At 41.1% G+C, this 240,184-nt stretch overlaps 3 protein-coding genes, 14 non-coding genes and 1 pseudogene across 33 annotated transcripts; 3 read left to right on the forward strand and 15 right to left on the reverse strand.

The window, feature by feature from the left end:
- Positions 1–13,159: 13,159 nt before the first annotated feature.
- Positions 13,160–137,680, reverse strand: LOC130918863 (ankyrin repeat and MYND domain-containing protein 1-like). Of its 12 annotated transcripts, none has more exons than XM_057841024.1 (20): positions 130,932–131,376; positions 130,694–130,814; positions 113,520–113,714; positions 105,971–106,212; positions 105,642–105,858; positions 96,161–96,220; positions 96,062–96,081; positions 95,044–95,058; positions 86,637–86,880; positions 86,356–86,543; positions 86,099–86,270; positions 73,469–73,609; positions 61,167–61,274; positions 28,427–28,552; positions 28,216–28,338; positions 19,427–19,528; positions 16,420–16,585; positions 16,281–16,311; positions 16,042–16,193; positions 13,160–15,877 (listed from the first exon to the last, which is right to left on the reverse strand). In XM_057841024.1, the coding sequence occupies exons 1-20, from the start codon at positions 131,189–131,191 to the stop codon at positions 15,696–15,698; spliced, it is 2,865 nt and encodes a 954-aa protein (XP_057697007.1). In that variant the 5' UTR covers positions 131,192–131,376; the 3' UTR covers positions 13,160–15,695. The 12 variants fall into 12 exon arrangements, with proteins under 12 accessions (XP_057697007.1, XP_057697006.1, XP_057697012.1 ...); XM_057841023.1 differs by having other exon boundaries at positions 86,637–86,912; positions 95,005–95,058; positions 96,062–96,100; XM_057841029.1 differs by lacking the exons at positions 130,694–130,814; positions 130,932–131,376 and adding exons at positions 132,641–132,787; positions 137,557–137,680 and having other exon boundaries at positions 86,637–86,912; positions 95,005–95,058; positions 96,062–96,220.
- On the forward strand, positions 31,067–31,148 carry trnas-gcu (transfer RNA serine (anticodon GCU)). Its single transcript has one exon. It is a non-coding gene; the product is annotated as a tRNA-Ser (tRNA).
- Positions 34,238–34,343, reverse strand: LOC130919560 (U6 spliceosomal RNA). The gene has a single exon (XR_009063998.1). It is a non-coding gene; the product is annotated as a U6 spliceosomal RNA (small nuclear RNA).
- Positions 35,355–35,460, reverse strand: LOC130919549 (U6 spliceosomal RNA). Its single transcript, XR_009063987.1, has one exon. It is a non-coding gene; the product is annotated as a U6 spliceosomal RNA (small nuclear RNA).
- On the reverse strand, positions 35,931–36,036 carry LOC130919550 (U6 spliceosomal RNA). The gene has a single exon (XR_009063988.1). It is a non-coding gene; the product is annotated as a U6 spliceosomal RNA (small nuclear RNA).
- On the reverse strand, positions 38,672–38,777 carry LOC130919561 (U6 spliceosomal RNA). Its single transcript, XR_009063999.1, has one exon. It is a non-coding gene; the product is annotated as a U6 spliceosomal RNA (small nuclear RNA).
- On the reverse strand, positions 40,843–40,948 carry LOC130919551 (U6 spliceosomal RNA). Its single transcript, XR_009063989.1, has one exon. It is a non-coding gene; the product is annotated as a U6 spliceosomal RNA (small nuclear RNA).
- Positions 43,583–43,688, reverse strand: LOC130919557 (U6 spliceosomal RNA). Its single transcript, XR_009063994.1, has one exon. It is a non-coding gene; the product is annotated as a U6 spliceosomal RNA (small nuclear RNA).
- LOC130919552 (U6 spliceosomal RNA) lies at positions 45,777–45,882 on the reverse strand. The gene has a single exon (XR_009063990.1). It is a non-coding gene; the product is annotated as a U6 spliceosomal RNA (small nuclear RNA).
- Positions 48,517–48,622, reverse strand: LOC130919558 (U6 spliceosomal RNA). Its single transcript, XR_009063995.1, has one exon. It is a non-coding gene; the product is annotated as a U6 spliceosomal RNA (small nuclear RNA).
- LOC130919556 (U6 spliceosomal RNA) lies at positions 51,768–51,873 on the reverse strand. The gene has a single exon (XR_009063993.1). It is a non-coding gene; the product is annotated as a U6 spliceosomal RNA (small nuclear RNA).
- On the reverse strand, positions 53,934–54,039 carry LOC130919553 (U6 spliceosomal RNA). Its single transcript, XR_009063991.1, has one exon. It is a non-coding gene; the product is annotated as a U6 spliceosomal RNA (small nuclear RNA).
- On the reverse strand, positions 55,050–55,155 carry LOC130919555 (U6 spliceosomal RNA). The gene has a single exon (XR_009063992.1). It is a non-coding gene; the product is annotated as a U6 spliceosomal RNA (small nuclear RNA).
- LOC130919562 (uncharacterized) lies at positions 58,735–58,829 on the reverse strand (annotated as a pseudogene).
- A 9,480-nt stretch (positions 137,681–147,160) lies between the features above and the next one.
- Positions 147,161–181,882, reverse strand: LOC130918462 (ankyrin repeat and MYND domain-containing protein 1-like). Of its 3 annotated transcripts, none has more exons than XM_057840168.1 (20): positions 181,204–181,882; positions 177,940–178,086; positions 177,663–177,854; positions 177,415–177,465; positions 177,017–177,258; positions 176,668–176,884; positions 171,242–171,400; positions 171,021–171,151; positions 167,278–167,653; positions 167,033–167,196; positions 166,788–166,959; positions 163,054–163,194; positions 162,669–162,776; positions 159,452–159,559; positions 154,287–154,409; positions 153,047–153,148; positions 149,917–150,082; positions 148,938–149,010; positions 147,558–147,712; positions 147,161–147,458 (listed from the first exon to the last, which is right to left on the reverse strand). In XM_057840168.1, the coding sequence occupies exons 1-20, from the start codon at positions 181,411–181,413 to the stop codon at positions 147,268–147,270; spliced, it is 3,228 nt and encodes a 1,075-aa protein (XP_057696151.1). In that variant the 5' UTR covers positions 181,414–181,882; the 3' UTR covers positions 147,161–147,267. The 3 variants fall into 3 exon arrangements, with proteins under 3 accessions (XP_057696151.1, XP_057696150.1, XP_057696152.1); XM_057840167.1 differs by having other exon boundaries at positions 167,033–167,199; XM_057840169.1 differs by lacking the exon at positions 181,204–181,882 and adding an exon at positions 179,507–179,592 and having other exon boundaries at positions 167,033–167,199.
- Positions 181,883–185,948: 4,066 nt separating this feature from the next.
- On the reverse strand, positions 185,949–236,373 carry stxbp3 (syntaxin binding protein 3). Of its 4 annotated transcripts, none has more exons than XM_057841469.1 (21): positions 236,233–236,373; positions 228,435–228,606; positions 220,144–220,239; positions 217,141–217,190; positions 215,912–215,993; positions 209,706–209,782; positions 209,557–209,629; positions 209,372–209,472; positions 208,161–208,306; positions 207,810–207,903; positions 206,636–206,760; positions 205,882–205,980; positions 205,718–205,775; positions 202,499–202,564; positions 202,113–202,193; positions 201,841–201,976; positions 200,985–201,088; positions 197,653–197,751; positions 196,578–196,663; positions 193,761–193,909; positions 185,949–186,334 (listed from the first exon to the last, which is right to left on the reverse strand). In XM_057841469.1, the coding sequence occupies exons 3-21, from the start codon at positions 220,187–220,189 to the stop codon at positions 186,237–186,239; spliced, it is 1,770 nt and encodes a 589-aa protein (XP_057697452.1). In that variant the 5' UTR covers positions 220,190–220,239; positions 228,435–228,606; positions 236,233–236,373; the 3' UTR covers positions 185,949–186,236. The 4 variants fall into 4 exon arrangements, with proteins under 4 accessions (XP_057697452.1, XP_057697451.1, XP_057697453.1 ...); XM_057841468.1 differs by having other exon boundaries at positions 228,388–228,606; XM_057841470.1 differs by lacking the exon at positions 228,435–228,606 and having other exon boundaries at positions 236,233–236,291.
- trnaa-agc (transfer RNA alanine (anticodon AGC)) lies at positions 231,816–231,888 on the forward strand. The gene has a single exon. It is a non-coding gene; the product is annotated as a tRNA-Ala (tRNA).
- trnas-gcu (transfer RNA serine (anticodon GCU)) lies at positions 233,981–234,062 on the forward strand. The gene has a single exon. It is a non-coding gene; the product is annotated as a tRNA-Ser (tRNA).
- Positions 236,374–240,184: the final 3,811 nt, after the last annotated feature.

The following is a 240,184-nucleotide window of genomic DNA, read 5'->3' on the forward strand; positions in this document are numbered from 1 at the left end:
AATATCTCAGCACTGTTGTCTAGGATTGCCGGCGTTATATACTAATGTTGATTAGCTTGAATTAGCCGCAGGTGCGATGTCATGGATGCCCACACAGCAAGCTCTGTTACGAAACAAAATCTAACCAGCAGCAGAATGTGACATTCCCGGCTTTATACAAATCCTTGATCGCATGTCATCTTGTTTGGTGAAATTGGTTTCAATTGCTCTTCAAGTCTTCTTAGGCAGAGGGTTCACTTATTTATTTTTCTCCTTTCTGTCATTGTTTACATGCTATTCTCATTAAAATATGAAAACCTATAAACGGTTGGGTGGTTTTAGTTAGGGGAGACACTGTTTTAACATCTGTGTGATTTTGACAAAGATCAGATCACATTCCATTATGATATTATGGGGAAATGTGAGAAATTCCAAAAGATTCTGATACTTTCTCATACCACTGTAAACTCTAAAGGTGATTTTGTTTCATAGTATGTAACGGATTACCTGCCACTGATTATGATTAATGTCCAATTCATATACTAGTACACCAGGACGATTGGCTGTGAATCCTCCAGTTTTATTGCCACATCCAATCCATTTTGACTGGGAAGGAATAAACGTTCATTTGCCCCTCCCAGCCACAATGGATTGGACATCGAGCTAAAATGTCATCATTTATCGCCCCCATAAAAAATATTTCGCTGAAAATGTTTTCTGGTACTGTATAGGATGCAAGCAAACTATCTTCAACTCAACAGTAACAAATCGGACATAATCATCATCGACCCTGCAGCTCACATCAAAGACGGCCAATTTTCCCTTACCATCAACAACTTCACCCTGCCTCTCCCAACCCATTCCCACAACCTAGTTCTATCATTTTCAAAAATAAACTAAGATTAGACCAGTACGTCAACCAGAACTGCTTTCTTCCACCTCAAGAACATAGCCCGTCTTCGCCCCTCCCTCACCACCTTTGCTGCTGAAACCCTCATCCATGCCTTCATCACCTCCAGACTTGACTACTGTAACAGCATTCTTTTCGGTTCTCCAACCAAACTCATCAATAAACTACAATATATCCAAAACTCCGCTGCACGTCTTCTCACCCAGACCCCCTACAGGAACCACATTACCCCCGTCCTCCATAAACTGCACTGGCTTCCTATTTCATACAGGATTCAGTTCAAAATAATCTTTTTCACTTACAAAGCACTCAATAACTTGTCCCCTCCCTACCACACAGACCTTCTCTGTCCCCACACCCCCTCCCGTCACCTCCGCTCTTCTAATGGAAACATCCTCGCACCGCCCCAACAAAGAACACACCCAACTTGGGGGACAGAGCCTTCTCCGTTGCTGCCCCCTCCCTTTTGAACTCACTCCCTAAACCCATCCGAACCCGTTCAGACCTTCCCACATTCAAAAAACTGGTAAAAACTCACCTTTTTAAACCAGCTTTTAACTTATAATTACCAGTATTTTCTTTGTTTTGTTCTGTTCATGGTGTTTGCTGTTTTTTGTTTCAACTGTAACGCGTCTTTGAGCATTGGTAAAAGCGCTCTACAAATAAAATGTATTATTATTATTATATGTTCGTCCCCAGAAATGAGCCAAGACCAGTGAGTGAGTTTGTAAAATTAACTAATTGTATCATTTTCTTTACAGAGAAAACTGAAAAAGGGTTCCATAGACCTGAACACCACACAAGGTTTAAAAGTAATTTTATAGTATAGTACAGTATAGTATTAGTATTGTTGATCATTTGTGTTTAATAAATATTTTATTGTCAAGTGTCTGGCTGTAAAACTCTTTGAGATTATGGGTAATTTTTGGCTGCATAAATAAACCTAACTTTTGTATATATATTGTTTTTCCCCCACATGGAAATGAAGCAATTGCCTTCAGCGGGACAATGAATAACATATCTCAACATTCCATTCATAACACTCCTGATCTGGACTACATTTAAGAAACCATTACAAAAAATGCATTCAAGAAAAACACTTCTTGAGAAAAAAAAGAATGTTACGTCATAACAAAAAAGATAATTTAATGTCAAATTGCAACACTTGACCTCAATTACACAAAATACGGTTCATTCCAGAATAATATTTGCACACAAAACATAAAAGGTAGTTAAAAGGATTTTAATATTTTCAAAATAGAATTTTCAAAAGTCCAAAACTTCGGATTTTATATCTACTCATTTCACAAGGACATAGGTTTGGTCTCAACATTGCGAGGGATGATATAACAACAAAACCGGCATGTACACTTTTTGCTTGGCCAGGACATTAATAAGACCAAACAGATTGGGTGAACAGGGATCAGGGATACATTTCTCACGAATATGAACCTAATTAATTAATAGGCTAAATCAGCGGCGCTCATTACTTTGATCGCGAGCGACCAGTCGATTGCAACACTAGTGTGTGGAGCTTGCGGCACCCAAACAGAAGGACACTTCTCTCTAAGCAGCTTCCTACTTGAGTTTTGCAGGTTAGCAAGTTCACACAGTTTAATATTAACTCTGATGCAGGTCAAATTTTCAGCAGCAAAATTAGTGGTGTGTTTTCCATCTCCACAACACTGACGTCTTTTTACATTACTTACAGTGGCTTATAGTGACCGAAAAAAAGCTTCTAATATCCCTCCTCTTCGAAGGGGTTAGAGGAGGCGTCATGATGTCGACATGTATTTCTGTCGGGGCTGTGTAAGCGAATCTGTCAAGTCATCAGCCAATCAAACGCGCGCTTGAGGGGTAAAAAATTGAACCGGCACATTCAAAGGGGTAAATGTAAATCTAAACATAATGAAAATCATTCACTTAATAATAGTTGGGTCAATTCTATCCTTACAACATATGGGAAGACACTCTAAATTACCTATATAACTGAATTCAACATATAATGCTTATAAGGTCGCTTTAATGTTGGTGGGGACAATTGTAGCATCCTGAAAAGTTGGTAGTGTTATGGTCCCTACCGTCCCCATGAAAACCTATGCCCCTGTCATTTCCCTAAGGCAAAGACTGTATGGGCTTTGTGTTTTTAGCAAAATAATACACTTTTTTATGGAAAAGTGATTGACATTTACTTAAAAAATCCCCCAAATACCATAACCTCATTCAAACATTGAACTCTAGTTGATGATATCAATAATTTTTCATAACAATTTTCCATAAATGTGTGTAGTGAATAGGGTTGCCAACTCCCTGAAAAAAAAAAAAAGGGACACCTCATTGGTAGAGCCGGCTGGCCTGATAACCGTCACCCTTCAATTATTTTTTTTGTATGTGAAAAGTGATTTTAAAATATACATATAATAATTTTACTCATAGCTGAATTATTGTAATTTTGGTACATATTTCAGTTATATAAGTGGATATAACATGGAAAAACAATAATTTTCAGCAATGTATTTTTGATACAAAATACACTCAAATTAAATGTGTCCTGCTGTGTATAAATTATCACTGTGTTTTTGGCTGTTTACTTATCATTTTGAACATGCTTTTTACTCTCGCTTCGCTCAAACCTCTTATCTCCCACACTCTTATGTTGTCTTCTGTAAGCGACAGTACTTTAACCAGTGAAATGAATGGGATTTCGTATTGTCATTGATCTGTCAGCTCATTGGTCAAAAAGCAGGATAGGCGGGTGTCATGAAAAGGAAGTGTGACGAGGATTGATTTAGCAACGAGCTCTTTATTAGCAGTCCACTCAGCAACTTGTATGTTTAACTCTCTCACCAAACTCATCACGGGGGGAGGGGGGGTGCGTTTTCCTGGATATTCTTATAAAACACCACACAAGTACAGTGATCCGTCGTATTTTGGGGTTAATGTGGACTGCCCTCGTTTTTCGCGGTTTATTGGGACCGACCCTCACCCCCGCGATAATTAAAATCCGCCAAGTAGAGGTGTAGCTTATTTACATTTAAAAAATATATAAATGGCGGAAAAAACAGACAAGACTGAAAAAGCAGTTTCTGCTCTTGCGCGCCTCTTTAAAATAAACTGCTGTATTATAGGCCAAAATAACTGTTTGATAGAACAATATGCTGAACAATATGATTCTTGGCGCATTAAAGACCAAATGTGAAGTAAGGTTGGCCAACCATGTTTTTGAAGAATATTAATGGCTAAACAATTATAAGCATATTTTCGTTACTTTTTTTAACGCAACCCTTCCAGATTCTTTGTTTAACCCATAGTAACGCCCTTGACAACAAAAATGCTTTTCTTCGACAATCTTTTGGAAATTACATCACACAGAGAACTGCGAGGGAAGTCCGTCATAGAACAGTATTGTTGCATTGCTTCTCGGTAAGATGCCACGGCGGTGTGTGCTGCCACCACACACAGTCATGGTTGCACCACTTCCCATCATGCATTTGGGCAGAACAGTTAAATCGCTACAGTATAATTTACTGAAAGCTCAACAAATGCACTAGATGGCAATATTTAGTCACAATATACAAACTCAAATTTATCCTCTAAGAAGTACAAGTCTTTCTATCCGTGGATCCCTCTCACAGAAAGAATGTTAATGCCATCTTGTGGATTTATTGTTATAATAAACAGATACAGTACTTATGTACTGTATGTTGAATGTATATATCCGTCTTATCTTTCCATTCCAACAATAATTTACAGAAAAATATGGCATATTTTAGAGATGGTTTGACTTGCGATTAATTATGATTAATTAATTTTAAAGCTGTGATTAACTCGATTAAAAATTTTAATCGTTTGACAGCCCTAGTTTTTTTTGTTACTGTCGCATTTTCTCCAACATGTTAGATGATAAATAATCGATCCAAACAAAGAAAAATTTAAATAAAAAGTTTAGAAGGGTAAATATATGAAAATCTCGACCACTCCTTATGTCTGCAATTTCTGCATCGCGACCCTTGTTATATTACCATGTTTCACCCATAAAATCCCCCCAAAATCCGGCTGTTGCCATTCACAGCTGTGTCTTGACACTCGGTAATGCATGCTACATGGAGTTTTTGGATCGAAACAAGGTAAGTATGCGATAATATCTCGTTAAAGTCATGGCGTCTGTAATTCTGCTCTCGTGTGCTCCCACCTCCAGATGGGATTTTCCTGGTTAAAAAACATTTTTTTAAAATGCCCTCCTGCTCAAAATTTTTCTTCCTCCAGAAAGTAGAGATTTTAAAATTTCGAATTATGTATCACACATGCATATCGGACAATTTTGAAAGTTGGCTAAATTGGGTTTCTCGGAGCAGAACTTCAAGTCACCTGACTGTTTTCCGCCATACAAACATATACAGTGGTACCTCGACATACGAAGTTAATTCGTTCCAGTACCTTATTTGTAAGTCAAAATTGTTGTATGTCGGGCAGGATTTTCCCATAGGATTACATTATAATTCCATTAATTCATTCCACAGCCCAAAAACAATCCTTAATAAATACTGCTGGTACTATTACAAATGGCAATTAAACATAGAAAAACAAATAATTTATGAATAAAAATCAGAATAATTCAATAATAATAATAATAATTTATAATTATTCCTGTAAATAATGTAACGAATCGCATACTAATGTGGCGGACACTTTTTGCTGTACCTGAACGCACCGCGGGGCTGACGTCACAGTGAGATAGGTCAGTGCGGTAGAGATACTTTAATTTTTCTTGAGAGCACAGACAACTGCGGCGGACTATGGGGTTTTGTTTTGGATAAGTTCTTAAATAAATGATAAAAACGTAACAAAGGTGCTGATTTGCTTGGCGATGTTACCACAATAATAAGTGTCACCTTAACTTATAAAGACTGGCGAACGGTGGTCGGAAGAGGACCGTGGAGCTGTGTTGTTGAGCCAGTTCATGGATGCGCACCCCACACTCATATTTTTCTATAATTTGATTCTTCATTTCAAAGGTAAGCATCACATTTGTCCTTGTTTCACCACTGTACCACATACACAAGAAAATCCGCCACGCGTTCTTTTGCGGTGCTGTCATGTCATCGTATTTCGAGCATTTCTTCGGATGTAGAAAGAAATGGCAAGTCAAATTTTGCATCGGATGTCGAAAAGATCGTGTGTTGAAGCGATCACATGTCAAGGTACCACTGTAGATATACACTCACCGGCCACTTTATTAGGTACACCTGTCCAACTGCTCGTTAACACTTAATTTCTAATCAGCCAATCACATGGCGGCAACTCAGTGCATTTAGGCATGTAGACATGGTTTAAGACAATCTCCTGCAGTTCAAACCGAGCACCGAAGAAAGGTGATTTGAGTGACTTTGAACGTGGCATGGTTGTTGGTGCCAGAAGGGCTGGTCTGAGTATTTCAGAAACTGTTGATCTACTGGGATTTTCACCCACAACCATCTCTAGGGTTTACAGAGAATGGTCCGAAAAGAAAAAAAATATCCAGTGAGCGGCAGTTCTGTGGGCGGAAATGCCTTGTTGATGCCAGAGGTCAGAGGAGAATGGCCAGACTGGTTTGAGCTGATAGAAAGGCAACAGTGACTCAAAAACCACCCGTTACAACCAAGGTAGGGAGAAGAGCATCTCTGAACGCACGGTACGTCGAACTTTGAGGCAGATGTGCTACAGCAGCAGAAGACCACGCCAGGTGCCACTCCTTTCAGCTAAGAACAGGAAACAGGCTACAATTTCAACAATTACAATAGAAGATTGGAAAAACGTTGCCTGGTCTGATGAGTCTCAATTTCCGCAGCGACATTCAGATGGTAGGGTCAGAATTTGGCGTCAACAACATAAAAGCATGGATCCATCTTGCCTTGTATCAACTGTGGTGGTGGTGTAATGGTGTGGGGAATATTTTCTTGGCACTCTTTGGGCCCATTGGTACCAATTGAGCATCGTTGGTACGCCACAGCCTACCTGAGTATTGTTGCTGACCATGTCCATCCCTTTATGACCACAATGTACCCAACTTCTGATGGCTACTTTCAGCAGGATAGTGTGCCATGTCATAAAGCTGGAATAATCTCAGACTGGTTTCTTGAACATGACAATGAGTTCACTGTACTCAAATGGCCTCCACCTTGTTGAATCTATGCCATGAAGAATTGAGGCAGTTCTGAAGGCAAAAGGGGGTCCAACCCGTTACTAGCATGGTGTACCTAATGAAGTGGCCGGTGAGTGTACATATATATATATATATATATATATATATATATATATATATATATATATATATATATATATATATATACAAGTGCTGTCAAACGATTAAAACATTTAATCTAGTTAATCATATGTCAATTGTGTGATTAAACATGATTAATCACATTTCCCTCGGGATGAATAAAGTTGCTCTTCAGGAAAAAAAAATCTAGGAAAATACAATAATTGACTTAAAATTTATTTTAAGATGAAATGTATGATGTGTGAATGAATTAAAATTTTAATTATTTTATTTAACAACTCAGCTCGTATAAAATAAAAAATAAATTGTCTGTATTATACAGCAAAGAGTTTTAACAGATTAAAGTGCCTCAGACTAACAATGTGGCTCAAGTACCATTTGGCATATTACCCAAAATTGACTCCAAATTTAAAGAGCAGACAAGCACAATACGGTAACAATAGCTAGTGTTTCAAAAAATGTGTAAACAACTTGTCTGTTAAATTCAACATTTGAAAACAAATAAATGCAGCACTTGCAGTTTTACACTAAATGGCCTGAAAGCTGTGTGATATACTGTGTATACAGTGGGGAAAACAAGTATTTGATACACTGCCGATTTTGCTGGTTTTCCCACTTGCAAAGCATGTAGAGGTCTGTAATTTGTATCATAAGTTGTGAGGGACGGAATCTAATACAAAAAAACAGAAAATCACATTGAATGATTTTTAAATAATAAATTTGCATTTAATTGCATGAAATAAGTATTTGATACATCACAAAAATTGAACTTAATATTTGGTACAGAAACCTTTGTTTGCTATTACAGATACCAAACGTTTCCTGTAGTCCTTGACAAGGTTTGCACACACTGCAGCAGGGATTTTGGCCCACTCCTCCATGCAGATCTTCTCCAGAGCCTTCAGGTTTCGGGGCTACTGCCTGCCAACACGGACTTTCAGCTCCCTCCATACATTTTCTATCGGGTTCAGATCTGGTGACTGGCTAGGCCACTCCAGGACCTTAAGATGCTTCTTACGGAGCCACTCTTTAGTTGCCTTGGCTGTGTGCTTTGGGTCGTTGTCATGCTGGAAGACTCAGCCACAACCAGAGGCATAGCAAGGGTTCCCGGGGGCCCCAGGCAACAAGCAACATGGGGCCCTTCGAGCATGTGCAAGTATGGGCGACAGTTGGGCTTGGAGCAATAGCAAATGCCTCAATCTCATAGAGCGCTTTATAGGACACTCAAAGTGCCCCCCCCCATTGCCGCCCACTCTCACTCTGAGGCACGTGACACACATACATGCTCGCGCAGTATAATGAATACAAGGGTGGGGGGGTGTGAGTGCGCGCTGCGTGCACGTGCGGTCATCTTGTCCATATAAGTGGCAAAAACTAAGTACTTTACACTGACTTATATGGATGTATTTACATTCGTTTATGGACGCACACATTTTACCAGGTGGCCATCCTCTGATCGAAATGCGCACCTTACGCCTATTCTCGTTCCCAGAATACGCAGCGCTTGTGATGTAGGACTATAACAGGACTGGTTGCTATGGGAACGTACGCATACCCAAGGAACCTTGCTAAGAGGAGTATTAAAATTGCTAATAAAATCGTTTAGGATTATTTTAGATGCATATGTGTTATATTTTCTTTATAAAGTATTTAACGAGGAATACGATAGACCCATTAATAGACTTTTTGGGAAAAAAATCACCATTTCTTTAAGTAGTCACATGAATATTGAGCTGGCCTGAGAAAGTCAATAGAAACAACTCTGCAAAGACTTTCCAGAGAGTACGTGGTGAGTCACTCTTCAAACAATCATGTGGTATTAATAGCTGATTGGACTTTCTTAAACATGTATAATCTATGTGACATGGTTAGTGCTCATTGGGATTGATAACAGAATTGTTAGATATTCTGCCAAATGATTCCATGGTATTGAATCACTCCCTACACTTGTCGCTGCAACAGTGCAGTAAAGCTGTGCGTGCTAAATCTGTTGGCCCTCTGGGGGCCCATTCTGGCTGGTTGCCCTCAGCAATTGCCTGGTTTGCCTAATGGGACGCTACGCCCTGGCCACGACCCATCTTCAGGGCTCTCACTGAAGGAAGGAGGTTGTCAGCCAAGATCTGGCAATACATAGCCCCATCCATCCTCCCCTCAATACGGTGCAATCGTCCTGTACCCTTGGCAGAGAAGCAGCCCCCAAAAATGATTTTTCCTCCTCCATGTTTCACGGTTGGGATGGTGTTCGTGGGGTTGTACTCATCCTTCTTTTTCCTCCAAACACGACGAGCTGAGTTTGGACCAAAAAGTTCAATTTTGGTCTCATCCGACCACATGACCTTCTTCCATTGCTCCTCTGGATCATACAGATGGTCAGTGGCAAACTTCAGACGTGTCTGGACATACACTGGCTTCAGCAGCGGGACTTTGCGTGCGCTGTCGGATTTCAATCCATGACGGCGTAATGTGTTTCCGATGGTTTTCTTCAAGACTGTGGTTCCAGCTCTCTTCAGGTCATTGACCAGGTCCTGGCGTGTAGTTCTGGGCTGATCCCTCACCTTCCTCATGATCAGTGATGCCCCACGAGGTGAGATCTTGCATGGAGCCCCAGAATGAGGCAGATTGACCGTCAACTTGAACTTCTTCCATTTTCTAATAATTGCTCCAACAGTTGTTACCTTCTCACCAAGCTGCTTGCTTATTTTCCTGTAGCCCGTCCCAGCCTTGTGCAGGTCTATTATTTTATCCCTGATGTCCTTACATAGCTCTTTGTTCTTGGCCATTGTGGAGAGGTTGGAGTTTGTTTGTTTGAGCATGTGAACAGGTGTCTTTTATACAGGTAACAACTTCAAACAGGTGCAGTTACTTCCGGTAATGAGTGGAGAACAGGAGGGGTTCTTAAAAATAGAATTAAGAGCCGAAATATTTACTAGCTGGTAATGTATCAAATACTTATTTCATGCAGTTAAATACAAATTTATTATTTAAAAATTATACAATGTGATTTTCTGGATTTTTGTATTAGATTCTGTCAAATTACAGACCTCTACATGGCTTGCAAGTGGGAAAACCAGCAAAATCGGCAGTGTATCAAATACTTGTTCTCCCCACTATATATATACTTTAAAAAAAAAAAAAAAATTTCACACATTTAACTGAAAAACATTACAGTAAACTGTGTGTAAAGGTGTTTAAAAACACTGCTTAAGTTAGCCATACTCTTTTTTTTTTTTTTTTTTTAACTAGCTTATTGACATTTTCAGATAACAGAGCAGACCTTTTCTTTTGAACAATGTACCCTGTCAAAGAAAACAGTCTCTCGCAAGGAGGTAGGTGTGACCAGATACTTTTTTTGCAAGGTGGGCCAGCTTACTGTGGGCACTATTGTGCGCAGACCACCACTGTAGTGGACATGAGTCCATGCTGGCACTGCCTTGTACCTGTCTAGTGGTTTGTCATTGGTTGTTGTTGTTTGTAGTCATTGGATTTTCAAGGCCCTCGTCTTCGACTATGTTAATGGGTCTACACTCTACAGTCTCTGGCTACCCATGTAGCGATAGCAGTAGTCAACCTACTTGTTTTCTTTTTGTTGGCAAGTCCGAGTCTGCACTCTGCCAGTGAAGCTTGATGACTGCAGCTTGTTCCCGCAGTGTTAGCGTCATTGCTAACACTAGCGAAGATATGCTTTGCCCGAAAGTGGTACTTTAGGCTGGCTGAGCTTCGATCGAAGAACAGTTCATCACAGCAGTATGTGCACACAACTTTGGTTTTATCCAGGTTTCCATTAGGCAGCTTTTTAAAACGGAATTTGGTCATCATCCTCAGTCATCGTGGCTGGCTGCATTATGTCCTGCATTGCCGCGCGGAGAACGTAAACATCAGCGTCTGGGACTACGGGAGGCAGTTGTGGTCAAACTTAGTGTGAGCGGTAAATTGCGCTATTTTTTTTTAATGCGTTAATATTTCCAGATTGATCATGGTCTTTAACGCGTTATTGTTGACAGGCCTAATAATATATATATACACATATATGTACATTTATATATATTAGGGCTGTCAAATAATGTAATTAATTTTCTAGATTAATCAGGTTAAAATATTTGATGCAATTAACACATGAACTGGTCATTCTGTGCATGTGTTTATAGTGTCAAATACGTTACAGTTTACAATGACGACGTTTAAGCACATTATGATCAAAAAGACAGAAAAATGCAATTGAACACAGGTGTTCATTGGACCGTGCCTTTTATCGGCTTAAGCTTTAGCAGTCACTATTAACCGTCACGGTTGTCCAACTTCCCATCATGCATTTAGGCAGAACAGGAGACAATCTTTATTTTAACACTTCTAACTGAAACCAACGCAGAACATACTGCATACCATTTGCAGCAACCACTGAGAGTCATGGTTGGCCAACTTCCCATCATGCTTTTGGGCAGTGCAGGAGACGGTTCTTTTTCTTAATATAAAATTACTATAACTTGAACTCATTTATCTTTTAAGAACTACAAGTCTTTCAATCCGTCCTTTAATTTTTAAGCTGTGATTAACTTGTTTAAAATTTTTATAATCGTTTGATAGCCCTATACTTACAGTTGGGCAAATAAGTATTTAGTCAACCACCAATTGTGCAAGTTCTCCTACTTGAAAAGATTAGAGAGGCCTGTAATTGTCAACATGGGTAAACCTCAACCATGAGAGACAGATTGTGGGAAAAAAAAAAAAAACAGAAAGTCACATTGTTTGATTTTTAAATAATGTATTTGCAAATCATGGTGGAAAATAAGTATTTGGTCAATACCAAAAGTTCATCTCAATACTTTGTTATGTACCCTTTGTTGGCAACAACGGAGGCCAAACGTTTTCTGTAACTCTTCGCTTGGTGTAAAGAAATCAACTGTGGGAGCAATTATTAGAAAATGGAAGACATACAAGACCACTGATAATCTCCCTCTATCTGGGGCTCCATGCAAGATCTCACCCCTTGGCGTCAAAATGATAACAAGAACGGTGAGCAAAAATCCCAGAACCACATGGGGGGACCTAGTGAATGACCTACAGAGAGCTGGGACCACAGTAACAAAGGCTGCTATCAGTAACACAATGCGCCGCCAGGGACTCAAATCCTGCACTGCCAGACGTTTCCCCCTGCTAAAGCCAGTACACGTCCAGGCCCATCTGCGGTTCGCTATAGAGCATTTGGATAATCCAGAAGAGGACTGGGAGAATGTGTTGTGTTATGGTCAGATGAAACCAAAATATTAAATGTTGGTAGAAACACAGGTTCTCATGTTTGGAGGAGAAAGAATACTGAATTGCATCCGAAGAACACCATACCCACTGTGAAGCATGGGGGTGGAAACATCATGCTTTTGGGGCTGTTTTTCTGCAAATGGACCAGGACGACTGATCTGTGTAAAGGAAAGAATGAATGGGGCCATGTATCGTGAGATTTTGAGAGAAAATCTCCTTCCATCAGCAAGGGCATTGAAGTTGAGACGTGGCTGAGTCTTTCAGCATGACAATGATCCCAAACACACAGCCAGGGCTACAAAGGAGTGGCTTCGTAAGAAGCATTTCAAGGTTCTGGAGTGGCCTAGTCAGTCTCCACATCACAACCCCATAGAAAATCTGTGGAGGGAGTTGAAAGTGCGTGTTACCCAATGACAGCCCCAAAACATCACTGCTCTAGAGATCTGCATAGAGGAATGGGCCAAAATACCAGCAACACTGTGTGAAAAGCTTGTGAAGAGTTACAGAAAACGTTTGGCCTCCGTTATTGCCAACAAAGGGTACATAACAAAGTATTGAGATGAACTTTTGGTATTCATCAAATACTTATTTTCCACCATGATTTGCAAATAAATTCTTTCAAAATCAAACAATGTGATTTTGATTTTTTTTCCCCCACATTCTGTCTCTCATGGTTGAGGTTTACCCATGTTGACAATTACAGGCCTCTCTAATATTTTCAAGTGGGAGAACTTGCACAATTAGTGGTTGACTAAATACTTATTTGCCCCACTGTATATGGCGGAAAATACTCAGGTGACTTGAAGTTCCGCTCTGAGACCCCCAATTCGGCCAAATTTCCACATTGTCCGATCTGCATGTGTGATACATTATTGAAAAGCTTAAAATCACTATTCTCTGGAGGATGAAACATTTTGAACAGGAGGGCATTTAAAAAAAAAATTATAAACAGCCAAACCCTAACTGGAGGCGAGAGCATGGGAGAGCAGAATTAAAGACGCCACGATTTTAACGAGACATTATTGTGTACTTACCTATTTTCTAGGGTTGTTCCGATCATGTTTTTTTGCTCCCGATCGTTTTAGTTTGAGTATCTGCCAATCCCGATATTTCCCGATTCGATTGCTTTTTTTTTGCTCCCGATTCAATTCCAATCATTCCCGATAATTTTTCCCGATCATATACATTTTGGCAATGCATTAAGAAAAAAATGAATAAAACTCGGACGAATATATACATTCAACATACAGTACATAAGTACCGTATTTGTTTATTATGACAATACATCCTCAAGATGGCATTTACAATATTAACATTCTTTCTGTGAGAGGGATCCACGGATACAAAGACTTGTGACTGTATATTGTGACTAAACATTACCATCTAGTGTATTTGTTGAGCTTTCAGTAAATGATACTGTGGCCATCCCAAATGCATGATGGGAAGTGGAACCATGACTGTGCAACGTGCTACCAATTGCTATATCTTCTCTGCGTGGGGAAATAACATGAGGTGTAAAGACAATAATCAATTGCTATCTTGCTTCCCCACATTGCTTCCCATGATATTTCTAATAATGCGGAGAGGGATTGCAAGGCTTTAGCCCATTAATAAAAGGCTCCAAAGGCTGCTAAAGTTCACTCTACTCATTCTGTGCTGCCGTTTATCTCTCTATATAGGTAAAACGGCGTCATTACAGACTGAGCGCGGCAATGAGTGAGAGGGTCATGCGGCGCTTGCATTAATTGTGTTAAATATGTTCACGTGACACATTTTTTTAAAAAATTACGTAAATTGTCGCTGTTATCAGGATAAATTTGATAACCCTACCTTAAGCCTAAACTAAAGATTCTGGATGAGTGTAACATATTATGTTGGATTTTTTTTTTTTTTTTTTAATGGGTTAAACATGGTGATATAACAAGGGTTGCGATGCAGAAATGGCAGACAACAAGGAGTGGTTGACATTTTCTTTTTCATATAGTTACACTTTTAAACGTTATTTTCCAAATTTTCTTTGTTTGGATCAATTATTTATCGTCTAACATATTGGGGAAAATGCAACAGTAAAAAAAAAAAAACAATTCAGCGATAGTTATGAGGTAGATATCTGTGAATTTTTTAAAGATGCCAAAAATTTTTTTTTTCCCCAAACGAAATATTAGACATCAATTAATAATTCTAAGCTAAAAATGACAGACATTTTGAATAATGAATATAATTACTTACCTTCTTTTTAAGGCTAGGTTGAAACAAAGGCGGTTGAGCGACGTCTGATTGTATTTAATGTATTTATTCATATTTAGCATTGGAAAGAGATACATATCAGACATGATTTTTTTTCTTTTTTCCCCCAAAGTATAATTCTTTATTAAATTCTTCATTGTGTGAGTCCTCTCAAATCAACTCATGCTGCTTAGAACAGCACACAACACAATGAGTAGCCATAGCGATTACAGCCAATGATTAAAAAGTTAAACAAGGCGGTGGCCTTTGAAAGGTAGTTGTCTGGCCACTTCAAAGCAGCTCCCTTGGCACTCATCGTTTACTTTAACAAGCTGCAGCTGCCTGGTGAGAAACGCTTCAGCAGGGAGGGTGAGAGGTTGTACGTGATAGGATGGGAAATCGCTATAAAATCCAGCATTTTTTTTTTTTATTGAAAAAAAAAATCCGCTATGGACTGAGGCCGCGAAGTTTTTAAGCGCCAAGTAGCGAGGGATCACTGTATTAGTTTGTTCTACAAATACGGCACTACTTTTGAGTTTGACGATAATAAAGGACAAAGCGCGTCCCTTGAAAGCTCAATAAAGGACGCATACTTTTGTTTCTGAATACCGGACGATTCCGTTTTTCAAGGGATAGTTGGCAACCCTAGTAGTGAATGAGTTGAGTTTTACTGCATTAAAATAGCTAGCGAGCAAGCAAGCTAATATAAATGGTAAATATCAGTCTTATCAGGGAATTAATTTAACTATAAGACTCAAAGACTATTATCGCACTGCAGGTCAATTATTTTGTTGTTTTGTTTTTTTCAAATCTGGCTCAGGTCTTATTAGTGGGTAGATATAAATTGGCTAAGCATGAATGCTCATGTCGCACATACTAGTGTAGTAAACAAACCCGGCGGAGGCAAAACAAATACAGTAGTTAATACATGTAGTTTTGCTTAACTAAAGACTAAATTACCCGTAGGTGTGTGAGCTCAATTACCAAGTGTACTCTGATTCAAAACCCAAGCCAGTTGAACTATGATCCAGTCCAGCCTGAACTTAAAAATGATACACAACAGTGTCAGTTGTAGCTATAGTTTTCCTTCAGGTTGATATCTTGCCAATCTGGATTATTGTCATCAAGGACCATGACTTGGGATTTAAACTGGACATTAAATGGTCTTCTGGATGAAAATATGATCGTCTTGGGTCCTTTTTTGGTCTGGATCATGAATCTCTTCTCAAAATTGACTGGAACAGACCCTTAGTTGGAAGAGACGGACAGTGTTTATCCAATGTGTTCATTACCAAAAATAAAGTGAGAATTCCTTATATAAAGCAGATAACAATACTAGACTGCTACACAACTTAAACCTTCAATTTTGAAAGGGTAATGAGCCTATTTGCCATCAGGCACTGTTGCCTACCTGCCTCCCGCAGACACTCCTCCTTGTGTCTCTCATCCCATGCTATCAGTTTACAGGCCATTGAGCAGTAAAAGACTTTGTGGCAGCGAGTACAAGCAGTTAGCTTCACAGCAGCAGAGCGGCCGCAATGGTAGCAGAACCTAAATGGTGACCTAAAAAAGATTCAGTGACAAGTGGCCAAAAAAGTTAAAATATTGGGATGATGTCTAAGTGCAAGATGTTTCTTTTTGTTACCATACCGTCGTTTTACTGCAGAGGGAGAAATTGCACCTGTGAGGAAAAAGAAATTCACACAAACTGGCATCACGCGCTCACTTTTTTTGGTTCATGCTTTATCTTGAAAGTATGAGTTGATATGTATTTTGCCAGAATACTTACCACTCTGTACACGGCACTCCTCTCTCTCGAGATGCTCTCTTTCTCTCTGGGCAACAGTCTTCTTGAGCAGACTTCCCATCATGCTTAGGAGCAGACGCTGTATTCTGAATGTCTCTCTACCCGCCATGCTAAGTGCATGATATGGAGTATGGGCTATACCGGAATCCTAGTGAGTTGCATAACAGTTGCTTTTTGTCACTTTTTTTTCTCTTCTTTTTTTTACAAAAGCTTGATGTTTATTTACCGTGTGCTGTGAGGCAGAAAAAATGTTAACACATAAACCGCAGCAAAAAAATTGGCATCATATTGCAGGCCAATAATTTTGTAAATTCCGTTTGAAATACTCTAGTTTTCACAGACTTCAGCAAAATCAAATGTGGTGTTTTATTTTTGTTAATTTTTTTGTTTTTGTTTTAAGGTGGCCCCAAACGGAAGCCTATTGTTGCCAGTATCTAATTTTTTTACATGATAGTATAACATTTTTACATGATAGTATCACTTTTTTTTACATATCACGTTTTTTACATAATGATCTCGTTTTAACAAGGGCTGTCAAACGATTAAAATTTTTAATCGAGTTAATTACAGCTTAAAAATTAATTAATCGTAATTAATCGCAATTAATCGCAATTCAAACCATCTCTAAAATATGCCATATTTTTATGTAAATTATTGTTGGAATGGAAAGATAAGACACACGACGGATATATACATACAACATACTGTACATCAGTACTGTAGTTGTTTATTGTAACAATAAATCCACAAATGGCATTATTAACATTCATTCTGTTAAAGTGATCCACGGATAGAAAGACTTGTAGTTCTTAAACGATAAATGTTATAGTTACAAGTTATAGTAATTCTATATTAAAACCCCTCTTCCTGTTTTCGTTTTAATAAAATTTGTAAAATTTTCAATCAAAAGTAGAGTTAATATAATAATAAGAATAAAAATAACAATAATAAAAATAGAGTGAAAAGTTTTACGTGTATTTTGCATAGCTATTTTGATATGGAATGCCAGTTCATTTTGCATTGTTGTTTAACTGTGTGTCAGAGTAGGGCCTCATTACTATAGACTGAAGTGCTTTTCTTTTTGTGAACTTTTTTTTTTTTTTTTGAGAGATAGGAATATTATTTTTGTTGTGCTTTCACTAAACGATACTTATGTTTGTTGTGAAGGAGTTGCCGAAGCTTATGCCAATAAACGGCGCGGTCCAAAGAACGCCTGTGTCCGCTCGCCTTTACTGTATAACATATACAGTGGGGAGAACAAGTATTTGATACACTGCCAATCTTACCCAAAATAAAACAAGAGACACATAATTGCCACTAAAAGAAAGAAAACTTACCGAAATATGTGAGGCGCACAAATAGCAATTTGCATTGCATTGTGAATACAGCATAAACGTCTCACAACTACTAATTCTCCCACGTTTAGAAGACATAACATGAGTATGGAACGGCGCTGCCCCCAAGCGGCCGGTGGCATTCTCTTCACTCTTAATGTCCATGAACGGCCTCATTGTAATGTTTGAGGCAATATGCCAGCGGGTTATTCATTGCATGCGTTAATTGCGTCAAATATTTTAACATGATTAATTAAAAAAATTAATTAACGCTCGTTAACGCGATAATTTTGACAGCCCTAGTTTTAACATGATAATTATTCATGCGTTTACATGGGAGTTATCACGTTTTAAATGAGTTATCATGTTTTTAAATGATATCACATTTTTACATGATTATTTTCACGTTCCGTTCACGTTTTTACACAATATTCATCACAGTCTTAGATGATAATTATCCCATTTTTACATGATAATCATCACGTTTTTAGATGATAGTATCACGTTTTTACGTAGTAGCACGTTATTATATCAGTTATCACGTATTTATGTAATAATTTTCACGTTTACATGTGACAATCATCACATTTTTACATGAGTATTGCCCCGTTTTTACATGAAAATGATGACATTTCCACATGATAATTATCAAGTTTTTATATCAAGATGATCACATTTCCACATGATAATTAATATTATTAAGTTTTTACATAACAGTCGTCTCATATTTATATAATTATTACTTTTTTACATGATTATTATCTCGTTCCGTTCATGTAACAGTTTTACATAACGATCATCACGTTCTTAGATAATTATCACATTTTTACATGATAATCACCACGTTTTTACATTGTATCACCTTATTATATATAATAATAGTTATCACGCGTTACATAATAATTTTCACGTTTATATATGACAATTATTATATTTTTACATGATAGTTATGTTTTTACATGGTAATTATCACATTTTCACATGATAGTTATCAAATTTTCACATTAGGGTAATCAAATTTTTACTTAAAGTCATCACATTTTTATATAATAATCATGTTTTTATATGATAATCATCAGGTTTTTATGTGATAATCATCATGTTTTAACATGATAATTATCATGTTTTTACGTGATGTTATTACATTTACACATTATAATTATCAGGTTTTTACATAATAATCATCATGTTTTCACATGATAATTATCACATTTTTACAAAATAATTATGAAATTTATACATGATGATTATCACTTTTTTACACGATAGTTATGTTTTTTAGTGCTGCAACAATTAATCGATTAACTCGAGTAATTCGAATAGGAAAAAGCTTCGAATCAAATTCTGCTGCCTTGCCAGGAAGTGAATAACTCAAAAAAGAATGAAATATGAAATATGCTCAGACACAGTCACCCGAGACCATGTAGCGCTCCTTCAATGCCAAATTTGGAAAGACTTTACCAACTAGCAAACAGATTTGAATGACTTTGGTCCCATAATAAACATAAGATTTTCTTCCTCTTTGTAAACAAAAAAATAATATCACTTTTGTAGAACGACTCTACCATAAAATTTTCATTGATGAATTAAAAAAAAGAAAATCTTATTTATTGCCATTTCGAAATGAATCTTGGCTTACATTATACATTTGGTACCTGGTCGAAGGAGACGTGTGCGTAGTCCACTGCCGTTCCGATAGAATCACCAACCTGAACTGGCATCAGTATGTCTGCGCCAACCTTCTCTAACATGTCAAGCTATGATAAGAGTAAAAGTATTTAATTGTCACATATATGGTTTCTTCATCAAGTATGCAATATTGATACTGTATATACAGTGGTATGAAAAAGTATCAGAACCTTTTGGAATTTCTCACATTTCTACATAAAATCACCATCAAATGTCATCTGACCTTTGTCAAAATTACACAGTTGGAGAAAACAGTGTCTGCTTTAACTAAAACCACCTAAACATTTATAGGTTATCATATTTTAATTAGGATAGCATGCAAACAATGACAGAAGGGAGAAGATAAGAAAGTGAACCCTCAGCCTAAGGAGACTTAAAGAGCAATGTAAACCAATTTGTACCAAACAATTGAAGTCAGGTGTGCCCAATCACTGATGAGTGGTTTAAAGCTGCCCTTCCCACTATAAAACACACACCTGGTAAGAATTGTCTTGATGAGAAGCACTGTCTGATGTGCATCATGTCTCGGTCAAAAGAGCCGTCTGAAGACCTGCCATTAAGGATTGTTGACTTGTATAAAGCTGGGAAACGATTCAAAACCATCTCTAAAAGTCTGGATGTCCATCAATCGACAGCCAGCACTGTTGCTTCTCTCCCAAGGAGTGGCCACCCACCAAAGATGACGCCAAGAGTTCAGCGCCGAATACTCAGACAGGTAAAAAAGAACCCAAGCGTGTCTGCTAAAGACTGACAGGAATCACTGGCACAGTCCAATATCTATATGCTCACTTAAACTGTATGTAAAACTATGGCCAAGAATGCTGTTCACCGGAGGACGCCAATGCTGTCTATAAAACACATTTTTGCTCATTTAATGTTTGCAAAAAGGCATTTGAACACTCCACAGAAGTTTTGGCAAAATATTTTGTAGACTGATGAAACCAAAGTTGAATTGTTTGGGAGTAACACACAACGTCATGTGTGGAGGAAAAATTGAACAGCTCACTAACATCAACACCTCATCCCCACTGTGAAGCATGGTGGAGGGAGTATCATGTTTTGGGGCTGTTTTGCTACCTCAGGGCCTGGGCAACTTGTAAACATTAATGGAAGAATAAATTCAAGTTTATCAGGATGTTTTGCAGGAAAACCTGAGGCCATCTGTCAGACAGCTGAAGCTAAAAAGAGGATGGATGCTGCAACAAGAAAAAAAAAACACAGAGGTAAATCATGTTCAGAATGGTTTCAGAAGAACAAAATACACGTTCTGGAGTGGCCGAGTCAACAGCCCAGACTTCATCCCCATTCAGATGCTGCGGCATGACCTAAAGACAGCAATTCATGCCAGACATCCCAGGAATCTGACTGAACTCGAGAAGAATGGGCCAAGATTAGTCCTGATCGATGTGCCAGACTGATCTGCAGCTACAGGAAGTGTCTGGGTGAAGATGTTGCTGCCGGGGGGGGGGGGCACAAAATATTAAATGTGCTGGTTCACTTACTTATTTTTCCCCCTTTTGTCATTGTTGGCATACTATCCTCATTAAAATGTGAAAACCTATAACTGTTTGAGTGGTTTTAATTAAAGCACACACTGTTTTTACATCTGTGTTATTTTGACAAAGATCAGATCACATTTGGCGATGATTTTATGCAGAAATGTGAGAAATTCCTAAAGGTTCAGATACTTTTTCATACCAATGTATTTTATGTTTATTGGGCAATAATCTAATTGGTACATGTATTTGCTACATGTTTTGATGCATTTATATTTTTTATAAAAGATTTATCTCTTAATTTTGGGGGGCTTGGAACATATTAGGGCATTTACATGGAAAACGCATCTCTACTCACGGAATTTTCAGTTTACGAAACAACTTCCAAAACTAATTAATTTCCTAAATAGAGGTTCCACCACTGGATTATTATTATTACTACAGTAAAAAGAAAAAAAATGATGAAAATTGATGTCTGTGGGGTTGTCAAGTTATTTATGATTGGATAATTGAGTCAGGGGTGGAGCCAGGGGAAAGATGAGCTTAAGTTATTGTCTCGCAGATTAACAAGCAGAGGTGGGTAGAGTAGCCAAATATTTTACTGAAGTAAGAGTAGCGTTACTTCAAAATAATATTACTCAAGTAAGAGTAAAGTTGTCATCCAAAAAAATGTACTCAGAAGTAAAAGGATTTGGTGAAAAGAATACTCAAGTAATGGTTAAATGAGTAAATGCTTCCGATGTTAGATTTGTTTTTTTAAACAATGGTATTTTTTTCTCCACCTGAGAAAAATCTGCAGAACTAAAGCATCATTCGTCCAAAGAGCATGAGTGACTTCTAGTGGAGAAAATATTTCCTAGTTTAAATAGTTGAATAGTGCATAGTTCCTTCATAGTTCCTATAAGGAAATTGCTAGACCATAAACTGCTGACCAAAAGTATTGGCACCCCTGCGCTGGACAATCGATGTACTTCATTGACAATTTCAACATATTTTCAGGGCGCAGGCATCTCTTTAAGAACGATGGCCTTCACCTAAATAAGTCAGGAGTGCGGTTACTAAGCAGCAGCATGTTTTATCTCTTGAGGCACAGACAGTCTGCTTATCTCGAGGAAAGGGGGCAAGCTGTCCCAAAACATCGGATAAACATGGTGGCTGGGATGAGTGCTGAATCAGACAGTGTGCACGCAGGATCAATCTCTCCTCCAAAAATGGAGCCGATAGTCGCTGAAGGGGAAGTGACTAAGCCAGCCCTGCCAGGCTGTGACCAACCCTCCTCTGCTGAGGCTCCACTGCCTCAACCGGAGGAGACCCTGGTAGCAGGTGATCGACCCCCTTCAGACGAGACTCAAGAAGTGGCTCCATCAGCTCAAGAGGAGGAGAACGACCCGACCGTACAATCCTCTGCTGTTGAGGCCCCATCCAGCCCCAAATCCTCGCACTCCAAGACGCCACCACGCCGCCGACTCCAGGATAAGGCCCCATCCAGCCCCAAATCCTCACACTCCAAGACGCCACCACGCCGCCGACTCCAGGATAAGGCCCCATCCAGCACCAAATCCTCACACTCCAAGACGCCACCACTCCGCCAACTCAGTCAGGCTAAGGCCTCATCACGGCCTAAATCCCCACAGTCCCGGAAGCCACCCCGCCGACGACTTAGTTTGGATGGAATAATGAGTCAACCTGATTGGGACTCCATGGATCTAGATAGCAAGGTTAACCAGTCTCTTGATCTCCTCAAGTTCATGTCTTCGCTTCCACCCTGTACCTGCCACACCCGACAGGTGCCAGGGGAAGATGGCAACAAACCAACCAGCCTCCCCTGGAATTCTCTCGGGGCAAAGCCAAAGCACTACAACTCTGGAACTAGACGGTATTATCCTTCTATGGAGGAAGCCATGTTTGCGACACCAATATGATGTGCACCGGGTCCAGGCTGTGACAACATTACAAAGACTGTTCTGTCCCAGCAAAAGCCGGGGCCTTATGGAGTACAGTATGTATGCTCAACAATCCCAGTAGTGATAAACAACAAAAAAAGGGCTAGACTGGTGAGAAATAAAAAACGTTCAATCAACTCTGCCAACCTGTTAAGCATAGTATGTCATTCCCAAAACTCACCAGTGAATCCAGTCTGGCATCTCCAATTGGCTCTGCTAAATATTAGATCTTTAGCTGGCAAATCTTTCTTAATTTATGATTTAATCAGCAAACATAACCTTGACATGTTGTTCCTAACAGAAACTTGGTTAGATCAAGATAAGAGTTCGACAGTTCTGATTGAGGCAACCCCCACAAACTTCAATTTCTTTAGTGCGCCAAGAACCCATAAGAAAGGAGGTGGGGTTGCCAGCCTGATCAGGGACAGTTTTCAATGCACGAATATTTCATGTGGTCAGTTTGATTCCTTTGAGTATATTGTCATTCAGCTAAAAAGCCCTTGCAGAGCTGCCTTGGTAACAATTTACAGACCACCGAAGTATAACACAATGTTTTTTGATGAGTTTACCAAAATACTGTCTTCCGTCTGCATGGACTTTGATTGTGTTGTTTTAGTGGGTGACTTTAACATTCATGTTGATAATCCTGAAGAAGGATGTGCTAGAGAGCTTTTAAATATTTTGGATACATTTGGTTTATCTCAGCATGTCACAGTTCCAACACATAACAGAGGGCACATACTGGACTTAATAATATCCAAAGGTCTTAACATCTCTGAGGTCACAGTGGATGATGTTGCTCTGTCTGATCACTACTGCATTATGTTTAAAATGACCACCCCTGTCCATCCTCTGAAAACGGAAACAGAGGTGATTAGGAAGCGTTACATAAGTGATAACACATGTGCGTTATTCACACAGGCCTATGCCTCATCATTAACCCCTACAATAGCTCCAGTGGAAGAACTTGTAAATAGTTTCAGTTCCAGTGTGATGACTGTAATGGACACTATTGCCCCGATTAAGACAAAAACTTTGTCAAGAAAGAAGAGGTCACCCTGGAGAAATGCCATACTAGCTATAAAACAAAAGCAAGTTTGTAGACGAGCAGAACGCAGATGGCGAAAATACAAACTCCTAGTTTTTTATGATATCTACAAAGAGAGTCTTCGCAAATACAACCAGGAACTGAAAAATGCTAGACAATCATATTTTTCAGAGATCCTTAGTAGAAACACCAACAATACTCGCACACTATTTTCTGTTGTTGACAAACTGACAAACCCACAAGCATCAATACCTCAGGAATTGGCATCTGAGGTGTCCTGTAATAATTTCGCAGCATTCTTTACACACAAAGTACTAAAGATTAGACAGACTGTGTGCAACTCCGGATTAACAAATGTTACACTAAACGCCTCCCAAAATGTCCCCCACGTCAATCTTTGACAGTTTAGCCTCTTGGACTATGTCACTTTAACAGAAATTGTGTCGAAATTAAAGCCCACAACATGCTGCCTTGACATCCTTCCTTCAAACTTTTTCAAAACTGTTTTTCATTGCATAGCCCCAGACATACTTCAGATTATAAATACTTCCCTCCAAACAGGAGAGTTTCCTCAGACTTTAAAAACTGCAGTAATAAAACCTCTCCTAATAAACCCTAATCTGGATGCCTCAACCATTAGTAATTACAGGCCAATATCAAATCCGACATTCCTGGGGAAAATTATCGAAAGGGTTGTGTTTGAACAGATCCAGACTTTTATGATCCAAAACAATCTTTTTAACTCATTTCAGTCTGGATTTCGGCCACAACACAGCACTGAGACCGTGCTTATCAAAGTCCTAAATGATATTCGTCGGAATACCGATGCAGGCAAATCATCTGTTCTGCTACTATTGGATCTCAGCGCCGCATTTGACACGGTTGATCACAACATACTACTCAGCAGATTGGAACAGTGGGTAGGGCTTACTGACACTATTCTTCAGTGGTTCACATCCTATTTACATGATAGGGATTTCTTTGTGTCAATTGGAAACTATCAGTCAGAACGAACCAAATTCACGTGTGGAGTCCCTCAAGGGTCAATTCTTGGACCACTCTTATTTAACATCTATATGCTTCCGTTAGCTCAGATAATGGAACAGTATGACATCTCCTATCACGCCTATGCAGATGACACACAACTGTACATTTCTGTGTCCCCACATGATTATAGTCCCTTAGTCTCCCTGAGTAAATGCATTCATCAAATCAATGAATGGATGTGCCAGAATTTTCTCCAGTTAAATGTGGAGAAGACAGAGGTGATCATTTTTGGGCCAAAAAAGGAAAGGTCAAAGATAAGCAGCCAACTTAGCACAATGTCACTTACAGCTACAAATCAAGTCAGAAACCTTGGCGTAATTATTGACTCAGACCTAAAATTTGATAGCCATCTAAAGTCCGTCACTAAATCCGCTTATTACCACCTAAAAAAATATAACCAGAATTAAGGGGCTTCTGACTCAACAAGACATGGAAAAACTTATGCATGCATTCATTTTCAGCAGATTGGACTACTGCAACGGTATATTTACATGTCTTGATAAAAAAATCAGTCAGAAAGCTGCAGCTAGCACAGAATGCTGCAGCCAGAGTCCTCACAAATACAAGGAAGCTGGACCACATTACACCGGTTTTGAAATCGCTACACTGGCTTCCAGTGAGCCAAAGGATAGACTATAAAATACTACTGCTCGTCTACAAAACACTTAATGGCCTTGGACCAAAATACATGCCTGACTTGTTAGATTCCTATGAGACATCTAGACCCCTAAGGTCGTCTGGAACGGGTCTTCTGCATGTTCCAAGAACAAGAACCAAGCAGGGTGAGGCAGCATTTAGTTATTATGCTCCTCACCTCTGGAACAAGTTACCCGAACGTCTGAAGTATGCTGAAACTGTTAGCTCCTTTAAATCAGGGCTAAAAACGCTTTTGTTTAGCACTGCATATCCATAACTGTCTATATATTTCAATCTACCTGCCTTCTATTCCTCTTGTGCTTATCTCTATTGCTGATTTCAATGATTATTAGTAGTAGTAGTTTTTGCTTGATTTTTATTTTTGTTTTATTTTTATTTATTTATTTTTAATCTGTGATTAAATGCAATCTTTTGTCTTGGTTTTTACGTTGTGTTGATTTAAATGTGATTTTTATGATCTTCATGTGATGTAAAGCACTTTGAATTGCCTTGTGTTGAATTGTGCTATATAAATAAATTTGCCTTGCCTTGCCTTGCCCTGCAATTCTGTCAGATAATGCTCAATTTCTCCCAGAAAATGATGAAAATTACAAATGCTTTGGTAGTAATATCCCTATTTATTTTGCTTGCAGTGGAAAACACAAAAGAGAATGGAAAAAAAAAAATCAACCATTATCATTTTACAAAAAACTCCAAAAATGGTACCCTCAGCATAATACTTGGTAGCACAACCTTTAGACAAAATAACTGCGAACAACCGCTTCTGGTATCCATCAATGAGTTTCTTACAATGCTCTGCTGGAATTTTGGACTATTCTTTTTTGGCCATCTGCTCCAGGTCTCTGAGATTTGATGGGTGCCTTCTCCGAACTGCCATTTTCAGATCTCTCCACAGGTGTTCCATGGGATTCAGGTCTGGAGTCATTGCTGGCCACTTTAGAAGTCTCCAGTGCTTTCTCTCAAACCATTTTCTAGTGCTTTTTGAAGTGTGTTTTGGGTCATTGTCAGGCTGGAAGACACATGACCTCTGAGGGAGACCCAGATTTCTCTCACTGGGCCCTACATTATGCTGCAAAATTTGTTGGTAGTCTTCAGACGTCATAATGCCATGCACACAGTCAAGCAGTCCAGTGCCAGAGGCAGCAAACAACCCCAAAACATCAGGGAACCTGCACCATGTTTGACTGTGGGGACTGTGTTCTTTTCTTTGAAGGCCTCGTTTTTTCCCCTGTACAATCTATGTTGATGCCTTTTCCCAACAAGCGCTACTTTTTTCTCAACTGACCAGACAACATTCTTCCAAAACATTTTTGGCTTTCTTAGGTAAGTTTTGGCAAACTCCAGCCTGGCTTTTTTTATGTCTCTGGGTCAGAAGTGGGGTCTTCCTGGGTATCCTCTCATAGAGTCACTTTTCATTCAGACGCTGACGGATATTAAGAGTTGACATTGTTGTACCCTCGGACTGCGGGACAGCTTTAACTTGTTTGGATGTTTGTCGAGGTTCTTTATCCACAATCCGCACAATCTTTCATTGAAATCTCTCGTCAATTTTTCTTTTACGTCCACATCTAGGAAGGTTAGCCACAGTGCCATGGGCTTTACACTTATTGATGACACTGCGCACGGTAGACAAAGGAACATTCAGGTCTTTGGAGATGGAGTTGTAGCCTTGAGATTGCCCATGCTTCCCCACAATCTTGCTTCTCAAGTTCTCAGAAAGTTCTTTGGTCTTCTTTCTTTTCCCCATGGTCAATGTGGTATACCAAGGACACAGGACAGAGGATGAGTCAACTTTAATCCATTTTAACTGGCTGCAAGTGTGATTTAGTTATTGCCACCACCTGTTATGTGCCACAGGTAAGTAACAGGTGCTGTTAATTACACAAATTAGAGAAGCATCACGTGATTTTTCAAAGGCTGTCAATACTTTTGTCCGGCCCATTTTTGGAGTTTTGTGTAAAATGATAATGATTTTTTTTCCCATTCTCTTTGGTGTTTTTTCATTTCAAGCAAAATTAATGAAGATATTACTACCGAAGCATTTGTAATTGCAATCATTTTCTGGGAGAAATTGAGCATTATCTAACAGAATTTCAGGGGTGCCAATATTTTCGGCCAGCAGTGTATCTCCGGTTTTCCGTGGTCAATCGGTACCAAATAAAAACTGGGAGACAGGTTAATATCGGCGCTTTCGGGTTATGTTGAGGGCAGCGCTCTGTCAAAAATTTTTTACAGTGCTTTAAAGACGCAACAAACTGTTAGCATTGCTGGGAAAAAAGTAAAGTCTCATATGTAGAATAAAGAGAAAAAATGTAACCAACCAATGTAGTGGAGTAAGAGTAGCGTTTCTTCTTCACAAATCTACTCAAGTAAAAGTAAAAAGTATGGCTAAGCAAAATTACACTTAGAAGTACATTTCTCTCAAAAAGTTACTCAAATAAATGTAACTGAGTCAATATAGCGCGTTACTACCCACCTCTGTAAATAAGTGTCACATTAATGAATCGTAAGTTCACTTCAGATCAGAACAAGCATATTTCAGAAAAAGGAGTGTAGCTTGATACCAGTCTTGGTCTGTTGGCATCTAATCGATAGTTGAAGTTTCCAAGGGCACAAAGGGCACTGCCCACTCCACGACCTAAGGGAAGGTTAGGATCGCCACCTCCTTTTAAAAGCTCTTCCACTGCCTTTGGAAGGAAAACAACAGGATAACTCTTGGGTAAGCAACACAATATGCATTCGTCTGTGTCTTGTAATGTGTGCCAGATTGTTTACTGTGTTATTGCCACTTGCTATAGCCAAAGAAAGAGGAGAATGACCGCTCCAGAGGAAGTCCGTGCTTGCTTTGTAGGAGAGCAAGAGAGATACTACCTTGCTGGCATTCTGTACAAAATAGGCACACTGGTCAATCAGAGATACAATGATATTAGTTATACGTACACGATAATTATCGGTCCAATAACAGGAATTATGACATCATCCCAATAAATACAATAATATAATTAATAGGCCCGATAATGTACAGTATATTTTTGGCACGGTGGATTGGGATTTGTGCGTTCGTTTCCACTCCTGTTTTGCCAGTACAATGTATCAGTGACTGTGTGTGGTTGAGGAAGAAGGAGGTGTGCCACAAATCAAGCGCTCCTTTTCTGTGACGTACCGCTCAAGCGATGGCAGTGTGCAGCTGGCCAGTAGCAACTTTTTTCAAGTTGTCAGTGGAAAACGCTTCACTTGCAATTTTTAACACATGCAAAGCCAAAGTTCCACGAGGAGGTGAAAAAAAGTGTCGAGCTACAACACATCTTAATTAGCCACTTAAAATATCACAATCGCTTCGATTGTGTTTTAAAAGAGTACAGGGACGCGCAAGCTGCGAATGAAGCTGCCCATCCAATTCCAAAGCCAGCTAAGAAAGCCATGGTTGTACCATTTAACGAGGCATTTGAGTTTCACAAAGATGACCGAGGACTATAGCCATCACAAACATGGTCACAGAGATCATGGCGCTAGACAACCAACCCTTTTCCCTCGTCGAAGACATGGGATTCAGGCGGCTACTTTGTCATTTGGAGCCCAGGTTTGTTTCAAGCAGTCGGCACTTTTCAGATGAATGTTTACCGGCAAAGTATGATGAGATTGCGACACGCTTCCATACTTTGATCGGCAACCATGCACGGCACTTAAGGAACACATCTTCAATGACATTGACTAAATGATCGTGATTAACTCAAATTATATTTGAAAAAATAAATTATGGCACTTTATTTGAAGTTGAGACTGTTCTTTTGTTCATTATAATAATGTTCATGTCATCATGAAAAAACTGATTAGGTCAAAGGCAAATCTATGTTGAATCCACCACTATTTTTTTTACCTCCAGGTGTTCAAAAACTCAGGTGAATATAAATTGTAAAATTATATATTTGTTATCGGTTATCGATATCGGCTTTGAGGAGTAGGAAGTTATCGATATCGGTTTCAAAAAATGGATATCGAGCACCTCTAATACTAGTAAAGATAGTTGTAGTTAACTTCACGGGTTTTGATCTTCACAGTTCAGTCACATCTTGTTTCTCATTTATTAGTGAGTCAAAAGTCAAAAAATAGATATCTACAACTATTTTGTCAAGTACTTCTAGACCTAATTGTACACTAGCAAGAATGAATAAGTAACTAGAAACTGCCATTTCTGGAGAAATTGCGATAGGAGCTTTACTGTGGTTGATACAGAGCTAAGATAATTTGGGGACATTTCGGTGACACATCCTGTTGGTATCAAGTCACTTCCTGTTGATTTGGGGACATTTTGGGACACATCATATTCATAATCAGGCACTTTGTGTTGATTTGGGGACAAGACACATCCATGTTGATATCAGGTCACTTCCTGTTGATTTGGGGCCATTTCGGGGATATTTTCTGTTAATATCAGGTCACTTCCTGATGATTTGGGAACATCTCGGGGAACTGTCCTGTTGATATCAGGTTACTATCTGATGATTTGGGCACACAGATATTTTTTGCCATTGAAAATGAATGCGAAATTTGGACATACATAGCCGTCAATGGCATCTCATTAGAAATGAATGCCAAAGTTTTAGGCCAATTTTGGGGTAACCATACGTTTTTGGCAAATTGTGTATTCGTATTAACTTTTATGCCCCTTACCGCACTGGAATTTTTGATCTGTAAATAACGTGATTTGGTTAAAAATTGTAGGCCTAGACACATTTTGTTTTTGTTTTGTTTTTTTTCCCAAAAACCCGCATTAACAGGTGAGCGAAAATTTTGAGGGTGGTCATTTGAAAATTTCCCCTTGTCCGGTCATTTCGATATTTGAACGGTGCCAGCTGCAAACGGTGTGGGCTGTGTGGGGTGCCAAAATGCAGAGAATTAAGATGTTGAAAAAAAGAAAGTTGAGGAATTTTAGGAGATGGGCCTTTGCTTTGGAAAGCTCCTAGCTAATAAAACAGGTCCATTTCACATAATTAAAATCTTGTGGCACTATATTTAAGAATAGAATGGCTTTTCTTGAATTTTAGAAACACAGTACTGGATGTATGGAGAACACTACTTCTTACATGTAAGCAAGCTCTCAACCTTTGGAGCGAATTATCCTCCAGATTGTGACCGAAGCAGAGAGCCACATTGGTGTCGAAAATTGTAACCACGCGTAGGATGACACGGAGATGATCTCTCACGACTGGTCTGTTTAGTCACATTTCTTTCCATAGTTTGGCTACGAAAGACCGCCATCTTTTAAAACAAATACGGGCGCATTACAGAATACAGTCCAATCTTGTGGTTTTGGTACTTCACTGTTCAAAGCATTTTTACTCCATCCATTAGCAACCCACAGCTACAGGCATATTTTTTTCCTTCCGATTGGACTGACAAAAAGAGATTAAATCAGATGAGGTGACCGAGTGGTTAAGGTGATGGACTGCTAATCCATTGTGTTCTGCACGCGTGGGTTCGAATCCCATCCTCATCGTTTTCTTGTATTTTGTACGATCTTGTCCAGGGTTTCCCCTACCAATGAAAGATCATGGCGCACGACACACCAAAATAAAAGCCGCCACGCCTTGCAAATGTGATTCATATTTTTTAAAGATTTAAAGATCCAAGATAAAGCGCATCAGGTCTAATGAAAGGGCTCAGACACTCAAATGGCAGTGGGTTCCCACATGGTAGTACATATGGGCCTTTACAGATCCCTCTTTATTGTTCTTTTCTCACCATAACGCTCGTATCTGCAGAAATGATCAGAAACACAGATAAAGATATGTGCAGCCTTCTGTTCCGCTAAATGTTATTGATTCAAACAAAAGGCCCGCCTTCCCCCGTATAGGCAAGAGCTGTGCCGCACCTAGGCACGAGCGCCTTGCCACCCATTCGCACATGCGGCACACACCAATGCGCACAGGCCATGCCTGCCAAACCTTTTGGCGGCGACTGCCCACTGGAGCAGGTCGTACCTGACAAACCAATGACATAAGTGATGACTTCCTGGTGTTCAAAACTTCATTCATTCTTCTTCTGGTCCAACAAAATGAGGAATCCTTCATGAATTTGCATGCATCATTTCAATTTTAGTATGTGCAAAGTCGAAGCAACACAAGATGCAAAGCGTGTGGTGTTATATATGAAGGTCCCAGAATATAACACACTCTAGGATGACAGTGTCACTGACAAGGGCTAAGACACTCCTACATTTGGGCCTTTACAGATCCCTCTTTATTGTTCTTTTCTCACCATAACGCTCGTATCTGCAGAAATGATCAGAAACGCAGATAAAGATATGTGCAGCCTTCTGTTCGGCTAAACGTTATTGATTCAAACAAAATGCCCGCCCTCCCCCATATAAGGAAGAGCTGTGCCGCACCTAAGCACGAGCGCCTTGCCACCCATTCGCACATGCGGCATACACGAATGCGCACAGGCCATGCCTGCCCACTCTTTTGGCAGCATCTGCCTACTGAAGCAGGTCGTAACTGACACCCACTGACATAAGTGATGACTTCCTGGTGTTCAAAACTTCATTCATTCTACTTCTGGTCCAACAAAATAAGGAATCCTTCATGAATTTGCATGCATCATTTCAATTTTAGTATGTGCAAAGTCAAAGCAACACAAGATGCAAAGCGTGTGGTGTTATATATGAAGGTCCCAGAAACTAACACATTCTAGGATGACAGTGTCACTGACAAGGGCTAAGACACTCGAATGGCAGTGGGATACCACATAGTAGTACATATGGGCCTTTACAGATCCCTCTTTATTGTTCTTTTCTCACCATAACGCTCGTATCTGAAGACATGATCAGAAACGCAGATAAAGATATGTAGAGCCTTCTGTTCGGCTAATCGTTGTTGATTTACAAAAAAGGCCCGCCCTCCACCGTATAGGCATGACCTGTGCCGCACCTAGTCACGAGCGCCTGCCACCCATTCGCACATGCGGCACACACCAATGCGCACAGGCCATGCCTGCTAAACCTTTTGGCAGCGCCTGCCCACTGGAGCAGGTCTGACCTGACACCCAATGACATAAGTGATGACTTCCTGGTGTTCAAAACTTCATTCATTCTACTTCTGGTCCCACAAAATGAGGAACGCTACAGGAACTTGTATGCATCGTTCCAATTTTTGTATATGCGAAGCCGAAGAAACACAACAGACAAAGGATGTGGTGTTATTTATGAAGGTCCCAGAAACCAACCCATTCTAGGATGACGGTATCACTGACAAGTGCTCAGACACTTGAATGGCAGCCTTCTGTTCGGCTAAACGTTATTGATTCAAAGAAAATGCCCGCCCTCCCCCGTATAGGCAAGAGCTGTGCCACAACTAGGCAAGAGCGCCTGCCACCCATTCGCACATGCGGCACACACCAATGCACACGGGCCATGCCTGCTAAAGCTTTTGGCAGCGCCTGCCCACTGGAGCAGGTCGGACCTGACACCCAATGACATAAGTGATGACTTCCTGGTGTTCAAAACTTCATTCATTCTACTTCTGGTACAACAAAATGAGGAACGCTAGAGGAATTCACATGCATCGTTCCAATTTTTGTATATGCGAAGCCGAAGCAACACAATAGACAAAGGATGTGGTGTTATTTATGAAGGTCCCAGAAACCAACCCATTCTAGGATGACGGTATCACTGACAAGTGCTCAGACACTTGAATGGCAGCCTTCTGTTCGGCTAAACGTTATTGATTCAAACAAAATGCCCGCCCTCCCCCATATAAGCAAGATCTGTGCCGCACCTAAGCACGAGCGCCTTGCCACCCATTCGCACATGCGGCAAACACGAATGGGCACAGGCCATGCCTGCCCACTCTTTTGGCAGCATCTGCCTACTGAAGCAGGTCGTAACTGACACCCACTGACATAAGTGATGACTTCCTGGTGTTCAAAACTTCATTCATTCTACTTCTGGTCCAACAAAATGAGGAACGCTAGAGGAATTCACATGCATCTTTCCAATTTTTGTATATGCGAAGCCGAAGCAACACAACAGACAAAGGATGTGGTGTTATTTATGAAGGTCCCAGAAACCAACACATTCTAGGATGACGGTGTCACTGACAAGTGCTCAGACACTTGAATGGCAGTGGGTTCCCACATAGCAGTACATATGGGCCTTTACAGATCCCTCTTTATTGTTCTTTTCTAACCATAACGCTCGTATCTGCAGAAATGATCAGAAACGCAGATAAAGATATGTGCAGCCTTCTGTTCGGCTAAACGTTATTGATTCAAACAAAATTCCCGCCCTCCCCCGTATAGGCAAGAGCTGTGCCACACCTAGGCACGAGCGCCTGCCACCCATTCGCACATGCGGCACACACCAATGCGCACGGGCCATGCCTGCTAAACCTTTTGGCAGCGCCTGCCCACTGGAGCAGGTCGTAACTGACACCCAGCGACATAAGTGATGACTTCCTGGTGTTCAAAACTTCATTCATTCTTCTTCTGGTCCAAAAAAATGAGGAACGCTACAGGAATTTGCATGCATCGCTCCAATTTTTGTACCAAAGGGTGTGCAAAACTTCATTCATTCTTCTTCGGGTCCAACAAAATGAGGAACGATTCACGAATTTGCGTGTCATCCTTGCGCAGGGGCCATGCTAATCTTCTCTGTATCGTTCCAATTTTAGTATATGCGAAGCCAAAGCAACACAACATTTGGAGGTTGAGGAGTTGGATATAAAGGTCCCAGGAACCAACACATTCTAGGATGACGGTGTCACTGACAAGGGCTCAGACACTCGAATGGCAGTGGGTTCCCACATAGTACTACATATGGGCCTTTACAGATCCCTCTTTATGGTTCTTTTCTCACCATAACGCTCGTATCTGCAGAAATGATCAGAAACGCAGATAAAGATATGTGCAGCCTTCTGTTCGGCTAAACGTTATTGATTCAAACAAAATGCCCGCCCTCCCCCGTATAGGCAAGAGCTGTGCCGCACCTAAGCACGAGCGCCTTGCCACCCATTCGCACATGCGGCATACACGAATGCGCACAGGCCATGCCTGCCCACTCTTTTGGCAGCATCTGCCTACTGAAGCAGGTCGTAACTGACACCCACTGACATAAGTGATGACTTCCTGGTGTTCAAAACTTCATTCATTCTACTTCTGGTCCAACAAAACGAGGAACGCTAGAGGAATTCACATGCGTCTTTCCAATTTTTGTATATGCGAAGCCGAAGCAACACAATAGACAAAGGATGTGGTGTTATTTATGAAGGTCCCAGAAACCAACACATTCTAGGATGACGGTGTCACTGACAAGGGCTCAGACACTTGAATGGCAGTGGGATCCCACATAGTAGTACATATGGGCCTTTACAGATCCCTCTTTATTGTTCTTTTCTCAGCATAATGCTCGTATCTGCAGAAAGGATCAGAAACGCAGATAAAGATATGTGCAGCCTTCTGTTCCGCTAAATGTTATTGATTCAAACAAAAGGCCCGCCCTCCCCCGTATAGGCAAGAGCTGTGCCGCACCTAAGCACGAGCGCCTTGCCACCCATTCGCACATGCGGCATACACGAATGCGCACAGGCCATGCCTGCCCACTCTTTTGGCAGCATCTGCCTACTGAAGCAGGTCGTAACTGACACCCAACGACATAAGTGATGACTTCCTGGTGTTCAAAACTTCATTCATTCTTCTTCGGGTCCAACAAAATGAGGAACGCTTCACGAATTTGCGTGTCATCCTTGCGCAGGGGCCATGCTAATCTTCTCTGTATCGTTCCAATTTTAGTATATGCGAAGCCGAAGCAACGCAACATTTGGAGGTTGAGGAGTTGGATATAATGGTCCCAGGAACCAACACATTCTAGGATGACGGTGTCACTGACAAGGGCTCAGACACTCGAATGGCAGTGGGTTCCCACATAGTACTACATATGGGCCTTTACAGATCCCTCTTTATGGTTCTTTTCTCACCATAACGCTCGTATCTGCAGAAATGATCAGAAACGCAGATAAAGATATGTGCAGCCTTCTGTTCGGCTAAACGTTATTGATTCAAACAAAATGCCCGCCCTCCCCCGTATAGGCAAGAGCTGTGCCGCACCTAAGCACGAGCGCCTTGCCACCCATTCGCACATGCGGCATACACGAATGCGCACAGGCCATGCCTGCCCACTCTTTTGGCAGCATCTGCCTACTGAAGCAGGTCGTAACTGACACCCACTGACATAAGTGATGACTTCCTGGTGTTCAAAACTTCATTCATTCTTCTTCGGGTCCAACAAAATGAGGAACGCTTCACGAATTTGCGTGTCATCCTTGCGCAGGGGCCATGCTAATCTTCTCTGTATCGTTCCAATTTTAGTATATGCGAAGCCGAAGCAACGCAACATTTGGAGGTTGAGGAGTTGGATATAAAGGTCCCAGGAACCAACACATTCTAGGATGACGGTGTCACTGACAAGGGCTCAGACACTCGAATGGCAGTGGGTTCCCACATAGTACTACATATGGGCCTTTACAGATCCCTCTTTATGGTTCTTTTCTCACCATAACGCTCGTATCTGCAGAAATGATCAGAAACGCAGATAAAGATATGTGCAGCCTTCTGTTCGGCTAAACGTTATTGATTCAAACAAAATGCCCGCCCTCCCCCGTATAGGCAAGAGCTGTGCCGCACCTAAGCACGAGCGCCTTGCCACCCATTCGCACATGCGGCATACACGAATGCGCACAGGCCATGCCTGCCCACTCTTTTGGCAGCATCTGCCTACTGAAGCAGGTCGTAACTGACACCCACTGACATAAGTGATGACTTCCTGGTGTTCAAAACTTCATTCATTCTACTTCTGGTCCAACAAAACGAGGAACGCTAGAGGAATTCACATGCATCTTTCCAATTTTTGTATATGCGAAGCCGAAGCAACACAATAGACAAAGGATGTGGTGTTATTTATGAAGGTCCCAGAAACCAACACATTCTAGGATGACGGTGTCACTGACAAGGGCTCAGACACTTGAATGGCAGTGGGTTCCCACATAGTAGTACATATGGGCCTTTACAGATCCCTCTTTATTGTTCTTTTCTCACCATAATGCTCGTATCTGCAGAAATGATCAGAAACGCAGATAAAGATATGTGCAGCCTTCTGTTCGGCTAAACGTTATTGATTCAAACAAAACGCCCGCCCTCCCCCGTATAGGCAAGAGCTGTGCCGCACCTAAGCACGAGCGCCTTGCCACCCATTCGCACATGCGGCATACACGAATGCGCACAGGCCATGCCTGCCCACTCTTTTGGCAGCATCTGCCTACTGAAGCAGGTCGTAACTGACACCCAACGACATAAGTGATGACTTCCTGGTGTTCAAAACTTCATTCATTCTTCTTCTTCTGGTCCAACAAAACGAGGAACACTACAGGAATTTGCATGCATCGCTCCAATTTTTGTATATGCGAAGCCAAAGCAACACAACAGGCAATGGGTGTGGTGTTATCTATGAAGGTCCCAGAAACCAACACATTCTACGATGACGGTATCACTGACAAGTGCTCAGACACTTGAATGGCAGTGGGTTCCCACATAGTAGTACATATGGGCCTTTACAGATCCCTCTTTATTGCTCTTTTCTCACCATAACGCTCGTATGTGCAGAAATGATCAGAAACGCAGATAAAGATATGTGCAGCCTTCTGTTCGGCTAAACGTTATTGATTCAAACAAAACGCCCGCCCTCCCCTGTATAGGCAAGAGCTGTGCCACACCTAGGCACGAGCGCCTGCCACCCATTCACACATGCGGCACACACCAATGCGCACGGGCCATGCCTGCTAAACCTTTTGGCAGCGCCTGCCCACTGGAGCAGGTCGGACCTGACACCCACTGACATAAGTGATGACTTCCTGGTGTTCAAAACTTCATTCATTCTTCTTCTGGTCCAAAAAAATGAGGAACACTACAGGAATTTGCATGCATCGCTCCAATTTTTGTATATGCGAAGCCAAAGCAACACAACAGACAAAGGGTGTGGTGTTATTTATGAAGGTCCCAGAAACCAACACATTCTAGGATGACGGTGTCACTGACAAGGGCTCAGACACTTGAATGGCAGTGGGTTCCCACATAGTAGTACATATGGGCCTTTATAGATCCCTCTTTATTGTTCTTTTCTCACCATAACGCTCGTATCTGCAGAAATGATCAGAAACACAGACAAAGATATGTGCAGCCTTCTGTTCAGCTAAACGTTATTGATTCAAACAAAAGGCCTGCCCTCCCCCGTATAGGCAAGAGCTGTGCCGCACCTAAGCACGAGCGCCTTGCCACCCATTCGCACATGCGGCATACACGAATGCGCACAGGCCATGCCTGCCCACTCTTTTGGCAGCATCTGCCTACTGAAGCAGGTCGTAACTGACACCCACTGACATAAGTGATGACTTCCTGGTGTTCAAAACTTCATTCATTCTACTTCTGGTCCAACAAAATGAGGAACACTAGAGGAATTCACATGCATCTTTCCAATTTTTGTATATGCGAAGCCGAAGCAACACAATAGACAAAGGATGTGGTGTTATTTATGAAGGTCCCAGAAACCAACACATTCTAGGATGACGGTGTCACTGACAAGGGCTCAGACACTTGAATGGCAGTGGGTTCCCACATAGTAGTACATATGGGCCTTTACAGATCCCTCTTTATTGTTCTTTTCTCACCATAACGCTCGTATCTGCAGAAATGATCAGAAACGCAGATAAAGATATGTGCAGCCTTCTGTTCGGCTAAACGTTATTGATTCAAACAAAACGCCCGCCCTTCCCCGTATAGGCAAGAGCTGTGCCACACCTAGGCACGAGCGCCTGCCACCCATTCGCACATGCGGCACACACCAATGCGCACAGGCCATGCCTGCCAAACCTTTTGGCGGCACCTGCCCACTGGAGCAGGTCGGACCTGACACCCAACGACATAAGTGATGACTTCCTGGTGTTCAAAACTTCATTCATTCTTCTTCGGGTCCAACAAAATGAGGAACGCTTCACGAATTTGCGTGTCATCCTTGCGCACGGGCCATGCTAATCTTCTCTGTATCGTTCCAATTTTAGTATATGCGAAGCCGAAGCAACGCAACATCTGGAGGTTGAGTTGGATATAAAGGTTCCAGGAACCAACACATTCTAGGATGACGGTGTCACTGACAAGGGCTCAGACACTCGAATGGCAGTGGGTTCCCACATAGTACTACATTTGGGCCTTTACAGATCCCTCTTTATTGTTCTTTTCTCACCATAACGCTCGTATCTGCAGAAATGATCAGAAACGCAGATGAAGATATGTGCAGCCTTCTGTTCGGCTAAACGTTATTGATTCAAACAAAATGCCCGCCCTCCCCCATATAAGCAAGATCTGTGCCGCACCTAAGCACGAGCGCCTTGCCACCCATTCGCACATGCGGCAAACACGAATGGGCACAGGCCATGCCTGCCCACTCTTTTGGCAGCATCTGCCTACTGAAGCAGGTCGTAACTGACACCCACTGACATAAGTGATGACTTCCTGGTGTTCAAAACTTCATTCATTCTACTTCTGGTCCAACAAAATGAGAAACGCTAGAGGAATTCACATGCATCTTTCCAATTTTTGTATATGCGAAGCCGAAGCAACACAACAGACAAAGGATGTGGTGTTATTTATGAAGGTCCCAGAAACCAACACATTCTAGGATGACGGTGTCACTGACAAGTGCTCAGACACTTGAATGGCAGTGGGTTCCCACATAGCAGTACATATGGGCCTTTACAGATCCCTCTTTATTGTTCTTTTCTAACCATAACGCTCGTATCTGCAGAAATGATCAGAAACGCAGATAAAGATATGTGCAGCCTTCTGTTCGGCTAAACGTTATTGATTCAAACAAAATGCCCGCCCTCCCCCGTATAGGCAAGAGCTGTGCCACACCTAGGCACGAGCGCCTGCCACCCATTCGCACATGCGGCACACACCAATGCGCACGGGCCATGCCTGCTAAACCTTTTGGCAGCGCCTGCCCACTGGAGCAGGTCGTAACTGACACCCAGCGACATAAGTGATGACTTCCTGGTGTTCAAAACTTCATTCATTCTTCTTCTGGTCCAAAAAAATGAGGAACGCTACAGGAATTTGCATGCATCGCTCTAATTTTTGTACCAAAGGGTGTGGTGTTATTTATGAAGGTCCCAGAAACCAACACATTCTAGGATGACGGTATCACTGACAAGTGCTCAGACACTTGAATGGCAGTGGGTTCCCACATAGTAGTACATATGGGCCTTTACAGATCCCTCTTTATTGTTCTTTTCTCACCATAATGCTCGTATCTGCAGAAATGATCAGAAACGCAGATAAAGATATGTGCAGCCTTCTGTTCGGCTAAACGTTATTGATTCAAACAAAACGCCCGCCCTCCCCCGTATAGGATAGAGCTGTGCCGCACCTAAGCACGAGCGCCTTGCCACCCATTCGCACATGCGGCATACACGAATGCGCACAGGCCATGCCTGCCCATTCTTTTGGCAGCATCTGCCTACTGAAGTAGGTCGTAACTGACACCCAACGACATAAGTGATGACTTCCTGGTGTTCAAAACTTCATTCATTCTTCTTCTTCTGGTCCAAAAAAACCAGGAACACTACAGGAATTTGCATGCATTGCTCGAATTTTTGTATATGCGAAGCCAAAGCAACACAACAGACAAAGGGTGTGGTGTTATCTATGAAGGTCCCAGAAACCAACACATTCTACGATGACGGTATCACTGACAAGTGCTCAGACACTTGAATGGCAGTGGGTTCCCACATAGTAGTACATATGGGCCTTTACAGATCCCTCTTTATTGCTCTTTTCTCACCATAACGCTCGTATCTGCAGAAATGATCAGAAACACAGATAAAGATATGTGCAGCCTTCTGTTCGGCTAAACGTTATTGATTCAAACAAAACGCCCGCCCTCCCCCGTATAGGCAAGAGCTGTGCCACACCTAGGCACGAGCGCCTGCCACCCATTCACACATGCGGCACACACCAATGCGCACGGGCCATGCCTGCTAAACCTTTTGGCAGCGCCTGCCCACTGGAGCAGGTCGGACCTGACACCCAACGACATAAGTGATGACTTCCTGGTGTTCAAAACTTCATTCATTCTTCTTCGGGTCCAACAAAATGAGGAACGCTTCACGAATTTGCGTGTCATCCTTGCGCAGGGGCCATGCTAATCTTCTCTGTATCGTTCCAATTTTAGTATATGCGAAGCCGAAGCAACGCAACATTTGGAGGTTGAGGAGTTGGATATAAAGGTCCCAGGAACCAACACATTCTAGGATGACGGTGTCACTGACAAGGGCTCAGACACTCGAATGGCAGTGGGTTCCCACATAGTACTACATATGGGCCTTTACAAATCCCTCTTTATGGTTCTTTTCTCACCATAACGCTCGTATCTGCAGAAATGATCAGAAACGCAGATAAAGATATGTGCAGCCTTCTGTTCGGCGAAACGTTATTGATTCAAACAAAATGCCCGCCCTCCCCCGTATAGGCAAGAGCTGTGCCGCACCTAAGCACGAGCGCCTTGCCACCCATTCGCACATGCGGCATACACGAATGCGCACAGGCCATGCCTGCCCACTCTTTTGGCAGCATCTGCCTACTGAAGCAGGTCGTAACTGACACCCACTGACATAAGTGATGACTTCCTGGTGTTCAAAACTTCATTCATTCTACTTCTGGTCCAACAAAACGAGGAACGCTAGAGGAATTCACATGCATCTTTCCAATTTTTGTATATGCGAAGCCGAAGCAACACAATAGACAAAGGATGTGGTGTTATTTATGAAGGTCCCAGAAACCAACACATTCTAGGATGACGGTGTCACTGACAAGGGCTCAGACACTTGAATGGCAGTGGGTTCCCACATAGTAGTACATATGGGCCTTTACAGATCCCTCTTTATTGTTCTTTTCTCACCATAATGCTCGTATCTGCAGAAATGATCAGAAACGCAGATAAAGATATGTGCAGCCTTCTGTTCGGCTAAACGTTATTGATTCAAACAAAACGCCCGCCCTCCCCCGTATAGGCAAGAGCTGTGCCGCACCTAAGCACGAGCGCCTTGCCACCCATTCGCACATGCGGCATACACGAATGCGCACAGGCCATGCCTGCCCACTCTTTTGGCAGCATCTGCCTACTGAAGCAGGTCGTAACTGACACCCAACGACATAAGTGATGACTTCCTGGTGTTCAAAACTTCATTCATTCTTCTTCTTCTGGTCCAACAAAACGAGGAACACTACAGGAATTTGCATGCAACGCTCCAATTTTTGTATATGCGAAGCCAAAGCAACACAACAGACAATGGGTGTGGTGTTATCTATGAAGGTCCCAGAAACCAACACATTCTACGATGACGGTATCACTGACAAGTGCTCAGACACTTGAATGGCAGTGGGTTCCCACATAGTAGTACATATGGGCCTTTACAGATCCCTCTTTATTGCTCTTTTCTCACCATAACGCTCGTATCTGCAGAAATGATCAGAAACGCAGATAAAGATATGTGCAGCCTTCTGTTCGGCTAAACGTTATTGATTCAAACAAAACGCCCGCCCTCCCCCGTATAGGCAAGAGCTGTGCCACACCTAGGCACGAGCGCCTGCCACCCATTCACACATGCGGCACACACCAATGCGCACGGGCCATGCCTGCTAAACCTTTTGGCAGCGCCTGCCCACTGGAGCAGGTCGGACCTGACACCCACTGACATAAGTGATGACTTCCTGGTGTTCAAAACTTCATTCATTCTTCTTCTGGTCCAAAAAAATGAGGAACACTACAGGAATTTGCATGCATCGCTCCAATTTTTGTATATGCGAAGCCAAAGCAACACAACAGACAAAGGGTGTGGTGTTATTTATGAAGGTCCCAGAAACCAACACATTCTAGGATGACGGTGTCACTGACAAGGGCTCAGACACTTGAATGGCAGTGGGTTCCCACATAGTATTACATATGGGCCTTTATAGATCCCTCTTTATTGTTCTTTTCTCACCATAACGCTCGTATCTGCAGAAATGATCAGAAACACAGACAAAGATATGTGCAGCCTTCTGTTCAGCTAAACGTTATTGATTCAAACAAAAGGCCTGCCCTCCCCCGTATAGGCAAGAGCTGTGCCGCACCTAAGCACGAGCGCCTTGCCACCCATTCGCACATGCGGCATACACGAATGCGCACAGGCCATGCCTGCCCACTCTTTTGGCAGCATCTGCCTACTGAAGCAGGTCGTAACTGACAGCCACTGACATAAGTGATGACTTCCTGGTGTTCAAAACTTCATTCATTCTACTTCTGGTCCAACAAAATGAGGAACACTAGAGGAATTCACATGCATCTTTCCAATTTTTGTATATGCGAAGCCAAAGCAACACAATAGACAAAGGATGTGGTGTTATTTATGAAGGTCCCAGAAACCAACACATTCTAGGATGACGGTGTCACTGACAAGGGCTCAGACACTTGAATGGCAGTGGGTTCCCACATAGTAGTACATATGGGCCTTTACAGATCCCTCTTTATTGTTCTTTTCTCACCATAACGCTCGTATCTGCAGAAATGATCAGAAACGCAGATAAAGATATGTGCAGCCTTCTGTTCGGCTAAACGTTATTGATTCAAACAAAACGCCCGCCCTTCCCCGTATAGGCAAGAGCTGTGCCACACCTAGGCACGAGCGCCTGCCACCCATTCGCACATGCGGCACACACCAATGCGCACGGGCCATGCCTGCTAAACTTTTGGCAGCGCCTGCCCACTGGAGCAGGTCGGACCTGACACCCAACGACATAAGTGATGACTTCCTGGTGTTCAAAACTTCATTCATTCTTCTTCGGGTCCAACAAAATGAGGAACGCTTCACGAATTTGCGTGTCATCCTTGCGCAGGGGCCATGCTAATCTTCTCTGTATCGTTCCAATTTTAGTATATGCGAAGCCGAAGCAACACAACATTTAGAGGTTGAGGAGTTGGATATAAAGGTCCCAGGAACCAACACATTCTAGGATGACGGTGTCACTGACAAGGGCTCAGACACTCGAATGGCAGTGGGTTCCCACATAGTACTACATATGGGCCTTTACAGATCCCTCTTTATGGTTCTTTTCTCACCATAACGCTCGTATCTGCAGAAATGATCAGAAACGCAGACAAAGATATGTGCAGCCTTCTTTTCGGCTAAACGTTATTGATTCAAACAAAATGCCCGCCCTCCCCCGTATAGGCAAGAGCTGTGCCGCACCTAGGCACAAGCGCCTGCCACCCTTTCGCATATGCGGCACACACCAATGCGCACAGGCCATGCCTGCTAAAGCTTTTGGCACCATCTGCCCACTGGAGCTGGTCGTAACTGACACCCACTGACATAAGTGATGACTTCCTGGTGTTCAAAACTTCATTCATTCTTCTTCTGGTCCAAAAAAATGAGGAACACTACAGGAATTTGCATGCATCGCTCCAATTTTTGTATATGCGAAGCCAAAGCAACACAACAGACAAAGGGTGTGGTGTTATTTATGAAGGTCCCAGAAACCAACACATTCTAGGATGACAGTGTCACTGACAAGGGCTCAGACACTTGAATGGCAGTGGGTTCCCACATAGTAGTACATATGGGCCTTTATAGATCCCTCTTTATTGTTCTTTTCTCACCATAACGCTCGTATCTGCAGAAATGATCAGAAACACAGACAAAGATATGTGCAGCCTTCTGTTCAGCTAAACGTTATTGATTCAAACAAAAGGCCCGCCCTCCCCCGTATAGGCAAGAGCTGTGCCGCACCTAAGCACGAGCGCCTTGCCACCCATTCGCACATGCGGCATACACGAATGCGCACAGGCCATGCCTGCCCACTCTTTTGGCAGCATCTGCCTACTGAAGCAGGTCGTAACTGACACCCACTGACATAAGTGATGACTTCCTGGTGTTCAAAACTTCATTCATTCTACTTCTGGTCCAACAAAATGAGGAACGCTAGAGGAATTCACATGCATCTTTCCAATTTTTGTATATGCGAAGCCGAAGCAACACAACAGACAAAGGGTGTTGTGTTATCCATGAAGGTCCCAGAAACCAACACATTCTACGATGACGGTATCACAAGTGCTCAGACACTTGAATGGCAGTGGGTTCCCACATAGTAGTACATATGGGCCTTTACAGATCCCTCTTTATTGTTCTTTTCTCACCATAACGCTCGTATCTGCAGAAATGATCAGAAACACAGATAAAGATATGTGCAGCCTTCTGTTCCGCTAAATGTTATTGATTCAAACAAAAGGCCCGCCCTCCCCCGTATAGGCAAGAGCTGTGCCACACCTAGGCACGAGCGCCTTGCCACCCATTCGCACATGCGGCACACACCAATGCGCACAGGCCATAACTGCCAAACCTTTTGGCGGCACCTGCCCACTGGAGCAGGTCGGACCTGACACCCAACGACATCAGTGATGACTTCCTGGTGTTCAAAACTTCATTCATTCTTCTTCTGGTCCAACAAAATGAGGAATCCTTCATGAATTTGCATGCATCATTTCAATTTTAATATGTGCAAAGCCGAAGCAACACAAGATGCAAAGCGTGTGGTGTTATATATGAAGGTCCCAGAAACAAACACATTCTAGGATGACAGTGTCACTGACAAGGGCTAAGACACTCGAATGGCAGTGGGATCCCACATAGTAGTACATATGGGCCTTTACAGATCCCTCTTTATTGTTCTTTTTTCACCATAACGCTCGTATCTGAAGAAAGGATCAGAAACGCAGATAAAGATATGTGCAGCCTTCTGTTCCGCTAAATGTTATTGATTCAAACAAAAGGCCCGCCCTCCCCCGTATAGGCAAGAGCTGTGCCGCACCTATGCACGAGCGCCTAGCCACCCATTCGCACATGCGGCACACACCAACGCGCACAGGCCATGCCTGCCAAACCTTTTGGCGGCACCTGCCCACTGGAGCAGGTCGGACCTGACACCCAACGACATAAGTGATGACTTCCTGGTGTTCAAAACTTCATTCATTCTTCTTCGGGTCCAACAAAATGAGGAACGCTTCACGAATTTGCGTGTCATCCTTGCGCAGGGGCCATGCTAATCTTCTCTGTATCGTTCCAATTTTAGTATATGCGAAGCCGAAGCAACGCAACAACTGGAGGTTGAGGAGTTGAATATAAAGGTCCCAGGAACCAACACATTCTAGGATGATGGTGTCACTGACAAGGGCTCAGACACTCGAATGATAGTGGGTTCCCACATAGTACTACATTTGGGCCTTTACAGATCCCTCTTTATTGTTCTTTTCTCACCATAACGCTCGTATCTGCAGAAATGATCAGAAACGCAGATGAAGATATGTGCAGCCTTCTGTTCGGCTAAACGTTATTGATTCAAACAAAATGCCCGCCCTCCCCCATATAAGCAAGATCTGTGCCGCACCTAAGCACGAGCGCCTTGCCACCCATTCGCACATGCGGCAAACACGAATGGGCACAGGCCATGCCTGCCCACTCTTTTGGCAGCATCTGCCTACTGAAGCAGGTCGTAACTGACACCCACTGACATAAGTGATGACTTCCTGGTGTTCAAAACTTCATTCATTCTACTTCTGGTCCAACAAAATGAGGAACGCTAGAGGAATTCACATGCATCTTTCCAATTTTTGTATATGCGAAGCCGAAGCAACACAACAGACAAAGGATGTGGTGTTATTTATGAAGGTCCCAGAAACCAACACATTCTAGGATGACGGTGTCACTGACAAGGGCTCAGACACTTGAATGGCAGTGGGTTCCCACATAGTAGTACATATGGGCCTTTACAGATCCCTCTTTATTGTTCTTTTCTCACCATAATGCTCGTATCTGCAGAAATGATCAGAAACGCAGATAAAGATATGTGCAGCCTTCTGTTCGGCTAAACGTTATTGATTCAAACAAAACGCCCGCCCTCCCCCGTATAGGCAAGAGCTGTGCCGCACCTAAGCACGAGCGCCTTGCCACCCATTCGCACATGCGGCATACACGAATGCGCACAGGCCATGCCTGCCCACTCTTTTGGCAGCATCTGCCTACTGAAGCAGGTCGTAACTGACACCCAACGACATAAGTGATGACTTCCTGGTGTTCAAAACTTCATTCATTCTTCTTCTTCTGGTCCAACAAAACGAGGAACACTACAGGAATTTGCATGCAACGCTCCAATTTTTGTATATGCGAAGCCAAAGCAACACAACAGACAATGGGTGTGGTGTTATCTATGAAGGTCCCAGAAACCAACACATTCTACGATGACGGTATCACTGACAAGTGCTCAGACACTTGAATGGCAGTGGGTTCCCACATAGTAGTACATATGGGCCTTTACAGATCCCTCTTTATTGCTCTTTTCTCACCATAACGCTCGTATCTGCAGAAATGATCAGAAACGCAGATAAAGATATGTGCAGCCTTCTGTTCGGCTAAACGTTATTGATTCAAACAAAACGCCCGCCCTCCCCCGTATAGGCAAGAGCTGTGCCACACCTAGGCACGAGCGCCTGCCACCCATTCACACATGCGGCACACACCAATGCGCACGGGCCATGCCTGCTAAACCTTTTGGCAGCGCCTGCCCACTGGAGCAGGTCGGACCTGACACCCACTGACATAAGTGATGACTTCCTGGTGTTCAAAACTTCATTCATTCTTCTTCTGGTCCAAAAAAATGAGGAACACTACAGGAATTTGCATGCATCGCTCCAATTTTTGTATATGCGAAGCCAAAGCAACACAACAGACAAAGGGTGTGGTGTTATTTATGAAGGTCCCAGAAACCAACACATTCTAGGATGACGGTGTCACTGACAAGGGCTCAGACACTTGAATGGCAGTGGGTTCCCACATAGTAGTACATATGGGCCTTTATAGATCCCTCTTTATTGTTCTTTTCTCACCATAACGCTCGTATCTGCAGAAATGATCAGAAACACAGACAAAGATATGTGCAGCCTTCTGTTCAGCTAAACGTTATTGATTCAAACAAAAGGCCTGCCCTCCCCCGTATAGGCAAGAGCTGTGCCGCACCTAAGCACGAGCGCCTTGCCACCCATTCGCACATGCGGCATACACGAATGCGCACAGGCCATGCCTGCCCACTCTTTTGGCAGCATCTGCCTACTGAAGCAGGTCGTAACTGACAGCCACTGACATAAGTGATGACTTCCTGGTGTTCAAAACTTCATTCATTCTACTTCTGGTCCAACAAAATGAGGAACACTAGAGGAATTCACATGCATCTTTCCAATTTTTGTATATGCGAAGCCGAAGCAACACAATAGACAAAGGATGTGGTGTTATTTATGAAGGTCCCAGAAACCAACACATTCTAGGATGACGGTGTCACTGACAAGGGCTCAGACACTTGAATGGCAGTGGGTTCCCACATAGTAGTACATATGGGCCTTTACAGATCCCTCTTTATTGTTCTTTTCTCACCATAACGCTCGTATCTGCAGAAATGATCAGAAACGCAGATAAAGATATGTGCAGCCTTCTGTTCGGCTAAACGTTATTGATTCAAACAAAACGCCCGCCCTTCCCCGTATAGGCAAGAGCTGTGCCACACCTAGGCACGAGCGCCTGCCACCCATTCGCACATGCGGCACACACCAATGCGCACGGGCCATGCCTGCTAAACTTTTGGCAGCGCCTGCCCACTGGAGCAGGTCGGACCTGACACCCAACGACATAAGTGATGACTTCCTGGTGTTCAAAACTTCATTCATTCTTCTTCGGGTCCAACAAAATGAGGAACGCTTCACGAATTTGCGTGTCATCCTTGCGCAGGGGCCATGCTAATCTTCTCTGTATCGTTCCAATTTTAGTATATGCGAAGCCAAAGCAACACAACATTTAGAGGTTGAGGAGTTGGATATAAAGGTCCCAGGAACCAACACATTCTAGGATGACGGTGTCACTGACAAGGGCTCAGACACTCGAATGGCAGTGGGTTCCCACATAGTACTACATATGGGCCTTTACAGATCCCTCTTTATGGTTCTTTTCTCACCATAACGCTCGTATCTGCAGAAATGATCAGAAACGCAGACAAAGATATGTGCAGCCTTCTTTTCGGCTAAACGTTATTGATTCAAACAAAATGCCCGCCCTCCCCCGTATAGGCAAGAGCTGTGCCGCACCTAGGCACAAGCGCCTGCCACCCTTTCGCATATGCGGCACACACCAATGCGCACAGGCCATGCCTGCTAAAGCTTTTGGCACCATCTGCCCACTGGAGCTGGTCGTAACTGACACCCACTGACATAAGTGATGACTTCCTGGTGTTCAAAACTTCATTCATTCTTCTTCTGGTCCAAAAAAATGAGGAACACTACAGGAATTTGCATGCATCGCTCCAATTTTTGTATATGCGAAGCCAAAGCAACACAACAGACAAAGGGTGTGGTGTTATTTATGAAGGTCCCAGAAACCAACACATTCTAGGATGACAGTGTCACTGACAAGGGCTCAGACACTTGAATGGCAGTGGGTTCCCACATAGTAGTACATATGGGCCTTTATAGATCCCTCTTTATTGTTCTTTTCTCACCATAACGCTCGTATCTGCAGAAATGATCAGAAACACAGACAAAGATATGTGCAGCCTTCTGTTCAGCTAAACGTTATTGATTCAAACAAAAGGCCCGCCCTCCCCCGTATAGGCAAGAGCTGTGCCGCACCTAAGCACGAGCGCCTTGCCACCCATTCGCACATGCGGCATACACGAATGCGCACAGGCCATGCCTGCCCACTCTTTTGGCAGCATCTGCCTACTGAAGCAGGTCGTAACTGACACCCACTGACATAAGTGATGACTTCCTGGTGTTCAAAACTTCATTCATTCTACTTCTGGTCCAACAAAATGAGGAACGCTAGAGGAATTCACATGCATCTTTCCAATTTTTGTATATGCGAAGCCGAAGCAACACAATAGACAAAGGATGTGGTGTTATTTATGAAGGTCCCAGAAACCAACACATTCTAGGATGACGGTGTCACTGACAAGGGCTCAGACACTTGAATGGCAGTGGGTTCCCACATAGTAGTACATATGGGCCTTTACAGATCCCTCTTTATGGTTCTTTTCTCACCATAACGCTCGTATCTGCAGAAATGATCAGAAACGCAGACAAAGATATGTGCAGCCTTCTTTTCGGCTAAACGTTATTGATTCAAACAAAATGCTCGCCCTCCCCCGTATAGGCAAGAGCTGTGCCGCACCTAGGCACAAGCGCCTGCCACCCTTTCGCATATGCGGCACACACCAATGCGCACAGGCCATGCCTGCTAAAGCTTTTGGCACCATCTGCCCACTGGAGCTGGTCGTAACTGACACCCACTGACATAAGTGATGACTTCCTGGTGTTCAAAACTTCATTCATTCTTCTTCTGGTCCAAAAAAATGAGGAACACTACAGGAATTTGCATGCATCGCTCCAATTTTTGTATATGCGAAGCCAAAGCAACACAACAGACAAAGGGTGTGGTGTTATTTATGAAGGTCCCAGAAACCAACACATTCTAGGATGACAGTGTCACTGACAAGGGCTCAGACACTTGAATGGCAGTGGGTTCCCACATAGTAGTACATATGGGCCTTTATAGATCCCTCTTTATTGTTCTTTTCTCACCATAACGCTCGTATCTGCAGAAATGATCAGAAACACAGACAAAGATATGTGCAGCCTTCTGTTCAGCTAAACGTTATTGATTCAAACAAAAGGCCCGCCCTCCCCCGTATAGGCAAGAGCTGTGCCGCACCTAAGCACGAGCGCCTTGCCACCCATTCGCACATGCGGCATACACGAATGCGCACAGGCCATGCCTGCCCACTCTTTTGGCAGCATCTGCCTACTGAAGCAGGTCGTAACTGACACCCACTGACATAAGTGATGACTTCCTGGTGTTCAAAACTTCATTCATTCTACTTCTGGTCCAACAAAATGAGGAACGCTAGAGGAATTCACATGCATCTTTCCAATTTTTGTATATGCGAAGCCGAAGCAACACAATAGACAAAGGATGTGGTGTTATTTATGAAGGTCCCAGAAACCAACACATTCTAGGATGACGGTGTCACTGACAAGGGCTCAGACACTTGAATGGCAGTGGGTTCCCACATAGTAGTACATATGGGCCTTTACAGATCCCTCTTTATTGTTCTTTTCTCACCATAACGCTCGTATCTGCAGAAATTATCAGAAACGCAGATAAAGATATGTGCAGCCTTCTTTTCGGCTAAACGTTATTGATTCAAACAAAATGCCCGCCCTCCCCCGTATAGGCAAGAGCTGTGCCGCACCTAGGCACAAGCGCCTGCCACCCATTCGCATATGCGGCACACACCAATGCGCACAGGCCATGCCTGCTAAAGCTTTTGGCAGCATCTGCCCACTGGAGCTGGTCGTAACTGACACCCACTGACATAAGTGATGACTTCCTGGTGTTCAAAACTTCATTCATTCTTCTTCTGGTCCAAAAAAATGAGGAACACTACCGGAATTTGCATGCATCGCTCCAATTTTTGTACCAAAGGGTGTGGTGTTATTTATGAAGGTCCCAGAAACCAACACATTCTAGGATGACGGTATCACTGACAAGTACTCAGACACTTGAATGGCAGTGGGTTCCCACATAGTAGTACATATGAGCCTTTACAGAACCCTCTTTATTGTTCTTTTCTCACCATAACGCTCGTATCTGCAGAAATGATCAGAAACACAGATAAAGATATGTGCAGCCTTCTGTTCGGCTAAACGTTATTGATTCAAACAAAATGCCCCCCCTCCCCCGTATAGGCAAGAGCTGTGCCGCACCTAGGCACGAGCGCCTGCCACCCATTCGCACATGCGGCACACACCAATGCGCACGGGCCATGCCTGCTAAATCTTTTGGCAGCGCCTGCCCACTGGAGCAGGTCGGACCTGACACCCAACGACATAAGTGATGACTTCCTGGTGTTCAAAACTTCATTCATTCTTCTTCGGGTCCAACAAAATGAGGAACGCTTCACGAATTTGCGTGTCATCCTTGCGCAGGGGCCATGCTAATCTTCTCTGTATCGTTCCAATTTTAGTATATGCGAAGCCAAAGCAACGCAACATCTGGAGGTTGAGGAGTTGGATATAAAGGTCCCAGGACCCAACACATTCTAGGATGACGGTGTCACTGACAAGGGCTCAGACACTCGAATGGCAGTGGGTTCCCACATAGTACTACATATGGGCCTTTACAAATCCTTCTTTATGGTTCTTTTCTCACCATAACGCTCGTATCTGCAGAAATGATCAGAAACGCAGACAAAGATATGTGCAGCCTTCTTTTCGGCTAAACGTTATTGATTCAAACAAAATGCCCCCCCTCCCCCGTATAGGCAAGAGCTGTACCGCACCTAGGCACAAGCGCCTGCCACCCATTCGCATATGCGGCACACACCAATGCGCACAGGCCATGCCTGCTAAAGCTTTTGGCACCATCTGCCCACTGGAGCTGGTCGTAACTGACACCCACTGACATAAGTGATGACTTCCTGGTGTTCAAAACTTCATTCATTCTTCTTCTGGTCCAAAAAAATGAGGAACGCTACAGGAATTGCATGCATCGCTCCAATTTTTGTACCAAAGGGTGTGGTGTTATTTATGAAGGTCCCAGAAACCAACACATTCTAGGATGACGGTATCACTGACAAGTGCTCAGACACTTGAATGGCAGTGGGTTCCCACATAGAAGTACATATGGGCCTTTACAGATCCCTCTTTATTGTTCTTTTCTCACCATAACGCTCGTATCTGCAGAAATGATCAGAAACACAGACAAAGATATGTGCAGCCTTCTGTTCAGCTAAACGTTATTGATTCAAACAAAAGGCCCGCCCTCCCCCGTATAGGCAAGAGCTGTGCCACACCTAGGCACGAGCGCCTGCCACCCATTCGCATATGCGGCACACACCAATGCGCACAGGCCATGCCTGCTAAACCTTTTGGCAGCATCTGCCCAGTGGAGCTGGTCGTAACTGACACCCACTGACATAAGTGATTACTTCCTGGTGTTCAAAACTTCATTCATTCTTCTTCTGGTCCAAAGAAATGAGGAACACTACAGGAATTTGCATGCATCGCTCCAATTTTTGTATATGCGAATCCAAAGCAACACAACAGACAAAGGGTGTTGTGTTATCCATGAAGGTCCCAGAAACCAACACATTCTACGATGACGGTATCACAAGTGCTCAGACACTTGAATGGCAGTGGGTTCCCACATAGTAGTACATATGGGCCTTTACAGATCCCTCTTTATTGTTCTTTTCTCACCATAACGCTCGTATCTGCAGAAATGATCAGAAACACAGATAAAGATATGTGCAGCCTTCTGTTCCGCTAAATGTTATTGATTCAAACAAAAGGCCCGCCCTCCCCCGTATAGGCAAGAGCTGTGCCACACCTAGGCACGAGCGCCTTGCCACCCATTCGCACATGCGGCACACACCAATGCGCACAGGCCATAACTGCCAAACCTTTTGGCGGCACCTGCCCACTGGAGCAGGTCGGACCTGACACCCAACGACATCAGTGATGACTTCCTGGTGTTCAAAACTTCATTCATTCTTCTTCTGGTCCAACAAAATGAGGAATCCTTTATGAATTTGCATGCATCATTTCAATTTTAATATGTGCAAAGCCGAAGCAACACAAGATGCAAAGCGTGTGGTGTTATATATGAAGGTCCCAGAAACAAACACATTCTAGGATGACAGTGTCACTGACAAGGGCTAAGACACTCGAATGGCAGTGGGATCCCACATAGTAGTACATATGGGCCTTTACAGATCCCTCTTTATTGTTCTTTTTTCACCATAACGCTCGTATCTGAAGAAAGGATCAGAAACGCAGATAAAGATATGTGCAGCCTTCTGTTCCGCTAAATGTTATTGATTCAAACAAAAGGCCCGCCCTCCCCCGTATAGGCAAGAGCTGTGCCGCACCTATGCACGAGCGCCTAGCCACCCATTCGCACATGCGGCACACACCAATGCGCACAGGCCATGCCTGCCAAACCTTTTGGCGGCACCTGCCCACTGGAGCAGGTCGGACCTGACACCCAACGACATAAGTGATGACTTCCTGGTGTTCAAAACTTCATTCATTCTTCTTCGGGTCCAACAAAATGAGGAACGCTTCACGAATTTGCGTGTCATCCTTGCGCAGGGGCCATGCTAATCTTCTCTGTATCGTTCCAATTTTAGTATATGCGAAGCCGAAGCAACGCAACAACTGGAGGTTGAGGAGTTGAATATAAAGGTCCCAGGAACCAACACATTCTAGGATGATGGTGTCACTGACAAGGGCTCAGACACTCGAATGATAGTGGGTTCCCACATAGTACTACATTTGGGCCTTTACAGATCCCTCTTTATTGTTCTTTTCTCACCATAACGCTCGTATCTGCAGAAATGATCAGAAACGCAGATGAAGATATGTGCAGCCTTCTGTTCGGCTAAACGTTATTGATTCAAACAAAATGCCCGCCCTCCCCCATATAAGCAAGATCTGTGCCGCACCTAAGCACGAGCGCCTTGCCACCCATTCGCACATGCGGCAAACACGAATGGGCACAGGCCATGCCTGCCCACTCTTTTGGCAGCATCTGCCTACTGAAGCAGGTCGTAACTGACACCCACTGACATAAGTGATGACTTCCTGGTGTTCAAAACTTCATTCATTCTACTTCTGGTCCAACAAAATGAGGAACGCTAGAGGAATTCACATGCATCTTTCCAATTTTTGTATATGCGAAGCCGAAGCAACACAACAGACAAAGGATGTGGTGTTATTTATGAAGGTCCCAGAAACCAACACATTCTAGGATGACGGTGTCACTGACAAGTGCTCAGACACTTGAATGGCAGTGGGTTCCCACATAGCAGTACATATGGGCCTTTACAGATCCCTCTTTATTGTTCTTTTCTAACCATAACGCTCGTATCTGCAGAAATGATCAGAAACGCAGATAAAGATATGTGCAGCCTTCTGTTCGGCTAAACGTTATTGATTCAAACAAAATGCCCGCCCTCCCCCGTATAGGCAAGAGCTGTGCCACACCTAGGCACGAGCGCCTGCCACCCATTCGCACATGCGGCACACACCAATGCGCACGGGCCATGCCTGCTAAACCTTTTGGCAGCGCCTGCCCACTGGAGCAGGTCGGACCTGACACCCAACGACATAAGTGATGACTTCCTGGTGTTCAAAACTTCATTCATTCTTCTTCGGGTCCAACAAAATGAGGAACGCTTCACGAATTTGCGTGTCATCCTTGCGCAGGGGCCATGCTAATCTTCTCTGTATCGTTCCAATTTTAGTATATGCGAAGCCGAAGCAACGCAACATCTGGAGGTTGAGGAGTTGGATATAAAGGTCCCAGGAACCAACACATTCTAGGATGATGGTGTCACTGACAAGGGCTCAGACACTCGAATGATAGTGGGTTCCCACATAGTACTACATATGGGCCTTTACAGATCCCTCTTTATTGTTCTTTTCTCACCATAACGCTCGTATCTGCAGAAATGATCAGAAACGCAGACAAAGATATGTGCAGCCTTCTGTTCCACTAAATGTTATTGATTCAAACAAAAGGCCCGCCCTCCCCCGTATAGGCAAGAGCTGTGCCGCACCTAGGCACGAGCGCCTTGCCACCCATTCGCACATGCGGCACACACCAATGCGGACGGGCCATGCCTGCTAAACCTTTTGGTGGCGCCTGCCCACTGGAGCAGGTCGTACCTGACAACCCAATGACATAAGTGATGACTTCCTGGTGTTCAAAACTTCATTCTTCTTCTGGTCCAACAAAATGAGGAATACTTCATGAATTTGCATGCATCATTTCAATTTTAGTATATGAAAAGTCAAAGCAACACAAGATGCAAACGGTGTGGTGTTATATATGAAGGTCCCAGAAACCAATACATTCTAGGACACTCGAATGGCAGTGGGTTCCCATATAGTAGTACATATGGGCCTTTCCAGATCCCTCTTCATTGTTCTTTTCTCACCATAACGCTCGCATCCGCAGAAATGATCAGAAAAACAGATAAAGATATGTGCAGCCTTCTGTTCTCCTAAACGTTATTGATTCAAACAAAATGCCTCATTCGCACATGCGGCACAAACTAATGCGCACAGGCCATGCCTGCCCACTGTTTTGGCGGCACCTGCCCACTGGAGCAGGTCGGACCTGACACCCAATGACATAAGTGATGACTTTCTGGTGTTCAAAACTTCATTCATTCTTCATCGGGTCCAACAAAATGAGCAACGCTTCACGAATTTGCGTGTCATCCTTGCGCTTGCTGCACTCTGATGTTAGAGCAAAATTAGGGCAAAATAAGTCAATCGGCGCTGAGTTCGCGGAAAGTTAGGGAAGAAATAAGCCAAATCACCGCAGAGCTCGAGGAAAGTTAGTAAAGTGGGGCTGAAAAGTAAACCAATCAGCGTGGACCTCTCGCGCACGTGCAAATCGCGACATGGGCTGGTTGGAATATTCCTCACTGCCGTCGTGACGTCGCTTCATTCTTCATTGCAAGTTATCGGGACGACTCCTTTTCTTCATTGCAAGTTAACAGGATGGCTGCTTTAGTGAACAGTAAGTTTGAAAATACCTTTCTCTGTTAACAAATAAATGCGTAATGCTTGCTGTTTTGCTCATTAATGAACTCCTTCAGGCTCTTAGCTCGTGAGTAGAGTTCGTGCGTCGTGTTCTGCTGCTCTTGTCTCTTCTAACTCTCTCGTGTCCCTGTAGTTATATCAAATAACGGTTTAAACACGCTACGTGTCTAATGTGTAGCGGATGATGTTGGATCAGTCTCGTAGCTCGTGAGTAGAGTTCGTGTCTCGTGTTCCGCCGGCCGCTCCTGTCTCTTCTAACTCTCTAGTCCCCCCCCCGGAACACAACATTCCCCACATAATGTACATCTCTGTTTGGTTCAGAGCGCCAAACGGTTTAGCTAACTTAAGCAATCATAATGAGTTTATTCAAACCCTTGCTTTACGGAGAGGCTGTCACGCTGAATGGAGTACATTGATCACCGTGCCGTCATTTTATTATCATCAATGCTATCCCGCTGAATACAGTACACTGATCGCAGTACTGTCGTTTTATTATCATCAACGCTATATTGTGTGCATCCCATAATTCTATGAGATCATATATTCCACCCAAAATAAAGAAATATGTACCCGATATTATAAAAGCAAGTGCCATTTTTATTAATAACTTGATGTTATTACTTAATGAATTTATATTCTAAATACTACGATGTGTTTTTTTAGTGCCTCCGCCCATCCCTCCTGAGACCAGACCCTCCTTGGGCAGGTGCACGTGTTTTCATCTGATTACGGGTTGGGATGTCTGATGGGTGGAGCGGCCACAGGTGTGGGCAATAACAATCAGCCATCTTTAAAAGCCAGTGGACGCCACCACCTCCTCGCCCAATCAACTTGTCTGCTTACCTCTGTCAGTTGCATCTTAACATTTTGATTCATCCATTTGATTACTGTTTTATTTTTTGACTATTTTTGCTCTTGCCTCAGTGCTGATTGTCGGATTCCACGCCTGTCTCCTTCCAAGCCTCCTCTTCGCCCCGGCTCAACTACTCCAAGCCTAACGTCACCAACCTCCTGCCTTGGCTGTCACGTCATCAACTATCTCGTGTTCACCAATAAAATATCATTCATCTCAACCGGCTGACTGCTTGAGGATCCCCCCCTTGCTCATGCACGTCTAACATCCTTAAACAAGGTGGTTGTGGTCAACTCATCTAAGCAGTGGTAAGCACAATGTTTTTTATATTTTATATTGACATTTAAGTAAAAAGATTAGCCGTCATTTGTAATGTTTATATTTTATGGCTGCAGGTTTAATCGACGGGAGAACTCTCAGGAGCGAAGTGTCCTTTTTTCCCAAGGCCTTGCTTCTGAGGACCGCATCGCTGTGGCCAGCTCACTTTCCTGCTCCACGGGAAAGGCTGGAGGAGCATCCCTCCACATCAGGGCCCCAGCATGAGTTCGTCCTTCCTCCAAACAGGACGGGACATGCTCCTAAGTTGCGGCCGGGTAGACGACCTGCTAGTGCCACTGCCGTGCGGCCCATCACTCCAGCAGCTCCTCCTGCTCCCCCAGCTCCTGCATCACTCCCCCAGGTCATTCTTCTATACCCTGGTGCAGGTGGGACCTCAGCTGCCCCTGTCTGGGCTCTACCTCCTGTTGCCCCAGTGGCAGGCCAAAACTAAAGAGTTTGGACACAGCCACTTCGGCGGGGCCTCATTTTGCCCCATTTTATTTGGAAGCAAAACTTTAGAAGAGTGGCTGAATAAGCAGCGGCAGCAGAAACTGGGAAACCCGCCCTCATAAAAATAATCTGGATGTGGACACATTTGTAAATAATGTAGAATAAACTGTAAATATGTAAACGCATTTATCCCACTAAAATGTAAATTCTATTACCCTTTTCTTGTGTATATATTATGTCATGTTTAATTTTATATGACTAAATACTGCATTATATTTGGACATTATTTGCATGTTGTTTATATTTACTCACATTTACTAGTGTGTTCATTAAGGTAAGTGTGTTATGCCTTGCATATCGTTTTGTAAATAAATACTGACTCACTGATTCTTTGTGCTAAACAACATATTAGTCAACTAATATATAGTGCTGAGCATTAATGTAACATGAAATTCTAGAAATCCAAGGGCGGTCAAATATTTTTTTTTTTCTATGACCATATGTCATTTAAAGATAAATTTAGCCTGCATTTTGTACTGCTACTTCTCTAGGCCTGGTTATAGAAACAACTGGGAAACCCGCCCCCATAAAAATAATCTGGATGTTGACACACTTGTAAATAATGTACAATTAACTGTAAATATGTGAACCCATTTATCGCACTAAAATGTAAATTCTATTACCCTTTTCCTGTCTATATATGATATCCTGCCATGCTAATCTTCTCTGTATCATTCCAATTTTAGTATATGCGAAGCCGAAGCAACATATTGTCTGGAAGTTGAGGGGGGGTTGTATATAAAGGTCCCAGGAACCAACACATTCTAGGATAACGGTGTCATTGACAAGGGCTCAGACACTCGAATGGCCGTGGGTTCCCCACATAGTAATACATATGGGCCTTTACAGATCCCTCGTTATTGATTCAAACAAAATGCCCCACTCGCACATGCGGCACAAACTAATGCACACAAGCCATGCCCGCCCACCGTTTTGGCGGAGCATCCCCGCATTTCCTCCTCCACCTGAGTCCTCACAAATAAAACGGGCTCGGGCCAACGAATAAAACGTACATTTTCGGGGTGAGGTTCCAGGCGCGGGCCTACAAATAAAACGTAAAATTTCTGGGTTTTTTCGGGCTCGGGCATACAAATAAAACATGAAATTTTGGGGGTTTTCGGGCTCGGGCCTGCAAGGTAAGTAAATTGCTCGGGTCGGGCTTTAATACGCGCGGGCTGGGCCTGGTCGGGTCGAGCTGGATTTTAAGGCCCGAACTAGGCTCTAATATAAGTACGTTCAAAATTCTTCCCTGTGCAATTCCGGTGATGCAATGGATTTGGTTTCCCCATTTGTACTATTATTCTCATGTTTACCTGTAGAGGAAGCTACTTTACATTTAGAGCAATGCAGGGGGGACGAGGAACCCAAATCCGCTTCCTCACCGGAGTAACGTCACAGACATGCGCAGTTGCAATCGAGAGAGCAGAGAGATAGGACATAACATAACAATGGCTGAAGCGGAGAAAGAGGGAGTGCTACTGTGAGTAAAAAAAGTGAAAGCACATTCAAAGCACAAATTAAATGCCGTGATCTGTTTTTTTTTTTTTTTTAATATATATATCTGAAAGTATACTATTTTCATTTGACTTCACATCCTTTGACTTCAACCAGGAGTGACACAAGAGCCAATAAAAAGTTGTTTAATGTCTGACCGCTTGTGTTGCCTCATGATTCACAAAAAATATGCTTTGCTTTAGAATTGGAACGCATCCCAGGCTTTAATGCATCGCGATGCATTGCCGAATCGAACCGAATTGGATCGTAGCCCTCTGAATCGAATCGAATCGTGGCCCTCCGAATCGTAATCGAATCGAATATTGAGGGCAGTGCCGATGCACACTTCTACTTCCTACCATAAGGTATTCAGTAAGACTTGAGGCAATTGATCATAGTTCCTTCATTTAAAGGTCAGTTTACTTATTGATTTTGAAGCCCTTTGCTATACATTTCGGAAAGGTGTGGATTAGTCATCTTTGGGCTGTTAGCAGGGCTGAAAGGTGTGAGACAGTTTCCAAAATTTGGACACTGTTGTTTTTAAAGAAATGTCTCTCTTGTGTTTTTTCATTGCAAGCAAGCCAAATGAAGATATTACTACCAAAGCATTTGTAATGGCAATCATTTTCTGGGAGAAATTGAGCATTTAGCCCAGCAGTGTGTATATACATTTTAAACGGAGTCGTATCTGTATGGTATTGGCCGATACTGCACAGCCAGGTATCGGTATCGGGGCCAAAAAATAGTATCAGTGTTTTTTGATTGTTTTAATGTGAACATTTAATTTCCTGAGATATTGTATTGGAAGTTTCATTTCCTGGAAGCAATATTCATCAAAATAAAAAAGGAAAAATGTTAAATATTTCACTTTGTGGAATGACTATAAAAACAAACCTGAGTTGTCTCACAAAAAATGTACTTTCACCATATTCTAATTATCTGAGATGTACAACCATTATAATGAAATGAATGTAAATTTATGACTTTGAAGAAAAGCATGAATTTCATTTTAAAAATGATGTTAATGTTAGATATGTCTTCATATATAGAAATAATAAGTAATATAGTATGAAAATTTCTGGTTTGAATTGTAATTGGCAGATTATTTGCAATGCAAATTTGCATTGCTTGATACTGGATTCTTCAATTCATAACCTTCCTGTAATCTGAACATGGGAATATAATGTTGTTGTTTTTTTCCCTTTTGGGTCTTTTGGCTGCTCAGCTTGGCTAGATATCTCTTGTAAAAGAGTTTTAGCTGTATATGCAGGACAAAAAGGCGAGAAATGAGTAAAGTGGTGGATCCATTTGCCCAAATCCACACAGTGACACGTTCTAATCTCAGTTATGCTTGTCTGGTTAAATCAAGAATTTGATTATGTTGCTCTCTTCTGAGTAGCCAAATTTGGATTACTTTTTCTTAAGGATTAACAAATTTGGAAAGAATGTCAAATTTTAAGTTTTCTTCACAATCACACTTTGAAAAGAATGTACATTTCTCACTTTTTATACACACGGCATTTATCTGAACAATACGGTATCCTACTCACACAATAGTCGCTGTCTCTCTGGCAGGCTATGTGCAGAGCTGTTCGACCTCCTTCCTTAGGAAGTGGTTTATTACGGATCCTCCAGGATTTTGCTGTTATTGTGGGACCCTGTAAAATAAGTCAGTTTCTTTGTGTCAATCAAACAAATAAAAGTTATCAATGGTACCAAAAGTCTATGATATGAATATATAACAAAACCCACCTATTTATACTCACAAATTCATCATTTTTTCTTTGGAACCTTTCTTCAACTATTAATTGAAAATCCAACCGCAAATCATTTTTGTTTCACATATGTGCCACACTAAAATGCCATAAGATTGAATCCAACCTCTAGAGGATTTCCACAGGTATCAGCAAATCGCATTTAATGCTTTTTAATGACACTTAACTAATTTAATGCCCACGCCCATCTGCAGATAGTTTCCCACCAGGGCTGTGCAGAGATCGATGGAGGGGCAAGTGTTACGGCTCACTCAACTTCACCTTCACATCCTACTCCACCTCCTCACTGACTCTGCTGTGCACACCTGTCACCAATCTCCACACCTGCCTCCACTTCCCAATCAACTGCCTGCCACTATAAGAGACCAGTCTGCACGTCATTCAATGCCAGAGCTTCACCTCACCACTTATGGTATAAGTACAGGCCACTAATTACTAACTTTGCGACTAATTTTTACTTGCTCTCTTTACAGCAATACCAAGACAACTCAGCCTTCAGGCACAAGCAAGAAATCTGCAGCGCCACCCCTTCCCACCAACTTTCCTTTTTTTCCTCTTTGTCTAATAAACACACCCTTGGATTTTGAATTCCAGACTTCTCCTTTCTGTGCTTTTGGGTCACACCGTCCAGCCACCCTAACAGTAAGCTCTGCGCCAAGAGACCCAGCCAGCATGTCGCAGTATGAGGGACCCTCGACCCGCGTCGGACCCAGGACCGGCTGTTGGAGCAACATTCTGACCAGCAGCTGCAAATTAAGGCAGGAGGTCCGGGCGGTGTCAGGTCTTCAACAGGCGCAGGCATCTGAACAACAGGCCCAGGTCAGCCAACTCACCCTTTTGGGTCGGGGCCTCCAGCTGTGGTCCCTCCGCCAGATGCACACTCCACCCGGGAGCCCCATCTTGTTACCCCGGCTATCTACGATGGCTCTTTCACACTCTGGGGTGAGTTCCTGATGCAGTATGAGTACGTTTTCGAACTACAACCAAGCATGTATTCCACTGCCTCTGCTCGCATAGCCTACATTGCTAACCTGACCATAGGGCAAGCCCGTCGGTGGGCTATGGCTAGTCGAGAGGGCTTCGCACATTATATGCAGGATTACGCTGCATTTATAAGGGAATTCAGGACGGTTTTTGATCATGAAGCCCCTGGGCAGGATGCTGATTCTGCTCTTTCTACCCTTGAGCAGGGTTCTCTCCATAGCAGAGTACGCGACAGAATTCCGTATCCGTGCTGCTCGCTGTCAATGGAATGAGCCAGCTTTGTTCAGTGCGTTCCAAAGAGGCCTGGCGGAGCCCATAAAGGACGCCTTAGTGGGTAGGGAAAAGCCTACCTCCTTGAACCAGCTCATCACCCTCTCCATATCACTTGACGAGCGTCACCATGAACGCAAGCGAGAGAGGGCTCAACAGTGTCGTGCTGCAAACGGGCTACGTCCTTCACCACCGGTGAGTCATAACAAACCTTCTCAGCTCTTCCCTGCTTCCTCAAAGCCTACTAGTTAGGAGGAAGCCATGCGGTTGGGTAGGGCTCGTTTGACGCCAGAGGAATGTGAGCACCGGAGACTACAGGGGCTCTGCATGTACTGTGCTAGCTCAGCACACACGGTTGACACTTGTCCAAGCCTGTCTTCCAGAGCCCCTTCAGCTCAAACCCCATAAAACGAGGCTCACTCGGTCGGGAGTTCTGTGTGAGCCACTTGTCTAATCCCCACTCCAGTCGAGCCAGGTTTCTCGTCACTATCGCCTGGCGAGTCCAAACACTCACCATCCCAGCGCTAATCGATTCTGGTGCCGATGAGACTTTTGTTGACCGTTCTTATGCCCTCATCGGTGTGAGGCTCTCACACTCACAGTCTCGGGTAATCACGTGGAGAGGATCCGCCCCTACGTCATCGCCTCACATGACATGCCTTTCATCCTAAGCAGACCTTGGAACTCCACACACCGCATGTCTGTTGGCGTTCTGCCCGCATTCTGAGCTGGAGTATTCCCTGCCATGCCCGTTGCCTTCGGTCCGCTCGGACGCCTTCCTTGGCCGAACGACACAGTCCTGCTCCACCTGACCTCACCAAGGTTCCTTCTGTGTACCATGACCTGAGTGAGGCCTTCAGTAAGGAGCGCGCTTGCACCCTTCCCCCGCACCGACCCTATGACTGTGCCATCGAACTCCGTCCTGGTGCTGAACTACGTGCCAGTCGCCTCTACATCCTCTCCCTCCCTGAGAAGGCAGCTATGGATAATTACATTAATGGGTGTTTGACTGAAGGTCTCATACACCCATCGACATCTCCGGTGGCTGACGGTTTCTTTTTTGTCAAGAAAAAGGGTGGGGATCTGAGGCCATGCATCGATTACAGACAGCACGATAGCATCACCGTCAAAAACAAGTATCCACTTCCCCTCATGAGTTCAACTTTTGAACCCCTCGTCGGTGCTACCATCTTTACCAAGTTGGACCTTCGGAACGCATACCATTTTGTCCGCATCCGGAAAGGGGATGATTGGAAGATGGCCTTCAAGACCCCCCCGTGGGCACTATGAATACCTCGTGATGCCCTTTGGCCTCACCAATGCCCCCGCTGTCTTCCAAGCACTTATGAACCTGTCTTTCTCCATTCTGACCCATCCAGGCCGGTCATAGTGGAAGTAGATGGTTCAGACGTTCTGTGGAGGACCAGAAGCTGCACCCATGTGCGTTCTTCTCCCGCCGGTCGCAGCCAGCAGAGATAAATCATATCGGAAATAGGGAGCTGCTAGCAGTGGTAGCTGCTTTCGGGGAGTGGCGCCACTGGCTCGAGGGTACCGAAGAGCCCATTGTTGTCTGGTGGGATCATAAGAACCTGACTTTCATCCGTGCCGCTAAACGCCTTAGCTCTCACCAGGCACGGTGGGCACAATTCCTGGACCGATTCAATTACACCCTTACTTACCGACCTGGTTCCCGCAAAACCAAGGCTGATGTGTTGTCACGTCTCCATGCTCCCGAGGAATCCTCTCCTGAACCTGTACCCATCGTTCCTACTTCTCGCATCGTAGGAGTAGTGACCCTGGACATTGAGGCAGAGGTCGAACGGGCCCAACAGGCTGAGTCCGGGCCTGGCAACGGTCCCCCCAACCGGCTCTTTGTACCTGACCCGATGCGATCCCGGGTGTCGGTTTGATTGCCACCTCGGATACCAACGTACCCTCTCCTTCCTGAGTCGGAGGTTTTGGTGGCCGACCATGAGGGCGGATGTCCGTGAGTTTTTCGCTGCCTGTGACACCTGCTCCAGGGCCAAGGCGTCTCATCGGTCACTGGCTGGCCTTCTGTGTCCTCTTCTGGTACCCAGTCACCCTTGGTCTCATATTGCCATCGACTTTGAGTCTGGTTTTCCTTCCTCCCAGGGGAATACAGTTGTTCTTACTGTGGTGGACCAGTTTTCCAAAGCGGTACATCTGGTGGCGTTGCCTAAACGTCCTACCTCTGCTGCGACGGCCGAACTCCTTACCCAGCATGTTTTACAGCTCCATGGGTTTCTATGTGACATTGTTTCGGACCGGGGACCCCAATTCACGTCTCAGGAGTAGCGTGCCTTCTGTAAAGGTATTGGTGCCACCGTTAGCCTTTCCTCTGGGTATCACCCTCAAACCAACGGACAGGTTGAACGGACTAACCAGAGTCTAGAGTCCGCCCTACGCTGTGTGTCTGCTCTCCACCCGACCTCCTGGAGCAGGGATCTGCCATGGGTGGAATATTCGCTTAATGCCCTGTCCTGCTCTGCCACCGGCAGGTCCCCGTTCAATGCCTCGTTGGGATACCAACCTCCTTGGTTTTCTGTCCAGGAGACCGAGGCTTCAGTCCCCTCTGTCGAAGGCCCACCTTCGGCGTTGCCGACGGGTATGGAAGGAGGTTCGCACTACCTTACTGCGTACCAATTTGTGCACCTGCTGTGGGGCCAACCGTCGCCGTACTCCTGCCCCGGTGTATCAGGTTGGGCAAAAGGTCTACCTCTCCTCTGAGTCTCATCCAAGAAACTGGCTCCGCGGTATGTTGGCCCCTTCTCGATTGACAGCGTTCTTAGTCCCGCGGCTGTTCGTCTCAAACTTCCTGCCACCATGAAGCATGTGCATCCAGTGTTTAATGTCTCAAAGATCAAGCCTGTCTCTTCGAGCCCTCTGATGCCCTCTGCCCCAGCTCCTCCACCGCCTCAGTTAGTTGACGGACACCCTCAATGGAAGGTCCGGCGTCTGCTGAAGGTCCGCCGCCGTGGTCAGGGTTTTCAATACCTGGCGAACTGGGAGGGTTACGGTCCGGAGGAACGATCCTGGATCTCCAAGCAGCTCTTCATGTGTCCCTCTCTCCTTTGGGATTTTTACAAGGCCAATCCCAATGCCCCTGGACGGCCGCCAGGGGACGCCCCTCGGGGAGGGGGTACTGTTACGGCTCACTGAACTTCACCTTCACATCCTACTCCACCTCCTCACTGACTCTGCTGTGCACACATGTCACCAATCTCCACACCTGCCTCCACTTACCAATCAACTGCCTGCCACTATAAGAGACCAGTCTGCATGTCATTCAACGCCAGAGCTTCACTTCACCACTTATGGTAAAAGTACAGGCCACTCTAATTACTAACTTTGCAACTCATTTTTACTTGCTCTCTTACAGCAATACCGATCCAACGCAGCCTTCAAGCACAAGCAAGAAATCTGCAGAGCCACCACTTCCCACCAACGTTCCTTTTTTTCCTCTTTGTCTAATAAACACACCCTTGGATTTTGAATTCCAGACTTCTCATTGCTGTGCTTTTGGGTCACACCGTCCAGCCACCCTAACAGAAGGTGCTCATAGATCAAAAGAGGCACATGAACAAGTATTTAATACACCTTACAATAACATAACTTCAATTTTAACCAGCTTTACAGTATAATTGGCTGTGGCTGTGACAGACTTTAATTGGGAGGGGGAAGAGTGAATAGAAATCAACACTTTCTGACTGTGACTCAGTCTTTGCCTATTTGCTTCCTTCAACGTCTACATCAAAACTTCTTTCCTCAACTTGTTCATCTGAGAACAAACCACATTAGATGGTCACTGAGCCACCCTCAGCACAGTTTTTTCAAAACATGATTTCATTAATATCCATATTTGACAACTCTAGCATCTAATTATTAATAAAGCAATGACATAGAATATTATAGAACAATAACGTAATTGTTTATAATTGTATTTTATTCCTTAATATCCTTGCAAACTGTTATTCCTACCAACTGTGCTATTCACGCAGCTGATGAGGGAGCCTTTAGCAGCTTCATCCAGCTCCTTTATTTTTTTAAACCCTTAATCTCCTTACCTTACGAGGCCTGTCTACATAATGAAATATAAATGTTAAATTTTAAAAATCTGATTCCCTGTTGGCTTTTATTTTTAATGCTTTCTTAATTTCTTTCTTAATAACTATGAAGGTAGATTGTGTCTTTATTATTCAATCAAAAAAGTTGCTTCAATCAAAATATGTATTTTCAATATAAAAAAAGTCCCTTCAATCAAAAAAATGTGTTTGAATGCATAAATATATTTGAGAATCAAAAGGAACAACCTGGTACTCAATCCCAAAAAATATTTTCAAAGAATAAATTAATATGCAAAATCAAGTAAATTACTTGGTGGCGTGCCTGCACAGTCGGCCAGCACACACATATGCCCCGAAAAATAAATAAATAGCATATACGGGCAAAGGGGCAGGTCCTCAAGAAACCTCTGCACTTGCCTGTTACACACACGCAAACTTTAAGTAGAGTAGTCTCATAATGACTTTTAAACCTATAAGCAATATCCAGATAATGTCCAAGTCCAAAAATAAGATTCCAATATCAAACCGATACCAATATGTGCTGACTTAACATATTATGGCTAATTGTACTGAGATTCCCCACTGAATACTTTAATAATTATAAATGTAACAACTTCAAGGTTTTCCGATCAGCATTCTGTGCGAGAACAACTTCAACTGAAGTTATGGAAAAAGTGTCCATAGCGCACCACTATATTTTTTGTTGAAATCAAAATAGTGCAAACATCAGTTTTGTTTTGTTTTTTATCAAGTGCAAATGCAAAGTGCTAATAAAGTATTGCCATATCACATACAGCTGTCACAGTGCTTCTGGGTAAAATGACAACAAAAGGCGCACAGATTCAGTACTGTGAATGAGATATGTAATGAGTTTATAATTGTTCATGTAATTTTGCACCATGAATGCAAATGGTCTGCTCACATAACAAATCCCAAACATCTAAGTCTGGAGACATGTAATGGTGAATAAGCACAACTGCTGTGCTAAGCTGTGACTGGCCCTTAGACAAACGCAGAAGGCTTCTACATTCACTTTCCCTTTGAAGGCAACATGCATATTGGCACAAAACCAAAACTGAGAAACCGATGTCGATATTATCCAATATCATTTTAAAATGTGTTTATCGGCTGTTATTATCGGGTAGCCGATACTATCGGCTCTCCTGTTCCGTAATGATCTTATTTTATGTTCTCTTATCCCGGCTACCCGATAATATCAGACTGCTCAAATCATGTAGTAAAAAGTTTTTTTTAACTGTCAAGTTTACATAGTTTTTAATACCTCAAACGTTTGGTTTAATGCTTTAAAGACCTTTGACAAAATCCATTTAATGACTTTTAATGCTTTTAATGTCCCGCATAAAACCTGCTCAAGTAAAATGAAAGTAGTAATTGGTATCAACAAAGTATTGAATGTTATAGCGGAAGTTGTCTCAAGTTATTGTCTCATGTGCCTGAGCATGCTCACATCCATCTATGATGTTTTTCAACTCAAGTAAGCTCAAAAGAATTTAGAGGAATGTATTTTTTCCTGTACTATTTCTGAAATTCCCTTATCTTGCACAAATATTCACTTTTTATATTTATTTATACAGTATTAGGGCTGTAAAACGATTAAAATTTTTAATCGAGTCAATTACAGCTTAAAAATTAATCGTAATTAATCGCAATTCAAACCATCTCTAAAATATGCCATACTTTTCTGTAAATTATTGTTGGAATGGAAAGATAACAGACAATATACACTCAACGGCCACTTTATAAGGTACACCATGCTAGTAACGGGTTGGACCCTCTTTTGCCCTCAGAACTGCCTCAATTCTTCGTGGCATAGATTCAACAAGGTGCTGGAAGCATTCCTCAGAGAGTTTGGTCCATATTGACATGATGGCATCACACAGTTGGTGCAGATTTGTCAGCTGCACATCCATGATGCGAATCTCCCGTTCCACCACATCCCAAAGATGCTCTATTGGATTGAGATCTGGTGACTGTGGAGGCCATTTGAGTACAGTGAACTCATTGTGATGTTCAATAAACCAGCCTGAGATGATTCCAGCTTTATGACATGGCGCATTATCCTGCTGAAAGTAGCCATCAGAAGTTGGGTACATTGTGGTCATAAAGGGATGGACATGGTCAGCAACAATACTCAGGTAGGCTGTGGCATTCCAACGATGCTGAATTGGTACCAAGGGGCCCAAAGAGTGCCAAGAAAATATTCCCCACACCATTACACCACCACCACCAGCCTGAACCGTTAATACAAGGCAGGATGGATCCATGCTTTCATGTTGTTGACGCCAAATTCTGACCCTACCACCCGAATGTCGCAGCAGAAATCGAGACTCATCAGACCAGGCAACGTTTTCCAATCTTCTTTTGTCCAATTTCGATGAGCTTGTGCAAACTGTAGCCTCAGTTTCCTGTTCTTAGCTGAAAGGAGTGGCACCCGGCGTGGTCTTCTGCTGCTGTAGCCCATCTGCCTCAAAGTTCAACGCACTGTGCATTCAGAGATGCTCTTCTGCCTTCCTTGGTTGTTACGGGTGGTTATTTCAGTCACTGTTGCCTTTCTATCAGCTCGAACCAGTCTGGCCATTCTCCTCTGACCTCTGGCATCAACAAGGCATTTCCGCCCACAGAACTGCCACTCACTGGATATTTTTTCTTTTTCGGACTATTCTCTGTAAACCCTAGAGATGGTTGTGCGTGTAAATCCCAGTAGATCAGCAGTTTCTAAAATACTCAGACCAGCTCTTCTGGCACCAACAACCATGCCACGTTCAAAGTCACTCGAATCACCTTTCTTCCCCACACTGATGCTCGGTTTGAACTGCAGGAGATTGTCTTAAACCATGTCTACATGCCTATATGCACTGAGTTGCCGCCATGTGATTGGCTGATTAGAAATTAAGTGTTAACGAGCAGTTGGACAGGTGTACCTAATAAAGTGGCCGGTGAGTGTGTGTGTGTGTGTGTGTATACATATATATATATATATATAATATACATATATAATATACTAGTATATAATATACATATATAATATACTAGTATATATTCAACATACTGTACATATGTACTGCATTTGTTTATCATAACAATAAATCCATAAGATCGCATTAACATTATTAACATTCTTTCTGTTAAAGGGATCCACAGATGGAAAGCCTTGTGGTTCTTAAAAGATAAATGTGAGTACAAATTATAGTAATTTTATATTAAAACCCCTCTTAATGTTGTCGTTTTAATAAAATCTGTAAAATTTTCAATCAAAAAATAAACTAATAGCTCGCCATTGTTGACGTCGCCGAGCGGGACGTCACATCCGGCTCCCTGCCGTTCTTCCACAGTGTCTTTAACTACGCAAGTAGTGACTGAAATACACCACAAGGTGTCAATGGCGAGTTTTAAATTAATTAGAGAACTAGCCAAGGAAAAGTCTGAGTCAGTTTTATGCGTATTTTGCATAGCTATTTTGATTGGGAATGCCTTTTCTCTTTGCATTGAGCGCTTTTCTTTTTGTGAACATTATTTTTTTGAGTGATAGGAATATTATTTTTGTTGTGCTTTCACTAAATGATATTGTAGCGACTTCACTGTTCCGCCCAAATGCATGATGGAATGTTGGGCAACCATGACTGTCAGTGGTGGCTGCAAATGGTATATGTTCTGCATTGTGCTCAATAAAGCATGTTAAGAAAAAGATCATCTCCTGTCATTCTTTCCCACATCGCTTGCCACTATAGTAATGTTTGTTGTGAAAGAGTTACCAAAGCTAATGCCAATAATCAGCACACTGGACTGGCAAAATGAAGCCCCATTAAGCCGTCAAGCCCTGCAGGGTAATACGTCACACTCACGTAGGGGCTTGAAGATAATTAATTTCCTCAACTACGCCATCATGTAGACAGAAAAATATATAACATGCTTGGTGCAAGTTATAAAATGGTTGGGTGTAAAGCATGCTCTGAATAGAAAAAAATATATATTTGAAGAGTTTTTTAATATGAATTGTTCTATGTTACTTTGTCTATGTTTGTGCTCATGCAACAAGTGAAAATGTGAAATAAGGATGTAAAATAAAGTGCATATTCATTTTTATTTAAAAGCAATATTTTTTTCCAAATTTTTGGACTCAGGCGGTTTCTTTTTTTGCAGAAAATTTCACCTGCTTTTGAAAAAACTCTTTCACATGGTAGTGATTAAGCAGGGGTGCATGCTATGATACAGAAAATTGGAATGGAATTGGAAGTGTATATTTCTGTGATTTCCAGTACTGAAGGGGACTTTCAACTCTGGGGATGTTTGGAGATCCAAGATACTTTTGCACCTCAACTGTTGCATTTGCCGTGACATTTGTGGTTCTTGCTTGACGGATTGAGGTATCAAAATGATGCCACAGTTTGCTTCCTCGAAAAGATTAACAGATATCAGTAATTATTATTAAATATTAGCATAATTAGGAAATATTAAATATCTCCAACAGACTGGGAATGTTCTGATGATGATGTTGATGACAGTGATGATGATGATGAAGTAGATGAGGACGCTGTGCGGCTCATAATAGCTGCGCATTCCATCATGAGCCTTTTTTCTGCCTCTGCTGCATTGTTGGGACTAAAGAAGCCTAGTTTTTTAAACCCTGGGTCAAGCAGAGTAGCCAGAAACATAATGCTCTTAGACTGGAGGTGGTTCAGCTTCTCTCTTAGTTGTCTTTGCAGAAACTCAACCACGGATGCGCTCTCTAGAGTTTGAAGCAGTCGAATCTCCTCTTCTTCCAGAGAGTGATTCAACATGGACAAGAGCGGAATTACCTTTGACCCCGAAACCTTCTTCTCCTCAGACAGCTCAATTGTAGCATAGTTAAATGGCTCTAATACTTTAAAAAAGTCAGCAATAATTCTGTATTGTTCAGCAGACGATGGTGTTAGATCCGTACGTAGACCAGCCAAAGCTGCTCCGACAGGCTCTCTCAAAGTGCACATACGCTGAAGCATGAGATAAGTGCTGTTCCACCTTGTTTCAACCTCCTGAATAAATTTAAGCACCGGAAGGCCCATTTGAACTTGCATCTAAGTTCGTCTCTCCTACAACAAAATCAAGTGTTAAATAAATATATAGCAAAAAATTAAATATGACAAGTAAGGAGCTTACCTTTGCTGTAGTGCTGCTCTTAAAATAACCAACTATCTTTCGACAGTTTGTCCGGATGTGGAATAATTCAAGACATTGGTGAAAAAAAAAGCTCTTGACCAAAGATTTACAGTATGTGCCACACAAATAGTGTGACGCATATGAAGCTCTCTGGCATAAGCTCCCATATTTGCTGCACCATCAGTCACTAGACATGTCACTTTTTCACTGATACCCCACTCAGACATTAGCGAAGTTTTCATAAAAGTCATGTTTGCTGCAGTGTGTGCCTCAGGGAAATGCTGCACCCCCAGTACAACTGATTGGAGAGACTTGGTTTCATCAATGAAATGACATGTCACAGCTAGATATGCATCAGTATTGATGGAAGTCCACATATCCGATGTCAAACTACATGCAGATGCATTAGCCACAATGGCTTTAGTTTTATCCTTGGTTTCCTTGTACCTTTTTTCCAACATGGCTTTCAAAGTCTAAAAAAAAGTATGATTTATTGAATTGAAAAGTATTGAAATGGTTAATCCGATAATATAGTACTTCATGTTGTGACATACATACCTGCCGTGGAGGTAGAACGTAGGAAGGAGCTAAAGCTTTCATGAGCTTTTTGAATCCACTGCCATCCACCAAGGAAAACGGCTGGGAATCCTCAATTGCCATATCAACCAACAGCTCAGCCAAGTCAACCTTCTCAGCTAAATTAAATGATATGTCAGAGTTATAAAACAAAAAAAACAAAAAACCATACAGTGTAGTGTGGGGCTATGAATATAAATGGCCTACCTGAGCCCGGGTTCAACCTGGTTGGTCTCCTCGTTGCCATGCAAGACCCTAAAGTGCCTTAGCATAGTTGAGGTGTTATTGTAACTAAGCATTTTGGAACACATCAGACACTTCACCTAAAAGTATTCAGAAAAGAAAATTGTGAATTTTATGTGTTGTCACATTTTATTTTCTCTCATAAATGGAATCTATTAAATAGTAATTGCAGTGCATTACCTTCTGAGGTGAGATCAGCTCAAAGTGCTCCCAAACAGGGGAAAATCTCCTCTTTCTTGCTGGTTCCATCGCAAAAAAGAAGCTTGTCGAAGCGAATGGCAAATAGCGCAATAAGGTGCCCGAAAACACAAACAGTGAAAGGGAATCTATAGCGTTTCTTTGCCGCTTTTATTTCGAACTCTACTCAAACCTAGCGAATCATTTCCTGAATCAGCCACGTGGTACACCTGCTTCGCGGGGGCAACAAACGTCACCACGTACGTCATCAACATGTGCATCGACTCGCCTTTCATAAACCACTCATCTACATTACTCGGCACACGCTTCAGGGATTCGACCCAAGACGCACATCAATAACGCCTGTGTCCACTTGCATTTCTCTGCCTGTTAGCTCTCAATGGGCAAAAACGGCGTCATTGTGATATGTTTGTGGCAATGCATGAGCGGGTCAGTCCGCGCATGCGTTAAATGCGTCAAATATTTTACTGTGATTAATTTTAAAAAATTAATTACCGCCCGTTAAAGCGATAAATTTGACAGCACTAATTTAAATATTATTTAAAATTAGGATTGACTACAAACCTTATCTGGTTCATAGATGTCGTCTTGATCGCATGCCCGTGCATCCGGATCCGTTAAAGCATGCAGCAGCAGTTTTGTGATTTCAGGACCTTCCAGACCTGGCAATGCTGCAGCTACATGAAGAGGATAAAGTCCTTTCCTCTGTAACGCAATGAAATGAGAGATTATAGAAATATTGGTTGAACAAACACCAAATTATTTTGACTATAAGCTGCTACTTATATCTCTCCGTTTGTAACCTGCGTCCTTTATTTAGTTGTAACCCACATGAGCAAAAGTGCACAATAAAAAAAAACTGTGTACGTAATTGTATCAAATTTTGCTAAATATATTATTTCACATTTAATTAGAATTAATTTTTTATCAAAGTAATGATAAATAAAACGATTGCAAGCAATAATTCAGCCTATTAGTTGCTCTTATGGCAGGAAGTCCCGCCCTCGTATGTTTCAGCTGGTAGCACGATAGGTTGCAGAAGACAACTGAGCAGCAACGCAGACAGACAGAGAGCTGCCTAACAGGCGAGTGAACACAAAACCTGAAAAGCTTATCTACAGAAAAGAAAAACGTGAATTTAAGTAAATATATTGTTGCAATTTGTGATAAATTAGGTACTATTCTCACTACGAGCGAGTTTGCTGTGCTCTGTATTTTATTTTGTTATGTATTATGTTTTGCTTGCCGCTGGCGTTAGCAAAAAGTCCGCGCTAACGGTAGCATAGCATGCTAACGTGCTACGTTGCCATTTTATCTATAGAGCAAGACCAACGCGTGGAGCAACAAAACGCGGCCCAACTGCGTTCAAAACACAGTGTGAGACATCGGTGAGCATGTAGTTAAGCTCTTATTTTTACAGAAGGAATATGTTTTGGGGGGAAAAGGGAAAAAAAACGAGTGCTGTATTGTTATGTGCATGTTACATGTAGGTTTCACCACCTCATTGAGTTAATGGAAGGTTTGAGGTTTCCTTAATTTTTACTCAAAGGAGAACATTTAAAAAGAAAGAACTGTTAATCTGTTTACAATTGTTAATTGATTAAATATACAGTATGTACTGTATACTTTATTTCAATTTCAACTATTTTATGTGCAATGTGAATTTAGTTGAAAAAGAAAAATAGATGTATCTCATCATTGAGCCACAGATTTGGATTGAAACTCATAATTGCTCTGACACTGTCAATTGACAGGTCAGGTTTTTTTTTTTCCCTTAGACCTTGTTTCAACTGGTCTTTGTGTCAGATTGGACATTGGACCAACTGTTCTGGATTTTGATGGCGAGCTAACCACTTGGATCTAGACTGAGATAACCTGGATACCTCCTTGCTGCATTCTCTTGGTATGGTAGGACAAAAAACAAAACAAACTTGGAGCTAATACCTCACCATTCAGCATTACACTGTGCCTTACATCGACAGGACTTTGACAATTTTTTTTAATGGACTTCTTTTGATTAATATCCCGGGAACTGTGAACTGAATATCTTTTTGTTAGGACAATTTTGACTGAACAATTGCACATGTATAATTTTGCATAAGGAGTCGGAGTAGACTCAAAGTTCAGTCTAAGCTGCACTAGAAGCTATAAAGCTGGGGAAAGTACAGCCACTGAGTTCTGTCTCCTTTTTCTCACTCTACCTACCACTTATCTTACTTTATTTCTATTTTCCAATGTTAATATCTTGTTGTCTAGTCTCTTCATCACTAGTCACCCGGTGTCCCCTTTCCTCCCTCCCCTCTGGGGAGGGGCTATTTTTCAGCTGCAGCCTCCTGACTGTCCGGACCCCAAGCTGGATGGACATCCTCGTTGCTACCCCCGTCTCATCTGGCTAGATGGACCGCTTCTTGTTCCTTTACTCCACTGCATCTTTACGGACTGTAACTTCGCCTGCTAATTCCCATTAGTGGTCCTGGGGCTTGCTGTCTATCCGTCCTGGGAGTGGATCTCTCCTGACTGTGGTACTCCCCAAGGTTTCTCGTTTTCTCCCGAAGATTCTGGAGTTTTGGGAGTTTTTCCTTGCCGACATGGAGGGTCTAAGGATGGGGGAAACCCAGGACTTGAATTTATTTATTCATCTTTGTTGCTTCATTTGCTGTGTTGTGTATCATATTGCCTCTGCAAAGCCCTTTGAGACAATGTTGTGATCCAGGGCTATACAAATAAAATTGAATTGAATTGAAACAATTTCCCATGCTGAAAAAAAGAGTATTATAAGTTTGGTTGTGCCACTACTTTTGGTGCAATAGATTGAAAATCAGAAATTCCAGTTAGACTAAAAGATACTTCCTAAATATTCTAACTTTGGAAGGGTGCACCCAAACCAACCCAAATCGAATATAATTACATGATTATTGGTTATAAATGTCTATATGTGTTAAATGTGTTTTTTTTGTTTTTTTTTTTGTATATGTATAAAGTTTGTGTTTTTTTTTTCCATGGACGTCCAAAATTTTTCCCATTCATTTTCAATGGGAATTTTTTTTTTCCCCAAATCAACAGAAAATGACTAGATATCATTAGGACGTGTCCCCCAAATGTCCCCGATTGCATTGCCGCTTATGGAGGGTGATGCCATTGACGTCCATGGACGTCCAAACTTCCCATTCATTTCCAATGGCATTTCTTCATGTTTGTTCATTCTATTGATGCCAATGTACTTGGATTCCATTGACGCTTATGTAAGTTGATACCATTGACGTCCATGGACGTCCAAAATTTTTCCCATTCATTTTCAATGGGAATTTATTTATTCCCCTAAATCAACAGAAAATGACTAGATATCAATAAGACGTGTACCCCAAATGTCCCCGATTGCATTGCCGCTTATGGAGGGTGATGCCATTGACGGCCATGGACGTCCAAACTTCCCATTAATTTACAATGGCATTTCTTCATGTTTGTTCATTCTATTGTTGCCAATGTACTTGGATTCCATTGACGCTTATGTAAGTTGATACCATTGACGTCCATGGACGTCCAAAATTTTTCCCATTCATTTTCAATGGGAATTTTTTTTTTTCCCAAAATCAACAGGGAATGACCAGATATCAATAGGACGTGTCCCCCAAACTTCCCCAATTACATTGACGCTTATGAAGGGTGCCGCCATTGACGGCCATGGACGTCCAAATTTCCCATTCATTTCTAATGGCTTTTAATCATGTTTTTTCATTCTATTGATGCCAATGTACTTGGATTCCATTGACGCTTATGTAAGTTGATACCATTGACGTCCATGGACGTCCAAAAATTTTCCCATTCATTTTCAATGGGAATTTTTTTTCCCCCCCAAATCAACAGAAAATGACAAGATATCAATAGGACGTGTCCCCGGAACTTCCCCGATTCCATTAACAATTATGAAGGGTGCCGCCATTGACGTCCATGGACGTCCAATTCTCCCATTCATTTCTAATGGCTTTTACTTTGTTTCGTGCCATTGACTGGCATTATGGTCCATTCTATTCATAGACCTGAGTGGGGCTAAGATCTGTATCTCCACAGAGGAAAGACCAAGGTGTAATTTCTCCCGAAATTGCAGTTTCTAGTTATCTTTGGCTTTGCTTTTTCTATTCCACTTTTCATTCTTTACCTTTCTCTCTGGCAATTGCCTTTGCTTTTACTAAAAGGAATGGTCCGGCAATCAAATGGCATTGGGGGGGACTTTCCAAACAGCAAAAATAGTCGATCATTCATTACTCCTAGTTTACCTGAATGAAAGGGACGTCACTGAGCAACAGGGGAAAAATCTGTATCATGTGCATCACATGTATCATTTTTGATTCATCATTTACTTGGAGCGATATAGAAAAATCCATTTCACAACTGCTTAGAGAAGCAAATGACAGGCGAGATAGGTTGCCTCAGCCAACTAACCCATCACCAAGACAATCAAATTTAATGCCGTTGATAACTCTTTCCTCTTTAGAATTCCCCTTCCAACACCATTTGATTTACAGACCATTCCTTTTAGTAATAGCAAAGGCAATTGCAAAAGAGAAAGGCAATGACAATGAAAAGCAAACTAGAAAAGGTGTTACGGCCCACTCCTCATCACCTTCACATTCTCCCCACTGACTCTGCTCTGCACACCTGTCACCAATCACCACATCTGCCTCCACTCCACAATCAACCACTTGCCACAATAAGAGACCGGTCTGCACATCATTTAACGCCAGAGCTTCACCTCACCACGCATGGTAAAAGTACAGGCCACCCTTTTGCTCAACTTGCATTTGTGCTTATTTTCTCAACAGCAATACCAAGCCAACCCAGCCTTCCAGCACATGCAAGAAAAACTGCAGAGCCGCCACTTCTCACCAACTTTCCTTTGTTTAATAAACACATCTTAGACTTTGGATTTCTGACTTGTCTTTGCTGTGCTTTTGGGTCACACCGTCTAGCCACTGTAACAGTAAGCTCTGGCTAAGGGACCCAGCCAGCATGTCACAGTCAGAGAGTCCCACGGCTCCAGCTGTTGGCACAACATTCCCACCAGCTTTCCGAGGCTGCTGCTCTCTTCTCTGGATTGAGGAAGGAGGTCCGGGCGGTGTCAGGTCTCCAGCAGGCCCAGGTATCTGAACAACAGTCCCAGGTCTGCCAACTCACACTTTTGGTCCAAACTCTCACTGACCAGGTCGCTGCTCTCAGCGCATGGATTTCTTCCCCTTCGGAACCTCCAGCCACGGGCCCTCTGCCGGATGCACCCTCTGCCCGGGAGCCCCACCGTGTTGCTCCGGCCCTGTAAAACGGCTCTTTCCTTATGCAGTGTGAGTACATCTTTGAACTGCAACCAAGCATGTATTCTACTGCTGCCGCTCGCACAGCCTACATCGCTAACCTCACGACAGGGCAGGCCTGTCGGTGGGTTATGGCTAGCCGAGAGGGCTCTGCACCTTATATGCATGATTACACAGCATTAGTTAAGGAATTCAAGATGGTTTTCGATCATGAGGCCTCTGGGCAGGACGCCGACACTGCCCTTTCGACCCTCCAGCAGGGTTCTTTGTCAGTAGCTAGGTACGCCACTGAATTCCTTATCGTTGCGGCTCGCTGTCAATGGAATGAGCCGGCTTTGTTCAGTGCGTTCTGACAAGGTCTGGCACAGCCCATAAAGCATGCCTTAGTGTGGGTACAGAGAGGCCTATCTCTTTGAACCAGCTCATCATACTCTCTATAACCCTTGACGAGCGACACCGTGAGCGTAAGCGAGAGAGGGCTCACCAGTGTCATGCTGCGACCAGACTACGTCCTTCACCTCCAGTGAGTCGTAACCAGCCTTCTCAGCTCTCCTCTGCTTCCTCAATACCGACTGGTGTGGGGAGGGACATGCCATTGGGAAGGGCCCATTTGACTCCAGCTGAACGTGAACACCGGAGACTATGGGGGCTCTGCTTGTATTGTGCTAGCTCGGCACACTCTGTTGGCTCTTGTCCAAGCCTGTCTTCAAGAGCTCCCTCAGCTCGAACCCCAAAAAACAGGGCTCACTGGTCGGGGTGTTCCGTGTGAGCCTCTTATCCAATCCTCACTCCAGCAGAGCCAGGTTCCTTGTCACTCTCGCCTGGCTGGAGCGGACACTCACCGTCCCAGCCATGATTGATTCTGGTGCTGATGAATCTTTTGTCGACCGTTCCAATGCCCTACAGGTTGGACTCCCCATCGCGCCCCTGGAGGGGTCTCTCTCAGCGTTTGCATTGGATGGTCACCCCATGGGTCCCATCACTCATCGGTGTGAGGCTCTCACCCTCACGGTCTCGGGTAACCACGTGGAGAAGATCCGTCCCTACGTTATCGCCTCACCTGACACACCCTTCATCCAAGGCAGACCTTGGCTGGAACGCCACACGCCGCTTGTCTGTTGGCGTTCTGGCTGCATTCTGAGCTGGAGTATTCCCTGCCATGCCCGTTGCCTTCGGTCCGCCCCTACACAGTCCTTGGCTGAACGACCCAGTCCCGCTCCACCTGACCTCACCAAGGTTCCTGCTGTGTTCCACGATCTGGGAGAGGCTTTCAGTAAGAAGCGCGCTTGTAGCCTTCCTCTGCACAGACCCTACGACTGTGCCATTGAGCTCTGACCTGGAGCTGAATTTCCAGCCAGTCGCCTCTACAACCTCTCCCCCCCTGAGAAGGTGGCAATGGACAGTTAGATTAATGATTGCCTGGCTGAAGGTCTCATACGCCCATCAACGTCTCCAGTAGCTGCCGGCTTCTTTTTCGTCAGGAAGAGCGAAGACCTGAGACCATGCATCGATTCCAGACAGCTCATCAGCATCACTATCAAGAATAAGTATCCGCTCCCACTCATGAGGTCAAATTTTGAACCCCTCATTGGTGCTACAGTCTTTACCAAGCTGGACCTCCGGAATGCATTACACCTTGTCCATATCCCGAAAGGGGACGAGTGGAAAACGGCCTTCAAAACCCCCGTGGACACTACAAGTACCTTGTGATGCCCTTTGGCCTCACCAATGCCCCTGCTGTCTTCCAGGCACTCATGAATGACATACTCAGGGACATGTTAGATGTTTTTGTTGTCCTTTACCTAGATGACATCCTGGTTTTCTCCCGTAGCCTTGAGGAGCATGTCCAACATGTCCGATTGGTAATCCAGCTACCTTTTGGAGAATAGGCTATTTATCAAGGCTGAGAAGTGCGTTTTTCACTCTCGCTCTGTTGAATTCCTCGGTCATATTGTGGAGGACAGATGCAGTCCAAGATTAAAGCCACCCTTGACTGGCCCAGACCGACTACCCGCAAACAGCTCCAGGGGTACCTAGGCTTTGCAAATTATTATCGCCGTTTCATTCGGAACTATACAGGCATGAAAATGGGTCAGGGGTTAAAAAGGTGAGAAAGGTGTGGAGGAAATATGTTCCGGTGTTCTGCCAAAATGTCCGCCGTCGGCAAAACGTCCTACATGTGGCGAATTTGACCATTTTAATTTTTCACATAAGGCTTAATATTCGAGTTAACGGGGGTTTAATTAGTTGAAGGAGTTGATTTCAACCACCATTGACTCGCGCTAGCTTAGCCACTCCGGAGCCCTGATACTAACAAATAACTGTCAAACTGCACAGAATTTGTTCAAATCATTTCCAACGACTAATTAAACCCCGGCTAACTCAAAGATTAAGCCTAATGTAAAAAATTCTGAACTTCCCCTTTAAAATAAAGACCATTGAATATGGCCCTTAAAATGTTGTCTATAAAAGTTTTAGAGCAATAAAACAAACAACACAAATGAAGAAAATGAACAGGAATCCTTCAAAGTATTTCATAATGGGTCCAAATTATTTTTCGAACAGATCATGTGACTATAGAACCTTAGAGACAGCCGTTTGCATTGCTTAGCCAAAACTACAGCTGAGGAGGCAAGATGGATATTTAGAATATCTTTAAACCTAAGCTTTCAAAACCCTCAACAACAACTGAGCTTGAACCGAGGATTGAGCACGAGCAGTATCAAAAAGTCCTGGCTGTCGTGTTACCTGTTGTGCTGTAATTCCAAGTGGTGCTTGAATTGGATGCTTATAGCGGTGGACAGTCTTTTTGAGCCAGCGCAAAGTTTGCAGCGCACGGAGATATTTTTGTTATCTTTACTGGACAAAAATGTGAAGTAATGGCTGTGTTTCCAGTGTGCAAATGCAGCCGTTTGTAGTATATCTCCTGCCTATTTCATTGCATCCTGGCGAGGTAGCAAGGCTATGTTGTTTTGGCCGCAAACTCCCAGCGCTCACGCATCCTGGTAATACACGTGACCCTTTTTGTTCCATCCCCGATTAAAAAATGTGACATGTGATGTCACTCCCATGACTACAGTATTCTTCATTCTACACACATTATGGGGCAATAACAAAATAGTAACGCACAGGCATCAAGGAAAGTAATTTTACTCAGATTACTGATTTAGAAAAATGAACGCGTTAGATTGTTCTTTACTGAAAGAAAGTAATCAGATTAGTTACGCATTACGATACCGCGTTATTGACAACACTGCTTTTATATTACCGTTAAATACACAAGCTTGACGCTACCTTAACGGGAGCTATTTTTTCACCAGACGCTCCGGCAGTGTTCAACGCAAGCTGCAACGAACGGCAGTAACTTTGTCATACCACAAAATATGAAAACGAAAACCATTACTCACTAAATTCAATATGCTGGCAAATGCATTCATCTAAAAACAATTGGGAGTGATACTTTACCTCCTCCAGCGAATGTGAATTTGTGCTTAGTACAAGATCATCTGTCGCAATTAGCGATCTTTGACGCTCTTTTTTTTTTCCTCCCCGCATACAAACTTGTTTCTCTCTCAGCGGCTGTGATTAACCTCAATGAAGTTGCTGTCCTAGCTAAGCCTTGCCTATCATTCGTCTTTGTAAGTTTTTAGTAACTTTGTGTATTGAATTTGAAAGGAAAATATGTGTTTTGTTTTTGACGAACTTTTTCATGAAGCTAAACTGTTGAAGCTACTCACATGTGGAAAAATACGAGTGTACAACGTTTTAAATGTATTCATTTGGTATATTTCAGTTACCACGATTTGAGAGATCAATAAATTGAAGAATTTACGCCTTGCGATTGGAGTGCTTGTTTTTGGGTTTGCTGGAATAGCGTCACTGACACACGCAGCATCAAACAGGGGAAGGGGTAAGCGCTGCCGTGCCAAGCTAATTCTGGCTGCATTTTCGACACATGAAAAATAACGAATACGTACTACTGTATGACGGAAAATTTTAGTGGTTTTGTAACCGCGACGTTTTCATAGCATGGTAATCCGTGAAGGTAACTGGCACATGCCTACAAACGACCCCCCCCCCCTAAAAAATTTTTTCTCCTCGGATCTACACGATTCACGTAGGTCATCCTTTTTGACTTCAAAACGGCGAATTTCGCCGAAAGGTGAGAGATTTTCATGCCTGACTATAGCTGCTTAGTATAGCACCATTTAGCCGCTCCCCTCACTTCCCCTCTACGTCCCTATGCCTGGTCGCCGGCAGCCGACGGCGCTTTTCCAGTTCTCTAGAAACATTTCACTACTGTACCGGTCCTTCTCCATCCTGACCCCTCCAGGCCATTTATAGTGGAAGTCGACGCTTACATAGGTATTGGAGCTGTCTTGTCCCAACGTTCTGTGGAGGACCAGAAGCTACACCCCTGTGCCTTCTCCTGCCGGTTACAGCCGGCGAAGGTGTATTATACTTGCTGTGGTAGCCGCTTTCGAAGAGTGGCGCCACTGGCTAGAGGGAGCCAAGGGACCCATTGTTGTCTGGTCAGATCACAGGAATCTGACCTTCACCCGGGCCGCCAAACGCCTCAACTCCCACCAGGCACAGTTCCTGGACAGGTTCAATTACACTCTTACCTACCAACCTGGTTCCAGCAATACCAAGGCTGATGCCCTGTCACGTCTCCATGCACCCGAGGAGTCCTCTGCCGAGCCAACGCCCATCGTTCCTGCTTCCCGGATTGTAGGGGTGGTGACCCTGGACATTGAAGCCAAGGTCGAATGGGCCCAACAGGCTGAGCCCTGGCAACTGTCCCCCCAACCGGCTTTTCGTACCTGACTTGATGCGATCCCGGGTGCTTCTGTGGGGCCATTCCAGTCGGTTTGCCTGCCATGCCTGATACCAACGTACCTTCACCTTCCTGAGCCGGAGGTTTTGGTGGCCGACCCTGAGGGCGGATGTCCGGGAGTTCGTCGCTGCCTGCGACACCTGCTCCAGAGCCAAGGCATCTCATCAGCCACCAGCTGGCCTTCTGTGTCCTCTTCCGGTGCCCAATCGCCCTTGGTCTCACATTGCTGTGGACTCTGTGTCAGGTTTTCCTTCTTCCCAGGGCAATACCATTATTCTCATTGTGGTGGATCGATTTTCAAAGGCGGTGCATCTGGTGGCGCTGCCAAAACTCCCTACCTCTGCTGAGATGGCTGAACTCCTTACCCAGCATCTGTTCCGGCTCCATGGGTTTCCCTGCGACATTGTTTTCGACCGGGGGCCCCAATTCACGTCTCAGGTCTGGCGTTCCTTCTGTAAAGGTATTGGTGACGCTGTTAGCCTTTCCTCTGGGTATCACCCTCAAACTAACGGACAGGCTGAACGCACGAACCCAGAGCCTGGAGTCAGCCCTCCGCTGTGTGTCTGCTCTTCACCCAACCTCCTGGAGCAAGGATCTGCCATGGGTGGAATATTCGCTCAATGCCCTGACCTGTTTCGCCACTGGCAGGTCTTCGTTTGATGCCTCTCTGGGATATCAACCCCCTTTGTTCTCAGTCCAGCGGTGTTGCCAACGGGTGTGGGGGGAGGTCCGCTCCGCCCTACTACGTGCGAACGTGCGCTCCTGCCGTGGGGCCAACCGTCGCCGTACCCCTGCACCAGTATACCAGACCGGACAAGAGGTCTACCTCTCCTCCGCCGACCTGCTGCACCAAGTGTCATCAAAGAAGTTAGCTCCAAGATATAATAGGGTACAATTTACAGTGTTCTGAGTTCCACCGCTGTTCGCCTCAAGCTCCCTGCCGCCATGAAGCACATGCATCTGGTGTTCCACGTCTCTAAGATCAAGCCTGTCTCTTGGAGCCCTCTCATGCCCTCTGCCACAGCTCCTCCGCCGCCTCAGATGGTTGACGGGCATCCCCAATGGAAGGTCCAGCGTCTACTGAAGGTTTTCAGTACCTGGCAGACTGGGAGGGTTACGGGCCGGAGGAACGTTGCTGGATCTTGAAGCAGCTCATCAGGTGTCCCTCTCTCCTTCGAGACTTACCCCACCCTGATGCCGCTGGTCAGTCGCCAAGAGGCGCCCCTCGGAGGGGGGGTACTGTTACGACTGACACCTCATCACATTCTCCCCACTGACTCTGCTCTGCACACCTGTCACCAATCACCACATCTGCCTCCACTATAAGAGACCGGTCTGCACATTTGAAGCCAGAGCTTCACTTCACCACGCATGGTAAAAGTACAGGCCACCATTTTGCTCACCTTATGACTCATTTGCGCTCATTTTCTCAACAGCAATACCAAGCCAACCCAGCCTTCCAGCACATTCAAGAAAATTGCAGAGCCGCCACTTCTCACAAACTTTCCTTTGTTTAATAAACACATCTTGGACTTTGGATTTCTGACTTCCCTTTGCTGTGCTTTTGGGTCACACCATCTAGCCACCGTAACAAAAGGCAAAGAAAGAAATTGCCATTGTTTTTCCCGTGTTTTTCAGTGACAAAAAGTAAAAGTCAAAGACAAATATTACCATTGTCCATCCATCCATCATCTACTGCTTTATCCGGGGTCAGGTGGCGGTGGCAGCAGCTTTAGAACGGAAGCCCAGACTTCGCTCTCCCCAGGCCACTTCAACCAGCTCCTCCAGCGGGATCCCAAGGCGTTCCCAGGCCAGCTGAAGGACATACTCTCGCTGGCGTGTCCTGGGTCAACCCCGGGGCCTCCCGCCGGTGGGACATGCCCGGAACACCTCTCCAGGGAGGCATCCAGGGGACATTTGAACCAGAATGTAGACAGACTGGTAAATCGAGAGCTTCGCCTTTTGGCTGAGCTTCTAATTCACCAGTACGGACCGCTGCAGAGTCCGCATCACTGCAGACGCTGCACTGATCCAACAGTCAATCCTCCACTGCCTCACACCCTTACTCGTAAACAAGACCCCAAGATACTTAAACTCCTCCACTTGTGATTCCTTAATTGTGACGTTGCCTCTTCGAGTGTGCTCAAAGTGTGTATTCTATTCTCCAAATGCACCCTTAATTAGTTAGCTCCATTGGCTCCTTTTATGAAAAAAACTAGTTTAATTTCAGGTACATGTCGACTTACTGTCAATAGAATCCCTTGCTGCAACTACAGAAGGGCTATATAGGACTAACTATGGATAGTAAGACATTGTAAAATAATGGAAGTTTGCCATGACAAACCTTGTCAAAATCTTCGTCAGACTTCACCAACTCGATAGGACTACATCTGATGCTATATGCTGCTACAAAAGAACGATTTTAAAAAGACCCGTTTTTTATCCAGCACTCAGAGGACTGATTGCCCATCCCATCCCATTACAAAAGAAAAGAGTAAGGCTTGTCCTGTGTGTTTTGACTTTGTTTTGATTTTAAAAAGACGGTATTCCACAGTGTGCTAAAAATAAGCTGCAATGCTAGGGCAAGTGCTGTCAGCCATTAGCCATGTCAGATCATCAGATGCCATTGCGTGGTTTTTAGGAGGACTTGGTCCACTTCAAGCTGAGAAAGCAAGGTTAAGTGATTTCAGTTTTTTTTCTGAGTAAATGTCGTGAAGGTCGACTGCCTCAGAGAACATGAGTGGGACTTGTGGTGTTTGGCTCCCCCGAGTGACTGGCGTGCTGATGTGTTTATTTGGTTGATGAAGATTTTTGATCAATCAAATATTTCTGTGTAATGTCTCTCTATATAAATATCCCATATAAAGAAATGAACTCCTGCAGTTTATACAAAGGTGTGGCGTACATGTGGATTTTTTTTCTCAGATTTTGTGAATTTTGGGCAGTGCAGCTTACAGTCAGGTGCACCCTATAGTCCGAAAATTAGGGTAAATTCAGCATTTGGACCTTATTCAAAATTGAAAACATTTTATGGCAGTAATGGTGGAAAGCTACCTTAGGAGGGAGGGAAATGTCTGTTCGTGCTCCACATAGTAAATGTTTCCTGACAGTGTTAGTATCTGCTGCCAAAATGGCCAAAAAGATGACAGGTAAGGGGATTCTTGAGGTGTTTGGGTCAGCTCCTCGATCCAGTAATAGATTCAGTGTGGTCAAACGAACACGGTGCCTAGTAAAACAATCAATGCAATAAATCGATATGAATAAAAGGAGTGGGAAAGCAGGACGAGAAACGAAAAATGGAAGCATCATACTCAAATTTCATTGCAGCCATTTTGCGAACAGTCTCCTCAGTATCACCAGAATTCTGCTGAAACCAAGCATGGCTCAACGCATCGGCTGCTTCCTGCAGTAGACTCTCAGTGACATGGATGTTGTAGTTGTACATGCAGCACCCAGAGTCAAAAGCGTGTCCTGCATTGACATTTTTGTTGGTGTCCTGCTGCAAAGAGTTGCATCAATAAAATGCAGTAAGTATAACGAGCTGATTCAAATGGATTGGATTTTGAAGGGATAGTTTTTTTGCGGTCTGTACCTTTGCAGGTTTGGATAAATATTCCTTCCACTTCACGCTGCCCAATACAATATGACCCTCTTTCACTTCAACTGAGCGTTCTGAAAGCAGGACCTTGTCCTCAGTCCCACTGTCGTCTCTCCCTTCAGCCTCATAAAACTCCCTTGTCTTATCACCACCTTCTAACTTGCCATCTTCTCTTCTGTTCCTTGCTTTTCCTTTTATTCTCTTACTGCAACTAGAGCCTTTGCTTGGCTCCGCCTGCCTAATTTGATGAGACATAGTAGGAGATGTCATCTGGAAATAAAGCCATTGAAAAAACGATTAGACCACAGGGTTTCCCCTACATAAACAAGATTGTGGCGTACCATCACACCAAAATAAAAGCTGCCACGCCTTGCAAATGAGATGTTTTTTTTATTTTATTTTATTTTTTTAAGGCCGTTTCAAACTAGCGGCAGCCTAGTGTGAAGGGTTCAGGGGCAACCTATTCATTGTGTATTGTAATGTTTGTAACTATGCTTAAGAGACAATCGGACTGGGGAGCTGATACGTAGTAGGGAAGCGAGTAGAAAAAATGGGGGAACGGGCGAGATAGTGGAGATAGCGGTCGCCTGTTGCGTCAGCCTGCTGTTATTTTGTTATTGTTTTACTTTATTATTGTTGCCAAAATAAAGTGGGTAAGCCAATACTGACTCCTCTCCTTCTTCCTTATATTTGGAGCATTACAGTAGTTTGGATCGGACTTTTCGACAAAAGTGAGCGGTGGACGGCCGTCTTGGACTGAAGGCCAAGTCTGAATGAATTTGCGGCAAGAAGCGGGGCCCAAAATAGAGCCTAGCTCTATTTTCAGAGCGCTGCCGCACTAACGTCAACAACGCATCCGATAGCAGAGGGGCAGGCGTACTGTTATCTGTGCTATCCGGCTGTTACGGCAGACAGATATATGCAATCACGGTTGACGAAACTTTGATATATGCGCTTATTTTTAAGTTTCGCGAGCTCTGAGACACTTGGAAAATGGCTCTCATACCTCTCCTTGCTAAGTTAATGGTACCTCGATGTGCATTTGTGTGGAAATGTAGCTCACGAACAACAAAAAAAACTATTCATCTTCACACCGAAACTAGTAAAACTCTTTACACCGCCTTCTCCTTCAAATGGGTCAGTTAACAGAAGGACTATTATAATTGTGGTAATGTAGTACGTACTAGGGCCAAATAAAAGGAAAAAGAAGGACTACGACGAGGTCTCCAACCCTCGGCTCTAGAGCAGCGTGCTGCTCTTTAGCGCTGCCCTAGTGGCTTCCTGGAGCTTTTTCAAAGATTTTTGAAAAGAGGGGAGAGGAAAATATATTTTTCGTTTAATATGGTTTCTGTAGGAAGGAAAACATGACACAAACATTCTTTCAATTCATTAATATTGTAATGAAGTTAAACTTGAGGTGGCATCATACAACAGAGTAGTCATTTGGTGCGCGTCATTCTCTATAGGATTCACTGCAGGGAAAATAAATATTTAATCATGAAGGCTAATTATGTATTTGTAGCCAACTTAGTCATTTTGATAGTAGGCTGATATAGCTAATATCGATACACACAGCTGACGTTGCTTTCATTGTATGGCTTATACAAGGCTTTTAATTTTTTTCGGTTAACTATGGCTCTTTCACCATTTTGGGTTGCCGACCCCTGGACTACGAGATGTAAGGTCGTACTATTGCTAGGAGAAATTAAAGTAATCAGCTACGCATTTTACATACATGTGCCATAGCTGAGAGCCACAACATTAGCATAGCTAATGAAATATTCCGAATACATGTTTGTTTTGGTTCTTCATGGAAAAAAATGTGGGGAAAAAAATCTCATTTGTCATGATATGACGCAATTTCGCCGTGGCACGACATGGTGAGGCTGTCCGACTCCGATGCAACCCACCACCACAGCTTAAAAAAATCCTAGGGGAATCCCTGGACTAGGCATCTGCCGGTAGGAGATTTTGACAGTACAATAACCTTAAGCAAAAATACCGCAGTTTCACGGTATTGCAAATATAGCTCTAAAATGTGTTATTTTGAGATGTATGGGATAAAAAATATATAAATACTTTATTCCATTGGACAGGATTTTTTTTTAGTTTTTACAACATATTTGCAAATTGGCAACATGAATATAATGTTAAAATAAATAAGATAACAAAAAATAAATAATTGAAATATTTTTTTAAAAAATTTAGATAAATAGAACAGACGAAATTCACAGCTCAAGTTGCTCAACATTACAACAAGAACCCTTGGTAATGTAGAGGTGGACTTAAACAAAATATGATCAAATTGATTTTATGTAAAACATATACCACTACTTCTATTAATATTAATTAGTTGAATATTAATGGAGAGCGAGAGCAAGAGACATAGCACGTGTGTATGACTCGTGTCATTATTTACACATTATACACACATCCACCCTCTCTCAACACAGAAAGTTGCCAGAGAAAAAACACCACAGGCTGGATTATGAAAATGTTATTTTGAACAGATGTTTACAATAGCGTAAGACTTTAAAAAAGTAGGCGAATGGTAGAGAGGAAACTAGTTAGCCGCCTTTGCATGCTAACTGGCAATGTTATCTGCCTTGTTAACAAGCTTAAATTATAGTGTTTGTTTTGCCATCGCTAGACACACTAAACACGCTGGAGTGTTGATAAGAAACATACATGAGAGCGTTTACTTCCCTTAAATCTTGTGTAAAATGACGGATGATGGTCACATAAATGTGAAATCATGTTGGAGGTCCTGCTGTCCTTCCTCCTCTAAGACGCTGGCATCTGTATCTTTTTGGTAGCCGAAGTACTCCCATACTAGCGACTGTCTATTTTGAGGGGGAAAAAAAGCTCAGATGCAGTGTCACTAACAGATAGAGGACAGAGCAGCAACCGGAGGGGAGCGGTGAGCGCTGCCGCTCCATGCCACGGATTTCTCACTGCATTTTTGGGACATTAAAAAATAGCTAATACCGTACTACGGTATGACAGAAAATTTTAGTGGTTTTGAAACCATGACGTTTTCATACCACGGTAAACCTTGAAATCGGTAACCGGTACATGCCTACCCTGGACCACCTTTTTTCTTTTATTTCTCGTTGATTGCAACACCTTGTTGGTACCATGAGTAGAAATCTCATTTTAGGGCGCTTTAACACTATCACTGGTCCGACCAGCGTTGTTTTTCCTCAGATTGTGCGCTTCGTTTTCTAAATGTGAAGGCGCATCCGAACTCTAGTTCAGACCACACAAACGAACTCTTGTCCGCTCAAAAATCGTGGGTCTTGGTCCGTTTTAAGCGCACCCTGCTTCGCTTGTGAATGCAACCGGAAAAGAGTGCGCTTTTGCTACTTTACATGCAGCGCCACAGCTTGGAGCTTTGATGCTCCAGGCTGTGGCGCTACGCTCAGTGCATCCTTGGAAGCGGAAGTACAGCCTGCACACTATTACATAGCATAACAATGGCAAGAGGACACACGATTAAACATGGCTAAATGTTGTTGTGCTGCAATAGGGCAATTACATCTGATACACAGAATCGGGTTCTAATGTGGCAGTTTGTTTTGCATGCTCTTCCTGAACGCACCGTGTGAGAGTTGAGAGAGGTGCAGGATGCTTTCACTTTTTATGTATGTTGTTGTTGTTGGCTTCGCCTAAGGCGAACAATAGCTGTATTATGTTGCACAAGTCCTAAAATAAAGGATTAAAAACCCAATGAAGCTGGCTACTTCCTTGTCGTTGTTACAGTGTTAGGGAAACCAATGCCTGCACCAGACACTCCATTTTTGGTTTGTTTTTTCTCCTTTTTTCCCAGAGGGATGGAGTGGGGGTAGTTCGGTTGGCGCAGTGTGAATGATGAACCTTTTCAACAAGTCACTTGCAAGTGTTGTTGCACGGTAGCTCTTCAACCAGATCTTGGTCCTCTTGGTCTAATGTGAAAGTGCCCTTACTCTCTGGAGGGAAATTTTTTTTTTTGGAGCGTGGGGGGACTGTGTCACCAGAATGCTTTTGAATGAAATTCTTTGTTACACTTAATTTGAAAACTTAAGACCGTCATAATAATTACATCAATATGAATGAATGCTCACGACAGTTGTCATTAAGTGTCATTCTGTAATTTACTTCACTATTGATACAAGTTTACATCTTTTCAAATGTTTTTGGGTTCGGAAGAGGGGTAGGTTTAGAGTGACGCTGGGGGTTAAAATCTGTGTCGGGATTAGGTGACAAGGAAGCAACACGGACCCAAATGCATGATTATTCAGTCACCAAAAACAGCTTTATTGAAGAAGCCAAAGTTCTTCAAGTGTTCCTTTAACGTGGTCCTTGTACCAAAGTTAAAGTGTGCTTTATAATCAGGGGTGCACATAATTTTTTTGCCCAGGTTCTCAGAGGAGGACCTGGAGATGTGACTTGGTCCTCATTGAGCTTGAGAGCCGACCCGCCTGATGAGATAAATTTATGACAAGCTTTACTTAGAGCCAATTAACTTTAATTAATTATATTAACAATTAATTCTTGAATAACATCAACTGGCACAACAAAATTGCCATGACTTTGAAGTGAAATGTAAAGAAATAAATGGTAAATGGTGTTATACTTATATAGCGCTTTTCCACCTTAAAAAGCACCAATTCAAAATAAAGGGCATTATGCAGCTCCCACATTAACTCCAAGCCTTTTTAAAAGTGGGATGTCCTCCTCATAAGACCTCATTGAATGTGCATGTTTAGCTTTGTAAAATGCGAGCAAAAACACGTTTGTCAGTGCATGTCGCTGTTCATTACCTTTATTCCGCCCTATTCCACCACTTGTCCATAGGGCGAGTGGGGTCCTGTTTGACATTGATAGTTTGCTTAATTGCCACATGCTCTGTTTTTTCCGTGCTTTTCAAAGTTTGGATGGCTGAAATTCTTTGACCCTACATAAAATGCGCTGCTCTTATCGGCGACATTGGGATTCTCACGGCACATTTTGTACCGCATTTCCGTGCAAGCATCATTTGCTTCTAGCCATGGCACCTCCTGTAGCCACTTTTCAGCAAAAGTCCTTTTTTTTGGTAGCTCCGGTGACGTCTCTGTCGTCTGTCTGTCTTTTGACGGGGGTGGTGGAACACTGAAGTAATTACTCAGTGTGGCCTGCCTCTTTGACATTTTGAGAAGTTATTTTCTCGTGTCCGCCGCAAATACAGTGGTCAGCCATCGGTACGCAAAAGCGTATGGAAGCCGTTAAGGGCCAGCGCGTTTGTCTACGTCCAGTACGCATGCGCGCATGTGGACCACTTATGTGCACCCCTGTTTATAATCCTTGATGGATTATAAGGCACACTGTCAATTTTGAATTCTAGTTCTGTTCTAGTTCTTACATTTTATGCACTAACGCACTTTATCATTTGGTGTCCCCATAGTTGTACAGTTTCGGCGTAATTTGTACAAGTGAGCACTGATTTTTAAATGTGTACACCATACGTTCAAAATCTGTACGTTTTTCTTGTATTACGTTTTTTTTCTCCGTTCTGACTTTGTCACCGTTTCGGCAACGAGACAATGCACCGAATTAGTCTGTAGCGGTTTGCTCGCGAGAATTGCGTGTTGAGCTTTGCGTCTGCTTCTTCCGATCACGTGACTGCACATCCGCTACCATTTCGTGATGCGCAATCGACTAAGTTGTTACAAACGTGATAAAAACATGGACGAAACAGCTCGTCAGAAAACAAAAACTGTTGCCCACGGATGCCATCTACAAGAATGGGAGACACACACTGTGAATATGCTGGATGGATAAAAGTGTCTTCGAAAAGACCACAGTCTTCATTTTGCGTGCCGTGTGGATTGAACATTAAAGTTACGGCATCAGGTTTCTACGATCTCAGAAAGCACTTCGAGACAAAGGTCATAAAGATGCAGTCTGCAGACTATAAAGCTACAAGCCTATCAATGAACAATTTTTACCGCAAAACAAAACCACGCACTCATCGAATGCTGTGACAAAAGCGGCGATTTTATTCAGCCCATTTGTTGCCGAACACAATTTGCAACTATTGCTGATCACTTCTCAGAGTTACCAAAAGAAATGTTCCCTGACTCAAAGGTTGCATCGGTAAGTTAATTTTATCGATTGACCTTATTAATTTCGTTTACCAAAATATTGTTACACACGGTAATTTTACTCAAGTTTATAGAAGCGTATGAAAAACGCATAAATATAGTATCTGGGATTCCTCTTAATAGTTTTAAATTTCTAAATAAAATTAAATAATAATAATAATAAAGTTAAATTTTAGTAATATTGGTGTGTCACGTCTCTAAGGTCTTAACGTTTTGTGTTGATTCATGTCAGATCCTTTTATTTTGGTAGTGGTGTGCCTTTTTGAGTTAACTTTACTTCCTGCCCTTGCCAATCAGGCTGATTGTGTCCACCTGTGACCCTCTGTATAAATAGCCTGCTTCTAACCTTGCCCAGTGTCGGTTTGTCAGCTATCCTGCCACGTCCTGTATCACCTCCTTGTGTGAGGCCCTATTTTGACAACGATTCATGTTTTTGATCCAATTCCTTTTTGTTACTAGTGAAATTTACTCAGTTGATTGAGGTCCAGCTGTTGCTGTGAATTTTTGTTGATTGATGTCCAGCTTTTGCTGTGAATTTTTGTTAACTGCCCTTTTTGAACTTTATGAACTGGAAAATAAACCTTTGTTTGGATTGAACTGTCGAGCATTTGGGTCCTTTGGTGCATCCCTGTCATGGTGTAGCTGAAGATATTGATTGTTCTTTGATTGCACCAGGTTATTTGTGACAGTATTACCAATAAATTCATATTTTAAAAATTGAGTTTTATTTTTGTTTCATATTGCACGCTATATAAAACGTAAGATTAGTCACCATTTTGTAAGGGCATACGTCACTATTTGTAAGATTGCCAACTGCCTCGGGTTGACAGGTATGTTTCCCTTATGTATGAAAATTTTGGTTGTCAAAAGATTAAGATTTTTAATCGAGTTAATCACTGCTTAAAAATTAATTAATCGTAATTATTTGCAATTCAAACCATCTCTAAAATATGCAATATTTTTCTGTAAATTATTGTTGTAATGGAAAGATAAGACACAAGACGGACATAAACATTCAACATACTGTACATAAGTACTGTATTTGTTTATTATAACAATAAATCCACAAGATGGCATTAACATTATTAACATTTTTTCTGTTAAAGGGATCCAGATAGAAAGATTTGTATTTCTTAAAAGATACATTTGAGTACAAGTTTTTTGTAATTTTATATTAAAACCTCTTAATGTTTTCGTTTTATTAAAATTTGTAAAATTTTTTAATCAAAAAATAAACTAATAGCTCGCCATTGTTGACGTCGCCAAATGGTGACGTCACATCAGGCTCCCTGCCGTTCTTCCACAGTATCTTTAACTACGTAAGGTAGTGATTGAAATACACCACAAGGTGTCAGTGGCGAGTTTTAAATTAATTACAGATCTAGCCAAGGCAAAGTCTGAGTAAGTTTTATGTGTATTTTGCATAGCTATTTTGATTGGGAATGCCAGTTCTCTTTGCATTGAGCGCTTTTCTTTTTGTGAAACATTATTTTTTTGAGAGAGAGGAATATTATTTTTGTTGTGCTTTCACTAAATGATACTGTAGCAACTTAACTGTTCCGCCCAAATGTATGATGGGAAGTTGGGCAACCGTGACTGTCAGTGGTGGCTGCAAATGGTATACAGTATGTTCTGCGTTGTGTTCAATTAAGCGTGTTAAGAACAAACTCGTCTCGTGTGAGATATAGGAATTTTAATTTTGTCGCGCTTACATTAAATGATACTGTAGCGACTTAAGTGTTCCGCCCAAATGTATGATGGGAAGTTGGGCAACCATGACTGTCAGTGGTGGCTGCAAATGGTATACAATATGTTCTGCGTTATGTTCAATTAAGCGTGTTAAGAAAAGGATCGTCTCCTGTCATTCTTTCCCACGTCATTCACCACAATACTTATAATTGTTGTGAAAGAGTTGCCAAAGCTTAAGCCAATAAAAGGCGCTGCGCATTTCTCTACCTTTTCGCTCTCAGTGTGCTAAAACGGTGTCATTGTAAACTGAGGCAATGCATGAACGGGTCATTCCGTGCATGTGTTAATTGTGTTAAATATTTTAAGGTGATTAACTTAAAAAATTAATTACCGCCTGTTAACGCGATAAATTTGACAGCACTAATGAAAATAATCTCATTAAATGATGGTGCGCGTAATAAGGGTACGTTTTGTAATCCTAAAAAAATCATCCCATTTTCATCTTTACATATATATGTATCATTTTGCAGTGTTTTAAACTCTAATCTTACCTTACTGTCTGCCTTTTCCTCATCTCCCTCTGTGTATACCTTGGTCTCTTTAGCCTATAAAATGCACATAAGACGGTCAGTTTCTATAGTTTGTGCACTTTATATTATAGAAAAAATATTGATATATACCGTAATTTTCGCACTATAAGGCACACCTGACTATAAGCCGCCACCCATCAAATGTGGCACGAAAACAGTATTTGTTCATAGATAAGCCGCATTGGACTAAAAGCCGCAGCTGTTCTCACTGTATTTTAGGATATTAATACCAAAAGATATTAACTGGTAACACTTTATTTGACAGTGGCATCATACGACTGTCATAAGACCAAATGAACCACCATGAGCTTTGAATCAACTGCCTGCAAAGCTTTATTTGGCCATCACTGCTCCCTTGGGGGAGACAGTCAACCTCTGCTGCCACCTACTGTTGACACTGTTGTTTTCCAAAATGCCTCCTAGCATGCGTTGCAGTGCTACAGAAGTAAATAACAGTCAAAATTCATGTTCTGTGCTAATTATGTATTCAGTTACTGTTCCAGTTGTTTCATTAATTGCTAGTTATGGTATAGGGTAACACTATATTTGACAGTGGCACCATAAGGCATTCATAATTATGACATGACACTGTCCTGAGCATTAATGAATGCCCATAACAGATGTCATTTAGTGTTATCCGGCAAATTGTCTCACTTTGAATGGATGTAAAAGATCCAAGCTGGACGTACATTGAGTTAGTGACATAATTTGCTGGATGACACTTTAAGACAAAAGCATTCAGTAATGCCCATGATAGTGTCATGTCATAATTATGATGGTCTTTTCATAGACTCATGACATGATGCTGCTGTCAAATAAAGTTACCTATTAACCCAAATAAATCAACAAATAAGCTGCAGGATTCAAAATGAAGGAAAAAAGTAGCGGCTTATAGTCCGAAAATTACGGTATATATATATATTTTTTTATTTAAAATATGGTATTAGAGGAAAACACAGGGGCCCTGATTTCTTTCTCACTTAATTATTGCAAGAAAAATGTAGTAATGAAGTCTTACTTGTGTTGTGCACGTAAGTCCTGCAAACGTATACAGAGACTGAAAAGGATAGTAGAGTACATGACAAACAGACAAGGCCGACATCCCCTCGCAATTCACCTTGTCGATGTCGGCACCCAAATCTAACAGCAACTGGATTACGTCATTATGACAGTTAACCTGAGAAGATAACAAAACATGTGAAAGATAACCACAAAATGAGATTATAACAACCAATAGGGGTGTATCAGTACACACAAGTCATGGTTCAGCACGTACCACGGTACGGGGGTCACAGTTCGGTACAGGCTTGGTGCAACAGGGAAAACAAAACGTCTTTTTTTTTAATCACAACATTTCAAATAAAGTTTGTTCTATAGGTTATAGCTAAAAAGCAGCTCTTATAAAAGACATACAAACATATTCTCCTTCTGACTGCGTCGACCGAACCGTGTACCTGTACCGTGACAGTATGGCATGCATACAAATACTGTTACATAGGGATGCCCCGATCGCATATTTTTGCACTCAAGTCAGAGTCTGAGTCACCTGATCTGCAGATACTGAGTCCCGATCAGATACCGAAAAAAATAAAGTTTTTGTTTTTTTTGAAGAAAAGATCCAAACATGTTACGGTACTGTACTTTTTAAAGTATTTCCTCTTCTAATTTTCCCAGGAGTGTTGCGGAGTATAAAACATATGTCTTTGTATCTTTTGGCAATGCCATTGTATTTCTGGATTATTTTGTTACAGGGTTCTTGCACCGTTTCAAAAGTCAAATTTAATGCATTTTAAGGAAGTATTTTTAGGAAGTGACTCGTGAATGTCCCAGTTTAATAGGAAGTGACTCAAAATCAACAGGAAGTCACCTGTAAAATGTCCTAAAATGAACAGAAGGTGACCTGTAAATGCACACTAAAGACTGGCTGTGAATGCTCTCTAGTTTCAGTGCTATTGACGGCGCTTGACATCCAATCCAGTCAAAATGAATTAGATGCCTCGTGCCGTCAATGGCAGCAAGTGAGCTAACACTATTTTAATGGAAGCTAGCAACGCCGGCATTAAACGCATCTTCTGGAAATTTAATACCTACTGCAATATGATATCTGGATTTTGAATTGAAGACATTCTAAAACCTTTTAAGGACCCGCAGGAACAGTGTCACTTTTTAGCCGTTAAAAAAAATAAATATATGGCAGAAAACACTAATGTGACTTGAAGTTCCGCTCTGAGACCCCCAAATTTGGCCAACTTTCAAAATTGTCCGATATGCATGTGTGACACATCATTGGAAAGCTTAAATTCTCAATTTTCAATGTTCAAAAAAATTTTGAACAGATGGGCATTTAAGAAAAAAAAAATTCTAAACAGCGAAACCCTATCTGGAGGTGAGAGCATGAAAGAGCAAAATTTAAGACGCCACGACTTTAACAAGATATTATTGCGTACTTACCTTGTTTCGATCCTAAAACTCCATGTAGCATGTACGGATGAGTGTCATGACACAGCTGTGAATGGCCACAGCTGAATTTTTGGGGGATTTTATGGGTGAAACATGGTAACATAACAAGGGTCCCGATGCAGAAATCGCACACATCACGGAGTGGTCAAGATGTTCTTTTTCATATATTTACGCTTTTAAACTTTTTTTTTTCTTTTTTTTTTCTTTGTTTGGATGGATTATTTATCATCTAACATATCGGAGAAAATGCGACAGTAACAAAAAAAAAATACAATTAAGCCATAGTTATGAGGTAGATATCCGTTACCTTTTTACAGACACCATTTATTTCATTGTGATGTAATTTGTTTAAAAGTTTAAAATATGATAAAATAACAATTTTTTAGTCTTTTTTTTTTTTTTTAAACTAGATATTATAAGCTAAAAATGACAGACATTTCAAATAATAAATATAATTACTGAGCTTCTTTTTATGGCTGGGTTGAAACATAAGCGGTTGCGCGACGTCTGTAAACGGGGGTTTCCATGGTGAAACGGACAAATTAAAAATATTTCAGGGGCTTAATAATCTTCCATGAATCTGCTATGGCATCATATAGATTAGCCTGTCGCAATATGCAATAATTCCATTTATCGCGCGATATATAAAAATGAAGGCGGTAATTTTTCCGCTGCGATTTATCGCCTCGCGTGCACGTGCGTGCGCGCGTGCGGCAGACATGCTGTTAAAAGTTCGGATTCCTCATTACCAACTGCCCAAAATGCATCTTCGTTCCAAGTCCGGCAAAAACTAGCGCCGGAGCCAATCGTTCCCATTATATCCTGTTGTTCAACGTATACCGGCCGCATCAGTGCTCCGGAGTGACTGTGGACCATCTACAGCGCGCCGGTGTTGTTGACGTGTGGGCGCTCCCGTCAGGAGTGACATTTCACGCGGGTGGCTGTTTTTCGGCACAACGCCGGATATTTACAACGAAGTCCGCCAAAACATTTGCCACGTTTACATGGAGCCAAATATTCCAATTACAATCGGTTTAAATGTTCAAACCGAATAAATGTGTTCCATATAAACACCTCATTCGGAATGAACAGGCCCAAACCGAATGGAATTTCATTCCAATTCACAGGGGTGGAATATTCCTTTTCCCAAACCGATTAGAAGTAAAATTATATCATGTAAACAGGGAAGCGGAATGGTGTCTGGTTGCGTTCTTTCTGCACATGCTCCGTACTGACGTGGTGACGTCACTTGGTGACGTAAGTAACGTCACTTGCAACATGGCTTCCAAGCACAGCGCACCTAATTGGAGTCCGGCGGAAAGATTGTATTTAATTCAAACTTTAAAAGAATTGAATATAATAGCTCGCTTAGACGGGCGTAAAACGAGGAACAGTGAACTATTTAAAAAAGTTCACGAGAGGTTACACGAAGCCGGAATAGACCGGAGCGTTGACCAGATTAGAAACCGGTGGAAAACGCTGACAATCGGCTACTACAAGGCAAAAGAGAAAAACAGCAGACGCGGATACGACCCCACAAACACAACAAGTGGGTTAAAGTTCAAACAGCAGCACTCTGACGATCGATCTCCATGTTTTGCAACGTGACGCTTTGTTTTGATTAATCTGCGCATGTCAGACGGCAGTTGTCAAACGTCCTTTCGGAATAAAGGCAGACACATGTAAACGCTTGATCGGAATAGATGAAGTGACATGTAAACAGCTGATCTGAAATTTCCATTCGGAATGATTTGAATCAGTATGAATAAAAGTCAGCATGTAAACGTGGCTAGTGTTACCGACTAGGCTGCTACGAACAACCTCGCTTTGACAATAAACAGTTGAATGAAATTAAGAGCGCTGTGTCATATGCTTGTGTTGTGTAGTAATGAGCAGACGTGACTTCAGCGGCGCTTGGTAACTTTTTTAATGCGCGCACACACTAGATATCATGAAATGGCACACTAGATGTCCTACGTCCCATGCCATTGGCTACGTGAGCACAGAGTGATTATGGGTTACGTAGTCCATATACTACATCAATGAATTCTAAACTGTCATGACTGAATGGAAGTTAAGAAGGCCAAATCATTCCATACCAGTGACTACAGATAATGTTGCAAATATTGTTAATTCAGTACGTGACACAGATGGATTCGGACCACAAATAGGATGTCTTGCTCATGTTGTAAACCTAGCTGCTAAGAAAGCTGTAGCAATCAACAGTGTGCCTTGCCTCACTTTACAAACAGTAAAGATTGTTCTCAGCACTTTTGTACAAACATTTTTCAGATCAGTAAGAAGTAAGCACATACAGTAAATATTATGCACTAAAATGCATGTTTATATGATGGCAATTTAATTTTTGCTCGCTAGCAAAAAAAAAAATATATATATATATATATATATATAATTTTTTTTTTTTTTTTTACAGAGCATTAAAGAGCATATGACACCAGAAAAAAAGTCTTAAATGGCATTATTATGTGAATTAGAATCATATTTTGAGACGATTAGACTATATACAACAATTTAGCAAAGCGCAGATGACGAGAAATTAGTCTTTTAATCTGCCGGTTAGCCACGCCTACCATTATAGGGCTTTAGCGTCCCCAACAGGTGGATGACGTCAGCGGTAGACTGGGCTCATCGGTTTTACTATTCAGCCCATTGAGGGGGAATTGTTCAGAACGAGGAAAACGCGACGAAGAGAGCCGCAAAATGTCATTGTTTCAGTCTCTCTACTCCAATATTTTTACAGGATATTCTTTTTATCCAAGTATTTTTCCCCAATAGCTATATAAATGGCTTGAGAAGGACCAGTCAGCCCGTCGAGGGGGAACTATTCACAACGAGGAAAACGCGACGAAGAGAGCGGCAAAATGTCATTGTTTCTGTCTCTTTACTTCCATATTTTTACAGGATATTCTTTTTATCCAAGTATTTTCCCCAATTGCTAAATAAATGGCATGGTCATGACAAATAACAATCTTGTGCTAAATGGAATATGAAATAATAAAAATCCCTTTATCCAAGACGACATTGCAAAATTACTCCATAATGATCAAAACTGTCGACTTCACCTTTACTGTCGCACCTCCCGAACGATATTTTATGACACCTAAATCGGACATATGTCATTTCCCTTCCCCGGCCTCGGAGAATGTAAACAAACCAGAAGGAGTGACAGCTAGCCGACATGCTAACCCGAACCGAGGGATGTTTCAAAGTCTTCGAAGTGGAAAATCACACGTAACTAGCCTGGATTATTTGACATGACGACCCGGTTGTCGATTATCTTTGCGGATCGGCAAACCGCCCGGCGGAGAGCAATTTACAGTTCGTTCCCGGGAGGAGGGTAGCTGGAGTTGTTGTGCAGCTAACGTGCTAACAGCTAACTGCTAATGAGCATGAGGAGAGCTTTTTACATGCCTATTAATGATCAAACGTAAGTAGTCCTTTATTTAAAGGAATTTTGTAGTGTTTACTTTGTAATCACTGTATTCGTATTTGACATAATACAAAACAAGATGTTTACTCACTTCCTCGTAAGTCCAATGGTCCCACAGTAAATATCCACGGTGAATGGGAACCTTTTGAAACTCCAAAAAGGCGCATACGCCTCTACCGCACACAGAATGATTTTTCTGCAGCCGATTGGCTGGCGTGATGCGAAAAATAAACGTATTAATCCGCAAAATCAGCTGAATCCTTCGTCCTCATACACAACAGTACACTGTATAGTGAAGAGGACGTCTTCTACCGTACACGTCACAGCGCCCTCCTCCTCAATGCAAGACCGAAGCCGGAAGTCACTCATTTTCATGGCGCGGGATTAAAAAAAACTAAATAAATATAGCGATCGCTTCCACACACATCCAAGCGGTCCATATCATTCAGGGGCATAAAATACCGCGTGTATTATGAAATAAACATGCTTTTTCGTGTCACAGGCACTTTAAATGTATTGAATCGGATCGAAAATCGTGACCCCCCGTATCAAAAATCGTTCCGAACCGTGACTTAACTATATCGTTGCATCCCTATGGAACACCATTGCAGAAGCTATGACGGGGAAAAGTTTTTATTTGCCTAAATGCTTAAGTTATTAGGTGCAATTTTTTTTTTCTTTTTTTTTTTTTTTTTTTAACACATTTTATTTATTCTGTGGTGCTGTGCGGTATCAATATTGTTGTTTTTTTTTTACTTAAGAGGCATGGTCTATTGTTTTTAGTTGCGATTATTTAAAAAGTATTTTTGAATTTATCTACTGTATTCTCACTGTGTTATTGTAAATTGGTTAAAAAAAAATTGGGGGGGCGCAATAATATCGCATATCGCAATAATTTATGAGAATAATTATCGCACACTAATATTTATTATCGCGACAGGCCTACATATAGACATATTCTTCTATCAAACACAACAGTTCTTTTGGCTTAAAATGAAGCAGTTTCTTTTAAAGAGGAGTGCAAGAGCAGAAACTGCTTTTCCCATATTGTCTGTTTTCCGCCATATACTGTATATACATAAATTAGGCCTAAATGACATTGGTAAAAATTAACATTGCGATATATATTAAAAGGGTCCACAGTCCACACTTACTTTTTGCATTGGTTTCACTTGTTAGGTTTTGTGTTGGTTTTTTCCTAGTGTGACTTGTCCCTGTTATTACCCATTGATTTCACCTCTTGTGCCTGCTCCTAGTGGGTCCTCCTGTATTACCTAGCTGTTCCTCATTGTCTTGTTACCCCTTGTCTGCATGTGTGTGTATATAAGCACCGAGTTTCTTTTCACTCGTTGTTGCGTCATCGTCAAAGTCTATGTCAATGCCCATGTGCTCGTCAGCGTTGATTCTCAAGTTTTCGCCGTCCAAGCCCTTGTGTTCCTCAGTAAGTTTTTGATACCAAGTCTTTTGTTAGTAACAGTTTTGTTTGCCTCTGTACTTTCTTTGGATCATCACAGCCTTTGTTTTGCACTTTGTTTTTGTTGGCTTTCTTTAAATCATTATTGCACCGCCTTTTGAGCCTCGCTTCCCTTTTCCTGCGTTTGGGTCCACACACCACCTGCCAGCCTAGCATTCTTGACATCATTGTTGCGCCTAACTTTATTCTTAAGGTGCATCAACACAAAATGTAGGCCCAACCACATTTTTCAACCAATAGTGGACCCAGCGGGAAAAATCCTGCACCGGCGTACACACCAACGACCATCCGCCCGTTCCCTAGATTATGTTCTGCCTCGCCACATTTTTTTGGACTCTGATTTTTCAGACTTTGAGGAGGATCACAATTTATATGACCTATTCTGACTCTGACTCCGACCCCGATTTTGATTCCATGCCCTTTTCATCACCCTCTCAGTTTTTGTCACGCCTCATTCTTTCCACGTCCCCTTCCCAGCCTTTTTCCCTGGATCCTTACCTGGTTTCCCGTTTGGCCATCGACCCTGGACCTCCGCGTGATGACCAGCGGGGGCGCCCAGGTAAGGGCCGTAGTTCCTACAACTCTCCTTCGATTTCACCATGTAATGTGCCACCCAGTCTGCCAGAGAACATCGTCCGGAAGCCTCGGCTTGCTCGTCCACGCCAAAGACATGGACCCGCGCCTGCTCCTCGCAGTCAAGTGCCCGCGCCGGCTCCCCGCAGTCAAGTGCACATGCCTACCGCTCCTTTTTCCTCCTGCGACCACGCTGCTGTCCCGTTCCTTTTTCCTCCTGCGACCACGCTGCTGTCCCGCTCCTTTTTCCTCCTGCAACCACGCTGCTGTCCTGCTCCTTTTTCCTCCTGCAACCACGCTGCTGTCCTGCCAGCTGCTGTCCTGCCAGCAGACTCCGGCGACCACGCTGCTGTCCCGGCAGCAGACACCGGCGACCACGCTGCTGTCCCGCCAGCAGACGCCGGCGACCACGCTGCTGTCCCGCCAGCAGACGCCGAAGTTCCTAACCCTCGCCCCGACGATGCTGCTCCCCGCTTCCTGCCACGGCTTGGCGGCATGAACGACCGAGCACTACCTCATCTGGGACGCCCGCCTGATCGGCCCGTGCGGTTGCCCAACGTCTGGCGCCACGGGTGCCCTCCCAATCAACTCGTGCGGTCGGCCCATATCTGGCGACCACGAAGCCCGCCTGACTAGCTTTGATGGGCTAATGCTGCTCTCTCCTCAGGGCCCCCTTTCTGCCCGCCATGTTTGGGACCTTGATTTTCTAGGGGACGTCTGGGATCCGTCCCTTGGGGGGGGTACTGTTAGGTTTTGTTTAGGTTTTTTCCTAGTGTGACTTGTCCCTGTGATTACCCATTGATTTCACCTCTTGTGCCTGCTCCTAGTGAGTCCTTCTGTATTACCTAGCTGTTCCTCATGGTCTCGTTACCCCTTGTCTGCATATGTGTGCATATTAGCACCCAGTTTCTTTTCACTCCTTGTTGCGTCATCTTCAAAGTCTATGTTAATGCCCATGTGCTCTTCAGCGTTGATTCTCAAGTTTTCGCCGTCCAATCCCTTGTGTTCCTCAGTAAGTTTTTGATACCCAGTCTTTTGTTAGTAACAGTTTTGTTTGCCTCTGTACTTTCTTTGGATCATCACAGCCTTTGTTTTGCACTTTGTTTTTGTTGGCTTTCATTAAATCATTATTGCACCGCCTTTTTTGCCTCGCTTCCCTTTTCCTGCGTTTGGGTCCACACACCACCTGCCTGCCCGGCATTCCTGACATCACTGTTGCACCTAACTTTATTCTTAAGGTGCATCAACACAAAATGTAGGGCCACCCACATTTTTCATTGTGCCATACTTTTAATCACTCTCCATGACATTCATACGAGTACTTCCGCTCAAATTCACTCACGCTGCTGAGAACAGCCCCTCGACCAGTGTTTTTCAACCTTTTCTGACTCACGGCACGTTTTTACATTGGAAAAAATCTTGTGGCACACCACAAACTTAAGATGTTCCAAAACGGCTTCTTTCTTAATTATTTCTTAATATTTATACTTACTCAGTGTGAAACCTGAGCCTGTTTAGATGAACACAAAGCCTGGCAAGAATTCAAGAAAGACACACACGAAGCCCTTCAACAGCTCTCAGTCTCTGATTTTATTTTTGATAGCAATTAGGTTTAAAAAGCTCAGAATTATCAGACTGACGTTAGCAATGTCTTTAACCGCATCAGGGCCGAGCATCTCGCTGAGAATGACTTTGCAGGCAAGTAGTATTAATGTCTCTGCCACAGTGTGGGAGTTTTTGGATTTAGCAACAAGTTCAGCAACAAGGTAACTGGCTTTCAGGGCTTTATTTACCGTTGTAGTTTTTTCTCAGAAAAGTTGCCTGTTTCTGTGTTTTCTCGAAGGCAAACAAAATAGTCCATCGGCTTGTTTTGAAGCGACGGGTGTTTCGTTTGGAGATGACATTTAAACTTGCTTGGCACCATGGCGCTGTTGGATAGCTGCAAGTGTCGCATTCAACAACTACTCGGATTTCTAGCCATCAGCCATCTTGCTGTCCTCGACAGCAATACGATACGATAAAACACGGGGAGGATTGACAGTCGTTACAGATGGATGAATTGGAAAGGAAACTTTTGCGTGCAATACCTCGCTCATCTGCACACGACCGAAACCTTCTTCCTACTGCTTCCCTCCTACTGCAACGCCGCCCGACGAGAAGAAAAAAATAACGCAATATTGGATAATTTCTCGCGGCACACCGGTTGAAAAACACTGCTCTAGACATCGAAGATTGACTAAACAATGATTAACAGATTTGTGCCTTTGATCGTACAGTTACAGCACCTTCACTCGCCAGATCAAAGCAACAAACCTTTCAATCATCGTTAACATTAAGTAGCAAACTCCAGTGCACTGCTGACCAAGAAAAGCAGCAGGAGGGAGAGTGAGAGGCGTGTATGAGCATGAAGCAGAAAAATATATTTTTAAAATTTAAAACCCGATCCTTTTCAACCAATTCCGATCCTCTGAAAAATGGCGCAATCGGCAGAATTTCTGAACACATGATCGGATCGGGACAGCCCTATCATTACACACTTACAATCCTAATTCAAAGAGTTATTTTAGTAAACAAGTCAATCGAGGTTATTCAAAAATCATATCTGGAAAAACAACAGAACACGATAATTCATGGTCTTACTGTGGCAGCAATCAGTGCAGTGTGCCCCTGAGAGTCTGCTACATCAGGATGAACAAGGCCATCTAGAAGAATTTTTAAAATAGCTGGTCCTTTTCCTATGGATGCCTGCTGGATCAACAGCTCTGATGTCACTTCCAACTGTCCTTTAGGACCAAAACGGTCCCTTTTTAATGAAAGAACTGCATCAACATCCCAGTCTAACTTTTCAGCCTGCTGGCTGAGAGATACATACAAAGTCAGATTATTTTTAACTCTTTACAGGTATGCATATAAATTATTGGCAGTTGTTTTCCACCATTTTAGTAAAAATGTTTTATGTTTTCCCTCACCTGTGCTTGTGAACGTGAGCCAATATACGGACTTGTAAGGGCAGGCTGTTGTGTGATTGTTCTCGGTGGCCTTTATACACATGAGAGTCAGGTTCTCCCAGCTGGCCATAAAAATGTTTGTCAAACTCTCGTTTACGGTCTGGGGGGAAGGGTAGGTGGTCACCATCTGCAGAGTAGTTCTCCATACCACAAGGGAAAGCATTATTTGTGTCATTAGGTAGCCAACTCTCATCTGTGTCTACCTGGGGATGGAAAATATAGGATGAACAAATAAAAGCAGAAAAATGTTGTCTTTCGTTTTGTTTTCTTACACAAAAAATACAATTACACAGCAAATATATCCTAAGCTGCCTGTGACACAATTTTAAAAAATAGCATTATTATGTGAATTTATTCAGTACGACAGGGCTTAAGTATTGCATAATGGTCAAAACTGCTGACTTCTTAAACCTTTTATGCCACCGGAGTTAGTCCGGCTTGTGTCATTCTTACCTAAAAGGTCATTACGCTTGATAACACACATCACTTAAAAGTTAGGTGTTTTCCCTCATGTTTCGATTGAATTGCCATTTGTGTCAAGCTATTTTGAAGTTCTAGTTAAGTTATAAATTAGTCTAAATTGTAAGTCTTGATAGGATTTTGAGTTTTTGCAGTGTTCTAAATAAATGTATGATACCTGCTGTATTGGCACCATTAGGCACCAGTGCTACTAAGTGTTTTTTTCAAATGGAGTTGTAATGCGCCTTTCCACCTTTTTAAGGCCCTCAAAGCGCTTCACTCAAAAAAATGGGGTGTTGAACTGACATAAAAAAATTATGGAAAGAATTTGCACCTGATAATATTGCTTTCCTTCAGCATTTAGCAATTGTGTTCTTTTAACATAAAGCACACATGTCTAGCCAACATTAGGCACTTCATGTTGCGCGAACATAACATACTCTTGTTGAGCAAACATAAGGCACTCATGTTCACCCCAAATTTAATACATGTTGAACCAACATTAAAGAAATACATAAATTGCACCTGATTAAATTGCTTTCCTTCAGTATTTAGCAATCGTGTTCTTTTAACATAAAGCACACATGTTGAGCCAACATAAGGCACAACTAGGGCTGTCAAAGTTATAGGGTTAACGGGCGGTAATTCATTTTTTTAAATAACTCACATTAAACTATTTAACGCATGCCCGAAACGACCCACTCACGCATTGCCGCAAACAGACTAAAGCGCCGTGTAACGTATATACATAGCTAAGAGGCAGTGACAAGTGAGTGGAGTGGATACAGGCATTCATTTGGACTGTGCTTTTAATTGTCAAAAGCTTTGACATCTCTCCCACAAAAGTTATTACTATTGAAGCGAGCGAGCGAGCTTTTTCTTAACAACTTGCATTGTACGCAATGCAGAGAAGATATAGCATTTGCAGCCACCACACACAGTCATGGTTGTGAGATTTCATTTCCCATCATGCATTTGGGCAGAACAGTTTAGTCACTACAGTATAATTTACTGAAAGCTCAACAAATACACTAGATGGCAATATTTAGTCACAATATACAAACTCACATTTATCCTTTAAGAATTTATCTGTGGATCCCTTTCACAGAAAGAATGTTAATAATGTTAATGCCATCTTGTGGATTTACTGTTATAATAAACAAATACAGTACTTATGTACAGTATGTTGAATGTATATATCCGTCTTGTCTTATCTTTTCATGACAACAATAATTTACAGAAAAATATGGCATATTTTAGAGATGGTTTGAATTGCGATTAATTACGATGAATTAATTTCTAAGCTGTGATTAACTCGATTAAAAATTGTAATCGGTTGACACCCCTAATTTTAACGTAAATGGCCGTCAATGGCATCACTTTACAGTATATATGCCTCAATGGAATCCAGTACATTGGCATCAATAGTAGCGACATTCATGATAGTCAGTGGCATGGACGTACATAGCTGTCAGTGGTATTGACTTACATAGGCGCCACTTCAATGTCAAAGGGCGTAATGGTAAGTGGTAAAAAAATCACAACCACCTATGTTTTCCTGTCATTGAAAATGAAGGGAGAATGCTTGCCATTAAAAATGAATGGAATTCCGGTCATTTTGATATTCAAACGGTGCCGGTCGGTCAAACGGTTTGGAGTCTCCAGTGCGCCGAAAAAATGTGCATAATAAGATTATGAAAGAAAGGAAAAAAATTAAGTTGAGGAATTTTACTCACTGGGCCCGTGCCTTGCAAAGCCCCATCTAATAAAAAAAAAATCACTTTTCACAAACAAAATAATAATTAAATGGTGTCTGTTATTGGGCCGGCCGGCTCTACCAATGAGATGTCACTTATTTTTTCAGGGAGTTGGCAACCCTACTTTTAAATCTCGCGAGAAATGACGAGACTATTGCAATTGGTTGGAAAGGCACGTTAACATTATGTTGCATCAACATGATCTAATCTAGCTACTCATTCTTTGTTCACGTTTATGTATGGACTGCATGATTTAATCTTGCTCACCTTGGAAACATGATGTGTTCTTGCTGAAGATGCACATTGTCTTTTAGTAAACTTTACAACCTACTGGAGTCATTTTTTTGAGTGTATATCCTCATCTACCTACTGGTGGCGCAGCACCAGGAGCAACGCGTGGTTTAGGATCTTGCTCAAGGATACTTAGACAAGGTCACCAGGGCTTTCTTTCCTTCTTTTTGGAAAAATTTCAGAGAGCTATTTATTTAACCTTTTACAGCTTTATAAGGAATGTCTATGAGTCTAGGAAATTCAGACACTTCTGGAGCTATTATTTTTTATTTGTCTGATTCAATAAACAGGCTTTAGGCATTTCAATGGAGTTCAGTGTTTGCATTATTCATTTTTTTAACGCCAATTTTTACAGTTCTACTGCAAATGAATGTCGGCTTCAAAAATTGGTTATCGGCCCCTCTAACTACTTATCGGTATCGGTCCTGAAGCACCCTTATCAGTAGATCTCATATCGGTTTATCTCTAGTCTGTATCGCTTTCACCATGTGTCAACGCGCCTATCCTGAATCCTATTGGTGCGTTCAATACGGCAACGGGACGCTCCCATTTGTGCGTTTAATGCACCAAATCAATGCTTCCATTCAGGTTTCTAGCCAATAATACGATACAGTTTACTTCACTTACACTGCGCATCCAATCATAGCAATGGCAGTGTGAATATCTGTCCTGCCCATAGGCACTGTGCAAACAACAGTGGAGTTAGGAGACCCCTTATCATGGCATGAATGGTCAGCGATATTACACTCATCAGGCCAAAGTAAAAAAGAAATGCGGTTCTTTTAAGATGGAATGGCTGTCGGAGTATGTGCAAATAATAGAACAAGTGGTGAAAAAAATGGGAGTTTGGTTTACTGTACTCTTACTGTGGTTGTTCATTATGATTTATCAACTCAGCCACACTACAACTGGACCTTACCCAGGCAAAGCAGGACTTTTCCTATGGATAAAGAAGGACTCTCACATTTAACATAGTACACATCTCATGAACGAGATTTTTGTCTTTTTCATTTTAAGTGGGCCGAAACAGTTATATTAAAAGTAAACCAATGAAAATTGCTGCCGTAATTTCATTCTTTTAATACGCCATTTAACTTGTTGTGATCCAGGCGTGATACTAGTATGTGGCCACTGTGTACGCATCTGATGTTGCTCACCATAGTCCGCAGTGTGCTCAGGGAGCTAGTGTGTCTGCTCAGACACATGAAAAATTAGAGGGAACATTGGCAGGAACCCTGCCACACAAAAAACTACAAATGTGCAGACTGCTTTACGGCATACGTCACTTCCCCCTTTCCCCATTCCAGTGCTTCTCAATTGTTTTCTACTACGCCCCACTCCCAGGAAGATTTACCGTATTTTTCGGACTATAAGTCGCACCTGAGTATAAGTCGCACCAGCCCAAAAATGCGCAATGAAAGGGAAAAAAAAACATTGGAGTATGAGTCACATTTTGGGAGGGAATTTACTTGATAAAATCCAACACATAAATAGATATGTCATCTTGAAAGGCAATTTAAAATAAAAATACAATAGAGAACAACATGCTGAATAAGTGTACAGTATGATAATGTTACATGATGCATGAACAACGCAATGCGAACGTGGCCGGTATGTTAAAGTAACATACAGTGACTTGCAAAAGTATTCGGCCCGCTTGAACCTTGCAACCTTTCGCCACATTTCAGGCTTCAAACATAAAGATATAAAATTTTAATTTTTTGTCAAGAATCAACAACAAGTGGGACACAATCGTGAAGTGGAACAAAATTTATTGGATAATTTAAACTTTTTTAACAAATAAAAAACTGAAAAGTGGGGCGTGCAATATTATTCGGCCCCCTTGCGTTAATATTTTGTAGCGCCACGTTTTGCTCCAATTACAGCTGCAAGTCGCTTGGGGTATGTTTCTATCAGTTTTGCACATCGAGAGACTGACATTCTTGCCCATTCTTCCTTGCAAAACAGCTCGAGCTCAGTGAGGTTGGATGGAGAGTGTTTGTGAACAGCAGTCTTCAGCTCTTTCCACAGATTCTCGATTGGATTCAGGTCTGGACTTTGACTTGGCCATTCTAACAGCTGGATACGTTTATTTTTGAACCATTCCATTGTACATTTGGCTTTATGTTTTGGATCATTGTCCTGTTGGAAGATAAATCTCCGTCCCAGTCTCAGGTATTGTGCAGATACCAACAGGTTTTCTTCCAGAATGTTCCTGTATTTGGCTGCATCCATCTTCCCGTCAATTTTAACCATCTTCCCTGTCCCTGCTGAAGAAAAGCAGGCCCAAACCATGACGCTGCCACCACCATGTTTGACAGTGGGGATGGTGTGTTCAGGGTGATGAGCTGTGTTGCTTTTACGCCAAACATATCGTTTTGCATTGTGGCCAAAAAGTTCGATTTTGGTTTCATCTGACCAGAGCACCTTCTTCCACATGTTTGGTGTGTCTCCCAGGTGGCTTGTGGCAAACTTTAAACGAGACTTTTTATGGATATCTTTGAGAAATGGCTTTCTTCTTGCCACTCTTCCATAAAGGCCAGATTTGTGCAGTGTACGACTGATTGTTGTCCTATGGACAGACTCTCCCACCTCAGCTGTAGATCTCTGCAGTTCATCCAGAGTGATCATGGGCCTCTTGGCTGCATCTCTGATCAGTTTCCCCCTTGTTTGAGAAGAAAGTTTGGAAGGACGGCCGGGTCTTGGTAGATTTGCAGTGGTCTGATGCTCCTTCCATTTCAATATGATGGCTTGCACAGTGCTCCTTGAGATGTTTAAAGCTTGGGAAATCTTTTTGTATCCAAATCCGGCTTTAAACTTCTCCACAACAGTATCTCGGACCTGCCTGGTGTGTTCCTTGGTTTTCATAATGCTCTCTGCACTTTAAACAGAACCCTGAGACTATCACAGAGCAGGTGCATTTATACGGAGACTTGATTACACACAGGTGGATTCTATTTATCATCATCGGTCATTTAGGACAACATTGGATCATTCAGAGATCCTCACTGAACTTCTGGAGTGAGTTTGCTGCACTGAAAGTAAAGGGGCCGAATAATATTGCACGCCCCACTTTTCAGTTTTTTATTTGTTAAAAAAGTTTAAATTATCCAATAAATGTTGTTCCACTTCACGATTGTGTCCCACTTGTTGTTGATTCTTGACAAAAAAATTAAATTTCATATCTTTATGTTTGAAGCCTGAAATGTGGCGAAAGGTTGCAAGATTCAAGGGGGCCGAATACTTTTGCAAGGCACTGTAGCTATAAAGAGTTATTCAGATAACTATAGCATAAAGAACATGCTAACAAGTTTACCAAACCATCTGTGTCACTCCAAAACACCAAAATAACATGTGAAATGATATAATAATGTGTTAATAATTTCACACATAAGTCACACCTGAGGATAAGTCGCACCTCCAGCCAAACTATGAAAAAAACTGCGACTTATAGTCCGAAAAATATGGTAAATGTTTCGTGCTCTCTGCTGCCACTGTAAATAGTTTCATTCGTCGATAAATTTTGTAAGTACACCTCTGCATAACATTGTGTTCTTTTTTTATATTAAAGGAAAAGTGTAATATATATCAATTTACAATAAAGTATAACTTTATTAACGTTTTGTCTGCAACACAATGGTTAAGTGCAACAATTTGCCTGAATTTAAAAGAAAGGTCACATCAGAAATGTAAAAATACACTTAAGGTACATTTTTAGACCATTTGATGCTGAAAAATCAAATTCAATAAAATCACCAAATAATAGATTAAAATTGATTAGCAACGTTAACTCATTAGGACATTATGCCAAACAATTTGACCTAAAAAAAAAAGAAATAATAATAATAATAACAGAACAAAAACGACAGTGTCATTGGGCAGAGGGAGAGTTTTTTTTTTTTTTTTGCTCCAGGCAGTATCAGCTTTTTTTCTATGGGCGGAAAGATTGTTGGCAATATTCAGCACGTTTTCATTAAAAAACAATCAAGCGACTTCTCAATATCATTGGGGTCTAATGGCAATATTCAGCACGTTTTCATTAAAAAACAATCAAGCGACTTCTCAATATCATTGGGGTCTAATGTATTTAAGTGACGTCTTAATTGATTTGGCTTCATCATCTCCCATTGTATTAAAGACAAAACCAAATGATACATATGCTTCGTCATATTTGCTCACTTTAGCTCTTCCCATCTCCAGTGCTTTTTGCTGTGCGCTGTTGGTTGGTTAAAAAATAATGCGCACACTCTGAAAATGACAGCGCCATTGCCACCTACTCAGTGGATGTGCAATTACACTTTATACTAGTATGGCAAAAAGTATGTTTAACGAGGTCACATGCTCATCCTGGGGGTGTGTGCCCCACTATTTGAGAAGTACTGCCCCATTTGTTAAAAAGACGGAAGTCGATGCGGACACTTTAGCGCAAATTCTGCAAAGATGGCAGAGCAACAAAAGAGAGAATAAGTTTTGTCCGAACAAAATAAAAAGTGAGGCTACCAAGATAAAGGACACTGAAGAATAAACTTTGGCCCGGCTTTCACTTTCTGGTGTGACCCCTTCCTCCCGAACTCGTCAGCGCTGACGAGTTCAACAAAATCAAACGTTTCTTATTGTCAATGTTGTCATATGCCATTGTTTAGCCACAAATGGATTCATTACTATTTATCCTTCACAAATCCACTGAACAGAAATGTCGTTTAATCCATCTGCTGCAGACTGGGAGATCAGGATTTTACGATATTGTGCGCTGGTCCTCATGGGAAACGCAGTCTTCCTTAAGGCAAAACTCCTACCGCTTTTGTCAACTTGCGTCGCTAAAATCAACCAAAACTGAAAAGTAACCTAGTGCTGCTTTAAAAACAACTATTTAACAATTGTTTGAATTGTGGCACTCCAAATGTATAATGTCATTGTCTCCCACAAAACCCAGTGAACAGACACTGGGTGGGACTACCACTGATCATGCATCTACCAGTTACTTTTTCCTGCATGCATTTTACCTGTCTTTGAGAATGGGAGAAGATGGCTTTCTCCAAATAGGCAGCATATTCAGTAAAATTCTTTAGGCTGAAGCTGCCTTGTACAGAGGTACACAGTTGTATCAGATGTTTCCCATGCCAAAGACCCACATCCTGACATCCATTTGACTCAGAAAGTACACCCGGACCAAACCTCTGGTCAGCATGGTACAAACCCTGAAAAGGAGAAAAGTACAAGAGTCACCATTCATGAACATCGTAAAAGAAATGTTTTTAAAGGCCGTTTCACACTAGTGGCAGCCCGGTGTGAAAGGATGTGCTGCAATCATTCACTGTGTATGTGGGAGTGGACTTCTAAGCAAAAGTGAGCGGTGGCGGTCGTTTTTGACTGAGCGGCAAGTCGAGTGAATTTTCGCCACGGAGCAGTGCCCAAAATAGAAACTTGTTCTATTTTCACATTGGCATGCTGACGTCAACACATCCAATAGCAAAGGGGAACTGATATCTGTGGTATCAAGTTGTTTCAGAGGATGAATACACACTAATCATGGCTGACGAAAACTTATTAAATGTACTTTTTTTTTTTTTTTATCGCGAGCGCTGGGACACTAGAAAAATAGCTCTCACACCACTCCCTGCTAAGTTAAACGATATCTGTTTCACTGTTGCACAATAAATAACAGCGACTTTTCTTATTTCGAGGAGTAAGGGAGATTATAAAAACGGTGTAAAGAGTTTTACTAGTTTCGGTGAAAGGGTAAGTGGTTTTTCTTGTTATTCGTGAAGTACATTTCCCCACAAATGTACATCGAGATGTCGTTAAGCTTAGCAATGAGAGGTGTGAATGCCATTTTTCAAGTGTACTACACTCAAAAAAATGAATCAGGCAAGTTGTAAAGTTTACGAAAAGACAGTGTGCATTTTCAGCAAGAAACCATCATGTTTCCAAGGTGAGCATGATTGAATCATGCAGTCTCTACATAAATATGAACAGTGAATGACGAGCTTGATTAGATGATTAGATATTATTGATGCAACATAATGTTAATGTGTCTTTCCAACTAATTGCAATAGTCTCGTGATTTCTCGCGAGATTTAAAAGTAGGATTGCCAACTCCCTGAAAAAGTAAAGGACACCTCATTGAATTATTATTTTGGATGAGAAAAGAGATTTTTTATTAGATGGGACTTTGAAAGGCAAAGGCCCAGCTAGTAAAATTCCTCAACTTTATTTTTATTTCTTTCTTTCATAATCTTATTATCCATTTTTCGGCGCAGTGGAGACTCCAAACCGTTTGACCGACCGGCATCGTTTAAATATCAAAATGACCGGAATTCCATTCATTTTTAATGGCAAACATTTTCCCTTCATTTTCAATGACAGGAAAACATAGGTGGTTGTGATTTTTGACCACTTACCATTACAGCCCATTGACATTGAAGTGGCGCCTAAGTAAGTCAATACCACTGACAGCTATGTACGTCCATGCCATTGACTATCATGAATGCCGCTACTATTGATGCCAATGTACTGGATTCCATTGAGGCATATATAAATTGATGCCATGGACTGCCATTTACGTTATAATTAGGGCTGTCAAACGATTAAAATTTTTACTCGAGTTAATCACAGCTTAGAAATGAATTCATCGTAATTAATCGCAATTCAAACCTTAATAAAATATGCCATATTTTTCTGTAAATTATTGTTGGAATGGAAAGATAAGACAAGACGGATATATACATTCAACATACTGTTCATAGGTACTGTATTTGTTTATTATAACAATAAATCCACAAGATTGAATTAACATTCTTTCTGTGAAAGGGATCCACGGATAGATTCTTAAAGGATAAATGTGACTAAATATTGCCATCTTGTGTATGTGTTGAGCTTTCAGTAAATGATAATGTAGTGACAAAACTATTCTGCCCAAATGCATGATGGGAAGTGGGTAACCGTGACTGTGTGTGGTGGCTGCAAATAATATATCTTCTCTGTGTTGTGTACAATGCAAGGTGTTAAGAAAAAGATTAACTCCTGTCATTCTTCCCCACGTTGCTCGCCTCAATAGTTATAATTGTTGTGGAAGAGATGTCAAAACTTTACACAATTAAAAGCACGGTCCAGATGAATGCCTGTATCCACTCCATTCACCTGTCACTGCCTCTTACCTCTGTATATATGTACAACGTCGCCATTGTAGTTTGCGGCAATGCGTGAGTGGGTCGTTCCATGCATCCGTTAAATATTTTATCGTAATTAATTTAAAAAATTAATTACCGCCCGTTAACGCGGTAAATTTGACAGCCCTAGTTGTGCCTTATGTTGGCTCAACATGTGTGCTTTATGTTAAAAGAACACAATAGCTAAATACTAAGGAAAGCAATTTGATCAAGTGCAAATTATGTATTTCTTTGATGTCGGTTCAACATGTATTTTGGGGTGAACATGAGTGCCTTATGTTGGCTCAACAAGAGTGCTTTATGTTCGCGCAACCCCATGAGTGCCTAATATTGGCTAGACATGTGTGCTTTATGTTAAAAGGACACAATTGCTAAATGCTGAAGGAAAGCAATATTATCAGGTGCAAATTCTTTCCATAATTTCTTTATGTCAGTTCAACACCCCATTTTTTTGAGTGTAGAGTTTGTGAAACTAGGGGAAAAAAGTACTTTAGTACTTTAACAAGGTTTTCTGTCCGCCAAAATAGTCTGATAGCACAGATACAGTGCCTTCCGAAAGTATCCGGCCCACTTGAACTTTTAAACCTTTTGCCACATTTCAGGATTCAAACATAATTTTTTTTTTTTTTTCAACAACTGGGACACAATTGTCAAGTGGAATACAATTTATTGGATATTTTATACTTTTTTAATAAATAAAAACCTGAAAAGTGGGGTGTGCAATATTATTCGGCTCCTTTACTTTCAGTGGAGCAAGCTCACTCCAGAAGTTCAGTGTTGTCATAAATGACCGATGATGACAAAAAGAGTCGACCTGTGTGTAATTAAGTCCCCGTATAAATGCACTTAGTAATCTGTGGGATTCCATACTGTCTTCTATACATTAATCATCAATCTGTGCTCGGCACTGCCTTCTCCAGTGTAAGGTGGTGCACAGAGCTCACATGTCCAAACCTAAGTTGTCAAGTTTTTATACGAACATAACCTCTACCTGTGATAAATGCAAATTAGGGGATGCTACATTTATACACATGTACTGGCTGTGCCCCAAATTGCAGAAATTCTGGAACGATGTTTTCCTAACTCTGTCCACAATACAAAATAAGAATATTAGCATCAATCCTATCCTTGCTCTGTTCAGTATGTTTGGTGAAGATAATGGTCACTTGTCATTGAAAGAACACCGTTTGGTCCCTTTTGCCCTGCTCCTGGCCAGACGCACAATTTTAATGAGATGGAAGGGTACTGCCCTGCCCACGCTCGACTAGTGGCTTCATGACCTGATGTCTTGTCTCAAATTAGAAATGCTGCGCCTCTCCATGGCTAAGTCAAGGAGAAGCTTTCATATGACATGGGATCACTTTTTTGGATTATTTCCACAACACTCAAACAAAGCCTAGATCTACACTAAAAAAATGGGGTGTTGAACTGACTTTAAAAAATTATGGAAATAATTTGCACCTGATAATATTGCTTTCCTTCAGCATTTAGCAATTGTGTCCTTTTAATATAAAGCACTCATGTTGAGCAAACATAACGCACTCTTGTTGAGCCAACATAAGGCACTCATGTTCACCCCAAAAAACATGTTGAACCGACATTAAAGAAATACATAATTTGCACCGGATTAAATTGCTTTCCTTCAGTATTTAGCAATTGTGTTCTTTTAACATAAAGCACACATGTTGAGCCATCATAAGGCACAACTAGGGCTGTCAAATTTATCGTGTTAATGGGCGGTAATTAATTTTTTTGATCAATCACGTTAAAATATTTAACGCATGCACCGAACGACCCACTCACACATTGCCGCAAACAGACTACAACGGCGACGTTATACGTATATACAGAGCTAAGAGGCAGTGACAAGTGAGTGGAGTGAATACAGGCATTCATTTGGGCCGTGCTTTAAAATGCCAAAAACTTTGACATCTCTTCCACCACAATTATAACTATTGAGGCGAGCGATGTGGGGAAGAATGACAGGAGTTGATCTTTTTTTTGCCAACATGCGTTGTACACAACGCAGAGAAGATATAGCATTTGCAGCCGCCACACACGGTCATGGTTGTCCCACTTCCCATCATGCATTTGGGCAGAACAATTAAGTCACTACAGTATCATTTACTGAAAGCTCAACAAATGCACTAGATGGCAATATTTAGTCACAATATACAAACTCACATTTATCCTTTAAGAATCTATCCGTGGATCCCTTTCACAGAAAGAATGTTAATAATGTTAATGCCATCATGTGGATTATTTGTTCTAATAAACATATACAGTACTTATGTACAGTATGTTGAATGTATATCCGTCTTGTCTCATCTTTCCATTCCAACAATAATTTACAGAAAAATATGGCATATTTTAAAGATGGTTTGCATTGCGATTAATTACGATTAATTAATTTCTAAGCTGTGATTAACTCGATTAAAAATTTTAATAGTTTAACAGCCCTAATTTTAACGTAAATGGCCGTCAATCGCATCAATTTATATATGCCTCAATGGAATCCAGTACTTTGGCATCAATAATAGCGACATACATGATAGTCAATGGCATGGTGGTATCATCCATCCATCCATCCATCCATCCATCCATCCATCCATCCATCCATCCATTATCTTCCGCTTATTCCGGGGTCGGGTCGCGGGGGCAGCAGCTTTAGCAGGGAAGCCCAGACTTCCCTCTCCCCAACCACTTCAGCCAGCTCCTCCGGCGGGATTCCAAGGCGTTCCCAGGCCAGCCGAGCGACATAGTCTTTCCAGCGTGTCCTGGGTCGACCCCGGGGCCTCCCGCCGGTGGGACATGCCCGGAACACCTCTCCAGGGAGGCGTCCAGGAGGCATCCGAACCAGATGCCCGAGCCACCTCAACTGGCTCCTCTCAACGCGGAGGAGTAGTGGCTTGACACCAAGCCCCTCCCGGATGACCGAGCTTCTCTAAGGGAGAGCCCGGACACCCTGCGGAGGAAACTCATTTCGGCCGCTTGTATCCGGGATCTTGTTCTTTCGGTCACAACCCACAGCTCGTGACCATAGGTGAGGGTAGGAACGTAGATCGACCGGTAAATCGAGAGCTTCGCCTTTTTGTTCAGCTCCTTCTTCACCACAACGGACCGGTGCAGAGTCCGCATCACTGCAGACGCTGCACCGATCCGCCTATCAATCTCCCGCTTCTCCTACCCTCACTCGTGAACAAGACCCCACGATACTTGAACTCCTCCACTTGGGGCAGGATCTCATCCCCGACCCGGAGAAGGCATGCCACCCTTTTCCGGCTGAGGACCATGGTCTCGGATTTGGAGGTGCTGATCTTCATCCCAACCGCTTCACACTCGGCTGCGAACCGCCCCAGTGAGAGTTGTAGGTCACGGCTTGATGAAGCCAACAGCACCACATCATCTGCAAAAAGCAGAGATGCAATGCTGGGCGCACCAAACCGGACACCCTCAACGCTTCGGCTGCGCCTAGAAATTGGTAAATGGTGTTACTCTTATATAGCGCTTTTCCACCTTTCAAGGCGCTCAAAGCGCTTTACACTATCTCACCATCCACCTACTGGTGCACCAGGAGCAACGTGGGGTTCAGTGTCTTGCTCAAGGACACTTAGACGTGTTCGTCAGGGCGGAGAATTGAACCCACAACCTCTGGGTTGGGGGACAATTACTCTACCACTGAGCCACGCCACCCCAAATTCTGTCCATAAAAATTATGAACAGAATCGGTGACAAAGGGCAGCCTTGGCAGAGTCCAATCCTCACTGGGAACGAATTCGACTTGCTGCCGGCAATGTGGACCAGACTCTGACACCGGTCGTACAGGGACCGAACAGCCCTTACCAAGGGGCTCGGTACCCCGTACTCCCGGAGCACCCTCCACAGGACTCCCCTAGGCACACGGTCAAACGCCTTCTCCAAATCCAAAAAACACATGTAAACTGGTTGGGCGAACTCCCATGCACACTCGAGGACCCGGCAGAGAGTATAGAGCTGGTCCACTGTTCCACGGCCGGGACGAAAACCACACTGCTCCTCCTGAATCCGAGATTCGACTTCCCGATGGACCCTCCTCTCCAGCACCCCTGAATAGACTTTACCGGGGAGGCTGAAGAGTGTGATCCCTCTATAATTGGAACACACCCTCCGGTCCCCCTTTTCAAAAAGGGGGACCACCACCCCGGTCTGCCAATCCAGAGGCACTGTTCCCGATGTCCACGCGATGTAGAGGCGTGTCAGCAATGACAGCCCTACAACATCCAGAGCCTTTAGGAACTCCGGGCGGATCTCATCTACCCCCTGGGCCTTGCCACCGAGGAGCTTACCAACCGCCTCAGTGACTTCAACCCCAGAGATTGAAGAGCCCACTTCAGAGTCCCCAGACTCTGCTTCCTCAAAGGAAGGCATGTCGGTGGAATTGAGGAGGGCTTCGAAGTATTCTCCCCACAGACTCACGACGTCGCGAGTCGAGGTCAGCAGTACACCATCTTCACTATACACAGTGTTAATGGTGCATTGCTTTCCTCTCCTCAGACGCCGGATGGTGGACCAGAATTTCCTCGAAGCCTCGAAGTCGTTTTCCATGGCCTCGCCGAACTCCTCCCATGTCCGAGTTTTTGCCTCGGCGACCGCCGAAGCCGCAGTCCGCTTGGCCAGCCGATACCTGTCAGCTGCCTCCGGAGTCTCACAGGCCAAAAAGGCCCGATAGGCCTCCTTCTTCAGCTTGACAGCATCCCTTACCGTTGGTGTCCACCTGCGGGTTCGGGGATTGCCGCTACGACAGGCACCAACCACCTTACAGCCACAGCTTCGATCGGCCCCCTCAACAATGGAGGTGCGGAACATGGTCCACTCGGACTCAATGTCCCCCACCTCCCCCGGGACAAGGGAGAAGTTCTGCCAAGGGATTCTGCCACAGGGATTCTGCCAGACAATCCCAGCAGACCCTCACAATACGTTTGGGCCTGCCAGGTCTGACCAGCATCTTCACCCACCATCGGAGCCAACACACCACCAGGTGGTGATCAGTTGACAGCTCCGCCCCTCTCTTCACCCGAGTGTCCAAAACATGCGGCCGCAAGTCCAATGTTACGATCACAAAGTCGATCATCGAACTGTGGCCTAGGGTGTCCTGGTGCCAAGTGCACATATGGACACCCTTATGTTTGAACATGGTGTTTGTTATGGACAATCGGTGACGAGCACAGAAGTCCAATAACAGAACACCGCTCGGGTTCTGATCGGGGGTGCCGTTCCTCCCAATCACGCCCCTCCAGGTCTCACTGTCATTGCCCACATGAGCGTTGAAGTCCCCCAGCAGAACGAGGGAGTCCGCAGAGGGGGCACTCTCCAGCACACCCTCCAAGGACTCCAAAAAGGGTGGGTACTCTGAACTGCTGTTTGGTGCATAAGCACAAACAACAGTCAGGACCCGTCCCCCCACCCGAAGGCGGAGGGAGGCTACCCTCTCGTCTACTGGGGTAAACCCCAGCGTACAGGCACCAAGCATGGGGGCAATAAGTATGCCCACACCTGCTCGGCGCCTCTCTCCGTGGGCAACTCCAGAGTGGAAGACCCCTCTCGAGAGGACTGGTATCAGAACCCAAACTGTGTGGAGGAGAGTCCAACTATATCTAGTTGGAACTACTCTGCCTCACACACCAGCTTGGGCTCCTTCCCCGCCAGAGAGGTGAAATTCCATGTCCCAAGAGTTAGCTTGGTGATATCAGTGGTATTGATTTACTTAGGCGCCAGTTCAATGTCAATGGGCTGTAATGGTAAGTGGTCAAAAATCACAACCACCTATGTTTTCCTGTCATTGAAAATGAAGGGAAAATGCTTGCCATTAAAAATTAATGGAATTCCGGTCATTTTGATATGTAAACGGTGCCGGTCGGTCAAACGGTTTGGAGTCTCCAGTGCGCTGAAAAACATGGATAATAAGATTATGAAAGAAAGAAATAAAAACTAGGCCTGCAAGCAGGACTGAACGGGCCCTCGCAATCTAGCGCAACTCGGACGTCACGCAACTCGGACTGTGTGCAGGTCAGGGTGGTGGCAGATCCTCCTCTCTAATCATCTCATTAGAACCTAACATGCTCGAAAATCGCCTATTTACATTCCCACACCCAAGAGATAAAAACTCCTATTGGAGAGAGTACTACAAAAAAGGAGCCACTACTGAGCTGTGCAGCCAAGCCCTTATTCAAAACCAAAATTAATCTTCTAACTGGGCCAATTCGACCAAGTGTGCCAAATATTGTGGCTCTATAAGCTGCCTGAGTCTCTGAAAAAAAAGATTTCCTTTAAATGGCGAACAAAGGGTCGTCACGGCAACAGACAAAGACACGTGGACATTGGCCGTAAATAAGTATTTTAATAGGTCTTGAAACTACAATGACCAACCTGAAAAGAACTGGACATGTTTTGGAAAAACGAGTGACTTTCTATCGCCACTAGTTGGCGCTGTAGGGTTGATGCAAATGACCCCTACAAGGCCCTTCAGGGTATGACTCTCAACAAGCACGGGAAGTTTGGCGCAGATATCTTGTATATCTGCCGAGTTATGACTGTTCAAAGTTTTTGGAGAGAAAAATTGTTAACAGTCATTTTCACTTTCCTGTTTGGACCCTTCCGCTTCAACGAAACTTCAATATTTTTCATCAGGCAGCTGAAGACAGGTCTTAAGGCTTCCCTTATGCAGGTTTGAGGTAGATTGATTTTTTCTTTTAGAGGAGGAGTGTGTCCCGTAAAAAAGGGCATTTCCTGTTCCCACTAGGAGGCGCCAGGCACAAATGGTAAATGTTCAATCCAGTCCTGCTCAGGCTGGTATACCTCACACACATGCCAGATTTAAAATAGATTGAACGTTGTATGAGGGAGTTATCAGTCATTTTCCGAATTTGGTGTTTTGGCGAAAAAATGGCCGACTTTGGCACCCCGCCCAGGTCAGGCCCGTGAATGAAAACACACCATTTTGATAACTTAAGATTTCATATGCCTCATGAACAGGCTCGCCAATTTTGAGAATGATCAAACGAATTCCCTAGGTGCCAAGGTGTAAAATGTGCACACTGTAAATCGATAAAAATTTCACATTCAATCCAAAATACCCGATTTCCTGTTGGGTTTGGAATATGCATGCAAGAGACTTTTTGGAGCAGTTTTGTACAAGGTATCGACTCTCCGAATTTCATCCCTCTACGTTGAAAAAACCTAAAAGGAGAGGCCTTTTTGAAAATTTCAAGGGGGCGCCACTGAGCCATTTTGTTACATGTGTTCGTAACGTTGCAAGATTATTGAACGTTATGCAAAGCCGCATGTATGTGCAAATTTTGGTGAGTTTTTATGCATATTCAAGCCTCAAAATGTAAACTCTTACTGTGAACCCATGAAAATTTCACATTCGATCCAAAATACCCGATTTCCTGTTGGATTTGGAATATGGGTGCAAGAGACTTTTTGGAGCAGTTTTGCATAAGGTATCTACTCCCCAAATTTCCTCGCTCTATGTTGAAAAAACCCAGTAGGAAAGGCCTTTTTTAAAACTTCTTTCTGTCGCCACTAGTTGGCACTGTAGAGTTGATGCAAATGACCCCTACAAGAACCTTCAGGGTATGACTCTCAACAAACACGGAAAGTTTGGCGCAGATATGTTGCATATCTGCCGAGTTATGACTGTTCAAAGTTTTTGGCGAGACAAATTGTTGACGGTCATTTTCACTTCCAGTTTGGACCTCTCCGCTTCAACGAAACCTCAATATTTTTCATCAGGCACCTGAACACATGTCTTGAGGCTCCCCTGAAACAGGTTTGAGGTCAATAGATTTTTTTCCCTTGGAGGAGGAGCCTGTCTCGTAAAGAAGGCCATTTCCTGTTTCCACTAGGGGCGCTAGGCCTAATGGGTAATATTTCAATGCAGTCATGTTCAGGCTGGGATATCTCATAAACATGGTAAAAATGAAAAAGATTGAACGTTGGATCACGGAGTTTTTAATCATTTTCTGAATTTGGTGTTTTGCCCAAAAATGGCCAACTTTGGGACTACGCCCAGGCCAGACCCTTGGATGAAAACTCACCATTTTGAAAACTTAAGATCTCATATGTCTCCTGTATAGTCTGACCAATTTTGAAGACGATCCAACTATTTTCTTCAGCGACAAGGTCTCAAATGTAAATCGATAAAATTTCACATTTGATCCAAAATTTCCGACTTCCTGTTGGATTTGGAATATAGGTGCAAGAGACTTTTTGGAGCAGTTTTACGCAATGTATCGACTCACCAAATTTCATCGTTCTACGTTGAAAAAACCTAATAGGAAAGGCCTTTTTGAAAATTTCAAGGGGGCGCCACTGAGCGATTTTGTTACATTTTTTTGTAGATTATCAAAATTTACGCAAAGTTGCATGTATGTGCAAATTTTGGTGAGTTTTCGTGCATGTTCAGGCCTCCAAACGTAAACTCCAACTGTGAACCGAAAAAATTTCACATTTGATCCAAAATATCCGATTTCCTGTCAGATTTGGAATATGGGTGCAAGAGGCTTTTTTGAACAGTTAGGCATAAGGTATCTACTCCCCAAATTTCATCGCTCTACGTTGAAAACCTGAGAGGAGAGGCCTTTTTGAAAATTTTAAGGGTCAAGGGGGCGCCACTGAGCCATTTTTTGAAATTTTTTCAAAACGACGCAAGATTATCAAATTTTACGCGAATCTGCACGTATGTGCAAATTTTGGTGACTTTTCGTGCATGTTCAGGCCTCCAAATTGGCCATTTTCATTTGCCCTGAAAAAAGAAGAATAATAATAACTAGCGCAACTCGGACGTCACGCAACTCGGACTGTGTGCAGGTCAGGGCGGTGGCAGATCCTCCTCTCTAATCATCTCATTAGAACCTAACATGCTCGAAAGTCGCCTATTTACATTCCCACACCCAAGAGATAAAAACCCCTATTGGAGAAAGTACTACAAAAAAGGAGCCACTACTGAGCTGTGCAGCCAAGCCCTTATTCAAAACTAAAATTAATCTTCTAACTGGGCCAATTCGACCAAGTGTGCCAACTATTGTGGCTCTATAAGCTGCCTGAGTCTCTGAAAAAAAATATTTCCTTTAAATGGCGAACAAAGGGTCGTCACGGCAACAGACAGAGACACGTGGACATGGGCCGTAAATAAGTATTTTAATAGGTCTTGAAACTACAATGACCAACCTGAAAAGAACTGGACATGTATTGGAAAAACGAGTGACTTTCTATTGCCACTAGTTGGCGCTGTAGGGTTGATGCAAATGACCCCTACAAGGCCCTTCAGGGTATGACTCTCAACAAGCACGGGAAGTTTGGCGCAGATATGTTGTATATCTGCCGAGTTATGACTGTTCAAAGTTTTTGGAGAGAAAAATTGTTGACAGTCATTTTCACTTTCCTGTTTGGACCCCTCCGCTTCAACGAAACTTCAATATTTTTCATCAGGCACCTGAACACAGGTCTTAAGGCTTCCCTTTTGCAGGTTTGAGGTAGATTGATTTTTTCCCTTTAGAGGAGGAGTGTGTCCCGTAAAAAAGGGCATTTCCTGTTCCCACTAGGAGGCGCCAGGCACAAATGGTAAATTTTCAATCCAGTCCTGCTCAGGCTAGTATACCTCACACACATGCCAGATTTAAAATAGATTGAACGTTGTATGAGGGAGTTATCAGTCATTTTCCGAATTCGGTGTTTTGGCGAAAAAATGGCCGACTTTGGCACCCCGCCCAGGTCAGGCCCGTGAATGAAAACACACCATTTTTATAACTTAAGATTTCATATGCCTCATGAACAGGCTCGCCAATTTTGAGAATGATCAAACTAATTCCCTAGGTGCCAAGGTGTAAAATGTGCACACTGTAAATCGATAAAAATTTCACATTCAATCCAAAATACCCGATTTCCTGTAGGATTTGGAATGTGTGTGCAAGAGACTTTTTGGAGCAGTTTTGCACAAAGTTTTGACTCTCCAAATTTCATCACTCTATGTTAGAAAAACCTAAATGGAGAGGCCTTTTTGAAAATTTCAAGGGGGCGCCACTGAGCCATTTTGTTAAATTTTTTCGTAACGTTGCAAGATTATCGAACGTTATCCAAAGCCGCATGTATGTGCAAATTTTGGTGAGTTTTTATGCATATTCAAGCCTCCAAATGTAAACTCTTACTGTGAACCCATGAAAATTTCACATTCGATCCAAAATACCCAATTTCCTGTTGGATTTGGAATATGGGTGCAAGAGACTTTTTGGAGCAGTTTTGCATAAGGTATCTACTCCCCAAATTTCCTTGCTCTATGTTGAAAAAACCCAATAGGAAAGGCCTTTTTTAAAACTTCTTTCTTTCGCCACTAGTTGGCACTGTAGAGTTGATGCAAATGACCCCTACAAGAACCTTCAGGGTATGACTCTCAACAAACACGGAAAGTTTGGCGCAGATATGTTGCATATCTGCCGAGTTATGACTGTTCAAAATTTTTGGCGAGACAAATTGTTGACGGTCATTTTCACTTCCAGTTTGGACCTCTCCGCTTCAACGAAACCTCAATATTTTTTATCAGGGACCTGAACACATGTCTTGAGGCTCCCCTGAAACAGGTTTGAGGTCAATAGATTTTTTTCCCTTGGAGGAGGAGCCTGTCTCGTAAAGAAGGCCATTTCCTGTTCCCACTAGGGGGCGCCAGGCCTAATGGGTAATATTTCAATGCAGTCGTGTTCAGGCTGGGATATCTCATATACATGCTAGAAATGAAAAAGATTGAACGTTGTATCACGGAGTTTTTAATCATTTTCTGAATTTGGTATTTTGCCCAAAAATGGTCGACTTTGGGACCACGCCCAGGCCCGACCCTTGAGTGAAAACACACCATTTTGAAAACTTAAGATCTCATATGTCTCCTGAATACTCTGACCAATTTTGAAGACGATCCAACTATTTTCTTCAGCGACAAGGTCTCAAATGTAAATCGATAAAATTTCACATTTGATCCAAAATTTCCGACTTCCTGTTGGATTTGGAATATGGGTGCAAGAGACTTTTTGGAGCAGGTTTGCACAATGTATCGACTCGCCAAATTTCATCGTTCTACGTTGAAAAAACCTAATAGGAAAGGCCTTTTTGAAAATTTCAAGGGGGCGCCACTGAGCGATTTTGTTAAATTTTTTTGTAGATTATCAAAATTTACGCAAAGTTGCATGTATGTGCAAATTTTGGTGAGTTTTCGTGCATGTTCAGGCCTCCAAATGTAAACCCCAACTGTGAACCGATAAAAATTTCACATTTGATCCAAAATATCCGATTTCCTGTTGGATTTGGAATATGGGTGCAAGAGGCTTTTTTGAACAGTTAGGCATAAGGTATCTACTCCCCAAATTTCATTGCTCTACGTTGAAAACCTGAGAGGAGAGGCCTTTTTGAAAATTTTAAGGGTAAAGGGGGCGCCACTGAGCCATTTTTTGACATTTTTTCAAAACGACACAAGATTATCGAAATTTACGCGAAGCGGCACGTATGTGCAAATTTTGGTGACTTTTCGTGCATGTTCAGGCCTCCAAATTGGCCATTTTCATTTGCCCTGAAAAAAGAAGAATAATAATAATAATAATAATAATAACTAGGCCTGCAAGCAGGACTGAACGGGCCCTCGCAATCTAGCGCAACTCGGACGTCACGCAACTCGGACTGTGTGCAGGTCAGGGTGTTGGCAGATGCTCCTCTCTAATCATCTCATTAGAACATAACATGCTCGAAAGTCGCCTATTTACATTCCCACACCCAAGAGATAAAAACCCCTATTGGAGAGAGTACTACAAAAAAGGAGCCACTACTGAGCTGTGCAGCCAAGCCCTTATTCAAAACCAAAATTAATCTTCTAACTGGGCCAATTCGACGAAGTGTGCCAAATATTGTGGCTATATAAGCTGCCTGAGTCTTTGAAAAAAAATATTTCCTTTAAATGGCGAATAAAGGGTCGTCACGGCAACAGACAGAGACACGTGGACATGGGCTGTAAATAAGTATTACAATAGGTCTTCAAATTACAATGACCAACCTGAAAAGAACTGGACATGTATTGGAAAAACGAGTGACTTTCTATTGCCACTAGTTGGCGCTGTAGGGTTGATGCAAATGATCTCTACAAGGCCCTTCAGGGTATGACTCTCAACAAGCACGGGAAGTTTGGCGCAGATATGTTGTATATCTGCCGAGTTATGACTGTTCAAAGTTTTTGGAGAGAAAAATTGTTGACAGTCATTTTCACTTTCCTGTTTGGACCCCTCCGCTTCAACGAAACTTCAATATTTTTCATCAGGCACCTGAAGACAGGTCTTAAGCCTTCCCTTATGCAGGTTTGAGGTCAACAGATTTTTTTTCCTTGGAGGAGGAACCTGTCTCGTAAAAAAAGGCATTTCCTGTTCTCACTAGGGGGCGCTAGGCCTAATGGGTAATATTTCAATGCACTCGTGTTAAGGGTGGGATGTCGCACATACATGCCAGATATGAAAAAGATGGAACGTTGTGTGAAGGAACTATTAGTCATTTACTGAATTTGTCATTTTGCCGAAAAAATGGCCGACTTTGGCACCCCGCCCAGGTCAGGCCCGTGAATGAAAACACACCATTTTGATAACTTAAGATTTCATATGCCTCATGAACAGTCTCGCCAATTTTGAGAATGATCAAACTAATTCCCTAGGTGCCAAGGTGTAAAATGTGCACACTGTAAATCGATAAAAATTTCACATTCAATCCAAAATACCCGATTTCCTGTTGGGTTTGGAATATGCATGCAAGAGACTTTTTGGAGCAGTTTTGTACAAGGTATCGACTCTCCGAATTTCATCCCTCTACGTTGAAAAAACCTAAATGGAGAGGCCTTTTTGAAAATTTCAAGGGGGCGCCACTGAGCCATTTTGTTACATGTTTTCGTAACGTTGCAAGATTATTGAACGTTATGCAAAGCCACATGTATGTCCAAATTTTTGTGAGTTTTCGTGCATGTTCAAGCCTCCAAATGTAAACTCCTACTGTGAACCGATAAAAATTTCACATTCGATCCAAAATACCCGATTTCCTGTTGGATTTGGAATACGGGTGCAAGAGACTTTTTGGAGCAGTTTTGCACAAGGTATCGACTCCCCAAATTTCATCACTCTCTGTTAAAAAAACCTAATAGGAAACGCCTTTTTGAAAAATTCAAGGGGGCGCCACTGAGCCATTTTGCTACATGTTTTCGTAACATTGCAAGATTATCGAACGTTATCTAAAGCCGCATGTATGTGCAAATTTGTACAAGTTTTTGTGCATATTCAAGCCTCCAAATGTAAACTCCTACTGTGAACCCATGAAAATTTCACATTCGATCCAAAATACCCGATTTCCTGTTGGATTTGGAATATGGGTGCAAGAGACTTTTTGGATCAGTTTTGCATAAGGTATCTACTCCCCAAATTTCCTTGCTCTATGTTGAAAAAACCCAATAGGAAAGGCCTTTTTTAAAACTTCTTTCTGTCGCCACTAGTTGGCACTGTAGAGTTGATGCAAATGACCCCTACAAGAACCTTCAGGGTATGACTCTCAACAAACACGGGAAGTTTGGCGCAGATATGTTGTATATCTGCCGAGTTATGACTGTTCAAAGTTTTTTGCGTGACAAATTGTTGACGTTCATTTTCACTTTCCTGTTTGGACCCCTCCGCCTCAACGAAACCTCAATATTTTTCATCAGGCACCTGAACACAGGTCTTAAGGCTCCCCTGATGCAGGTTTGAGGTCAACAGATTTTTTTCCCTTGGAGGAGGAACCTGTCTCGTAAAAAAAGGCATTTCCTGTTCTCACTAGGGGGCGCTAGACCTAATGGGTAATATTTCAATGCACTCGTGTTAAGGGTGGGATACCACACATACATGCCAAATATGAAAAAGATTGAACGTTGTGTCAAGGAACTATAAGTCATTTACTGAATTTGTCATTTTGCCGAAAAAATGGTCGACTTTGGCACCACGCCCAGGTCAGACCCGTGAATGAAAACGCACCATTTTCAAAACTTAAGATTTCATATGTCTCCTGAACAGTCTCACCAATTTTGAAGATGATCCAACTAACTCCCTCGGCGAAAAGGTCTCAAATGTGCACCCTGTAAATCGATAAAAATTTCATATTTGATCCAAAATAACCGATTTCCTGTTGGGTTTGGAATATGCGTGTAAATGCTTTTTTGGAGCGGTTTTGGACAAGGTATAGACCCCCCAAATTTCATTGCTCTACGCTGACAGACCCTAATGTTATAGGCCAATTTTAAAATTTCAAGGGGGCGCCACTGAGCCATTTTGTTATATTTTTTTGCAACGTTGCAAAATTATCGAAATTTACAATTTTCCGGACGTATGTGCAAATTTTGGTGACTTTTCGTGCATGTTCAGGCCTCCAAATTGGCCGTTTTCATTTGCCCTGAAAAAAAAAAAAAAAAAAAAAAATAAAAAAAAAAATAATCCTTTGCAAAACAATAGGGCCTTCGCACGCTTAGTGCTCGGGCCCTAATAATAATAATAATAATAATAATAATAATCCTTTGCAAAACAATAGGGCCTTCGCACGTCTAGTGCTCGGGCCCTAATAAAGTTGAGGAATTTTACTAGCTGGGCCTGTGCTTTGCAAAGCCCCATCTAATTAAAAAAAAATCACTTTTCACAAACAAAATAATAATTTAATGGTGACGGTTATTGGGCCAGCCGGCTCTACCAATGAGGTGTCACTTATTTTTTCAGGGAGTTAGCAACCCTACTTTTAAATCTCGCGAGAAATGACGAGACTATAGCAATTGGTTGGAAAGGCACGTTAACATTATGTTGCATCAACATGATCTAATATAGCTACTCATTCATTGTTAATGTTTATGTATGGACTGCATGATTTAATCATGCTCACCTTGGAAACATGATGTTCTTGGTGAAAATGCACATTGTCTTGTAGTAAACTTTACAACCTACCTGAGTAATTTTTTTGAGTGTACACTGCACAAATCTGGCCTTTATGGAAGAGTGGCAAGAAGAAAGCCATTTCTCAAAGATATCCAAAAAAACGTCTTGTTTAACGTTTGCCACAAGCCACCTGAGAGACACACCAAACATGTTGAGGAAGGTGCTTTGGTCAGATGAAACAAAAATCAAACATTTTGGTCACAATGCAAAACGATATGTTTGGCGTAAAAGCAACACCGCTCATCACCCTGAACACACCATCCCCACTGTAACACATGGTGGTGGCAGCCTCATGGTTTGGACCTGCTTTTCTCCAGAAGGGAATGGGAAGATGGCTAAATTGATGGGAAGATGAATGGAGCCAAAGACAGGACCATTCTGGAAGAAAACCTGTTGGAGTCTGCAAAAGACCTGAAACTGGGACGGAGATTTATATTCCAACAGGACAATGATCTGTATGGAGAAAAACACCTGTGACCTTTTTGTGACCCGCACTGGTTCCAGCATTATTAAATACACATATATATAACAAAGTGCCTTTGGGCTATGTATAAAAGTTGGAGTACAGCGAGTTCACATATATTATAACAACTGCCTTTGACAATGAAGAGCCTTAGAGAGTGCCTTTAGGCTATGTATTAAAGTAAACCAATCATATTTGGACACGAGATTCATACAACAAGTGAACCAATAAGATTGCAGGCAGTGTGTCCACCTCTGTTCCCGCGTGACATGCGCCAATAAATAGCCGGACATTTTCAGGCCGCGTTAGAGTCTTTAGAGTAGCTAGAGTCAATGGGGCCATTGATGTTCCTGCGGTTGCCTGGCCTGTATTCCTTTGTAAACTCTGCCGGGGGTGCCGACTCTCCACCCGCTTATCAAACGGTAAGGGTTTTGATTGCTATTCTCAAAGGAATATCTTGTAACAGTAGCGCGGGGATCTAGAAGTGACAATCTATATCTAGCGTTCAAAAAAGTGTGTGTAGCGCGGGGATCTTAGAAGTGACAATCTATATCTAGCGTTATTGTTGTTTGCTTTGTTCTTTATGTTTGTTTTCTTCCTTTTTCTACCAAAGTTTCATTTGCAATTTCTAATCAATAAACATTGTCTATTTCGCAAAAGTGTGCCTGTTACTGACTCACTGCAAACCTGAAACGAAATTTCTTTCATAAAAGTGTGGCCCAGAAATTTCGTAAAAATTTCGTAAAACATGATCCAAAACACAAAGCCGAATCTGCAATGGAATGGTTCACAAATAAACATATCCAGGTGTTAGAATGGCCAAATAAAAGTCCAGACCTGAATCCAATCGAGAATCTGTGGGCAGAGCTGAAGACTGCAGTTCACAAACCCTCTCCATCCAACCTCACTGAGCTCGAGCTGTTTTGCAAGGAAGAATGGGCAAGAATTTCAGCCTCTCGATGTGCAAAACTGATAGAGACATACCCCAAGCAACTTGAAGCTGTAATTGCAGCAAAACGTGGCGCTACAAAGTATTAATGCAAGTGGGCTGAATAATTTTGCATGCCGCACTTTTCAGGTTTTTATTTGTTAAAAAAGTATAAAATATCCAATAAATTTCATTCCACTTCATGACTGTGTCCTCATTGTTGTCTTTATGTTATGTCTATATGTTTGATGCCTGAAATGTAGCAGGGTTGAAAAATCCAAGGGGGGTGAAAATACTATCGCAAGGCACTGTATCATTACACCTGACCATCTGCTATTGTATATGCATTGTTGATGTCAGCGCGGCACTGCTGTGAAACTAGACCAAGTTTCTATTTTGGGCACCGCCCCCTCGATATAAACTCACTAAAGATTTGCCGCTCTGTCCAAAACGGCCACCACCGCTCACTGTCACCGAGAAGCCCCATCCTACTTACACAATTAATACGTTGCCGTGCACCCTTTCACACCAGCGGCCACTAGTGTGAAACTGCTTTTAGGGTTACCTTAAATGTAGCTCCATCAGGGAAAATGTGTACTCCATAACCTTCTCTCCAGTTAAGGTAGAATTTGCCGATGAATTTATTGCCTGATGGCCAACAGTACATTCCATCGCCATGCCTGTAGTCTTTGTAGAAAGAACCTTCATAGAACTGCACATGGCAAAACATAGGATGTTAGTTATGTTTTCCAGATTATATGTAAACAATTTAAAGGTTTTATATAGCCTCACTTCAGTTCCTCTTCTAACTATTATTAATAACCAGTGTTGTTAATCTTACTTTAAAAAAGTAATTAATTACAGTTACAAATTACTTCTCCTGAAAAGTAATTGCATTAGTAACTCAGTTATCTGAATGTGAGAATAATTAGTTACTTGGAAAAGTAACTGGTGTTACCTTTCATGTTTTTTTTCATTCCCAAAAAAAACATAGTAACCTTTGCTATGTTTGGAAGTCATTTAATGTTGTGAATCAACTGTTAAAGTTGTTAAAATTGCACCCATTATTGCATTAGTTCCCTTCTGTCTACTTTCGACATGTGAAAGTTTTAAAACTGTTTTATCATTTAAAAATAAAATCAAGTCAAGATTTTTCAGCTTTAGGAGTATTTTGGATAAAAAGTTACTTAGGTTCGCTAGGAAGGTTCTCTACAACAGAGCCTTCCTGAGAAGTCTACTGCTTTAAGATGGCGGCTGTTTACCAACGCCGGTGTGACAATAAGCTGCAGCTCTCCTCACTGTATTATGGGATGTTTACACCAAAACATATTAACCGATAACACTTTATTTGACAGCGGCATCATATGACTGTCATAGGACCAACTGAAGCACAATGAAGCTTTGAACCAATTGGCTTCAAAGCTTGATTGCTTCAAGAAGCTTCATTTAGCCATCACTGCTACCTTGGGGGAGAAAGTCAACCTCTTCTGCCACCTGCTGTCAACACTGTTGTTGTCCAACATGCCTCCTAGCATGCATTGCAGCGCTGCAGATGTAAATAAAAATTCAAATTCATGTTCGGTGCTAATTATTTATTCAGTTACAGTTACAGTTGTTAATTAATTGCTAGTTATGGTATTTCGTAACACTTTATTTGACAGTGGCGCCTTAAGATCATAATTATGACATAACACTGTAATGAGTATTAATGAATGCTTATAACAGATGTCTTTTAGAGTCATCGGGCAAATTATCTCACTTTTGAATGGATTCAAAAGATCCGAACTGGACATAAATGGAGTTCGTAACAATTTGCCGGAGGACACTTAATGACATCTGTCACAAGCATTCAGTAATGCCCATGATTGTGTCATGTCATCATTATGATGGTCTTATAACAGTCTTATGACGCCGCTGTCAAATAAAGTGTTACTAAATACCATAACAAGCAATTAATGAAACAACTGGAACAGTAACGTAATAAATAATTAGCACAGAACTTGAATTTTGATTGTTATTTACATCTGTAATGCTGCAGTGCATACTGGGAGGTATGTGTTGCCTACTAACCCAAATAAATCAACAGATAAACCGCACTGGAATATAAACCGCAGGATTCAAAATGAAGGACAAAAAGCGGCTTGTAGTCCGAAAATTACTGTATTTCTTTTTTGTGAAACAATTACTCGACAGTACTTCCTGGTCAAATTCAGTCAACTATAGAAGCGCAAAAGAATCATTGCTGTGGAAGTCACTCAATTTTGGTTGGAAAACTTGGCACTCGCACGTACACACACAAACAAGGGAACAAACTTTTTTTTTTTTTAGGCTTGCACCATAAAACCGGATATGGCTATCTATTCAGGAAGTACAGAATAAAGTTGGAATGCATTTGAAAGGTTTCCACATAAGAGGGGCAGCAACTCTATTTTGATTAAAAGGGCAAACTGCACTTCTAAAGTGCTTTATCTACTGTTGATTAGACAGAATTATTGTACAGGTGTGCCTTAGGTTGTGCAATAACCATTCAGCAGAGTGCTGCTTTACTTTCCCGGGATATGGACCCAATATTAGCTAGAAATAGACATTTGGTGTGGAAAAAATAAGCCTTAGATACAAAATGGGAGTGAAAACAAAATTGATGTTCATATTTGTAGTTATGTCATTTTTCATTGTCTTTCTTTTACAGTGTACAATGTTTGTTGTCGTGCAATGTAATAGCACGTAGCATGCCAGTACAAATCTCTGACAGAAGTCAACAGTTGCCATTATATCCGTATTTATCGTAAAAAAACTCTTAACTTGGCAGGCGCTCCTACTTAAAATATACAGTAATACTAACATTCAACCAAATACACGAACGCAGAACAATTAATACAAGACTAATACAATATACTGCATCTCTGTGTACACATATAACCCAATATACAACAGAAGACACGTGATCGATATTATCAGGAGAGAAACCTACAGAAAGGTGTATGGAGTTACGTCTTAAAACTCCTTACTGTAGTCTGATCTCTTGCCAAACTGTCAACCGTCGTTAGATGGTGGTAATTCCCCATCAAACAAAGGGTAAACTGCCAACAAAAAACAAGAAGATCTACTCCTTCTCCCACCCCTACTAGTTGGAGCCACGTCAACGCAGGCAGGTGCTGCCTCCTAGCGGCCGGAGGGATTCTCTTCAAATTGGTCCCGTGAAAAATCATGAAATCCGGACATTTTCATGAGTTTATGAAACCCGGCCGGATCCTCCAGAGAGCACGTAATAAGAAGACATGTCCGGGCAAAAGAGGACGTCTGGTCACCCTATGCTAGGTGGCTCGGACCTCGGTGGGTTAGCATAGCAATCGCGTTCTTGCTAGCAGTTGCAATTAGCGTGGCGAGCGTCATCTTAAACTCTCGGGCAACTTTTTTTACAACAGTTCTGGTGGGTACAATTAATTAAAAAATAATGGACTGTTTTCCTGTTGAGTATGCATTAGCATTACCAAGTGGGCGTTGTCCTTGTAGATACAATGCAACAACTACATGATAATTTGTTTTTGGTTTTTTACCAAAAATAGTCACTTGCCCTAAACTTTTCTTGATTGACGTATTCACCTTGTGGGATTTAAAAAAAAAAAAAAAAAAGCTTACTATAGTCCATGAGTACACTAATCTTTCTTACTTTATTGTGTAATGTATTATGTATATACATATAGTAGTATACTATAATATTAATGCTGCATATTTTAAACATGTCGTTGTTTTTTTAAGAATTCTTTTAAATCATGTTGGAAAGGTGAAGTCACAGTGTTCTGAATCTGTTTACATTGCATTCTTTTGCATTAGTTAATTCTATCAGCCTTTGACCTCACTGTTTATTGGTCATTTATTATTGTTATTTATGTGTTTATTTGTACTTCAATAAAGAATTTAAGTGTTCCAAAATGTTTTTGTGAATTGATAAGCATCAACAAAAATTTATTTGCTAGATTAGTTAATAAAATTATTAGAATAGTCGACTAATCGTTAAATAAAAAATCTGCTGACTAATCAGGAGAAAAATAGTCGTTTGGGACAGCCCTAGTGGCAATACAACAATTCTCGATACATGAGTCAGGAAATTATTCAAGGATATTTTACAAAGCTGATAAACAGAAAAACATGCTATTTTCATTCTTCTGTTGTGAATTGGAACGTGTTTATCACTAGTAGATGTCCAATTCATTTGAACTGGTAGGGTGGAAGCGAATGACAGTTCCTTTTCCTTTTGGAGCATTTACAAGTCACTTCCTTTTTATTTTGGGTTATCGAAAGGGAGGTGACTCATGAATGTCCCCAAATGAATGGGAAGTTACTAAAAATCAACAGGAAGTAACCTGTAAATTCCCTAAAATGAACAGGAAGTAACCTGTAAATGCACATAAGAAGGTGTCAGTGCCTAGACATCCAATCTGGTCAAATTGAATTGGATGGCTAGCAATGGCAGCTAATATTGACACTTTTCTAAAATAACATTTTGGTAACATTCTTTATTTAATAAACAATGACACCTTTCTTAAATGATATATCGATTCTTGGTGGGAGCATATCGATAACCTTTTGGGCTAGAAAGTATCACGATAATATCAACTTTTTGATATGTTGTCCACCTTATTCATTATAAGTACTGCTTATTCTCAAAATGCTAGATGACATAATTGTTATATTTTGTGTGTGTTGAGGGGCTGGAGACAGAATGACACAATGTTATGGCTCTCAGTATTCAATATTACCTCCCCATTTTTCCATGTGTACCTTCCCTCGCCGTGTTTGAGTCCATTAACGAAATTCCCCTCATATTTGGAACCGTCGAGGAACTCTTGGACAGAAAATCCCTGTCGTATCACCTCGGCGACTCCAGTCTTCGGACTCCCCGGCCGCAGTTTAAGTTTCATCGTAACTCGCCCTCCTCGGGCAGTCACAACAGCTCCAGGGTTTGACAACATTTTTACGAGAACCCAACCGAAATTCCACCTGGGTTCGTTTGCCTTGTATCTCTTCAAGCACGTACTATCTTCTGTGTTTTCATGTGTAAAAGTGCACTACATTGAAATACTTTGTTTGGCGTCATAGCAAAGACCCCTTAGATCCGCCATCCCACTTGTTCCTTTTATCATCAAGATGACATGCCATGACGTGGGATATAGATTGCAAGTCATTGGTTGATGACTGGTTGTCTTTCAAAGGTAGTTTTTTTTTTAACTTTCTAAAATTAAATAAATAAATAAAAACTAAATATATGGGGGGAAAACACTCAGGTGAAATTGTCCGATATGCATGTGTGATTCATCATTGGAAAGCTTAAAATCTCTCTAAAAAGAAAAATTTTGAACAGGAGGGCATGTATAAATTTTTTTTTTTAAATTTAAAAATTAAACAGCGAAACCCTATCTGGAGGTGATGGCATGAACGAGCAGAATCAAAGACGCCATTACTTTATTATCACGTACTTACCTTGTATCACTGAGTGTCAAGACCAGGGGTGAAAGTGGCTAGAATTTCTTGGCGGAACTCCTCGACGTGAAGGTCGCCAGAAATTTGTTTGAATTATTTTTTTTTCCTTTCATTTTTGGTGGGGACGGGGAGCGGGGGGGTCAAACCTCTTAAACTACTGAAATGCATAGAAATTGATTTGGCACAGTTATTTCTATAACACATGCAAAAACTGAGTTTCATTCAAAATTGTATTTTTTCAATGATTTGGAAAATAAAAGTTAACAAAAACAGCAATAACCCCAACCTCCATCTCCTAATTTTTATTGTCCCTCATTTCCTCACATACTAAATGCCAAATCTCAGTTTTAACTACTTAAGAACATAGGATATATATTAAAATTGAAGTTAATGTAAACATTTACCTTTTTTAATAATGAAGATATAGGTAACATACATTTATAAAAAATAAGTGCAAATGTTATGCAGAGTGAAATGGAATATATTTTGAAGATCGAGCAAACATTGACTTTTTTTTTTTTTTTTTTTAATCATAAAGGAAATGAATAAGTAGCCTCACATAAATGAAAAAATATAAGTCCAAAGTTCACATTGACAGCTAAAATGAACCTCCCCATCAGAGAAATTAAAACTACATTTTATAAATAAGCCCAGTGGCGCCCCCAGGGGGTAGCCAGGGGTGGCCGTAAATTTGTTGGCCACCCCGCTTGCCAGTAAATTGTAGATTGTTGTAGCATAAATTATGCATTTCATCCGAAATGCAAATCTGCCAGCACCTGCTTTTCCCCAGTAATTATTTTGTTAAGTTAAATGTACACTTCATGCCTTATATAGGTATACATAACACAATAAAACAGAATTGTTGTGGAACTCAAAATGTTGATTGGACAGTTATGGACTATGCACATTAAATCATTAGTAACATAAAATATTACACAATACAACAAAGTATATCAGTAGCCGTGTCCTTAAGTCTTTCTGATAGATTTCCCCTGACCTTTTTACTGCAATAATATAATGAAAACCTGAAATGATGGCTTTTAGTTTTGGTGTGCCACCCCAAGATTTCAAGTGGCCACTTCTGGCCACCCCTATGACAAATTTCTGGAGGCGTCACTGAATAAGCCTCCTCAACTCTTTCCTTGCTCTTAAAGATTTTCTGTTGCATTGCCGTTTTTTTGTCGCATCAATTCAACAAGCTTTTTTTTTTTTTTTTTTTTTTTTGCTGTTCCAGAAAACATGCAAATTTGACCGATCCTAGCTAACCATCTCTGCTGATCACATATCAGTATGTCAGCATACTGAACGGATAGATGAGTCCAGGCGTTTTGACTTGCCACTCAAAAAAAATGAATCAGGCAGGTTGTAAAATTTACTAAAAGACAGTGTGCATTTTCAGCAAGAAACCATCATGTTTCCAAGGTGAGCACGATTGAATCATGCAGTCTCTACATAAACATGAACAGTGAATGAGGAGCTTGATTAGATATTGTTGATGCAACATAATGTTAATGTGTCTTTCCAACTACACACTCAAAAAATGTGGTGTTGAACTGACATTAAAAAATCATGGAAAGAATTTGCACATGATAATATTGCTTTCCTTCAGCATTTAGCAATTGTGTCCTTTTAACATAAAGCACACGTGCCTCGCCAACATTCGGCACTTATGTTGCGCGAACATAACGCACTCTTGTTGAGCCAACATAGGGCACTCATGTTCACCGCAAAATACACGTTGAACCGACATTAAAGAAATACATAATTTGCACCTGATTAAATTGCTTTTCTTCAGTATTAAGCAATTGTGTTCTTTTAACATAAAGCACACATTTTGAACTAACATAAGGCACAACTAAGGCTGTCAAATTTATCGCGTTAATGGGCAGTAATTAAATATTTTAACGTGATTAATTAATAAATTAACGCATGCACAGAACAACCCACTCATGAATTGCCTCAAATATACTACATTGGCGCCGCTTTACGCTTAAATAGTGTTAAGATGCAGGGACAAGTGAGTAGAATGGATGCAGGCGTTTATTCAGACCATGCCTTTAACTATCTAAAGCTTTGACATGTCTTCCATGAAGTGATATTTTTCTTCACACCCTTTATTGTACACAACACAGAGACGATATAGTATTTGCAGCTGCTACACACAGTCATGGTTACCCACTTCCCATCATGCATTTGGGAAAAACAGTTTTGTCACTACATTATCTTTTACTGAAAGCCCAACAAATACACTACATGGCAATATGTAAAAAACTTATATATGGTATGTTGAATGTATATATCCGTCTTGTCTTATCTTTCCATTCCAACAATAATTTACAGAAAAATATGGCATATTTTAGAGATGGTTATAATTGCGATTAATTACGATGAATTTGTGATTAACTCGATTAAAAATTTTAATCGTTTGACAGCCCTAATTTTAACGTAAATGGCCATCAATGGCATCAATTTATATATGCCTCAATGGAATCCAGTACATTGGCATCAATAGTAGCGACATTCATGATAGTAAATGGCATAGCTGTCAGTGGTATTGACTTACTTAGGCGCCACTTCAATGTCAATGGGCTGTAATGGTAAGTGGTCAAAAATCACAACCACCTATGTTTTCCTGTCATTGAAAATGAAGGGAAAATGTTTGCCATTAAAAATGAATGGAATCCCAGTCATTTTGATATTTAAACGGTGCCGGTTGGTCAAACCATTTGTAGTCTCCGCTGCGCTGAAAAAATGTGGATAATAAGATTATGAAAGAAAGAAAGAAAGAAAGAAAGAAAGAAAGAAAGAAAGAAAGAAAGAAAGAAAGAAAGAAAGAAAGAAAGAAAGAAAGAAAAATAAAGTTGAGGAGTTCTTCTAGCTGGGCCTTTGCCTTTCAAAGTCCCATCTAATAAACACCTCATTGGTACGGTCACCATTTAATTATTATTTTGTTTGTGAAAAGTGTTTTTTTTTTTTTTTTTTTTTTTTTTATTAGATGGGGCTTTGCAAGGCACAGGCCCAGCTAGTAAAATTCCTCAACTTTATTTTTTCTTTCTTTCTTTCATCATCTTATTACCCAGATATTTTCGGCGCACTGGAGACTCCAAACCGTTTGACCGACCGGCACCGTTTAAATATCAAAATGACCGGAATTCCATTCATTTTTAATAGCAAACATTTTCCCTTCATTTTTAATGACAGGAAAACATAGGTGGTTGTGATTTTTGACCACTTACCATTACAGCCCATTGACATTGAAGTGGCGCCTGAGGAAGTCAATACCACTGACAGCTATATACGTCCATGCCATTGACTATCATGAATGTCGCTACGATTGATGCCAATGTACTGGATTCCATTGAGGCATATATAAATTGATGCCATTGACGGCCATTTACATTAAAATTAGGGCTGTCAAATGATAAAAAAATTTTAATCGAGTTAATCACAGCTTAGAAATTAATTCATCGTAATTAATCGCAATTCAAACCATCTCTAAAATATGCCATATTTTTCTGTAAATTATTGTTGGAATGGAAAGATAAGACAATACGGATATATACATTCAACATACTGTACATAAGTACTGTATTTGTTTATCCTAACAATAAATCCACATGATGGCATTCACATTATTAACATTCTTTCTGTGAAAGGGATCCACGGATAGATTGTTGAAGGATGAATGTGAGTTTGTATATTGTGACTGAATATTGCCATGTAGCGTATTTGTTGAGCTTTCAGTAAAAGATAATGTAGTGACAAAACTGTTCTGCCCAAATGCATGATGGGAAGTGGGTAACCATGACTGTGTGTAGCGGCTGCAAACAGGGGCGCCGTATAGGGGGGAAAAGTGGTACTGATTCTAAGGGCCCATGGCCTGAGGGGGCCCACAAAGAAAATTAGAGCATTAGGTAATCGTTTGCCAATTTAAATATTAATCATTATAATTTTAAAAGGTATAAAACGAAGGGTTTCTTTTTCTTGTTTTGTTTTTGGCAGAAAGTAAACATCCAGAGAGCATATGTATTGCCAGCACACACCCCCGTATTTTCATTAATTGGTTTCGTCCGCCCTTCCTTTGATCAGACCGCGCGCCGGCTGAGCAGCGGTGCACATTTACACCAGTCAATGACTCTGAGTACTGTGCGTGCGGTAGGCTACATCAAAAATGTTTTCAAAACAGAAATCAGGCTATCAAAAGAGGAAAGAAAATAAAGCAAAGCAGGAGAGCGGTAGAAAAGGCCAACAGGATGTGAAAAAGTACTTCACAAAGGAAGGTTGGTGTAAATTGTGTCAGTGTAGTGCTGAAAATTAACCTGTTATTTTAGCTCACGCGACGTCTATTAGAAAACTCAGAAGCAGGTCCCAGCTCACTCCGTAAGAAATACGGGATTTTCCCGACCTCAGTGAGCGACATTGACCAATTCAAGAACATGAATTCCAAATAATGACGGCATTTTTTGGTATCATACAGATGTTGAAAGTTGGTGTGGATTTTTTTAAAATCTGGTTAAATCCAGTTTGTCAAGAATTTATTGAATTTAGTTTGTCATCAATTAAATTTAGTTAGTTAACAAGGAAGGGACCTGGCTTCGGAGCTGTAGCCTATAGTGGAGATTGTAAGTTTTCAAATGGGGCTAAGCCTACTCCATAATGAAATACTGTAATTGTTTGCTAGCTAGTGTTTGCTCCACTTTTAGCTTACATTTAATTAGTACAGCAGGTTAACCCTTTTGCAAGCTCTCCACACCAAAACAGTTGTCTCTGCCCTCGCCTGTTGTAATAGGCACAAGCACAACTCCTCTTGCTGCGTCTGGCTCAGCAGCCCTGTCTCCTGACACCCTTTATGAGCCAGCCTCATCTTTACTCCCAACTGAAGGAGGTGAGGAATCAACTTGAACACTGCCACACCACACATAAAATATCAGTGGCTAAGAGACAAATAGTAATAAGTAATAATAATTAATAATAATAATTATTATTATTATTAATTAATGCTACATAAATAATAATTAAATTAAGATACTAGAATAATATAGAAGATATTGTTATATTTGTCATTTTATGTACACTACAGAGCCAGGACCATCTTCAGTAAGACACCTGAACTCTGTGTATACTGCTACATTCCCCCCTAACTTGTCCTCTCTTGGTCTCCTGAATGCAATTTTTAAGATGCAGCTGCAAAGCATTTTTGGAGAAGTGTGCATCGCTTTACGAATATTTTGCACACTCCCCGTAACGGTTGCAGGCGGCGAGAGAGCTTTTAGTAAGCTAAAACTCATAAAAAATTATATGAGGTCCACTATGTGTCAGGACAGGCTTTCTAGTCTTGCCATGTTGTCCATTGAAAGTCAGTTGGCTAGGAAGCTAGACTTTAATGATTTGATCACTGACTTTGCTATCAAGAAGGCTCGGCGCTGGGCTCTTGGTGACTAAGGCTGAGCAACCTGCAATCTGCTCGCTTTGTTTGTAATTGTGAGTGTGATTGCTTGTGTGTGTGTGTGTGTGTATGTGTGGTGTTCGCTTTGTTATATCATTCTAAAGATTGTTTTTTTGATTGGCGTTAATGTATGCTGTAGTATTGTTAGAATAAGTAATTCATTGTGGTATTTGAGAATATTTCTAATAAAAATATATTTAGATTGTAAAAGATGGGCTTCAGTACATTTCTTAAAGATGATATCAGTCTATTCATTATTGCTCTGTACGCTGTATGTTTACATAAATATATTTTCATCTTAAATTAATGCAGAAAATGCACAAATTAGTGTGTAAAGATTCACCAGAATGCAGGAAATTACGTAGTTGATACTCTAAATGTGTGTGTGTGTCCCGGCACTGGTGGTGGGGCCCAAAGTGATATCTTTTCATGGGGCCCACTTTTCCCCCCTATACGGCGCCCCTGCCTGTCACTGCCGCTTAACTCTACATATGCATAGAGCAGCGCTATTGTAGTCTGTTTGCGGCAATGCATGAGTGGGTCGTTCCGTGCATGCGTTAAATATTTTGACGTGATTAATTTAAAAAATTAATATCCACCCGTTAACGTGATCAATTTGACAGCCCTAGTTGTGCCTTATGTTGGTTATGTTAAAAGAATACAATTGCTTAATACTGAAGGAAAGCAATTTAATGGGGTGAACATGAGTGCGTTATATTCGCGCAACATAAGTGCCTAATGTTGGCGAGACATGTGCTTTATGTTAAAATGACACAATTGCTAAATGCTGAAAGCAATATTATCAGGTGCAAATTCTTTCCATAATTTTTTTATGTCAGTTCAACATCCCATTTTTTTGAGTGTGCGTGCATTCGCACATTGACGTGACTCATCATCGTCAGACTCGGATAAAAACTGCAGCAGCTGGGGAAACCTCCATGCCGTCCGTGAAATAAAATCAATAATAAATATTGGTGGAAACGGATTATGCAACACAAGTATTTTATTATGCTTGTTGTTAACACTTATGTAAATCTGATGTTGGTAGATTGTTTTCTTCTTGGAGCTGAAATGCATGTGTGGCAGCTTAGCATTTTGAAAGTTGTTGTCATCTTTTCGGAATCAAAGCACCACGTACAGGAACAGCCTTCCGGGCCTGAATCTTATACCGGAACAGCATTCCAGCCCTGAATCGTATACCAGAACTGCGTTCCTGACCGTTCTGGCCCACTTTCACCCCTTGCTCAAGACACAGCTGTGAATGGCCACAGCTGGATTTTTTTGGAATTTTATGGGTGAAACATGGTAATGGTAATAAACACTCTTGAAGTTCTGCTCTGAGATCCCCAGTTTGGCCAAATTTCAAAATTGTCTTATATGCATGTGTGATACATCATTGGAAAGCTTAAAATATCAATTTTCTGGGGGAAGAAAAAAATTGAGCAGGAGGGCATTTAAAATTAAAAAAAAAAAATCATAAACAGCAAAACCCTATCTGGAGGTGAGAGCACGCGAGAGTAGAATTACAGACGCCATGACTTTAATGAGATATTATCGTGTACTTACCTTGTTTCCATCCAAAAACTCCATGTTGCATGTATCACTGAGCGTCAAGACAAAGCTGTGAATGGCCACAGCTGGATTTTGGGGGGATTTTATGGGTGAAACATGGTAATATAACAAGGGTCGCGATACAGAAATCGCAGACATCAAAGAGTGGTTGAGATTTTTTTTCCATATATTTATCTTTTTAAACCTTTTTTTTTTTTTCCCCAATTTTTCTTTGTTTGGATCCATTACTTATCATCTAACATATTGGTGAAAATGCGACAGTAAGAAAAATAATAGAATGAAGCGACAGTTATGAGGTAGATATCCTTGACTTTTTTTTACAGACATCATTTTTTTCATTGTGACGTAATTTGTTTAAAAGTTTAAAATATTCAAGTGAATAATTTTTTCTAGTTTTTTTTTTTTTTTTTTAAACGAAATATTAGACATCAATTAATGATTCTAAGCTAAAAATGACAGACATTTTGAATAACAAATATAATTTCCTGCGTTTTATGGCTGGGTTGAAACAAAAGGGGTTGCACGACGTCTGTAAACGGGGGTTTCAAGGGTAAAACGGACAAATTAAAAATAGTTTGGGGGCTTAATGCCCCATGAATCTGCTATGGCAGCATACAGACATATTGTTCTATCAAACACAGCAGTTGTTTTAGCTTAAAATACAGCAGTTTCTTTATAAGTATAACACCATTTACCATTTAAAGAGGAGTGCAAGAGCAGAAACTGCTTTTTCAGTCTGGTCTGTGTTTTCTGCCGTATAGAATTTTCAAAACAAACCTCAAAGTTGTTTTAACTCATTCGCTTCCATGAACAGCGACAACACATCAAATCCAGACAAACAGAGATGGATGGTTACAAATGATCACCTGTCTTTGCCATTGATGGTGATAGACGTTCATTCCACTTTTGCTGGAGGGACCATCTACTCAAGGACGTAGGTTTGCATAGGGACAGTAGGGGCAAAACACTACCAACTTTTCGGGATGCTCAAATTGTCCCCACCAACTTTTAAGCAATTTTATTTGCGTTATATAATGGCTTCAGTTATGTAGGTCATTTAGATTGTCTTTCCATATGTTTTAATTGTTGTAACTGACCCTACCATTATTATTAGGTGAATTATTTTTATTGTTCAGACTTACATGTACCTCTTTTCACTTGCTAAATGTGCCGGTCCATTTTTTCCCCTCCTAAACGCACATTTGATTGGCTGATGACTTGTCCCCACCCCACACACACAGGCATTGGATATTAGGGATATTAGACTTTTTTCCAGCCAGAAGCAGCCACTGTAAGAAATGTAAAGACATTAATGATGTGCACGCGGGGAACACACCACTAACTTTGCTACTGAAAGTCCGACTTGCATCAGAGTTAGCATGACATCAAACTGTGTGAACTAGCTAACCGGCAAAACTCGAGTTGGTAGCTGCTTAGAGAGAAGTGTCCTCCTGTATGTATTTTCTACTGCTAACGTTAAACTGTGAGAAATGTAGTAAACTGAGTTTACCCCTTTCTCCCTGATTTTACTTTTTTATTTATATGGTCTTGAAGCAGCCCACTGGAGCTTTTTTTTTTTAAGTTTGGCTGTGTTTGTGGACAAAAGCAGAAGTTGTTTTTTTACCTGAAGGACGGCTCCATATTTATTTATTTTTTGTTTTTCCCTGACAAAGGAGTTTTTTCAGTTCTATATTTCGTTTTTTTATTTAGACAATGTGGAGTGGTCTTAAGACAAATGTTTTATTTTTTGCATTCCTGGATAGTTAAGAGATGATGAACAAGCTTGTATTTATTGTGTATGTTATACTGTATTTACAATTTATGTTCAAATAGTTCAATTTAAATTTGCTCATAAAATCTGGATTTTTCGTGGAACTTTTCAAAATGTTTTAGTAATTTTTGAAAACAAAGGTTTGAATTGAACGGCATAGGATGAACCAACACACTTAAAAGTTAGTATAAGTCAATACAGATTTATTTTGCATTGATCATTAAGAATGTCCCAGAAATAAAAGTGCCTGTGTATAATGCAAATCCCCGTAGCTAGACGCCACAATGACACGCGAACATATTTGAAAACTAAAAGGTCACAGGTCAATTGCACACGAATACCCAGCAGCTGAAGCTGAACAAAAACACGAAACAATAATATAGCTACAATGCAAGCACGTCTTACCTATTTGAAGGCACCAAAGATAGATTTCCTTTCTGAACTCCACAGTCTAAATCTGCAGCTAACTTTTCCTCGCTGGGCACTATTATAGAACTATCATCATAATCATCTTTATTTCGACCTCGAATTAAATTTTAGACATTTTCACTGTTTTTGTAAAGAAAAAAATCTTTTTTGCACTGTGTTAACACGTCCTCTGTTAACAGTTAACTTTTCAGTTCAAATAGCGTCTTATTCATCATGACCTGGACACAAGCAAGGTGTCAACTGGTGACCATGTTATTAACAAAAAAAAAACAAAACAAAAAAAAAAACAAAAAAAAACTTTTTCAACGTATACATTTAATCCCCAAAATTAAATACGATATTGTTTCAATGTGTTTTTTTTTTTTTTTTTTTCATTTTTATTTTTAATCAACATAATCTACCAAAACCATTTTCTTTGTCCCCAACACCAGGGGGTGCTGCAGCACCCTCAGCACCCCACTTCCCGCTCCACTGCAACAAGTCATGCATTTCATCAATTGTAACTGTAGTTTTCATTCAAGTTTACAAGTTGTTTGTTTAGCACATCTGCAGTTTCCACAATTTGGGATTTTAACTGAACATTTAAAGATCTGGTAATTTTAAAAGTAGGCATTGCATTAGTCGACATTTTAGGGTCTCGTTGGGTTGGAAACGTGTGTGTTCCAGCCGAACTGCCAACAGAGTCTGGATAGGGAGAGATGAGAAATAATTATAATGAGGTCATTCTTTGTTTTTCAACCTCCTGGGGTTATAGTAATCAGTAGAAGAATATCCGAGTCCTACCTGGTTTGTGCAGACATTCTTCCTTGTGTCTCTCATCCCAAGCTTTAAGTTTACAGGTTGTAGAGCAAAAGAAAACGTTTTGACAGCGACTACAAGCAGTTAGCTTCACAGCAGCAGAGCGCCCGCAGTTGTAGCAGAACCTAAATGATGGGGACCTGAGAAAAGATTAAAAGTTTGACCGATATATCAGACGGCTGACATATCGCGTCCATATATAGTATGAAAGTTTGTCAAGATTGGCTATTGGCTGATAGATAGTAAGGGTGGGAATCTCGGCGTCCCTCACAATACGATTTGCGATACAAGGCTCACGATAACGATGAGCTCACGATATGCCGATACAACAATTATCGATACATGAGTTGGGAAATCATTCTAGGACATTGCGCAACAAAACTAATAGACAGAAAAACAAGCTCTTTTCATCCTTCTTCTGTAAATTAGAATTAGTTTATTACTTGAAACAGATAGGACGTCTATGACCATCTGTGGCAGCCAATGCCAAGCAATGAGTTAATTTGGGGGCCTTTCAGGTAACTATCTCTTGATTTTGTTCATTTTGGGGCATTTACGGGCCTCTTTTTGTTGATTTTGGGGCGTTTAAAAGTCACTTACTGTCAATTTTGGGTTGCTGAAGGTTAGCGAACAGGGAGTGACTCAAGAATGTCCCCAAATGAATAAGAAATGAATCAAAATCAACAGGAAGTAACCTGTAAATACCCACAAAAGACTTGGTGTGAATGCTCTGGTTTCAGTGCCATTGATGGCACCAGGCATCCAATTCAGTCAAAATAAATTGGACGTCTCGCGCAGACCCCTAGACGTGGACACTATTCTAATGGATGATTTTGGTAGTAACTTGTTGGGTCTTTTTTTTTTTTTAAATAGTGACACATTTTTTTTTTTTACAACAATATATTTATTCTTGGCGAGAGCATATCGATAACTTTTGGGCTACAAAGTATTGCAATATATCACAGTTTCAATATATTTTCAGACCTCTAATATATAGTCGATATATTTCGAAAACTGTTATGTTCACTGTTTGGGTGATAATTTTTCTAGTGAAGGTCGACCGAAATACCGGGTTGATTTATGGACTTTTTTTAAGATCGGCCGATATGTAGTTGATATAATAGGATGTTTGGGTGATCATTGTTTGCATTGATTGTTAATTGTGATTTTGCACCATGTTATTGTCAGTGTTAAAAAAGGAAGTAGCAGAATAAAATTCCAACTTATAATACTGTTATTACATTTATGTATATAAAGTGTGTTTCATTCCGAGTTATAAAAATCTAGTGTCAGTAGTACATCGTAAAAATATGGGTATACAGTACATTCATGTCGGCATAAAGTAGAAGTATTTGATTTGTTTACCTTTGTTTGACAGCAATGGAAGATTTCAGTTCATGTCTGGAGTCAGCATCAGTAGGAGAAAGAGCATTTTCACCTGTGAGGAGAGACTTTTCTCTGAAACTGTCACTACTGTCAGGCTGTGGTGACGAGACGGACTCAGATGTGGAGTACAGGCAATAAAGTTCATTAATGAAAACTAAGGTTCTTCTGCTGACATGCAGGGATGAGAAAAAGTACAAACAAAAAGCGCTCCAACGGAGGAATGAGTCAGGCTGACTAGGGTCAAAAAGTTCAAACACAAAGCACTCCAAAAGGGAGGAAAGGTAAAAACGTAAAACACTCCAAAAGGAGGATAAAGTCAGGATTACTAGGATCAAAATGTACAAACACAAAGTGCTCTAAATGGAGAACAATACACAGGATTACTATAAAAGCTATGACGAGAGGCTGACGTGACTAACCTGAGTGGAAAGACACTTCTGCACAACATTACATCTCCTTCAGTTATTGTCCTAATCACATCATTTACACATTAAAAATTCAGGAACCTAAGAGGCACAAAAATTGTATAATTTTTGCCAAAAACATACAGGTCGGCTAAAATTTGCCAAAAACGTTCCCATTCATTTCTAATGAGCAAAATTACCCATTCATTTCTAATGAACCTATTTGCTATTCATTTAAATGGCACAAAAGCTTCCATTCACTCATTGATTTCCAACCCAAGTGACTCAGTATCAACAGGAAGTAACCCCTAAATGCCCCAAAATCAACTGGAAGTGAAGGCGAAAATGGCCACAGAACACAGCAACAGTAAGTAAACTGGGGATGTCAATAGAACAATAGCAAGTGTCCCCGAAATGCCCCATAATGAATAGGAAGTGACGCAATATCAACAGGAAGAGACCCTGAAATGCCTCAAAATCAACAAAGTACCAACCATCACTGCAAAGCTTCCATCGCAATTCCTCCAGAAATTGCATTTTGTAGTTTAACTTACAATTCAGAAGGAGGTCCTTCTGTTTCTCCAGTTGTTCGTTCTCTCTTTGGATAGCTGTCTCTCTTAGCAGACTTCCCATCATGCTAAGCAGGTGATGTCGCGCTTTAAATATTTCTCTTTCCTCCATGCTGAGGATATGGAAGGGTGTGTGGGCAATACGCACATCCTAGACAGTAATGCGGTGTTACAGATTTAGGTACAAATGCACAATACAAAACCAATACAATTTCTTTATTTCTGCACACAGGTAATACAGTGGTATGAAAAAGTATCTGAACCTCTTGGAATTTCTCACATTTCTGCATAAATTCACCATCAAATGTGATCTGATCTTTGTCAAAATCACACAGATGAAAATACAGTGTCTGCTTTAACTAAAACGACCCAAACATTTATAAGTTTTCATATTTTAATGAGATAGCATGCAAACAATTATAGAAGGGAGGTAAACAGGTAAGCGAACCCTCTGCCTAATGAGACTTAAAGAGCAATTAAAACTCTTTTTTAACCAAAAAAAATTAAGTCAGGTGTGTGCCCAATCACTGATGAGTGGTTTAAAGCTGCCCTGCCCACTATAAAACACACCTGGTAAGAATTGTCTTGATGAGAAGCATTTTCTGATGTGCATCATGGCTCAGTCAAAAGAGCTGTCTGAAGACCTGCGATCAAGGAATGTTGATTTATATAAAGCTGGGAAATGATACAAAACGATCTCTAAAAGTCTGGATGTTCATCAATCGACAGTCAGAGAAGTTGTCTACAAATGGAGACAATTTGGCACTGTTGCTTCTCTCCCAAGGAGTGGCCGTACACCAAAGATGACGCCAAGAGTTCAGCGCAGAATACTCAGAGAGGTAAAAAAGAACCCTAAAGTGTCTGCTAAAGACTAACAGAAATCACAGGCACAGTCCAATATCTCTTTGCACACATCAACTACAGTGCTGGCCAAAAGTATTGGCACCCCTGCAATTCTGTCAGATAATGCTCAGTTTCTCCCAGGAAATGATTGAAATTACAAATGCTTTGGGAGTAATATCTTCATTTATTTTGCTTGCAATGAAAACACACAAAAGAGAATGGGAAAAAAATCTTTATCATTTTACACAAAACTCCAAAAATGGCCCGGACAAAAGTATTGGCACCCTCAGCCTAATACTTGGTAGTCCAACCTTTAGACAAAATAACTTCGAACAACCGTTTCCAGTATCCATCAATGAGTTTCCCACAATGCTCTGCTGGAATTTTAGACCATTCTTCTTTAGCCATCTGCTCCAGGTCTCTGAGATTTGAAGGGTGCTTTCTTCAAACTGCAATTTTCAGATATCTACACAGGTGTTCTATGGGATTCAGGTCTGGACTCATTGCTGCCCACTTTAGAAGTCCCCAGTGCTTTCTGTCAAACCATTTTCTAGTGTTTTTTTAAGTGTGTTTTGGGTCATTGTCTTGCTGGAAGACCCACGACCTCTGAGGGAGACCCAGCTTTCTCATACTGGGACCTACATTATGCTGCAAAATTTGTTGCTAATCTTCAGACTTCATTATGCCATGCACACAGTCAAGCAGTCCAGTGCCAGAGACAGCAAAGCAACCCCAAAACATCAGGGAACCTCCGCCATGTTTGACTTTGGGGACAATGTTCTTTTCTTTGAAGGCCTCGTTTTTTCCCCCCTGTAAACTCCTGTTGATGCCTTTTCCCATAAAGCTCTACTTCTGTCTCATCCGACCAGAGAACATTCTTACGAAACGTTTTTGGCTTTCTCAGTTAAGTTTTGGCAAACTCCAGCCTGGCTATTTAGGTCTCTGGGTCAGAAGTGAGGTCTTCGTGGGTATCCTACCATAGAGTCCCTTTTCATTCAGATGCCGATTAATAGTACGGGTTGACACCGTTGTACCCACGGACTGCAGGACAGCTTGAACTTGTTTGGATGTTTGTCGAGGTTCTTTATCCACCATCCGCACAATCTTCCATTGAAATCTCTTGTCAATTTTTCTTTTCCGTCCACATCTATGGAGGTTAGCCACAGTTCCATGGGCTTTACACTTATTGATGACACTGGGCACGGTAAACACAGGAACATTCAGGTTCAGGCCCTTGCTTCCTCACAATTTTACTTCTCAAGTCCTCGGACAGTTCTTTGGTCTTCTTTCTTTTTTCCATGCTCAATGTGGTACACACAAGGACACCGGACATAGGTTGAGTCAACTTTAATCCATTTTAACTGGCTGCAAGTATGATTTAGTAATTGCAACAACTCATTATGTGCCACAGGTAAGTAACAGGTGCTGTTAATTACACAAATTAGAGAAGCATCGCAGGATTTTTCAAAGGGTGCCAATACTTTTGTCCAGCCCATTTTTTGAGTTTTGTGTAAACTGATGATGATTTAATTTTTTTTCCCATTCTTTTTTGTGTCGTTTCATTGCGAGCAAAATAAATGAAGATACGGTAATACTACCAAAGCATTCGTAATTGCAATCATTTCCTGGGAGAAAATGAGCATTTGACAGAATTGCAGGGTTACCAATACGTTTGGCCAGCACTGTAAATGTAAAACTTTGGCCTAGAATGGCGTTCATGGAAGGACTCCACGGAGCAAGCCACTGCTGTCTAAAAAAACATTGTTGCTCGTTAAATGTTCGGAAAAAGGGACTTGAACACTCAACAGAAGTTTTGGCAAAATATGTTGTGGACTGATGAAACCAAATTTGAATTGTTCGGGAGTAACAAACAACGTCATGTGTGGAAGGAAAATGGAACATCTCACCAACATCAACACCTCATCCCCACCATAAAGGATGGTGGAGGGAGCATCATGATTTGGGGCTGTTTTGCTGCCCTAGGGCCTGGACAACTTGCAATCATTAATGGAAGAATGATTTCAATAGTTTATCAGGATGTTTTGCAGGAAAGCCTGATGCCATCTGTCTGACAGTTGAAGCTATAAAGGTTCAGATACTTTTTCATTTCACTGTATAAAATCTCCACTACAGTAAAATAACTGAAAAATAAACTACATAGATAACAGCCATAAATATACTTTCAAAAAAAATAAACCAAAATGTTATTGCAAAATATACATGTTGATTTGTCATAGAAAGTCTTCATCTGAAATTCAAGTAGATGTCTTACCTGATCAAAGGAGTGATGTGCATAGTCGACCACATTTCCGATACTATCACCGACCTGGACTGGCTTCAACATGTCAGCACCAGCCTTTACTAACATGTCTAACTACGGCAGACACAAATAAGCACAAATGCTCAATTATGAGCTATTAGGATGACAATCTTCATTATTGTCACAGATTAGCTGGAGTTTCATAAGCGCTGCTGATTAGGGGTGTGGCATTATATCGAAAAGTGATATATCGCGATACTTTGTCGCCCAAAAGGTTATCGATATACACCCACCCCAAGACTCGATATATCGTTTTAAAAATGTGTCACTGTTTAAAAAAGGTTGCTACCAAAATCTTCCATTAGAATAGTGTCCATGTTAACTCACTGGCGGCCAATGACACCACGATACATCCTATTCATTTTGGCTGGTTTGGGCGTCCCTCGCTGTCAATACTTCCTATTCCTTTGGGAACATTCTTGAGTCACTTCTTTTTCAGTAACCCAAAATCAGCAGGAAGTGACCCGCAAATGCCCCAAAATCAACAGGAAGTGACCCATAGAGGCCTCAAAAGGAAAAGGAAGTGACCGAAAATCAACAGGAAGTGACGTAAAATGCTTTAAATTTTACTCATTGCCTGGCAATGGCTGCCACTGATAGCCATATGTTGATTCGCTGCCACCTTCCCAGTTCAAATGGATTGGAAGTCTACTATTGATAACTCATTCCAATTCACAGGGAAGGATGAAATAGCTTGTTTTTCTGTTTATTATTTGCTTTGAAGAATATCCTAAAACGATTTCCTGGCCCACGCGTAGATTATTGTTGTATCGCCAAATTGTGAGATCATCATTATTGTGAGTTTTTTATCGCATATCAAATCATAGATACCCAGAGGTTCTCACCCCTACTACCGATTTGGGCAAAATACAGGGTATAAATTGGACTCACAGTGTACGAGCAAACAACATTTTGAATTTATACCCTTGTACAAGATAGAATCTTCAATTAATATGGGGCTTGTTTAAGAAAAGCCCATTTAAGCAAGAGAAAAAGATGCCAAAATCCACATAGGTAGGTCAGAGCTGCCAAGAAACCAAGTCATCCAAAGTTTTGAGAGAGCATGAATTTGCAAAACTGAGACTGTGACTTATGAATTTCCAGATGTGGCAGGTCTTAAATGTCTGTAACACCAGTTTCAATATTGATTATAAACTGTGGCAAATGACTGTATCTGTATGTGGGTGAATACCAGTTTTTCCCTTTTGCCATCCAAGTCGTAGCAGAAGTTACTGACTGCACATAAGGCATTTCCAACTCCACAACCCAAGGGAATGTTGGGATCCGCACCTCCTTTTAACAGCTCCTCAACTGCCTGAACAGGGAAAACAAGATTCATTTCTAGTTGGACTGATTTCGGCTTAATTTAAATTAATGTACATTTACGACAAACCATTTAAGAACATGTGTTACTAATTCCAACACATATTCTATGAAGCCACATGAACCAATTAGACGTCTTAAATTGTGTCAGCCAAAGATTCGTGACTCGATGTTTCATTCATGTTTGCGCTCTACTGACACCTCTACTGTACAGGTGAAAGTATAACCGATGAAATGTTTCTAAGAATGCCCCAAGTCCCACTTTTTACTCTACACACAGTTCAGTTAGTCCAAGGGTTACCTACAAGTTCCATTGTTACGCTGATGATGAAACTTGAATTTCCGCTTAAATTGTAATTAACCCTCTAAGTACCCCTAAATGCCCCCTAAATCTAAAAATAAATATCCAAAAACATGTATTATTCGGAGGAAATTCTGGTCCACCATCTGGCGTCTGAGGAGAGGAAAGCAGTGCACTATTAACACTGTGTATAGTGAAGATGGGCTACTGCTGTCCTCGACTCAGGACGTCGTGAGTCGGTGGGGAGAATACTTCGAAGCCCTCCTCAATTCCACCGACACGCCTTCCTTTGAGGAAGCAGAGTCTGGGGACTCCGAGATGGGCTCTCCGATTTCTGGGGTTGAAATCACTGAAGTGGCTGGAAAGCTCCTCGGTGGCAAGGCCCCGGGGTTCGATGAGATCCGCTCGGAGTTCCTAAAGGCTCTGGATGTTGTGGGGCTGTCGTGGCTGACACGCCTCTACAACATTGCGTGGACATTGGGGACAGTGCCTCTGGATTGGCAGACCGGGGTGGTGGTTCCCCTTTTTAAGAAGGGGGACCGGAGGGTGTGTTCCAATTATAGAGGGATCAAACTCCTCAGCCTCCCCGGCAGGGGCGGACTGGTAATCTGTGGGTTCTGGAGGATCACAGAACGGCCGGTGCCCTGGACGGCCGGCGGCCGCCATTCATTATACATCACTGTTTTTGTCCCCCCTAGCCTCTGATTATCTACAGTTCGCATCCAATCCAACAGGTGGCAGCAATGCGCCTGGCTGTTCATCGCCAGTCTGATAGAAGAACGAAAGAAGCACAAAGTTGCCTTCATTGGTTCCTTGTGGAAGCAAAATGGCGACGAGCACAATATGGATGGTGGTGGCAAAAAAAGAAAAGAGAAGGGTGGCGCGGAGAAGGTTAGGAAGAAAAAAAATAAAGAAACTGTAGAGCGAAGCATCAAAATGTCATAAGTTGACAAATATTTTCGCAAGCAGCAGTCTGGCTGCAACGGCCACGTCGGGTAACAGCAGCCCAGCCCCGGCGTGAGAGGGGAGCGGCAGCCGCTCTGACGTGCAGCCGGTACAGGGAGAGAGAAAAAAAGAGGGAGGGGGTATTGATAAGCTGGTGGAAGTTCGAGAGGGAAGTTCCCCAGACAAGCGCAGAGCAAGTAAAAATGGATGAAGAGGGTCACTTGCTCGGTATACTGGCAATTGTTATCCACCAGGTAGGTACATTTTAAATGAAATAAATGACAAAGGGTTAGTGCCAGCTAGTCGATGTACCCGTTGGCAATCGTGTCAAGTTACAATATGCTAGTCCTACTATCACTCTCCTAAGAAAAAATATTTTAGCTGTAAAACAACGTATGCACACGCAGCAGCAATATTAATTCAGAAGAAATATAACAAAATATTAATAAATTGAATGGTTTTACTTTATAGTTTAGGTAGTTAAATTGATATATATTTTTAATCATTTATATATCATTTTGTTTTCTGGTTAATACTTTCCAATGAAGGTTATGTATACAGGATTTGTCTTGAAATGTTTATTGTATTTTCATTGAAATTTATTATTTGTATGGCAAGATTAATTATGGCAGGGGTCTCCAAACCGGTCCTCAAGGGCCACTGTGGGGCCTGGTTTTTCTTTCAACCGATCGAGTACCGACAGTTTAACCAATGAAGTTTCTGCTAAAACAAGCAGCACCTGACTGCAATCAACTGATTACACTTGTAAGACACCAGATTGGTGCATAGGTGTTGTCTTGTTTTGTTGGAATGAAATCCTGTGCCCGCTGCGGCCCTATGTGGAATAGTTTGGAGACCACTGAATTATGGCATAAACAATGAAATCGTTTTATAGACAGAGATATATAGAGATATATTATAATCAATCGGATACATGAATGAATGAATTTATTGTCATTGTCATCATCATCATAATCATTGACAGTTTCAGAATGTGGAATTTGCCCGAATACTTAAAACTTGCTTTGAAAAATACATTCTTTCATTTGTTTATTCAGGTCTATCATAGAGCTAGTACAGAAAATGAACCCAACTCCAGTTCAGCCTTGCAGTACTTTGAGCGCCCCAAGTCAGACAGTGACAGTCTAGACATATTTTCTTCATTTTCTCTTAAAGTGCAAGAAATTGATGCATTTTACAATCAAATGTTAAAAAAAAAAAAAAATTCTCCCCGGGGTTGGGGGGTTGGGCGGTATGCTCCCGGACACCCCTAGTGAGTCTGTTTCCCTTCGTAAAGCGATTCTTGTGGGCTGGGCTGAGTCAAAGTCCAGGGCTGCTTTTTAGTCCCAGTCCGCCCCTGCTCCCCGGTAAAGTCTATTCAGGGGTACTGGAGAGGAGGGTCCGTCGCGAAGTCGAATCTCGGATTCAGGAGGAGCAGTGTGGTTTTCGTCCCGGCCGTGGAACAGTGGACCAGCTCTGCACCCTCTGCTGGGTCCTTGAGGGTGCATGGGAGTTCGCCCAACCAGTCTACATGTGTTTTGTGGATCTGGAGAAGGCGTTCGACCGTGTGCCTCGGGGATTCCTGTGGGGGGTGCTTCGGGAGTACGGGGTACCGAGCCCCTTGGTATGGGCTGTTCGGTCATTGTACGACTGGTGTCAGAGTTTAGTCCGCATTGCCGGCAGTAAGTCGAATTCGTTCCCATGTGAGGGTTGGACTCCGCCAAGGCTGCGCTCTGTCACCGATTTTGTGCATAACTTTCATGGACAGAATTTCTAGGCGCAGCCGAAACGTTGAGGGGTCCGGTTTGGTGACCTCAGCATTGAATCTCTGCTTTTTACAGATGATGTGGTGCTGTTGGCTTCATCAAGCTGTGACTTCCAACTCTCACTGGAACGGTTCGCGGCCGAGAGTGAAGCGGTTGGGATGAAGATCAGCACCTCCAAATCCGAGACCATGGTCCTCAGTCGGAAAAGGGTGGAGTGCCCTCTCCTGGTCGGGGATGAGATCCTGCCCCAAGTGGAGGATTTCACGTATCTTGCGGTCTTGTTTACGAGTGAGGGTAGGAGGGAGCGAGAGATCGACAGGCGGATCGGTGCGGCATCTGCAGTGATCCGGACGCTGCACCGTGGTCCGTAGTGGTGAAGAAGAAGCTGAGCCGACAGGCAAAGCTCTTGATTTACCAGTCGATCTATGTTCCTACTCTCACCTATGGTAACGAGCTGTGGGTCATGATCGAAAGAACAAGATCCCGGATAGAAGCGGCCGAGATGAGTTTCCTTCGCAGGGTGTCCGGGCTCTCCCTTAGAGATAGGGTGAGAAGCTCGGTCATCCGGGAGGGACTCGGCGTTGAGCCGCTACTCCTCCGCGTTGAGAGGAGCCAGCTGAGATGGCTCGGGCATTTGGTTCGGATGCCTCCTGGACGCCTACCTGGAGAGGTGTTTCAGGCATGTCCCACCGGCGGGAGGCCCCGGGGACGACCCCGGACACACTGGAGAGACTATGTCTCTCGGCTGGCCTGGGAACGCCTTGGGATCCCGCCGGAGGAGCTGTTTGAAGTGGCTGGGGAGAGGGTAGTCTGGGCTTCCCTGTTAAAGCTGCTGCCCCCGCGACCTGACCCCGGAGCAAGCGGAAGATGATGGATGGATGGATAGATGGATGGATGGACTTCCGTTACTTTTTAAAAACTTGCCAAACTGTCAACTGACTCATCGTAGAGGCTGTAACTTATACATCCAAATCCTTTCATATGACATAGACACGTTAGTTGAAAATGAAGATTCAGTTCTACTGAACGATGCTTTGACACTTGCTGCCAAAATTGAGGCTTCATTTGTCACTGATATCCAGTGTTGTTAATAACGGCATTAGAGTTTAACGGCGTTACCAACAGCGTTATTTTTTTCAGTAGTGAGTAATTTAATCAATTACTTTTCTCATCTTGGCAACGCCGTTACCGTTACTGACGATGTAAAGGCGTGCGTTACTACGCGTTACTACGTTGTTTGAAAGACGCGGGATAAGTCAGAGACATGGACTCACGGAGACGAGAGAGCAGAGCAGGAGGGGAGAGGAGGGAAGGAAGGAAGCTGTGACGCCGTTGCAAACGCGATGCTAGGTCGCTTCAATAATACCTGACTGTAGCCAATAGCCTATAAACTACGCCCACATGATGGTAGGGTATGATGCTAAATATCACATGTATATAGACCTCGATGCGAAATGATAGACTTACCGGCGTTAGTAAACACCCACCATCTTAAAGCAATAGACTTCTCAGGAAGGCTCTGTTGCAGAGAACTTTCCTAGCGAACCTAAGTAACTTTAATCTAAAATACTCCTAAATCTGCTAAATCTTGACTTGAATCTATCTTTAAATGATAAAAGATTTAAAACTTTCACATGTCTAAAGTAGACAGAACTGAACTAATGCAATAAAGGGAGCAAATTTGACAACTTTAATGGTTGATTCACAACATGAAATGACTTCCAAGGCAAAGGTTACTATGTGTTTTTTTGGGGGGAATGAAAAAAAAACATGAACGGTAACACCAGTTACTTTTCCAAGTAACTAATTACTCTTACATTCAAGTAACTTAGTTACTAACTCAATTACTTTTGGGGAGAAGTAATGTGTAACTGTATTTAATTACTTGTTTAAAGCAAGATTAACAACACTGCTGATATCTTCCTCGCCAACACACGCCTTGAAACACTCTTCATTTAACACGCCCACTTTTACTTGACATAAGCTTTGAAACCCCATGTGATTTAACTCATCATTAGTTACCTTTTCGTTGCCACTTGCTATAGCCAATGACAGAGGTGAATGTCCACTCCAGAGGAGGTCTGTTTTGGCACTATGGGATAGCAACAGGGAGACCACCTTGCTGGCGTTCTGGATTGGGAAAAAAACAGAGGATAAAAGAGAAAAAGTCATGAAAAACCACCATTCATTGATACACTTGTTCCTGATACACCAGACTTTTGTTGCATTGGAGATAAATGTCTGCACTGCAAAAACACACTTCCTTTAAACTAGTTAAATTCTCTTGTTCTCAGTGTAAAATTTGCAGTGTGTACACACTGCAAATTTATAACATCTTAATCAGATTATTTTTCTTAAATATAGTCAAATAATTTTCTCCATCTGGTTTTGATTGTTAAAGGGATCCACGATCTTAAACACATGTAGGCTCTAATAAACCACAATTGTTCTCATGTACTAAAATATGTTTTTATGCTACATTCCATAAAAGTGGGGAGTCGGAGTTTTCCAACCTCCGACGAGCAAAATATCATTGGAACGCCACTCGAACTGGGAGGTCCAAGTCGCGAAGTCGGAGAAAAAATATCTACCCCGACTTCCAAGTTGTTTCAATCTAACGTCACTGGACAAAATGGCGATGCCCGTGGAAACACAACAGACCGTGAATGGTAAAACATAATTTACACGATTATAAAAATATAATATCATTGCGCTTGTGCAAAATAAAAAGAACTCTTCTCTGTGACTTCAAGTGCAGTGTGTGTTATTGTGTGTCTGTCAATGAACACGTATTTTATGCCGGGGCTAGACACTCCGCGGCAGGATGGCTACTGGTAGTCAGACAACTTTTATCAGTTAAATAAAGAAAAACTCAGACAAAAAATTTGATGACACAATAATGAAGTTAAATAATAAAATGTTCTCACAGTGAATTAGCTTAATGAATTTTCAGATGATTTTTAAATTGACTTTCAGCGAGAATGTAACTAAAGAGGGCAGTTTACAGTGTGTGCTATTTACGTACATCAGCTGCCGTTTTTCCTCCACTATTTGATTGCTTGCGAGAAGGCAGGTTTGCTGTAGGTCAATATGCCTTTTTGATAAACATAATTTAAAAAAAAACTTTTCGCGATCAGCCATCTTTGCGGTTTACATTCGCTTGGAACGCTTTGAGGTCGGAACTGGTACTATCCGAGTGGGATAAATCCGACTTCCCACTTCTCTGGAATGCAGCATTAGAAACACATTAAATGTTAAATCAATGGCAATATTTTATAATATTCAATACATATTTTGACCGATAGCTGGCGCCATGTTTTGCGGGCTCGGAGTGATGATGTAATCAGGACGTTTCCAATTGTGTACAACAATTGTGTATTGCTGCCTAAACTCGCTAAGTAAAATGCCACGATGTGCTGCTTTTGGATGCAATTTCCACTCAAATGGAAACAAGGGGAGTGATGTGAGTCTCCACAGATTTCCTATTGACAAGAAGAGGTGAAAGGTTTGGAAAAATGCCTGTACACTGGCAAAACTTTCCAAACAACCAAGGCTTTGCTCTCGCCATTTTTCTCCTACCGCGTTCGAGGCTTTTAGTCGACGACTACTTATGAAAGAGTTCAAAGGAGCGGCTGGATATAAGCGGAGACTAAAATCAAATGCTGTTCCAACTATTTTCCCTCACAAGAAGCCTCAACGCGCTCGGATAGCGAGTGAAATGCGCGCAATAAAGTGCCAAAAACAAACTGCTGGCAGCTCTATTAACCAGGCAAGCCGCATGAATGACAAAGTGTGTTCAAACTTTTGGCCTGTACTGTATGTAAAGCACACGACAGCTTTGGATGCTAACAAGCTACATAATTATACTGGAATAAGTTTGATTACGCAATAGCTCACCTTGAAGATCTGCTAACCAAGGGCGTAGGTTTGGTCTTAACATTGGTAAGGTCGACATAAAAGCATAACCTGCGTGTACACTTTTTGCTGGGAACAGGACATTAATAAAACCAAAAAGATTGGGTGAATGATGGTCATTGGGTGAACGATGGTCAGGTCTACATTTCTCAAGAATATGAACCTAATTAACGGATAGGCTTTATATATATATTGACTTATACTAACATTCATGTGTATTGGTTCAGGTGATACAACGTTCAATTCAAACCTTAGTTTCAAAACATCCTAAAGAAACATTTTGAAAACTTCCAAAATAAATGTCTAGACTTTATTAGCAAATTTAAATTGCAATATTCGCACATAAGTTAAATTATATGAACATACGCAATAAATACCAACTTTTTCATAATCTCTTAGCTATCCAGGAATGCAAAACAAACAAAAAAAATCTTAAGACTACTCAACATTGTTTAAAAACATATTACTGAGAAAACGTATCTGTCAGGGAATAACAATAAAAATTAATAAAAATAGAAAAAAAACTGCTGCTTTTTTTCCACAAGCACAGCCAAACTCAACAAAAAATGAATGCTCCTTTGGGCTGTTTTCAGATCACATAAATAAAATACAACTTGAAAATTGACTGACACACACTCTCTCTAAGTAGCTTTTTGCTTACGGTTTTTTGGTTCTATTGTTTCCAGCAGAGTTCACTACATTTCTCACATTTTAATTAACGTTAACAGTCGAAAACACATACAGGAGGACACTTCTCTTTCAGCAGCTTCCTACTCGAGTTTTGCAGGTTAGCAAGTTTACCGAGTTTAATGTTATGCTAACTCTTATGCAGGTCAGACTTTCAGTAGCAAAATTAGTGGAGTGTTCCCCACCTCCACAACATTGACATATTTTTACAATATCTATTCTTGAATTGAGAATATTTCTGACAAACGAACTAATCTTTAAGATTAAAGATACTAATTTATTGCTTAAAATAAGAGTGGCAAGCTTATTTTCAGCTAGTTATTTTTCTTATTACAAGAAATCAAAGTAAAATTTACTTGAAGCACTGTTTCAATTATTTCTAGTAGATTTACACTGAGAACATGGGAATTTAAATAGTTTTAAGGAAGTGTTTTTGCAGTGCAAAAAATGTCTTAAATTAAATATGTTGATTGACCAAGACGGTCTTTCGAGAAGATAGTAGAGGTAGGTAGAAACATCCATATTGAAAACCTTATGAATGATAATTTGGTAACGTAAATGCAGCATATTTCATTTCTGGCATCAGTGAATCGCAGAAAATATTATTTTGTTACATTGCCACACTGTTAGTACTCACACGGTGATCCTTTTCTCTCTGGCAGGCCATGTGCAGAGCTGTTCGACCTCCTTCTTCAGGACGTGACTTTTCACTGGTGTGCCGTGATTTTCTTGTCATCAGGAACACCTGCAAAACAGTCAGACTTCTCTAACTCATTCAGTACCATTGAGGGCAACAGATATCCAAACCATATGAACTGGGAGGACTGACATTGCATGTTTCAGTGCCATTGACAGTGATAGACATCCAATCCAATTGAATTTTGCGGGGCTGGTGGCAAATGATTGTGAATGATTGTCGTCTGCCCTTCCGATTGAAAGAGATTGGACATCTATCGCCGTCAATGACAGCCAAAAACTTAATTATTCTACTAATTCAACAGTGACCAAATGAAGAGACAAACTATATCTGGTTCGTAGATTTCCTCCTGATCACATGCTCGTGCGTCTGGATCAGATAAAGCTTGCAGGAGCAGTTCTGTGATTTTGGGACCTTCTGGGCCTGGCAGTGCTGCAGCCACATGTAGAGGATAAAAACCTTTCCTCTATAACATAGTTAGTTGGATAAGTCAGCTGTGAAAAGTGGCATGCACAAGTGGCAAAAAAGACTGCATACTGTAGAGTACGATAATAGTGCAACATTAAACATAAACAGTCAGTTAATGATATCATTTTGCTTACCGTAATTTAAATGCATTCCACAGGACCAAAACAACAATGATGTAGGCATATTATTTACTGCGGATAACTGTCATTTACTGTCGTGTCAATACACCTTGGTAAACAAAGGTTCCTGATCAGTCGCTTTGCTTCCACTAAGGGGCCATTTACATGGTGACACTCCGAGAATACGACAAATTTCATGTTTGCATTTATATGGTTCCGTCTCCATTCGAACAATGTCGCAATTCTAAGTGAAAACGATGTAGTATTCATGCCAGGCCCTAGGGTGAAGTGTAGTTTTACAAGGCGAAAAGTCAATCATGCACTTCCTTGATAACAACGTCTTCAGCCTGGAAGACAACATACCCGCCCACTCCAAGCAATGGCATTCACAGGGTTTTTATTTTTGCTCTAAAAGGCACAAAAATGCGAACATTGAATATATTTAAATCAGGGCTGTCAAACGATTTAAATTTTTAATCGAGTTAATCACAGCTTAAAAATTAATTATTCGTAATTAATCGCAATTCAAACCATCTCTAAAATATGCCATATTTCTCTGTAAATTATTGTTGGAATGGAAAGATAAGACACCAGACGGACGTAAACATTCAACATACTGTACATAAGTACTGTATTTGTTATTATAATAATAAATAATATATAACATAATATATATATAACAATATAACAATAAATCCACAAGATGGCATTAACATTATTAACATTCTTTCTGTTATAGGGATCCACAGATAGAGACTTGTAGTTCTTAAAAGATAAATGTGAGTACAAGTTATAGTAATTTTACATTAGAACCCCTCTTAAAGTTTTTGTTTTAATCCCTGTTTCCATTGTACTTCACGGTCATTTGAATGTTGACTTCACAATGTACGAGACCTCTGATGGTTTGTATATTGTGACTAAATATTGCCATCTAGTGTATTTGTTGAGCTAAACGAAATGTTTCAATAGTGTTTGACCAAAGTCTGAGTAAGTTTTATATGTATTTTGCATAGTTATTTTGATTAGGAATGCCAGTTCTCTTTGCAATGAGCACTTTTCTTTTTGTGAACATTATTTTTTGAGAGATAGGAATATTATTTTTGTTGTGCTTTCACTAAATGATACTGTAGCAACTTAACTGTACTGCGCAAATGTATGATGGGAAGTTATGCAACCATGACTGTAAGTGGTGGCTGAAAATGATATACTGTATGTCCTGCATTGTATTCAAGTAAGCCTGTTAAGAAAAAGATTGTTTCCTGTCATTCTTCCCCTCGTCGTTCGCCACAATACTTATATTTGTGGTGAAAGAGTTGCCAAAGCTTAAGCCTATAAAAGGCCCGGTCCAATGAACGCCTGTGTCCACTCGCATTTCTCTGCCTTTTCGCTCTCAATGTGCTAAAACGGCGTAATTGTAAACTGTTTGAGGCAACACATGAACGGGTCATTCCGTACATGCGTTAGTTGTGTCAAATATTTCAACGTGATTAATTTTAAAAAATAATTACTGTCCGTTAAAGCGATAAATTTGACAGTCCTAATTTAAATTAAATATATTATAAAAACAGTTAATTAAAGCCGTCATTCTGCCATGTTTGCTGTTTAAAATGTTTAGTAGCAGCACTGTACATACCCAAAGTGGTGTGTGCGAGTGCTGATGTCATCGTAACAAGAGCTTTCCATTTATGTTTGCGGAGCAAGCCCCGTAATCGAATAGTTCCGCTTTAGAAGCCGGAATCAAAAGTTTGCGTCTTCCGTTTTCGGCGTCACCATGTAAAGACAAAGCCATTTCGCAACACAATCGTTGTGTCTTGGTGTCGCAGCGTCACCATGTAAACGGCCCCTAAATTCTGGCATGCATGTGACATAATTGAGATGACTCCTTAAAAAAAGACAATTAAAAATCTGCCTCTTTTACCAAACGAGTGTGACAATATATCAAAAGGTAATACATCGCAATACTTTGCAGACCAAAAGGTTATCAATATGCCGCCACCAAGAATCGATATATGTTACTTCCTGTTGATTTTGAGTCACTTCCTATTTATTTAGCGACATTCTTGAGTCACTTCCTTTTCAATAACCCAAAATCAACAGGAACTGTTCAAATGAATTGGAGCTCTATAGGTGATTAACTCAACTAAATTACCGTATTGGCCCAAATATAACACGGTGTTTTTTGCATTGAAAAAGGACTGAAAAAGAGGGGGTTGTCCTATATTCGCGGTCTAGACATTATACCCAATCACGACGCTAGATGGCGCCAGATATCATTGAAGCGATGTTGTCATGACAGATCTCAGCTACTCTCCCCATCCACGACGCTAGATGGCGCCAGATATCATTGAAGCGATGTTCTGTCATGACGCATCTCAGCTACTGTCAAGTTTAACCAGTTTGCATTATTCTATTGCAATGTTTTTCCTTATTCAGATTTGTTTCAAGACTACAGTTACAGTTAGACTTTACTTTGATGGTTAATGCAGTTATTGCAATCTTGTTGTTTTGTCACAATAGATTGGTTTATTTACATTTCAAAAACCAGAAGCCATTCATTTACGAATGTGATTGCACTTTAGTTTACATATTTAAATGTTCAGATATTAAGATTTGAATGAGGCAAAATAACATGCTTTTTCTCTCAAATATATTGTTATAATCATTTGTTTCGGATGTACTGTCATTATTTTCTGTATAATAATTAATTTTGTGTTCATATAGTCTTTTTTCAAACTTGAGTCTTGAAAAAGGGGCTCGTCTTATAATCAGGGCCGTCTTATATTCGGGTTGCTGCCCCTAGGCTGTGGAATAGCCTTCCCCCTGAAATCCGCATCACTACGGATCTAGGTCTTTTTAAGTCTCGGTTAAAAACACACCTTTTTAGACTTGCCTTTTATACAGATTAGGATAGCCTGGTTTTATTTGCTTTAGGGTTTTAATGTTTTTAGATTTTATCGGTTTTATTGTTTTATATCCTGGACTTCTATCGCGGTGTGCTGTTTTTGTTTCATTTCTTTTTTTCTTAATGTCATTGTATAATACTTTCCTGTCTTTTATTTATCTTGAGTAATGTTTTGTTGTAAAGCAATTTGAGGGCCTTTCAGGTTTTGTAATGGGCTTTGATTGATTGATTGACATCTAAAAGTTGATAATTTTTCACCTAAATCAAGAAAAAAATTGGTTTCAAATTTTGAACAACACCTATTTTTGAATTAAGAAGATTATTTGACAAACTTTTTAAAAAAAAATTAAATATAACTAATTTACTGATTAAAGTAAGTGTTAAGCTTATTTTCAGTTAGCTATTTTTCATATTTCAAGACATCTGAGTACAATTTACTTGAAATACTGACATAATTTCACTTCGAGTAGATTTACACTGAAAACAAGGGAATATAACAAGTTTTAAGGAGCTGTGTTTTTACAGTGTAGTCCAAGTGCGGAGTTCGAGGTATATGATTTGATATGATACCTCAGGTGAAAGACTTATATCTGTTTGAGCTCCACACAGAATAAGCCTCCGAACAGTCTCGGTATCAGCAGCCATAATAGCCAAAAAGAGGACAGGGAAGGGAACTCTCGAAATGTTGGGGTCAGCTCCCCGGTCCAACAGCAGATTCAGTGTGTGCAAACGAACACGATGCCTGGTCACACAAACACACCAAATACATGTTAATGAATACGCTGAGAAAAAAAGTAGTAATGAGTAAAACTTACTTAAACTTCATGGCAGCCATTTTGCGCACAGTCTCTCGAGTGTCGGAATAATGGGGCAACCCAGGGTGGCTCAGAGCTTCAGCTGCCCCCTGTAAAAGTTCTTCCGAGACCTGTATGTTATAGCTATACGTGGAATGTAATGGGCTTGTGGTTTTTTTACCTTCCTGCTACACAGACATGAGGAAAAAATGTTAGGACTTAACATACATCAAATCTAGTACAGAAGATATCTGTGTGTTGTTTACCTTAATACTTTCAGGTGAATATTCTTTCCATTTCACGTGGCCCAGTATAATGTGACCATCCTTAACTGGAATGGAGCGCTCTAAAAGGAGCTCCTCGTTCTTTTTTTCTTCACTGTACTTTGTCAAAATGCTTAATTTTATTTTTTGATTGCTGAATCCATTATTGTTTTTGTTACTTATCCACTGCCCTTCTCTACTATTTGCCATAAGGAATGTCTCATCCCTGTTGCTCTCCTGGCCAGTTTCAACACTGTGTCTGTATTTTACTGGTAATTGTTGGTATTCTGCAGGAGTCTCTTGATCATTCAGGAAACTGGAAAGTTCACTACAACTGCTGCGATGAAAGATGAGGCCTTCGGATAATTCCTCTTGTATCCTGATGGAAAAAAAAAACATGTCCCATTAAAATGACTGCAGCTGTTTATTTTAGAATTGCAGGCATATGCACTTACAGTAATACTGACATATTTAGAATACTAGGGCTGCAAGCAGGACTGAACAGGCCCTCGCAGTTTGGAGCAACTCGGACAGCACGCAGCTCAGGTTGGTGGCAGATCATCCCCCTCTCATCATCTCGTGAGAAACTAACACGTGCTCGAAACCGGCCTCTTTTTTTGTGTGGAACCTATTTTGTATTATGGGCATGGCTAGTAGAGATGTTTTTGTATATCCTGAGATGAGAAATACATTCACATACCTAGGTGAAAAAAAACCTATTGAAGATGGTCCTCCAAAAAAGGAGGCGCGACTGAGCTGTGCAGCCATGCCGTTACTCAAAACCAAAATGAATCTTCTAATAGCGTACCGCACAAGTGCTATTTTTAGAACGCAAGGCAGTGCGACGTCACCATCGTAAACCGGAAGGGGTCAACATAGAAGCGCGCTCGAGGACGACCCATACTAATACTGCTTGTTTTCTGCTGGTCATCTCTAAAAAAATAACATGCCGAGTATACACTGCTGCTATGGAACTTGTAGAAACGACTCGAGATATTACGACCGTCCACATATAAAGGATGTTTTTTTCATTCGTTTCCCGGAGCCAAAAACCCAGACGGATAAGGACGATGGATCAACTTTTGCGGACGTCGAAAGACCAGTTTAATGCCAGCAAGGTGAAGCCAGTCATCTTCATATGTAGTAAACATTTTGTTGGGGGCCATTGTCCTACAGATGACAATCCTGCTCCATTACCTGCCACAGCCTGCCCTGAAGAGGTAAGCCATTTTGATATTTTTATTTATGTTTTTAACTAGGCATTTTGCCGTGCTGCTTCTGTCTGACAATGAATGACCTGGAAAAGACATGGTATCTGACTGCTACTGTTTTTCTAACCTGTGTTGCCAAGAGTCAGATTGCAATCGTGATATTTATGAACAATCTTTTTCATTTATTTGTTGAGAATTGGGAATTAAGAAGTTGTTGTTGAGAACTAAGGCCTCAGCTACAGTGACATGTTTGAGAAGTTATTCTCTGTAGGGAGAAAAGCACATACACCACGTCAATTTGTCAAAAAGAAGGAACTTGTTGGACTGAGCATATACTGTGCAGAAAACATCTGTATATGATGTCACCTCTCGATGTTACTGACACAGAAGAAAATAAAAGTGTTCAAAGATATTCATTGTTTGATGATGTAGTGTAAATCTGTCATATATATTACAGTAAGCAACATTACAGTATTTTGATGTTTGAATATTCTATCAAACAACAAATCGGGAGTATTAATAAATTGGCCCTTTTCATATACACTTTTACAACAACCTCATGATTAATAACATCAGAATAAGGTGTAGTGAAGCACTGTACATTTCAGTAATCACAAATTTTATGGCCACTGAGGTTATCCATAAAACTTAATAAATAATAAAGCATTCGCTTTTAAGTGGATTAGATAAGGAATTAGCTTGAAATAATTCCTTGTCTCAAATTTATCAAGTACAGTACATTTTTAAGGCATCTGGTGGTAAAGGATAGCTCTTTGAAACAGGAGAATGTCATTGTAGGTGGCGTAAGGCAATGTTTGTAAGAAAAAAAAAATGGTGTTGATAAGAAGCTACCGCTGGATCAGGTCGGCTCTTTTTCCCGTCATTTTCAGCCCTCTTTTTCTCAAGCCATCTCTTTAACTGAATATTTGTATGTTCTTTTACATCTTTACCAGTGAATTTGGCACCAGGGTCATCATTTTTGGACAGAATTAGTAGGTTTAGCTCAGTATACATCTCCTTCCTACACTATTTATATGCGTCTAGCATGAGTGACGTGCGAGTTTGAGCCCCCTAGCAACAGTCCCTAGCTTAATGAATGCTAATGAGCAAAGGTGACATGTTACGTACGGCATGCTATTGGGCCAATTTGACCAAGTGTGCCAAATTTTGTGGCTCTATAAGCTGTCTAAGTCCTTGAAAAAATCTACTTCATTTTAATGGTGACATGGGCCTCAAAAGTAGTATTAGTAATACAAAAGGTCTTGTAACTACACTGACTAACCTTAAAGGAACTGGACATGTAAAATGAGTAACTTTCTGTTGCCACTAGTTGGCGCTACTAGATTTGGTCTGCCCAAATGTATTATTATCTTTTTATTTTTAGGTTTTTCTTTAGTTTCACTAGTTTGTGAGTGATATTTCAAGGCAAGTGTTTTAAAGGTGATCTTCAAGAACCACTGATCTAGTGTAACGTCAGAAATGTGTATGGCGGAAAACACTCAGGTGACTCTCAGGTTCCGCTCTGAGACCCCCAATTTGGCCAAATTTCAAAATTGTCCGATATGCATGTGTGATGCAGCATTGGAGAGCTTAAAATCTCAATTTTTCTGGGGGAAGAACATTTTTGAACAGGAGGACTTTTTTTTTTTTTTTTTTTTTTTAAGTATGTTTTTTAGATAGCAAAACCCTATCTGGAGGTGAGAGCACGCGAGAGCAGAATTACAGACGCCATGACTTTTAACGAGATATTATCGTGTACTTACCTTGTTTCAATTCAAAAACTCCATGTAGCATGTATCACTGAGTGTCAAGACACAGCTGTGAATGGCCACAGCTGGATTTTTTGGGAGATTTTATGGGTGAAACTGTAATATAACAAGGGTCGTGATGCAGAAATTGCAGACATCAAGGAGTAGTCGAGATTTTCTTTTTCATATATTTACCCTTTTAAACTTTTTTTTTTTTTTCTTTGTTTGGATCAACCATTCATCATCTAAAATATCGGAGAAAATGCGACAGTAACAAAAAAAAATACAATTAAGCGATAGTTATGAGGTAGATATCTGACTTTTTTAAAGACACCATTTTTTTTCATTGTGACGTCATTTGTTTAAAAGTTTAAAATGTGCGAGAGAATAATTTTTCAAAGTTTTTTTTTTTTTTTTTTTTTTTTAAAAACAACAAAATATTAGACATCAATTCATGATTCCAAGCTACAAATGACAAACATTTTGAATAATAAATATAATTAATTACCTTCGTTTTATGGCTGGGTTGAAACAAAAGCGGTTGTGCGACGTCTGTAAAAGGGGGTGTCCAGGGTAAACGGACAAATTAAAAATAGTTCGGGGGCTTAATGCGCCATGAATCTGCTATGGCAGCTTATAGACAAATTGTTCTATCAAACACAACAGTTGTTTTGGCTTAAAATACAGCCGTTTCTTTTAAAGAGGAGTGCAAGAGTAGAAACTGCTTTTTCAGTCTTGTCTGTGTTTTCCACCATATATATATATATATATATATATACATGCTTACTGATTAGAGAGAAAATCCCAATTGGTCTCAATTGTATCACTTGTCTGAGATCTGTCGTTTTGGCTGGATGAATCTGTACTTGTGTCCTCTGGGTTGTTCTGAGGTCTCTTTCTACACAGCGATATCAAATCCTGATGAAACAAGCAATCAGTATAAAATCAAGTACAAAATGAGTTGCAACATTTGGGGGGGGGGGGGGGGGGGAACTGCATAGATCACACCTGTGTTTGGGCTGGTGTTCCTGGAGGCAAGTATAGAGACTGGAAAGGATAGTAAAGGACATGACAAACAGACAGTGCCGACATGCCCTCACAATTCAGCTTGTCAATATCAGCGCCCATGTCCAATAATAGTTGGATTATATCATCATGGCAGTTTCTCTGTAGAGACCAAACATTTTTTTCAACAAAATTTTAAATCACATATTAAGCAGGAAATGTGAAAAACAATACACAAAATGAATGAATAAATAAATAAATAAATGAATAAACATACATTGGTATGAAAAAGTATCTGAACCTTTTGGAATTTCTCACATTTCTGCATAAAATCACCACAAATGTGATCTGATCTTTGTCAAAATCACACAGATGAAAAAACAGTTTCCGCTTTAACTAAAACCACACAAACATTCATAGGTTTTCATATTTTATTGAGGATAGTATGCAAACAATGACGGACGGGGGGAAAATAAGTAAGTGAACCATCACATTTAATATTTTGTGGGCTTACCTTTGGCAGCAATAACTTTACCCAGATGCCTCCTGTAGCTGCAGATCAGTCTAGCACATCAATCAGGACTAATCTTGGCCCATTCTTCTCTACAAAACTGCTGTAGTTCAGTCAGATTCCTGGGACGTCTGTCTTTAGGTCATGCCACAGCATCATAACGGGGTTCATGTCTGGACTTTGACTTGGCCACTCCGGAATGTGTATTTTGTTTTTCTGAAACCATTCTGGAGTTGATTTACTTCTGTGTTTTGGATCATTGTCTTGTTGCATCATCCATCCTCTTTTCCGCTTCAACTGTCTGACAGACTTTTCAGGTTTTCCTGCAAAGCATCCTGATAAACGTTTGAATCAATTCTTTCATTAATGATTGCAAGTTGTCCAGGCCCTGAGGCACCATAACAGCCCCAAATCATGATGCTCCCTCCACCATGCTTCACGGTGGAGATGAGGTGTTGATGTTGGTGAGCTTTTCCATTTTTCATCCACACATGGCGTTGTGTGTTACTCCCGAACAATTGAAATTTGATTTTCATCAGTCCACAAAATATTTTGCCAAAACTTCTGTGGAGTGTCCAAGTGCCTTTTTGCGAACATTAAACGAGCAACAATGTTTTTTTAGACAGCAGTGGCTTCCTCCGTAGAGTCCTCCCATGAACACCCTTCTTGGCCACAGTTTTACATATAGTTGATGTGTGCACAGAGATACTGGACTATGCCAGTGATTTCTGTAAGTCTTTAGCAGACACTCTAGGGTTCTTTTTTACCTCTCTGAGTATTCTGCGCTGAACTCTTGCAATCATATTTGGTGGACAGCCACTTCTTGGGAGAGAAGCAGCAGTGCCAAACTCTCTCCATTTGTAGACAACTTCTCTGACTGTCGACTGATGGACATCCAGACTTTTAGAGATGGTTTTGTATCTTTTCCCAGCTTGATACCAATCAACAATCCTTGATCGCAGGTCTTCAGACAGCTCTTTCGACCGAGCCATGATGCACATCAGACAATGCTTGTCATCAAGACAATTCTTACCAGGTGTGTGTTTTATAGAGGGCAGGGCAGCTTTAAACCACTCATCAGTGATTGGGCACACACCTGACTTAAATTGTTTGGTAAAAATTGGTTTCAATTGCTCTTTAAAGAGCATACGACAGGAGAAAAAAAGTCTTAAATAGCATTATTATGTGAATTAGAATCATATTTTGAGTAGTGACGGGATCTGTAGTTCACTTGAGTAAACGAATCCATTCCGGTTCATTCAGTAAAAACATTCGTTCAAACAAATCGTTCAACGAATCGTTCGCCCCCCTCATCTCCCTCCCCGCCCAAATGAATCGTTCGGTTAGTGAACGGGAAGTGACGTTGCCGAACGACTCACCAAAGACCGCTTCGCAGTATAACTGAACGGGAAGTGACATTGCTTGATCCCTCCCTCTCTTGCACACAGGCTCCTCATTGACCACTCGTCGTAGTTTCAGAAATGAGTGACAGGCGATATCATTCTGCTTTCACAGACAGCCTCGTCTCCCTCCCGCTGCTGCAAAAGCGAGGGAGAACTTCCGCATCGTCAGTCCTAGTTCAATGGGATCAAAGTCATGGCTCGTGCTTGCATTTCGATTTAGGACACGGTTAAACATTTTCCTTTTGTGGGGGGAGTGGGGGTTTGGGGTCGGGGGCGCACGGACTTTCTTTAACATGATCTTGATCACATATACAATGCTGCTGCTACCAGCTAACGCGGCATGCTTGCTGCCACGAAAATAAAAATAAATCGAAAGTTTAATTTCTAAATATGGAACGACCAACACATCATATTTACCTCTCGCTCTGTTGTATTTTTGTTTTTTATGCTCATCACTATTATTTTTGGTCACTATTGTTAAAACTAAAGTGTAAATAGCTAGTTGTCAAATGTGCTGCTCTGAAAAAAACAACACTACATTTTGATATTGGACAGTTTAATTGCAAATCAGTATTAAGATGATCGTATTGAATTTTTGCACTGGTATTAACAAATAAAATAATCCGGTCAGCTCCCCTGTTGTCCCCTCATCTCAGATCGTCAAATGCTGACGAGAAATAATGGTTTGCTATTTACGATGTCGCCTTTCTACTCTCATTAGTCTGTTAAGAAAAATGTAGACATATTGCGACATCTCCCGTGTCCGCGTGCGTTGGTTTTGGGCGCTTGAGTAGCACATGGTGGACGGATGGACATAATTTGTCAAACCAACCAACACACGACACGCTCTGACACGAAAAAAAAAATGAAACAGTCGGAAAAAATTGACATGTATATATACAGTTTCATTGCAAATCAGTATTATGGTGATCATACTAAATATTCTTTTTTTCTGTGCACATATGAGGTAAATATCGCTGCCATGAAGCCTTTTAAACTACTGTAAGCCTTTTAAACTACTGTAAATTTGATAGTATGTCGTCATAGGTAGTCCCGAGTCTGTTGAGAAAAGTAGTACACTAAACAATGCTAGCTAGATTTGTGTGTTTTTGTCTGTTTGAGCAGCATTTGATAGGCTCCACGTTGTGCACATGAGGTAAATATCGCTGCCATGAAGCCTCCATATAGTGACAGTTCTCTGCCCCCTTCACTGCCGTCACGCGACCGCAGCTCAGCTTTTGCTTGCCTCGTAGCTACCCGTGTTTTAAATTACTGTAAATTTGATAGTATGTCGTCATAGGTAGTCCCGAGTCTGTTGAGATAAGTAGTACACTAAACCATGCTCGCTAGATTTGTGTGGTGTTTTTGTCTGTTTGAGCAGCATTTGATAGGCTCCACGTTAACAAATATGTGACAAAGTCATTTCCTTTCATTTTTTTGACTCGTTCACCGGATAGTCATTACTGGAAAGTCAAGTTAGCAGCAAGCTAGGTCAGGAACCAGAGGACCGAGTCACTGAACGGGAAGTGACAAAATTCAGTCTTGCCCCCCTGCCTGCACGCTGGCTGCTTATTGGCCACACGTGGAAGTGAGTGACAGACGCCCTGATTCTGTTTCCGCTCCCTCCCCTGTCCGAGATGAGGCTGGCGTCTTATTGGTCGTGTGCGATGTCAGAAGACGCTGCCGCTTGCTCAACGCCCTCCCACGCAGCGAACAAGCACCAACTTCATAGAACAAATCAGTGCAGATGGTGATTAGTTCGGTCTCGTTCACCCAAACAATTCGTTCAAAAAGAACGAATCGTTCGCGACCGATACAACACTAATTTTGAGACGATTCGACTATATACAACAATTTAGCAAAGCTTTTAAAAAAGCTTTTAATCTGCCGGTTAGCCACGCCTACCATTATAGGGCTCTAGCGTCCCCAATAGGTGGATGACGTCAGCGGGAGACTGGGCTAATCGGTTTTACTATTCAGCCGATTGAGGGGGAATTATTCAGAACGAGGAAAACGCGACGAAGACAGCCGCAAAATGTCATTGCTTCAGTCTCTCTACTCCAATATTTTTACAGGATATTCTTTTTATCCAAGTATTTTTCCACAATAGCTAAATAAATGGCTTGAGAAGGACCAGTCAGCCCGTCGAGGGGGAAGTATTCACAACGAGGAAAACGCGACGAAGAGAGCTGCAAAATGTCATTGTTTCTGTCTCCTTACTTCAATATTTTTTACAGGATATTCTTTTTATCCAAGTATTTTCCCCAATTGCTAAATAAATGGCATGGTCATGACAAATAACAATCTTGTGCTAAATGGAATATGAAATAATAAAAATGCACTTATTCAGGACGACATGGCAAAATTACTCCCTATTGGTCAAAACTGTCAACTTCACCTTTACTGTCACACCGCCCGAACGATATTTTATAACACCTAAATCGGACATATGTCATTTCCCTTCTCCGGCTTCGGAGAATGTAAACAAACCAAGAGGCGTGACAGCTAGCCGACATGCTAACCCGGACCGAGTGATGTTTCAAAGTCTTCGAAGTGAAAAATCACACATAATTAGCCCAGATTATTTGACATGACGACTGGGTTGTCGATTGTCATTGTGGACCGGCAAACCGCCCGGCGGAGAGCAATTTACAGCTCGTTCCCCGGAGGAGGGCGGCTGCAGTTGTTGTGCAGCTAACGTGCAGCGAATGTGCATGAGGAGAGCTTTTTACATGCCCATCAATGATCAAACGTAAGTAGTCCTTTATTTAAAGAAAGTCTGTAATGTTTACTTTGTAATCGCTGTATTCGTTTTTGACATAATACAAAACAAGATGTTTACTCACTTCCTCGTAAGTCCAATGGTCCCACAGGGCTTGTTTTGGCCAATATCCACGGTGAATGGGAACCTTTTGAAACTCCAAAAAGGCGCATACGCCTCTCCCTCATGAAGCAAGATTGTCTATTTGGCTGGCGTGATGCGAAATATAAACGTATTAATCCGCAAAATCAGCTGAATCCTAGTCCTCATACACAACAGTACAGCTGTATAGTGAAGAGGACGCCTTCAACCGTACACGTCACAGCACCCTCCTCCTCAATGCAAGATCGAAGCCGGAAGTCACTCATTTTCATGGCGTGGGATTAAAAAAACTCAATAAATATAGCGATCGCTTCCACACACATCCAAGCGGTCCATATCATTCAGGAGCATAAAATACCGCGTGTATTATGAAATAAAAATGCTTTTTCGTGTCACATGCACTTTAAGTCTCTTTAGGCAGAGGTTTCACTCCCCCCCACCCCCTGTCATTGTTTGCATGCTCATTAAAATATGATGAAACCTATAATTGTTTGGGTGGTTTTAGTTAAAGCAGAGTTTTTTTCGTTTGTGTGATTTTGACAAAGATCAGATCAAATCTGATGGTGATTTTATGCAGAAATGTGAGAATTTCCAAAAGGTTAAGATACTTTTTCATACCACTGTACAAGCAAAAAAAAAGGCTTGTGCATACCGTAGCAGCAATCAACGCAGTGTTTCCCTGAGAATCTGTTACATCAGGGTGAACAAGGCCGTCTAGGAGAATATTTAACACAGCCTTTCGTCCTCCTCTTGAGGCTTGCTGGATCAACTGTTCTGATATTACTTCCAAAGGTCCTTTTGGACCAAAATGGTCCCTTTTTGAAGAAAGAACTTTTGCAACATCCCAGTCCAATGTTTCAGATTGCAGACTGGAAAAACGCACGTTAAAAAACAAACAAACAAAAAAACAAAAAAAAAACGTAAATTATAAGATATATTTCACCTTTAGGATAGTTCTATTTTCCAAATGTGTTATTTTGTATGATCCAGTTACATAAAACCTGTGTTGGTGAATGTGAGCCAGCATTTTGGTTGTTAATGGCAGAGTGGAGCGTGGATCCCATTTGTAGCCTTCATGCTGGTGAGAATCATGTTCCTGCAGCAGGCCATAAAACTGGTGGTCGAACTCTCGTCTAATACTGGGGGGCAATGGAAGGTGGTCACCATTGGTGGAATAATTTTCAGTGCCGTAGGGGAGTACAGTATTGTCGTGATACGGCGGCAAAATGTCATCTTTCGCTGTCTAAAGGGAATGGAAACAATGCATTTGACTTCTCTTGGGAAGCTATTGTATGCTGGAGCACAAATGAAAAAGTGACATGTAAGTCAAATTCAAAAGTTTTAATCAATTGTCTTTTAAAACACTTTATTGAGTCAAGGGTTCTATCATTACCCTTACCTCAGATTCTGTTTTGGTTTTTGTCTGAAGTCTTTTACACGGTAAAGCATCCTAGTGGAACATGAAAAGGCAAACATGAATGTTCGTATGCAATATGATAGAAGATAATATTGCAGCATATTTGCAAATATGTAAGGTCTTGCAATGACTAAACTTCCTAGTAGTTCAGTTCTACAATAGTACTGTATTATGCAATGCAAAGACTTTTTTTTTACGCTTTCAGTAATCAGAATGGGCATTTACTTTACCTGATTCTTAGAATGTAAGACAGCAGTTTGCTCCATGAGGGCAGCATATTCGGTGTTTTTCAGGCAAAAGCTACCTTGTAAAGGATTACACATTTGCATCAAATGCTTCCCATGCCAAAGACCTACATCCTGACATCCCGTTGGCTCACTAAGCACACCTGGACCAAACCTCTGGTCAGCATGGTACAAACCCTGAAAAGTAGAAGCACTTAACAGCAGTGTCAAACTCAAAACTACGCATACTAAACCTGTAAAGAGTGTGGTTGATTAAGTTTACCTTAAATGTGGCTCCATCAGGAAAAATGTGTTTTCCATATCCTTCTCTCCAATTAAGATAAAATTTGCCAATGAACTTGTTGCCTGTTGGCCAACAGTACATTCCATCACCATGCCTGTAGTCTTTGTAGAAAGAGCCCTCATAGAACTGCACACAGCAGATACAGTATTATTCAGATGTTATGTGTTGACAAACTTTCAAAACTGTATGAACTCTTTTCAGATTTAGAATCCTCTTTATTGGCCAATTACTGATGACAGACAAATTAGGGCTAGGAACCTCTTGGTACCTCACGATATGATACGATTTGCGATACAAAGCTCACGATAACGATGACCACACGATATAGCGATTCAACAATTATCGATACATTGGTCAGGAAATTGTTTTACAAAACCACTAATAAACAGAAAAACAAGCAATTTTTATCCTTCTGCTGTACGTTTATCACTAGTAGAAGTCCAATCAGTTTGAACTGGGACAGTGGCAGCGGATGAACCCCACTTGAAATGTGTCCCTCCCACGTCTATGGCCGTCAGTAGCAGCCAATGCCAGGCACCAAGGGGATTTTGACCATTTCATTGATTTTCAGTCACTTCCTGTTGATTTTGGGGCATTTCAGGGTCACTTCATGTTAATTTTGGGGCATTTCATGGGGCACTTCCTGTTGATTTTGGGTTACAGAACAGGAAGTGACCCAGGAATGAATAGGCAGTGACTCAAACTCAACAGGAAGTGACCTGTAAAGCAAGCAGTCCCGCTAGACGCTCCAGCTGTGCAGGAGACGGCCGGGCGGCGGGACCGTAGGGGTGACGGCGGGCATCCCACCCCGGATACCGCGGTTCCGCCGATGCTTCCGCAGGTGAGCGTCCATCGGCATTGCTTGCTGGGGCCGCAGAATCGTGCTCGCCACCGGAGGCAGGCCGATCGGTGAAGGCAATCACTCTCGCCGCGTGTGACATGAGTCGGGGTAGTTTTATGTGATTTTTCATGTTCGAAAGGCGAGGAAGAGACTTGGAAGAGCCACTCGGTTCAGGTTAGCATGTAGCCTAGCTCTCAAGCTGCAGTTTTTTTTTACGCTCTTCCTCCGTCGCAGAGGACGGACCAGGGGAATTAACGCTGAAAATGGCTCATTCTCTGCAGACAAACTGGTCGATATCGGGCGGCTAGTCACACGCAATGGTCCCCAGCCGATGAAGGCAAGCACGACTAATATGATTAAACACCTCTGGCTTCATGGAATACAAGTGCCAAGTGCATAGCTAAGTGCCGCGTATTTGACACACTGCGCTGGTCCTCTTACCATTCAGAACCAGGTAAGTAAAACAACAAATTACGTCTGTCTTCTGCTGCCCACACGACCCGACCCCTGATTAAGCAGTAGTTGATGGATGGATGGATGGATGGATGGATGGATGGATGGATGGATGGAATAGTACAAGAATAAGTCGTATTATTACATCGGGCTAATGTAGCTATATAAGCAGCTACGTACTTTAAGTAGCGCATTGCCGCCTCTGTTAAAATCAACAGTATTAAAAGCATCTTTTGTTGTAGAATGTCTTACTTGTTTAAAAAGAACCAGCCATATGAAGCATTCGATTACTTTTTTAATGAACTCGCAGCACTGAGCTCACGCATATATCACATAACATCCTAGCCAGATGCTCTCATCTCTTCTTCTACGCATTGTACGTACACACTAGTACAGTGCCACTCACTGGCCTAACTGGTATTTTGTGGCATGTGTCTGTAAACGACAGAATCAGTTTTACAAATAAGGGAACCTTATTGTTTTGCCTCATCTACATCAAATTAAAATCAATAGAAGAATTTATACTAATGCTTTGTCGTAAAGTAAATGTTTTCTCGGTTAGCTTTTAAAAATAAACATCTTTGTGAAAGTGAACTTCTGTGGAAAGAAACTTCATCATTATTCAAGTTCAAAGATTGATATTTATATACAAGTTAAAAATAGCCCTGTGAGAAATTCAATTGAAAGTTCATATAATTTAAAAAAATAATCGAGAAGTTAAGAAATTAATATAAACTATGCCATTTTTTTTTACCCTGCCTATTGAAAGATTCGGAATCGAGAATTATTTGGAATCGGAAATGAAACATGGAATTGGAACCCTTCAAATTCAAATGATGCCCAACCCTACTTAGCTAACTTCCTCGTCCGTCCAATGGTCCCTCGATTGTCGGACTTGTTTTGCCCATTCTTCGCGGTGATTAGGATCTTTTGAAAACCCAAAAAAAGTTCACACCACTCTCCCTAGTGTAGCAACAAAAGCCTGCAGCACATTGGGCTAGCGTAACGTGAAAAATAAACGAATGATCTCATCATCTTCTTCCTCAATCCTAGACTCTGGCTGGAGGTTACTCATTTCATAGCAAGTGATTCAAAAAGTTGGATAAATATATTGATCGCCGTCCACACACACCCATGCGGTCCATTTCATTCAGGAGCATAAAATACCGCGTGCAATATGAAATAAACATGCTTTCTGGTGTCATAAGCAGTTTAACTGCAGTAATCCAAGATTCAAAATGGTAGTATCTTATTTTTATTTTTAAAAAGTTAAATGCAAAAAATACCGCAGCTGGCGAATGCTATCTGACTTTAACCTCAGTCAATCTCTACAAAAAAAGAATGTTTATTTTTGCATGTAAACAGTGAATTTAAGACTATTAAACAGAATATTAGAACAACAACAAAAAAACACAAATTCACAAATTTGTTTTTTTCCCCCCAACATATTTTGCACTTTAATAAGAGCTGCTTTTTAGTTCCAGCTCATAGAACTTTAAAATGCTGTGATATTATTTATCTATTTACTTCAAAGTCGTTTTGTTTTTTCTTGTCATACCAAATCCATTCCAAACCGTGACCCCCATACCGTTACACCCCTTTAAAGAAAATAATCAAATTTAATGATGTAGGCGTAATTACACAAAAATAATAATAAATAAAATAAAAACTTGTTTGCAGTGTTAATTTTTTAGGGGGGGGGGGGGGGGTCCTTAATTTAAGGGCAGTTTTCAGTAAAAATGTGCGAATTAAGCAAATTTTTATCCTTCTACAGCACTAATGCAGTGCACTATGTTTTTATCACTGCAAAAGCACTTTCCTGTATTTTCACAGTTCAATAACCTATAGTAGTAAAACATTACTACCTACACATTTTCCACAGCATTTCAAGGAACCTCGCAGTCATTTTTTTGTTTTTATATTGCTCCCTTCTCTCCATTCCACCTTACCTCTCCACTTCTCCAGGTGTACTTTCCCTTGCCATGTTTGAGGCCATTGAAAAACTCGCCTTCATATTTGGAGCCGTCGGGAAACTCTTGGACACCAAATCCTTGTCGTTTCTCCAGACTGTCTTTTCTGCTCTGAGACGGACTCCCCGCCTGCCGCTCCTTTGCACAATGAAGCCTGCCCGCAGTTAGAATTTTCCGTCTCGACAACATTAGGACCGGAGTTTTTTTTTTTTTTTTGTCTTCCGTCGGACTTTACCTCAACACACACATAAGTAAAATGATAATAGTTCGTGAATAATAACAATGTTTGTTATTTTAATAAGTCTATTTTCCCTTGAAAAGTTTTTCACTTGCATTTAGAACTTTCCTGGTTGTCTTGACAACTGTTTGGATCCTGTACGGATGTTGTCAAAATGCGCATGCGCAGCTTTTGAGCGCTTTACAGTACAATGCCCAGAGCCGGATGACACTGCCTACCTATGAAAAATGGAGAGCAGTTTGTGCATTCAGTAAAAAAAAATAAAAAATAAAATAAAACATTCATATGGCTACTGGTAGGCAAGAGTTGCCAGTTCATAAAGAGTCTCCAGCCAAATCATACTGTAAAGCCCACCCAGTTAAAATAATTAGAATTAAAAAAAAAAAAAAAAAACTCCAAAGTACAACCTTCTGTTCAAGAAAAAATATTTAGTTAATAAAATACCATGTATATTTTTATATTATAACCAGAAAAAAATAGTCGATGACACATTGTCGATACGCATCATGGGAGATGTAGTTCTAAGAAGGTTAAAGCAATGCAGAAGCAATTCCACCTGCGAAAGGAAACTATTGGAAACACACCAGAAAACAAAGAATACAGTGCATTGAACGCATATTAATGTTATGACATTTATGGAATTATTTTATTGAATTTGAGTAATGATTGACTGTGTGCCTACAGATCAAAAATTATGGACTGTTAATTTTCAGTTCCTTCCTTTTCGAGCATTTACGGGCCACTTCCTGTTGATTTTTGGGCATAACCAGGTCACTTCCTGTAATTCTGGGTTTCTGAAATGGAAGTGACTCAAGAATGTCCCAAAATGAATAGGAAGTGACTCAAAATCAACAGAAAATAACCTGTAAATGCCCTGAAATGAACCTGTATAAGACGGGGTGTGAATGCACTGGTTTCAGTGCCACCTTTTAAAGACGATAAATCAATTGTTGGTGGGAGCATATGGATAACCTTTTTGGCTACAAAGTATATCTATATATCACCTTTTTGATAGACCGTCTCCCTCCTACTAATAATACACAAACCTTCAGAAGGATAATACAAATTAAATAATGACAGAAAAAACAACAGATCACAACATACTCTTACATTAGTGGCACTTCCAGTAAAACTTAAGTAATGACAACATTACATTGTCACTGTTCAGGTGACAAAATATGTTAACACTTTAAATGTAGAGTACAGTGGTATGGAAAAGTATCAGAACCTTTTGGAAATTTTCACATTTCCGCATAAAATCCCCATCAAATGTGATCTGATCTTTGTCAAAATCACACAGATGAAAAAACTGTGCTTTAACTAAAACTACCCAAACATTTATAGGTTTTCATATTTTAATGAAGATAGCATGCAAACGATGACAGAAGGGGAACATAAGTAAGTGAACCCTCTGCCCAAAGAGAGTTAAAGAGCAATTGAAACCAATTTTTACCAAACAATTTAAGTCAGGTGTGTGCCCAATCACTGATGAGTGGTTTAAAGCTGCCCTGCCCACTATAAAACACACACCTAGTAAGAATTGTGTTGATGAGAAGCATTGTCTGATGTGCATGATGACTCGGTCAAAAGAGCTGTCTGAAGACCTGCAATCAAGGATTTATTTGTATAAAGCTGGCAAATGATACAAAGGCTTCTCTAAAAGTCTGCATGTTCATCAATCTCAGAAATGTAAAAAAAAAGAACCCTAAAGTGTCTGCTAAAGACTTACAGAAATCAACTTCAGGATGGTTTCAAAAGAACAAAATACACGTTCTGCAGTCACCAAGTCAAAGTTCAGACTTGAACCCGATTGAGATGCTGTGGCATGACCTAAAGACAGCAATTCATGCCAGACATCCCAGGCATTTTTTACCCTTCTGTCATTGTTTGCATACTATCCTCATTAAAATATGAAAACCAATTAATGTTTGGGTGGTTTTAGTTGAAGCAGTTTTTTCATCGGTGTGATTTTGACAAAGATGGTGATTTTATGCAGAAATGTGAGAAATTCCAACAAGTTCAAATACTTTTTCATACCACTGCAAGTCATTGACAGGCAGAACAATTTTCATTGTTGCTTTTAAGTGCCATAGGAGTCAAGTAAGACAGACCACCATTTCAACATGTTACCATACACCTGTTAACTGATACTACTGTAGTTTTTAACCCTTTGTGAATATGTGATGGCGACAGAGTAAACTTTGAAAATATAGCTACAGTGGGGCAAATAAGTATTTAGTCAACCACTAATTGTGCAAGTTCTCCCACTTGAAAATATTAGAGAGGCATGTAATTGTCAACATGGGTAAACCTCAACCATGAGAGCCACAATGTGTGTGTGTGTGGGGGGGGGGGGGAATCACATTGTTTGATTTTTAAAGAATTTATTTGAAAATCATGGTGGAAAATTCGTTTTTGGTCAATGCCAGAAGTTCATCTCAATACTTTGTTATGTACCCTTGCAGTAACGGAGGCCAAACGTTTTCTGTAAGTCTTCACAAGCTTTTCACACACTGTTGCTGGTATTTTGGCCTATTCCTCCAAGCAGATATCCTCTAGAGCAATGATGTTTTGGGGCTGTCGTTGGGCAACACGGACTTTCAACTCCGTCCACAGATTTTCGATGGGGTTGAGATCTGGAGACTGGCTAGGCCACTCCAGGACCTTGAAATGCTTCTTGCGAAGCCACTCCTTTGTTGCCCTGGCTGTGTGTTTGGGTTCATTGTCGTGCTGAAAAACCCAGCCATGTCTCATCTTAAATGCCCTTGCTGATGGATAGATATTTTCACTCAAACTCTCTCGATACATGGCCCCATTCATTTTTTCCTTTACACAGATCAGTCGTCCTGGTCCCTTTGCAGAAAACAGCCCCAAAGCATGATGTTTCCACCCCAATGCTTCACGGTGGGTATGGTGTTCTTCGGATGCAATTCAGTATTCTTTCTCCTCCAAAAACGAGAACCTGTTTTTCTACCAATAAGATCTATTTTGGTTGCATCTGACCATAACACGTTCTCCCAGTCCTCCTCTGAATCATCCAAATGCTCTCTAGCCAACCGCAGATGGGCCTGGACGTGTACTTTCTTCAGCAGGGAAACACGTCTGGCAGTGCAGGATCTGAGTCCCTGGGGGCACATTGTGTTACTAATAGTAGCCTTTGTTACTGTGGTCCCAGCTCTCTGTAGGTCATTCACTAGGTCTCCCCATGTGGTTCTGGGATTTTTGCTCACCATTCTTGTTATCATTTTAACGCCGCAGGGTGAGATCTTGCATGGAGCCCCAGATCGAGGGAGATTATCAGTGGTCTTGTATGTCTTTCATTTTCTAATAATTGCTCCGACAGTTGATTTCTTTACACCAAGCGTTTTACCAATTGCAGATTCAGTCTCCCCAGCCTGGTGCAGGTCTACAATTTTGTCTCTGGTGTCCTTCGACAGCTCTTTAGTCTTGGCCATAGTGGAGTTTGGAGTGTGACTGACTGAGATTGTGGACAGGTGTCTTTTATACCGATAATGAGTTAAAACAGGTGCCATTAATACAGGTAACGAGAGGAGCCTTGTTAGAAGAAGTTAGACCTCTTTGACAGCCAGAAATCTTGCTTGTTTGTAGGTGACCAAACACTTATTTTCCACTCTAATTTGAAAATAAATTCTTTAAAAATCAAACAATGTGATTTTCTGTTTTTTTCCCCCCACATTCTGTCTCATGGTTGAGGTTTACCCATGTTGACAATTACAGGCCTCTTTAATCTTTTCAAGTAGGAGAACAATTGGTGGTTGACTACTTATTTGCCCCATGTATGTAAATGTAAAATAGCTTAAGTAGTGTTCCACATTCAAGGTAAGGTGTCACTTGTTTTATATTTTAAAAATTAAAAAAAACATTTTCCAAATGATGCATTGATTAGCAATTGTAGTAGCGATGTCAGTATCAGCTAAACAATGGCAAAATGCATCAATTCAAATGCCACTTTGTCACCATGTGAATACATGTTGATGGTAAATAAAATATTGTAATAAAAACCAAAATTAGGGCAAAATGTCACCACTTAAACATTGTTGAATGTATTGTGCATTTACAAGGAACTGAAAGAAATTGCGTAAAGGAGTTCCAGCAAGAAAATTGGTTTTCGACGTCAGCTATGCCAGCATTCGTGGTTTGTCTACTCTGGTCTTTTTTTTTTTTCTTCTTTCACCAAACAAGGCCCTTCATTAAGTGCAGTCTAATAAGAGCTAAAAAGCCACTTTTGTTTAAAAAAATTAAAAAAAAAAAAACATAATCTGAACCACTTCATCCATTTATTAGTCAGTTGTTCAATTTAAAGGAAGGAAAAAAAGCACAATAGCTACTTAAAAAACATTGTGAAATGTTTATACACAGGGAATATTGGAGTTTACAAGGGCAGAGCGATTTTCAGTGCTTCCATACATTATGTACATTATGTTAGTGCTGATGTCCTTAACCAATCTGTTTTATAAAAGTTACCAGTATTATTCCAGGTGGTGAGGTCAATTGATGTTATGTAACAACCCATCCAAATCCCCACATCTAACTATACATTTGACTGTCTAAAGGTGATTCCATGGTATAAATCTAGCTTCAAAATGGCAAAAAGTTACTTTCATGTGCGCACGTTTGTTGTAATACAGAAAAAAGCATATAAAATAATACATTCCCTTCATGTCCCCATGGAAGGGGGTTTGTTGAGTGCACTAATGATAACATTAATAGAAAGATGGGGAATTTGGGCAGTCTGTTAGTTGTATGACAGTCTTTAGTCTTCTATCTCAAGGGTGAATGTCTCCATAGGACGTTTGCTTAGGGCCTTGATGTCATCCAATAGAGTGGTAGGGGTCAGAATGTGTGAAGATCCTAGAGTTGAAACAATACAAGACATTCATTCAGACATCAATCAATATAAATTACACTTATACACTGTGTTCCAAGTTATAATGCAAATTTGATTTAAGAGTATAAAAATGTTGTTTCTTCATTAAACTCATAAATGGCATTGTGTCTTAATGCTCTGTAGATCATTGACATCAATCTTCGAAAACTGTGATAAATTGTCTTCCAGGTAAGCCTGGAAAGGGAAACTGCTTAAAAGTGATGTTATACAATATTAAGCAGGGCAGGTTTCTGGCAATATGGGTAAAAAAAAATATCTATTCTGCTGAAAAGCCTAAGATAATACAGAACCTTGCTCAGGTTATGAAAATATTTCTTATTTCCAAAAAACGTATGCGTGACCATCGAACTGCACTGAAGTTACATGTTAATTTAGGACCCCTTGCTTGATATCACTTTATAAAGCCTTGCACCCATTGAACTTGTGAATTCTTAGACTGTTTCAGCTTTAATTTCTTTGCAGGGTGCTAGAAAAGCGACGCAGAGATGTTGCATGGATGTGAACTGTCTCCCATTCTTGTAGATCTTTTACATGATGACGCTCCAGATGTTCTAAAAAGGGTTGAGGTCCGAAGTTGGTGGCCACATCTTCAGTTTCTCTTCTCACATGCCCATAACAGTCAGTGGTGTTCCTTGCAGCATAAGATTGGGCATTGTCATTCATGAAGATGAGTTATTTTGTCAAAAGGTACGGTTCTTCCTTTTGTACTATCGACGAAAGTGGTCAGTCAGAAACTCTACATACTTTGCAGAGGTCATTTTCCCACCCTCGGGGACCCTAAAGGGACCTACCAGCTCTCCCCCTTTGATTCCAGCACAGAATATGACACCCCATCCCCTTGCAGTCATCTCCGCCTTGCTTGGACTTCTTCATTCAGCTCAAGCTGTGTGCAGACGCACTCTTCCAAGCTACCACGAGCAACTTATCTCAACCGATAAGCGCTCAGGGCCAACTCAGGGCCAGCAAGCTCGACTCCCGGTATGGCTCCAAAGAATTTGAAATCTGGAGACTTGGATGAAATGAAATCCTCCATACAGAAATTGGAGGTCTCCCTGACTGGCTTAATTCAAAGCCAGAATCAAGAAAATCAAAGGAGAAATCAAGAAATCGTCAGACAGCTCCAGTTAATGCGTGCTGAAAACGAGAAACTCAAGCAGGCAGTCGAGGAGAGAGATATTCGCATCAAAAGGCTGGAAATTTTGGCTGACGATCTCGACCAGTGCTGACGCGCAATGAGCTCATAATTTCGGGATTACAACTGACGCCTAGCCCAGGTGATACAGTGGCGCAACTGGCAATAGCTAAGCTGAAAGAGTATGGAATAAACATGGAACCGCTGAACATCCGTCGCTGCTTTCTGCTCCCATCCGGGGGAGAGGACCGGCGACGGTGCTCATGAAGCTGGCAGACCACAAGACCAAGACTGCCCTGCTTAACCAGCACAACCACCTGAAAGGGTCGAAGATTTTTTTGAATGACAACTTGACTCGCCGAAATGCCGAAATTGCAAGAAAAGCACGTCAACTCAAGAAAGCTGGGAAAATAGCCAACATCTGGGTCTCGGATTGCAGGATCCTTATCAAGATGCAAGATATGAAGATTAAAGCTATAAGGAGTCTCGACAAGCTGATCCCACTCGAAAATTAATGATGACATCTGAAACCACACTTCGATTAAAACTGGATGAACAGATTGAAGAGTGTCATGATGACCCAAATGATTAGCTTGATCCGGACCACAACTTCTACAATAGCATGTTGGATAACTGTAAATACTACACAGCGGACCAGTATAACAACTCCGTGGACGTGGACGGTAAGCTGAAACTTATCAACGGCAGGAGTCTCTACAAGAATTTTGAACACATTAAGGATAATCTACTAAAGATAACAAAGGATCTGACTTTAATTTGCACGGATATAAAATGGCACAAATGAATCGGGCATCTAAGGGGGGAGGGGGTGTTGCCTTGTTTGTTAATGAAAATTTTAAGTTTGAAATCCTACATGACATGTCAATTAGGATTGACAATCTCCTGGAATGTATTACAATTGAGCTCCTTATCCCCAATTGTAAAAACATAATTATCTGCTGTGTCTACCGAGCTCCTGATTCAAATGTCCAGCTTACTAAGTATATGGAAAAGATAGTGTTTAAAACGAATAATAAGCATGTTTTTTGTTGTGGAGACATTAATCTTTTGATAAAATATGTACAACATGTTGTTTGATTTTCCTCATACATTCATGTTTGATGAAACTGTTACAGTGATCTTTGTGTGCGGCAATTGTTGCCACCATGTACACCTTAGGAATGTACCCTTGAAAGAGACTTATAAGAAAAGCATTTCGAGTCGCTACTCACACCAGCTGTGATAACACATAACACTTTTGCCACACACATAGCCACAACAAAATGTTCCCACAACAAATAGATGCTAGAATGTCAGGGACAATGACAAAGCCATAACCTTGTACGCCCTGAAACTCAGACCACTAATCTTGCGCACGAGACTGCTGTGTGATCAACAACCGCAATGGAGCTGCTTGACTGGACGCTGAGTTATTGTAAACCCAGATTGTTCATTGTGTTATTGTACAGTTTGTGGCCATATGATGTATGTAACTGTACCATGTCTGATTGTGCGTCTTTAGCTGTATGGAGGGACGGGAAACTGATAAGCATATGCTTCCTCCCATCTGCCTTTGTCTTTTTTCCTCGGTTCTTTCCGTCGGGCAAATCATATCACATTTTGTAATTGTCAATGATTGTCCATGATACCGATGATTATGACAATAAATATTTCATTCATTCATTCATTGTTGCCAATCACCAGCCATCTGGTGAAAATTTACCGTCACCGTGTTGGTTCACGATGACTGACGTAATTTTGACTATGTCGGTAAATTCGTATTGTTAATGAAACAAAAAAATTAAGTCTTTTCAGCCCGCTTTGACGACGTGTTGTTCAGCTATTCTTATTCCCCTTTAAGAAAGGAGCCAGGGTGCTAACGTGTGAAGTCACCTGGCTATCAGGAAATCAAACAAACAGAAGCCCGGTACGCCAACGCTAGTGGCTAACCCTACAAGTGAACGTTATGGTGTTGAATAATAGTGAAACGGCTACTGGAAGCCAGGCCACATGCATTTCGACGTTCATAGTGTGGTTCTGGTGCCAGGAAAGAACTCGACGTAGATATCTGGAAAAAATTTGGATTCCAGAAGGACGAAGTCACCATCACAACCTGTGACAGCGGCTCCTAACCTTGTTGAAGCGGCTGAACTTAATAAGTCTATTGGGCACAAACTGCATCCAACAATCAGAGTGTGTGATTTTTCTGATAGCTGTTATGATGGTACATCATTCAACATAAAGTATACTATAACAGTTTAGCCTATAATATGACAGTTTAATGGCCACAGCTATTTTTCTGTATGTGCTTTCTATATTCTGTGTCATTACTGCCATCATAAAATCTTAAATGTTTCATTGGCATAAGAGTTGGAGCAGTATAGCTTAAAGAGCATACGACACCAGAAAAAAAGTCTTAAATGGCATTATTATGTGAATTAGAATCATATTTTGAGACGATTCGACCATATACAACAATTTAGCAAAGCACAGATGACGAGAAATTAGTCTTTTAATCTGCCGGTTAGCCACGCCTACAATTATAGGGCTTTAGCGTCCCCAACAGGTGGATGACGTCAGCGGTAGACTAGGCTCATTGGTTTTACTATTCAGCCCATTGATGGGGAATTGTTCAGAACGAGGAAAACGAGACGAAGAGAGCTGCAAAATGTCATTGTTTCAGTCTCTCTACTCCCAATATTTTTACAGGATATTCTTTTTATCCAAGTATTTTCCCCAATAGCTATATAAATGGCTTGAGAAGGACCAGTCAGCCCGTCGAGGGGGAACTATTCACAATGAGGAAAACGCGACGAAGAGAGCGGCAAAATGTCATTGTTTCTGTCTCTTTACTTCAATATTTTTACAGGATATTCTTTTTACCCAAGTACTTTCCCCAATTGCATGGTCATGACAAATAACTTGTGCTAAATGGAATATAAAATAATAAAAATCCATTTATTCAAGACGACATGGCAAAATTACTCCATAATGGTCAAAACAGTCGACTTTACCTTTACTGTCACACCTGCCGAACGATATTTTATGACACCTAAATCGGACATATGTCATTTCCCTTCCCCGGCTTCGGAGAATGTAAACAGACCAGAAGGAGTGACAGCTAGCCGACATGCTAACCCGAACCGAGGGATGTTTCAAAGTCTTCAAAGTGGAAAATCACACATAACTAGCCTGGATTATTTGACATGACGACCCGGTTGTCGAGTTTCTTTGCGGATCGGCAAACCGCCCGGCGGAGAGCAATTTACAGTTCGTTCCCTGGAGGAGGGTGGCTGGAATTGTTGTGTAGCTAACGTGCTAATAGCTAACTGCTAATGAGCGTGAGGATAGCTTTTTACATGCCTATCAATGATCAAACGTAAGTAGTCCTTTATTTAAAGGAATTTTATAGTGTTTACTTTGTAATCACTGTATTCGTATTTGACATAATACAAAACAAGATGTTTACTCACTTCCTTGTAAGTCCAATGGTCCCACAGTAAATATCCACGGTGAATGGGAACCTTTTGAAACTCCAAAAAGGCGCATACGCCTAACCCGCATACAGAATGATTTTTCTGCAGCCGTTTGGCTGGCTTGATGCAAAAAATAAAAGTATTAATCCGCAAAATCAGCTGAATCCTTCGTCCTCATACACAACAGTACACTGTAGCGTGAAGAGGACGTCTTCTACCGTACACGTCACAGCGCCCTCCTCCTCAATGCGAGACCGAAGCCGGAAGTCACTCATTTTCCTGGCGCGGGATTCAAAAAACTAAATAAATATAGCGATCGCTTCCACACACATCCAAGCGGTCCATATCATTCAGGAGCATAAAATACCGCGTGTATTATGAAATAAACATGCTTTTTCGTGTCACAAGCACTTTAATGTGTCTGTGGGGTGTGCATGTGCGCGCGCGTGTATTTCAGAAAATGCTCTGGGGAAAAAATAAACTGAAACCTCGAAGTAAACACTTGTGTTGAGTAATCATGTAACAGCAGTCATTAACAGTAAGTTGTCTGATACTCGGTCCTTTGTTTGAAGTGTACTGTTCAAGCCCCTCTTGCTGTAAGTCATTTGTGTTACAATGACATATTTGCTCAGCGGCCATATTGATAATTCATAATGTTGTACATTGTTCAAGTCATAGAAGCAGTTATAAATGTTCATACATGAATGTTTATTTTTTTACAAGATATTTTTATATACTTAATGTTTACACTGCGTGTACAATTGTTAAATATATTACATTTAAAGCTGGTAAATAAATCAACGAGAAACGGTTAATTAGTATTTCATGCATTGATTCAGATTTTCAAATTATATAACTGTCCGCTTGGGAGAATTTATCGTTATCGAGGTAAATCTGCTCAATTTACCGTGATAAGTACTTAAGGCCATATCGCCGAGCCCCATTGCACAGCACTCATCAGTGAACAAAACATTTTGAATATTAGTCATGTATTCCTGAGCCCACTCCAACAGTTTCTGCTTGTGAGTTTTGTTTAGGGGTGTCCGAATATTCGCTTTAAGCACACTTGCAAAAGTCTTGAGGACCCTACACCATCAGGTTTGTGGCACTCTAGGGCACTAGCGGCTTCAAATACCCATTTGCTGCTTTGCAATGGCCTTTTGGCACCTTCTCGTTCGATCCGATGAAGTTAATTGTTAGGTAGAAACATTTCCTATTCAGCCTGTATCTGCACAAACTTGCCTGTGCTCTCAATGAGCAACAAATTTCTTTACAGTTCGATGGTCACGCCTACGTTTTTCGGAAATATGCAATGTTTACATACACTGAGCAAGGTACTGTACTATCTTACACTTTTCAGCGGTAGAGAGATCGTTTTTCTTTCCCATATTCCTCGAATCCTGTGCTCTGCTCAATATTGTGGAACATACTTTTAAGCAGTTTTCAATTTATCACAGGTGTCAAACTGATGTCCAAGATCTACAGAGCCTTTAGACACAATGCCACTCATGAGTTTAGTTTTATCATCTAAACTAAAATTTGCATAATACTTCGGAGTATATGCACACATTACTGTATATCAACTAGTGTAAACACACTATATACAGTACGGATGGGAACCTCTGGGTACCTCACAACACGATACGTGATACAAGACTCACCATAACAATGACCTCACGATATGGCGATACAACAATTATTGATGTTTCAGGATAACATTCTACGATATTCTACAAAATTCTTCTATTCACACATATTCATGTGCAATACTTACTTACATGCAATATCTTAACGTGGAATACTCAATGTCTTCACTGTCAGCTGCTGCTACTTCACTAGATTATTTGCACTGCCTGAACATAGGACTGTCCCATAGACATTTTATATTATATTTTTTTGATTTTATACTTTCATACTTGCAAGTCACTTTGAGATTTCAACTTATCCTGCACTGTAAAGGTAGATGCTCCGCAGTTTCATTGTACCACTGTATTATGACAGTAAAGGGCTATTTTATTCTATTCTATTCCATTCTATTCTATAACTAATCAACATTAAAACAAGCTATTTTCATCCTTCTGCTGTTAATTGGACTGGGTACCAGTAGACATCCAATCCATTTGAACTGGGAGGGTGGCAGCGAATGAACATTCGTTCATCCCTCCCACTTCAAACAAATTGGACATCTAGGGCCATCAGTGGCAGCCAACGCAAGGCAATGAGTCCATTTTGGGAATTTCGTGTCATTTCCTGTTGATTTTCGGTCAATTCATTTTCTTTACAGGCCATTTATGGGTCACTTCCTGTTGAGTTTGGGTAACAGAAAAGGAAGTGACTCAGGAATGTCCCCAAATGAACAGTAAATAACCTGCAAATGCCCTAAAAAGAACTAGAAGTGACCTGAAAGAATGGCTGTGAATGCTTTGGTTTCAGTGCCATTGAAGGCGCTAGACATCCAAGCCAGTCAAAATGAATTAGATGTCTAGCACCATCAACAGCAGCGAGTGAGCTAATGTAGACACTAACCTATTGGAAGATTCTGGTAGCAACCTTTTTTTTTTTTTTTTCTTAAACAGTGACACCTTTTAAAAACGATATATCAATTCTTGGTGGGAGCATAGCTATAACCTTTTAGGCTACAAAGTATCGCGATATATACCTTTTCAACATATTGTCACACTCCTAATTTACAGTATACTGAGTCTCTTAAGGATAACTGGTACGCATAATGAAGGGAAAAAATGAATGCTGTAATATGTGTGATCTAGCATATATGCGCACCTATGATGACCTGACAGGATTTGACAGCCTGTGTGACCTCGTAGGCACAGCGCATCTCAGAGTAGCTTATTCCTCCAATGACAAATATGATGAGTCGTGAGCCCGTCCGACGTTCGTCCTGAGTGCTGGATTTGTGCTTCTGACGTGCACTGCGAGGCAAACAATATATGAAGGCAATGAAATAATATCTATAAAAAACAGGCATTGTTAAAATTAAGTAATGTACACTGAATCCACCAGAATTCTTTAATGCTCTTAAATGGCAAGCAAACTCTACTCTTTTTCAGCAGGAGAGTACCTAGCATTTGCCACCAGTTAATAGCAGTTCGGTTTGGCAGTGAACAGCAGCGTGAGGAAAAAGGAGCTGTCCAACATCCAGACAAAGCTCGTTGTGGCAGGATTCTTAAAACTTTTCAAGAGAAAGGCCAGATAACTAATGGCAGTAATGGAATTTGTTTAGCGGTGGGTAGTAGCGTGTTACTGCGTTACATTTACTTGAGAAACTTTTTGAGAAAAATGTACATTGAAAAGTAATTTTACTAAGCCATTCTTTTTTCTTGAGTAGATTTGTGAAGAAGAAACGTTACTCTTGAGGCTGAGTTATGCTTCTGCGGCAGACTAACGCCGCCATGGCAGTCAGACAGCAGAGGGTGCTGAGGATCTTATTTTGTTTTTCCCGTTCAAAAAAGCAGTTTCGGTCCAAATTGTCATGGGCGCACTTTTTCTCCACACAAGGCATGCACAATGGCAGTACACACGCATGCTGGATAGTTTACGTACTACTACTACTAGGATACTACAAAGACCGCGTTCTATTTCAACTACAGTGTGTGTTGGCATTTTTGTATTGGAAATAAGCGCCCAGGTTATTAGAATGTAAATCCCCGCAGCTAGACGGCGCAATGAAACACAAGTACATTCGACAACTAAAAGGCCCAATATGCCTCAGTTTAATACCCACTTTTCACAACACTCAAGCGGCACACAAATATCCAACAGCGCTCTGCACGGCGGCAGCTCAACATTAACAACAAACAATAATATGACTACAATGCAAACTATTTGAAGTTCTCTATGGTCTAAATCTGCAGCTAACTTTTCCTCGCTGTGCATTATTATAAACTATAATATCTTCATTTTCAACCACAAATTGAAATTTTGAAAATTTTGTCGTTTTTGTAAATAAATAAAAAAATCACTTAATTTTGTAAAATTTTGGAGTACTCTACCCACCTCTGAATTTGGTTGATCAGTTAATAATGGCTAGATGCTCAACATAAGGGCTTTAAAGTGTCTTTAAATAGTCCAGATTTGCACCTTTTTAGGTACGTCAAAAATATACCCCTGATTGGTTTAATGGAGTCATGTGATTATCGTTCCAACGTCTCATTGATGAAACTGGTTGAGCCACTGTTGGCGTCTCTGGCAAAAAAAAAAGGAAAATCCAATACATCGAATAAAAAGGAAATATTTAATTACCGACTAGTTTAGCCCAAAGGAGCGAAGTAAGAGTAATAAAGATGGGGCCGATAATTTTTCTGTGTGTGAAACAAACGACGCTCTCGCCATCTGCAATACATGCACTGCAGAAGTTCCACAAGGCGGAAAGAAAGCTACAGCCGGACAGACGCCTGGCGCGGGTGCTAATTTGTCAGACGGACGGACCAAAGGGCACAGGCTGGAGAGGATGCCGGACGTGAGACCTTTTTTTTTTTTTTACCGAAGTGACCCAAAGGTCCAAGCCCCAGATAAGAAAATAATGCAATTTATACGACCACCATTCTTCGTGAAAAACATGCCGATCTCATCAGTTTCACCACGGATATTTGGACAAGTGATGGCAAGTAAGCACGCTTATCATGAGGGCAAAGTGGTTAGATGATAATCTGAACATGCCCCAAACCACACTCACAAAGAAGTCAGCCAGTCAGTAATGCATTCAGTACGCTGTAAATTTATGCCGTATTAATCAGATCATTCTTCTTAAATCTTGTCAAATAATTCTCCTCATCTTGTTTTGAGTGTTAAAGACTAGTTAACAGATGAATGCGCCAGATTATTCCACTTACTTGAATATTGCCATTTGTTCTCAGCCCATACATCTTAAAAATAAATAAATAAATAAATATATTAAAAAAGGGTAATTTTTCACCTAAATCAAAAAAAAAAAAAAGCTTTCAAATAATGTTTTCAACCATACCTATTCTGAAGCGCTGGCAGATAATTTCACGTATTTCCAATAGATTTACACTGAAAACAAGGGGATTTTAAGTTTTAATGAGGTGTGTTTTTGCAGTGTAGTAATGTTATATGTTAGGAATGGCTTACTTTTAAAGGCATTTTTGTGCAACTTAGGCATTTACTCTGTAAGTAATTGCCAAAAGTTTACCATTACACAATGTCAGGCAAGCTGTCTTTATTTAGATGTTGGAATGTACCACTTTTTCACATTTGATGTTGAAAAAAGAGCAGTAAATTATATTTTTGCACAGTAATGTTTTCTCTTGTGTGTACTTTAAAATTTTACATAAATCTTATAATAGAATTATCGGCTTGACATTATCGGTTGGAACGAGGAGGAAATTATCAGTTATCGGTCTAAAAATGTATTATCGTGCATCATTAAAGAGTAGCGTTTCTTCTTCACATATCTACTCAAGTAAAGGTATTGCTTAGTAAAACTACTCTTAGAAGTACATCTTTCTCAAAACTCAAGTAAATGTAACTTAGTAAATGTAAAGCATTACTACTACTACCACCAACCTCTTCCTGCCTGGTACCATCACGCTCAGTTTCTCTGTGTTTTTTTAAACTCACCTGACAGCCCCGGAGCCATTCCAAGCGGTTGGGCACTCAGATTGGTGTGGCCATTCTTTTGTTTCCAGTTTGTTCTCCACTGCATCCTGAAAATAACATAGCATATATTTGGTTGTATTTCCTGAAAAATAAAAGTAATAAGAACAACAGTAAATGCAAACACCCGACGAGACAAAATTCTGTTGTGCCGACACGGTGAAAGGTGAAGAAGAAAAGCCTAACTGTTAGGTAAATTTTTAGTGAAGCAAATACTGTAGTTAATTCTGCAGAAGAATGGTTGAATCTTTCCTTAGTATCTTGGGAAACAGAATTTTCCAGGATTGTAATAGAACTTCTCAACATAATATAAATAAAAAAGGTAAAATAAGTTCCTCATTGTCTTTCAGTTACATAACATTTGTGAGCGCTTCTTCACATTTCTCTTCTGCTGTGGTTGCTCTGCTATGTTTTAATCAGGCTTTAAATTCAAACTAAGTCTCAAATTAACAAACCTCCACAAGAGTTCAGAGATGTACAAAAGCAAAACATTTTGGTTAAACTTCTGTGTGCGATATGAGACAACAAAAGAAGCATTTGACCTCAACCACTTTTAACACTTTGCACCTCCTTGGGGAGAACAAGAACATAATCATTAAACAAAAGCATTTAAAGACAGGCAAGATGTTCATTGTGACCTGACATATAAATTGAAAGGATAATGTATGCTTTCAATATTTTAGTGTGACGCGTACTGTACAAAAACTTGGTATTTTGCCTTATCAGATGATCGGAATCAGATAACCTCTATAAAAGCTTCCGTTGACCATAACATCATTTTCTAACAAATGCCAAAAAAATGGGGGTGCAGTACTGTGGTGTAACAGCGATATGGATGTTTCTGGGAGACATTTTAGTATTTGTGCCCCCCCCCAAACTGTATTCTCCAAAATCTAGATACAGTATACAATACAGTATATATAGTTATAATTTATAGATACACAATAATGCAGCTTTCATTTTGTCCTGAAATAAAAATGTTAAAGTGCTACTGGAAAAGATAACACCAACGCAGTTTCACTCAAATTTTCTTACTGACCTCCATGACATCTTTTATGCCAGGAGTCCACCTGGAAAGATTGTATGTCTCTTCCTGAGAACGGTCACGTCTAGTAGATTTACGGGAGAAGTTACTGGGCTGAAATCAAAGCAGAACAGGAGATAATTGTGATTCAAAGCAGAACTAAATTCCAAAACAAGTGTTATTTAGTGCTGCCATGATTAATCGATCACATCGAGTCATTCGGTGAGATGAAAGCTTCAAATTAAATTTTGCTGCTTCGATCATTCATTTAACACTTTAAAACCGAATGTGTGACCGGCGACACGTTGACACATATCTTTGAAGCCTTGTCATGCTGTAATTACATCATCCACGTGCCACTGTTGGTCTCATTTGAAAGTGCGGAAGTTGAGGTCCACGCTCGTTTTTACTTGAAGTCAATCGACCAAGTAAAACGGGAGATAATGTCATTTGAGTTTCATAATTTTATTGCTCTCATAAACAAACATTTAAACGCTGCATGGACCATGTGTTTATGTCCATATTTCCATCATCTCTTGTTCTTTTTCAAAATCGAAAGCACCACGAAAAATTACAAATCCCAGGAGCCATTGTGAGTCACGAAAGACGGACGTAATGTGAACTAGAGCTGAAACGAATACTCGAGCAACTCGAGTAACTCGAGTTTAAAATCTGATCCGAGTAATTTTATTCACCTCGAGGAATCGTTTAATTTTGCCAGCTCTAAGCATCACGTTTTGCCCCGACTACTTTTAATGCGGGACAACGCGCTGACGTCACGTGCGTAGAGGAAGAAGCAAAAAAAAAAAACTTACCGCAGCCGACAGCCGCTACAAACTACGCCGACGTTGCTAAAAACTACGCCCACATGATGCTAGTAGCAGGTAGTGTCCGGGGCGTCTCATAGATATCGCTTGCATTTAGGAATAGATGCGAAATGACAGACTCGGCCGCATCTGGGCACTGTTAGTAAACAGCCGCCATCTTTAAGCAATAGACTTCTCATCGCTAATAAATAAAACGTTACTGTCACTCACTCACGTAACGTTAGCCCTTCGGAGGGCTAGGTTTCTATTGATTATGACCACTGTCGATGCGTGGCTAACGTGTCTTACATACAGGCTTTATTTAATCTGTAAAAACACAGCGCTGTAGAGTGATGAGGGTGTAAAATTAAAACATAATAAAGCTAACTGTCAGTTTTAGCTCAGTGATCATTGCTGAATAAAACACCAAGTAGCACTGGTCCCTAATGTGCTCCAATACAGCAGGTATCATACATTCATTTTGAACACTGCAAAAACTCAAAATCCTATCAGTACTTACAGTTTAGGCTAACTTAAAACTTAACTACAACTTAAAAATAGCTTGAAACAAATGGAAATTAAATTGAAACACATGGGAAAAACACGTAGCTTTCAAGTGATGTGTGTTATCAAGCGTAATTACATTTTTAGGTAAGAAATATGTTGGTTTTTTTTTTTTATAAGATCTAGAAGTTTTTTGAGTGAAAGCAGTGGATTTTTTTTCCTAGTCAAATCTTAGATGCAATTGTTGGCTGTTTTCAACAATGTACATCGAAAATAAAGACATTGATTGACTGAAAATGGTTCAATATTGGATTAAATGTCTTTTTTCCCTCATGTATATTTATAATTGCTCTTTACCTAAAAAAAAATAATAAAAAAAAGTTTTATCCGATTACTCGATTAATCGATAGAATTTTCAGTCGATTACTCGATTACTAAAATATTCGATAGCTGCAGCCCTAATGTGAACATTTTTAATAAATTGCCGAATGAGGCGCCACCTCAGGATAGAGAGACGAGGTAGCGAGCGACGACTTGTTGGATTGAATGAGCGACTTTGAAATGTGCGGAATGAATCGAAAACTAAATTTAGCACAAGCTAATGCATTATTTTATCAACCCGAGGCAGAGGATTGGCCAGATTCGTCGTTTTCTTCGGATGAGTCTGCGAGTGAGAAGTGACAGCAGTGCGCAAACTGCAGAAGAGTGGGCTGTGTGACGTAGTTTGTGACATAGCCCTGTGTCCTGTTCAAGGACTATCAATCTTTTCAATTTGTATATAGATTTGTGTGTTCAAGAAGCTTGACTGTATGTATATAGTCCGCTCCTCAGTCATAATTTAAGGCGACAGTCCTCTCTCCAGACCCAACATTGCCACCAGAGGGCAGTGTATCCTCCATCGTTAAGCAGAATACAATACTTTTGGACTTTTTGGATGGTTATTTTGGGGTACTTTAAAGGTTCATTCCACCTTACGTGGAAATTTGGCTTAAGTCGCCACCGTAAGAACGGAAGTCGTTCGTAACCAGTGGACTACCTGTGTTGTAGTCATTGTTTGTTTTTTAAGTGTTGGATTTAGTTCTAATGGTTTGGGAGGATACAGTGCCCTCTGGTGGCAATTGTGAATATGACATAACACTAACGGGTTTGTTCAAATTTTAACAGCGTGAATGGTCTCTGAAGGGTTTATTTAGAGTGAGGGGAGAGCAAGACAGTTTGGTATGTAAGGAAAGCACATTCTTGAAAGATATTAAGTTTATATATAGATTGGAAGGTTGGAAGAATGGGTGCTGCACATTAGGTGGTGGTATACACCGGAAAGTCTCTTAATGCGCATGTGCAGTACGACTACCCAATTACAACCGTCTGTTCACATGACTGGACTACGTCTCCATTGATTTTATGCTTATAAATGCCAGACATTAGGACTAGGTATGTCCCGATTGCATATGTTTGCACCCATGTCAGTCACCTAAATTTTGAGAATCAGCCAATACAGAGTCAGGAAAGAGCAGGCGAATTAAAATGATTTAGTATACATACAAAAGATCCTCATTTATTAAATGTATACAATGTGTGTCTATGCCAGGGGTCAGCAACCCTGGTCCTCGAGTGCCATTATCCAGCTTGTTTTCCATGTCTCCCTCCTTTAACTCACCTGAATCAAATAATCCTGATCGTTATTGGGCTCCTGCAGAGCTTGCTGATGAGCTGATCATTTGATTCAGGTGTGTCAAAGGAGGGAGACATGGAAAACAAGCTGGATAGTGGCACTCGAGGACCAGGGTTGCTGACCCCTGGTCTATGCTCAGGTATAAACACTTGTTTCCTTGTTTTACATCTAAAATGATTTTGCAACATTAAATCTTTGTTATCCGATTATTCGATTAATAGAATTGATTAATCGATTACTTAATCGATAACTGCAGCCCTAATGTTATTTCTGACCATACACTTACAATTCTTTAAGTGAAGTTTGAAGAATTTCATACCAAATTGAGTGTTGCAAACAATCAATCGACAAAATTGGCCACATACAGATATGATAGGGACTCCGAGCTCTTTCCAGTTCAGTATAACCTCCTTTTCATCCTCAATCTTCACATGCTGGATGAGTTTGTTCAAATTCTCCTCTGTTGTTCCTGTTGACACACAGAAAAAGGTATAGTTTCTACCTCAGCTGAAAAATCTTTTTTAGTCACCCCAATCTTCTTCTGACGCAAAATAAAATGATTTATAGGAACCTGCAAAATTAACAAAACATTACACTTAATTATAACTGCTATTGGGTTTAGATAAGTGGAGAAGTACGCAGAATCTAAAAATTGACAGCAAACTGTGGCCAGAGGGCGATCAGCCATAGGGTTGCGAACCTCTGGGTACGTCATGACACAATACGATTTGCTATACAAGGCTCAATGATTACCTCACAATATCGCGATATAACAAATATCGTAGAATATATTACTTTACTATACAAGTAATAAACAGAAAAACAAGCTCTTTTCATCCTTCTGCTGTGAACTGAATTGACTTTATTCATTTGTTCATTATCTTTATATTTTTAAATAATTATGTATTTTTTAATTGAAAAAAAAAAAAAAAAAACCTGAATATTCTGATTTCCATCGTCTGATCTTTCATTGACGACAACAGAAATGCTATTGAAAAGTTATTTTAGTGAAAAACATGATGTCGACACATATGATTTGCCTTCGTGGGTCACTCAAAATGACATGGCGGGCTAGATCAGAGTTCAAGATCTTGAGTTTGACACCTATGTCTTACCGGATTCACATGTCACCGTTTTGAATTACATCTTTTCTCTTAACATACTGGGTAAGAAAATAAAGATTACACAAGCTTTTCTTTCAATTTCATCATCATAATGTACCATTTACACTGAAGATGTAAAGCAGCACAGCCCTGATCTTGTCATAGGTGCTGTATTGGTTCAGCAGCACTGGCAACAGAGTCCTCATGGGATCCTTCACTTTCACTCCATCCACATCGGAGCCTACTGCGAGATCCTACACAGTGATAGTAAAAATGTATCCATCAAATTCTATTCAAATTTACATGGTATACACAAGAATCTTCAATGTTAAACTTCAAGCAAGCAAAGAAATCCAAAGATTTACTCAAAATAGAATCGAACACCCAGACCTGCTCAGCTTTGCAGAGTTTCTCAACGTTTTGGGAAAAAAGTTTCATGCAGTCTTCAGCCAACTGCAGGTGAACGGTTTTCTAACATTAAGAGAATTGGCACAAAAATAAATCAGCGACTTTTACCATGAATGAAGAAGCAGTTGTACAAGCAATATGAAGCAAATTACATTAACATCAAAATACATATTGAAAGATATAAAAGGGGAATTTTAATCCGTTTTCTTTTATACATACGTACCATCACTAGTCAAAAATGTGACACTGATAAAGACTATGTCTTTGGAATAACACATTTAGCACAGTCAATATGTAGTGGCCATAGAAAGTGAGGAATACAGTACTAGAGATGTGCAAAAATCAAGTAATGCAACAACATGACATACCTGTGTCAGCTGTTTACGGAATGCCGGCATCTTTTTCATCATTTGAGCCAAATTGCTGATTGTGATCTGAAAATGAATTAATAATTATTATTAGACTATCAATAAATAAACTGCAAAATATTTTCCACTGTGAAAAATACACAATCAAAGTTTTAATTAGTGTTGCAGCTATGCAAGTATCTGTACCGATTCGGCACCAAAATGACCTCATCGGTATCGTGGGGTACTAAGGAACATCTCCCCGATGTTCTGCAATATGTACTCTTCGAGATTAAATTTTCAACCGCTGCCACCCTACCCAAAATGGCCGCCAGCCACGCATACCGCCTTAAGAAAAGACAACAATTACAACACAAAGCAACAATTATACCACACTGGCTGTAGACAGGAGAATACAATGTCACAATAAACTGCAATATATATATAGACACACATACGACACACTGTATGATATTCTTTAAACGGGAGGAGTCATGCAAAATTGACTGAGCTTTTACTTGTGTTATGTGGTCATCCCCTGTGTTATGTGGTCATTTCCAAACACATTTAGATTGGTTCTCTGAACCATTCACTTACTTTAGTGAAATTGTCAAATCCCTCATCCGTTGACAAGTCTTTACTACTTCAAAATACTAATCTGAAATTACTACTAGTGAAATCAGCATCGAACAAATGCTATGCTAGGACGCGACGAATCGGGTAAAATGGACGCCAAAAAGAACCTAAACGTCATGTCAATATTAAGGTCGTTTTCACAGGTTTAAACCAGAATCACATTCATTAATTTGAAATACCTTTCTGTGGATTTTTCTCCCGACTACGCGCCAACATAGACTCATGCTAGCAACAGGAGAACCAATGTGATTTTCATAATAAAGCGTGTAAAGGAACAATTTGTATCTGATGTGCTATTTCAGACGACTTCTGGCAAATAGTGCGCAAATAATGAGCTATAGATATTCATTTAGATCACAGGTGTCAAACCGATTCCAGAAAGGGCCAAGTGGGTGCTGGATTTTGTTCCAACCGATACTGTGCAGAGAGTTTAACCAATTAACTTACTGCTGAAACAAGCAGCACTTGAGAACGTTTAACTGATTACACATTAGAGCTGTCCCGACTAGTCGACATAGTCGACGTCATCGATGACGTAAATCCGTCGACGGTTAATGAAGGGTTAAAAAAATATATGCGTGGAAAGTTAGAATGTCGGATGCTCTGTTTGCAAGCGGGGAAAGCGGCACAAAGCCAAAAAAAGCGCACCAGAGTGTCCAAAACATTGACTTATTTCAAAGAAACTAAGGAGAGTACTCTCTTCTGTCCTGTCTCTTCACTGCCAAGCTTGGCTGCACGTCGGCCTTGAATAAACACCTCAAGCGCCTTCACGCAGTTTGTAATTTATTTTTTTTATTCTCCATTTTTTGTACACCAGAGGGTGCTGTCGCCTTACTAAATAATAATGTTTCATTGACAATGGGCCTATAAGTGCTATTAGTATTGTTCTTAATGCTAATTGAAAGATTTATTTCATGTTAGGTTTATTTATGGTATAGAAAATTATATAAGGTTAAAAGGTCATAAATATATACAGTATATACAGTGATTGCACTCAAGGGAGAGATTGTCAATGATAAGGTAATAAGGTAAAGGCAATTCATATAGGCAATTCATTGATATATAAATAAGGTTTAAAAGGAAAAAAGTGAAAAGTTTTTGTTAATTTCTAATTGTGTTGCTTTATTTGTGTGCACCGTAGCTCTTACAGTGTGTTTACATCAAGGATGGAATAAAAGTTGTAAACCATCAGTTTAAGAAACCATCTTTTCAATCGGGATGCTACACTAGTTAATTCTATCAGAATTTGAACTCATTGTTTATTTGTGATTTATTATTGTTATTTACGTGTTTATTTGTACTTTAATAAATGATTTGAGTGTTCCAATATGTTTTTTGCGAATTGATAAGCGTCAACAAAAATTTCATTGCTAAATTAGTAAAAAAAAATTTAATTATTAGATTAGTCGACTAATCGTAAAAATAGTCGGCTGACTAATCGGGAGAAAATTAGTCGTTTGGAACAGCCCTATTACACATGTAAAAGATCTAATTGGTGAAAAGGTGTCACCTTCATTTGTTGGAAAGCAAACCTGCACCCACTTGGCCCTTTCTGGAATTGGTTTGACACCTGTGATTTAGATGCATTGTTAAATTATACTATTAATAAATTAGAATATAGCTTTAAAAGAAAATTGCAAGGTGTGGTAGCTTTTATTTTGGTGTGGCGGTGTAACCCTGCAAAGGACTACATGTTTCGTCAGAAATTTTCGGACATGATTTTTGGAAAACATCCTCCTTCCAAGAAGATGCTACTTGCATATATGCTATATGCTAAAAGGCATTTTACGGAGGACAGCTTTCCAAGCAGCTCATTTGACAGCAAAGTGTGAAGCAGATTGCCACCTTAAGCTCTCAAGAGCATTTCAATGCAAACCGCACAAGTAAGAAGAAGTCATTGTTTGCCTCGCTTTGAAAACATTACATCACCATCAGTGTACATTAGCTAGTTTACACTGTAGTCTTACAGAATACCAGAGTTTGTGTTTTAAAATGCATCCTGTAATCCAGCTAGTTTTGGCATCACATTTGGATGTTTTTGGCATCAATAATATCCTCAAAGTTGAACTAAAGTAACTTTTTCTTTTTAAACAACAAAGATTTGATGGACTATATTTTCAGTTGCCATTTCACAAATGAAACTATGGTAAATAGGGGTGAGGACTTCTGGCTAGCTCACGACACGATATGATTTGCAATACAAGGCTCATGATAACAATTGTCTCACAATATGGCGATATCAGTTATTGATACATGGGTGACGAAATAATTCTACAATATTTTACTATAAGTAATAAACAGAAAAACAAGCTCCTTTTCATCCTTCTGCTGTGAATTGAGTTCATCACTAGTAGATGTCCAATTCATTGGAACTGGGAGGGTGAACATTCATTTATTTTCTGCCATCTCTCCACAACGGATTGGACGTCTATGGCGGTCAATGAGTTTAATTTGGGGCCATATCTGGGTCAGTTCCTGTTGATTTGAACTTTGAACATAAACTTTCGAATGATACTATATGCCTTGGACATGAACATTGAACAGATTTTGCATGTGTGGCGAATTCAGTGTCAGGTAGGTGAAAACAATTGTACTTAATTTTACCTTCCCATCTGGCTGTTTCTTGCTGGCAGATATTTCCTTAACCATCTTCGGGATTTGTCTAGATTAGGGAGATATTTGATGTTTAGTTTGTGTCAAAGGTCATCAGTTCCCCCCAACTTCCACCCCCAACACATAAAAAGCGCTTACTTATTTGGCAAACTTACTCAGAAACCTCAGCAATGTGTTTGTGCCTCAGCTTAACCCACAGCATGTCGTCCTCATTCAGCAAAGCCTGCTTTTCTGAACCATCTTTGGATTTGTACCTGCCAACCATAAGATGTGTGTCATCAAGCTCATAAGACATTATGTGTGTATTAGGAGTGTGACAAAACATCCAAATGGAGAATTTTGTATCCCAAAAGGTTATCGATATGTTTCAGCCAGGAATAGATACTGTACATCGTTTTAAAGAAGTGTCACAACCCACAGGTTGCTACCAAAATCTTCCACTAGAATAGTGTCTGTGTTTGCTCATTGGCTGCCATCGACGGCATCATTTTCACTGGGAGTGTCAAAGATAGATTAGATGTGCTGCCAATGGCACTAAAACAGCATTAACAGCCAGTCTTTCCGGTTTTGCGAGTATTCATAGGTCACTTCCTGTTCATTTTGAGTCATTTCCTATTCATTTGGGGACATTCCCGAATCACCTACTATTCTGTAACCCAAAATTAACAGGAAGTGACCAAAAATCAATATATTGTATATTCCAGAATGATTTCCTGGCCCATGTATTGATAATTGTTGCATCGCCATTTCGTGAGATAATCGTTATCGTTAGACTTGTATCGCAAATCGTATCGTAAGGTACGAAAATGCTCCCTACCCTAGTGTGTATGCACATATTTTTCTAAGTCTTTTTTTAATAAGACATTGCAAATATTGCTGTGGCATGAAACAAATGAAAGGATTCATTACTTGTACGTGGCATTCTGGATATCAATAAGATCGTAGGCCATGGCCTGGTAGGTAAGCTCATGCAGAATAGGACTGACAGGGTCAAAGCCTCTTTCGACAATCAGCAGCTGGGCTTGAGTCTTTTCCTTGGAAGATCACAAACAAACAAAAAATTAAACCACAGTTTGCAAAAACAAAATCAGTCACTAAGACTTTAATGGCAAGGCTTTTCTCCGAACATTCTGGCCAATAATTTATAAACTATTACATTGGGTGACGCAAAGCAACAGTTGAAAACACCGAAATCAAAATGCACTGTTTCCAAAATTTATTTTGTCAACTATGTACGATAATTTTCGGACTATAAGCCGCTACTTCTTCCCCTCATTTTGAATCCTGCGGCTAATAGTCCAGTGCGGCTTATTAGTTGATTTATTTAATAGGTAGGTTAATAGGTAACACTTTATTTGACAGGCGCGTCATAAGTATGCCACAAGACTGTCATAATTATGACATGACATGACATTACATTACATCCGGCAAATTATGTCACTAACTCCATTTATGTCCAGCTCGGATCTTTTACATCAATTCAAAAGGGAGATAATTTGCCGGATGACACAAAATGACATCAGTCATAAGCATTCATTAATGCTCATGGCCGTGTCATGTCATAATTATGCAGTCTTATGGCGCCACTGTCAAATAGTGTTACCAAATTCCATGACTAGCAATTAATGAAACAACTAGAACAATAACTATAGGAATACTTAGCTCATAACATGAATTTTGATTCGTTATTTAAACTGTAGCGCTGCAATGCATGCTAGGAGGCATGTTGCATGACAACAGTGTTGACAGCAGGTGGCAGAAGAGGTTGACTTTCTCCCCCAAGGGAGCAGTGATGGCCAAATGAAGCTTCTTGAAGCAATCAAGCTTTGAAGCCAATTGGTTCAAAGCTTCATGGCGGTTCATTTGGTCTTATAATGCCGCTGCTAAATAAAGTGTTATCGGTTTATATCTTTTGATGTAAATATCCCATAATACAGTGAAGACAGCTGCGGTTTATAGTTCAGTGCAGCTTCTCTATGAACAAATGCCGTTTTCGTGTCAAATTTGGTGGGTGGCAGGGCTTATAGTCAAGTGTGCCTTATAGTGCGAAAATTATGGTAGTATACTGTAGAGTATGTCTGACCTTTTTCTTGTTGCTGTCATCCATCTGATAGTGTCTGGACAGTTTGTTATCCACCAACTCTGCCAGTGTTTTAGCATATTCCATGTTGGGGTCTCTAGCGGGGAAATATGTCACTGAAGTAATCACTGTTAAACTCAATGCATTTAATAATAACCAAAGGCATAAACTGATAATCCTAATAAATACAGAAGGTAGGCATTAGTTAAGACAAACAGACATTTAAATCTTCTCTCTTCCCCTCTGTTAAGGTTAGGTACCAAATCCTGTCGTTTCAGAAAAAGCTTTTCTCATCTAAACGGAGTTGCTGCTTGGAGCAAAGGTGTGTAATCTGAATAATAAATCCTAGTGTACTTTTTGTATCGAACTCCTGGGTACTCATCCAACGTGGCGCAGAGTGTGACAAGTTGATCTGCAAGTGCCTCCAGTGTCTTTTTTCTGTCCTGACTATGGGGACTGTAGACGCTCTGAAAGGCTCCAGGATTGTCACACGTGAACACCTGTAAGGCATTCATCATTAGGATGTTTCATTTCTTCATTATTATTTACAACAACTACTACTATCCTTGAAGAATACAGTTATCCTCGCTACTTCGCGGCTTCACTTTTGCGTCGTCAGTACATCGCGGCTTTAAAATATATATATATTTATCAATAATTAAATATTGAGAAAAACAATTCATCAAAAGTTTAACATTGAGAAATTATAGAGCAAATGTTGCCCATGCGCTAGCAGGAGGTAGGGAGACCCCGCACTACTCAAAATCCACATCTGTGATTCGCTGGCCAGCACCCCTCCCACACTGCCCTGGCCATCTCACAACATAAATATCATTTTTTATGTATACATTGTATTTTTATGTATTCTATTTATATCACCAATATTTTATCAACATGTTTCAAACAATTCTTTAATGTTCTAATGATAACATATGCATTTTAAGTTTTTATATACACTCATAACAAGACATAAAAATGTCAACAACAAAACTACCATTTTACATGTTAAACTTTTTTTGTTGTTTTTTTAAACCTGTCCTGTTCAGCTGTTTGACATGGAGAATGGAAGTCTAAGTGTCCGGCTGGTCTGAACAGTTTTAATGTTTCACATTGAGAGTATGACATACTCCCATTGTCATCATTCACCATACCTCATTTATTATGACAAAGCAGCGAACATTAAGAGGTTGTGGGGGAACAGGGAAAAAAAAAGTTAAACAATTGATTGTTCCTATCTTGAAAAAGAACCGTCAAACTGTATGACTAGCTGATCCATATGAAAATAAATAAATTGGATTTACATTGATTGAAGCTGAAAGACAAACTATGACGGATGATTTACTAGATTAACGACAACTGAATGTTAATAACTAAAAACATCCCACTGCAAAATTTGAGAAAAAAAATCATGAAACATTGAGCCTGCCTTCCAATTGCATGGCTGTGTGGGCTGGATAAGGAAATACAGCACACGCACACCAGGCCTAATCAAACGGCTGCAAGGATGGTAAGTAACAAGCAAATTTAGATATAAAAAGAAATGACACTGACATTCTTAAATATACCTGTGCTTCATGAGGCATGAAAGACATGTTTATTTCTTTGCAAATCCTAATGTACTTTGCACAGTAGAGCTTCATATTGTTGAACAAGTCATCAGGGCAGTCTGAGGGGCAAATAATTGTTATTTTCATGCAAACTGTCATGAAAAGAACCTTGGTGTATTAGTAGTCATAAGTGAGTTACTTACAATCCGTGAAATAAACATATGCAGATTTGTACTTGGGTTTAGGCTTAAAGTCTGCAATAAAGGCATCCACTGACTGTAAAAATATAGAGGACAAATTAAAATGTGATAGTGTTATACAATATACCACTTGAGATTAAGGAGCACTGTACCTGAGCTGTTGGTGTAATGAAGTAGATGGCCTTCATTTCCAGAACAGGCTCTCTGTTTTTGTAAAGGTCCTCCACAACTAAAAAAATAGATGGTTATATTATAATTGGTCATATATTTACGCCTCCTTTGCACCCACAGTCCGCAAACTTTGGCACGTGTAAACAACCAACCTCTCACACACAAACTCACACCACTGAGAATCTGGACTATTCAATCAACTTAGAATGTATGTGGCGGAAAACACTCCGGTGACTCGAAGTTCCGCTCCGAGACCCCCAATTTAGCCAACTTTCAAAATTGTCCGATATGCATGTGGGATACATCATTGGAAAGCTTAAAATCTCAATTTTCTGGGGGAAGACAAATTTTGAACAGGAGGGCATTTTAAAAACAAAAAAAATGTTTTTTTAAATAGCAAACCCCATCTGAAGGTGAGAGCACGCGAGAGCAGAATTACAGACGCCATGACTTTAACGAGATATTATCGCGTACTTACCTTGTTTCAGTCCAAAAACTCCATGTAGCATGCATCACCGAGTGTCAAGACACAGCTGTGAATGGCGAGTCGGATTTTGGGGGGATTATATGGGTGAAAAATAATAACATAACAAGGGTCGCGATGCAGAAATCACAGACATCAAGGAGTGGTCGAGATGTTCTTTTTCATATATTTACCCTTTTAAACGTTTTTTTTTGTTCAGTTTTTTTTGTTTGGATCGATTATTTATCATCTAACATATCGGAGAAAATGCGACAGTAACAAAAAAAATACAATTAAGCGATAGTTATAAAGTAGATATCCGTGACTTTTTTACAGACGCCATTTTTTTCGTTGTGACATAATTTGTTTAAAAGTTTAAAATATGTGAGTGAAACATTTTTTTTAAGTCAAATTTTTTTTTTTTTTAATAAAACGAAATATGAGACATCAATTAATGATTCGAAGCTAAAAACAACAGACATTTTGAATAATAAATATAATTAATTACCTTCGTTTTATGGCTAGGTTGAAACAAAAGCGGTTGCGCGACATCTGTAAACGAGGGTTTTCAGGGTAAAACGGACAAATTAAAAATAGTTTGAGGGCTTAATACGCCATGAATCTGCTATGGCAGCATATAGACATGTTGTTCCAGCAAACACAACAGTTGTTTTCGCTTAAAATACAGCGGTTTCTTTTAAAGAGGAGTGCAAGAGCAGAAACTGCTTTTTCAGTCTTGTCTGTGTTTTCCACCATGTATTTCAGCTGCGGGAGTTAAACACATGGATTAAAGTGAAAAAGGAAAAAAAAAAAACATTTGACAGAAACTTTTTCTGTTATTCATTTATTTTAAACATTGCCAAGACTAAGAGTTAGGGGGAACATATTGTCGAGGAGGTATTCGAGGTGCTTGATTCAGTTAAGGCAATGCTTCGCAAATATTTTCTGTAACACACTTGCCCAGGTAGAAGTCAACATTTTGCGCCCCCCTCCCCCTAACTTTCTGCCGCCACTGTAAATAGTGTCATTTATCTATAAAATTATTACACACCTCTGGATAATACTGTGTCCTTGTTAACATTAAAGAAAAAATCTAATATAGATCAATTTACAATAAAGTATAAAGTAGTAGTAGTAGTATAAAGTATACTAATGTAGCACTCACAAAGTGGGATGATCGTTCGCAATAATTATGAGTGGGGTCTAATGTGTTAAAGTGACATCTTCATTGATTTGGCTTCATACCGGTGTGTCCTTGTCTTCCACTGTATAAAAAGAAGCCAAACGCTACATATGCTTTGTCACATTTCCTCGTCTTAGGTTTCAGGAGACATCTCCGACATCCCTTTGAAATATTTTTTCATGGTGTCGCGGAAGAGTTTGTTCAAACTTCAATGCACTTCATGTTTTAAAAAGCAAGTTTAACAATCACTAATGCTTTAAAAATTAATGTCGGGCCCCTCATTTCCTAATCCATTATCACTCAATAGCACCCCCTGCTGATGGATTTCAGTCACTACAACAGAGAACTTTAATCCATGTCAACACCTGATGAAAACCTACGCAGGCTCGTGAAAACATGCGAACTCTACCTGGGACGGACAGAGCCCTTGATTTCAGAACTGTGATGCTTAACACTTTTTTGTCATCCACCGTGTCGCATTACCAATGATAACATTCAAAAAGTTATTAATAAAAAAGTTATATTTGTCACCGCTTAATAGTAGTCAAATGAATAAGACTATAAAATAAATACATTAAAAACACTGCACATTATGAGTAATACATCAACTAGCCAGCTCTTATGTCTATCAGGTGAGGAATTTTAGTTCAAGGTAAAAAATAAAATGAGCGGTGGGCCCACGGGACTTAGTTTGATGACGACATGCTATAGTGCATCATCAGGACAAGTTGACGACATAAAATAGTTTTATGTACTAATTGTATTTGTTAGTCCTGCTTAACCCTTATGCTACACTGTCTACATTTTTTGTAAATTTTCGAATTTCTCACCTTTAAATCAAAGAAAAAGCATATAAAAAAAAACTCGAATTTCTCACCTTTAAATCAAAGAAAAAGCATATTAAAAAAAACACCAGAGAGCTGCCATTTCCAGGGGGTGTCTAAAATGTCCTGAATTTCAAAATGCCACCTGCTGAGCTTTCTAAGGCATTGCAGCAATGAGATTTTACTTTTGATACTGAAACATAGCATTTTTACATTTTTTGTAGCATAGACACCCATTATAATTCCAATTTTTGAATGCATTGTAAACCTAATGTGCAAAAATGCATTTCCCGCGATTACCACATCAATTGCTTTATTTACGCTTGTTCAGACGTATGCATGCCAAATTTTTGGGTTGAGAGCATTTACACCCCTTCACCGTTAGGTAACGCCAGAGGCTCGCAAATGATTTTGCCTTTTTGCAGCCGGCTCCAAAATTTTGCATCTCTGTTCAACAATTCCGGTCGGGACTTTAGTAGGGCTTGGTGGGGACCTCCAGAAATGACTGGCCGAGTTCTTTTTCAAAAAATAAAGTGTTTGTTTGAATTTTATACGTCTACGCAATACGCATGCGTGTGAGCGTCTTTAGTTCAAACGGATGTTCTGCATAGAGATTGGCTCAGATTTCGAAAGTTACGTTTTGAGTTGCGTTTTTGAATCTCAACTATGATTGGTCCGCCTCGTGTTTGAATTTATTAGCCCGCGATTGGTCAAGCTCCGATTGATAGAAAGAGGAGGTCCTCCTCTTATTACGCGGCGTCATCCTAGGGATGTCAGGATGACGGGAGTCATAATAGTCGGGTCGGATCCATCGGGCAGCGCCGATCATACTTATGGAACTCGGAAAACAAAAAAGCGATATGGCATCCAACCAACGAAGTGGCTGGACATTACGTCCCTGCGCGAATCCCCACGCCTGGCCCCACGTTGTATGCAGTATGATGCTAGATGAGCAGTCGGGAGACGGTGTTTGCGTTATTTGTAAACCAGGAGATCGTCGCGAAAATAGTCGCATTGACCAACATCCAAGGGCTCCGATCGCTCAAGAACTGGTCTCCCCTCACGCCTCAAGAGCTGCGGGCGTATATCGGGCTGCTTATCCTAGCTGGAATGTACCGCTCCAGGCATGAAGCGACGAGCAGCTTGTGGTGCGTCAAGACCGGGCGTTCCCCGACGCAATGGCTCATCGGGGGTTCATGGAGATCAGCCGAATGCTCCGGTTGGATGATGTGCTGCTTAGACCACAGCGGTACTATGCAAGCAAACTGTCGCCGATTTAAGATTTGTGGATCAGCTGGATTTTCCGGCTGCATGAAATGTATAACGTGGGACGTAACGCGTCCGTGGACGAACACCTAATTGCCTATAGAGGACGCTGCTGCTTCAAACAATATATGCCGTCAAAGCCCGCAAAGTATGGCATGAAGATTTGGGCCCTTTGTGACGCTCGAACCTCCTACACATCAAAGCTGGAGGTCTACACCGGCAATCCTCCAGGGGACACGCGTCAACACAACGTGGGATTGCTTGTGGTGCTGGGACTCACTGACTGATTGCTTTATATAAATTCTGTTATAAATTCTTCATAGCTGTTGTGACTTTCCTTTTCAAGGTTATAGTGTATGGATAGCTCTGACTCCAGTGAACATTTTGAGTGGTTGAAAGTAAAAAAAATATTCATAAATGACTTCGTTATCACATCTCAAAACATTTACAATTATTGTAAAAATTGCGTGTTTACACAAAAATGGCCATCGCAAAAAATAGGCATGTATAAAAAAATATATATATTATTATAACTCAATCACCTTTTCAAGGCTCTAATTGTGTGATATGAAATGTTCCAATTCATGTTTTATATATATATATGTGTATGTATGTATGTATGTATGGGGTATTATACACAAAAATGGCCATCGCAAAAAATAGGCATGCATAAAAAATATATATATATTATTTTAACTCATTGACTTTTTCAAGGCTCTAATTGTGTGATATGAAATGTTCCAATTCATGTTTTATATATATATATATATATGTATGTATGCAGCATAGTTTGTTTTGGTTATAGCACAGTACTGCTTTTATTGTCCATAGAGGGCAAAACATACAAATAAAAAAATAAAAACTATATATGTATGGATAGCTCTGAGGCCACAGAATCATTTTGTGTGGTTGAATGTAAAAAAATATTCAGAAATCACTTAGTTATCGCACCTCAAAACATTTACAATTATTGTAAACAACTGTATGTTTAGGGGTATTATACACAAAAACGGCCATTGCCAAAAATGGGCATGGATAAAAAAAAAATCTGTTGTTATAACTCTTTAACCTTTTCAAGGCTCTAATTGTGTGATATGAAATTTTCCAATTCATGTTTTATATATATATGTATGCAGCATAGTTTGTTTTGGTTACAGCACAGTACTGCTTTTATTGTCCATAGAGGGCAAAAAATACAAATAAAAAAATAAAAACTATATATGTATGGATAGCTCTGATGCCACTGAATCATTTTGAGGGGTTGAATGTAAAAAAATATTCAGAAATGACTTAGTTGTCGCACCTCAAAACATTTACAAATATTGTAAACAATTGTATGTTTAGGGGTATTATACACAAAAACGGCCATTGCCAAAAATGGGCATGGATAAAAAAAATTCTGATATTATAACTCTTTGACCTTTTCAAGCCTCTAATAGTGTGATATGAAATTTTCCAATTCAGTTTTGTTTTATACATATATATCCAACATAGTTAGTTTTGGTCGTAGCACAGTACTCCTTTAATTGTCAATAGAGGGCAAAAAATACAAATAAAAAAATAAAAACTATATATGTATGGATAGCTCTGAAGCCACTGAATCATTTTGAGGGGTTGAATGTAAAAAAATATTCAGAAATGACTTAGTTATCGCACCTCAAAACATTTACAATTATTGTAAACAATTGTATGTTTAGGGGTATTATACACAAAAACGGCCATTGCCAAATATGGGCATGGGTAAAAAAAAATCTGTTGTTATAACTCACTGACCTTTTCAAGGCTCTAATTGTGTGATATGAAATTTTCCAATTCAATTTTGTTTTGTACATATATATCCAACATAGTTAGTTTTGGTCGTAGCGCAGTGCTGCATTTATTGTCAATAGAGGGCAAAAAAGTACAAATTAAAAATAAAAACTATATGTGAATAGATAGCTCTGATGCCACTGAACATTTTGAGTGGTTGAAAGTAAAAAAATATTCAGAAATGACTTAGTTATCACACTTAAAATACGTCTACATTTTTTGTAAAAATTGTATGATGCGTTATATATTTTTTATGATCACACAAGGGTTAAAAATCCATCGAACCCTATCAAATAGCCCTGAAAAATAGAGGGGGACACGCACATGACTTTTGTTTAAGTAATTATTGCAGACTTTCTCTGCCTCAACTTTTTTCACTTCTCAAAATATGACTGTTTGTCTGCTTTCTTTTTAACTGAAATTGCATATCCATACAACCAATGATTTATAATGGTAAAATTATCAGGCGTTCCCAAACGTATTCACCCTACTGTAGTTAAGTATAGACATACTGTAGTTGACGGTCAACAAATTCGGGTTCCAGTTAATCCTGGTGGATGCTCCTAGATCAGATTTTGTAATAATTTTAACACTAACTGGTGATAGTTTAAAAACCAAAAACATAATAAGATAAAAACCTACTTGTTATTTTCTCTGACATGAGGTCCGACATTTTGCAGCATGAGGACAGCAGCTTTGTGGTGAACTGGTCCAGGATCAATATCTAAAAAGAGGTTGAACAGGTTTATGTGTTTTTACTCACTTATTGAGTGGGACTAAAAAAGCAGAAACAAAGTGTAAATGACGATAAAGCATGTTTATTATAGAGGCCCAGGAGGGCAAAAATTAAGTAAATCCACAATAAATGATTAAATATGCTTCTATTTCAATATGCATTTACTTATTTCAATTTTCATTTATTTTCAATTTTTTATTTCAATTTTTATTTATACATTTCACTTTTTCTTTTTTTCAATTTATATTTATCTGTATCAATTTTCATTTATTTATATAATGTTTTATTTAATTATTTCAACATTTGTTTATTTCAATATTTATTTCATTATCTATTTATTTTAACATTCCTTCACTTTTTATTCAGTTCATTATTACACTCTTGTTCCCCTTGTACTGCATAAAATTCCGTCATTGGCTCATCAAACTCAGTGGGCGGGTGTAATCTAGGCAGGGTTTGAGTTGATTGAGTCGAGCGATTGCTCAGGTTCTGCATGAGCTCTCTCGGGATTTAATAACGGACATGTTAGACTTAGCAGAACACGTTGACGCAGAAAATTCAAACTTGGTACTCCTGGGTTTATTAACGTCATTTCCTGTTTATTTTCAATCACTTCCATTTCATTTGGGGACATTACTGAGTCACTTCCTTTTCAGTAACCCCAAATCAACAGGGAGTGACCGATAAATTCACCAAAATCAAAAGGAAGTGACCAGTAAATGCCCCAACAGGAAAAGGAAGTGACCGAAAAATCAACAAGAGATGACATGAAATGCCCCAAAATGAACTCATTGCCTCGCAATAGTTGCCATTGACGGCTATAGACGTCACACAACCTCCCAGTTCAAATGGATTGATGGATGGATTGGATATCATTTCGATTCATAGCAAAAGGATGAAAATAGCTCGTTTTTCTGTTCATTAGTTGTTTTGTAAAATATCCTAGAATGATTTCCTCAGCCATAACTGTTTTATCGTGAGCCTTGTATCGCAAATCATATCATAACGTGAGGTACTCAGAGGTTCCCGCTCCTTAGAAAAAGGTAAGTCCAAAAATTACAGTCGTCAAAATAATAGTTTGTGGAAGCCTCAGTCGTAACAAAAGAAAAACAACCCAAGGCAAAAAGTTATTTACCTTCCATACTTCAGATTTTCTGCAGTCTTCAATTATTGTGTCTTTAATTCCTATAAAAAAGAAAGGTAAGTGAGACAGAAATATAGGTATGAGGTTTCTATTTTAAGACAATACAGCACAAAGCCATATACTAACTAATAAAGTAAGAAAAATATGTCATTCTATCGTCGCCAGACATATTTCACTGGGGCACGTGCACGAGTATTGATCTGCAGTGACCCAGTATAAGTTTCACCAGTAATAAAAATAGTTTTAAAAATCCTTCGGAATTTTAAGTCTACATAGCATAATCTACTGAATGCGCTTATTTAATATGGTCATATTACTCAATTCCCTCCATATACACAATTTGCACATTGCTCTCTAGTATGGTAATTTCTGCACGCAAGTTTGGCTGTGATAGGCATATGACTTGATACTTCCGCAAAGCACTTTCGCAAGATATGCTACGTTCAAGTGTATCAGGAGATTTGAGTTCCCAAGTTGGAAAATTGTTTCGTGTTGTAAAGTTGTATTGTGGGATAAAAACAGCCTATGTTAATGCTCCAACGATACATCACAAGTAGAGTGACTGAAGGCACTTTTTATAGACGCCATGTAATAGAGATCATTTTTTTGATTACTCCAGCAACACTTGAATGCGGCATCAATATTACGGTGCGTGTGACAGACTACCAATCATACATTCAACAGTGCAAATGACACCTTCCCACCTGCTTTACAGGCCAGTGCCAGATAAACTGTCCGTCATTGTTGTTCTTTTTTACCTCTGTGTTGGTGTTGTGTTAGTCACATATTCCCATGAATTGTGAATTTCAATGGTTTAGCTTTGTTAACTATATATCAGGTAGTTAAATGAGGGAAACTACTCTGTTCACAAATTGAAGTAGCAGATTAGCTGCAGTCTTTTAGCCAAATGGCTATGAATACATTGCAAATTAAATGTGATTTGAGTGAGAGGCTCTCACTCAAAAGCTTTGTTTAACTTTGTGTTGATATGATATGTGGTATTTGAACTGTATCAATACTGATGCTATTTATTGCCATTCGTTTAAATGACAAAAATTCATAGAATCACTCTGACTTACAGTGATTGCCTATCTTTGGGATATAACCTCTAAAAATTTCGTATGTGTGCTCATCATAACTTCCTCATCTAAGTGAGTACACCCATCGCATTTCTGCAAATATTTAAGTATATCTTTTCATGGGACAACAGTGACAAAATGACATTTTGACTAGAGATGTCCCGATCCGATATTTAGATCGGATCGAACGCCGATATGGGCAAAAAAATGCGCATCGGTATTGGATCGGCCGACACGGAAAAATTCAGATGCAGTTTTTTAAAAATCCAGTCCGGGTTTTCCAGCGCATCGATTTACATAATCCATTCCAGTTTTTGCTTCGGTTTCCCTAAAATCCGGTCCGCATTTTACAGCACACCTTCAACACACTACATTACCGTCTCCCAATTTACCCAGAGACTATCGGTAAAAATGTCAGTTGTGTGGGAAGTAAATATTACTATTTGTTCTTATTAAGCCCATACATCTAAAAGTTTGTAATTTTTCACATAAACCAAGAAAAATTTGCTTTCAAATAATGTTTTGAACAATATCTATTCTTAAATTTCTGACAAACAGGCTTTATTAAGATTATATATACTACGTTTTTGCTCAAAATAAGTCTGTTGAGAAAAATAGCGAGCTGAAAATAAGCTTATTTCAGGATATCCAAGTGAGTAAAATTTGGCTGATAATTTCACATATTTCTAGTAGATTTACACTGAAAACAAGGGAATTTAACTAGTTTTAAGGAGGTGTGTTTTTGCAGTGTAGCTGCTCAAACACGTAGAATAGGAATCTTGATTGTCCTTATTGTCTAAACAGTTTAATGTGCGAGTTTGTTATACTGTACTCCCATTGTCGTTGTTCATTATGTTTTATTTATTAACTCATCTATGCCACAACTGGACCTTACCTAGGCCAAAGCAGGATTCTTCCTATGGTTAAAGCAGGACTCTCACATATAACATTGTACACATCCCATGAACGAGATGTTTGTCTTTTTCTTTTTAGGTGGGCCAAATCAATTATATTAAAAGTAAACAAATGAAAATTGCTTCTGTAGTTTCATTCTTTTAATAAGCTATGTAACTTGCCATTTCCAGGGTTTTGAACAGCCGTGATACTGATGTGTAGCCCAAGGGTAAACATCTGATGTTGTTCATCGTGATATGCACTGCGCTCAGGGAGCTTGTGTGTCTGCTCAGACACATGAAAAATTAGGGGGAACATTGCATTTAAGATAATAACCTGATGGTTGGAATACTTTTTCACACATGTGCCTAACATAAGGTCCAGGTGCCAGATCCAGTCAACCACATGAATCAACGTGGTAATTAAAGAAAATCATGTTTCTTGCTAAAATCTACCTAAATTTAAAAATGGCTCCACAATTATGAGTACAAATATTGCTAGTATTCTTTTTTTAATTTAAAAACAAAAACAAACAAACAAAAAGAGTGATATATTGCTAGCATTCTTATATCTAAACATTTTGACTTTTAATTTCGGATACAAATCTTGCGAGTGTACCTAGTGTTGTGGCTCGTGAGTGTCTCAAGGAGGTTTTTGTTTACTGTAATGAAAGTTGAGCATGACATGAGAGTCGTCAAACTGTCTTGAATCACTTGTCAAACGACATGAGGTGTGGTTTCAGACTAATGGATAGTTGACCCCATTTTGGACGAACAGTTGTCCTGCTCCAAAGTGGATTGCGTGACCAGTCCTTTGCTGTTAAGTATAGCTAAACAGTAGTTTTTCGTATTCTCGCTGTTATACGCCCAACGGTGTCTCACAACGCCGTGAAAGTTGAAGCAAATTGTCACGGACCGATGTTAAGTCTTCAAGTTACCTTGCTGGAATATCTACCATAAGAATGCACAGCGCCGTTTAGTTTAAAAGTACCACGAAGGATTGACAATGAAATCAAACTTACTTTTCCAAACTATCCTTTTCAGTCCATTTTCTGGACCGGTTGCCATCTTGACTTTTTTTTTCGCCTCAGCGCCTCTTCCTGTCTCGTCTGCGTGTACTGAGAATAAAGCCAAACATTATCACTTCCGGTAGAACTTCCGGTTGTAATAATTCGACGGAGAACTGAGAAACCATATGACATTTTGTTGAAATGGATAGTTTCAGTATTGTTGTATTTCATTCATGTTGAGTATGACCTTTTTTATCAAACGACGCTGAAGTCTACAATATCTCCCTTAAAAGCTTGCAGCTGCGCTATATTACCTGTGGGTGGCAATGTTTTGCAAGTGCAAAGACGTTAGCTGCGTTAATATGGAGGTAGATTTGTGTCTTTATTATTCAATCAAAAAAAAAGTTGCTTCGATCAAATAAAAAGTTGCTTCAATCAAAATATATACTTTCAATCGAAGAAAACGTCACTTCAATCAAAAAAAATGTGTTTGAATACAAAAATACATTTTAAACTCAAAAAAATATATTTGAAAACTATTTTTCTTTGATTGAATTTTATTTTTTTGATCAAAGTCAAGTTTTTTTTAATTGAAACACCATTTTTGATTGAAGTCATGTAATTTTCCGTTCGGACCACATTTTGGCTAGGACATTTGTGTCTTTATTATTCAATCAAAAAATAAATTGCTTCAAACAAAAAAATATATATTTTCAAAAGAAAAATCACTTCAATCATTTTTTTTTTAAAAATCAATTGTAGAAAAAAAGGTTTGAATGTGAAAAAATATTTGAGACTCAGAAATTCGCATTTGAACACTTTATTTTTCATTCAAACTGTTTTCTTTGATTGAAGCAATCCTTTTTGTGTTTGAGCCATATTAGGGGTAGGACATTTGTGTCAAAATCATTCAGTCGCAATAAAAGTTGCTTTAATCAAAAAACTATTTTTAATCAAAGGAAAAAATCATTTGCAAAAACTTTTTTTTTTTATATATATATCTTTCATTTGAATTTTTTCAACGGTACGGGCGTGTGACATCGGCATTTCACCGGAGTACCCGCAACGGTACGGTGCCCTGTCGTGGCACACTGGTCGGACCCCGATATCACCCCCCAGGCGCGGAGGCCGGCTGTCGAGTGGACGCCCCGCGAATGACACGGCACTCATTCAAAGCTGAAGCGATGGGGCTGCCGGCGTGGACGCCGGCGACTCGCCGGTAGTCCACTCGCTTACTGGGCAGGCTAGTGTCGGGCCACTCGCCGACCACTCCCGTACCGGCGCGTCGCGGACACTCCGGTTGGAACCAATTGCCAAACGTCACGTCAGGGCAGCGGGTGAAGTTCGCCGTGTTAAATCACATTAAGCAACAGGGCACCGTACTCCGGTGAAATGCCGATGTCACACGCCCGTACCGGTGCCCTATATTCGGCTTAGACTCCAACAGACTCCGATGGCTGGATGGAGCCCTGGTGGCCATTATGCTTGCTTCATACTTTTATGTCATTGGCTCAGCTACCTGCCAATCAAACACACCGGAACTAGCGTTGAAGGAGAATCTTTGTGTCAAAATGATTCAATCGAAAAAAAGTGCCTTCAAAACTTTTTCCACTTCAAAAAAAAAAAGTGTGTTCAAAACTTTTTCCACTTTGAAAAAAATAAGTTTAAAACTTTTTGCTTTTCAAAAAAAGTGACACTTCAATAAAAAAATATATATATATTTCAAATAAAAAATACATTAAAAAAAAAAAAAGTTTTTGCAAATGATTTTTTTCTTTGATTAAAAATAGTTTTTTGATTAAAGCAACTTTTATTGCGATTGAATGATTTTGACACAAATGTCCTACCCCTAATATGGCTCAAACACAAAAAGGATTGCTTCAATCAAAGAAAACAGTTTGAATGAAAAATAAAGTGTTCAAATGCGAATTTCTGAGTCTCAAATATTTTTTCACATTCAAACCTTTTTTTCTATGATTGATTTTTTAAAAAAATTTGATTGAAGTGATTTTTCTTTTGAAAATATATATTTTTTTGTTTGAAGCTATTTATTTTTTGATTGAATAATAAAGACACAAATGTCCTAGCCAAAATGTGGTCCAAACGGAATATTACATGACTTCAATCAAAAATGGTGTTTCAATTAAAAAAAACTTGACTTTGATCAAAAAAATAAAATTCAATCAAAGAAAAATAGTTTTCAAATATATTTTTTTGAGTTTCAAATTTATTTTTGCATTCATACACATTTTTTTTGATTGAAGTGACGTTTTCTTCGATTGAAAGTATATATTTTGATTGAGGCAACTTTTTATTTGATCGAAGCAACTTTTTTTTTGATTGAATAATAAAGACACAAATCTACCTCCATACGTTCACATACCTATTGATGAGAAAATACTTTTGGCACAGTTACATTTAAAACACACAAAATAAACAACAGGTCTTACACAATAGGCCACTCCATTCGACTTACTAAAACAAAGCATAAACGAGAAACGTATTTTTAATGACTGAATTATTTATTTTGAACGTGAGAAAATAAAAAAATATAAACAAAAAATACAAAAGAAAAACAAAAAAACAGACAAAACCAATGATTACCTTGAGATAACAGCAATAGTAGTTAAGACAATAATAATAATGATAATAATAAATAAGATCAGAATTTATTCGTTGTGTCCAAAAAGGAGTAGGATGAAGCATTCAGTCTGCCCTATTTAAATAGTCCTCATATCAACAAAGAAATAACCTTATACATAAGATGCAAGATAAACAACAATAAACAGGACCTAGCCAATAACAGATATGTAAAAAAACCCTATAATTGAACCCCTTCCTCTTCCCTATACCCTGGGAAAACTACGTGCTTGTACCACTTCCTAAACTGGGTCATGCCTGGACATTGCTTTATGTAGTTTATTCCACAGCCTCGCTCCACAAACAGAAATACAAGTACTTTTTAATATAGTCCGTACCCTCTGATGCTGTAAGTGAAGCTCCTCCCTTAAACTGTAATGCCCTTCTCTGTTAAAAAAATAATTTCTGTATATTGCCAGGAAGTGACCTGTGTATAGCCTTATACTACATGAGCTGAGCTGTTTGAAAATGAACCAAGTCCGTGACTTCTAATGTTCTGGATTTTTAAAATAATATATTTGTATGATCCCTACAACCAGCATTATGTACTATTCTTACAGCTCTTTTTTGTACATTTATAAGTGCTACCCCAGACCTCCCCTCCGTGAGTCATCACCTTATCGTGGTGGAGGGGTTTGCGTGTCTAGGAGCCATGTTGTCTGGGGCTTTAAGCCCCTGGTAGGGTCACCCATGGCAAACAGGTCCTAGGTGAGGGGCAAGACAAAGTATGGCTCAAAAAGACCCCTCGATGATGATTGATATAAATCAGGGGTGGGCAAACTATTCCACAAAGGGCCGCAGTGGGTGCGGGTTTTTTTTCATACCCATCATGAGGACAGCCTTTCACCAATCCAGTTTCTCACAAGTGCAATCAGTAGATTGCAGTCAGGTGCTTCTATTTTCCACTTATACCTCATTGGCTAAACTGTCTGTGCTGAATAAGTTGGAACAAAGACCAGGACCCACTGCAGCCCTCGAGGACCGGTTTGCCCACCCCTGATATAAATGGACTCAAATTTTCCCTTGCCCGGACGCTGGTTACCAGGGCCCCCCTCTGGAGCCATGCCTGGAGGATGTAAATGGTGTTATACTTATATAGCGCTTTTCCACCTTTCAAGGCGCTCAAAGCGCTTTACACTACATCGCGATCTACCTAATGGTGACGCAGCACCAGGAGCAATGTTGGGTTCAGTATCTTGCTCAAGGATACTTAGGCGAGTTCATCAGGGCAGAGAATCAAACCCACAACCTCTGAGTTGGGGGACAACTACTCTACCACTGAGCCACGCCATCCCGAAGGCAAGCGTCTGGTGGCCGGGCCTGTCCTCATGGGGCCCGGCCGGACACAGCCCGAAAAGGCAACATGGGTTCCCCTTCCCATGGGCTTACCACCTGTGGGAGGGGCCAAAGGGGTCGGGTGCGCAGAGAGTAGGCTGGAAGCCTAAGGCGGGGGCCTTGGCGGTCCGATCCCATGCTGCAGAAGCTAACTCTTGGGACATGGAATGTCACCTCTCTGGCAGGGAAAGAGCCCGAGCTGGTGTGTGAGGCAGAGAAGTTCCGACTAGATATAGTCGGACTCTCGTCTACAGACAGCTTGGGTTCTGGTGCCAATCCTCTCGAGAGGGGTTGGTCTCTGTTCCACTCTGGAGTTGCCCACAGTGAGAGGCGCCGAGCAGGTGTGGGCATACTTATTGCCCCCCGGCTTGGCGCCTGTACATTGGGGTTTACCCCAGTAGACGAGAGGGTAGCCTCCCTCTGCCTTCTGGTGGGGGGACGGGTTCTGACTGTTGTTTGCGCTTATGCACCGAACAGCAGCTCAGAGTACCCACCCATTTTGGAGTCCTTGGAGGGTGTGCTGGAGAGCGCCCCCACTGGGGACTCCCTCATTCTCCTGGGGGACTTCAACGCTCACGTGGGCAATGACAGTGAGACCTGGAGGGGCGTGATTGGGATGAACGGCCCCCCCCTATCAGAACCCGGGTGGTGTTCTGTTATTGGACTTCTGTGCTCGTCACGGTTTGTCCATAACGAACACCATGTTCAAACATAGGGGTGTCCATATGTGCACTTGGCACCAGGACACCCTAGGCAGCAGTCCGATGATCGACTTTGTAATCGTGTCATCGGACTTGCGGCCGCATGTTTTGGACACTCGGGTGAATAGAGGGGCGGAGCTGTCAACTGATCACCACCTGGTAGTGTGTTGGCTCCGATGGCAGGGGAAGATGCTGGCCAGACCTGGCAGGCCCAAACGTATTGTTAGGGTCTGCTGGGAACGTCTGGCAGAATCTCCTGTCAGAAAGAGTTTCAACACCCACCTCCGGCAGAACTTCTCCTTTGTCCCGGGGGATGTGGGGGACATCGAGTCCGAGTGGGCCATGTTCCGCACCTCCATTGTTGAGGCGGCCGATCGGAGCTGTGGCCGTAAGGTAGTTGGTTCCTGTCGTGGTGGCAATCCCCGAACCCGCTGGCGGACACCAGCAGTAAGGGATGCCGTCAAACTGAAGAAGGAGGCCTATCGGGCCTTTTTGGCCCGTGGGACTCTCGAGGCAGCTGACAGGTACCGGCTGGGGAAGCGGATAGCGGCATCGGCGGTCGCTGAGGCAAAAACTCGGACATGGGAGGAGTTCGGCGAGGCAATGGAAAACGACTTCTGGACGGCTTCGAGGAAATTCCGGTCCACCATCCGGCGTCTGAGGAGAGGAAAGCAGTGCACCATTAACACTGTGTATAGTGAAGATGGTGTACTGCTGACCTCGACTCGGGACGTCGTGAGTCGGTGGGGAGAATACTTCCAAGCCCTTCTCAATTCCACCGACACGCCTTCCTTTGAGGAAGCAGAGTCTGGGGACTCCGAGGTGGGCTCTTCGATCTCTCGGGTTGAAGTCACTGAGGCGGTTGGAAAGCTCCTCGGTGGCAAGGCCCCGGGGTTAGATGAGATCCGCCCGGAGTACCTAAAGGCTCTGGATATTGTAGGGCTGTCGTGGCTGACACGCCTCTGCAACATCGCGTGGACATCGGGGACAGTGCCTCTGGATTGGCAGACCGGGGTGGTGGTTCCCCTTTTTAAGAAGGGGGACCGGAGGGTGTGTTCCAATTATAGAGGGATCACACTCCTCAGCCTCCCCGGTAAAGTCTATTCAGGGGTGCTTGAGAGGAGGGTCCGTCGGGAAGTCGAATCTTGGATTAAGGAGGAGCAGTGTGGTTTTCGTCCCGGCCGTGGAACAGTGGACCAGCTCTACACCCTCTGCAGGGTCCTCGAGGGTGCATGGGAGTTCGCCCAACCAGTCTACATGTGTTTTGTGGATCTGGAGAAGGCGTTCGACCGTGTGCCTCGGGGAGTCCTGTGGGGGGTGCTCCCGGAGTACGGAGTACTGAGCCCCTTGGTATGGGCTGTTCGGTCTTTGTACGACCGGTGTCAGCGTTTGGTCCGCATTGCCGGCAGTATGTCGAATTCGTTCCCAGTGAGGGTTGGACTCCGCCAAGGCTGCCCTTTGTCACCGATTCTGTTCATAACTTTTATGGACAGAATTTCTAGGCGCAGCCGAAGCGTTGAGGGGGTCTGGTTTGGTGACCTCAGCATTGAATCTCTGCTTTTTGCAGATGATGCGGTGCTGTTGGCTTCATCAAGCTGTGACCTCAAACTCTCACTGGAACGGTTCGCGGCCGAGTGTGAAGCGGTTGGGATGAAGATCAGCACCTCCAAATCCGAGACCATGGTCCTCAGTCAGAAAAGGGTTGAGTGCCTTCTCCGGGTCAGGGATGAGATCCTGCCCCAAGTGGAGGAGTTCAAGTATCTTGGGTTCTTGTTCATGAGTGAGGGTAGGAGGGAGCGAGAGATCGACAGGTGGATCGGTGCAGCGTCTGCAGTAATGCGGACACTGCACCGGTTCGTAGTGGTGAAGAAGGAGCTGAGCCGAAAGACAAAGCTCACGATTTACCAGTCGATCTACGTTCCTACTCTCACCTATGGTCACGAGCTGTGGGTCGTGACTGAAAGAACAAGATCCCGGATACAAGCGGCCGAGATGAGTTTCCTTCGCAGGGTGTCCGGGCTCTCCCTTAGAAAAAGGGTGAGAAGCTCGGTCATCCGGGAGGGACTCGGCGTTGAGCCGCTACTCCTCCGCGTTGAGAGGAGCCAGCTGAAGTGGCTCGGACATCTGGTTTGGATGCCTCCTGGACGCCTCTCCGGAGAGGTGTTCCGGGCATGTCCCACCGGCGGGAGGCAGGACACGCTGGAGAGACTATGTCTCTCGGCTGGCCTGGGAACGCCTTAGGATCCCGCCGGAGGAGCAGGTTGAAGTGGCTGGGGAGTGGGAAGTCTGGGCTTCCCTGTTAAAGCTGCTGCCCCCGCGACCTGACCCCGGAACAAGCGGAAGATAATGGATGGATGGATGGATGGATGGATGGATGGATGGATGGATGGATGGATGGATGGATACCCCAGACCTCTGCACAGTAGTGTAAATAATGTATGGCAGGATTAAAGAACAGTAAAGAATATGGAGTAATTTATTGTCAAGGCTGTGTTTTGGTTTACTCAGGACTAAAATGCTTCTTGATAATTTACTTTATATATGTTTTCATGTAAGCTTTCCAGTTAATCTTCTCATCAATACCTACCCCAAGACACTTGTTTTCATAGACCCTTTTAATATTCACCCCATCTAGCTGTATTTGTACTTGACTATATTTATAGTATCTGCTAAATAACATACATTTGCTTTTACTTAAGTTTAATGATACTTTGTTTCTGTCAAACCATGTTTTTAGTTTACAAATTTCGTTCCAAACCTTCCCCAGGAGCTCATGTAAATCCCCCCCAGAGCAAAAGATACTTGTGTCATCTGCAAATAAAACAAATTTTAGTATTCTTGAAAATCTGTATATGTCATTTATATAAAAAATAAACAGTTTTGGACCTAACACTGAACCCTGGGGATGCCACGAGCAATGTCCAAGCATGATGATGAATAGTCAACCAACTTCACAAATTGTTTTCTGTTACTTAAATAACTCTTCACCCATTATAGTGCCACTCCTCTGATCACATACTTTTCAGGTTTATTGATTAAAATGTCATGATTAGTGGTGTCAAATGCTTTATTAAGATCTATGAATATTCCAACTGCTCAGCGAAAACAGAAGGCGAAGACGCAAACCTTTGAATCTGGGTTCCAAAGTGGAATGATTCGATTGCAGGGGCTTGCTCCACAACCATATCAATGGAAATCTCTCACGCCAATGACATCAGCACTCGCACACGTCACACTGGGCGTGACCAAAGCTGCTACTAGATATCGAAACGGCTAACATGGCGGAACGTCGGCTTCAATTTACAGTTTTTAATTATATTTACAATTTAAATACATTTAATGTTGCCATTTTTGTGCCTTTTGTAGCAAAAGAAAAATGCCATTGCTTGGAGTGGGTGGGTATGTTGTCTTCCGGGATGTGGAGGTTGTTGGTGTCAAAGTGGATCATTGGCTGTTGCCTTGTAAATCTGCACTGCGCCCAATGGCTTGGCATTAATACTACATCGTTTGTGGGCGGAATTGCGACATTGTTCGAATGGAGAATGCAAATATAAAATTTGTCGTATTCTCGGAGCATCACCATGTAAACTGCCCCTTTATCAGCAGATGGATGAAGGCGTGACTCACCTGTCAGATTGACAGGCGAGTCACACCCCTCATTCACTCTTCCAGGATGCTGGTCCAGGCAGAAGAGAGCATATAAGCCCCCTCGTCCCTGTTGATGGTCTTCGGGCCCCGCTTGCGGATGTCAATGACCTCCCTGATCCAACAGACATCACAAGTCAGCCATCACCGATCACTGCAAAAGGGAAAACCACATTATGGACTGGGAAAAGACCAGAGTCATTCGCACCGAAGAAAACAAAAATCAGCGCTGGATCGTTAGTCTAACATACGGATACAAGGTACAGTATGAAAAACAGAAGAAGTGTCTTTGAAATTGAAATCAGACCTCAGATCAGTCATGAACTTGAAACTATCTGGATTCAGTTTTCATCCATGGCTTTTGATATACCGTAATTTCCCGAATATAAGGCGCACCCGTGTATAATGCGCACCCCAAATTTACTTGTAAAATCAAGGGAAAATTATTGTACCCGTTTGTAACGCGCACCCTAATTTTAGCACCAATAAATAGAAGAATACAACAAAACAACTCGTGTACAGATACAGAAATGTCATTTTACTGACTGGTGAAACACAGCACAAGTATAGCATATTGGTAGTTCAAAACATTACCATAAACTGACAATATTTACGGTAACTTCTCCAACTTACCAGAATCTAGGAGAAAACAAAACAGATGTGACTTTTCTTTTAAAGGCTGCTGTATAACTTGCTCGTTTCATCATGATGAATAAATGTTTCTTCCATGGATTGATACGGTAAAATGAAAGCGAGAACGTAAGTCGGAAATCCGAGAGCGCTCATCGCTGTCGACACGACAGTAACAATAGGAACAATTGTTATTTGGGTTTGAGTTTCCCGAGGGGCAGATATAGTTGACGGACACACACAGGACGTCTGTGTTGTTACGTTTGTTATGGGCCGAGTTGCGGAGCTGCAATAAACATTGACTCAAATGAGTTCAAGAAACTAAATGCTATGCTTTATGAAGAGTGAAAAAACGAATTTAACACAGACGAAATCATTCGGCCACTCAGAGAGAAGTATTACCGAAACAAAATGGTGAGACGTCACGTACCGTAATGGTCGGCAACGGATCGCCGCATGCGTTTCTTCAACACAACGTGGCCATGTCAATAAAAAAAAAAACGGTTTATATTAGGGCTGTCAAACGATTAAAGTTTTTAATCGAGTTAATTACAGCTTAAAAATTAATTAATCGTATTTAATCGCAATTAATCGCAATTCAAACCATCTATAAAATATGCCATAGTTTTCTTTAAATTATTGTTGGAATGGAAAGATAAGACACAAGATGGATATACACATTGAAAATATGTTACATAAGGACTGTATTTCTTTATTATAACAATAAATCAACAAGATGGCATTAACATTATTAACATTCTGTTAAAGCGATCCATGGATAGAAAGACTTGTAGATCTTAAAAGAAAAATGTTAGTACAAGTTATAGAAACTTTATATTAAAACCCCTCTTAATGTTTTCCTTTTAATAAAATTTGTAAAATTTTCAATCAAAAAATAAACTAGTAGCCGCCATTGTTGATGTCAATAATTACTTAGACAATGCTCATGGGTGCTGAAGCCTATAAAATCAGTCGCACCCAAGCGCCAGCAGAGGTCAGCAAAACTCCATAAACACAATTAACAAGCATTCACTGTACTGTCATTTAAATCTGTCTGAGCGGGGCATTTGTGCATTAATTGCGTCAAATATTTTAACAGGATTAATTAAAAAATAATTACCGCTAGTTCACGCGATAATTTTGACAGCCCTAGTGTATATATATATATATATATATATATATATATATATATATATATATTGCACCATGATTTTACAAGTTGATTTTGGGGGGAAAAAGTGCGTTATATTATTACGGTAATAAACCACTCCAAAACATTTGAACGAGTGGATTATGTGGTCATCGAACCCACTACTTTTCTCACTCTCCTGGATTGCTCTAACACTTGAGCTAATTCCCCTTCAAGCTGAAGAACCCGGGGAACAACACTATTGTCAGTGTAACATATGGATGCGGTTGGCGTAGGTCACTCCCGTTGCCCTGAGATCCATAACTAAAGAAGTGATGAGGTGCCAATTGGTTAAGGTGATGGACTGCTTATCCATTGTGTTCTACACGCATGGGTTTGAATCCCATCCCCATCATGTTCTTGCATTTGGTACTTGGTGGTGTATCTGGCTTGAGACCAATTCCACAGGGACAGACCAAACTGAAACAATTGCAGGTGATTCAATTTCTTCCAAAGTTCGGCCCGGGGGCCAAATGTGGCCCGTGGTCAAATTTCATCCGGCCCCCAGCCTCTGTCATAAAATCAATAACGTCTGGCCCGAACACAGACTTAATGAATTGGTCAGCAGTACTGCAACCAGCATATGAAGTACCTTACACACAAAATGCTGCCCATCATTTACCCACTAAAAGGCAGCAGCAGTTGAACCCTTTATTGCCAAATGTATCACATTTGATACAACTAAAATTCCATGATTTTGAGACTAATTTAGAATTTTGACATTTCTTTTTGAAAAAAAAAAAGATGGATTCAAGTCAACACATGCACCTGCAGGTTCCATGAGAAAAAACACATGATTTAGCATGGGTTATAGATATAGAGTGCTTATTACACATATTCATTATGACTTTTCTTTTTACAAATTTGAAAAAAAGGTTTAATTAGGACCTTATTTTTCAAATTTAGATGAAAAAAAGGTTTAATTAGGACCTTATTTTTCAAATTTAAGGATTCTCTGATAATTGCTTCATGTTGGAGGTATTTAAGGGCTAAGCAACATTACTCCGTGTGACCCACTACTTCCATTTTCTAAAATGGTGACAGTCAACAAAAAAACAGAAAGCTGACTGTGACGGCCGACACTTAAAGGATAGGTGGAAATAAGACTATTTCTTCACTAAAATATGCAACAACTGTGTCTGCCTCATTTGCAAAGAGATGTCACTGTTTTTAAAGATTTCAATGTGAGGCGAAATTACCAAACAAGACACGCTGACATGTACGACAAGATTACAGGGAAGATACGCAGCGAGAAATTAAAGCAACTTGAAGCTAGTTTAATGTCACAGCAGCAGTATTTCACAAGAGCCCGAGAGTCGAAAGAGAAAAAAATAATTAAGCAAATGTGACACACTGAATGGCTTGCTAACATTTGCTTAAATATATTGTTCTACGTAAAGGACGTCAGCCAAGGTCGGCCCCCCACATTTTTACCACACCAAATCTGGCCCCCTTTGCCAAAAGTTTGGACACCCCTGACTTACGCCAACTGCATCCGTATGTTGCCTGTCAATACTGTTGCTCCCCAGTGATTTGGGTTTGAAGGGGAATTAGCCCAGGTGGTAGAGCGCTCGCTTAGCGTGCGAGAGGTAGTGGGATCGATACCCACATTCTCCATTAGCCGATGGGATCTCAGTCTTTTATTGTCTCAAAACCCATCGATGAAACCTGAAGCCAGATAGTTTTTCCAAGGTCGTCATTAGTCTCAGATCTGGTTTGTTTTTCAAAAGCAAAGACACTTCTTCTGTTTTTCATCCGACATCGATCCCATCACCTCTCACTTGCCCCATCTTTTGCACTACCACTTGAACTAATTCCCCATCAGGATGAACCAACCGGGGAACAACACTGTTGTCAGTGCAACCTACGGATATAGTTGGCGTAGGTCACCCCTGTTGCCCTGAGATCCATTGGTAAGAAAGTGATGAGGCGACCGAGTGGTTATGGTGATCGACTGTTAATCCATTGTGATCTACATGCATGGGTTGGAGTCCCATCCTCATGCATTTGCTACTTGGTGCCGTGTCTGGCTTGAAACCAATTCCACAGGGGCAGGCCAAACTGAACCAATCGCAGTTGCTCTAGTTTCTGCTTCGTTCATCTGCACCATGCATCGCCAGTTTTTCTCAGGCTTGCGAAAACAATGGAATGGGTCACAGTCTTCATTGGAAGAATGTTGAATGTGATAGTCTCTTTCAGTAATGCCGGCCACCGTGAAGTACAAAGTTAGACACAGAGCAATTGATCATTGTTCCTTCATGTGTGGGTTCCTTTGAAATTTAAATTTTAATTTTGGAGCCCTTCTTAATCTGATTCTGAAAGTTGTTGATTAGTTATCAGTCCTCAGTCATCCTGTTCTTGCATTTGCTACTTGGTAGTGTGTCTGGCTTGAGACCAGTTCCACAGGTGCAGGACCACACTGAAACAATCACAGTTGCTCCAATTTCGGCTTTGTTCATCTGCACCATGCATCCCCAGTTTTTGTCGGGCTTGCGAAAAAACAGTAATAGGTCAAAGTATTCATTGGAAGAATGTGGAATGTGACTTGTCTCTTTCAGTGATGCTGTACAAGTGTACAAGATGAAGTACAAAGTCTGACACGGGGCAATTGGTCATTGTTCCTTCATTTGTGGGTTACTTTAAAATTCAAATTTTGATTTTGGAGCCCTATTTCATCTGATTCTGAAAGGTGTTGATTAGTTATCCTTGGGCTGTTGTTTGCAGGGCTGTTAAGTGAGAGGCCGCTTCCAAAATTTTCTCAGTTGTTCTCAACAAAGTGTCTTTTGTTTTCGAGATAAAAAACAGAAGACGTGTCTATGTTTTTGAAATAAAAACCAGATCTGAGCCCATTGACGAGCTTAAAAAAGCTATATGGCTTCAGGCTTCATCCACGGCTTTTTAGAGAGTGAAAGACTGCGAAACTATCAACTACTGGAGAATGTGGACAATAGCCACATTTACATGCTGACTTTTATTCATACCGATTCAAATCATTCCGAATGGAAATTTCACATCAGCTGTTTACATGTCACTTCATCTATTCCGATCCAGCGTTTACATGTGTCTGCCTTTATTCCGAAAGGACGTTTGACAACTGCCGTCTGACATGCACAGATTAATCAAAACAAAGCGTCACGTTGCAAAACATGGAGATCGATCGTCAGATCAGCTGCTGTTTTAACTTTTCGAGTGGAAACAAAACTTCTGAATGATACGCCGTTCATTTAAAAAGTTGTGTGGGTGCGCTGTGCGTGTGCTTGGAAGCCATGTTGCAAGTGACGTTACTTACGTCACCAAGTGACGTCACCACGGAGCATGTGCAGAAAGAACGCAACCAGACACCATTCCGCTTCCCTGTTTACATGATATAATTTTACTTCTAATCGGTTTGGGAAAAGGAATATTCCACCCCTGTGAATCGGAATGAAATTCCATTCGGTTTGGGCCTGTTCATTCCGAATGAGGTGTTTATATGGAACACATTTATTTGGTTTGAACAAATATTCCGATTGTAATTGGAATAGTTGGCTCCATGTAAACGTGGCAATTGATCCCACTCCCTCTCACTTGCTCCATCCTTTACACTACCACTTGAGCTAATTCTCCATCAGGATGAACCCACCGGGGAACAACTTTGTTGTTAGTATAACCTACCGATACAGGTGGCATAGAGCACTCTGGTTGCCCTGATATACATCAGTAAAAAAGTGATGAGGTCACTGAGTGGTTAAGGTGATGGACTGCTAATCCGTTGTGTTCTACACGCATGGGTTCGAATCCCATCCTCATCATGTTTTGCTTGGTGGTATATCTGGCTGGAGACCATTTTTATAGGTGCAGGACCAAACTGAATCAACTGCAGTTACTCCAATTCCTGCTTCGTTCATACGCATCTCACATTTTTTTCAGGCTTGTGAAAACACAGTCATAGGTCAAAATTTTCACTGGAAGAATGTGGAATGTGACTTGTCTCTTTCAGTGATGCTGGCCACCGTGAAGTACAAAGTTGGACATGGGGCCATTGGTCATTGTTCCTTCGTCCCTGGGGTGGTTTGAAATTAAAATTTTAATTTTGGAGTCCTTCTTTATCTTATTCTGAAAGGTGTTGATTAGTTATCTTTGTGCTGTTGTTTGCAAGGCAGGTAGGTGAGAGAGCACTTCCAAATTTGGACAAAATTGTTCCCCATGTAGTGTCTTTTGTTTTTGAGATGAAAAACAGGAGAAGTGTCTTTCGACATGACTGAGCCCAACATACTACTCAGCAGATTGGGACAGTGGGTAGGGCTCACTGACACTGTTCTTCAGTGGTTCATATCTTATTTACATAATAGGGATTTCTTCGTGTCAGTCGGAAACCATCAGTCAGAACAAACCAAATTCATGTGTGATGCTGGCCACCGTGAAGTACAAAGTTAGACACAGGGCCATTGGTCATTGTTCCTTCATCTCTGGGGTGGTTTGAAATTCAAATTTGTCAAGGAATTGCTTCTGAACATATGCTTCTCAAATGCTGATAACTAGTTAAAGCTTTATTATTGTACAAGTGTTTTCTAAAATTCATAAGTCAGAGCACAGCTGTCTACATCCTGAAGCAAGGGAGGGCAAGCAGGCACGCTCAAGGGCAAAGATGCAATGTAACATTTAATTGTTGAAGCACTGCCTGGCCGCCTATCTATGCTGCGTAATATGACGTGTTTTTCTCATCATATGTCCACTGTTTTACCAGTTAACCCCGCCTTTCAGTATGATAACAGTCCTCTGAGCTCTGTTGTGTCAGAGCATCATTGTAACCCATGTGTGATTGATGTTCGCCTTGCGATAAGTAAACTTTTAAAAGACTTCTGGATTGACAGCCTTTCTCTTTCAAAAATAAAGGGAGACGAATTCTCTCCCCTGACAAAATTTTAATTTTGTAGTTCTTTATCTGATTCTGAAAGGATTTGATTAGTTATCTTTGGGCTATTGTTTGCAGGGCTAGTAGGAGAGACTGCTTACAGACCGAACTATCTTTCAAGCTAATTTACTTCAGTTCCATTTGGCAAGTTGCTTGTATTTTAAGCTTTGGCTAAGACGTAACAAAAGCACAGCTGGTTTTAAAAAAGTGACCATTTAGCCTGACATTACATTACTCACGTGAAAATTAATAATGATGAGTACTACTAATTAGAGCATAACTACCTTACCAGATGATATACTGTGATTACGTTTTGGCATGTTGCAAATACATTTTTCTAACCTTTGGATAAAAAGCTAAGCTATCATTATGTCATTACACTGAAGTGCTGTGCAGGGGAGGCTTCTGATGACTTTGAAAGTCCTGACTGAATTTTGTTATATTACTTCATGACATACCTAGCTATGCAGTTTGCGGTCAGGATGCAGTTCTTTTTCTTGTTGACGATGACCCAGACTCGATACATCTCTGTCCTGATTTCTTGTCTTTGACTAGGCAGCACCTCAATCTTCAGAGCCATGAAGTTTTCAACATTGTAATCATAGAACAGTATGTCCCATGAATGGTTGTCCATCACATAGGCATCCAATGTTTTATATGATTTTAAGGCTCTCTCGTAAATAGAGACTCGGTTTCTCGAATGGGTAGGAGTGGATGTCTGGCCACTGAATTTTTGTCCATTTTTGCTTGTCATTTATCTACCCACCTGGATTTAACACGTGTGGATTGTGTAGCCATTTTCCCTTAACTAACAGTAACTTAGTAGCATAACTACTCTTGTCCATCGGTGAGAAAATGTATTAGTACCCTAACAACACCGCTAGCCACTTTAGAGCTATAAAAGCCACTGCTAATTCCCACAAATCTACTCTTTGCATTGAAAGTACTGCGCGTGCACTGTTTGAGCTTTCTTTCTGCTTCAATGTTGCGTGCACATCCTCAGTGTTTGTAAAGAAATAAACCTTATATGTATATTAAATCTTAGTAGACAAATGATTTTCTCTTACCTTTTTTAGTGGACTCTGCCAACTGTGAAGGTATCTCCAGTGATGAATTGATTAAGTCGCTACCTCTTTTGAACTGTCAAGTCTTTATATTATAACAGAGGCCCTTTAAGATCTGTATGTGACTATTGGTAGACGACCGGCTTTCATGTGCTCATTAGCTCGACGTTGCAAGCTGTCAAGGTATCAAGTTCGTTAAAGAGTACAAATTGAGGGCGCTTTCACATTAAACCAAGAGGACCAGGGTCCGGTTTTAGAGCTACTTTGCAACAACACTTGCAAATGACTTGTAAAAAAGGTTCACCATTCACACTCCCACACTCACCAAACTTTCTGAGTAGCATCATGTGGACGAAAGGCGCACTCATAAATTGAACAAATAGAAGAGGAAATACCTCCCTCCTTATTTGGAATAATGAGCATATAACAAAAAGGAACAAATCACTATACTTATATAGCATATATAAATATATATCTTACAGTATATAATTGCAGTCTGGCTTTCATCCACTCAAACAGCATTCGTTAAAATAACCAACGACCTCCTCATGGCCATCTGACTCTGGATTTCTCACCATCCTCATCTTCAGTTTTTGACACCATCAGTCATGCCAACCTCCTCCACTGTCTATCCACCATTGGCATCAGTCACACCCCGTTGAACTGGTGCTCATCCTACCTTTCTGGACGCTCTCACTATATACAACTCAAGTTCCTTGAATCTACTCTCCCACCTGTTACCTCCACTGTGCCTCAGGGCTCTGTCCTCGGGCCCCTACTCTTCTTCATCTACCTCCCTCACATTGGCAATATTTTCCGTAAATTCAACATCAAAATTGACTGTTACGTCGATGACCCCCAGCTCTACCTCACTTCCGAACCCTCCTCATTCCTCCCGCCCACCTTCCTGACTGACTGCATCATCAAAATAAAAAAGTGGCTCACCCACAATTTCTTCAACCTCAACGGCAGTAAAACCAAGGTGCTCCTCGTCGGCTCCAAATCCACCATATCCAAATACCATAGCCATCCCCTCACCATCGACAACTCCACTGCCCTACCCCCAAGTCAAAAGCCTGGGTGTCATCCTGCATCGTACATTCTCTTTCCATTCACACATAAATAATATACCCGGATTGCCCACTTCCACCTATGCACCATCAACCGCCTCTGCCCCTCCCTCACCCCCCATTCTGCTGCCACCTTGGTTCATAGTCTTGTCACTTCCTGCCTGCATTACTGCAACTTCCTCCTCTTTGGCCTCCCTCAAAAGACCCTCCATAAACTTCAACAGGTCCAGAATTCAGCCGCTTGCATCATAACCCGTACCCTATTCATCCACCACATCACTCCAGTTCTCCACCAGCTCCATTGGCTTCCAGTCCACTTTCACATCAAGTTCAAAGTTCTCCTCCTCACATTCAGGACCATCCGGAACCTTGACCCTTCATACCTGTCCGACCTCCTTGATACTACAACTCCCTCCCGTGCCCTCAGGTCCTCCACCTCCATACACCTGTCTGTCACCCCTGCTCGCCTCAGCACCATGGAGAGAAGAGCATTCAGCCGCGCTGCTTGGCTTTGGAATTCACTACCACCCGACCTCAGGAATACAGACTCACTCCCCCTTTTTCAATCCAAACTCAAAACTCAGCTGTTCAGACTCGCCCATCCATAATAATCCCTGATTTCTTTGTGGTTTAGTTTTCTACTATTTATTTTTATCTATTAGTATTTTATTGTTTTTAAACGTTCTATATTTAATGATTTTTACTGTTTTTAGTCTTTAATTGTTTTTTAAACAATTGTCTGGTGACCTTGAGGGCCAGAAAGACACATTCAAAAAATGTATTATAATTATTACTTATAAAATTGGATGCATGAAAATATAACTCACCTGAAAGATTTATTCACCCATAATGGGCAAGTTCTTTTTCCCATCAAATTTAAAGAATGTCCGTCTGTAATTAATTCCATTCCCAGTGGAATATTACAAATATTGATTATTAGAACAAAAAGAGCCATCTTTAACTTTAAACATCCTGTTTTTAAGTGATATAGCTCTTCCAAGAAAGTAATATACAAACAAACACGATACCCGTGTCTAGTTCGTGTCTGTTCGCTGCTCAGCCTTCACCGCGTACAGACGCACACTGAGCTCCTGAAGCACTCTCTTATCTTAACCGATAAGCACTCAGGGCCAGCAAGCTCGACTCCCGGTATGGCTCCAAAGAATCTGAAACCTGGAGACTTGGATTAAATAAAATCCTCCATACAGAAGTTGGAGGTCTCCTTGACTGGCTTGATTCAAAACCAGAATCAAGAAATCGTCAGAGAGCTCCAGTTACTTCGCGCTGAAAACGAGAAACTCAAGCAGGCGGTCGAGGAGAGAGATGTTCGCATCAAGAGACTGGAAATTTTGGCTGACGATCTCGACCAGTGCCGACGCGCAGATGAGCTCATCATTTCTGGATTACAACTGACGCCTAGCCCAGGGGACACAGTGGTGCATCTGGCAATTGCAAAGCTGAAAGAGTATGGAATAAACATGGAACTGCTGGACATCCGTCGCTGTCTTCTGCTCCCATCTGGGGGGAGAGGACCGGCGACGGTGCTCATGAAACTGGCAGACCACAAGACCATGACTGCCCTGCTTAACCAGCGCCGCCACCTGAAAGGGTCGAAGATTTTTTTGAATGACAACTTGACTCGCCAAAATGCCAAAATTGCAAGAAAAGCACGTCAACTCAAGAAAGCTGGGAAAATAGCCAACACCTGGGTCTCGGATTGGAGGATCCTTGTCAAGACGCAAGATATGAAGATAAAAGCTATCAAGAGTCTTGACCAGCAAACTATAATAGCTGGATAACTGTAAATACTACACAGCGGACCAGTATAACAACCCGTGGATGTGGACGTTAAGCTGAAACCTATCAACGGCAGGAGTCTCTACAAAAATCTCGAACACACTAAGGATTATCTACTAAAGATAACAAAGGCTCTGACTTTAATTTGCACGGACATAACATGACACGAATGAATCGGGCGTCTAAGGGGGGAGGGGGTGTTGCAATTATGATTGACAATCTCCTTGAATGTATTACAATTCAGCTCCTAATCACCAATTGTAAAAACATAATTATCTGCTGTGTCTACCGAGCTCCTGATTCAAATGTCTAGTATATGGAAAAGATACTGTATAAAACGAATAATAAGCATGTTTTCGTTGTGGAGACATTAATCTTGGGCTAAAATATGTACAGCATGTTGTTTGATTTTATACATACATGTCTGATGAAACTGTTACAGTGACCTTTGTGTGCGCCAATTGTTGCCGCTACTCACACCAGCTGTGATAACACATAATCATTTTGCCACACACATAGCCACAACAAAATGTTCCACAGCAAACAGATGCAAAAATGTCAGGGACATGACTAAGCCATGACCTTGTACGCCCTGAAATTAATTGAGCTGCTTGACTGGACGCTAAGTTACTAAACTCAGATTGTTGATTGTGTTATTGTACAGTTTTGATGTATGTTCCATGCCTGAATGTGTGTCTTTAGTTGTATGGGGGACGGGAAACTGATAAGCATATGCTTCATCTCGTCCGCCTTTGTCTTCTTCTTCGGTTCCTTCAGGCAAATCATATCACATTTTGTAATTGTCAATGATACCGATGATGATGACAATAAAATTCCATCCCATTCCATTCCATTCCATAGTTAAGTTTAGGGTAAAGAATTGGGCTGGGCGACTGTCCCAAAAACCCTTTGAACGTCACATAGTGTTACCTATGTTATTTTTTTTAATAGAAAAAACCCCATAAAACCAGTAAAAGCAATTACTTTGCCAAGTGACTAATTACTCTTACATTCAGGTAACTGAGTTACTAACTCAATTACTTTTTGGGAGGAGTAATTTGTAACTGTAATTAATTACTTTTTTAAAG

Source organism: Corythoichthys intestinalis, chromosome 7 (assembly GCF_030265065.1).
Source record: "Corythoichthys intestinalis isolate RoL2023-P3 chromosome 7, ASM3026506v1, whole genome shotgun sequence".
Taxonomy (NCBI): domain Eukaryota; kingdom Metazoa; phylum Chordata; class Actinopteri; order Syngnathiformes; family Syngnathidae; genus Corythoichthys; species Corythoichthys intestinalis.

What these genes read in the sequence shown, in the direction of transcription:
- LOC130918863 (XM_057841018.1), bottom strand. Translation starts at nt 131,191, where the DNA reads ATGCTGGAACCAGTGCGGGTCACAAAAAGGTCACAGGTGTTTTTCTCC. An exon ending in AGAGAGACAGCGACTATTGT is followed by an intron (nt 28,553 to 61,166) that starts GTGAGTAGGATA and finishes CTGATTGACCAG; the next exon opens with TGTGCCTATTTTGTACAGAA. An exon ending in CCCTCTGCAGTAAAACGACG is followed by an intron (nt 16,194 to 16,280) that starts GTATGGTAACAA and finishes AATCTTTTTTAG; the next exon opens with GTCACCATTTAGGTTCTGCT.
- LOC130918462 (XM_057840167.1), bottom strand. Translation starts at nt 181,413, where the DNA reads ATGTTGTCGAGACGGAAAATTCTAACTGCGGGCAGGCTTCATTGTGCA. An exon ending in AAACCAAAACAGAATCTGAG is followed by an intron (nt 177,259 to 177,414) that starts GTAAGGGTAATG and finishes CATTCCCTTTAG; the next exon opens with ACAGCGAAAGATGACATTTT. An exon ending in CTGCGTTGATTGCTGCTACG is followed by an intron (nt 171,401 to 176,667) that starts GTATGCACAAGC and finishes TGGTCTCTACAG; the next exon opens with AGAAACTGCCATGATGATAT.
- stxbp3 (XM_057841467.1), bottom strand. Translation starts at nt 219,359, where the DNA reads ATGTTTACCCTTGGGCTACACATCAGTATCACGGCTGTTCAAAACCCT. An exon ending in ATATGTTTATTTCACGGATT is followed by an intron (nt 209,473 to 209,556) that starts GTAAGTAACTCA and finishes TTTGCCCCTCAG; the next exon opens with ACTGCCCTGATGACTTGTTC. An exon ending in TCATGCCTCATGAAGCACAG is followed by an intron (nt 208,307 to 209,371) that starts GTATATTTAAGA and finishes AATGCCTTACAG; the next exon opens with GTGTTCACGTGTGACAATCC.